General features: G+C 38.5%; 14 protein-coding genes and 1 non-coding gene across 29 annotated transcripts; 10 read left to right on the top strand and 5 right to left on the bottom strand.

Moving 5' to 3' along the window:
* Positions 1 to 9,930: 9,930 nt before the first annotated feature.
* Positions 9,931 to 13,236, top strand: LOC118280890 (uncharacterized protein DDB_G0290685-like). Its single transcript, XM_050700628.1, has 3 exons — positions 9,931 to 9,963; positions 10,819 to 10,849; positions 11,408 to 13,236. Exons 1-3 carry the CDS (start codon positions 9,931 to 9,933, stop codon positions 13,234 to 13,236), a joined length of 1,893 nt encoding a protein of 630 aa, XP_050556585.1.
* Positions 13,237 to 13,962: 726 nt separating this feature from the next.
* LOC126911783 (cylicin-2-like) lies at positions 13,963 to 16,022 on the top strand. Its single transcript, XM_050700627.1, has 4 exons — positions 13,963 to 14,055; positions 14,117 to 15,128; positions 15,611 to 15,958; positions 16,015 to 16,022. Exons 1-4 carry the CDS (start codon positions 13,963 to 13,965, stop codon positions 16,020 to 16,022), a joined length of 1,461 nt encoding a protein of 486 aa, XP_050556584.1.
* A 658-nt stretch (positions 16,023 to 16,680) lies between these two features.
* LOC126911782 (uncharacterized) lies at positions 16,681 to 19,410 on the top strand. Its single transcript, XM_050700626.1, has 5 exons — positions 16,681 to 16,773; positions 16,887 to 17,537; positions 17,675 to 18,537; positions 18,629 to 18,798; positions 18,884 to 19,410. The coding sequence occupies exons 1-5, from the start codon at positions 16,681 to 16,683 to the stop codon at positions 19,408 to 19,410; spliced, it is 2,304 nt and encodes a 767-aa protein (XP_050556583.1).
* Positions 19,411 to 19,502: 92 nt separating this feature from the next.
* Positions 19,503 to 24,885, top strand: LOC126911781 (dentin sialophosphoprotein-like; the record flags this gene model as incomplete). The annotated part of the gene is made up of 5 exons (XM_050700625.1): positions 19,503 to 19,513; positions 19,667 to 21,177; positions 22,225 to 22,485; positions 22,921 to 23,181; positions 24,284 to 24,885. Coding segments are annotated over exons 1-5 (2,646 nt in total), but the record flags the coding sequence as incomplete, so codon positions are not given.
* An 8,136-nt stretch (positions 24,886 to 33,021) lies between these two features.
* LOC118281009 (uncharacterized) lies at positions 33,022 to 52,341 on the bottom strand. Of its 2 annotated transcripts, XM_035601436.2 has the most exons (8): positions 52,237 to 52,341; positions 48,535 to 48,629; positions 46,837 to 46,947; positions 45,978 to 46,064; positions 45,253 to 45,443; positions 44,243 to 44,335; positions 42,599 to 42,733; positions 33,022 to 33,170 (listed from the first exon to the last, which is right to left on the bottom strand). In XM_035601436.2, the coding sequence occupies exons 2-8, from the start codon at positions 48,617 to 48,619 to the stop codon at positions 33,072 to 33,074; spliced, it is 801 nt and encodes a 266-aa protein (XP_035457329.1). In that variant the 5' UTR covers positions 48,620 to 48,629; positions 52,237 to 52,341; the 3' UTR covers positions 33,022 to 33,071. The 2 variants fall into 2 exon arrangements, with proteins under 2 accessions (XP_035457329.1, XP_035457330.1); XM_035601437.2 differs by lacking the exon at positions 44,243 to 44,335.
* A 4,706-nt stretch (positions 52,342 to 57,047) lies between these two features.
* Trnai-aau (transfer RNA isoleucine (anticodon AAU)) lies at positions 57,048 to 57,121 on the top strand. Its single transcript has one exon. It is a non-coding gene; the product is annotated as a tRNA-Ile (tRNA).
* A 508-nt stretch (positions 57,122 to 57,629) lies between these two features.
* LOC126911780 (titin-like) lies at positions 57,630 to 69,836 on the bottom strand. Its single transcript, XM_050700624.1, has 6 exons — positions 69,771 to 69,836; positions 69,085 to 69,112; positions 68,326 to 68,529; positions 67,678 to 67,815; positions 58,425 to 67,259; positions 57,630 to 58,340 (listed from the first exon to the last, which is right to left on the bottom strand). Exons 1-6 carry the CDS (start codon positions 69,801 to 69,803, stop codon positions 57,895 to 57,897), a joined length of 9,684 nt encoding a protein of 3,227 aa, XP_050556581.1. The 5' UTR covers positions 69,804 to 69,836; the 3' UTR covers positions 57,630 to 57,894.
* Positions 69,837 to 75,112: 5,276 nt separating this feature from the next.
* LOC118281012 (adenosine 5'-monophosphoramidase HINT3) lies at positions 75,113 to 200,434 on the top strand. 4 transcript variants are annotated; one of them, XM_050700601.1, is made up of 4 exons: positions 75,113 to 75,405; positions 75,915 to 76,108; positions 76,402 to 76,459; positions 174,258 to 174,271. In XM_050700601.1, the coding sequence occupies exons 1-3, from the start codon at positions 75,204 to 75,206 to the stop codon at positions 76,426 to 76,428; spliced, it is 423 nt and encodes a 140-aa protein (XP_050556558.1). In that variant the 5' UTR covers positions 75,113 to 75,203; the 3' UTR covers positions 76,429 to 76,459; positions 174,258 to 174,271. The 4 variants fall into 4 exon arrangements, 2 of the variants coding, with proteins under 2 accessions (XP_050556558.1, XP_035457333.2); XR_007706274.1 differs by lacking the exon at positions 174,258 to 174,271 and adding an exon at positions 200,303 to 200,434 and having other exon boundaries at positions 75,114 to 75,405; positions 76,402 to 76,558; XR_007706273.1 differs by lacking the exon at positions 174,258 to 174,271 and adding an exon at positions 144,543 to 144,629 and having other exon boundaries at positions 75,114 to 75,405; positions 76,402 to 76,558.
* Positions 77,395 to 81,187, top strand: LOC118281036 (EEF1A lysine methyltransferase 2). The gene is made up of 5 exons (XM_050700597.1): positions 77,395 to 77,532; positions 78,164 to 78,363; positions 79,211 to 79,347; positions 79,867 to 80,023; positions 81,001 to 81,187. The coding sequence occupies exons 2-5, from the start codon at positions 78,168 to 78,170 to the stop codon at positions 81,156 to 81,158; spliced, it is 648 nt and encodes a 215-aa protein (XP_050556554.1). The 5' UTR covers positions 77,395 to 77,532; positions 78,164 to 78,167; the 3' UTR covers positions 81,159 to 81,187.
* LOC118281058 (motile sperm domain-containing protein 2-like) lies at positions 90,967 to 92,629 on the bottom strand. The gene has a single exon (XM_035601502.2). It carries the CDS (start codon positions 92,467 to 92,469, stop codon positions 91,099 to 91,101), a length of 1,371 nt encoding a protein of 456 aa, XP_035457395.1. The 5' UTR covers positions 92,470 to 92,629; the 3' UTR covers positions 90,967 to 91,098.
* LOC118281157 (alpha-1,6-mannosyl-glycoprotein 2-beta-N-acetylglucosaminyltransferase) lies at positions 93,551 to 163,766 on the top strand. 6 transcript variants are annotated; one of them, XM_050700549.1, is made up of 14 exons: positions 93,551 to 94,014; positions 132,568 to 132,794; positions 133,407 to 133,466; positions 134,675 to 134,731; positions 136,508 to 136,606; positions 137,311 to 137,450; positions 148,614 to 148,757; positions 150,752 to 150,849; positions 152,300 to 152,445; positions 153,185 to 153,345; positions 155,276 to 155,407; positions 160,002 to 160,219; positions 161,403 to 161,582; positions 162,974 to 163,766. In XM_050700549.1, exons 2-14 carry the CDS (start codon positions 132,680 to 132,682, stop codon positions 163,041 to 163,043), a joined length of 1,620 nt encoding a protein of 539 aa, XP_050556506.1. In that variant the 5' UTR covers positions 93,551 to 94,014; positions 132,568 to 132,679; the 3' UTR covers positions 163,044 to 163,766. The 6 variants fall into 6 exon arrangements, with proteins under 6 accessions (XP_050556506.1, XP_050556508.1, XP_050556507.1 ...); XM_050700551.1 differs by lacking the exon at positions 133,407 to 133,466; XM_050700550.1 differs by lacking the exon at positions 134,675 to 134,731.
* Positions 138,406 to 144,345, bottom strand: LOC118281158 (uncharacterized). The gene is made up of 8 exons (XM_050700576.1): positions 144,188 to 144,345; positions 143,255 to 143,388; positions 142,327 to 142,474; positions 141,550 to 141,651; positions 140,669 to 140,820; positions 140,120 to 140,191; positions 139,467 to 139,584; positions 138,406 to 138,932 (listed from the first exon to the last, which is right to left on the bottom strand). Exons 1-8 carry the CDS (start codon positions 144,218 to 144,220, stop codon positions 138,675 to 138,677), a joined length of 1,017 nt encoding a protein of 338 aa, XP_050556533.1. The 5' UTR covers positions 144,221 to 144,345; the 3' UTR covers positions 138,406 to 138,674.
* On the bottom strand, positions 170,327 to 173,864 carry LOC118280973 (uncharacterized). Its single transcript, XM_035601392.2, has 2 exons — positions 172,983 to 173,864; positions 170,327 to 171,935 (listed from the first exon to the last, which is right to left on the bottom strand). The coding sequence occupies exons 1-2, from the start codon at positions 173,823 to 173,825 to the stop codon at positions 171,741 to 171,743; spliced, it is 1,038 nt and encodes a 345-aa protein (XP_035457285.2). The 5' UTR covers positions 173,826 to 173,864; the 3' UTR covers positions 170,327 to 171,740.
* LOC118280972 (UDP-N-acetylhexosamine pyrophosphorylase-like protein 1) lies at positions 174,435 to 177,020 on the top strand. Its single transcript, XM_035601390.2, has one exon. The coding sequence runs from the start codon at positions 174,703 to 174,705 to the stop codon at positions 176,194 to 176,196; it is 1,494 nt and encodes a 497-aa protein (XP_035457283.2). The 5' UTR covers positions 174,435 to 174,702; the 3' UTR covers positions 176,197 to 177,020.
* A 1,200-nt stretch (positions 200,435 to 201,634) lies between the features above and the next one.
* Positions 201,635 to 230,331, top strand: LOC118281052 (regulator of G-protein signaling 7). 6 transcript variants are annotated; one of them, XM_050700510.1, is made up of 17 exons: positions 201,635 to 202,412; positions 203,570 to 203,711; positions 207,150 to 207,236; positions 207,840 to 208,000; positions 208,599 to 208,657; positions 209,985 to 210,127; positions 213,237 to 213,317; positions 215,370 to 215,483; positions 216,069 to 216,153; positions 217,258 to 217,355; positions 218,011 to 218,072; positions 219,116 to 219,229; positions 221,320 to 221,448; positions 222,753 to 222,881; positions 225,486 to 225,549; positions 226,192 to 226,284; positions 230,154 to 230,329. In XM_050700510.1, exons 1-17 carry the CDS (start codon positions 202,351 to 202,353, stop codon positions 230,217 to 230,219), a joined length of 1,689 nt encoding a protein of 562 aa, XP_050556467.1. In that variant the 5' UTR covers positions 201,635 to 202,350; the 3' UTR covers positions 230,220 to 230,329. The 6 variants fall into 6 exon arrangements, 5 of the variants coding, with proteins under 5 accessions (XP_050556467.1, XP_050556465.1, XP_050556466.1 ...); XR_007706269.1 differs by lacking the exons at positions 215,370 to 215,483; positions 230,154 to 230,329 and adding exons at positions 214,117 to 214,230; positions 223,267 to 223,401 and having other exon boundaries at positions 201,636 to 202,412; positions 226,192 to 226,275; XM_050700508.1 differs by lacking the exon at positions 215,370 to 215,483 and adding an exon at positions 214,117 to 214,230 and having other exon boundaries at positions 201,636 to 202,412.
* The last annotated feature ends 6,250 nt before the right edge of the window (positions 230,332 to 236,581 follow it).

Below are 236,581 nucleotides of genomic sequence, written 5' to 3'. Positions count from 1 at the left end.
TCTGCTCGTAACCATGTCGTTAATAAGCGTGATGTTATAAAATTATATTAAGGTCTTTTCTTATGCATACGAAAAGACTGACTTTCGATCTAGAATTAGCTTAAACTAGATTTTTTACGCTGCAACACCGATGTAACCTCAACGTAGCTAATGTATACAGGATTTTGATAATGCAAATTTTATTATAACTTTTGTGAGACATACTAAATTAATTATTATGTTCTCGGCTTACTCACGTAACTGTTTGACGAGGAACTCGACTAGTTTCAAGCCATGTTAGAGGCTCATATTCATGAGCAGCATTCCGCGACATACGACGCGGCGACTGTCGCTGCTACTCGTACAATACAATATGAGCCTCTAGCATGGCTTGAATCTAGTCGAGTTCCTCGTCAAACAATTACGTGAGTAAGCCGATAACATAATAATTATTGCAAGTTTTGTAAAGAATATATGTTCTTCCGTTTTATATGTGCATACACAGTTTAATATGATATTTTAAACAAGTAACCAATTCGTAATATTATTCAGATTAAGGCTACTGATAAAACTACCATGTTTAATAAAGAATAACTCTGAACGGACTAAGATTTGGAACTTGGCGCCATAGTAAATTTTATTCAGCTCAAAATTACCTATCCAATGGAATACACATAGCTATTGGGTAGGTATAGCTTTCGTGAACAAAAATTAACGAATGAAATGAAGATAAATAAATAGGTTTTGATATGAAATTAAAAATAAAACGTTATTTCAAGTAATTCTATTAGTAAATCAATAAAACCTACGACCGAAGATTAAACGAAACTTCGCATTCGAGAACCGGAGTAGGCCCCCTGGATTTGCATCCTCCTTTGAAAAAGCGTTTATATGTTTGGTAGCACGAATCAAAATAGAGATATTTACTTTTTAAGTGCAATTATGTATATATTTATGTAATACGTTGATGCCTTTTGTAGCAATAACTTTATACATACAGAAACGTTATTATTCCTAAAACTAGTAGGCAGTTTATAATACGTATTTCTTATGTGCAATAGGGATGATGACGGGGTATGAAAAGTAAAAATCTATTTAGTTCGCCAGTTAGGTATTGAAAAAATACTAGACACACTTTTTTTAATTTTGTCATATAAGATAATAATACTTAGATAAAACAAATCACAGTTTCGAAGTGGGAGCAAATACGTCAGGTCTACGTATAAAACGTACCTAAAAGTGACGTCCCGCGATATTTCAAATCGATATATCTTCGAAAGTATTTGTTTCCGTAAGAAAATATAAAATACGTGTGTAATATTTTAAAATAATTTACAAGACGGACATTAAACTAAAAATTACTCACCTACCCTACCTATTATACACCTATGGTTTTTTTGTAAACATGTCACATCTATCTTGGTCTAAGTATATTATTAATAGATAGTATGTTGTATGAAAAGAGTAATTTAAGAATGGATCGATATGAGAAGTATGAACAATTGGATAAAACTAAAAGTCACTAATTATAAATTTGAAAACGGGTATAATGTGGTAGCTTAAAATTATGTTTGTGTTGAAACGAAAATGAATTGGTGATTGAGAGTAGTCTTTGGCTGATGTAGGCATTGCCGATGATGCGGTCCGTACGATGCGGATCAGTGGACGCAGTTGTATGAGTTTCTATACAAGACAAACTAAAATCCGTTGCGTGCGATGCGGGCCTGTGGGCGCTTACCTAAATGTGTCACTTTACTCTATTTTTATTTATTATTTTTTGTATTTTAATAAAAGCAATATTATAACATCTATCATTGTATATTTTAACTTTGAATTTATAACGTGCAATGTTAAAATATAAATATATTTTTATTTTTATTTTTAAAGCTTTATATTTAAGTTTAGTATTAATATTAGATATTTTTAAACTAGAATATAAGTTTATAATTGTCGTATTCAGAGTCATTTAATGGTTACTTAACCCAGTCCTTAGCAAAAGGGATGATGACGGGGTATGAAAATTAAAAATCTATTTAGTCCGTCAGTTAGGTAAAGAAAAAATATTAGACACGTATTTTTTTTATTTTGTCATATAAGATAACAATACATAGATAAAACGAATCAAAGTTTAGAATTGGGAGCAAATATGTATGTCATATCTACGTATAAAATGTAGCTAGAAATGACGTCTCACGATATTTCAAATCAATATATCGTCCAAAGTATTTGTTCTCGTAAGAAAACAAAAAAATACGTGTTTAATGTTTTAAAATAATCTACAAGACGGACATTAAAATAAAAATTAGTCATCTACCCTATTGCATCGATACAAAATCGTTACTAAGGAGTAGTTTAAGTAATCATTAAATGTTTCTGAGTGCGACAGTAAGCCAATTAGATGTCTTTTTTTATAATTAGTTATATAATTTATTATTAAAAACTATAAATAATTTTATAAAGTGATTATTTATAAGTATATAAGGCTTTTTAATCAATGTATTTTGTAAACAAACTTAACCATTTTTTGAGATTTTATTATACATGTCCAAATACGATTGTAGCGCTATCTACCTAATGAAAATATGTGCAGAAACTATGTAAAACAAATCGTTTATTCAAAGTCAAAAGTCAAAATTATTTATTTCAAATAGACCAGGAAGGCACTTTTGAACGTCAAAGCAAATATAATAATATTAATAACGTCTGTCTGTCGGTCAGTCCTCTAGTTGCTCTATTTGCTCGTTCCAAAGTGTAGATTCCTATGTAGAAGAACGAGCAAGAAACTCCATAGGTTACTCTTTTTCAATCAGATTCACAATACAATACTTGGTTACATTGATATCTCAAAAAATGGCTAAGTATATAATTTTGTAGCTGTGAAAACATTTGAAAATAATCTACAGTTATTTTCTTTCAATATATTCTTCTCTCTTTTCAAATAAGTGTGGGAGAGCCATGCTTCGGCACTGCTGGACCGGCTCGACCGGAGTGATACCACGGCCGAGTAGAAAACCGTCGTGAAACAACGCTTGCGTTGTGTGAGTGAGGTTACCGGAGGCCCAATTCCCCCTTCCCAATCTTACCAATCCCCGATTCCCCAACAACCCTTAAATTCCTAACCCCAAAAGGCCTGCAACGCACTTGTAACGCCTCTGGTGTTTCAAGTGTCCATGGGCGGCGGCGATTGCTTACCATCAGGTGATACGTCTGCTCATTTACCGGCTTTTACCATATAGAACTAAATATTCTACAATATAGAAATAAATATTCTATAGAGAGAAGATCAAAGATTAAATGAAACTGATTCATCGTTCATAATTAAACCATTCATTCATTTTCAAACGTACAAGAATTGAGAGTGAATGAAAATGGGTTCAATCCGAATGGTAGAGTCCTAGTTTCATTCGGTCTTTGAATGAACATTTTTGAATGTTTTCACAGTTTTACCGCCACACTCAGAGTCATTTAATGGTTACTTAACCCAGTCCTTTGCAATTGTTTTCGATACAAAATCGTTACTAAGGAATAGTTTAAGTTATCATTAAATGTCTCTGAGTGCGGCAGTTAGAATAAGTTTTTGTAAGTAGGTGGCGCTAGTGTTTTATTGGCTTTAAAATAATAAACAAGACGGACATTAAGCTCTTGAATTACCGGTATATAGGGTGACTGGTAATTAGTGAACGATATTTAAACACGTGATTGTACTCATGATTACAAACAACTTTCCCGAAGAAACTTGTTTTGTATACTCATTAGTTTTATTTTTATTACAATAACAAAACAACAAAATTTCATTAGCAAGCGCGTGTAAAGTTCCAAAATACCTACCTAGTTACTAGTCTATACAGCGGGCGCCTCGCTGCTAACAGCTGATCATGCGAAAGAACGCTCGCGCGATATAATCTTCGAACACAACACTACCTCCCATTAAAGTCGTGGCAGATACTTTTACCTTATACATATTTTATACAATAGATTTCTTTCATGACACCGAATTATCGAACATAAGAATTAAGCATTAAGCATTTCGCCCGACCCGGGAATCGAACGCGAGACCCTTTGCCCGGTAGTCGCACTTGCAACCACTCAGCCAATGAGGCTTCGGGTTCAATTCCTGGGCTAGTATTACTGGGCTTTTTTCGGTTTTTCGAAAATTTCTCAGTAGTAGCACGGAGTCTGGAAATGTGCCCAGTATATGGCAATAGGCTCACCTCCTATTACATGGGACTTACAACATAAATTGTGAAATGTGGGTGTACATTGGCATTACGTGCCATAATGTGCACCTCTGCCTACCCCTTCGGGGATTAAAGGCGTGACGATATGTATGTATGTATGTATAAATAGTTCTATGCAATGTAAACTTAATATTATGTAAAATAGTGTTTAGCGCCACCGATCGACTATCAACGACAACCCATACCTCTTAATTTTAGCTTGTAAGAGTATAAACCGGCCAAGTTTTGTATATTTTATATTAGATTAATGATACAGACGAGGAGTGATCCAAAATCTAAAATGAAGAGTCCCTCTGTGACTCGAAACTAGTAGAGCTTTTCTCGATTAATGTACGTGAGTAAACCGTAATTAATTGATCCAAAATCATCAGAGATTCGAAGAATACGAAGTTAGGAAGTAGTAATAATTTATTATTAAGAACATGTTGAGTGTTCGAGAGTGCTCGACTTGTTTCAAGCCAGACTGGAGCTCATAATCGTAACAAATCGAGCAGGCTCGAACAGTACCCTTAGTAGAAACAAGAGAGCAGAACGTGCAAGGAATCGGGACGCACTATCGCAATAACACGATATTATCGACCTATGTAACGCGCTTGTATGGGAGTGTGGCGACACGTTGACAAGTGACAAGTGACAAGTGACAGATGACAGAAGTCGCACATAGACTATCGACGAGCAAATCAATGGATGACGTCATAAATATCCTGCATCGCACATATGAAGTTTGCATGCGAATTAACATGGATAGAAAATCCCAACGTACAACAGTTGGGCAGAAAGCCCGCCAGGCACGATCACCTCGCCTGGTCGGAGGATCCTCCTTTTCTTAGGGAACTTTACTCTCTGTTCCCTAAAGGAGTCTTTATTTGTCGTCTAATACCTCGTCTCTACTAGGAACATTTGTCGAGCGACATGTTGACATTTCCGAAGACATCGCCGCGACATTTTTGAAACTGCTCCATGTCGCACAGTCAACAATGTCGTCTGACGTCCAACGTCGTGTTAGGGGTTTGTGAATAACTAAAATACAAAATTAACCCAAAATTACACAATTTTAGCAATAAAAGGAAAGCTCCTCGTCTGTTCACAATATTATAATATTAGTTAGTAATTTTATAAGAATATTTTGTAATCAACACTGCCCTTTATATGTGTAACGCGAATTTAGCATTAATTTAAAATATATTCGAGCTTTATTCTATAATAGAATGGGCTGTGTACTGAATTTTGTTGTTTTATTTACCCATAATTTTATTCCCTAACAATACATTCGGTTTTTAGTTCTAATTCCGCTTATAGATGTATTTTTTAATATGCGGTGTGCAGCGCCCAAAACAGCCATCCCGCCCGCAATTAAATGCTCATGCAGCAGAGGTGCAACATAAAAACACCCACATGAAATACAATTTTATTGGTAAAAATAGAATAGAGTGAAAGTGTTAGCAATTGGCGATCTATTGTCTCTGCCTACCCCCATGGGAGGCGGGCGTAGAATTATGTATGTATGTATTATATGCTATTGCATACCACTCGACATATGTTTCTCTCCTCCACGGAGCATCCTCAGGAGGTGTTGACTCGGCGGCTCCTGCATTCGAATTCGAATATGGAGGGCGGTGTTGCATACCGCATGTTAAAAAATAAATCTATTAACGGTTAAAACTAAAAATCAACAAAATAACTCCTAAGGTTATTTAAACATTATTATTATTTAGACATCACTGCCAAACGGTGAAGGAAATCATCGAGAGAAATCTTGGGTTTATAATATATTTCTAATTTCTAATTATATGTTTGAATTGGCCAACACATCGACTAAACATCGCGAGGGTAGAAGCAACCTGCATTCTGTAAATTGTCAATTCAAAACATTCAAAGTAAACTCGACCAATGACGGGTGAGAATGTGCTCACTACTAATGTAATTACAGAATAACCTAACCGTTCTGACATTAATAACTTTTAACATGTCAAAAGTGAGTTCATTGTCTCGCAATTAATATAAATAACAAAACATTAGTATATAATATATTAAACTAACACAGCATTTTTAATCAATATTGACACAGCTGCTTAATAAAATTACTTTCCAATACTAAGGCGTTTATAATATAATACTATTCTTTGTTGACTAAATAAATAATATTTACCGGACGTAATAAATCATTGAGTAGGAACGATGGATGTTTAATACGTATGAGAGTAGACAGAATGCGGGTATTGCGCATTAATGATTTCTTATTCACTTTCCCAAAATGCCGGCAACGCATTTGTAACCCGTTGTGTTTCGGGTGTCCATGGGCGGTGGTGATTGCAATCCGGCTTATATACCATATGTACTGAATATAAACAATCAATAAACTCACTAAATATAATGTAGCGACCCGAAGTCGCCATAGACTATCGACGAGCAAATCAACGGATGACGTTAAAATCAACGTCAGAAAACAACAGTTGGGCAGAAAGCCCGCCAGGCCGATCACCTAAAGCTGCGGACTACCTAGCGGGTTTACCGGGGCTCCGGCTCGAAACGCAGGAGAAGGAACGGGGTGGTTTTTAGTCAGTAAGAGTCTGACACTTCCTCTCGTCTCACCTAAGGCGGGAAAAGTCATTAGATGATTTCACCCCCTCAAAAAAAAAAGGCACGATCACCTCGCCTGGTCGGAGCATACTCCTTTTCTTAGGGAACTTTACTCCCTATTCCATAAAATGTTTTAAATTGAACATAAAAACAAGAGTGCGTCTACTAATGTGGCCACGGACTGCATATTACGCCAATACATAGCAATGATAATCAATATTGACACAGCTGCATTAACTACTTTCCAACTGTAAGGCTGTATAATATATAATTCTTTGTGTGCAAATAATAATATTTATAACGTAATAAATCATTGAGAGTACAATGGATGTTTAATACGTATGAGAGTAGACAGAATGTTCAGGTATTCGCATTAAATATTTCTAACTCTACTCCGCCTCGTTTGGTAGAGTGGTCGCAAATGCGACCACTCACTCACTCGAGCGGGTTCGATTCCCGGGTCATCCAAAGTATTACTAGGCTTGTTTCGGTCTTTAAAAAAATTCTTAGTAGTAGCACGGTGTCTGAAATTGTGTCCAGAATAATAATATGGCAATAGGTGCACCCCCTTTTATCATGGGACTTAAATACGAATGGTGAAAATGTGGATGTACATTGTATGTAGATTACGTGGCTTCTGCATGTCCCTTTGGGGATAACCAGGCAGTGATGATATATCTGAGCAGAAATAATACGTAAATAATACATTTTTCTAGATATTTCCCGAGCTGCGGATTGATAATGCGGGTGGTACCGGGGCTCCGACATTGACAAAGTAGAAGTAGGAACGGGGTGGCTTTTAGTCACGGATCTCGTAAAAGGCTGCCTTGGGCTCGATGAAACAGTGTCAGGGTCATCGGTCATAAAATATGTCCTATATTGACAACGTATGTGGATGCGTTTAGCTTCCACAATCATATTCATTGGTACACATAGCTTAGCATTGGTGGAAATGGACTGAACTATGTTTTTATATGGAAAGATATTGCTATGGATGGCTTCGACTATTGATAGCGCATACTATAATTTGGCATCTTCTTCGCATAGCTACTTTGCGGTGGCACATCTTCATAGCTAGTATCAGATGAGACGGTCAATAGTCATACTGGCATCTGTCAGCCGCACCTTGTTAGAGCGCATTAGGTTTAACATACCCACTTACACAGTATGAGAAGATAGAGGAAGATAAGATAGTAAGAGGAGAAGAAAAATTGGAGTGCTGAAGACTGTGGCAAACCCTTTTATGGATCGAATTGCGATCTCCTACCAGCCCACCTTCAGGGTGGCTAAGCTCCTATAGACAAGCATGAGGTTTCCATTCCCGACTCCCACAATGGATTATTGAGTATTACCATGTGCAAAATATGATCCGTTAAAAAGAAAGATACACAAAACAACACCTAATAAAAAGCCACTTTCGAAGCCAAATGGACTTTGGACACCCACAACACCAAGGAGTTAATTATTTAAACTGACATGGTCACTAACACTATTGTTAGAACTTGAAACGGATGGACTGATCATCCGCGATCATGGCGCTTGCCGAAATATCGGAAACTCATAGATTCAAATAAACATGGTAAATATCCCGTTTCGACCAAGGGAGTTAGTTACCTACAAGTTTGGTGACGTTCTGGAGATTAGAGATTACAGTATGATGATTTCAGCATAATAATGATACGTGGACATAGAATGCAAGACACGACAGTAGTTTTTTTTATGGTATAAGCCGGTAAACCGATTGACGGATCACCTAATGGTAAGCAATCGCCCACGCCCATGGACATCCCAAACACCATTAGGCGTTACAAGTGCGTTGCCGGCCTTTTAAAGGTTAAGAATCTAAGGGTTCTTGGGGAATCGGGGATTGGGAAGGGGGTATATTACTCCGGTAACTTAACTCACACAACGCAAGCGTTGTTTCACGTCGGTTTACTGTGAGGCCGTGGTATCACTCCGGTTAAGCCGGCCCAGCAGTGCCGAAGCATGGCTCTCCCACACTTAGTATTACCCATCTACGTACTTAACTGCACGGTCAGCGCTGGGCAACTGGCTGCCTTGTAACGTGTAGCGGGTTGATTCCCGCACGAAGCAACTCTTTGTGTGATCCACAAATTGTTGTTTCGGGTCTGCGTGTCATGTGTATGTGAACTTGTATGTTTGTAAACGCACCCACGGCACAGGAGAAAATCCTAGTGTGGGGCAACGTTTTTAAAAACAAGAAAATAATGAGCACTGTCTCGTTGGCCGAGTGGTTGCAAGTGCGACTGCCGGGCAAGGGGTCTCGGGTTCGATTCACGGGTCGGGCGAAGTATTACTGGGCTTTTTTCGGTGTTTCGAAAATTTCTCAGTGCTAGCACGGAGTCTGGAAATGTGTCCGGTAAATGGCAATAGGCTCACCACTTATAACATGGGACTTACAACATAAATTGTGAAGTTTGGGTGCGCCATAATTAGCATTATGCGCCAAAATGTGCACCTCTGCCTACCCCTTCGGGAATGAGCAGCGGACTACCTAGGGGGTTTACCGGGTCTCTGGTTCGAAAGGCAGGAGTAGGAACGGGGTGGTTTTTAGTCAGTAAAAGTCTGACATTCCCTCTCGCCTCGCCCAAGACGGGAGAAGTCATTGGATGATTTCTCCCCTCAAGAAAAGGGATTTTGATGATTTCAGGATAATAATGATACGTGAAGATAGAATGTGAAAAACGCGATAATAGTTTTTTTTATGGTATTAGCCGGTAAACGACCAGACGGTTCATCTGATGGTAAGCAATCGCTGCTGCCTATGAACATCCGAAACACCAAAAGACCAACTTGCCAACCCCTTTGGGAATTAAAGGCTTGACGTTACAAAAAAAAAAAAAATAAAGGAGCAAAAATAAACGCCACGTCCTTTGTCACCTATTACGGAGAAAGTCATTGCTATAAGACCTAATTGACGTCAAGAAACATTGTTTTTTCTAATTAATTATTATATGCAAGACAAATAAATAAAAGGGCCACTTATTGTTGTACAAAACATATGTGCAAATGTGTTTTTGTTTGTCATAAGTAGCTATGGGTTATGAATGCAGTTATTTACTATGATTTGGTATATAAGGCGATGGTACCGATGGTGTAGCATAGAATCACCATGCAGGTTTCTACGGTGCTACTTCTATTAGTGGTAAGTCGGTATTTGTTATTTTTTTATGGTATAAGTCGGTAAACAAGCAGACAGATCACCATCACCATCAGGTGATGGTAAGCTATCGCCGCCGCCATGGATACACAACACCAGAGGCGTTACAAATGCGTTGTCGGCCTTTTGGGGATTAAGAATTTAAGGGTTGTTGGGGAATCAGGGGTTTTTTTGAAGATTGGGAAGGGGATTATTGGGCTTTCGGTAACCTCATTCACACAACTCAGGCGTTGTTTCTTTTGCATTTGGCTTTTTGGGGGTTAGGAACTTAAGGGTTGTTATTAGAATGTGATTAATATTATCTGTAATATAAAAATTTATTGCCAAATTTATGTGTTGCTAAGCGTAAATCTCGAGAAGCGAAGCTAGAGGGAGTGTCAGACTCTTACTGACTAAACACCACCCTGTTCCTACTCCTGCTTTTAAAGCCGGAGTCCTGGTAACGCGACAGGTAGTCCGCAGTTCTAGATTGGCATTAGCATCAGCTTTACTGGGCTTGAGCCCTATCTGTGATGGTCTGATAGCTCTTTCACGCACTGGGTGGGTCTGTTTCTGATCGGGCGACGAGCTACTCTTGCTCGCCGTCTGCAGCCTAAAAAAATATTAGAACTTGTAAGCCCAGGTTTCCTCACAATGTTTTCCTTCACCGTTTGTGTCTAAATAATCTTAGAAAGTACATATAACTCGGAAAAAGTCACATTGGTACTTGCCTTTGGTAGATTTTGAGCCCTCATACGTGAGAAGGAGGTGTCTAAAGCCTCCGGGCAACCAGACTTAGGTATTAACTTACTTATTACTAACTTAAAATTACTTAATTTATATTTTTTTACTTTATTTCAGGCCCTGGTAACTGTCCAGGCGTTACCGAAACGTAAGTAAACTATTCATATTTAAATACTATATTTACTTATACGCAAACTATATTAAATTTAATTATTATGTTATCGGTTTACTCACGTAATTGTTTGACGAGGAACTCGACTAGTTTCAAGCCATGCTAGAGGCTCATATTCATGAGCAGCATTCCACGACAATCGCCGCGTCGTGTGTCGAAACTAGTCGAGTTCCTCGTCAAACAGTTACGTGAGTAAGCCGATAAAATAATAATTAATTTAGTATGTCTCACGAAAGTTACAATAAAATTATATTAAATTTGACTGCACGGTTGGTGCGGCGGCTGGGCAACGTGTAACGGGTTCGATTCCCGCACAAAGCAAATTTCTCAGTATTACCATAGTCTCGAATTGTGCCCGGTATATGGCAATAAACTCACCCTCTATTACATGGGACTAATAACACAAATGGTGAAAAGTCAGTGTACATTGTATAGTGGCATTACGTGCCGTAATGTGCACCTCTGCCTACGTCTTCAGGCGTGACGATACAGTATATAAGACTAATTCTACATTAACTTTTTTTAACCCAACAGCCAATGACGGTGGTGACAAGGCTATTGAAAGAAAACCTTGCAATGGCGACCATGAGACGACCAAGAAACAAACGGTTCATGTAGAAAAAACCAGCAGTGGCTCTAAATCCCATAGCAAAATACAATCCACTTCTCGCAGCCATTATGAGAAGACAGATCCAGATCACATCAAATCTGATTCGGAATCTAATACTCGTTTTGAAAATCAGAACAGTGGTTATAATGAACATATAAAGGCTAATTCTACTAAAACTGACACTGAAAGCCACGGCAAAGACCATACAAAGAAGACTTCTTCTAATGCCGCTCATGTAGAGAAGACTAGTGGTACTTACAATCAGGAAACTAAAGGAAACTTTTCATCTAACAGCAATTATGAAAAGAAGAATGATTATGAACATTCAGATTACTCTTCTAATGGCAATATTGAACAGAAGAATAGTGAACACAATGATCAGACTAAAATAGATTCGTCTGCAAATCAGACTTACGAGAAAAAGAAGGGTTATGAACATAACGATACTTCTTGTGATACCAACGTTGAACAGAAGAACGATGAGAAGAACAGTGAAACTAAAATAAAAGATTCTTATAACAGTCATTACGAAAAGGACGGAGATAAGGTAAACGTCGATGCTTGTTCCAATACCAATATTGAGCAAGAGAACACTGAAAATGAAAAAGAAACTAAAGTACAGGACTCTTCAAAAACTCATAATGAAAAGAGTAAAGACTACGAACACACGGATGAATCTTACAATACCAATGTAGAGGAAAAGAACAATGAGAAGAAAGATGAGACAAATATAAACCAATCTTCTAACGTTCAATACGAAAAGGACAAAAATTGTGAACATGCAGATTCAAATTCCCACACAAATATTCAACAAAAGAACAGTGAAAGACAGGATGAAACGACAGTGAATGATTCTGGTTTTAAACATTATGAGAAGAGAAAAGGCCATGAACATAGACATTCTTCTTCCAAAACCGACATAGAACAAAATAACAGACAATACGAAGACGAAACGAATATAGACGCTACAGGAACCGACCACTATGAAAATAACAATGGAAATGAACGCCAAGAATCTTATTACAATACAGATATTGATCAAGAAAATAGTGAAAATGAGGATCATACAAAAGTAAGCTATTCTTCTGAAAACACTGACAAAAAGCACAAACGAGGATGTCGTCATCACAAAACACTAAATGGTGATAGCGAACAAGATAAAAGTACTAGCGCTGACAATCACGAAGACTCCTCTACTGAATTTGAATCTGAAAGCTCAGATGAAAACAGTAGCAGTGGTGAAAATGATGAAACTAGTGAACAAGGGAATGACACCAACGAAAATAAACACCACAACAATAAGCGAAACAGTCCTGGGGACAAAGCTAATGAATCCAATAATAAACCAAAGGGCAACCGTCCTGGAAAGGGTGATGGCTCCCACACACCTAAGAGAAACGGTTCTGGACAAGACGATGGTGACAACTCCAAGGAACCTAAGAAAGACAGACCTGGGGACAAAGATGATACAAACAAGCACCAACCGAAGCACCACAAAGGATGCAAACACCACATAACGGATAGTGAACATCCAAGTGGTGACAAGAATCACAGTTCTGAAAAGAATGATGGCTCCAAGGTACCAAACGGAGGTAGTTCTGGAAAGGGTGATGCCTCCCACACACCTAAGAAAACGGTTCTGGACAAGACGATGGTGACAACTCCAAGGAACCTAAGAAAGACAGACCTGGGGACAAAGATGATACAAACAAGCACCAACCGAAGCACCACAAAGGATGCAAACACCACATAACGGATAGTGAACATCCAAGTGGTGACAAGAATCACAGTTCTGAAAAGAATGATGGCTCCAAGGTACCTAACGGAGGTAGTTCTGGAAAGGGTGATGCCTCCAAGGAACCTAAGGGAGGTAGTTCTGATGTTGGTGATGTTGACACAACTAAACCTGATGATGATGATGGTGATGTTGACACAACTAAACCTGATGATGATGATGGTGATGTTGACACAACTAAACCTGATGATGATGATGGTGATGTTGACACAACTAAACCTGATGATGATGATGGTGATGTTGACACAACTAAACCTGATGATGATGATGGTGATGTTGACACAACTAAACCTGACGATACTGATGTTGATAATGATGGTGATGATGACACAACTAAACCTGATGATGATGATGGTGATGTTGACACAACTAAACCTGACGATACTGATGTTGATAATGATGATGATGATGACACAACTAAACCTGATGATGATGATGGTGATGTTGACACAACTAAACCTGATGATGATGATGGTGATGTTGACACAACTAAACCTGATGATGATGATGGTGATGTTGACACAACTGAAACGATACTGATGTTGATAATGATGATGGCTGACACAACTAAACCTGTGATGACACAACTAAACCTGACGATCTGATGTTGATAATGGGATGATGACACAACTAAACCTGATGATGATGATGGTGATGTTGACACAACTAAACCTGATGATGATGATGGTGATGTTGACACAACTGAACCTGAAGATAATGAATTTGAATCTGAAAGCTCAGATGAAAACAGTAGCAGTGGTGAAAATGATGAAACTAGTGAACAAGGGAATGACACCAACGATACCCACAACAATAACGGAACAGTAGTTCTGAAAAGGGTGATGGCTCCCACACACCTAAGAGAAACGGTTCTGGACAAGACGATGGTGACAACTCCAAGGAACCTAAGGGAGGAAATTCTAAAAAGGGTGATGCCTCCAAGGTACCTAACGGAGGTAGTTCTGAAAAGGGTGATGCCTCCAAGGTACCTAACGGAGGTAGTTCTGAAAAGGGTGATGCCTCCAAGGTACCTAACGGAGGTAGTTCTGAAAAGGGTGATGGCTCCAAGGTACCTAACGGAGGTAGTTCTGAAAAGGGTGATGCCTCCAAGGTACCTAACGGAGGTAGTTCTGAAAAGGGTGATGGCTCCAAGGTACCTAACGGAGGTAGTTCTGAAAAGGGTGATGCCTCCAAGGTACCTAACGGAGGTAGTTCTGAAAAGGGTGATGCCTCCAAGGTACCTAACGGAGGTAGTTCTGAAAAGGGTGATGCCTCCAAGGTACCTAACGGAGGTAGTTCTGAAAAGGGTGATGCCTCCAAGGTACCTAACGGAGGTAGTTCTGGAAAGGGTGATGGCTCCCACACACCTAAGAGAAACGGTTCTGGACAAGACGATGGTGACAACTCCAAGGAACCTAAGAAAGACAGACCTGGGGACAAAGATGATACAAACAAGCACCAACCGAAGCACCACAAAGGATGCAAACACCACATAACGGATAGTGAACATCCAAGTGGTGACAAGAATCACAGTTCTGGAAAGGGTGATGCCTCCAAGGAACCTAAGGGAGGTAGTTCTGGAAAGGGTGGTGGCTCCCACACACCTAAGAGAAACGGTTCTGGACAAGACGATGGTGACAACTCCAAGGAACCTAAGAAAGACAGACCTGGGGACAAAGATGATACAAACAAGCACCAACCGAAGCACCACAAAGGATGCAAACACCACATAACGGATAGTGAACATCCAAGTGGTGACAAGAATCACAGTTCTGAAAAGAATGATGGCTCCAAGGTACCTAACGGAGGTAGTTCTGGAAAGGGTGATGCCTCCAAGGAACCTAAGGGAGGTAGTTCTGAATGTTGACACAACTAAACCTGATGATGATGATGGTGATGACACAACTAAACCTGATGATGATGATGGTGATGTTGACACAACTAAACCTGATGATGATGATGGTTCTGGACAAGAAACCTGATGATGATGATGACTCCAAGGAACCTAAGATGATGGTGATGTTGACACAACTAAACCTGACGATACTAAAGGTGATAATGATGTTGACACAACTAAACCTGATGATGATGAATGATGACACAACTAAACCTGATGATGATGATGGTGATGTTGACACAACTAAACCTGATGATGATGATGGTGATGTTGACACAACTCCTGATGATGATGATGGTGATGTTGACACAACTAACCTGATGATGAAGGATGGTGAGTTGACACAACTAAACCTGAAATGATGGTGATGATGACACAACTAAACCTGACGATACTAAAGGTGATAACGATGATGACACAACTAAACTGGACAAGACGATGGTGACAACTCCAAGGAACCTAAGAAAGACAGACCTGGGGACAAAGATGATACAAACAAGCACCAACCGAAGCACCACAAAGGATGCAAACACCACATAACGGATAGTGAACATCCAAGTGGTGACAAGAATCACAGTTCTGAAAAGAATGATGCCTCCAAGGAACCTAAGGGAGGTAGTTCTGGAAAGGGTGGTGGCTCCCACACACCTAAGAGAAACGGTTCTGGACAAGACGATGGTGACAACTCCAAGGAACCTAAGAAAGACAGACCTGGGGACAAAGATGATACAAACAAGCACCAACCGAAGCACCACAAAGGATGCAAACACCACATAACGGATAGTGAACATCCAAGTGGTGACAAGAATCACAGTTCTGAAAAGAATGATGGCTCCAAGGTACCTAACGGAGGTAGTTCTGGAAAGGGTGATGCCTCCAAGGAACCTAAGGGAGGTAGTTCTGATGTTGGTGATGTTGACACAACTAAACCTGATGATGATGATGGTGATGATGACACAACTAAACCTGATGATGATGATGGTGATGTTGACACAACTAAACCTGATGATGATGATGGTGATGTTGACACAACTAAACCTGATGATGATGATGGTGATGTTGACACAACTAAACCTGATGATGATGATGGTGATGTTGACACAACTAAACCTGACGATACTGATGTTGATAATGATGGTGATGTTGACACAACTAAACCTGATGATGATGATGGTGATGTTGACTAAACCTGACGATACTGATGTTGATAATGATGATGATGATGACACAACTAAACCTGATGATGATGATGGTGATGTTGACACAACTAAACCTGATGATGATGATGGTGATGTTGACAAACTAAACCTGATGATGACACAACTGAACCTGACGATACTGATGTTGATAATGATGATGATGATGACACAACCCTGATGATGATGATGGTGATGTTGACACAACTAAACCTGACGATACTGATGTTGATAATGATGATGATGATGACACAACTAAACCTGATGATGATGATGGTGATGTTGACACAACTAAACCTGATGATGATGATGGTGATGTTGACACAACTGAACCTGAAGATAATGAATTTGAATCTGAAAGCTCAGATGAAAACAGTAGCAGTGGTGAAAATGATGAAACTAGTGAACAAGGGAATGACACCAACGAAAATAAACACCACAACAATAAGCGAAACAGTCCTGGGGACAAAGCTAATGAATCCAATAATAAACCAAAGGGCAACCGTCCTGGAAAGGGTGATGGCTCCCACACACCTAAGAGAAACGGTTCTGGACAAGACGATGGTGACAACTCCAAGGAACCTAAGGGAGGTAGTTCTGAAAAGGGTGATGCCTCCAAGGAACCTAAGGGAGGTAGTTCTGGAAAGGGTGATGGCTCCCACACACCTAAGAGAAACGGTTCTGGACAAGACGATGGTGACAACTCCAAGGAACCTAAGAAAGACAGACCTGAAGGTAACAACACACACCCTGATGATAATTCTAGTGCATCAAACAAGCAGCCTAAAGACAGTGCAGAAGGTAGTGGCACCAGCGAAGAAGTAAATGGATGGAACAGAAGAATAGTGGTGAGAATCCAAGTAAAGATACCAAGTCCAGATATAGAGTCTGATGAAAATAGTTCTCTACCGCATAAGCATGTTCACAAACGCAGTGCGGAAAAGAAATGCAAGAAGAGACATCATATTCCACCATCATATTCTGAAGATGATTCTTCTAACTCTAGCTCTGATCAAATTGACGACACAAGTGAATCTGTCAGTGCAAAAAAGAAATGCACGAAAAACCATCATCATCACCTGATGACGATAATACAACTGAACCTGACGATACTAAAGGTGATAATGATGATGATGTTGACACAACTGAACCTGAAGATAATGATGGTGATGTTGACACAACTAAACCTGATGATGATGATGGTGATGTTGACACAACTAAACCTGATGATGATGATGGTGATGATGACACAACTAAACCTGATGATGATGATGGTGATGATGACAAAGATGATACAAACAAGCACCAACCGAAGCACCACAAAGGATGCAAACACCACATAACGGATAGTGAACATCCAAGTGGTGACAAGAATCACAGTTCTGAAAAGAATGATGGCTCCAAGGAACCTAACGGAGGTAGTTCTGGAAAGGGTGATGGCTCCCACACACCTAAGAGAAACGGTTCTGGACAAGACGATGGTGACAACTCCAAGGAACCTAAGAAAGACAGACCTGGGGACAAAGATGATACAAACAAGCACCAACCGAAGCACCACAAAGGATGCAAACACCACATAACGGATAGTGAACATCCAAGTGGTGACAAGAATCACAGTTCTGAAAAGAATGATGGCTCCAAGGTACCTAACGGAGGTAGTTCTGGAAAGGGTGATGGCTCCCACACACCTAAGAGAAACGGTTCTGGACAAGACGATGGTGACAACTCCAAGGAACCTAAGGGAGGTAGTTCTAAAAAGGGTGATGCCTCCAAGGAACCTAAGGGAGGTAGTTCTGAAAAGAATGATGGCTCCAAGGTACCAAACGGAGGTAGTTCTGGAAAGGGTGATGCCTCCAAGGAACCTAAGGGAGGTAGTTCTGGAAAGGGTGATGGCTCCCACACACCTAAGAGAAACGGTTCTGGACAAGACGATGGTGACAACTCCAATGATAGAAAATGTGATGGTGTTAACTGTGAAAAATATAAGGATGTAAATGGTACCGAAGGTAACAACACACACCCTGATGATAATTCTAGTGCATCAAACAAGAAGCCTGAAGACAGTGCAGAAGGTAGTGGCAAGAAGACCAGCGAAGAAGTAAATGGATCTCCGGAAGGAATAGTGGTAAATCCAAGGATACTTCAAGTAGTATCTGATGAAAATAGGTGATGTCCACAAACGCAGTGCGGAAAAGAAATGCAAGAAGAGACATCATATTCCACCATCATATTCTGAAGATGATTCTTCTAACTCTAGCTCTGATCAAATTGACGACACAAGTGAATCTGTCAGTGCAAAAAAGAAATGCACGAAAAACCATCATCATCATCATATAAAACCTGATGACGATAATACAACTGAACCTGACGATACTAAAGGTGATAATGATGATGATGTTGACACAACTGAACCTGAAGATAATGATGGTGATGTTGACCTCCTGATGATGATGATGGTGACCAAATAAACCTGGATGATGATGGTGATGATGACACAACTAAACCTGAAAAGGTGATGATGACAAAGATGATACAAACAAGCACCAACCGAAGCACCACAAAGGATGCAAACACCACATAACGGATAGTGAACATCCAAGTGGTGACAAGAATCACAGTTCTGAAAAGAATGATGGCTCCAAGGTACCTAACGGAGGTAGTTCTGGAAAGGGTGATGGCTCCCACACACCTAAGAGAAACGGTTCTGGACAAGACGATGGTGACAACTCCAAGGAACCTAAGAAAGACAGACCTGGGGACAAAGATGATAAAAACAAGCACCAACCGAAGCACCACAAAGGATGCAAACACCACATAACGGATAGTGAACATCCAAGTGGTGACAAGAATCACAGTTCTGAAAAGAATGATGGCTCCAAGGTACCTAACGGAGGTAGTTCTGGAAAGGGTGATGCCTCCAAGGTACCTAACGGAGGTTCTGGAAAAGACGATGGTGACAACTCCAAGGAACCTAAGGACAGACCTGACAAAGATGATACCAAGCACCAACCGAAGCACCACAAAGGATGCAAACACTAACGGATAGTGAACATCCAGTGGTGACAAGAATCACAGTTCTGAAAAGGGTGATGCCTCCAAGGTACCTAACGGAGGTAGTTCTGAAAAGGGTGATGCCTCCAAGGTACCTAACGGAGGTAGTTCTGAAAAGGGTGACAACTCCAAGGTACCTAACGGAGGTAGTTCTGAAAAGGGTGACAACTCCAAGGTACCTAAGGTAGACCTGGGGAAAAGATGATACAAACAAGAGGTAGTGCAAACACCACATAACGGATAGTGAAAAGGGTGATGCCTCCAAGGAACCTAACGGAAGTAGTTCTGAAAAGGGTGATGGCTCCAAGGTACCTAACGGAGGTAGTTCTGGAAAGGGTGATGCCTCCAAGGTACCTAACGGAAGTAGTTCTGAAAAGGGTGATGGCTCCCACACACCTAAGAGAAACGGTTCTGGACAAGACGATGGTGACAACTCCAAGGAACCTAAGAAAGACAGACCTGGGGACAAAGATGATACAAACAAGCACCAACCGAAGCACCACAAAGGATGCAAACACCACATAACGGATAGTGAACATCCAAGTGGTGACAAGAATCACAGTTCTGAAAAGAATGATGGCTCCAAGGTACCTAACGGAGGTAGTTCTGAAAAGGGTGATGCCTCCAAGGTACCTAACGGAGGTAGTTCTGAAAAGGGTGATGGCTCCAAGGTACCTAACGGAGGTAGTTCTGAAAAGGGTGATGCCTCCAAGGTACCTAACGGAGGTAGTTCTGAAAAGGGTGATGGCTCCAAGGTACCTAACGGAGGTAGTTCTGAAAAGGGTGATGGCTCCAAGGAACCTGAGGAAGGTAGTTCTGGAAAGGGTGATGGCTCCCACACACCTAAGAGAAACGGTTCTGGACAAGACGATGGTGACAACTCCAAGGAACCTAAGAAAGACAGACCTGGGGACAAAGATGATACAAACAAGCACCAACCGAAGCACCACAAAGGATGCAAACACCACATAACGGATAGTGAACATCCAAGTGGTGACAAGAATCACAGTTCTGAAAAGAATGATGGCTCCAATGACCACAAAAAGAATAGTAATGAAACTAAAGATATCTCAAATGACGATACAGACACACATCCAGTAACTAATCATGTATGTAAACATCATCCTCACAAACACAGAGTAAGTAACATTAAAGTTATTCCAAAACGTAGACATCCGCATAAAAGACATAGATGTCATGCTCACGGTGAACCGTTATCCGACGAAAATGTCAGCGAACAGCAAGACACGGGATCGCACAGCAGTGAACATAAGAAGGTACATCATCCTAGATGCCATAGAAAATGTGATGGTGTTAACTGTGAAAAATATAAGGATGTAAATGGTACCGAAGGTAACAACACACACCCTGATGATAATTCTAGTGCATCAAACAAGAAGCCTGAAGACAGTGCAGAAGGTAGTGGCAAGAAGACCAGCGAAGAAGTAAATGGATCTCCGGAACAGAAGAATAGTGGTGAGAATCCAAGTAAAGATACTTCAAGTCCAGATATAGAGTCTGATGAAAATAGTTCTCTACCGCATAAGCATGTTCACAAACGCAGTGCGGAAAAGAAATGCAAGAAGAGACATCATATTCCACCATCATATTCTGAAGATGATTCTTCTAACTCTAGCTCTGATCAAATTGACGACACAAGTGAATCTGTCAGTGCAAAAAAGAAATGCACGAAAAACCATCATCATCATATAAAACCTGATGACGATAACACAACTGAACCTGACGATACTAAAGGTGATAATGATGATGATGTTGACACAACTAAACCTAAAGATAATGATGGTGATGATGACACAACTAAACCTAAAGATAATGATGGTGATGATGACACAACTAAACCTAAAGATAATGATGGTGATGATGACACAACTAAACCTGATGATGATGATGGTGATGTTGACACAACTAAACCTAAAGATAATGATGGTGATGTTGACACAACTAAACCTAAAGATAATGATGGTGATGATGACACAACTAAACCTAAAGATAATGATGGTGATGATGACACAACTAAACCTAAAGTTAATGATGGTGATGATGACACAACTAAACCTAAAGATAATGATGGTGATGTTGACACAACTAAACCTAAAGATAATGATGGTGATGATGACACAACTAAACCTAAAGATAATGATGGTGATGTTGACACAACTAAACCTAAAGATAATGATGGTGATGATGACACAACTAAACCTGATGATGATGATGGTGATGATGACACAACTAAACCTAAAGATAATGATGGTGATGTTGACACAACTAAACCTAAAGATAATGATGGTGATGATGACACAACTAAACCTAAAGATAATGATGGTGATGATGACACAACTAAACCTAAAGATAATGATGGTGATGATGACACAACTAAACCTAAAGATAATGATGGTGATGTTGACACAACTAAACCTAAAGATAATGATGGTGATGATGACACAACTAAACCTAAAGATAATGATGGTGATGTTGACACAACTAAACCTAAAGATAATGATGGTGATGATGACACAACTAAACCTAAAGATAATGATGGTGATGATGACACAACTAAACCTAAAGATAATGATGGTGATGATGACACAACTAAACCTAAAGATAATGATGGTGATGTTGACACAACTAAACCTGATGATGATGATGGTGATGTTGACACAACTAAACCTGATGATGATGATGGTGATGTTGACACAACTAAACCTGATGATGATGATGATGATGATGACACAACTAAACCTGATGATGATGATGATGATGATGACACAACTGAACCTGAAGATGATGATGATGACGATGACACAACTGAACCTGACGATACTGATGATGATAATGATACTGATGAGAGCGAGGACAGTGATGATACTAGTGACAGCAGCGATTCCAGCTCAAGCGACAGTGACAGCTCTGTATCAGACAGCTCTGATCAAAGTGACGACAAAAGTGAATCTGTCAGTGCAAAAAAGAAATGTACGAAAAACCATCATCATCATCATATAAAACCTGATGACGATAACACAACTGAACCTGACGATACTAAAGGTGATAATGATGGTGATGATGACACAACTAAACCTAAAGATAATGATGGTGATGTTGACACAACTAAACCTAAAGATAATGATGGTGATGATGACACAACTAAACCTAAAGATAATGATGGTGATGATGACACAACTAAACCTAAAGATAATGATGGTGATGATGACACAACTAAACCTAAAGATAATGATGGTGATATTGACACAACTAAACCTAAAGATAATGATGGTGATGATGACACAACTAAACCTAAAGATAATGATGGTGATGATGACACAACTAAACCTAAAGATAATGATGGTGATGATGACACAACTAAACCTAAAGATAATGATGGTGATGTTGACACAACTAAACCTGATGATGATGATGGTGATGTTGACACAACTAAACCTGATGATGATGATGATGATGATGACACAACTGAACCTGAAGATAATGATGATGACGATGACACAACTGAACCTGACGATACTGATGATGATAATGATACTGATGAGAGCGAGGACAGTGATGATACTAGTGACAGCAGCGATTCCAGCTCAAGCGACAGTGACAGCTCTGTATCAGACAGCTCTGATCAAAGTGACGACAAAAGTGAATCTGTCAGTGCAAAAAAGAAATGTACGAAAAACCATCATCATCATCATATAAAACCTGATGACGATAACACAACTGAACCTGACGATACTAAAGGTGATAATGATGGTGATGATGACACAACTAAACCTAAAGATAATGATGGTGATGATGACACAACTAAACCTAAAGATAATGATGGTGATGATGACACAACTAAACCTAAAGATAATGATGGTGATGATGACACAACTAAACCTAAAGATAATGATGGTGATGATGACACAACTAAACCTAAAGATAATGATGGTGATGTTGACACAACTAAACCTAAAGATAATGATGGTGATGATGACACAACTAAACCTAAAGATAATGATGGTGATGATGACACAACTAAACCTAAAGATAATGATGGTGATGATGACACAACTAAACCTAAAGATAATGATGGTGATGTTGACACAACTAAACCTAAAGATAATGATGGTGATGTTGACACAACTAAACCTAAAGATAATGATGGTGATGATGACACAACTAAACCTAAAGATAATGATGGTGATGATGACACAACTAAACCTAAAGATAATGATGGTGATGATGACGCAACTAAACCTGATGATGATGATGGTGATGTTGACACAACTAAACCTAAAGATAATGATGGTGATGTTGACACAACTAAACCTAAAGATAATGATGGTGATGATGACACAACTAAACCTAAAGATAATGATGGTGATGATGACGCAACTAAACCTGATGATGATGATGATGATGATGACACAACTAAACCTGATGATGATGATGGTGATGTTGACACAACTAAACCTGATGATGATGACGGTGATGTTGACACAACTAAACCTGATGATGATGATGGTGATGATGACGATGACACAACTGAACCTGACGATACTGATGATGATAATGATGATGACACAACTGAACCTGACGATACTGATGATGATAATGATACTGATGAGAGCGAGGACAGTGATGATACTAGTGACAGCAGCGATTCCAGCTCAAGCGACAGTGACAGCTCTGTATCAGACAGCTCTGATCAAAGTGACGACACAAGTGAATCTGTCAGTGCAAAAAAGAAATGCACGAAAAACCATCATCATCATCATCATATAAAACCTGATGACGATAACACAACTGAACCTGTCGATACTGATGTTGATAATGATACTGATGAGAGCGACAACAGTGATGATACTAGTGACAGCAGCGATTCCAGCTCAAGCGACAGTGATAATCTGTATCAGACAGCTGATGAAAGTGATGACACAAGTGAACCTGTCAGTGCAAAAAAGAAATGACGATGAACCACATCATATAAAACCTGATGACGATAACACAACTGAACCTGACGATACTGATGTTGATAATGATGGTGATGATGACACAACTAAACCTGACGATACTGATGTTGATAATGATGGTGATGATGACACAACTAAACCTGATGATGATGATGGTGATGTTGACACAACTAAACCTGATGATGATGATGGTGATGTTGACACAACTAAACCTGATGATGATGATGGTGATGATGACACAACTAAACCTGATGATGATGATGGTGATGATGACACAACTAAACCTGATGATGATGATGGTGATGTTGACACAACTAAACCTGATGATGATGATGATGGTGATGTTGACACAACTAAACCTGATGATGATGATGGTGATGTTGACACAACTAAACCTGATGATGATGATGGTGATGTTGACACAACTAAACCTGATGATGATGATGGTGATGATGACACAACTAAACCTGATGATGATGATGGTGATGATGACACAACTAAACCTGATGATGATGATGGTGATGTTGACACAACTAAACCTGATGATGATGATGGTGATGTTGACACAACTAAACCTGATGATGATGATGGTGATGTTGACACAACTAAACCTGATGATGATGATGGTGATGTTGACACAACTAAACCTGATGATGATGATGGTGATGTTGACACAACTAAACCTGATGATGATGATGGTGATGTTGACACAACTAAACCTGACGATACTAAAGGTGATAATGATGATGACACAACTGAACCTGACAACACTGAAAGCGATGAGTCGAGTCAAAGTTCCGATTCAATCGACAGTATAGGAACTAGCGGTAGCGAAAGTTTCGAATCAAGCCAAAGCTACGATTCGAGCGAAAGCAATGATATCAGCGAAAGCGACGAGTCCAGTTCAAACGTTGAAACGAGCGACAGCGATTCGGATAGCAATAGCGATAGCAATTCTTCCAGCAGTAGCGAATCGTCTAGCGACAGTGATAGCTCTTCATCAAGCGACAGTGATGAAAGCTCTGATAGCCAATCGACTGATGATGATTCCTCCGATGATACAGTTAAAAGAAGATGTAACAGTACTTGTGCAGTTTGTGGCAAAAAAGGGCACACCATCATTAATGTAGATAATAACAGCGATACTGAAAACGAGCCTTCTGGTGACACTAGTGAAAATAAACAACCTGGTAATGATGGGAAGAAATGTCATAGGAAACATCGTAAAGAAGACAATGCTAAGGACACTGTCAACAGTGACTCTTCTGACGTAAAAACAACTTCTTCCGAAAGTGCAGATGGTAAGAATCATGTGAAAAAACGACATGGAAGAAATGGTAGAATTGATAAAACAAAGATACATAAAAGATCTACTGACGCGAAAGATAAGTCAGGCGATTCGAACGAGAATGAGAAGGAAACAGATATAAAGAAAGAGAAAGATGATAAAAACCAAGGCAATGACCAGTGTGGTTGCAAGAAAACCAACGATGAAACTAAAGACACTAAAACTAAAGGCGAACATAAGAAAAAGATAGTCTCACATACAATCACTAGACGCAAAAGATCAATACATACATCAAATAAAACGCACAGATCCAAAAAACGTATCATAAGACGCTCACACGGCAACGAAGTTGTTGAAAGCCAGGAAACGGAGACTCATACCGCTGCAGCCAAGAAATCAGAAGTAAGCACAGTCGACAAAGATGTAGGGGGAACACACTACAGCCAAGTCCGACAGAATACAGAAGAGCAAAAACAAGAAGGAAAGTCTTACCACGACTCTAAAACAGAAAGAGATGCAAAAGGATCAGTTAAAAAAGAAACCGTAGATGAGAGACAGGAACATGGAGAGTCCAAAAAAGAGAAATACGAGAAAGACTCCGTAAAAAGTGAGAATGAGAATACAGAAGTAGAAAGAAGAGATAAGCAGGAAAGTGAATATGATTTGTACTCTAAGAAGAAAGAGGTTTACGAAGAAAAATGTTAAAAATTTAAACATACTTACAGACACTGGAACGCCAATTGCTACGATTCTTACATAGTTTTTTCGCTTCATCAACAGTCATCAGTCTTTTCATGCATGCTCGTCGGTTAAGGGTACTTTTAATTTGGCCCTTCTTTAATATATCGCCAATCTGGTAGCTATATGATAATGTAACAAGAAAAAAATGTTATAATAACTATCGTAAGACATATTAAATTATCAAAAATTTCATGGTTTACTCATGTACATTAATGCTCATGATAAAGAGCTTTCCCTTAATGTACGTGAGTAAACCGTGATTATTTAGTTAATGTATTATGAAATTCTTTGGAAATAGGAATAAGGAATTCTAAGTTGTTCTTAACCGACTTAAAAAAAGAGCCGTTTCTCAATTCGTCAATTTCAATAAGATTTAAAGAAAAAATCTATATAGCCATAATTTAGTTTATAATTTAATAGATATTTAAGTAAAAATAATTATTATAATAATTTATGTAATTAATTAAAGTAATCTTAGTTCAGTTGAGTATATTGTAATTTTATTATATTTTGTGAATATTGTCCAAAATATATTTTTAAATATGTATTACATTGTACTATAGTAATGCTTTGTATGTACTTATAATAAATAAATTCAATTTGCAAATAATATATCGTTGTTTTGTTTATAGACCAGTGTCGAAACCTTTAATAAAGGTAAAAAGTAATAAAAAAATATAGTAGAATGAAATCTATTGGAAATTGAAGAGTATATGCTAAAAATGGAAGAAAAATTTATTTCCACATTACTAGGTACTACTACTATTTTTTTTGGTTCAAAAATTATTGACCCCATTCTATTATTATTAGTCCACCATTTTAGTTTAATATTTTGAATTCATATCACAATAAATATTCTTATAATAAATGTGTACACATGACATATAACAGACTAATAATAATTTTTAAAGTTCCAAATTACAAAATATTATTCAGAAACAAAATGGCAGCTGCAATTCGTAGGCACCTATTTATTTTAAGGATGAAATACACACCATCACTTTCCTTGATCCACAAATCCATTACTAATTTACATGTAACTTATTTTACTTCTTAATTCATATAATTGTTCCATTTTTTCTTATTAATGTAACACAAAACAAAAAATTATTTTATCTCAAAGTTTTAAAAGTCCGCCAAAACAAGACTTTTATTAATCTATGGTATTTTTTTTTTATTGAGACGCGCGTTTTATTATGCCATGACTATATTGATTTAAAAGAGGTGATTTTATTGCATGCTACATTAATTTATAATTTTATCTATATTATTATAGATTTATTCTAATTATCTAAATGTTAATTTTAAATCAATTATTTTACTTCTTAATAATGTAACACAAAATAAAAAATATTTTTATCTCTTAAAGTTTTAAAAGTCCGCCAAAACAAGACAATTTTTTTGATCTATGGTATTTTTTTTTTTTTTTTTGATACGCGCGTTTTATTATGCCATGACAATAATGATTTAAAAGAGGTGTACTACTGATTATATTTTATTGTATAAGGTTTAATTTTAATGCTAATATTTGCATTTTATTGAACTATCTATCTATTTAATATTCCATTATCTAAAAAAGGATTTTCAATTTCTTTAATGCGACCTAACAAGCGTTGACTATAAAAACTGGATTCGTTTTTTTTTTCATTAGTTTTAATGAACTAATTGTACCACGGCTCAATGTTATACAGCCTATTTTTTATTCACTAGATCTAACAGTGAGTTTAGGACCTATTTAAAAAACAAAATGTTTTTTTCTGACTTTTCAATACAAGAAAATATTTAAAAAATCACACTTTCGTTCATAGATTTGATGATTTAAATAATTTACCAATTTTTCTAACAATTTTTCTAGAAATTTCATTGAAAGGACGATTTTTTTCTAGAAATAAGTCTGCTATTTGACGTTAAAATCTGATGACGTCATAATGCACTATTTCATACAAAATTAATAAAAAAGTCATGTTTTTGACGTTTCGAAAAAAATAATGAATTTGACTAGTAGGAAACTAGCCTATTATGGATTAATTGAAATAAATGCTTTGATTTCGACTTTGAAATTCTGCCGAAGCCACAGGCGGAAAGGTTTTAAGCAAAAATTCTAGAAAATAAAATTCCAATTAGCACGGAGTCTGGAATTGTGTCCAGTATATGGCAATAGGCTCACCCCCTATTACATGGGACTTATAACACAAATAGTGAAAATTGGGTGTACATTGTATAGCGGCATTACGTGCCGTAATGTGCACCTCTGCCTAAAAAAGGCGTGACGTTGCTTTTTACTTTTAAATCCTGCCGAAACCACAGGGGAAAGGTTATAAGATAAAATTCTAGAAAATAAGTTAATAAAGTCTGAACTATATTTAAACTCTGTTTCAGCTCCCGCCATCACCCAAGGCGGGAGAAGTCATTGGATGATTTTCCCCCCTCAAAAAAAAAAAAAAAAAAAAAATTATAGCACGGAGTCTGAAATTGTGTCCAGTATATGGCAATAGGTTCACCCCCTATTACATGGCACTTATAACACAAATAGTGAAAATTGGGTGTACATTGTATAGCGGCTTTACGTGCCGTAATGTGCACCTCTGCCTAAAAAAGGCGTGACGTTGCTTTTTACTTTTAAATCCTGCCGAAACCACAGGCGGAAAGATTATAAGATAAAATTCTAGAAAATAAGTTAATAACACGATGAACTATATTTAAACGATCTGTTTCAGCTAAAACATCAAAGTGCAATCGTTTAGTTTCAATTTGTATATTCATTCAATAAATTACATGCGCACTTCTGGTGTTACGGCCACCATCATTTACGAGATTACGGGATAAATTTCAAAAAGTCATAGTCAAAATAATTTATTGTGAGAGGGACGGAGCTATATAACCTACATAGCTCCGTCCCTCTCGCACTGCTCAGTGATCGACCATTCTGACACAATTGTAATAGCAGACTAAGGCCCCAGGAAGGCACTTTTGAACGTCAAATTAAATACAGTGAAACTTGGTTAAGTAGGACCTGGATAAGTGAGAAACCTCCACAACTGGAACTCATTTTGAGGTCTCTACCCATTGGCACTGAATTACCTCTATTAGTGAGAAAAACAATCCTCTTTATCTGAGACTCGTTCTTTCGATTTATGTATAATAATATTAATAACGTCTGTCTATTGGTCATACATCCTCTGGTTGCTCTATTTAACTGATGACACGTTAGTACGTTGAGTGTGAACGGTGAATTGTTTTTCTATACATTTGTCTGTTTTAGCGTTACGCGACCGATAATACGCGACGCATGTTCCGGCAGATATGAACCCACTTCTACTCGTCCCAAAGTGTAGATTCCTATGGAGAAGAACGAGCAAGAAACTCCATAGGTAACTCTTTTTCAATCAGATTCACAATACAATTCTTGGTTACATTGTTTTATTTATTACCCAAAATTCTTTATATTTCTTTACCTGTAAACCAAATAGACTGTCCCAAATTCCTTTACAAGCATGCAGCCTCTACACGCACGCGTCCGCTAAAACCAGATGGCCCCTACGGATGTCGGGCATAAACTGTTACTTTTATATACAAACATACAAACAGACAGATTATGTTGTAGGAGCTATTTATAGGTGTAGGTAGAGCTGAGGTGTTCACAGGTTGGGGCACTAAAGAGGAATAATTTTTAACAGGTATTTTTAATCAACTTTTGTGTGCAAGTTTACGTCTATGTCTTTTTTGTTTTGGGTGGGTAAATCATCCAACAATTTAAGCGGGAGCCATAGGTGCGGCGAGAGGGAGTGTTAGAGACTCTTACTGACTAAACACCACCCCGTTCCTACTCCTGCTTTTCGAGCTGGAGCCTCGGTAAACCCGTTAGGTAGTCCGCAGCTCTAGATCAGGCATCAGCCCTACTGGGCTGGCCCTAGTGGTCTGATGGATGTTTGAGGCCCGCCCAGCACGTGACGCACCGTAATAACCTCACGCCTGTCTCCCATGGAGGTAGGCAGAGACAATAGAACGCCAATTGCTACGATTCTTACACATCTCTTTCGCTTCATCAACAGTCATCAGTCTTTTCACGCATGCTCGTCGGTTAATGCACGCATCGCGGCGCGAATTCAGTTTTGATTATGAATTAGAATCAATGCTGTCAGCTGTCGCACCATGTCCATGACACATCTTCTCAGCAACCGTGTCAACACAACGGGCTCAACTACGCCTCCCCTCTTTTTTTTGAGAGGAAAAAATGTCCAATGACTTCCAGATGTGATGAGACTGTCAGACTCTTATTTACTGACTAAAAACTACCCCTTTCCTTCTCCTGATTTGAGCAGGAGCCCCGGTAACCTGTTATGTTGTCCGCAACTTAGGATCCGCGTAGGTGATCCTAAGTTATCGCCTAAATGGCGATGTATCGTACTCGGGAACAATAGCAATCACATCATGCCTTTTATCCCCGAAGGGATGGGCAGAGGTGCACAATACCGCAAGTTATGCCGACATAAAATGTACACCCACATTTCACCAATTGTGTTATACGTCTGAAATTTTCAAAAAGCCGAACAAACCCAGTAATAGTCTTTGCACGGCCCGGGAATCGAACCCGAGTACCCTTGTTGTGTGCAGTGGACTTTTCCACTCGACTAACAAGGCAGTCAGGCAGGCTTTTTTGTAAAAAATGATATTTATAAATTTAGTCATACTATAGGTACACTACGTATGTAAAACAAAAGTCGCTTTCTTTGATTTGACTTTATCACTTTGGGTGATGCGAGAGGGAGAGTCAAACTCTTTAAAAGCTACGCAGTTCCTACTCCTGATTTTCGATGCGGAGCCCCGGTAAACCCGCTAATAGTCAGCAGCTCCAGAAGTGATTCAAGAGGCTTAGTGTCTTAGTGTATACCTAATACATGCATAAACGTCACGAGATTGCAACCATGAGAAGCATTCGGCACTCTGATTGGTTGGCTCAATATCGTTCTATTGTTCTCATTTAGTTGAAGCAATCGAAACAATGTAACCAAGTATTGTATTTGAACTGATTGAAAAATTAGTACCCACAGTGCTCTCTGTTATAATTTTACTTTTCCTGCCACAGGTCCGACAGAAAGAAATTCCAATATAAATTATAAGTTTGACGTGTTTTCTTACCTGAAATAAATAACTTCAGAACGCACGAACCGATTTCCATCGGATTTGCATTCGTTAAAAGGATCTCGGGCTCCGATTTTTGTTGAAAGTTTCCATTGCAAAGAAATCTAATCAAGGTATATTTTTTTTTGTGTAATTATTTTTTAGAGAAAATTCAAGAAAACAGGGAAAATACTTTGGACCCGGGAAAACCCGAGTTCCCGTCGATTGCACTGCTAGACCTAATAATATAATAAACATGGATTAAATGATGTTAAAAAATACCAGTAATACTTCGCCCGACCCTACAGAATCGAACCCGAGACCCACATTGCCCGTCAATTGCACTGGCAAGAGACTTGTCCAGCAGTCGGCACTAGCAGAGTACATACATGAATCAATAAATAAATAAAATAAATAAATGGACTATTGAAGATGATGTTGATGAAAGCATTTGGTGGAAAATGAAACAAAGGTTCACGGTTAAAATATTTACATCGATATAATAATTATATTTTCTTTAAATTTAGTCTTTGGTACAGTTCGTTATTATTAAGTACATTTATATTAAATCTAGCTTATTTACTAAATACATATTTTTATGGAATAAGCCGGTAAACGAGCAGACGGATCACCTGATGGTTAGCAATCGCCGCCGCCCATGGACACTTGAAACACCAGAGGCGTTACAAGTGCGTTGCCGGCCTTTTGGAGGTTAGGAATTTAAAGGTTGTTTTGGGGAATGGGGGTTGGAAAGGGAGGGGGGACTTGGGGTATCATAGTTATTTAGAATAAACATTTTACAATATTAGGTAGATTGTATTTTTATTCCTCGAAAGACGACAGAGGTGCACAGTGCACATATAGGGTGACTGGTAATTAGTGAACGATATTTAAACACGTGATTGTACTCATGATTACAAACAACTTTCCCGAAGAAACTTATTTTGTATACTCATTAGTTTTATTTTTATCAACCAATGAATATGATTGGTGGAAGCAAAACGCATCTTTGGTAGAAAAGCACCGTTATCATATGGCAGCCTCTAAAAACTCATTTTCTTTATATTGCACTATAAATTTTATCTATTAATAACTTCTTATAATATTAATAATAGTTTTATTTACAATATTTAAAACACATACTTAGGTATCTTCTTAGCAGCTCGTGTAAAGAGATTGTCCAGTCAACTGATGGTAGCGGTGACTGTCCAGGCGACACACGTACTTAGGTATCGTCATGAGCTAATGTTCACATGTAAACAGCAGCTCATGTAAAGAGATTGTCCAGTCAACTGATGGTAGCGGTGACTGTCCAGGCGACACACGTACTTAGGTATCGTCATGAGCTAATGTTCACATGTAAACAGCAGCTCATGTAAAGAGATTGTCCAGTCAACTGATGGTAGCGGTGACTGTCCAGGCGACACACGAACTTAGGTATCGTCATGAGCTAATGGTAACATGTAAACAGCAGCTCATGTAAAGAGATTGTAGTATGACACAATAATATAATTTTTACTAATTTAAGTCTGAAGATTTTGTTCAGTTTTCAGTTCTAGTGCCCAAACGTGTTGCGGCCAACCCGTGCGACCCTTAGATCTCTTCTCGGCTGAGGAATTTTGCTGTAACAAGGAAAAATATTACAATTATTACTTATTTGTTTCTTTTTATTTCATTAAAGGACATTGTCTCTCAAATACAATATCTTCCACTGCTGTTAAAATCACAATCACTACATAGTATAAAACAAAGTCGTTTTCTCTGTCCCTATGTCCCTTTGTATGCTTAAATCTTTAAAACTACGAAACGGATTTTGATGCGGTTTTTTAATAGATAGAGTGATTCAAGAGGAAGGTTTATATGTATAATACATGCATAATATGTATATCACCATGCCACCTGTGCAAAGCTGGGGCGGGTCACTAGTTAATAATAAAACACAAAACTAAACAACTACCTACTAATGATCTTAACAGTATGGTCTTATAGTATATATATCAATTTGTACATATAAAATGTGTGCCCTATCAGACGCATTTGTTTAAAACATAAGAAAGGTGGAATATCGGTGTATAAATATGTCTTCTTTAATGGGATAGGTCGATAAACGAGCAGCGGATCGGATCATCTGATAGTAAGCAATCATTGCCGTCTATAGACACCCGTAACACCAGAAGAGTTTTGTTTTCTCCCAAAACCGCTGCAATTTCTATAAGCCAGGATCTACAGTAGATACAACCATGAAAACACCGGAACACTGAAGTCCGGCGTCCCAGGGACATGAATGACTGTCTTGGATCCCGCAACGAAATAAATCAGAAGATATTATTAGAGGAGAAGAAAAGAAAACGATAGTTTCCACTTCCCTCGGTGAATTTAATGCAGGAGACAGAATGACTTAAGGCACAAAAGAGACTGCACAACTGGGAGAAGCCCAGTCGCCAAGCACCATCCAAGCACCACGGAAATTTGTCTTGAAACTAAGTGGGTGACAGACTGACAGAGAAAACATCCGTTTATTAGTTTAGTAAACAAATAGGAATTGTTCATTACATGAACAATTCCTATTTGTTTATTTCTTTTAAAAAGACGTGTATCAGTTTACGAAACTTCCTCTCTTCCTAACCATCTAATCGACAGTTTACCTTAAAAAAAGTAAAAAAAACGAATGAAAGAAAAAAAAGTCTTTGCATCGTTCGCTTTTTTTACTCAAAACAGATTATGAACATAAACTACTGTTCTTAAACGCACGTGTTACAAATTTTAAGCATACTACTGTTACCCGTGTGGCGTGTAGATAATTTTACAAGATAAACACACAAAAAATATGTTTTTGACGTAAAAAATAGGTTAGTTTCCTACTAGTCAAATTCAATACTTTTTTCGAAACGTCAAAAACGATATTTTCTATGAACTTTGTATGAAATACTCTATTATGACGTCATCAGATTTTGACGTCAAATAGCAGACTTTTTTCTATTTATGAATGAGAATGTGATTATTTTTGAATATTTTATCGCCGCCCCCCATGGACACTTGAAACACCAGAGGCATTACAAGTGCATTTCCGGCCTTTTGGGGTTAGGAATTTAAGGGTTGTTGGGGAATCGGGGATTGGGAAGATTGGAAAGGGGTAATTGGGCCTCCGGTAACCTCACTCACACAATGCAAGCATTGTTTCAAGTTCGGTTTTCTGATGGGCCGGCTCAATCGTAGTGATACCACGGCCTCCAAAAAAGTCATCTACCCTTTGTGGCGATTACTCGTCCAATGCGGAAGTCCGCCGTTCTGTATTGAAACATCATTTATAAAATTCGTATCCAGCAAAAATATCCATAGCTCACCGCAACCAGACAAGCAGACGCTATATACTCATTTTTGATACATAAGGTATAACAATATAGTACATATGTAAACAGCAACGACACCTGTCTCTCTGTTTATGAAGCACGTGTCTGTAGTTTATAATATGTACTGTAGTTATGTTTACTACTTCCTTCATGTAAACAGTGACGCACGGCTCCGGATGTTACCTACTATTTATTATTTGGGCACATGTAAGTTGTAGGTGCTTCAGTGTGGCCTAGTTTTTGAAAGAGTAATAACCGGTAAGACTGCAGACAGTTGGCCGAGTGGTCGCAAGTGCGGTTGCCGGCCTTCATGGTTTTTTCGCGCTTTACGGCACGTAGGCACTGTACAATTTACGACCCACTTTTCACTATTTGTGTTAAAGCGTAATTTCACTTCCTTGTACATGGGACTTGGTGGACACACAATTGGTGAAAAGTGGGTGTACATTGTATAGTAGCACTACGTACCGTAATGTGCAATGTGAACCTCTGCCTATACTCCTCCTTCGGGGATAAAAGGCGTGACGTGGCATATAGGTATATAATATCAGATAGCATAGGGTCGATTGTTTGTGTCACAGTGTACATTCACTATGTGGCATCTCTTTGAACAAACTATACATTCTATTAAAACTTAAAACGGGATTTTTACCATGTTTATTTATGTCTATGAGTATCCGATATTTCGGCACTGTTGCAAGCGCCATGATCACGGATGAACTGATAACTGGACTGATCTAATGATAGTATTAGTTACCATGTTAGTTTAAAAAGTTAAATCTTTACATGCTTGTCAAGTTTTGAACTAAAAGTAGATAAAGTATAGCCAAAAAACTTTTGACGTTGCCAAAAACAGAAGCCAAACATATTTTTTGTTGCACACCTTATCTTCAAGTGCAGTTACCTTGTAAACAGTTAAGCTGAGGTGCAGTTATCTACGTTTTAAACTCATCCCATATTTGTAGACCTTTTACAAAAATAGTTTTAGCCACTTGAATGTTAAAGTTCAGAGTACTTATGGAGCTTTTTTTTCTTTATTATTTACACAAAATAATAATATGTACAATAAATAACAAATAGCAACCAAAAAACCACTAAGGTACTGTCTTAAATTTTATAACAATTATGGAGGTAGGTACAATAATCACGATAACAAGTAACACTCATGCTTCAAAAGTACTTATAATACTTAATGTATTTTTTTCTTTTATACTAAAAATCGAAAAAAATCGACCGGAGTGGTACCGCGGTCGAGCAGAAAACTGTCGTGAAACAATGCTTGCGTTGTGTGAGTGAGGTTACCGGAGGCCCAATTACCCTTTCCAATCTTCCCAATCCTCGATTCCCCAACAACCCTTAAATTTCTAATCCCAAAAGGCCGGCAACGCACTTATAACGCCTGTAGTGTTTCGAGTGTCTATAGGCGCGGCAATTACTTACCTACAGGTGATCTGTATGCTCGTTTACCTGCTTCATCACGACATAATATAAAACAAAGTCGCTTTCTCTGTCCCTATATCCCTCTGTACGCTTAAATCTTTAAAACTACCCAACGGATTTTGATGCCATTTTTTTAATAAAGAATTGAGTATAAGTATTGAGTATGTGTTATTACTCATCATAGAGTGATTCATTATCAATAGAGTGATTCAATAGGAAGGTTTATATCTACACATAATACATGCGACATGCGTAATATATCACCATTGCACTTATGCGAAGCTGGGGCGGGCCGCCAGCGTACCATAAAAAATCCCCAAAAAAGATCGATCACCCAGCCAACGCCCTATCGTACCAAAATCCGCGTTCCACGCGCGCCTCAAAGAGCCATCAGACCACCACAGATGGGGCCCAGTAGGGCTGATGCCAAATCCGGAGCTGCGGACTACCTAGCGGGTTTACTGGGGCTCCGACTCGAAAAGCAGATGTAGAAACGGGGTGGTCTTAGTCAGTATGAGTCTGACACTCCCTCTCGCCTCGCCCAAGGCGGGAGAAGTCATTGGATAATTTTCCACCCTCAAAAAAAAAGCCCTACTGGGCCCCATGTGTAGTGGTCTGATGGCTCTATGCCGTACGCACGGGTCTGGTTCTGGTCGGGCGGCGAGCTACCCTTGCTCGTGGTCCGCAGACCCGCACTTACGGTGGCCAGAGATTGTCGTGCGCCCCAATAAGCCCCTAGTTTGTTAAAACCTGGACACTGGTACTACGTTACACAGTCTTCACCAAAAACCACCAAACGTATCAAAATCCAAATAAATTTATATCTAAATGACCGGATTTACCGCGAAATTTTCTCTAAAAACAGATAACGTTTCCTAATTCAAGCACATTACAAGCTATAAAACGTTGGATGAGGCGCTGCCAGGCCATGTGGCACTCTGTAATTATATTATAGGGCGCGGGTACAAGGTATAAGCGATAAGCGATTTTATGAAATCAACATTTTTTTTTTCATTTATTTATTTATTTATCATACTTGTTTAGTACATTTTTAAATATTTAATTAAAAAAAACACATTTAAAAATATATAAAGCAGTAGCCCACCAGTAACCAACTAACACATTCAGTGCCACCAACACGCCCAGAGAGTCCACGTAAATTTAATTCCAGAACCGTAGAGTCGCACCCTCTATGCAATTCTTTAGATTAGGGTATCTTTAGTCTTCAGTATTATTTTAAGCAGAAAATACACCATGCATTTTGGAAAGAAAGAGCAAAAACATTGAACTCGCTGGGCGAGTCGACGGCACTGGAATAAAATTTACATGGACTCTCCGGGCGAGTCAGTGGCACTGAATGTGTTAACGGATAAAAGTAACATGGTTATTTTGTCCTACAGTGCATGTTATGCATTTAAATTTATTATGATGTAAGTGTTTAGATGTATGTCCTAATATAACAAGTACTGGTTGTCCAAATAAATAAATAATAATAACATCCTTTTTGAGGGGGGAAAATCATCCAATTGCTTTTCCCGCCTTGAAAAAGGCGAGAGGGAGTGTCAGACTATTACTGACTAAAGTCCACCCCGTTCCTACTTCTGTATAATGGGTCGCGACCCATAGTTTGGGAAACCCTGCATTAGACAGTCCACTGCTGAGCTATGAGCATAGGATTCCTATACAACAGAACTTTTGCTATAATCTCCACGCTTTGCTGGTTGGCTAGGGTAGGTGACTAATTTTTATTTTAATGTCTGTCTTGTAGATTATGTTGAAACATTAGACACGTATATTTTATTTTCTTAAGGAAACAAATACTTTCGACAATACATCGATTTGAAATACCGCGTGACGTCAATTCTACGCACATTTTTAACGTAGCAATGACGAATTTGCTCCCGCTCCTAAACTTTTATTCGTTTTATCTAAGTATTATCTTATATGACTAACTAAAAAATACGTGTCTAATATTTTTTCATTACCTAACTGACGGACTAAATAGATTTTTAATTTTCATACCCTATCATCTTTCCTATTGGAGATCGCAGTTTGAATCCATGTTTATCAGACCGCGGAATTTTCTACATTTTTACTCCTATAAAACATTGGCTGAGGCGCTGCACGGGCCATGTGGCGCTGCGTAATTCTATTAGCACGCGGATCTAAGTTGTAAGCGATGAGCGATTTGTGCCCAAAAGGGCCCATAGTTAGAACATATTTTACTGTATAAAATTGTAGAGCACATTGTAGGTACACTATGGATGCATTAAAGTGATTTTATTTTGTTATACCATCCCAACTAATATTATAAAAGCGAAAGTTAGTTTGTTTCTTATATCTTTACGCAAAATTGGTAATATACGAGTATTTTTTAAACGTTGCCCCACATTACGATTTTCTCCTGTGTCGTGTGTGCGTTTACAAACATACAAGTTCACATACACATGACACCCAGACACAGAACAACTATTTGTGGTCATACAAAGAGTTGCTCCGTGCGTGTGTGGGAATCGAACTCGCTATACGTCGACTTGTGTGATAGGATACTTTTTATCCCACGGAAACGCAGGCGAAACCACTAGCAGAAACTAGTATATTGTATGACTAATCCTTCGAAGAATTGATATAAAACATAATTAAAATATTTATCATCCATTATCAAACAAATTAATAAAACCCATATATTCCTAATACTCCTAATTGCTATAATATTGATCAGAGACTAGAAAATATAATAATATAATATAAAAAAACATGGCGTCCTGTTTATCTGAGTAATAAATTATTAGATTGCGCGAATGGACCAGCCATGTGGCTACAGAGTAATTTTATCATGTGATCTGGTCTAAGTTAGGAGTGGGAGCGATTTATTCCACTGTTTAATTAACATGGTTAGCATATCACTGCATAATATTTTTATATCACCTGATGGTAAGTACACTTGAAACACCAGAGACGTTACAACTACGTTGCAACGGACTTTTTTTGGAATTTAAGGTTTTTGTTCGGGAATCGGCATTGGGAGATAGAGAATATAACCTCACTCATACAACGAAACACAACGCAAGCGTTGTTTCTCGTCGGTTTATCTGTATAGGCCGTGCATAATATATTATCGAACCGGCCCATTTGTGGGTGGCGAAGCATGGCTCTCCCATACTTAAAATATATAAAACATAAGTCGCTTTCACTGTCCCTGTGTCCCTTTGTATGCTTATGCGGTTTTTTTAATAGATAGAGTGATTCAAGAGGTACGTTTTTATGTTATAATACTTGCGTAATAATATATCACCATTGCACCCATGCGAAGCTGGGGCGCGTCACTCGTCTATTATAACTTTCGTGGGACATAATAAATTAGTTACTATGTTTTTCACGTCATTATTTAACGAGGAAATTGACTAGTTTCAAGCCATGCTAGCGGCTCATACTCATGAGCAGCATTCCGTTACACACCTCGCGGCGATTGTCGCTCTGCTAACGTGTATGTATGTTTATGCGCGATTATCTCGCGTTTGACTAAACCGATCTATGATGTGGTTTTCAGCATAGTATTTTTAGACTTACGGGTAGCGAGAAAGTTTTACAGATATTGACTTAATCCTAGTGGAGGCGAGGTGGGTGAAAAATTATATAAATACGAAAGTAACTCACCACTCTGTCTCTTCTTTACGCCTAAGCCCCTGCTACTAATTTAAATATTTTATTTTCGTGTTGGATAGTGCATTTAGCGAGAAAGACTATAGGCTATAAAACATCACGCTACAATCAATAGGATCTGTGCAGAATAAAACCGTGTAAGTCGCTAGTAACTTATAACTTGGACCACACACCGCCACGAGCTGACCGCAGTACAAAATAATGCTAACATTAAATAGTTTTATAGTTGATACCTGGTTTCTGTCTAACAGACTAAATTGGGCTGACATTTGTAAACACCTCGGTTGCTATTCTATGGAGATAGGTACAGATACTACAGATTAGTAGTTCAGATATTCTACGTGTAAAACGTACCTAGAAGTATCGTCACGCGATATTTCAAATCGATACCTATATCTCCGAAAGCATTTGTTTAAAAAAAATACCTGTGTAATGTTTTGAAATAATCTACAAGACGGACATTAAAAAAAATATCATCTACCCTATTATAAACATTAAATTCGATTTTTTTATGTATTCCTTATTGTTAGGAGGTTTGTATAAAAAAAAATATAGAAAAGACTTTCATTTTTGTACATAAAAAAAATATAAAGGCGCTACGAAGTTTGCCGGGCCAGCTAGTCGTAATTCCAAGCCAAACCAATTACCGGAGAAAAGCACGAAAAGCAGGAGTAGGAAATTTTTAGTCAGTAAGAGTCTGACACTCCCTCTCGCCTTGCCCAAGGCGGTAGAAGTCATTGGATGACTTGCCCCCTCAAAAAAAGCATGTCATAGGGACAGACGGTGGAAATCAACTGTGTTTGATACTATTTACTATGACGTAGTAATTAAAAGCCGACCCTACTCCCAATAACTAAAACCAATTCAATCACTGTAAATAAACTCATCAAAGCTCTACGAAGCTGAAGTAAAAATAAAACTATTGATAAATAATAATGTATCGACTGCGTTTCTCTCGGGAATGGTCCGTTATCTCGCTACGAACAGATGGTATTATCGTGGATGCTGCTCAAGTGCAGCGCTTAGCGGCGCCAGTCACTCGCTTGGGATTAACTAGTCTGGTATAATTGCTTAGGTTAGGTATACGGCATACCGAATGGAGAAACCCATTATGACATAATTTAAACCACATATTTGTTATCATCTTGGCTGACGATATACGAAAAATGAGCGAAATAGGCCCAGTAGCACAGTGTGTAATGTAAGAACCCTGTGTTTTTGTCATTCTATTTTTATTGAATTAATCGATAGAGTCTACAAGTTCAATGATTAGAGTAAAACTCCAGCCACGCTAATAAGACTTGCACTTTAAAAAAATATGTCAAAGTTTCGCAATATCCGACTCTTGAAAACCGGAAAAAAAAATCATTACGAATTATTGGAATTTTGTACCTATGGGAAGTTACGTGCAATCTTCTCATCAAAAATCCCGCAGTGTCTGAAGACCAGGCTGTACAATAGGGATGATGACTGGGTCAAAAATAAATTATTACAACTTTTCAATACAATAAAATATTCAAAAATATCTCTAAAATATTCTCTCATTCATAAATTTGATGAACTACTTAATTTTCGATTTTTTTCTAGCTAAATTTCTAGAAATAAGTCTGCTATTTGACGTCAAAAACTTATGACGTCATAATAGAGTATTTCATACAAAGTTCATAGACAATATCGTTTTTGACGTTTCGAAAAAAGTATTGAATTTGACTAGTAGAAAGTAGCCTATTGCTTAGGTTAGGCATACGGCATACCGAATGGAGATCACTCATATATTTACTTAAGCATATAAGCATTTCTTCTTTTGGCTGTATAACGTATTGGCGTAAGCTGTAATGTTGTATATGTATGTAAATAAATAAATAAAAAATGCAATCAAAAATTTCAACATAGACCAAAAATATAACAACATAAAAAATTAAATAAATACAAGTGTGGGAGAGCCATGCTTCGGCACTGCTGTGTCGGCTCGACCGGAGTGATACTACGGCCGAGCAGAAAACAATAAACAGCAATAACAAAAAACAACAGCAACCTTCCCAATCCCCAATTCCCGAACCCTTAAATTCCTACCCCCAAAAAGCCGGCAACGCACTTGTAACGCCTCTGGTGTTTCAAGTGTCCATGAGCGGCGGCGATTACTTACCATCAGGTGATACGTCTGCTAGTTTACCGGTGTGTTTCATAAAAAAGAAAGTATTAAATTCTGTGTGAATTCTAAATATGAAGACTTAGTGAGAGCACGGCTGGCTTTCTAGAATAGGTCCCGACTGCTTCAATTTTACGATGACTTTCATGTTTTAGGGTTTTTTTTTATATTTACTAGAAACCCGGCGAACTTCGTTTTGCCATCAATGATTTTCCCTGTTTTCCTGCTTTTCTCTTTAATTTTCTTTGCTATAAACCTTGCGGAGCCCTTTCCTTTCCTTTGGAAAGGTCTCCTTTCCAACGAATGCAAAACCATGGAAATCGGTTCGTGCGTTCTGGAGTTATAGCGTCAGGAAGGAAAACCCGACTTATTTTTATATAATAGATAGAAACGCAGTCGAGGTTTTTACGTTTTTTAAATTATACAATAATAAAACAACGCAACTAACCTGACTCTCAACAGCGCGTCTCCTAGGCGGTGTATGATGAAGATCAGCCCTAAAGCCACCGGCAGGCTCCCCATCCGTCTCCAAGACCTTCAGCAGATAGGAGATGTAGGATGTGGCCAACCGCAGCGTTTTGATCTAAGAGGAAAAGAAACATTAATCGAGAATTAAAATTTAGAAATAGCATTTTGATCCCTGGGGTCGTCTGAAGTTTGTGTGTTGGTATTTTACTTGGTTACTTTGGAACGAGCAGACTGACAGACAGACTGACGGACAATTCAATGACGTTTCAATGACGTGTTTCAATGACGTTTCAATGACGTTTCAATGACGTGTTTCAATGACGTTTCGATCAGGTTTCAAAGACGTTTCAATGACGTTTCAATGACGTTTCAATGACATTTCAATGACGTTTCAATAGAGCCTAATTTGGTTTACTTGATTACTTTGGAACGAGCACCTAGCTTCACTGATAGACAGACTGATGGACAATTCAATTTGACGTTTCAAAAGTGCCTAATTTAGGATTAATTGAAATAAATGACTTTTACTTTGAAAAAGATACATTTTTGTAGTAATAAGCCGTAAAGAAAGTTCAGAGAGAGAAATTGCTACAATGTGTACCTATGTATGTACATAGGGTGACAGGTAATTAGTGAACGATATTTAAACACGTGATTGTACTCATGATTACAAACAACTTTCCTGAAGAAACTTTTTTTGTATACTCATTAGTTTTATTTTTATCACAATAACAAAGTAAAGTTCCAAAATACCTACCTAGTTACTAGTCTTCCAATAACGCGGACGCGGGCGCCTCGCTGCTAACAGCTGATCGTGTGTTTTGTTATTATGATAATATTCTTTGCTAATTACCCTATATTTTCTAGAAGAAGGATCACCTGATGGTAAGCAATCGCCGCCGCCCATGGACACCCGAAAAACCAGAGATGTTATAAGTGCGTTGCCGGCCTTTTGAGGGTTAGGAATTTAAGGGTTGTTGAGGAATCGGGGATTGGGGGGATTGGGAAGGGGGGAATTGGGCCTCCGGTAACATCACTCACACAACGAAACACAACGCAAGCGTTGTTTCACGTCGGTTTTCTGCTCGGCCGTGGTATCACTCCGGTCGAGCCGGCCCAGCAGTGCCAAAGCATGGCTCTCCCACACTTACAATACTTACTTAATCTACACTTTGGAACGAGCAAATAGAGCAACTAGAGGACTGACCGACAGACAGACGTTATTAATATTATTATATTTGCTTTGTCGTTCAAAAGTGCCTAACTGTAGGTCTACTCCAGTTCTCGAATGCGAAGTTTCGTTTAATCTTCGGCCGTAAGTTTTATTGATTTACTAATGAAATTACTTAAAATAACGTTTTATTTTTAATTTCATATCAAAACCTATTTATTTATCTTCATTTCATTCGTTCATTTTAGTTCACAAAAGTTCGCAATAAATAGAATTGTAGTATCCAATCTGCGAAGTTTCGGACGAAACTTCGTTTTTCGTTGAATGAGAGTAGGTCCCCTGGTCTATTTGAAATAAATAATTTTGACTTTGACTTTGACAAGCCCAGCAGTGGCCGTGGACAAGTAAAATACCAGCAACAAATTCGAGATCGTCCCAGAGATCGAGACTAACCTTCGTCATCTTTGTGTCGGGTAGAACATTTGGTATATGCTGTCTCAAGCATGTAAACGCTGAATTGATACTCTGCGATCTCTTTCGCACCATCTGGTAATACCAACGCAAGAGTGAGACGGATATATGGTCCGTTGGTCCGTCGTTGAAAGCTTTATTTTAAAAAAATACTTTGCTTCACATTAGGATTTTCTCCTATGTCGTGTGTGCGTTTACAAACATACAAGTTCACATACACATCACACCCAGACTAGAAACAACGATTTGTGGATCACACAAAGAGTTGCTCCGTGCGGGAATCGAACCCGCTACACGTTGCACGGCAGCCAGTTACCCAGCCACCGCACCAACCGTGCAGTCAAGTGGTTGTTTGGGGATGTAGATAAAAATGTTTTAAAATGTAAGAATGGTCTATCTAGGTGGTCATATATAAGTATTGAATTGATGACTAGAAGAGTTAGGTCGCTTTTCCACCAGAAATGTGGCTATGTAGCTATGCTACTGTGAAACTATGTGACCGTTTCCACTGATACTAAGCTATGTAGCTGTGCGAGGAAGATGTGCAGCTCGAATATGCGATGTATCGATAGTAGGTAAGCTATCGGATATATGTATAGTCAATCAACATGTTGCGGGCAACAATCATGTTGCAGAGTTAAGGCCCGCTTTGCGAAAACATCAGTTTATATGCGCTATTTTACGCGTAACTTTCGTGATGACATTTGACTTCCACCAATCATTATGTCATTGGCTTACACATGAGCTATGAGCCTCTAGCATGGCTGGAAACGGACTCGAGCTAAGCTATGTCAAAACAGTACGTGAGTAAGCCGTTAACGTGAATAATTAATACAGTGTCTAATATTAGTTTAAACAAAGTTACCTAACTGAATTCTCGCTATTCATCAACATACGATTTTTCAATTGTTGCTATACCAAAATGTCATCATCCCTGATTACGAGGCTTTAAAAAACTAACGAAATACGGTTATAAACAGGCAAAAAATTACCTTAGATAGTTTTGTATCAGGCGGCACATTAGGTATACATTCCCTTAAATCTGAAAAGGCAGTGTTAATACTCTGTGTTCTTCTGCGCTCCTTCTTGTTGGCAGTAGTCCTTCTCTTTGCTACTCTTACGAAGGAGGGCGGCGCTGGCCGGTCGTAGCGCAGCGGTAGATTCTGAAGGTCGCATTCTAAACCTAGGTGAAGAGATTTTTGTTTTAAGATTAGTTTTAAGCACTAAGTTACATTTAACAACAACCCTTAAATTCCTAACACCCAAAAGGCCGGCAACGCACTTGTAACGCCTCTAGTGTTTCAAGTGTCCATGGGCGGTGGCGATTGCTTACCATCAGGTGATCCGTCTCGTCTGACGACCTTTTTCGGTTTAAGAGGACAACTATGGAGATAAAGGATCAACAATAACAACACCTAGCGTAACTGACAGACAGATTGACGGACTGTTTAATTTAGACGTTTCAAAATTGCCTGTTTAACTGCCGATAGAAAACTGTTGAAGACAAATCCTCCACTAACGCCGGTCACCGGTGTCCACCGCGGCGTTCTATGTGTTAAGGACAATGCACGTACGATTTGGGTAGCTAAAATGATCTTCAAAACCTTAAAAAAAGGCGTTTGTACCTAACTCCACTAGTGTTGCGAGTGTCCATGGGTGGCCCCGATTGCTTACCATCAGGTAACTTGCCACCCTATACTACCATAAAAAGTCTCACCTGTATTATTTGATGGGAAGCTATGTGGCATGTTGTGGTGGTAGGAGTCGTAAGGTTCATTCCCAGCCATCTGCATCTCTTCATAGCCTGAATAGAAGGACAATATTAAAATCAAGAAGTTTATTTAAAGTGATATACCATGAAGCAAATACAAAGAGGAGGTGTCATAACTGGATTTCCCTTTAACATAATGCGTGACACTTTACGGGAAGCGCGGGACGTTACAAACCACGCCCCTCTCTATTTTCCATCTAGCGGTCCCATACTACAAAAATGTTGCCAATTGTCCACATTTTATATATACGATACCACTTTCTGAGCTTATAACCTATCTACAAGTTTTTACTCATAATTTCATTGGGCAGGGCCTGTATATTTTGTCACAGTGCACATACATCTCTTTGTATTGCTTCACGGAAAAAACAAATCAGAGGTTACATTTTCAAACAAGATACACCAGTCTTTAAGCCTCTTAAGGGGAAACCTATTGAAACTTTCTACCTCGCACAGGAAAACTGTGGAATGAGCTGTCGTCGGCGGTATTTCCGAACCGATACGACCTTCAAACCTTCAAGAAAAGAAAAGATACGCTCTTTTCTTGAAGGTTTGAAGGCCCTTTTAAAAGGCTCGGTAACGCAACTGTGACTACTCTGAGGGCTTACTCTAGAATCCAATTCAGATCGATCGACATAAATATTGTGAACATACTCTTGAGTTTCAACACTAGCGGTATTGCCATATTGAATGGACTTAATGGTATTGAGTTTAGCTTGGGGTTCAAGAGAAAGTCCTAAGGGAGACATTAGAATTCTACTCAACCATATTATCAAGGGTTTAGATAAAACTATTTAATTCTCACCATATCCTCTGCCTATGTAGTGCGTGGTGTCATGGTACACGTCCTGGGCGTCGTACTCCTGGCCCTCGCCGTTGGCTGCCGGCCAGTACACTCCTCCGTCCATTGGACTACCTGACAACAAATAGAAGATCTTTAGAATAATTACAAATCGGTATTTACCCACATATAAACCTCATACTTAGTTTTGTTCAATCGTCCTCAATTTTCGTTAAATATAAACTAAATTGATTTTTTTTTCTCAAGGAGTGTTATCAGTACAAGGAATTTATCTACACTTTTTTTAAACGTCACACCTTTTATTTCGGAGAGGCAGAGGTGCACATTACGGCACGTAATGCCGCTATACAATCTACATTATACACCCACTTTTCACTATTTGTGTTATAAGTCCCATGTAATAGGGGGTGAGTCTATTCCCCTTATACTGGGCACAACTCCAGACTCCGTGCTCCTACTGAGAAATTTTCGAAAAACCGAAAAAAAACCAATAATACTTTGCCCATCCCGGGAATCGAACCCGAGACCCCTTGTCCAGCATTCGGACTTGCGACCACTCGAACCTTCTCCCTGCGAGAAGAGGCCTTTGGTCAGCTGTACCCGCTTATAGGCTGTTGATGTGTGAAGTATTAATGTCACAGTGTGATATGAGGCGAAATAGACAAATGCCTCAGTCCTCACCCATTGATAGAGAAGAAATTAACATTAGAACTTGAGACGGGATATTTACCATGTTTATTTATGTCTATGAGTTTCCGACATTTCGGCATTGTTGCAAGCGCCATGATCACGGATGAAACAGTTCATCCATAAAAAAAACATGGTAAATATCCCGTCTCAAGTTCTAATGTTAGTGTTAGTGACCATGTCAGTTTAAAAACTTATACAACGTGTAACAAAAGAGGGTATACATATCAAGTGCACGGTTTCTAGATAACATAACAAACGATATGGGAAGGGTTTTTAAACTCATGTTTTCATGGTACCAAGTTATGATTTTCTCCAATCGTGCCGGCGCGCGAATCAAAATTAGGTAGACAGGTACCTACTAGGCGTGCGGGTCTGCGGACGGTGAGCAAGGGTAGCTCGCCGCCCGACCAGAACCAGACCCGTGCGTGCGGCGCGTCGCGTTCTGCGCGCGCCTCAAAGAGCCATCAGACCACCACAGATGGGGCCCAGTAGGGCTGATGCCTAATCCGGAGCTGCGGACTACCTAGCGGGTTTACCGGGGCTCCGGCTCGACGGGCAGGAGTAGGAACGGGGTGGTTTTTAGTCAGTAAGAGTCTGACACTCCCTCTCGCCTCGCCCAAGGCGGGAGAAGTCATTGGATGATTTTCCACCCTCAAAAAAAAAAAAAAAAAAAAAAGGTACCTACTAGGCGATCAGATTGAAAGAATTTTTTTTTTCATAATATTAGCGAGTGACCTCTGTAGTGTTGTGACACGTTTGTATGATTTGAAATCAAGAACCATGCGATACCAAGGTTTTGGTGCCAATTTTTTATAAAGCGTATTTTAAGCCGTAACTTCGTGTAGAGTTTCTATTCAACCTTGATGTATATGACATCAAGAAGCTCTGATGAATACAGGTATGTTGTTACACGTTGTATATGAGGCGAAGTGGACAAATGCCTTAGTACTTAGTCATTGATGAATTGATTGAATTGATTGATGATTGATTGTAGAAATTGATGTCAGTTACCTTGGTGAGACGGCTGGCAGTAGTAGGGCGGCTCATATCTGTCGAAACCCTCGTCCGAAGGAGACATGCTGCCATAACTTGACATCTAGCTGCTCCTGCGACAAGAGAAATATTATAAGTAACTAGCTACTTCCGCACGGTATCATCCGCTCTGCTTGGCTCCTATTGGTCATAGCGTTATGGTTTATAGCCTATAGCCTTCCTCGATAAATGCACTACCCAACACAAAAATAATAATTCAAATCTGACCAGTAGTTCCGGAGATTAGCGCGTTCAAACAAACAAAACTCTTCAGCTTTATATGTACACATAAACTAGCTGCTTCCGCACGGCTTCATCCGCTCTGCTTGGCTCCTATTGGTCATAGCGTGATGTTTTATAGCCTATAGCCTTCCTCGATAAATGCACTATCCAACACAAAAAGAATTATTCAAATCGGACCAGTAGTTCCGGAGATTAGCGCGTTCGAACAAACAAATTCTTCAGCTTTATATACAAAAAAAAAAAAAAAAAAAATAGTATAGAGTATAGATATAGATTAAGTAGATATATTCATACTTTTTGTTACAGTTTGTTGTGAGAGGAGTAAACGAGCTGAATATACATTGTCAATGTGTGTAATTTTAATCATTTTATTTATTATAATCATAATCATTTTATTTATTATATTTCAATGTTCGTTTATATGAATACAATTTACATAGGTATTTAAATAAAAAATCCACTACAGAATAAAAAACTTTCATGCAACAACCACATTCTTTCTCTCTCCATGAGATTTACCCGACATGAGAACTGAATCTCGACAAACAGTTCAATGCGTATTACGAGTTCGATTCTCAAGTGGACACTTGAAACACCCGACTGGTTTAAAAAAGCTTGGAGATAATGCTACCGTTGTCGTAAATAAATATAATATGTTCGACATGTGTTTCAGATGTAATTTTTTCGGATGAACTTGTAATGCACTGTGATTAGATATATACAATCTGAATTAGATTTTTTGAATATAGCTATCTTTGCCTAATAGGCAAAACAACGTTTGCCGGGTCAGCACTCACTTCTAAAAAACCATAGTAGCCGAATCTCAGGACCTACTGATCCGGATACGTATATAATTTTATTTTTATGAAACACGTGCCGGTTAAAGAGCTGACGGATCACCTGATGGCAAGCAATCACCGTCGCCCATGGACACTTAAAACACCAGAGGCGTTACTACAAGTAGGTAATACTAATAGTATGTATTTATTAAACTTTGTAATAATGGGGCTTAGGAATTTAAGGGTTGTTGGTAAAGGATTTGGAAGATTGGGATGGGTGGTAATAAGGCTTCCGGTAAGTATCAACTCACACATCGAAACATAATGCAATGCGTTGTGTTCACGTCGGTTTTCAGTGAGGCCGTGGTATCACTCCGGTTGAGACAGCCCAAAAGCACAAAAAAATACGTGTCTAATATATTTTCATTACCTAACTGACGGACTAAATAGATTTTTTATTTTCATACCCCGTTATCATCCCTGTACCGACCCAGCTAGTACTGTAGCATTGACCGACTCGTATATGATATGTATATATAGGTAAACGCTCTCATTTCAATTACTTTTATCGTAAAGTAAACTCTAACTATATAAGGTGCTGCGGACTACCTAGCGGGTTTACCGGGTCTCCGACTCGAAAAGCAGGAGTAGGAACTGGGTGGTTTTTAGTCAGTAAGAGTCTGACACTCCCTCTCACCTCGCTCAAGGCGAGAGAAGTTATTGGATGATTTTCCCCCCTAAAAAAAACTGTTCTCAGTCGGATCTCATCGTTGCGGATTTGATCCTTCAGACAGACTCCGTTGTGATTAATAACTTCAAAAACGGAAGTATAAGCTATAATAAAGTTATTATTACTGAGGTTAAACTCGACATATTGTCTCGTCTCAATATAAACTGTATACCAGGGGTGCTCAACTCCGGAGCACCGCCTGATCCGGAGCTGCGGAAAACCTAGATGGTTAAATGATAAATGATATTTATTTTTGCAAATAGGTTACTATGTAACTCTTTTACACGTCAATCTCTTAAATAGCTAGATTAGGCCGGCATTTCCTATCGGACTACTCTGAGAAGAAATGCCGAAACAAACTCAGAGGTCATAGTCTCTTTTAAAGTCCAGACAAAATCAATTAAAGATGTCGGAGAACCGTGCAAGTTGATTCACCAATTCAGTTGGTTTACCGGGGTATCCGGCTCGAAGGGCAGAAATAGGAATTGGGTGGTTTTTAGTCAGTAGGATTCTGGCTCTCCCTCTCGTCATAGCCCAAGGCGGGAGAAGTCATTGGATGATTTCCCTCCCACACTTAAAAAAGAATGCCCATCATCCAACCCCGTACCCTTAGTACGAGTTTGCTTTCTGTTTAAAGTAATCGAAACGAGAGCGCGTTTGGCGCTCTGATTGGCCGACTCAAATAAATCCGTGTCAGACTCTTACGCCCGAATATTCAAACGCTATCCAATTTTAAATTTTACTTAAATATCGTGCTATCTCTGTCATTTTATAAAGAATTGATAGTGACAGAACTACATTTGAGAGCGTTTTAAAATTGAGTAGCGTTTGAGTATTTGGGCATTAATGATTAAACACCACCCCGTTCCTACTCCTGCTTTTCGAGCCGGAGCCCCGGTAAACCCGTTAGGTAGTCCGCAGCTCCGGGTATGTTGGCTACCCCTGCTGTATACATTATCTCGCTTCGATTACCAAATGTGGTACACAACACATGTAACGAACACAAACTTTATAGATTTGGGACAACACGGGTTTTAATATCGTTTTTTTTAGACCCACGTGTGTTTTAAACGACGGAGATTTGACTGACTTGATTGTCGGTTCAATAATAATCATTGTTTAAAAAATCCGTGAATGCAATAGGGTAGATGACTAATTTTTATTTTAATGCCCGTCTTGTAGATTATTTTAAAACATTAAACACGTATCTTTAATTTATTTCACGGAAACTATCTAAGATATTATATCGATTTGAAATATCGCGTGATGTCTCTTCTAGGTACATTTTATACGTAGAAAATGATTCATTTTATCTAAGTATTGTTGTGTAATATGACAAAAATATAAATACGTGTCTAATATTTTTTCATTACCTACCTAACTGACGGACTAAATAGATTTTTAATTTTCATAGCCCGTCATCATCCCTTTTCGAATTCTTAGTTAGACTTGGTGACCAAGAATATAATGCAATTTTTGTGCAACTTCTTCAACATATAATACTAGTTTTATAAAATGAAGTATTCTTTGGGTTCGAAATTATTATATTAGTGTTTGTATTATAGTAGGTATTATTTATTTAAAAAACTTTTCCATTATGTGGCATTGCTGTTGGAAAAACAACATGTATTTTCGCTGTAAATTATCTTCACAAAAAAAAACTAAATCATAATTTTCTCAAACCCCTTTTTTTAAACAATTCGGTAAATAATTTTACTAAATATTTAGGGTCAGTGGGTCGTTTTAGGGGCGGATTCAGTTTAATTTAGCTATTTCAAAATAATAAATTTTACAGAGTAATACATTGACAAAATAAAATATATTAACAACTTAGGTGTATAAAAGAACCATAAAAAAGGAAAATAAATAAAAAACTAATAAACTATATATTGAATGATCAAAATAAAATTAAAAGTTTTATCAACTCACCTTGAAATATCGACTTAGATAAATCGAATACACACACAAAAATATCACAAGCACATCACTAGATATTACGAAAAAAACCCAACAAAAAAAAATTCTAAAAAACACACCACTAATATTAATTTTATTTTAAACACACATTTATATATTTAAATGAAAATAAAAATAAATCACTTGGCAACAAATATTACAAATATTTGTAGTAAACTAAACAAAATTTCACAATTAAAATATTACTTTTCGTAATTATTAAAATCATCAACAGCTGTCAAATTCAATTTGACAGTAGTGTGACGTAACGTTTGGCGCGCATTCAGTAACTGAAAGCTGTTTGAAGAGATTCTCTTTGAGTCGACCAATATGGGCGGAGCGTTACACGGAAAGTGGTTTAGGAATAAAAGGACGTAAGTTTTTATATGTTTTTGGTACTAAATGAGTTATTGGGGGCGTTGTGTTTGTTTGTGGGATATTTTTTTTTTTAAAGATTAAATGAAGAATATCGGCGGTTGAGAGGCTAATTTGATATAAGAGATATTTTTTTAAGGTATAAGCCGGTAAACGAGCAAACGGATCACCTGATGGTAAGCAATCGCCGCCGCCCATGGACACTTGAAACACCAGAGGTGCGTTGCCGATCTTTTAAAAAGGAGTACGCTCGTTTCTTTAAGGGTTGAAGGTTGTATCGGTTCGGAATATAATTGATCTAAGAGATTTTTTTGCGATTTTGAGTTGTATACATCATTCAATACAGAAAAATCGGTGATTCTACATATGTATATAATTTAATATCGCAAAAAAACTCCTGCTTTTCGAGCCGTAGCCCCGATAAGCCCGCTAACTATGTTTACCGACATCATTACCATCAAGACATTATTATGGGTGCTTTTCCACCTATGTGCTATGCTAAGTTACTGTGAATGCGTTTGGCTTCCATCAATCATATTCCAGACTCAGCCAAGCTATGTTTTTTATATTAAAAGATGCATGCTATGGATGGCCTCCGTACTATTGTAGACTCGAGCTGCGCATCTTTCTCGCACAGCTACATAGCTTAGTATCAGTGGAAACGTTCACATAGTTTCACAGCTTAGCTGTTACATCTTCGTAGCATAGCTACATATACATCTCTGGTGGAAAAGCTCCATAAAACGTGATTACAACGGCGCTTACAACGTTTTTACCATCTAAAACCTTATTGGTCAAATATAGAACAAGTTATATTCATCCCGCCCAACTGTAGAGGAGCTTGTACAAAATCATCTGTCTCTTTCTTACCAATTGCAATGCGATATGGCTTTCTCTTTCACACAAATTTTCCCTTAATACTTTTATTTCAGCTGTAAATTTGATTATGTTGAGTGTATTTTGTAGTAATATGCAATAGGGATGATGACGGGGTATGAAAATTAAAAATCTATTTAGTCCGTCAGTTAGGTAATGAAGAAATATTAGACACGTATTTTTTTATTTTGTCTTATAAGATAACAATACTTAGATAAAACGAAACAAAGTTTAGGAGTGGGAGCAAATACGTCATTTCTACGTATAAAACTAATTATCTTTATCTACAACACGGACGTTAAAATAAATAATAGTCATCTACTTCAATGGTTGTGCTAAGTCTGATAAAAGTACCAATGTGACTTTTTCCGAGTAATATGTACTTTCTAAGCATATTATTTAGACACCACTGATTAACGGTGAAGGAAAACATCGTGAGGAAACTTGGACTTATAATTTCTAATTATAAGTTTGAAATCGCCAACCCGCATTGAGCAAGCGTGTGAAGAGGCATTTGGTCAGCAGTGGCCACTTATAGGCTGTTGATGTTAAGTGACTATATCCCAAAAATAAAATCTCAAAGATGATATGTGACTGTACCCCAAAAATAAAATCTTTTATTTCAAATTACGTTAAAATATCCAAACCATTACTCGCGATGATTTACGATCACCAAAATCCCCAGCCCACAATCAAATTACGCTACCCATGCCAAATACCAAATGTCAAAATATTGACAATACAATAAAAATAAACAATCGCAGACGAAATCATTATGGCGATTGCAATATCATGTTGCACAGATAATAATACAATTACACAGATAATAAAGTATTAGGGAGGGGGCGTAATTCGATTATACACAACGTCACGACTTTTATCCCTGAAGGGGTAAGCAGAGGTGCACATTACGACACGTAATGCCGCTATACAATGTACACCCACTTTTCACCATTTGTGTTATTAGTCCCATGTAATAGGGGTGAGCCTATTGCCATATACTGGACATAATCTCTGTGCTACTACCGAGAAATTTTCGAAAATCCGAAAAAAAAGCCCAGTAATACTTTGCCCGACCATCAAACCTGAGATCCCTTGTTCGGCAGTCGCACGTGCGATCACTCGACTGAGATAGTCAGTAATTCGATTATGTTATCGTTATAATCGACATTTTATGTCTGTGGTTCTGTTAATTGTTTGTTTCTTCACGCTTTGGGAATGGGGTTAGGGTTGTTTAATGAGAGGGAATAATTATGATTCTGACTCGTTCTCTACCCTTAGTATGAGTTTGCTTTACGTTTAAAGTGCTTAATTGAAAAGTGAGCGCGTTTGACACTCTCTAAATACTATTCCTATTGATGTCAAAGCTGAATTTTTATGCTTTGTAAATAGTAGGTATTTAGTTGTTACTTTTTAGGTTTTATATTTTAGACTAGCTACTTCCGCGCGGTTTCACCCGCTCTGCTTGGCTCCTATTAATCATAGCGTGATGTTTTATTCCTCGATAAATGCACTATTCAACACAAAAAGAATTATTCAAATCGGACCAGTAGTTCCTGAGATTAGCGCGTTCAAACAAACAAACAATCAAACAAACTCTTCAGCTTTATAATATTAGTATAGATGTAAATATTATGTTACAAAGAAAAGGGAATTAGGTAAGTTACAAATAACACCCCTGAAAATACTTAGATTAGATTTAGATTTCAGCCATGATCGTCCCACTGTAGGGCAAAAGCCTCCCTACCCTCCTTCCACTCGTCTCTGACAATACTTACCTATAGAAAACAAACAGCACTGTTCTGTGTCGTGTGTAAAAAGAAAAAAAAAATAATTAGATAAGTCAACATTTTTTGGAATGTAAAGGAACCCACGACACTTTGCGCAACAGTCATTTAATACCAGTCTACTGTGGCATCCGTACAGTCTTCATGCCAAACGTTTAAAAGAAAAAAAAAACAACAAATCCCTCACAAACGACTTCAGTATTCAACCAAAATGTGAACAATAAACCATTTGATTATTAAACAATTTACCTTAAAATAACGTATTTTTATGTTAGTTTTTGTCTAAAAACAGTTTCTCGCGCACGCGTTAACACCCCAGGGTGCGATCACGCCCATGCCTTGTTAATTACGAGCGAAAAAAAAACAACATTGACACCGCTCGTGTCGGATGACAGTTCAGCTGTCAAATTTGCCGCGTTTTTTTGACGTAAGGATTTGGTGTAGTGAGTGATTTATCGTTCCATATTACATTTATTCAAATTTTCTAAAATTACATTTTTAAATACTATTTATAAAATACAAAATAAAATAATATTTAAAAATATAAAAATAGAATTGTGTTAATTATTATGTTATCGGTAATCGGTTTACTGTTTGACGAGGAACTCGACCAGTTTCAAGTCATGCTAGAGGCTCATTCATGAGTAGCATTCCGCTCATCTGGACAACCACCCTTTAATTCCTAACCCCCAAAAGGCCGGCAACGCATTTATAACGCCTCTGGTGTTTCGGGTGTCCATGGGCGGCGGCGATTGCCTAATATTAGGTGATCCGTCTGCTCGTTTACCGAGTGGTGTAAGCACACCATGAAAAAATATGATCTTGTCTAAATAAAGTACTAAATTATATTTTTCATAAGAACTCAGTGTACCACCGACCTATCAAAAGTATTAATTTCTAAACTTCCTAAATGTCAAAGTTCCCGCGCGCGCCATTTTTTACCACAGACAAATTAACTGCAAGTTATCCGTGTAACATGCGCATAATTATGGCGTAAAGTTATTTTAAAAATAAAAAACTTATTTAAAGGAAGTTTATCATTTGACACCATTTTTTTATTACCAAACTAGCGACCCGCCCCAGCTTCGCATGGGTGCAATGGTGATATATTATGCGTGTATTATACATATAAACCTTCCTCTTGAATCACTTTATCTATTAAACAAACCGCATCAAAATCCGTTGCGTAGTTTTAAAGATTTAAGCGTACAAAGGGACATAGGAACAGAGAAGGCGACTTTGTTTTATACTATGTAGTGATGTGCATCGTTCGTTACTTTTTTTCGCGGTGTAGTACCTACTTAGTAAAAATTTCGGCGGGTTTATTTTTTGAGGGGCAAAGTTATCCAATAACTTCTCCCGCCTTGGGTGAGGCGAGTGGGAGTGTCAGACTCTTACTGACTAAAACGGCTTCCCTATTATCGATACATCGCATACTCGAGCTGCGCATCTTCCTCGAACAGCTACATAGCTTAGTATCAGTGGAAACGGTCACATAGTTTCACAGCTTAGCTATTACATCTTAGTATCATAGCTACACAGCACATCTCTGGTGGAAAAGCAGCCTTCGGGACCATCACGGTTCGGGGCGTGGTTTGTAACGTCCCGCGCTCCCCGTAAAGTGTCACGCATTATGTTAAAGGGAAATCCAGTTATGACATCTCTTTGTATTTGCTTCATGTACCATACATAGGAGAAAATCTTAAAAAAATATCGTAGTCAAGTATTTTGACCACTAAATCCATCGGCCCATTAGCTCAGTTGGTTAGAGCGTCGTGCTAATAACGCGAAGGTCGCGGGTTCGATCCCCTCATGGGCCACAATTCTCTTTTTGTACCTTTTCAGTTTTTATTTTTGAGATTTATTTTTGTTCTGCTAAGGAGTTGTAATTGATCTATAACATGATAAAAAACAATTTTTTATGTTTTTAAAAGGTGAAAATCATCTAATGACTTCTTTCGCCATGGGTGAGGCGAGAGTTAGTGTCAGACTCTTACTGACTAAAAACCACCTCTTTCTTACTCCTGCTTTTCGAGCCAGAGCCCTGGTAACCCGCTAGGTAGTCCGCAGCTCCGGATCAGGCATCTGCCCTACTGGGTCCCATCTGTGGTGGTCTGATGGCTCTTTGAGGCGGAACGCGATGCAATGTACGCACGACAAAGAAAAGACATGATATATTATATTTATTATTTAATTACATATTTAAATATAAAAATCAAAATCACATCACAATTATTTATACAGCATAGATAATTATACATAAAAAGCCTAAATGTTAAAGTAGTAAAATATTATTTTTATAAAAAAATAGGTTATGTATATTGTTTACTCACGCGAGTGCTCAACGAGGCATCTCGTCTAGTTTCAAACCATGCTAGGGCCCATGTTCGTAAATAACATTCACGACAACCACTGAGCGAGACAAATTAGTCGAGTTACCTCTTCAAAAAGCTACGTGAGTAAGTTCTCTTCAAATAGTTCTAAACGTATCTGCCACGGCTTTAACGGCAGGTATTGTAATCTTCAAACACAACACTACCTCCCATTAAAGCCGTGGCAGATACTTTTAGAACACCTTATATCTTATATTCTATTACTGCCTAGAAACCATTAATTTTCTTTGCGCAATACTCTGTTTTACAGGAGTCGTACGAGAAGCTTTTCTTGATCCAGAATCAGAAGACTTTTCCTCTTTACCTTCTGAATTAGACTTAGAACCATCACCTTCTTCATCGTCATTAGAAGACAGATCTTCTTCCAAAGGCACGATTCCATCTGAATCGTCATCATCAGGTATATCTTCTAAAGGAGCTCTGTCTACTGTATCCTCTCTATCCACACTTACTTCCTTACCATCATCATCATCATCAGCATCAGATACTATTTCATCATCCAAAGGTACAGTGCCATCAGATTCAAAGAGTTTTTCGAGACATCCTAGTTCCTTCTCTTGTATATCTTCGACGCTTCTTCTCAATATAATCCTGTCACCTTCTGTCAACCATATTTGCTGAATTTTGTCACTATTTCCGTTGTTTCCTGTAATAGTATTGTCATTATTTAGTGTCGCTTTCACATTTTTTGATCTAGTAAGTATTCTTATAATGATTTTGGATAACTTACGTCTATATATAGGTATTTTTGTCGGTCTTTTGTCTTTTACTGGTCTTTCGTCTTCTGTTTTTGGTCTTTTGTGCAAATGCTTTTTGGTTCTAATGAATTTAGTTAGTTTGACTTGTTTGTTCTGTTTGGTTGATGAAGATTCTTCGCTGGTCTCAGTTTCATCGCAAGCTTTAAATGTGAAGCCTTCACGGTCTTTATATTTTAAGACTTCATCCATGCTGTTGACTACTTTGCGTTTGATTGTTACTTCTTTCTCTTGAGATTTGTTATTTGTATCTAAAACTTTGTCTTTTCCTGCTTCAGTTGTGTCGGTATCATCTTTGTTATCTACTATAGGTTTTTTACCATCAGTAGATGGTTTTTCATTGTCTTTAGTTTTAATGTCTTTTGGTTTTTTATTCTTGTCATTGTCAGGGGTTTTTGCGTCTTTGGGTTGGTCTGGGGTTGTAGTTTTGGTGACTGGTTTGTCATTGTTAGTAGTAGGTTTATTGTTAGCATCTTTGTCAGTGGTTTTAGAGTCTGGCTTCTTAGTCACTGGGGTTTTATCAGTTTTAGTAGGTTTGCTGTCTGGTTTACCAGTATCTGGTGTTTCATTACTGTTTTTAGGTGTTTCAGTTGGCTTTTTGTTAGTGTCGCCATTATCTTTCTTAGGATTTTCATTGTCTGGTTTCTTGTCATTGCCAGTGGTTTTGGAGTCTGGCGTTTTGTCCTTAGGAGTAGGTTTGGTGTTGTCAGTTTTATTTTCTTTAGGTTTTTTGTCAGTATTTTCAGTGTCAGGTTTCTTGTCAGTATTTTCAGTGTCAGGTTTCTTGTCAGTATTTTCAGATTCAGGTTTCTTGTCAGTGTTTGTGTCGGTAGGTTTCTCATCAATTGGTGTAGTATTAGGAACCGGCTTCTTATCATCGTTTTTGGGCTGGGTGTCTGGTATTTTGCCAGTGTTTTGATTGATTGGTTTTTTATCATTTTCTTTAGGTTTGGGTTTGTTTTCATCAGTAGTCTCATCTCCATTGGGATTTTGTTCCACTGGTTTCTTTTCTTTATTCTCTGGTTTGTCCTTACCACCATCTTCCGTGTTTGGTTTATTATCTTTATTTCCATCTTTTTCAGGAGTTTTTGTATCTGGTTTCTGGTCAGGATTTTCATTAACTGGTTTCTTCTCAGTACCCTTGTCTGGTTTTTCAGTGCTACCCTTTTTATTGTCGTCGTTACTTTTAGGTTTTGGACTTTTCTCGGTTTCAGTATTTGGTTTTGCATCTGGTTTGTCTGTACCTTTAGCATCTTTATCAAGAGCTTCAGGTTTTTTATCGTTGCTTTTACCAGTATCTGCTTTTGGCTTTTTAGTGTCTGGTTCTTTGTTTTCATCTGGTTTTTTAACACTTTTGGTTTTATCATCAATGTCTTTGTTTGTGCCAACATTATCTTTAGTGTAGAATCCAGGGTTAAAGATACCTGGTTTTTCACTTTCCGGCTTTTTCTTATCAACTTCTGTGTCCGGTTTCTTGTCTGACTTCGGTTTTTCAGTACCTGTATTGTTATCTGGCTTTTTGTCTTCAGCATTATCAGGGTTATGCTGATCATCATCCGTATTGTCCTCACAATCTACAGAACCAAAGTGTTGACAGTTAACGAATATGGATTTTGGTTTTTGAGTGGTTGGTTTATTGTCAGGGGTTGTGTTTGGTTTCTCATTAATGTCAGTTCTATCTTTGCCTTCATTACTAGTGTCTGGGTTTTGATTTCCACTAGGTTTTTTTGAACCGGGTTGCTGATTGACAGGTTTGTTGGCATCTTTGTCATTGTTGTTAGGTTCTGGTTCATTTGGTTTTATCGTTGGTTTATTGGCATCATTGTCAGTGTTGTTAGGTTCTGGTTTTTTCTTAGTTTCGTTTGGTTTTGTCGTATCATCTTGTTTGTCAGTGACATTATCAATGTCATCGTCATTATAATCTTCACAGTCTACATCACCGAAGTAATCACAATCATTGGTTTTAGATTCTGGTTTTGGTTTGTCTGTTTTCTGACCATTATCTGGTTTCTTTTCAGTGGTCGTTTCCACATTTTCAGAGTCCGTCTCAATAGCATCTTCTTCTGAAGATTCTTCATCAATTTCATCAGAATCTATGTCTTCTGGTGAAGCTTTGTCCTCTTTACTTCCATCATCAGGTACTTCTGTAGATGGTTCTTTAGTGTTATCAATTTTAGGTTTTTCAGTTTTGTCAGTATTTTGATTTGGTTTTTTATTATCTTCTAATGGCTTTTGCTTATCAGTACTGTCCGTTGGTTTGTTTTTATTTCGATTATCTTCTAATGGCTTTTTGCTATTATCAACAGGTTTTTGGTTTCCAGTAGGTTTCTCGGTACTATCAGCTGGTTTGTCACTATTCTCATTTGGTTTTTTAGTATTTTCGTTTGGTTTCTCATTGTCTTCAGAAGGTTTTTTGCTGTTATCAACAGGTTTTTGGTTACCAGGTTTCTCGGTACTATCAGCTGGTTTGTCACTATTCTCATTTGGTTTTTTAATGTTTTCATTAGGTTTCTGATTATCTTCAGAAGGTTTTTTGCTATTATCAACAGGTTTTTGGTTTCCAGGTTTCTCGGTACTATCAGCTGGTTTGTCATTATTCTCATTTGGTTTTTTAGTGTTTTCATTAGGTTTGTTGTCATCTTCAGTTGGCTTCTTATTTCCATTAGACTTCTCTGTACTGTCAGTTGGCTTTTGATCACTGTCGCTCGGTTTGTCGTCATTTTCAGATGGGTTCTTCTTATCTTCTGCAGGTTTCTTGTCTCCAGTTGGTTTCTCAGTACTATCAGCTGGTTTGGTGTTCTTATCAGATGGGTTTTTATCATTTTTACTAGGTTTTTCGTTATCTTTAGTCGGTTTCTTGCCATTGTCAGCTGGTGTATCGTCATTATTTTTTGGTTTTTCGTTATTCTCTGATGGTTTGGTTTTATCTTCAGTTATTTTATTATTACCAGTAGGTTTCTCAGTACTGGCTGTTGGTTTACCATTATTATTACTTGGTGTCTTTTTATCATCTACCGGTTTCTTGCTTTCAGCTGGTTTATCCTTATTTTCACTACTTTCACTAGGCTTTTTATTCTTTTCAGTAGTTACAGCATCTGGTTTAATCGTTGTAGTGCTAGATTTATCATCAGGCTTATTTTCACTATTAGGTTTTTCTTCTACATTTGGCTTTTTGCCATCACCTTGATCTGCGTCTTCAGTACTGACATCTTCATCACTGATAGTTTCTTCTGAATCCTCAGTAACATCATCATTTTCATTTGAATCTACATCATCATCATCATCTTCAATAATTTCATCATCAGCATCATATTCAGGACTTTCAGTAGCATTTACTTTGGTTTTACTGTCCTCATCGTCATCATAGTCTTCACAATCAACATTGCCGAAATAATCACAGTCTGTACCAGTTTTGGGCTTTTCAGTATTTATTGTTTTTTCTGTAGTTACTGTTGCTGGTGTAGTTGCTGTTGCCGTTGGAATGTTTGCTTTTGTTGCAGTCTTTGGTTTATTGCTTGCATCATCATTACCTACTTCAGGATTTTTACTATCAGCAGTACTTGGTTTCTTGTCTTTATCAGATTTACCGGTATCTGGCTTTTCATTGTTAGGTTTGTCTGGTTGTTTATCTTTAGGTGTTTCTGTAGTGTCTGGTATTTTGTTAGATTCTGTTGTAGGCGTTTTCTTATTTTTATTTAAGTCATCATCCTTTTCTACGCTCTTTTCAGTCATTGTACTACTGTTTGGTTTTGGACTAGCGTTTTTGGAATCTGGTGCGGCATTTTCTTTCTCATTATTTTTAGTATCTGGGCCATCATTGTTGCCTACGCTCTTTTCAGTTGTTGGTTTTGGACTAGCGTTTTTGGAATCTGGTGCATTCTCTTCCCTATTCTTTTTAGTAACTGGTTCCTTCGTTTTATCAACAGTTTCTTTTTCATTCTCCATGTTGATATCCTCGTCTTCCCAATCTTCCCAGCTTTCACATTCTACTGAACTTGATTCATCATCATCTATTGGAGTTACTGGTGGTCTGATTATGTCTGGTCTGACAGGCATTTTTTTAATTGGCATATCTCCTTTTATGATTGGTATGGGCGTCTTTCCTCCTTTCTCCTTCGGTTTAGTTGTGTCTGGCGATTTGTTTTTAGTATCAACTGTTTCTGGCTTTTTCTTTGGTGACTCAGGTTTGTTGTCCTTTCCAGTGGTTGATGTCTTGTCAGTGTCAGGGGTAGCGTTTGGTTTTTTATCGGTATTATTATCTTTAGTAGTTGGTTTTGCTGTTGTACCCGATTTGTCAGGTTTGTTTTCCTTGGTTGGTTCATTTCGAGGTGCTTTGTCGTCAGTTGTAGTGATTGGTTTCTCAGTTTTACTCTCATCGGGTTTATTTAATTGTTTTTCATCCTGTGGTTTTTTAGTATCAGGCTTTTTGTCACCCGTAGGGGTTTTGTTTTTAGGTTTCTTGTCTATGTCATTGTTTCCTTGGTCTGGCTTCTTTTCATTAGCGGGTTTTTTAGTAACGGGCTTGTTATTACCATCAGTCTTTTTAGCATTTGGCGCCTTATCAGTTGTGGTATCTGGTGTTCCTTCATCGTTATTATTGGTAGAGTCTGGTTTAGCTTTGTTTGGTTTATTGACTGGCTTTTTCTGGCCTCTCTTTATAATTTCTTCAGTTTCAGTTATAGAATTGTGTTTTTTGTTGTTAAGCACTGAATCTTCGGATTCTTCTGTCACTGTAGTTCTAGATACAAATTCTTCATCATTATTTACATCTTTGTCTGTCGGTTTCCTTCTAATAATATTAGGTTTCTTATCATCTGTTATTTCTTTAGTGTCAGGTTTAGGAGTTGTGTCTTTAGTTTTCTCTTCATTAGGAGTATTTATACCTTTGATAGGCTTTTTATCAATATTTTTAACAGATGGTTCTTTTGTAACATCTGGTTTCTTTGTGGTTGTTGATGCAACGCTCTTTTCAGTTGTGATAGCATTCTTATCAGTGATCTTATCGTTTGGCTTTGGATTATTTTTATTGTTCTCAGTAACAGGCTTAATGGGTTGTTTTTTGTCTGGTTTCTCTGTTGCTGGAGATTTTTTATCATTGTCTAAATAATCTTCTTCACTGTTGCTATCCTCAGAATCATCATTGCTTTCTCCAACAACTTTGAAAGGGAATTTCTTGCGTGGTTTCTTTGTAGTTTGTTCATGGTTGACTGGTCTACCTTCAACTGTATCATCATCATCATTCAAATCATCTTTATCACCAGGTTTATGACTCTTATGTCTCAAAATCCTTTGAACTCTAGTTTCTGTTCTGCTATTATGACTACTGCTGCTTTCTTCTTCCTCAGTATTGATAGTTCTAAATGATTTTATTATTTTATAATAATCATCATCCTCATTACTATCTTGACTGTGAGAATCAGAATCGTTGTTAGGTGTTGGTTTTTTTACTGTTTTGTCAGGTGTTTCATCTTCTTTAATGGTTTTCTTAGGAGCAGTATTAGGCGTGTTATTTTCTTTTTTAATAGGAGCAGTAGGAGTGACGGGTTCTTTAGGTTTCGGTCTTTGGTTGATATCTTCTATAGGTGTCGCATCATCAACAAGTTTCTTCGGTTGTCTGGTCTTGACAATGTATCCATCAGGTCCTTTAGGCATTCTTGGTATAGGTTTGCCAATTTGTGGTATAGGTTTTGCAGTAGTAGGGTTTGCTTTCTCATCTTTAGCTGTTGTTGCGTCTTTTATTTCGTGGTCGGGTTTGTATCCATGAACATTTTGGTCAACAATTTTATCATTTTTGGGTGGATAGATGTTTGGCTTTGTTGGTAATGGTTTCTTTTTTACTATGTTGTCTTTATTTCCATCTATTATATGTTTAGGTTTTGGAGCTGCATCTTCATCTACAGGTATTTCATGAACATGAAGAATTACTCCTGAAGGTGTCCTTACTGTATAAGTTTCCTTATTTTCAGGAGTTCCTTTATCATCAACATTTGCATTCTTTACTGGTGTAGGTTTCTCAGTATCAGTTGGTTTATTAGTATCATCAGTAGTTTTAGGTTTTGCATCATTATTTGCGCTCTTTTTTTCAGGGCTCTTATCCTCTGTTGGACTGTAAGGAACTTCTGGGACATAAGTCGGTTCTATATGAGTTGGTTTATTCGTACCATCAGTAGTTTTAGGTTTAGCATCATTATTTACTGGTTTCCTTTCAACCACGTAAGGTACGTCACTATTTTGGTTTATAACATCATGTTCTGATCTCACAACAGTTTTGTCGCCACCAGGTTGGTCAGGTTCATCTGTAATTTTACCAATAACAAATGGTGTTGCATCAACTTTCTTGTGAATTACGTCTCTTGGTGGATAGATATGTTTTTGAATTGGTATCTTTCTTGCTACTGGTGGTTTCTTAATTTTATCGTTTGGTGTAGGAGTTTTTGGTTCTTTATCATTGTTATTTTGTCCTTCACTAGGTTTCCTGACAGGAACAGGTTTCTTAACAGGAATATCATCATCATTATCATCATCATCTAGAGGTGTGACGTCAACGTTCTTCTTTCCTATCTTCTTTACCATAGTAGGCCTCTTCTTTTCAGGGCTATTATCCTCTGTTGGATTATAAGAAACTTCTGGGACATACGTCGGTTCTATATGAATTGGTTTATTCGTACCATCAGCAGTGTTAGGTTTTGCATCATTATGACCTGGTTTCCTTTCAACCACGTAAGGTACGTCACTATTTTGGTTTATAACGTCATGTTCTGATCTCACAACAGTTTTGTCGGCACCCGGTTGGTCAGGTTCATCTGTAATTTTACCAATTACAAATGGTACTGTATCAGTATTCTTGTGAATTACGTCTCTTGGTGGATATATAGGTATCTTTCTTGCTACTGGTGGTTTCTTGATTTTATCGTTTGGTGTAGGAGTTTTTGGTTCTTTATCATTGTTATTTTGTCCTTCACTAGGTTTCCTGACAGGAACAGGTTTCTTAACAGGAATATCATCATCATTTTCTTCTTCTAAAGGTGTGACATCAGCGTTCTTCTTTAATGTCTTGTTTATGACAGTAGGGCTCTTCTTTTCAGGGCTATTATCCTCTGTTGGACTATAAGGAACTTCTGGGACATAGGTCGGTTCTATATGAATTGGTTTTGCCCCATCATTTACTGGTTTCCTTTCAACCACGTAAGGTACGTCGCTATTTTGGTTTATGACATCATGTTCTGATCTCACAACAGTTTTGTCGCCACCAGGTTGGTCAGGTTCATCTGTAATTTTACCAATCACGAATGGTACTGTGTCAGTTTTCTTGTGAATTACATTTCTTGGTGGATAGATGTTTTTATGAATTGGTATCTTTCTTGGTACTTTTGGTTTCTTGATTTTATCGTTTGGTGTAGGAGTTATTGGTTCCTTGTCGTTGTTATTGGTTCCTTCACTAGGTTTAGTGACAGGAACAGGTGTCTTAACAATAACATCATCAGAATCATCATTATCATCATCTTCCAAAGGTCTGACACCAACATTCTTCCTTATGATGGTAGTGGAACTTTGTTTAGATCTTCTGTTAGTTTCTTGCGAAGTTTCAGTACTTTCCTTTGTAATATATCTTCTATCAATGATAATGTCATCACCATTAACAGGTTTTCCATCTTCATTAACGTCAGGGTTCTTTATTTTAGAACTATCATCGTCTATTGGGCTATAAGAAACTTCAGGTACAAAAGTCGGTTCTGGATGGAATTGCCCAGTATAAGGTTTAACAAAGCCATTATCTGGTGCGAATCTTTCATTTGTATAACCTGTTTCTTCAGGTAAGACTACTGGAGAACCAACGTAAGGGACAGGATTCTCGTAATATCTTACTCTTTGATTAGGAATCACGTATTCTGGTATGTTTTCAGCGACTGGGATGTAACGTACAGGATACGTTGGGACATACTCCTCAGATTCCTCTGGTATCAAAATCCCAGACTCTGGTACTTCTATTCCAATAGCGTCGTAGTTTACTGGTCTATTCAAATATTCAGTTGGAACTATAGCTGGTACATATTGTATAGTTTCAGCTTCATAGTTGCTAGGCTTTTTGGGAGCTCGCGCGTAATCTATAGCACTAAGAACATGATCTAAACCACCTGTAGGATGCTCTGGAGTTTTAATTTCGGGGATATTTCCTTGATTATCAACGGGTACGTCTTTGGCAGTATTGGTTTCATCGCTGCCGTTTACAAAGTTTACTTTGGTTCCATCGTTTTCTTTATTATTGATATCAGGTGCCATGCCATGATTTATTTTGTTAGGTGCATCATGTTTATCCTTATTAGGATTATAACCTAAAGCGTTTAGCACTTCATCAAGACTTGGTTTTGTATGACCAGGGCTTCCATGATGTCCGTTAGGCACATATTTGACTTTAGTCTTGTCATGATTTCTAGCATCTAAAGCAGGGTTTCCAATTTTATGGAATTTGTTATAATGGTCATTGGGTATACCTTGATACCCAGGCTGGTATCCAAAGTGACGATGAGGATGGATTCCAGATTGTGGTATAAACCGTCTGAACCACCCATTTGGAGTGACGTACCACCCATTATGGCCGTAGTTTCCATTCCTATCACTGGGATGCCCGTAATGGCCGTGGCCATGGTTGTCCTGGTAATATTCGTTCGCGTTTCGTAGGTTAGTGTCGTGATGGACGTGGTTGGGTAAATGGGTCAGACTGGGTTGTCTGATAGGTAGTGGTCGGACTATTGGGGGTACTGGTTGAGGAATGCTTGGACTATAGGGCCTGTATCCATGGTTTATGGGACCTGTGAAATAAAAAAATGAACTGATATACATTGAAATAAAGAAAGAAAGCAAGAAATAGAAAGCCCTGGCAGGCATTCTGCCCGACTGTTCTTCGTTGTGACTTTCTATCCATGTTTATCGCATGTAAACTTCACATGTACACCCACTTTTCTCCATTTCTGTTATAAGTCTCATCTAATAGTGGGTGAGCCATTGCCATATACTGGACACAATTCCAGATTCCATGCTGCTACTACTACCGAGATTTTTTTCAAAAAGCCTAGTAATACTTTGCTCGACTCGGGAATCGAATCTTCTTGTCCGGCAGTCGGCCTTGCCACCCCTTGACCAACGAGGCAGTTAGATCGGTTATTGAAATTGACAGTTAAGAAACTACACATACCTATTATGTTCTAGATTAAAATAAATTTCACATACCTTGATGCCCATCCCCTACGTTGCTGGTAGCTGCGTAGTAACTGGTCTGTCTGCTGGAATCCTGAGAGCTCTGGCTCTCATCATGGGACTCCGAGATAGACTTGCTATGCCTTAGCACTCCACCGTCGTTGGAAAATTCTGAAATGATTATAATCGCGTTAAATATTGCACAAACTTATCTTTATACACCTAATGTGACTTCAATTTCGGACTAAATTATTCTTTGTGTGTTCCATACATGGTAGTTTCGTGTCTGAGTGTGACGGGTTTATAAAATAAACGCACCATCGATACAGCAGCCGGTAAATGAGTAAAAATGAGTAGACGTATAACCTCATGGTAAGCTACCGCCGCCGCCCATGGATACCCGAAATACCAGAGGCGTTACACGTTACAGTTAGGAATTCAAGGGTAGTTGATGAATCGGAGTTCGAGAAGATTGGGAAGGGGGATAATTGGGCCTCCGGTAACCACCCTCACAGCGAAACACAACGCAAGCGTTGTTTCACGTCGGTTTTCTGTGAGGCCGTGGTATCACTCCGGTCGAGCCACACATGGGTCTCCCACACTTAAAGTTAATCAAAGTTGCCTTAGGTTAGCGTAATTTAGGGCAAAGTTCTAAAAATAATGTCCACAAATAACACCAACCTTCTTTAACACTCTGGTTAACATCAAAAGCACTCTCAGCCTCGCTGTTCCGCGCCCATTGGGACCCAGCCTGGGTTTGCACCATCCTTCCATCGTCTACATCCAGGCTGCTCGTATGCTCCTCATCATAAGCTCTAGACTGCTGATGCCGCCGCCCGTTCGCTTGGAACGAGCTATCGTAGCGAGCGTTGTCGCTTTCATGGTCTGGAAAATTTGTATATTATTAAAATTACGTAATGTCATAGTTTATAAGGTGCCATCCATAAATTACGTCACACGAATTTCATAATTTTTGACCCTCTCACCCGTCCTTGTCACAATTGGTCACATTTGTGGGACCCTACCCTCTCTAGTGTGACGTCACATTTTAATTTTACATCTAGAAATAATTATTAAAATAGCATTTCCAAAATTTTAATGGATTATATTTTATTTTATTGGACAACGTAATTAATGGATGGCCCCTAATCTCTGAATGTACCTAAACCATTTTCACTGATACTAAGCTATGTAGCTGTGCAAGGAAGATACGCAGCTCGAGTATGCAATGTATCGATAGTGCATACGGAAAGCCATCTACAGCACACATCCATAGCGTTGTGCGATGTAGGATTTATACGTCATCTTCGACTTGATTTGTTCATCGATCGTCTATATGCGACTTCTGTCATCTGTCACATATCATGTGTCGCCAAAACCAGTATTCCATGTGGGGCTTATAAAGAAGAATAAAAGTGGTAAAAATGTCTTGGTACTTACTTGGCAAACCATCGATGGCCACGAAAGCCTGTGAAATGAAAATTAGATTTTGTGTTATACAAAATAAAAAAAATTATAAAAACGTTGCCCTACGCTAGGATATTTTCCTATGTCTTGTGTACATTTATAAACAAACAATTTCACATGCGCATTACACCCTGTGTGGATCACACAAAGAGTTACTCCATTGCGGGAATCGAACCCGCTACACGTTGCATGGCAGCCAGGTGCCCAGGCAACGCGCCAATCGTGCAGTCAAAATTATATCCTACTAGTATCCCCGCCACAGCTTCGCATAGGTACAATGGTGATATATTATGCGTGTATTATACATATAAACCTTCCTCTTGAATCACTCTATTTATTAAAAAAACCGCATCAAAATCCGTTGCGTAGTTTTAAAGATATAAGCATACAAAGGGACATAGGGACAGAGAAAGCGACTTTGTTTTATACTATGTAGTGATACATACATTAATGGAGAAAAGCTCTACTAGTTTCGAGTCACAGAGGGACTCTTCATCGTGAGCAGCGTGCGCAGACGCGGCAATTCCGTAACAATTTTTATTATTTTTAATATATTAAATATTGTATTGTTGTATGTATTTAATAAAGTAATTTAGTATGTCTCACAAAATGTTTATTACCCTATAAAGTAATTAGTATAATATATTTTTTAAACTCACCACTAAACAGATGATTACCACTCCACGCAACATTTTGGAATGATTTGCCCAAAATCGCGAGCAATCAATTTTATAATACAACCATGATAGCACTGCCAAAATTATTTGTTTCTATACAATCTGTGCAAATAAAGATGGCGGAGAAATAAACAGGGGCGTAGCTAGCGCCGTATCAATTATACTGGGCCCCGCACTACGGGGGGCCCCAACGTGCATAAGCACGAAAGTCAAAGTCAAAGCAGTCGTAATTGCGACCACTCGACCAATGACGCAGTCTTTTAATTTACTAACGTGCAAAAGAAATTATCTGACTATCTGTACCTATGTTCATAGAATAGCAAAGTCAAAGTCAAAGCTTTTATTTCAATTAATCCTAAATTAGGCACTTTTGAAACATCAAATTGAATTGTCCGTCAGTCTGTCTGTCAGTGAAGCTAGGCGCTCGTTCCAAAGTGTGGCTTCGAATGGAGAAGAACGAGCAAGAAACTCCATCGTTACTCTTTTAAAAAAGATGTTTTTTACAATATCTCTGATACATTATTTGATTTGATAGTAGGAACAATGTAACGACAAATAAAACGACGAATTAAAAACTTCCTAATTTTTTAATTCATTTCAGAAATCACAAAAGTTCACCAGATAAATAATTCTTTTTCTTTCTCGCCTAAAGCATGCGTTCAAAAATAGGCAGCGAAAAGTGACAGCATGATTTTCCGACCTCAAAAAAAAAGTCGAAGTATTACTGGGCTTTTTTCGGTTTTTCGAAAATTTCTCAGTGGTAGCACGGAGTCTGGAAATGTGCCAGTATATGGACTTACAACACAAATTGTGAAAAGTGAATGTACACAGTGGCATTACGTGCCATAATGTGCACCTTTGCCTACCTCTTCGGGGATTAAAGGCGTGGAGATATGAAAAAAAAACGAGAAAAGGGGGCCTCCCAACCAAATTATACGGGGCCCCGGGCAAGCCACGCTCCGCCTCTGCAAATAAACGTATTTTATTTGAATTCACGACATGGATTTTAAATTAGTAATTGTACTGTAACTGTGTATATTCAATTGTTTAATTTCTTTTGTTCATAATTATTGTTGTAAAGCTTAAGATTTTCCATTTATTGCTTTGTTATTACTTATTTGGGTTTCGGTAAGCGTGAAGCGTTTTTAGAGATTCGGGTTTCGTACAATAAGGTTGATAACGGGGTATGAAAATTAAAAATCTATTTAGTCCATCAGTTAGGTAATGAAGAAATATTAGATATTGTCATATAAGATAACAATACTTAGATAAATATAATATAAACAATACTTATATAAATCAAAGTTTAGGAGTGGGAGCAAATACATCATTTCTACGTATAAAACGTACCTAGAAGTGACGTCATGCGATATTTCAAATCAATATATTATCATCGAAAGTATTTGTTTCTGTAAGAAAATAAAAAATACGTGTGTAATATTTTAAAATAATCTACAAGACAGACGTATTGTTGTAGATAAATACATCTTCCTTTCTTTTTGAATTAAAGATAAATCGGATACCTTATACCATAAAAAAAGATTAAGGCATTGATTCAAAGCCAAAAATGTTTATTTCAAACTAGCTACTTCCGCGCGGTTTCACCCGCTCTGCTCGGCTCCTATTGGTCATAGCGTGATGTTTTATAGCCTATAGCCTTCCTCGATAAATGCACTATTCGACACAAAAAGAATTATTTAAATCGGAACCGTAGTTCCGGAGATTAGCGCGTTCAAACAAACAAACTCTTCAGCTTTATAATATTAGTATAGATAGACCAGGAAGGCACTTTTGAACGTTATCGCAAATATTACAATAAAAAGAAAACAAAATGTCTATCTGTCGATCAGTCGTGTATGTGCTCGTTCCAAAGATGGTAAAGTAGGTATATTCCTATGGAGAAGAACGAGCAAGAAACTCCCATCTATACTTACTAACTGCCAATTTCAATAACCAATCTTAAACTTAATCCAAAATTTTGGGATCGATCTTAATTTTAGACAGTAAAAGGTGTGGGAGAGTCATGCTTCGGCACGAATAGGCCGGCTCAACCAGAGTGATACCACGGCCTCACAGAAAACCGACGTGAAACAACGCTTGCGTTGTGTTTCGTTGTGTGAGTGAGGTTACCGGAGGCCCAATTCCCCCGTTCCCAATCTTCCCAATCCCGATTCCCCAACAATCCTTAAATTCCTAACCCCCAAAAAGCCGGCAACGCACTTGTAACGCCTCTGGTGTTTCAAGTGTCCATGGGCGGCGGCGATTGCTTACCATCAAGTGATACGTCTGCTCGTTTAAATTCGTTTTCAAACTCTATAGAACTTATGTCAAAAATCGATCTTAATCTAAGGTTTTTGTATTGCAATCGGTTACTGAAATCGCGAGTTAATCTTTCTATAAAACCCTTTAAGTATTAACCTAAAACAGAACCCTAATCGTTGTACCTTATCGTTCAAAGTACCATTAGTTTAATTATAACTTAGGTATAAACATATATACGTAACTTGTGTTATTATTACATAAACATACAACATACTAACACACATTATACGTTATTAGAATAACTTCATTCACAGATATTACTCAGTTTTTCTAATGAGCAGTTGTACTTAGTAGATACTACACATATATACTTACTAATATTATAAAACTGAAGAGTTTATTCGTTTTTTTGAACGCGCTAATTTCCGGGACTACTGGTCGGATTTGAATAATTGTTATTGTGTTGAATAGTGCATTTATCGAGGAAGGCTATAGGCTATAAAATATCACGCTATGTCCAATAGGAGCCCAGCAGAGCGGGTGAAACCGCGCGGAATTGAATATATGTATGAGTGATGAATTAAAAAGTGTGTACTTACTATTTGTTTATGTACTCAAAAGTGCAATTACCTTTAATGAGTTTGAGTGGGTGTTTGAATTGTTTTATATATTTTTCGCGAATTTATAATAACATTTAGGGAGCTTTTTATTTTTCTACAAATTTTTTCCCCACACTGAGACGTGGTAGGGAAAATTTGCTGCTTTGTCATGTGTCGTGAGTGCGTTTGCAAACACCAGACCGGAGTGATACCACGGCCTCACAGAAAATCGACGTGAATAAACGCTTTCGTTGTAGGCCCAATTACCCCCTTCCCAATCCCCGATTCCCTAACAATCCTTAAATTCCTAACGCCCAAAAGGCCGAAAATGCCACCACCTCTGGTGTTTCATGTGCATGGACGGCGGCGCTTGCTTACCATCAGGTGATCCGTCTCCTCGTTTACTGTATACCACCATAAAATAAACCAAATGCGTAGATTAGACCACCTATATTACTCGTAGTACCTATTTTGATTTACTCGGTGTTTTTTTTTTTGAGGGGATAAAATCATCCAAAGTGTTTTACGGCCTTGGGCGAAGCGAGAGGGAGTGTCAAACTCTTACTGACTAAACAATCACCCCGTTCCTACTCCTGCTTTTCGACCTGGAGCCTCGGTAAACCCGCTAGGTAGTCCACAGCTCGGGATGTAGCTATGCTACGAAGATGTAATAGCTAAGCTGTCAAACTATGACGTGTCCGTTTCCACTGAAAATGAAAATTGTGTAACATAAATAAGTACCTAACTAACTTGATTTGGCCTAGTCTGAGTCGGACCTTGATTTGCTCGGTCTAACGTTTTCAGCATTTTTTTATTAGGTAGTGGCGTTCTTCTTTGCAATTTCCTTAGACAAAGAGTAGGTAATTAATGTACAGTATACAAATACGAAATACAAGCTAAAATAATTATAATATGTATTTTTCAATTAATCAAATACAAAGTAATACAAAATCGTGTATTATATTATAGCCTGCGCACAACCAAAACCTGTGTCAATAAATAAATTCAATGAATTTAAACAATGTGACATGTTTTTTGACAAACTTTCCTATTGTTCTAAATTAAATATGTAATTGAAAATTGTATAATACGTCGACACACAGGTTTATTGTACACTTTCCAGACCTTTCTTCTTTAAAAAAAAACAACGTAAATCCAACGTTTTAGGATCAAAGGGCCTACTCTAATTCAACGAACGAACGAAAAAACTTCGCAGATTGCATACTACAATTCTATTTATTGCGAACTTTCGTGAACATAAAGGAAGACAAATAAATAGGTTTTGATATTAAAATAAAAATTAAAACGTTATTTGAAGTGATTCTATTAGTACGGTACCTAAAACAATAAAACCTACGGCCGAAGATTTAACGAAACTTCGAATTCGAGAACCGGAGTAGGCGTGTGTGCGTTTACAAACATACAAGTTCACATACACATGACACCCAGACCCGAAACAACAATTTGTGGATCACACAAAGAGTTGCTCCGTGCGGGAACTAAACTCGCTACACGTTGCACGACAGCCGGTTATCCAGCCACCGCGCCAATTGTGCAGTCTAACATTACAACTTCAATACAATGTAGGTGTCGACCTATAATATTGAATAAAAATATTGACACCGTCTAGACCGCTGATTCTATTTATTATATTTATACAATAACATATGTTTTAAAACAATAGCTTTGTAAACTCATTATGACGTATAATTCGAGTTAAATGCAAATCAATTAATTTACCTACTTTAGTGCTGTTCAAATAATCATTATTTGCTTTCTTATAAAAACGTCATTTGGTTATTTTTATCTACGTAGGTAGGTAATATTGCGTTTTCTTTTTATTGTTAAGTATAAACACGACTTCGGGACCCGTGAGGGCACGAACCTCCTCACGCCCCAGTCGTCGGAAATCGCGGGACGATCTCAGGCCACCGTAAGTGCACCGCCCGAACAGAACCAGACTCAGTAGACCACCACAGATGGGGCCCAGTACGCCTGATCCCGAGCCGCGGACTGCCTAGCGTGTTTACCGGGGCCCCGGTTCGAAGAGCAGGAGTAGGAATGAGGTGGTTTTAGCCAGTAAGAGCCTGACACTCCCGAGTCTCGCCTCGCCATTGTCATTCAAGTCATTGGAAGATTTTCAAAAAAATAATTATAATTAATAAACGTTCAACCGTATTCGCCGAACAATTTGAGCCAAGGGATGACGGTGTTTCGAGTAAGCTCGAAGGAAATTACTTTCATTTAATTCCATCGAGTCGGCTCGATGCGAGCCTGTAAGTAAAAATCATAGTACCTAAAAATCAATGTGTGGACCGCTAACCACACATTGATTTTTAGTTGACTTCGACTAAAACTATCGAGTAATACCTAACGTGAGTACGAAGCTTTAGAAACATAAAAAAAAATAAGATTACGCGCACTAAACGCAATAAGTAGGTAACGACAAACGTCAAACAACTTTGACAATTTGACAGATGACAGTTTCAACCAACACCCTAACATCTGATAGTCGGAAAAGAAAACACAGTTTTCAAGTGAAAATTATTCAAAAATGACTGCGCCCATCGCCGAAAGATCGGACTGCATATTCTGTAATATAGTTAACAAATTCGAAAATACACAGATACTGTACGAAGATGATGATATTTGCGTTTTTCCGGACATAAAACCCGCGAGCAAGTTGCACCTTTTAATTATACCTAAAAGGCATATTGAGGACGTGAAATGCTTAACGCCTGCTGATAAGGAGTTAGGTAAGTCGTTTTATCTTAGAAATTAATCAGAAGTTGATTAAATTAGGATTTAATGCAGCTGTTATCAATTTGGCGATAGTAGACGGGGTGGTAATGTAATGAAGTGAAATTTCCCCATTTTCAATTATCAATTAGCTAACGCATTTTGTGTCACGTTTGTTGGCTAAATAATCTTCTATTGATTTGTTATTCAGATTCAGTGATTAATGTGTACTTATTTCTTTATTATAATAATTAAATATCAGTAGAATTTTAATCTTGAAATTACCAAGTGAGTTATTATCATTTCAAAAATTATTATATATGTTTCTTAAAATATTCTCATTACCCATTATTCTCGGAAACATAATAAAAGGTAGCAACACTGAAATATGGGTACGAACCAAATGCGGATTTATTTGACGTAACAAAAAACTGCGTTCATATTAACGATTTCAATTTCAATAAATAATCGACTAATTTTTCTCTCAATAAATAATCGACTAACTTTTTTTTTATTTTGTTTTCAGTGAACAAAATATTATTGGTAGCTCATGAACAACTGTCTAAAAATAATCTATCATTGGACGATGCCCGGTTAGGATACCATTGGCCGCCATTCCGCAGCGTGAAACATCTTCATCTACACGCCATAGCGCCCGCCTCAGAAATGGGCTTCATTTCGCGGCTTATTTTCAGAAAGGACTCATATTGGTTTGTTTCTGTAAGTAATATTAATTTATTTATTTATTATTTTATTCTATTCTATTAGTCTTAAATCTTTCTATAACTTAAATAAAAGTAATAATAAAGCTTGAATTGCATTGTCGCATTTAATATTCTGTCTGCCTAAAATACTGACTCGTTGGTCTAGTGGTCGCAAGTGCGACTGCCGGAAAAAAGGTCTCGGGTTCGATTCCCGGGTCGGGCAAAGTATAGCTGGGCTATTTTCGGACAAAAGGCGTGATGTTGCGTAAAAAAATTGTCAAACTAATGATTTTTTTCTTGTCCTTTCAGCCGGACTACGTCGCTTCGATGCTTTGATGGTGCCCTTCCAAACTATAGTACAATTTAATTCCAGCTAGTGATGATTTACCTCTTAAATTCATGATAATATAATTTATTTAGTAACAATTTCAAAAATATTACGCCTACTAAAGGTAAGCGTCCACAGGTCCACATCGTACGCATCGCACGCAACGAATTTTAGTTTGTCTTGTAGAGAAACTCATACAACTGCGTCCACCGATCCGCATCGTACGGACCGCATCATCGGCAATCCAATCGCTGTCGACACAGTGGACGCAGTCAATCCGTTTGATGCGATCTGTACGATGCTTACAATGCGGATCCGTGGACGCTTACCATAAACCTAATTTCTTAATTAATATTATTATGTCATGTGTTTGCCGGGAAACGCAAGTAGTACGAAAATTTACCTTATTACTGGGTACTAAGGTGCAATGTCGAAATGTTACCATTTAGATAAAATTCTAGAACAATCATTCCATTTAGTCGATTTTTAAGAAGCGCCAATCTTTACGATAATATTTTAGTATTAATAAGTTCTTCAAATGTTTTCCTTGCCCATAGTTTTAAATTGACTTTGTTTTGTAAATATCGTTTCATGTGTTATATTTAATTATTGTATTTATTTGATTAGCGGGTATGTAATAAAGGGGTTTGCCGTTACGTTGAATTTGTTTTTTATTTTGCTATTTTACTCTAATTTGATAATGAAAAGGATTGGCCACAGAAAGCTCTACAGAGATGAGTGGAAGGAGGATAGGGAGGCCTTGCAGTGGGGCGACCATGGCTAAAAATAAAAATAAATAAAATAATTTTACTCTGGTATTGCGGGTGTCCACGGGCGGCGCTGATCGCTTACAATCAGGCGACCCGTCTGCTCGTTTGCCTTCTATTCCATAAAAAACAATCTTTACTGCAGTTTTAAATTCAATCATTTTCTAAAAATATTCACATTAAAAATACTGTTATAAAAATATTACTAAAATCGACTACCGAATGAAATCGACTAAAATTGTGAGCAGTGACATGCAACGGCACATCACTTCACAACAATAAAACAACAGCTGTCAAAATAAACACGATATTTTATTTTTGTGTTTGTGTTACATTTGTATAAAAGTAAGTTATAAAACTATTATTATATATGCATTATTTTACTTAAAAAATAACTTTAAAACCGATTCCTGTTCTATAACTCTGATATTTGAGGCTTTATAAAGTTTATTCATAACATAACCTGTAAAGAAAACAATAAACAAAAAATGATTTTGAAATTGAATAATATTTTGTTATCAGTATATTAAGAAATGTCGTATTAGCCCGGAGGTTTAAGTCTCTCGCTTCTTATACGTGAGGGTTTCAAAACCTACTAAGGAGCCCGAGACCTTTCCAACGAATGCAAAACCGTGGAAATCGGTTCGTGCGTTCTGGAGTTATAGCGTCAGGAAGGAAACCCGACTTATTTTATAGATACAGATGATGGCGGGCTCAATTATTTGTCACAAAGTACATATACCATCAGCATCAGCTTTTATTATAACTTTCGTGAGACATATTAAATTAATTAATATGTTATCGGCTTACTCACGTAACTGTTTGACGAGGAACTCGACTAGTTTCAAGCCATGCTAGAGGCTCGTATTCATGAGCAGCATTCCGCGACAATATTGTCGCGTATTAACATAATTATTAATTAAGCATCAGCTTGTTTATATTAGCAAGATAACAACCTTCTTCACTCCTTTTCCAGCACAATGGATGACTCAGAACTGGACCCATCAGAGCTAGGAACACAGGAATACTGGCAGAGGGCTTACATAAGAGAAATAGAGAACTTCGAGGAGAGTGGAGACAGCGGGGAGGTCTGGTTTGGTGAGGACAGCGCTGACCGAGTGATCGACTGGATCTGTAACTCTGGGCTGGATAAGGATACTGCTGTTATTGATTTAGGTGAGTTTTTGATGTTTTTAAGGTAATAATGTATATTAGCTGCACAGTTGGTGTGGTGGCTGGGTAACCTGCTGCCATGCAATATGTAGATCATGGATGCACAGACCGCGGCCCGCCGGTCGAAATCTGGTGGCCCGCCGACAGCAAAAATAAATTGCTACAAGTAAATTTGAGCCAAATATAAAAAAGATTGTAAGCACTATGCAGTGCCACGCTTCAAATTAATAAATTCTTTTTCAATTTTAATACATTATTATCAATTCTTTATTAATTGCTTATACTTCTGGCGGCCCGCAATCCTTTCATAATTTGTCCGACTGGCCCCTAGTCTTAATAAGTCTGTGCATCCCTGATGTAGAGGGTTTGATCCCCGCAAGGAGCAATTCTTTGTGTGATCCGCAAATAGTTGTTTACTTCTGGGTGTCATAATAATATGTATGTGAACTTGTATGTTTGTAAACGGTGAAAGAAAACATAATTTTAAGTTTGAAATGTTCAAACTTTCTCCGTGTGAGTAGATGCCTTTGGTCAGCAGTGGCCACTTACAGGCTTTTGAAGTGATGTGATACTTTTGCATCAAAAAAATTTAACACAACATGTTATGTTGTAATGAGATAAAAATTTATAGAGTCTATACATTTAAAATTGTGCTGTTTAGCATCCCCAACAACCTTTAAATTCCTGACCTACAAAGGCAAACAATGCACTTGTAACGCCTCAAGTATTTCAAGCGTCCATAGGTAGCAGCGATTGCTTACCATCAGGTGATCCATCTGCTCGTTTACCGACTTATACCATAAAAAAATCCTACTATAATATTTAATAACAGTCCCAAATTCGATTCCAGGTTGTGGCAACGGCTACACGCTCACAGAGCTGGCGCGGGAGGGCTTCACCAACCTGACCGGAGTGGACTACTGCCAGGAGGCTATAATTCTCGCTGAGAAGGTGTCACAGGCAGAGTTCCCACACATTAAGTACAAGGTAAAGTTACTTGGTTCATTTCGTTAATTGAGGGCTTAATATGAGTTTGTTTTACGTTTAAGGAGATTGAAAGGGGAGTTCGACGCTCTGATTGGTTGGTTTTATATTGCTATCCCTATCCCTATTGGTTTATTCGCACCGGTCAATCAGTATACTTAGTATGTTGAACGAAAACGAAATGAGAGTGCGTTTGGCGCTCTGATTGGCCAGCGTGAATTCACTAACCAATCAGAACACCGAACGTGATCATGTTTCGATAACTTTGAACTTAAAACAAATTCATACTAAGGGTACAGAAATTTTTCGGAACGCGGTAGTTTTTAGTCAGTAAATGTCGGACACTCCCTCTCGCCTCGACCAAGATGGGAGAAGCCATTACATGATTTTTCCGCCATAAAAAAAAATTTGTGTCTAATATTTTTCCATTACCTAACTGACGGACTAAATAGATTTTTAATTTTCATACCCCGTCATCATCCATATTGTTTTTTTATTTATTTATTAACTTGTCTATTCCAGGTGTTTGATATAACGCAGGACTGTGTGAAGGAGCTGGGTAAATTTGGCATAGTTCACGATAAAGGAACATACGATGCCATCGGACTCAACCCTGAGGACCCGAAGACGTGTAGAGAGAAATACATTGAACAAGTCGACAACTTACTAAGCGATGATGGTAAGGAGTTTCTTTCTTTAGTGCTTTTTCCACCAGAGATGTGCTATGTAGCTATGTTACGAAGATGTAATAGCTAAGCTGTGAAACTATGACACGTCACAGATGGGGCCCAGTAGGGCTGATGCCCGTTCCGGAGCTGCGGAATACTAGCGGGTTACCGGGGTCTCGGCTCAAAGCAGGAGAAGGAACGAGGTGGATTTTAGTCAGTAAGTCTGACCCTCCCGCCTCAGTCAAGGCAGGGAAAGTCGTTGGATGATTACAAAAAGCAGTTAAACTATTTATAAAAGCGGTTATATTAACTATTTATAAAAGCGGTTATGTTATAACCGTTTCCACTGATACTAAGCTATGTAGCTGTGCGAGAAAGATGCGCAGCTCGAGTATGCGATGTGTCGATAGTAGGAAAGCCATCTATAGCACGCATCTTTCCATATAAAAAACATAGCTTAACTGAGTCCATTTCCACCAGTGCTAAGCTATGTGTACCAATGAATATGATTGGTGGAAGCCAAATGCATCCACAGCAACGTAGCATAGCACGTCTCTCATTCTGGAGTTTTTGCACAGGAGTCAAACGAGCAGACAAATCACCTGATGGTAAGCAATTGTCGCCGCCCATGGACACCCGAAACACCAGAGGCGTTACAAGTGCGTTGTCGGCCTTTTGGGGGTTAGGAATTTAAAGGTTGTTGGGGAGTCGGGGATTGAGAAGATTGGAAAGGGAGGTAATTGGGCCTCCGGTAACCTCACTCACACAACGCAAACACAGTCTTCTGTTAACTAATCCCACATCTTTAATTGATTTTGTCTGGACTTTGAGAGACTATGACCTCTGTGTTTGTTTCGGCATTTCTTCTCAGAGTAGTCGGATAGGAAATGTCGGCCTCATCTAGTTATTTAAGAGATTGACGTGTAAAAGAGTTACATTGTAACCTATTTGCAAAATAAATATCATTTATCACATTTTTATTTTTTAGGTCTATTCATAATAACTTCATGTAATTGGACGGAGGAAGAACTAATAAAGCATTTTTCTGAAAAAATGAAGCTGAAACGTGTGCTACCGACTCCACAGTTTAGGTTTGGCGGGAAAGTAGGCAGTGTCGTGTCATCAGTAGTGTTTGAAAAGAAATGATTAAAAATATATTTTACTATTGTCATAAATCGTTTTATTTTCCTATTAAAAGTCAAAAATATATTAACACATTGAACGCCGTGGTGGTCACCGGTGACCGACGTTAGCGGAGGATTTGCCTTCAACAGTTTTCTATTGGCAGTCAAAGACTTAAAAAGTAATAATAATGTCTCCTTCATCATCAGCCTATAAGTGGCCACTGCTGACCAAGGCCTTTTCTCACACGGAGAAGGTTTGAGCATTAATCACCACGCTTGCTCAATGCGGGTTGGTGATTTCAAACTTATAATTAGAAATTATAAGCCTGTGGTGTCTAAATAATCTTAGAAAGTACATTTAACTCGGAAAAAGTCACATTGGTACCTACTTATCGTTGGGTGGTTTCGAAACCGCACTCTCATGCTTGAGAAGCGAGCGTCATAAACCTCTGTTCCACAATGACATCACCTTATATGTCTCCTTAATGAAATAATAAATACTAGTTCTTTACGTTTTATTAAACAAACCGTTTCTTCAATTTTATGTTACATGAAGCTCTTATAAAGTTCAATAAACGAAACTTTTTAGCCATACCTTATTATCTAAACCCTAAATACGTTTCATCTTAGTTATTATTAATAGGTACAAAAAAAAATATTTAAGTACGTGAAAATTAATTTTCCGCCATTTTTTGACATTAAAAAGGCGTGAAATTTTTGACAGATCACAGATAATAATAAATGTAAAGACCACAGATACTAATAAACATTCAGACCACAGATACTACTAAACCTTTAGACTACAGATAATAATAAACATAAGCTTCTTTTAATCTACATTGTACGAAGCTGTTGTTTATTATGCCCGGTTTACATTATTCCAGTCCAGCGATCCAGTCCAGTACTGGACTGGATCTGTTACGTCTACATTATTCCAGTTATTTAGAAGCCGTTGAAGTGTGAACACTACAGTGACAATGATTTCAAGAAGAGATCAGTTTCGAAAATGTTTTAAACGTGCTCAATCACTCTTGCTACAAGAAGTTATTAATGAGGTTGATAAGGAACTAAAAAAAAAAGGAACGGATTTGGGTGAGAAATTGGATCAGCGAAAGATATCAAAAAGGAGGGTCAGTAATGCTTTTGCAACAACTGAAGGTAGAAGATCCCAATGAATATAGACTGGCACTGAGAATGACAGCAGAAAACTTTGAAGAACTGTTATCATTAGTTTCTATTAATATCCAGCGTAAGAATACGTTGTTCAGAGATGCTATACCCGCAAAAAAGTCCGCAAAAACAACCAACACGTGTGTACTTCGTCAGCACTGGAATGGCACTGGATTGGCCGTCTACATTATTCCAGTTGCACTGGATTGATCGCACTGGACCGAAAAGTAGACCGCGAATCCAGTTACTGGACTGGAATGCTTACTGGATTCAGTTCATTCCAGTGCCGGTTTACATTGTTCCAGTAAGCAATCCAGTACTGGACTGGATCGCTGGACTGGAATAATGTAAACCGGGCATTATAGTATAATGCCCGGTTTACATTATTCCAGTCCAGCGATCCAGTCCAGTACTGGATTTCTTACTGGACTGGATCTGTTACGTCTACATTATTCCAGTTATTTAAAAGCCGTTGAAGTGTGAACACTACAGTGACAATGATTTCAAGAAGAGATCAGTTTCGAAAACTTTTTAAACGTGCTCAATCACTCTTGCTACAAGAAGTTATTAATGAGGTTGATAAGGAACTAAAAAAAGGAACGGATTTGGGTGAGAAATTGGATCAGCGAAAGAGATCAAAAAGGAGGGTCAGTAATGCTTTTGCAACAACTGAAGGTAGAAGATCCCAATGAATATAGACTGGCACTGAGAATGACAGCAGAAAACTTTAAAGAACTGTTATCATTAGTTTCTATGAATATCCAGCGTAACTTTATAGTTTCGTCTTCAGATAACTTCTTCACTATTGTTAAATCCTCTTTCTTCGCAAAAAAAGTCCGCAAAAACAACCAACACGTGTGTACTTCGTCAGCACTGGAATGGCACTGGATTGGCCGTCTACATTATTCCAGTTGCACTGGATTGATCGCACTGGACCGAAAAGTAGACCGCGAATCCAGTTACTGGACTGGATTGCTTACTGGATTCAGTTCATTCCAGTGCCGGTTTACATTTTTCCAGTAAGCAATCCAGTACTGGACTGGATCGCTGGACTGGAATAATGTAAACCGGGCATAACCGTAATTTGATCTAAATCTTTATTCACATATTATGTGAAAATTATTTTTGTGCGACAAATTGGAATAAAATCATGAATGATATTTGACCCCATATTTTAATAAAACAAGAATCAACTTTAAAATAATCAGACTTCAATATCATATTACTATAATCAGTATTGAAATGTAATCTGTGCATAATTTCCATTTAATGATCATGAATTTAACATAAAAATCCAATATAAATAAGGTCAACCCAAAATTATACATAAATAAACATATCGTTGCCTTCCGGACAAAATAAGGTATGCAAGCGACATTGTTTTGCTATATTGAGTTATACACATCATTCCATGGAGAAAAATTAGCTGATTCTGAATATGTATATAGGGTGACTGGTAATTAGTGAACGATATTTAAACACGTGATTGTACTCGTGATTACAAACAACTTTCCCGAAGATACTTTTTTTGTATACTCATTAATTTTATTTTTATCACAATAACAAAACAACAAAATTTCGCGCGCGTGCTTTCGCATGATCAGCTGTTAGCAACGAGGCGCCCGTGTCCGCTTTATAGGAATACTAGTAACTAGTAATAGACATCCAAAACTTGGAACTTTATTTACTTTACTTTGTAATCATGAGTACAATCACCTGTGTAAATATCCTTCACTAATAAAATTACCAGTCACCCAATGTAACTCAAAATCGCAAATAAATGTCGCTTACCCCCTTTTGGCCGGAATACAATGATATCTACCACACAACTTGAATCTATAAATATATTTATAGTTGTGCATGATATATTAAAGTGTAGACGTCCTCAGTGCATCTTAAACGACAATTATACAAATTGTATTTTCACTTTTTACCTTTTTTAAACACGTATTCGAAAATCCCGTCTAATAATTATTTCCTCATTTACCAATGTTTTAACACATTGCAACATCACGCCTGTTATTCCCGAAGAGGTAGGCAGAAGCGCACATAATGCATGTAATGCCTCTATACAATGTACCTTACCTTTACCCACATTTCACTATTTGTGTTACAAGTCCTATGTAATAGGGGGTGAGTGAGCCTATTGCCATATACTGGTCGCAATTCCAGACTCCGTGCTACTATTGAGAAATAAGCTTGGCATTTATAAGCCAACAATTTTTTTTTGTGTTTTTTTTTTTTGATGAGGGAAATTCTTCCAATGAATTCTCTCGCTAGGGCGAGGCGAGAGAGAGTGTCAGACTTTTACTGAATAAAAACCACCCCGTTCCTACTCCTGCATGTCGAGCCAGAGCCCCGGTAACCCGCTAGGTAGTCCGCAGCTCCGGAAAATAATTATTAATTAGATTTCTATTTTTGTTCACATAAGTGAGTAATTTACAAGATAAAACAATATTGAGTTGTAATGTCGATATCTATCGAGTATCTACTTTGTTCGATAAAAGGCTAGAAAGATAAACATAGATAAAACACCTGTTTGTACTGATTTAGAAATATAGTTTTGATAACAATTATTGTAATTGAGTAACTTCTTGTTAACTCGTTAATTGTTGCTGAACTGTGCCCAAACTGGGTCCATAATAGGGACGATGACTGGGTGAAAAATAAATTATTACAACTTTTCAATACAATAAAATATTCAAAAATAATCACACTCTCATTCATAAGTTTGATGAACTACTTAATTTTCCTATTTTTTCTAGCAAAATTTCCAGAAATAAGTCTGCTATTTGACGTCAAAAACGTATGACGCCATAATAGAGTATGTATTTCGTACAAAGTTCATAGAAAATATCGTTTTTGACGTTTCGAAAAAAGTATTGAATTTGACTAGTACGAAACATGCCTATTGTTACTTTTACCTGTAAGACTAAAACATCTATGTACAATGTACATACATTGTAGAAAACATATAAATAAATATGAATAATATGAATATGTAATCTTTTCTCTAACCCCTTACAAAAAAAATGTACTCCGTAAAATCATCCAATAGCTTCTCCCGCCTTGGGCGCGGTGAGAGGGAGTATCAAAGACAAAGTGAAATCATTCATTCCAAATAAACCACTTAGGTAATTTTGAAACGTCAACAAAGAAAGAAATAAACAATAGTTTGTCAGTGAAGCTAGATGCTCGTTACAAAGTGTAGCTTCGAATGGAGAAAACACAGAAAAAAACTCCAATCGTTACTCTTTAAAAAAGTAGTGTCGGACTCTTACTGACTAAAAACCACCCCGTTCCTACTCCTGCTTTTCGAGCTGGAGCCTCGGTAAACCCGCTAGGTAGTCCGCAGCTCCGAATCAGGCATCAGCACTACTGGGCCCCATCTGTGGTGGTCTGATGGGTCTGGTTCTGTTCGGACGGCGAGCTAATCTTGCTCGCCGTGTAGTATTTTATCAAGGGAACGGACTTCATTTATTTTTTGGATACACATACCTACTTCTTTTTTCTTGAATGGCAACAGATTAGAAGACTGCCTCGTTGGCCGAGTGGTTGCAAGTGTGACTGCCGGGCAAGGGGTCTCGGGTTCGATTCCCGGGTCGGGCGAAGTATTACTGGGCTTTTTTCGGTTTTACGAAAATTTCTCAGTGGTAGCACGGAGTCTGGAAATGTGCCCGGTATATGGCAATAGGCTTACCCCCTATGACATGGGACTTAAAACATAAATGGTGAAAAGTGCGTGCCGTAATGTGCACCTCTGCCGACCCACCAAGGATAAAAAGGCGTGATGTTGCATATGTATATTTACCTACTGTAAATATTTCTACAAGATCTCAAGACAATCGAATAAGATCTCACAATCTTCAGTTTCATTATTACATGAACTTTGATATTTGAAAATAACTAACAACTTAAGCAAGTCTGTGCCAATGTTTACTCAAAACTTAAAATGACGTAGTTAGGCTTGCATAAAAACTATTTAAACAAGTAGGTATGTGTACGACCCTGGCAGTATAGTCGACAACACTGTATTGGAGAATCTGTTGCCATAATAACATTAATTATGATACATACATTTCATCACGCCCTTAATCCCCTTAAGGGGTAGGCAGAGGTGCACATTATGGCACATATTGCCAATGTACACCCACATTTTACAATTTATGTTGTAAGTCCCATGTAATAGGTGGTGAGCCTATTGCCATATACCACATTTCCAGACTCCGTGCTACCACTGAGAAACAAAAAACCGAAAAAAGCGAGAGAAGTTTTAGGACGATGTTGCCCCTTCAAAAAAAAACTGTTAAAAACGGAAGAAACCGCCCTTTTCAATTTATTACAGACAACTGCTACGCCCAGGTACTGAAGGAAAATAGTCGAATTAGCTTATAATTTTAATTGATTTCATATAGGTATACTGTTCAAGGTCAATTTATACCGGCAGAGCAGAATCGCATCAAACCAAAAATCTATGCAAATAAAGCGCATTCGCGCAAATTCTTTCGCACCTTTTTAGACCTCCAAGGCCGGTAAACAAGCAGACGGATCACCTGATGGTAAGCAATCGCCGCCGCCGCCTGGACACTTGAAACACTTGAGGCATTACAAGTGTGTTACCGGCTTTTTGGGGTTTAGGAATTTAAGGGTTGTTGGGGAATCCGGGATTGGGAAGATTGAGGGGAGGGGGAAACTGGGTCTCCGGTAACCTCATCCACATAACAAAATACAACGCAAGCGTTGTTTCACGTCGGTTTTCTGTGAGGCCGTGGGATTATTAGGGTCGAGCTAGCCCATCTGGGCCGAAACATGGCTTATTCACCCTTAGACATAGAATTGAATTTGCTATGTTAATAATAGAATTTTGACTTCCAGGCACTTCGACCCTACACCCGAATAAATATACCCAAATTAGTAATTTGTTTTTACAAGAAAAGTTAACATTTGAACGAAATCTTTCCACCCTTTGATAAGAAAACTATCTAATTATCTCTGTGTGCATACATTATTTGTGTTTTACGAGTATTAATTACTCACGAGACACCACAAGGATAAAACTTATTTGTCTGTCTCAAAAAATAAATAATTTTAATAAAATTTGAACCATTATTAACCTTTTTGGATCGCTGGCATGACTAGCCAAGCCCAGTAAGAGTCTGACACTCTCTCTCGTCCCACGCAAGGCGAGAGGAGTCTTTTGATAATAAAAAACCCTTAACCCAATTTACCCATAACATGCATGAGCTGCTGTTTAGATATGAAAATTACATCGTACAGGTCCCCATGCCAACGCCCTGACAATAAATTGATTGTGACCAATTGGCGTGGGTCTGAAAGCCAACGCGACTGAATTGATCCACCGACCATATATGTAGTTTGGAAGCCAAAACAAAATTTGATCGTAACACATACATATAAGGTATCTTTTCATATGAAACAACTGTTGGTACCTATTATCGACTGATTAGTTGTATGAAGTATTTTCGGATATAGGTATTTTCCAAGAACGTAAATTGGATTTGGATAAATAATTTTTAACAGTCTCTTGTCTTAAAAGGGCAAAGGAGGCACTTAAGTATGGCGTAACTTAGTTTTTTGCCCGTCTCTTTTTAAATAGGTACATATAGCGACCAGATTGGCGATATACATATTAAAGAAGGGCCAAATTAAAAGTACCCTTAACCGACGAGCATTCATGAAAAGACTGATGACTGTTGACGAAGCGAAAGAGTGGAAGAGGTGTGTAAGAATCGTAGCAATTGGCGTTGCATTGTCACTCTCTACCCCCATGCCCCATGGGAGGCAGGCGTAAGGTTATGTATGTATATAAGTGTAACACGTTAACTGTGCAGCTATAATGAGAGCGACTAACTCATACGTGCAAACGCAAATTGTAGATAGTATGTGTAAAAATAATATATTGTATCATTGTTTTTAATTTTTTACAAACATTTTATAAAAAAATACATTTTATCCAATGACCCATCCATGGGTCATAAATGACCCATCCGTGGGTGATACACGTATAATCACGTAACTTCATGCTCCATCCGTGGGTCATGCACGTACTATGAACGAATCGCTATGCCCCATCGGTGGGGCATGCACAGGCAACGTGGTAAGTATGTATGTATGTCCCTATTTATTTGACTTAATTTTTAAGACGATTTACGAAATATTTTCTTTTCAAAACCGTTTATAAAATTGGCATTTATTATTGTAAGATACAGCTTCAGTAAAGAGTCATTTATCAGATTCAGAGGGCTTAGTAGGAGTTTGCTTTTTGTTGTTCAACGTAATGCAAACTCGTAACTAAGGTACAGATTACAGCTGTGTTTACGATTTAATTATGAATCAAAAAAAATATTTTCTTTTAACTTAACTTCATCATAAGGGCTCCCCTACATGGGCTCGCTGGTATTATAACATTAGTAAGCCCCCTTTAAACTATGCTTGAGAGATACGGCGGGAAAAACCATTGGATGATTTTCTCCCATCAAAAAAAAAAGAACGAAAGGTCCCCTAACAAATTTTTATACAGGACCATGCTACACCACTGTTTACCATCAAATAAAAATATAAAAGATCAATGAAAAACAACTATAAATGCATAATTTTTAGTCTTTTATTTACAAGGGAATGTTTTTATAGAAGTTTATTGCCAATTCTAATAACCAGGGCATTTTACAGCGTCTAAAAAGTAATTAACTTCTTACAGAAGATCCAAACAATTTTTAATTTCTATCACAACAAAAAAATACAGTCAACTCTCGGTAATTCAAATCTTCTATAATTCGCACCTCTTGGTAAAAGTAAGCGTCCACAGGCCCGCATCGTACGCATCGCACGCAACGGGTTTTAGTTTGTCTTGTATAGAAACTCATACAACTGCGTCCACTGATCCGCATCGTACGGACCGCATCATCGGCAATGCCTACATGCGATGCGTACTGATGACGTCATACGGGATGCGTACGATGCGGGCCTGTGGGCGCTTACCTTAATTCGGAGTTATCACTAGGTCCCTAATAAATCTATTTCGAACTAAATAAATATATATTTGTGCACTCAGTAATTCAAACAAAGAGAAATGTCTCCGAGACATGTTCAAATTTCGGATCATTTGATAATTCCAAATATTTTATAAGAACCTCTATTTTAAAATTAACGAGAGTCGACTGTATAACATGCATAATAATCATTAGGCTTTACAAAACAACAAAATGCACAATCACCTATGTACCTAAATAATTTTTAGCCATTTCATAGCAATTTACACTTCATTTAGCTGAAAATTGACAATATATATTATAATATGTATATGCATTTAGACGGTTAAAAGGAAATAGGGTATAAATAAGTGACATTTTGGTCAAAAATGAGTTAAATATTATGCTATCCTCCGTAAAATTTTCCGCTTTTTCGAATGCGCTTACTCTTATGGCTCTACAATGACATTTTTGGCGTTTATAGCCTAGCGAAAAAAACATTTTCCTAGTATTCTTGCGACGATCGACGAGTTTAAACGGCTCTCCTGAACATTTCATTTTTTGTCGCTTATACCCTATTTCCTTTTAACCGTCGATAAGTATTTGAATAAATATTCCTAAACACCCTAATACATACAAAATAACAAGATATGATACAAAAATCTTAAATTACTATGAACATTCTCAATAATTACAGAACTATTAGGCTCTAGATTAGGGGTGGCCAACTTAAATGTACTCGCGATCGACTTTTTCTATAAGTTCCTTGCGATCAACTTGTTTTTCTAGAAGTTACACGCGATCAACCTTTTATACAAAATACTAGCTACTTCCGCGCGGTTTCACCCGCACTTTTCGGCTCCTATTGGTCATAGCGTGATGTATTATAGCCTATAGGATAAATGCACTATCCAACACAAAAAATAATTATTCAAATCGGACAGTACATCCGGAGATTAGCGCGTTCAAACAAACAAACAAACTCTTCAGCTTTATAATATTAGTATAGAAGTATAGATTTATGTGTACACTTTGGTATACTTTAGTACCAAAAATTTTTAAGTTTTTTCTTAATTTCTGGTCGATCGCGATCGACCTGTTGGCACCAGCTCTAGACAGACAGACTGCATTTCAACTGCAAATTGCATTTCAAGGGTAGTTTGAAAGCAGTTGACACGAATGCAATAGGACTGCATCTGCATCAACCATGCAGCCCAGCATTATGTGAACTGCACACCGACTGCACACAGACTGCAATTCAACAGCAATCGGACTGCATCATTGATATGAAGTGTGTTCAAATTAACTCAAAGAGAATAATGCACTATTTGGCTTACTTACTGGGCGTATTTCACTCATTTTTCGTATACTGTCAGCCGAGATGATAACAAATATGTGGTTTAAATAATGTCATAAGAGGTTTTCAAATACAGTATATGTGACACGGGCGTTTAAAGGGTTAAAAATAATAATTACTACTTACATTATTCCAACAAAAAACTAGTAGAGCACTGGTTTCACAATAGTAGACGGTTCGGTTCTTCAAAATAAAGAATCATTCAATTCGGTGCATAATTTCACAAGATAATCAGTTTCAACCATAGTAAAGTCCTTTAATTATAGAGAATGTTCATAAAAAAACCACCCACAACCGCAAAGTTACCTCACATATAATAAACTTATTTTATAGACTAACTTACTATACATGACGTATAGCAACACATTAATAGAGAGTAACGTAGCAAAAATAGCCATTACGTAGTCTATTTTGAAAGTGGCGTTGGACACCACATTCTGTAACAGCTACATGCGCTCACAATACCGATGCTCTTCAACCATATTCTCGTACAACAGGTATCCTAGAACCGCAACCAGTACGGTCATCGTTAGAGTAACAAATTGCAACAACTTCAGCTGTTTCAGGTCTCGGTGCAGCTTTGCGTAGTTCTGTTCTAAGTTACTCAGTGTCGAAGTTGACGAATCAGATTTTTCAAGCAATGATCCTTCCATAATGTTACCGTTCTTTGGTATATCTTTCTCTGGGAACTGACATTTGAGACGGTACTCATCGGTCTTGCTGCCAGTGGACGAGTGCCAGATCTGCGTCAGTTCTTTAGGTGTCACATCAGTTTTCGGTATCTGGATGGACATGACAAGGAATCTGTCTTTGGTTACGGTTCGGAGATGTATTCCTGGTTGGACTACGATTAGAACGGTTTGGGAGGCTCCGCTGGCTAGTGTACCAGAGCTTGGTCTTACTCGGAACTTCTCAGGAGCTGTCGTTCTGATCTTGAAAGAAACCGCACTCTCATCCATGTTTGTAATGGTAAATTGTCCCGATATTTCATCTCCTTCGGTTTTGAAAACGATAGTATCGTTCGGAACAAGACGTAGCATCTCTCCGGGAGAATGTTGACCATCTCCCTGTTCGGCAAACGTAACTTTCTTCGGAGTGTGTTCTGATCGATTCTCCGGAATGAATTCAAATACGTAGTTATCCTTACCGCCCCACGCTACCAAAGCCTGTTCAGGGGCTACAACATCCTTTAACGTATCCTTGGTAACAAATCTCATTCGCTCAACAGCTTTAGCTGGGAGCAAGGTCTTAACGACTTTAAACGCAGCAGACAAGACCCAAGGCATTTGGTAAATCACGATATAGTTCAGAAAGTATGGATAGTAGAGCTTGAATAATGTGATCAGGTACTTTACTAGTTCCATATCCATATTCGACAGCCCGCTACCCTCCATATCAAGGAACAAAGTCACTCTTTTCCCTCCCTCCTCTCGTTCAGCGCGATCAAACCAGTAAATGAGGATTCTTTTAATATCCTCATAGTCTTTTTGGCCTTTAATATGCATTTTTGCCTTAAAAATGAACAAAAGACTACCGTCTACGTCTCTCCCGTGGGTGAAGAATAAACCTTCCTTCACGTAATCTAGTCGGATGTTAGATTCGTTGATATCGTTCGCCCCGACGGATTTTCTCCAAACACAAATGTCCCAGAGCATGTTTGCAGCCTCTTTCGCATCTTTATCCGTATGTTGAAGGACCCTTTTCAAGTATTTCTCGTCTTTTGCTCGCTCCAAATCGAGTGGATGGAAGTCCGGTGGTGGCGATGTTTCCTTCAATCTCGCCTCGAATAACGCTCTCACGTCCGCTGGAGTCGCCATTTTACACAAACAATTATATCATTCGTCGATTTTAATGTTTAAATCACTTGATTTTTCCAATTGGTATTGAAACTAGTTTCCACTAAAGTCGTGAATGATACGACCGACCCGATACGAATTTACTTTTTTTTATAAATGTCAGGTCATGTCATTCGTAAATTATTATGTACTGTCAAATGAAATGGTGGGGTACACGAAGTCAAAGATTCAAAGTTCAATAATTTTTAGATCAATTCTTATAGGAAAATTCCTTAGAAAATCAAACAAATCACTGTATATTTCAATGTTTTTTGTTTTGTTGAATTCTAATTGGAAAATAATATAATGGAATCTGATTGAACCAGGAATATTTTTACGTTAACATAACTACTGCGTAAAACGAAATGCATGTGACATTTAAGTATAAGTGCTACCAGCTCACTAAAATATTATAATTTAGTAATAAAATGTAATAAATTGCAATAAGTATTAGTTCTTAAAAACTTGTTTGTTAGTATTCGTTAAATAATAAAAATAATGTGTTCATAAGTATCTTTATCAAGTAAAATTTTATAGTTAACAATCATAAAATTGATTATTACAACCTACATCAATAAATTAATCTTAAAACATTATAAAAATACACGGGGATTCACCGGACTGCAAATGATGGAGTAACGTTTTTCAGTATGATTAAACTTACACAGATTGTTAGCAACAAAAAACAACAATATAATATTTTTAGTATTAAATTACAACATCAAAAATTATAAATGACGTCGATAAAAACTAGGATGAACCTATATAAAACTGTAATGAAATAAACTAGGTGATCAAGAAGTCCTGTTTAAAAGTTTGCAAACAGACTTTCGAAGAAAGAAGCAAGAAGTAACAACAAACAATACCGTGGATTTCGTATATATACCCGCAAAGTGGTAGTGGTTGGATGTGTAGACCAGAAGATCGAGCTCAGTGGCGTGCTATGCCCTATGGATGACAACAGGCTGATGATGATAATGATGATTGTTTGACACTTTACATCCTTTTAGTAGTTTTTCTGCCAACACTCTGACAACACTATACATCATCCGTCAATTTTCCTACCAACGAAAGTAGGACGAAATTCAGCCTACATAACTCGCTACTTGTTCTCATAGTAGCCTGCATTGACTTTTTATTCAATTTAAACTGTTTATTCATTCAATTAGCATCATGTGACTGACTGCACGGCCTAAAATAGACATCAGTTTAATAATAAACACAACAGAACACCCGCATACATTAACAAACTAATAAATTAAAGAGTGTATAGTTTTTCATTTACCGTAAATTAATCGATATTAAATGCGAAAAATTATCCGTATACAGTTGTAAACAGTCTTAATAGTGTCGTATAACTGTTAATAAACATTATTATCGAGATAAATCCGCAGTGCTTTGTTAAAATAGTGAATTTATATGGGAATAACGTTGACAAAATATAAAGTTGTATTTTTACGTAATATTTGAAGAATATAATTAAAGTGTTTAGTGGTGTGGTGATTGAGGAAACTGTTAATATATCTGGTAAGTGGAAACAGTTATATTAGTCTTTAATTTTATTGCATAAGTAGGTCAGACGGCGATGTATTTAATATTAATTTATTCATGTTATTGCGACTCGTTTTTCCGGATCATTACCATCTTCTAAACTAAAACTATCTATATGTCATGTCTCTGGTTCATTTAAACTAAGAAAGTATTTTTTTTAATTCTGTGTTTCTATTTTTTTAACTTTTTTTTTAATGTTTCGTATTTTTTTACGCGTTCTTAATTATGAGTATACAGATTAAAAATTGCCGCGGTTTTTTTATCAGTAATATTAAGATTAATTAGATAGGTAATTGATATCAGTTCAGAAACGTTTTTTTATTATAAATAAATAAATAAATAATATAAAATAGCCTTTATTACTGAAATTGTTTTTACAATTTCATTAAATTTCTTATACTTATATAAGTACTTTTAAAGAAAACATTAAACAGAAATTAAACAAAATTAAAACTTTGATTACCTAAACATTCATACTACCTACAAGTACTTTGAAATGATAAAATTAAATAGTAATGAAACAACATTTAAAACCTTTACATCTTTTATTACTTAAAGAGGATACTTAGTAGAAATAAAATTATTTTTTATTCTGTCTAGTTTTAAGTAAATATTTGTAACTATGTTGATTTTATATATTTTTCTAATAACTAGTAGAGCTTTTCTCTATTAATTTAAAAGAGTAAACATAGTTTTTTAGTTAATTTATTTAATGTTAATTTTCTGTATTTTATTACAATAGTTACCAGTTAACAGTTTAAATTAAAAAAGTTAAAATTCATTTTTCCTGCTACAGGTCAATTGGAAAAAAATCTAATAGGAATTGTATAGTACCTATGTTCCTACTTCAATTAGTAATATATCTATTATCTGTTGTCCTTTCAGTTATATGTGTGTACATAAAATAATAAATAAACAAAATAAATTTCTTTTATATAATTATAATATAAATTTTTTCTCAGCTATGGTTGTCTCACTGCAGGGCAAAGGCCTCTCTGCCTTCCTTCCACTTGTCCATTTTTTTAATAATTAAAGTGAAATAATATTGTATAACTACAAACTTCTCATATATGCATTAAAATAAAGCTTCCAATTATAAGTTTTGTAATCATAATATTATTATAAATTTGTCTGAAAATATGTCAATAAATAATTTTTTTAAGTATATTAATTATTTAATATAAAATATACCTACTATTGTATAATACATCTCATATATGCATTAAAATATAGCTTTGTATTTGTATGTATTGTTATCATATTAATATTATAAATTAGCTAGAACACACAAACAGATAGATAGAGAGACAGGCAAAACTTATAAACAATTTTATTTTGATATATGTATCATGTGTATTTTTTTATTTATAAATTTACTATTTATGTACACACATACAACATAAAGGACAACATATATTATAATATACAATTGAGGTAGACAGGTACCACATATTCTTATTGGAATTTCTTCCTATGGACCGATGGCAGGTGGGTCTGGGTGTCATGTGTATGTGAACTTGTATGTTTGTAAACACACACACGACACAGGAAAACATCCTAGTATGAGGCAACATGTTTTTAATAAATAAAATAATAAATAGAGTGACGATGGGGCCAAAACATTAGGGGGCTTAAGAGTTGGTGGCGTATGGCACTCTCTAGGTTTAATCCACCCCCGCTGGTCTCTATCTAATGTGTTTCCCTTAAGTAAAAGACGCAACGTCGCCGTGTCGTAGAGCTTTTCTCCATTAATGTAACTAAGTGAGTAAACCATGCCTTGTTGGCCGAGTGGTTGCAAGTGCGACTACCGGGTTGGTGGTCACGGGTTCCATCCCCGGGAGAAAGAATTACTGGGCTTTTATCGGTTTTTCGAAAATTTCTCAGTAATAGTAAGGGGTCTGGAATTGTGCCCAGTATATGGCAATAGGCTGAGGCTCACCCCAAATTAAATGGAGCTTAACTGTAACACAAATGGTGAAGAGTAGGTGTACATTGTATAGCAGCATTATGTGATTTTACATTTCATTAACTGTGAGTTTTAGTTAAATTATTATAAAAAAAGTGGAGACTCTTAATCGGCTAATTGGCTTTCTATTAAATTTTTTTTGAAGGGGTAAAATCATCCAATTACTTCTAGGACTCATATAAGAAGAATAGGAGCTTTGAAAATAATATTCTAACTAACTATTCGGTTGTTATCACAAGGCTACATGTAATAATATATTAGAATTTATTTTATAGCCAACAATAACATTATAAGTGAGTTGTAAAACATGAAATATGTGAAATAAAATGTCACATTAATAATACATTTTATTGACAACTACATGTAAAGAGATTGTCCAGTCAACTGATGGTAGCGGTGACTGTCCAGGCGACACACGTACTTAGGTATCGTCATGAGCTAATGGTAACATGTAAACAGCAGCTCATGTAAAGAGATTGTCCAGTCAACTGATGGTAGCGGTGACTGTCCAGGCGACACACGTACTTAGGTATCGTCATGAGCTAATGGTAACATGTAAACAGCAGCTCATGTAAATATAGTGTTTCTTTATCCTTAATCGTCATGTTTAGTACTTAGTTAGGTTTCCTACGTAATTAAAACCCGCGTAATAATGCCTAATGGGTTATTATAGCCTTATCGACGGTTTAAAAGTGTGCGTTATGGGTTTTCATTACGTTTATCACATTAATTAGTAGTTTTACTGTGTTCCTGTTCATTATTGTGTAGATATAGGTATTTGGTACCTATTAGTTTAAAACAGCCATCAGACCACCCAGTAGGTATGATCCTGATCCGGAGCTGCGGACTACCTAGCGGGTTTACCGAAGCTCCGGCTCGAAAAGCAGGAGTAGGAACGTGGTGGTTTTTAGTCAGTAAGAGTCTGACATTCCGTCTCGCCTCGCCCAAGGCAGGAGAAGTCATTGGATGATTTTCTCCCCGTAATAAAAAGCTACTTCCGCGCTTTACCCGCTCTGATCGGTCCCCTATTGTTCGTAGCGTGATGCTTTATAGCCTTAAGCTTTCCTCGATTAGTGGACTATTAAATACAAAAATAATTATTCAATTCGGTCCAGTAGTTGTAGAGATTAGTGCGTTCAAACAAACACAAAAACAAACTCTTCAGTTTTGTGTTTTGGGCGGTGGCGATTATGTACTTATCATTATCATTACTTTACCGGCTTATACCATAAAAAATAATAAAAAATCGGATTGTCAATACATATATGTAATACGTTTTCTTTTTCTTCTCCTCCTCAAATAATATCGTATGATTTATTTCGTTGCAGGATCCAAGACAGTCTTGGATCATGATTTATGTCCCTGGGACGTCGGACTTCAGTGTTCCGGTGTTTTCATGGTTGTATCTACTGTAGATCCTGGTGCACAGGAGTTGCAGCGGTTTCGGGAGGTTGTGGCGGGCTTGTCCCAAAAAAAGTACATAATACGTAACTTCAGACGGTATGAAAGAGACAAATTTTTCATTATCATTCCGTTGCCACGAGCCGGTATCACATTGTACTACGCATACTTCGATTCAATGCATATCTGGCGTGCGTTCGCACCAACACATGATATCGTATGTCAGACAATACACGATTGTGGTCACAATACCTTTATTTTAGTTATATAATGCCGCGAATTATTATAATACACCTTTTGTTTTCCAAAACTGCCAAGAATGGTGCTTTTATTTTATTTTTTTCATTCAATTCGTACCCCGATTGTAGTTTTGGGTCTTTAGTCATTGGTATTTTATAACCTCCATTAGGCATTAAGCAACGATTTAAAATATTTAATTGTACAAATATTTTTATTTGTATAGACGCATTATTTCTAATTGTAAGTGTACATTTTTGAGTTGGTAAAGTCATCCAGTGACTTCTCCCGCCGTGGGCGAGGCGAGAGGAAGTGTCAGACTCTTATTGACTAAAAACCACCCCGTTCCTACTCCTGCTTTTCGAACCGGAGTCCCGGTAAACCCGCTAGCTCCACTCCGCTAGTCCGCAGCTCCGGATTAGGCAACAGCCCTATTGGGCCCCATCTGTGATGGTCTGATGTTTCGGGTGTCTATGGGCGGCGGCGATTGCTTACCATCAGGTGATCCGTCTGTTCGTTTACCGGCTTATACAATAACTAATTATGATATCAATAATTAATCACGATATAGTATAAAACAAAGTCGCTTTCTCTGTCCCTATATCAACTGCAACGGATTTTGATGCGGTTTTTTTAAAAGATAGAGTGATTCAAGAGGAAGTTTTATATGTATAATACATGCATAATATATCACCATTGCACCCATGCGAAGCTGGAGCGGGTCGCTAGTTAGTAATAAATGTAAAATAAACTTTAGTTAACTAATTATAAAAGCTAAAATAACATTGTTTTCGAGATTTTATCTCAACGAGTATTTGCTTATGATAAGAAGCGATAAGCCTTCTAAACTGTTAACGTATTACATGATACGAGATTTGCATTGCTAAAAAAATAATAATTAAAAGATGTAGTTAATTGTTTTTTTTTTCATCTGTGCACATCGACAATGAATAAGATTTCCGTTGTGTCCTGAAACTAGTCGAGTCTTTTTCTCAATTGTTTCATGTGTATAAGTTAATTTGTTTGTTTTAAATAGGCTCTGAAACTGCAGACTTAGTTTGTAAAATTCTTAATCCTGCTTTTCAAGGAGTTTTTTTTTCACCGGGGAAAATCATCCCCATGACTTCTCTCGTCTTGGGCGAGGCGAGAGAGTGTTAGACTCTTACTGACTAAAAACCAACCCGTTCCTACTCCTGCTTTTCGAGCCGGAGCCCCGGTAAACCCGCTAGGTAGTCCGCAGCTCCGGATTTCAAGGCGTTTAGGATACTTTTATCGCGTTAGTGCAGCCTCTAGCAGAAAATAGTAAATAATAAATTAAAAATAACTACATATTTATAGACCATAAAAATCTTTATTAACTATTATGATCAATTTCTCTTCTGATAAAAATAGGTTATTGTTTTACAAGGTAACTAACTATACCCTTAGTACGAGTTTGCTTTACGTTGAACCAAAACGAAACGAGAGCGCGTTCGGCGCTCTGATTGGCCGGCACGTATGAATCAACGAATCAGTATCCTTAGTACGACCACAGCTGACCAAAGGCACGAAGATGGTTTGAGCATTAATCACCACGCTTGCTCAATGCTGGTTAGCGATTTCAAACTTATAATTAGAAATTATAAGCCCATATTTCCTCACGATGTTTTCCTTCACCGTTTGTCAGTGGTGTCTAAATAATCTTAGAAAGTACATATAACTCGGAAACAGTCACATTGGTACTTGCCGTTGGTAGGTTTTGAGCCCGCGCTCTCATGCATGAGAAGCGGGCGTCTTAAACCTCCGGGCCACCACGACATCACTGTATACGTACTGTATAGGGATAATATAGGTACTTAGAAAAAGCTTAAGTAATAATAACTACCATCACGGAAAATAGAAGTCTTTTTTATGTTATAAGCCGGTAAACAAGCAGACGGATCACCCGATGGTAAGCAATCGCCGCCGCCCATGGACACTTGAAACACCAGAGGCGTCACAAGTGCGTTGCCGGCCTTTTGGGGGTTAGGAATTTAAGGGTTGTTGGGGAATCGGGGATTGGGAAGGGAGGTAATTGGGCCTCCGGTAACCTCACTCACACAATGCAAGCGTTGTTTCACGTCGGTTTTCAGTGAGGCCGTGGTATCACTCCGGTCGAGCCGGCCCATTCGTGCCGAAATATGGCTCTCCCACACTTAAAATATAAACACAATCACGAAAAACAGAAGTATGCACCTCATGCGGTTGAATACTGCTCCTTATGCTGGGGCCACACTAATGAAATATGCCATTGATTTTGAAAACAACACACACACACACACAACGTCACGCCTTTTATCCCCGAAGGGGTAGCAGAGGTGCACATTACGGCACGTAATGCCGCTATACAATGTACACCCACATATCACCAATTGTATTATAAGTCCCATGTAATAGGGGGTGAACCTATTGCCATATACTGGACACAATTCCAGACTCCGTGCTACTACCGAGAAATATTCGAAAATTCGAAAAAAGCCCAACAATACTTTGCCCGACCCGGGAATCGAACCCGAGACCCCTTGTTCGGCAGTCGCACTTGCGACCATTTGACCAACGAGGCAGTCACCATTTTGAAAACAAATGAACGATTATGAACTTTAAATGTTCGTACAAACATCGATTAATTATTATTGCCATAATCAAATGGCATATTCTATTAGTGTGGCCACAGCATTATAATGTAAACTAACTGTCCATTCGACAATTTTTATTAAAATTCAAAGCATGCGCTGTTTATGTATGTATGTATACGGACATTTTGTCACGTATTGTACCTTCGTATAATGTGAGTGTGATGCATTTTATTTATCTAATATATAAAATTCTCGTGTCACAGTTTTCGTTGCCATACTCCTCTGAAACGGCTTGACCGATTTTGATGAAATTTTTTGTGCTTATCCGGTATCTATGAGAATCGCCCAACATATGTTTTTCATCCCCCTAAATGTTAGGAGTAGTACAACACAATTTTTTTAATTTTCCGCGGACGAAGTCGCGGGCTGAAGCTAGTACCTACTTATGTATATTTGCTGCTACTCAAATCTTCTGCGTGTGAGAAGAGGCCTTTGGTCAACATTGGTCAGTTATAGGCTGATGATGATGATACTAGCTGATGCCCGCAGCTTCGCTCAAGTGGTTTATTGACTTTGTGACCAATATAAAGTAGCACAAGTTAATAGTACGTCACTTATGCAATGTCATACCTTTTATATCGTCACGCCATTTATCCCCGAAGGGGTAGGCAGAGATCCACATAATGTTTTAGTTATGTATGCAAGTTGTTTTAAGGTTGTTTACCGTTGTAACTTTTAATTAATTAATAAATTCATTATGGCACCTAATGTCACTCTACAATGTACACCCACTTTTCACAATTTACCTATGTGTTTAAGTCCCATGTAATGGGGGGTGAACCTATTGCTATTGTTAGGAATTAGTCAAGTAAGCCATATATTTAACTATATAATTGTCGGAAATAATATGATTTAAAGAATGATAGCCTTATAGAGATAATTACATTGTCTATTTTATATTAATTAGAAAGAAGGTTAAAATATATTATTATTAATTTTCACTTTAGCAACACTGATCCTTGCTACCCGCGCGTTGCGCCTGCCACATCAAAAAGTAGAGGGTAGAATCGAGGGCGGGCGCAACGATCGGCAGAGCGGAGTCAGTCTTGCTACGGAACCCGAGTCGAACGGACAACAAATAAGTTATAGTCACGGGAGTGTATTCTGTATAAGCGCTATCTGGATAAATTAAGGTATGTACTGTGTTTTAAAGTTAAGTAATTGAACAGCTGATAAGTTTTGGTGTTGTAATCATTCGCTTCTTTTTATGGAAAATAAATGTTATTCGAGAATCAATTTGGAGTTTCCTTTCAATCGATTTGGAGTATCCTTTCAACTCAGAAGTGGGATCAACGGGTTTTTGCTCATATTGATTTTTTTTTTTTTTACGCAAACTACTCGTTTATCTCTGCCCACAAAATTCAACAATCTTTTTTTATTTTTACTTGTTTTATTTTCTTTTCTTCCCTAAATTGATTCTCGATTGAGAAGATATTACAATTTAATGATGCTGTAATGTTTTAAACATAATTATGGATTGGATAATAATTTATCATGTTACGTAACACTTGGTGTTATGCCATATGTTATGCTTTGCCCAGGCACATCCTGGTAGTATAATCGCGGGTATGTGTTTTCTCTCGAATTAAACGAGCTAAGGATTTACTGTGGTTCTGTGGAGTACGTAATATTGTGACTAAATCTCAATTGAGGGTGGATTCTACTGAGAACACAAGGTTTAATAAATAATTTGGGCCCGACGTGTTTTTTTTTTTTTACTCTTCTTCTTCATTATATTTCTTACTTTGCTCTCATTATTTGAAATGAATGTCCGCTAACATCACACCGTTACATTGATATTTGTATTTGAAGGTACACTTTGAATAAATAATAGATTTGTCACATATCAATAGTCAAATTCAGAGAATACAAAGCCATCTTTACAGCCTCGAATATACCCACGTAACCACGGAATAAATCTTAAGTACATAATCATGTGAAATAACAACCAAGTATATAATTTCATCATCATAAGGCTTTTAATATTCCCACTATTGGGACACTAATAAAATTTAACCTCACCTTAACTTCAATAAGAGGTTACCATAATACCGTTCTACCTCCAACATAATTTTATGGATTATACACGTGGCATGAAATAAGTTTCAGATTCATGGACCATACAATGTCAGACGCTGTATCGGAGGGTGAGCCTATTAACCATAACCGCAATAATTCAAGCGGGGAGAGGCAGACTCCGGAGCGTAATCGGAGCGAGGGAGTGGAAGGGAGCCTGCGAGAGAGGCAAGTCCACAAGCGCTCGAAACAAGGCCAGAGTGAGGGAGCGGATGGGAGTCTTGAACAGAGGCAAGTCCGCAAGCGCTCGAGACAAGGCCGGAGTGAGGGAGCGGATGGGAGTCTTCAACAAAGGCAAGTCCGCAAACACTCTTATATTTTTAATTCACAAAGACCGAGGAGGGAGGTGTCGCAGCGACCTGAGAGTCGTGAGGAGACGCGACATCAAAACTCGGCAACTTTAGCTATATTAAGTAGTCCAAATAACGAAGGCAGTCGTCGAAATGAATCTCTTCATGATAGACCTCTAAGGCCTCGCCCGCGACTTCGTAACTACAAAAGATCGCGACATAATCGTAGCAGTTCACGTGATTTATCCTCTAGCTCCTCTGAGAACGAAGCGCGTGCCACTAGGAGACGTCGGCGTCGTCGATTACCCTCCGATAGCGAGGACGATGTTAAATATATAAGGAGACGACGATGCCGTTCTCGATCTCGTGGCCCGCGATTCGATAACGTAAATAGTAGTTTTATAGATATGCCATCTAATGATAGGAACATTTTGAATAAGTTTCTGGACATATTAAGTAATGTTAAAGGATCTTCGACCTCTAAGCTTTCTTTGACAAACGTTTTACCAGAATTTGATCCAACATGTAAGGATCAGACTATACTTACTTGGCTCACAAAGGTTGAAGAATGCGCAGAAATATATGGGTGGAACGAACGTGAAGTCATACATTTTGCTCTTCCAAAATTAACGGGCATAGCTAAAACGTGGTATCAGGGACTGGATACAGTACTTTATAGCTGGAGCGAGTGGAAAAGAAAGCTTATAGAGTCGTTTCCTTGTAAGGATGATTATGCAGAACTTTTAATGGAAATGCTGGCCAAGCGTGTGCGTTATGGGGAGTCACTAGAACATTATTATTATTCCAAAATTAATTTGATTAACAGATGTGGAATCAAAGGTGGGAAAGCCGTAGATTGTTTAGTTCATGGTATTGAGGATCGTGCTATTAGGGTGGGTGCACAAGCTGCCCAGTTTAAGGAGCCCGAAGATGTCCTCAAATATTTAAAAACCGTTAAACCAGGACATAGTAGGGAAACAGCCGAAAAATCAAAATCTGAACGTAAGGGTCAAAGTAATACAAATAAATTTAAACCTCCAGATCTTTCTAACAAAATAAAATGCCACAATTGTAATGAAGATGGTCACAAAAGTTTCAAATGTAGTAAATCACCTAGTAAATGTACATTTTGCGGCAGGGAAGGTCATCTAGACTTGTACTGTAGGACGAAACAAAATAATAATGCAAATGAAAATAAACAAGCTCTTGAGACTAAACAAGTAAAACAGGTTGCATTGTTGGATAACACTGAAAATTCTAATGAAAAATACTTGATTGAAATTGAAGTTAAAGGTAAACCACTAATAGCATATGTAGATTTAGGGAGCCAATGTACGCTTGTTAAAGAATCTATAGCCAAAGAATTAGGTCTCAATTATAATTCCGATAAATTACCAATTTTGCGAGGCATAGGCGGTTATCATGTTCAACCATTAGGAGAGGCTCAAGTTGACATGTCAGTGCAAGGTATAGAAGAAAACGTAGGAATACTTGTAGTAGACGACTCCATTATAAAATACCCGGTATTATTAGGCCACACTTTCACGGAGAAGCCAAACATTACGATCACAAAAACTCCCAATCAAATCATTTTCGAAAAACTGCTGGATAGTAAAGTCTTTCTAATGGCTTACGAAGATACGAACCTAGAACCTAATGAGTTAGTAGCGGTAACTGTTAGGAGTCCAACTAAATGTCAGGGTACGATATTTGTAAACGGTAGCGTGCGCGGACAGATTAACAAAGAACACTACTTACTTCCTGGTGGGTACACACTTGAGAATGGGTTAGGGAAAGTCCTTGTACATAATTTGAGCAGTAACGTACTTACATTACGGAAAGGATCTCTTATAACGCGTGCTGTACCTGTAAGTCCCGTAACTCGTAGTTTTGACGTACTACCTGTGTCTTTTGACGATAACTTAGTTAAAGAATCTGTTCATTGCGGAGAACAAATTTCTGCTAACCAAAAAAATGGATTATTAGAACTTCTCGCTAAATATTCGGATTGCTTTTCTTCAGGCCTAAAAGATCTTGGTTTTACGACTATGGGGGAGATGAAGATTGAACTTGAGAATTCCGATCCAGTAGTTTACAGACCTTACCGTTTGTCTTATGGTGAGAGGAGCCAAGTACGCGAAATGGTTCAAGAAATGCTGGACACCGGAATTGTCAGGGAATCTTCATCGCCATACGCGAGCCCAATCGTACTAGTCAAGAAGAAAACTGGCGAGAAAAGATTGTGCGTCGATTACAGAGCGCTGAATCGACGCACTAAAAAGGATCACTACCCTCTTCCTCTTATTGAGGACCAGTTGGATAGACTCTCTGGTAACACTTTGTTTGTCTCTCTGGATTTAGCATCTGGTTACTACCAGATACCAATAGAGGAAAAATCGCAGGATAAAACTGCATTTGTGACCCCAGACGGCCAATTCGAGTTTACAAGGATGCCATTTGGTTTAGTTAATGCCCCGTCAGTGTTTCAAAGAACTATCAACAAAATTCTTTCTGACGCGAAATCCAAATACGCGCTTGTTTACATGGATGATGTCCTTGTCCCTGCACGTTCTTTTGAAGAGGGTATGTCAAGATTGGAAGAGGTTCTAACTTTATTAAAGAAAGGAGGACTTACTCTCAAATTGGCCAAATGCAAGTTTTTCTATGATTCCATAGACTTCTTAGGATTTCAAATCGGTGCAGGCGGAATTCAACCTGGAATTAGGAAAACCGATGCGATATCCAAATTCCCCGTCCCCAAAACGCAGCATGAACTGCGCCAATTCCTCGGGCTCGCCAGCTTCTTTAGGAGATTCGTTCGAGGCTTCGCTATTATGGCGGGACCACTGACGGACCTCCTTAGGAAGGATGCCGAATGGACTTGGGGGGCACAGCAAGACGAGTCTTTCCAGAAACTAAAGTCCGTTTTGACCACAAGGCCTGTACTGGCATTGTATGATCCTAAGAGAGAGACTCAGGTTCATACCGATGCTAGTAAACATGGCGTAGCTGGAATCCTACTTCAAAAGGGCGATGACGGCTTATTAAAACCAGTGTCCTTTTTCAGCCGAAAAACAACTCCTGACGAGCAAAAATACCACTCGTTTGAGTTGGAAACACTTGCTGTAGTGTCTGCGTTAAATAGATTCAGAGTCTACCTCATTGGCATGCCATTTAAAGTGCTAACTGACTGCAATGCCTTGAGAACTACTTTGACAAAGAAGGATCTCATTCCACGTATAGCTAGGTGGTGGGTACAGCTTCAAGAATTCGATTGTGAGATCGAATACCGCCCAGGTACCCGCATGCAACACGTAGATGCCCTAAGTAGAAATCCTGTCGAGGAAGCTGTTGAAGAACATCACGTCTTGGATGTTCTGAATGTTGGCACTGAAGACTGGATAGCAACTGTCCAGTCAAGTGATAGTGAGGTAGTTCGTATAAAAGAGATTCTCACAGACCCCGATTCCGTTAAAGTTATGGACATCTTAAAGAATTACAAACTTAAGAACGGCAAGGTTTATCGTATCATGGGTGAGGGAGACAACGATATTAGGTGGTTAGTACCAAAGGGTGTCCGATGGCAGATTGCAAAGATGAACCATGATGACGTCGGACACTTTAGTTTTGAAAAGACATTGACTAGGATAAAGCAGGCCTATTGGTTTCCGAAAATGCGAAAATTTATAAAAAAATATGTTGGATCTTGTTTAGAATGCGCATATCATAAGGGGATTTCCGGCAAACAGGAGGGCAAATTACACCCTATACCAAAAGTAGGCATACCGTTCCACACCATTCACGCAGACCACCTTGGGCCATTCATTAAAAGTAAAAGGGGCAACTGCTATCTTTTAGTGATTATAGACGGTTTCACTAAGTATATTAACATTACACCTGTCCGAAATACCAAAAGCAATACGTCAATAAAGGTTTTCCAAGAACACATTAGTTATTTTGGTGCTCCTACTAGAATAATAACTGACCAGGGAACATCGTTTACAAGTAACAGCTTTCGCAAATTCACAAAATCTACCGGTATCAAACACATCCTTAATGCGGTGGCTACGCCACGCGCTAACGGGCAAGTTGAGAGGTTCAATAGAACGATCTTAGATGCTTTATCGGCTAAGACTCATGGTAAAGATGATAGAAGTTGGGATGATTACGTACCTGATATCCAAATAGGGTTAAACACTACCATTCATAAAACCACGGGCAAAAGCCCTTCCGAACTCCTGTTTGGTTTTAAAATCAATAGTGGGTCGGAAAATGTACTTGCCGAAATCATAGATGACACTAGAGACGCGTCTAGCAGTAATCTAGAGCAAATTAGGGAACAAGCTAGTGAGCGTATAATTGAACAACAGCGTAGAGATAAATACCGTTTTGACTCCAAAAGAAAGAGTAAACATACTTATGCAGTAGGCGATCTAGTAAGCGTAAACAGAGAAGTTCCTAGTGACGGAAGGTCTAAAAAGTTAGTTAATAAATATCAGGGTCCTTATCGTATAACTAAATTACTACCTAATGACAGATTTGCAATTGAAGACACGCCATTAACGCGCAAGCCTGGCCGGCCCCTATACGACGCTATTGTGGCAATAGATAAACTTAAACCCTGGCTGGTTTTTAATAAAAATTATGATTCTTCCGAAAATTCCGATGATAATGCTATTGTATCTCAAGACGATGATTAAAATCTAACAGTAATTAAATAATAATTATGTTCTGTTTAATAGTGTAATTTTATGTTATATGGCATAACTCGTAAAATGAATATTTATGTGATAACCTAAGTTACATACCCTTTTAAATCAAATATTGTGTTTATGCAATAAAATTAAAATGTTATTTAAATAAATAGTTATGCACTGAGTTACTACCTAATGTAATATGTAATGTAATATGCCTAGAGTGTAGACTAAGATGATAGATTGAGAATATTTACTTAGACTGAGTTATCTCTTAAACGGATGATTACTATATCGCTTCAGTAAATAAATTATCTAAATAACTGTCAGTAAGTAACTGTTTATAATTAAACCATAAAATGTATAAAACGTTCCCACGGTAATTATTTACGAATTTAGTTTTCTCTCCTTTTGAAAAGTATTGTTTTTCCTTTTCTTTCTGTACTGTGTTTTAAGTTTATCTAAATATTTTTACAAAACAAATACTTGCCTAACTTATTTGTAACTTAAAGCGAAGGGACTCGCTACACTGCAGGATGGCCGAGCTGTTAGGAATTAGTCAAGTAAGCCATATATTTAACTATATAATTGTCGGAAATAATATGATTTAAAGAATGATAGCCTTATAGAGATAATTACATTGTCTATTTTATATTAATTAGAAAGAAGGTTAAAATATATTATTATTAATTTTCACTTCAGCAACACTGATTCTTGCTACCCGCGCGTTGCGCCTGCCACATCAAAAAGTAGAGGGTAGAATCGAGGGCAGGCGCAACGATCGGCAGAGCGGAGTTAGTCTTGCTACGGAACCCGAGTCGAACGGACAACAAATAAGTTATAGTCACGGGAGTGTATTCTGTATAAGCGCTATCTGGATAAATTAAGGTATGTACTGTGTTTTAAAGTTAAGTAATTGAACAGCTGATAAGTTTTGGTGTTGTAATCATTCGCTTCTTTTTATGGAAAATAAATGTTATTCGAGAATCAATTTGGAGTTTCCTTTCAATCGATTTGGAGTATCCTTTCACTATATACCGGGCACAATTCCAGACTCCGTGCTACTAATGAGAAATTTACGAAATAGTTACCGAAAAAAGCCCAGTAATACTTTGCCCGACGCACTGTTATTCAGAAACAGTATAGCAGAATTTTAAGCTAAAAAAATCCAATCAGATGATCATTGAAGCCTTGGCACACATCTGTTCAAGCGTAACACAGTTTTTGTAGGAATCAATTTATTTTATATAGGTACTGATACATAACTGTAAGTAGACAAGGTTATTTTTTTTTAGCTATAGTGGATCATTTTTTACCACCCTGTTCTTTCTTCTGGGTATTATATGAGCCGACTGCACGATTGGCGCTGTGGTTCGGTGACCAGCTGCTGTAAAATGTGTCGCGGGTTCGATTCCCGCGCCAGCCAAAATGTGAATGGCATTTTCTGAGGACAATGACCTTTATTAACTCGGAGTTAGGAAGTTCGGCGGTATTTCACGCAGCAAGCTAAGCAAACCAGTATAAAGTGATCGTCGAATGTGATGCAGTTGTTTTCTATACAAAATCGTTACTAAGGAATAGTTTAACACATTGAACGCCGCGGTGGTCACCGGTGACCGACGTTAGCGGAGGATTTGCCTTCAACAGTTTTCTATTGGCAGTCAAAGACTTAAGTAATCATTAAATGTCTCTGAGTGCGGCAGTCGCTACTCAATTTTAAGACGCTCCCAAATGTAGTTCTGTCACTATCAATCTATACTTACTAATATTATAAAGCTGGAGAGTTTGTTTGATTGTTTGTTTGTTTGTTTGAACGCGCTAATCTCCGCAACTACTGGTCCGAATTGAATAATTCTTTTTGTGTTGGATAGTGCATTTATCGAGGATGGCTATAGGCTATAAAACATCACGCTATGACCAATAGGAGCCGAGCAGAGCGGGTGAAACCGCGCGGAAGTAGCTAGTTCTTTATAAAATGACAGAGATAGCACGATATTTAAGTACAACTTAAAATTGAGTAGCGTTTGTGTATTCGGGCGATACACTCTTTAAAACCAACAAAACTAGTAAAATTACGATTTCCCGATTACAAATGTCCGGTTGACTATGTCCATATAATTGCTCATGAATGTGGCTCATTTGGTCGCGTTATGCACATCAAAATTAATGGGCTTCCTGCTCGCTGTAGTCTGTACTGGTAACACAATACTGATCAGCACATTATTACAACCGAATGCGAAATAAGAGGTTATGGGTGTAGTATTTCTTATTTCTTTGAGCTTGATTGTGTTTAATTATTATGTTATCGGCTTACTCACGTAATGTTTTGACGAGGAACTCGACTAGTTTCAAGCCATGCTAGAGGCTCATATTCATGAGCAGCATTCCGCGACACACGACGCGGCGATTGTCGCACTTTGATTGTGTTTTGTTGTTTGTACAAAGTCAAAGTCAAAGCATTTATTTCAATTAATCCTAAATTAGGCACTTTTGAAATGTCAAATTGAATTGTCCGTCAGTGAAGCTAGGCGCTCGTTCCAAAGTGTTGCTTCATCCATCTGCTAAGTGCTACATTCATTAACCAAAGCCTGATTCACTAATCCGATACTGTTTTTCCGCCAGATATGTGTTATGTAGCTGTGCGAGGAAGATGCGCAGCTCGAGTATGCGATGTATCGATAGTAGGGAAGCCATCCATAGCACACATTCATAGCACGCATCTTTTCATATAAAAACATAGCTTAGCTGAGTCCGTTTCCACCAGTGCTAAGCTATGTGTACCAATGAATATGATTGGTGGAAGCCAAACTCCGTGAGCGAACAACAAACTTAAAATGTATTGACGTGGCTTACGGCACCAACCGCACATGAGATGCGAGAGGCGCGGTGCGGCGTGGCGCGAACGCGATTGGCTTGATATTATCGCACGAACTGGACGCTTTGCCGTTACATTTTTGTTTATAATGTTGGAAACAGAAACAAAAGGAAAAGATTCACAAGCACGCAGGACATAGCACGCGTCACCGTACCGCAGCTTTGAAACATCACACTACTATGACCAATAGAAACCGCACGGGACTCCCAAGTTAGTAACAGATAAAAAACCTAATGTCTTTTTTTTAAGGAAGGAAAATCATCCATTGACTTCTCCCGCCTTGGGAGAGGTGAGAGGGAGTGTCAGACTCTTACTAACTAAAAACCACCCCGTTCCTTCTCCTGCTTTGAGCCGGAGCCCCGGTAACCTTTTCCGTTGTCCGCAGCTCCGGATCGGGCATCAGCCCTACTGGGCCCCATCTGTGGTGGTCTGGCTCTTTGAGGGGCGCACGGAAGCCTAATGACTTTTGGTCACGATAACTTAACCTACCTACGTATCTCTACCTGCCCATAACATAAACACCCCTGCTTACCTACTTCTTCAAGGAGAAGTGGGCGTATTACGCCAAGGTCATGTAACTTAGGGTTTCAAATGTCAAAATATTATCTACAAATGTCAAGTAACTAATAACTTTATTTTTATGACTATTCTTGGGGATTTTTTTAAGGGGGAAAATTTATCCAATGTCTTCTTTCGCCCTAGGCGAGGCGAGCGGGAGTGTCAGACTTTTACTGACTAAAAACCAACCCCGTTCATACTCTTGCTTTTCGAGACGGTGCCCCGGTAACAAAATCGCTAGGTAGTCCGCAGCGCCGGAACTATTCTTGTGGATAAATAGGCTAGTTTCCTACTAGTCAAATTGAATTCTTTTTTCGAAACGTCAAAAACTGTATTTTCTATGAATTTTGTATGAAATAATGCGTTATTACGTCATCAGATTTTTACCATCAATGGCAGTAGGTTGACTGGACCCCCTATAACACAGGTCTTATAACACAGCTGGTCAATATATAAGTATATTATGCACTTCAGTCTTACCGTTTGGGTATTGTAAAAGGAAAATTTTTGTTTGTTTTTACGTGCATGCTATGAAAACGTGCTATGGATGGCTTCCCTACTACCGATACATCGTATACTCGAGCTACACATCTTCCTCGCACAGCTACATAGCTTAGTATCAGTGAAACGGCCACATAATTCCACAGCTAAGCTAGTACATCTTCATAGCATATGTCCGAATACTCAAACGCTACTCAATTTTAAGACGCTAACAAAACTAGGTCTGTCCCTTTTAATTCTTTATAAAATGACAGAATTAAAACGATATTTAAGTATAACTTAATATTGAGTCGCATATTCATATTTGGGGTAAAGCACTGTTATTACGGCCTTCCGTAAGTTCTAAGCTGTCGACATTCATATTCATCCATATTTTACATGTTTCCAGCTGGTCGTTCCATATCCCTTAGGAGATGTATGTAATCTAATATAGATAGGGACTAGACGTACAGGCCATTCCATTTAATAAACTTTGCTTCGGATATCACACATATAGGTAAACTAGTGCCATCTGTCCCGTGTTATCCTACAGCTGCGGACTACCTAGCGGTGTTTAACCATTTTCTACCTAAATCGGCAAGCAGGTGAATATCCTGGAATAGGGGTGGTTTTTAGTCAGTTTGTTTTAAGAGTCACATGACACTCCCTCTCGCCTAGCCCAAGGTATACGGGAGAATGTCAAAATTAGCATGATTTTCCCCCGTCAAAAAAAAAAAGTCAAAAATTAATTATTTTGTAGCCGTGTTGGTTACAGAAACTACAGAGCGCCACCTACTATGTAGCGAGTACTATTCCCGCACGGAGCAACTCCTTGTGTGATCCAGATATTTATTGTTGTTTCGGGTCTGGGTGGCAATGTTTATGTAAAATAACTTGTATGTTTGTAAACGCACACACGACACAGGAGAAAATCCTAGTTGTGTATGTAAATTAAAAAAAGGTATAGAACACATAGGTGTCTTCAAGGCCCGAGTGAATAGGTTGCTTATGGGCAGACGTGCTCCATCGTAGGCCGCATCATCACTTACCATCAGGCGAGATAGCGGCCAAACGTCGGCCCATTATGTGTAAAAACAAAACATAGACTTAATATACCAAGTGTCTAAATTCTAGGTCATATGTTAAATGAAGCTAGGAATTCTAGACAGGACTGGGTTTTTACCTAACTTAGTCGTATACTGTAGGATGTAGCCTTGTTCGCGATTCGAGTTAGGCGGTCTATACACCTGCATTCATATTGCACATACATCAAATCGTCTAAGTGTGGGAGAGCCATGCTTCGGCACGAATGGGTCGGCTCGACCGGAGTGATACCACGGCCGAGCAGAATACTAGTGTGGGGCAACGTATTTTAAAAAATTGAGCAATAGAGCCTTTCAAAATTAAATATAAAAAAAGGTATGGTTAGGTGTCTTCAAGTGAGGTTGCTTATGGGCAGACGTGCTCAATCGTAGGCCGCATCCCAATCTTCCCGTCAGGTGAAATAGCGGCCAAACGTCGACCCATTAAATGTAAAAAAACATAGACCCCTAGTGTCTAAATTCTAGGTCAATGTTAACTTGGAATTCTAGACAGGACTGGGTGTTTCCTAACTTAGTCGTATGGGCTGCGGATTAGCTTGTACCAATCGAGTTAGGCGGTACTATTACACCTGCATTCATATTGCACATGTTTACGTCACACAGAGACCTGTGCTATGCACATTGGGGAATGCGTTTGGCTTCCACCAATCATATTCACACATAGCTTAGCACTGGTGGAAACGGTCAGCTAAGCTATGTTTTTTATATGGAAAGATGTTCCCCGCTATCTATACATCGGAAACTTGAGCTGCGCATCTTACTCGCACATTTACATATCTTAGTATTAGTGGAAACGGTCACATAGTTTCACAGCTTGGCTGTTACATATTCGTAGCTTAGCTATAGAACACATCTTTGGTGGAAAAGCACATCCTTTACATTGGTTATTTTTCGAAATTTTACGTTTCTTTCTTTAGGTTAGGAATAGAGCTGATTAAATTAGGTACAGTTGGTAGTGATGTAGCTAGATAATGTTTTTAGGTGTGTGGGCCGCCTAGTCGCCGGAGTGATTCTCATGTTAATATGAGAGGCACTTAAATACGACCTTAGCTCACATTTACCATATGAAATAAAGAAAACAGTCATTGCTATAATGCTATTACAGTGTCGTTGCTGTACCTATATTTAACATGAATAAACTCAGTGTATTAGTCTTTTATTTATTTATTTTGTGTGACCAACATAAATACAGCAATATTGCATAATGAAAATAACAGTTGCATACAGACTACCTTAGGCTTATCTGTATTTTGGTACAAGTCATGGTGTGGAGCGAGGGGGGCTGGGATGCCGTCTCCTCCTTCTGCGAAGCAGTCATGCTAGCTAAGGAGGAGGCGGGGTGCGCGAGGGAACGAATCTCCTCACGCCCTAGCCGTCGCGAGAGACACTCCGGGCGTCGGGGATCGTGTGACGATCTCCAGTCTCCGTAATTACAGGTCTGCGGACGGCGAACAAGGGTAGCTCGCAGACCGACTAGAACCAGATCCGTACGTACGGCGCGTCGCGTTCTGCGCGCGCCTTAAAGAGCCATCAGACCACCACAGATGGGGCCCAGTAGGGCTGATGCCCGATCCGGAGCTGCGGACTACCTAGCGGGTTTACCGAGGCTCCGGCTCGAAAAGCAGGAGTAGTAACGGGGTGGTTTTTAATCAGTAAGAGTCTGACACTCCCTCTCGCCTCGCCCAAGACGAAAGAAGTCATTGGATGATTTTCCCCCTTAAAAAGGCTACTTTTCAGTTAGTAAATGAGAAACTTTGAATGTTTGTGTGTATGTTTCTTACTCATTCACATCGAAACGACTGAATGGATCAGGATGAAATTTGGAACAGGTTTAGATTACCTGAATCCGCGAGCAGAAACTAGTTATCAATAAAAATAGCCTACCTATGTTATTTACTCCCCGCAAGACATGCTTTTCAACGCTCAATGAGTTGTTTTCAAATCGGTCCAGCCGTTTCGGAGCCTACGCAATGCAAACAAACAAACAATCATGATTATATTTCCGCTTTATCGCTCTATTGGTATAGATTACAGAACAGACTGAATTAGCTTTAAATGTGACCTATCAAGGTCAACATGCGTTATTTTTATGTAGGTCGAACTGATAAATTGCCTGCCTCGTTGGTCCAGTGGTCGCAAGTGCGACTGCCGAACAAGGGGTCTCGATTCCCGGGTCGGGCAAAGTATTACTGGGCATTTTTCGGATTTTCGAAAAATTTCTCGGTAGTAGCACGGAGTTTGGAATTGTGTCCAGGATATGGCAATAGGCTCACCCCGTATTACATGGGACTTATAACACAAATGATGAAAAGTGGGTGTACATTGTATAGCGGCATTACGTGCTGTAATGTGCACCTCTGCCTACACCTTCAGGGATAAAAGGTGTGACGTTGTGTGTAGGTGTGCTGAACTGATAAGTGTATGTAGAGCTATGCTTCTCCACTGCTGGGCCGGCTCGACCGGAGTGATACCACGGCCGAGCAGAAAACCGACGTGAAATAAAGTTTGCGGTTGTGTTTCGTTGTGTGAGTGAGGTTACCGGTAACCCGTAGTACCACCTTTCCCAATCTTCCCCGATTCCTCAACAACCCTTAAATTCCTAACCCTAACCCCAAACTGCAGGCAACGCACTTGTAACGCTTCTGGTGTTTCGGGTGTCCATGGGCGGTGCGGATCGCTCAACTAAGCTATGTTTTTTACATGGGAAGATGCGTCTCATGGATGTGTGCAAGGAATGGCTTCTTCCTCGCACAGCTACACAGCTTAGTATCAGTTGAAACGGTCACATAGTTTCACAGCTTAGCTATTACATTTTCGTAGCATAGCTCTATGTAGCTATTATTATTATGACAACTGGGACAGATTAACTAAACATGCTTTCACTAGCTAATGTTAAAACTTTATGAAACACCAGAGGCGTTACAAGGGCGTTGCTGGCCGTTTGGGGGTTAGGAATTTAAGAGTTGTTGGCAAGATTGGGAAGGGGAGTAACCAGGCCTCCGGTAATCTCACTCACACAACGCAACGCGCATTCTACAAATGTTAAAACTTTTGCATTTTTTCAAACAAATAACAGTTAGTTATTCTCATATTTTAATGCAATGTACCAATTGCCAATTGTCAAAATGCAAATGATGTTTTGGCAATCGGCCTCATTTCTCATAGAAAATGTTGTGTATTGAAATTATATTCGTTAGTTTTTGCATACTAATATTTTCCAAATGACTGCTCGAAACAATTTCGATTGAAGTGAATTACCTACAATTTCATAAAATAAGTCTAGCTGAAAATAACCTCCTCGTTGGTCGAGTGGTCGCAATTGCAACGGGCAAGACGTCTCGTTCGATTCTCAGGTCACAGAGCTGCGGACTACCTAGCTGGCTTACCGGGGCTTCGCGTCAAAAAGCAGGAGTAGGAACGGGATGGTTTTTAGTCAGTAAGAGTCTGACACTCCCTCTCGACTCGCCCAAGGCGGGAGAAGGCATTGGATGATTTTCCCCCTCAAAAAAAGTCAAGGAAAGTATCACTGGGCTGCTTTAGTTTTTTCGAGAATTTCTCTGTAGTAGCACGGAGTCTGCAATTGTGCCCAGTATATGGCAATAGGCTCACCCCCTATTACATGGGACTTATAACGTTCAAATACTCAAACGCCACTCAATTTTAAGATGCTCTCAACATTAGTTCTGTCTCTACAAAATCTTTAGGAAAGACAGAGATAGCACGATATTTAAGTTCAACTTAATATTGAGTAGCGTTTCAGTATTCGGGTGAACATTGTACAGCGGCATTACGTGCCGTAATGTGCACCTTTTTTGTTGCAACTGAAAATAGCTGTAATTTAAAATAGATTACAAATTATTAGGAAAGATGATAGTAGATAGGTAGTTACCGTTTTCTAAAATTATCTATTTTGCATAGGTATGTGTGACGTACGTAAGGTTATTGACATCTAGTTTTATGTGTATGTGTGTGAAGTGGAATTTTGCAACAAAATTTTGAAGTAGATATTTTCAAATGATTGAGCTTAAATTTTGTAAGTTTAGTTTGCTGAGAAAAGTCATTGGATGATTTTCCCCCTCAAAAAAAAAAAAAAAAAAAAAAAAGGATCAGGGTGGTTTTTAGACAGTAAGAGTCTGACACTCCCTCTCGTCTCGCCTAGGGCGACAGAAGCCATTGTCCTTTACGGAACGACAAGCCGCTGATATTCCCCCTAAAAAAAACAGATCCTTCCTTATAAAAGATCGGCAACGCACCTGTGACTCCTCTGGTGTTGCGGATATCCATGGGCGGCGCTGATGTGACTCTTCTGCTCGTTTGCTAACTATACCATAAAAATGCTAATTCGAATAAACACATACATAAACAGAAAAGTCACAAACTTTTGCATTTATAATATTAGGATTTGTATACAATACTAAGGTGCAATGACCGCATCGTAGCTAATTCTATATCATTTGTTTTAAATAACTGTAACATTATATACAATGTCTGTGTATGTATGTGTGTTTTTGTATATAAGTGTGGGAGAGCCATGCTTCGGCACTGCTGGGCCGGCTTGACCGGAGTGATACCACGGCCGAGCAGAAAAACGACGTGAAACAACGCTTGCGTTGTTTGAGTGAGGTTACCGGAGGCCCAATTACCCCTTTCTCAATCTTCCCAATCCCCGATTCCCCAACAACGCTTAAATTCCTAACCTCCAAAAGGCAACGTACTTGTAACGCCTCTGGTGTTTCAAGTGTCTATTTTCGGCGGCGATTGCTTACCATCAGGTGATCCGTCTGCTTGTTTACCGGCTTATATCATAAAAAATGTTATGTATACTATGTAGCGTGGATTTTACCAACATAATTTTAATTTTATTGTTCTTCCGTAACTAAATTATTTAATTCCGGTTTATACAATCCATTTTATAATTTCTTTTGTTTAAATTGAATAACATATTGTGTCACGCCTCTTAGTTCCCAAAGGTGTAGGTATTTTTTTTTGGTTTTGATGCGGTTTTTTTAATAGATAGATTGATTCAAGAGGAAGGGTTAAATGTATAATTATAATACATGCATAATATATCACCATTACACCCATGCGAAGCTGGGGCGGGTCGCTAGTATTAATTAAAATGACATCAATTAGTACTTTGTCTACTTATACATAATACAAACAAACATACATTATCACTAGGTAATTGCTACTAAGTATACTTTTTTTTTTTTTTTTCAGGGGGAAAATCATCCAATGACTTCTCTCGCCAGGGCAAAGCGAGAGGGAGTGTCAGACTCTTACTGACTAAAAACCACCCCGTTCCTACTCCTGCTTGTCGAGCCGGAGCCCCGGTAAACCCGCTAGGTTGTCCGCAGCTCCGGATTAAGCATCAGCCCTACTGGGCCCCATCTGTGGTGGTCTGATGGCTCTTTGAGGCGCGCGCGGAACGCAACGCGCCGCACGCACGGGTCTGGTTCTGGTCGGGCGGCGAGCTACCCTTGCTCGCCGTCCGCAGACCCGCACTTACGGTGGCCGGAGATCGTCACGCGATCCCCGACGCCCGGAGTGTCTTTCGCGTCGGCTGGGGCGTGAGGAAGTTCGTTCCCTCACGCGTCCCGCCTCCTCCTTAACTAGCATGACTGCTTCGCAGAAGGAGGAGACGGCATCCCAGTCCCCTCGCTCCGCACCATGGCCTGAACCAAAGCCGGACGCGAGAGGTTGCCGTCGCCGATCACTTCCCTGAGGGCACGGCGGTGTTCAGCCCACGCAGGGCAGACCGCAACCGTGTGTTCCACCGTGTCCTCCGGGCGGTCTTCGCAGTGATGACACCCGGGCGTTTCCTCCCGCCCAATCAAAAACAGGAACCCACCGAAACTCCCATGTCCGGTAAGCACCTGCGTCAGGCGGTAGGTGAGGACGCCATGGCGCCTCTCTAGCCACTCCTCAAAGAGGGGACTTATCGCTGCAATGACAGCGAGCCCAGCCCTCGGTTGCGACAGTCGTTGCTGCCAATCCGCCATGAGATCGCGCCGGAGTTCGTCCCGCCACGCACTAATCTGGCGCGGCAGCGGAGTTTCGCCCCGGCGACGCGCGTCGGCGCGCAGACTATAGACGCGCGCGAGCACTTTCGCCTCCAAATCCCACGGCGGTAATCCGGCAAGGAGGTTCGCCGCCTCCCCGGAGATCGTGCGATATCCACGGATTCTAAGTATACTTACATATGCATATTAGCATCCTGACATGTTATTATGAAATCATATTCTCCACTGCGTCTGTCTGTGACTCACTCAAAAACTGCTCAATGGATTTTGATGTTGTTTTCCTTCGTGAATAATGTGATAATCCTTGCCACCCATGGACAACCGCAACTCCAGGGGAGTTATTAGTGTATTGCTGGACATTTGGCGATGAGGACAAGTATGGGCCTCCAATACTGGAAAACACAACGCAAGCTTTGTTTCACGCCCCGTGCGTCCGCCGCGTCGCATTCCGGTCCTCAAAGAGCCATCAGACCACCACAGATAGGGTCCAGTAGGGCTGATGTCTGATCCACAGCTGCAGACTGCCTAGCGGGTTTACCGGGGCTCCGGCTTGAAAAGCAGGAGTAGGAACGGGGTGGTGTTTAGTCAGTAAGAGTCTGTCATTCTATCACGCCTCGCTCAGGACGGGAGAAGTCATTAGATGATTTTCCCCCTCAACAAAATAAGGTGGGACAGATAAAACAAAATACTTACAAGAGTTTATTTGCATACGAAACCACGGGATGAGTGCAGCGTTAGTTGCTACTTGCATAGTAAATTAGTTTCAAAGTCGTTGTGATTAGACACAATTTGCAATGCTCTATACGTCACAAGACCTTATTGTATACAACATACTTAAGCATATGAGAAATTACTTTGTTTACGAGAATATTAATGAAGAGGTTTAATATAAGTGTCCTTGACGATACCTAAGTACGTGTGTCGCCTGGACAGTCACCGCTACCATCAGTTGACTGGACAATCTCTTTACATGAGCTGCTGTTTACATGTTACCATTAGCTCATGACGATACCTAAGTACGTATCGCCTAGAGAGTCACCGCTACCATCAGTTGACTGGACAATCTCTTTACATGAGCTGCTGTTTACATGTTACCATTAGCTCATGACGATACCTAAGTAGGTACGTGTCGCCTGGACAGTCACCGCTACCATCAGTTGACTGGACAATCTCTTTACATGAGCTGCTGTTTACATGTGAACATTAGCTCATGACGATACCTAAGTGCGTGTGTCGCCTGGACAGTCACCGCTACCATCAGTTGACTGGACAATCTCTTTACATGAGCTGCTGTTTACATGTGAACATTAGCTCATGACGATACCTAAGTACGTGTGTCGCCTGGACAGTCACCGCTACCATCAGTTGACTGGACAATCTCTTTACATGAGCTGCTGTTTACATGTGAACATTAGCTCATGACGATACCTAAGTACGTGTGTCGCCTGGACAGTCACCGCTACCATCAGTTGACTGGACTTTGTAACCAATAAATGGATTATCCAACCAAAAAATTATTTAAATCGCTACAGTGGTTTAGGTGTAAAGAAGAGACAAAGACTTGAGTTACTTTCGTATTTATTTACTTTTTCACCCGCTGGTTGGTTCCTCAAAGCTCAAAGCGTGACGTTTCCTTCCTTCCTCGATAAATGCACTATTCAACACAAAAGGAATTATTCAAATCGGACCAGTAGTTTCGGAGGTTACCGCGTTCAAACAAATAAATTCTTTAGCTTGATATATTTACATAGATACTTAGAGACTCGTTAAACAATTAAATACCTTATGGTTATCATAATAGAGACGATTTAAGTTTAAAGTAAATAAGTATGTACCTACTGTTATGTAAACTCAGCGTTTTGTTTGGACATTTCTCAAATAGTTCACACTTGGCTAATTTCTAACGCAACGTCTGTTACTACTAGTATGAAATGTTTTTAAACATTCCGCTTGTAAAAAAATATTGTATGCAACGTCACGCCTTTTATCCCCGAAGAGGTAGGCAGAGGTGCACATTACGGCGCGTAATGCCGCTATACAATGTACACACACTTTTCACTATTTGTGTTATAAGTCCCATGTAATAGGGGGTGAGTCTATTGCCACATACTGGACACAATTCCAGACTCCGTGCTACTACTGAGAAATTTTCGAAAAACCGAAAAAAGTCCAGTAGTATTATGCCCAAATGGAACCCGAGATCCCTTGTCCGGTAGTCGCACTCGCGACCATTCGACCAACAAGACAGTCTCAGTGTTATTATTGTAACCTACTAAGACGTGTTTGTTTACTATAGTTACCTTGTTTACTATAGTTAGAAAGCGTAGTATTAGATAACTAAATAGGGATCACATTATGTTCCGGTCTGCGGACGGCGAGCAGCGGACAACGTAACAGGTTACCGGGCCTCTGGCTCGAAAAGAAGGAGTGGTTTTTAGTCAGTAAGAGTCTGACACTCCCTTAAGCCTCGCTCAAGGCGTGAGAAGTTATTGGATAATTTTCCCCCCTTAAAAAAAGCATGTACACTATCAATATCTGACACGTTAGCCCACAAGAACAAAAATTACGTATAACAATTTTAAAGATTTGTATCAAAAGATCCGTACTCACACACGGTATTATTCGATAGTTTTACTCAAAATTGAGTAAAAATCAACGTGTGGATCGAAAAACGCACAGGTCGAAGACTCGCAGCAAGCCAGCTCGATGGAATTAAATTAAAATAATTTTTTTCGCGGTCGCAGCAGCCCCAGACGGAGATGGCAGGATGAATGCGACTCCTATGAAAAGGATTGGTCACAGAAAGCTCTACAAAGAGATGAGTGGAAGGAGGGTAGGGAGGCCTTTGCCCTGCAGTGGGACGATCAAGGCTGACAAAAAATAAATAAAAATAAATAAAAAAATCTTTCGAGCTTACACCAAGTACAGACATCTTTTGGCTCAAATTGTTCGGCGAATACTGAACGGCGAGCTCACTCGATAGATCAATGCTGAATGTATGGACGAAAGTCCATGCCATGGGTTTTACTCGACAGCTTAGTTCCATCGAGTAATACCGTATGTGAGTACGGAGCTTTAGAATCAAAAACAGTTCAGCCGTTTCGCATAAGTAAAGTAACAAACAAGACACGATAAACAAAACAAAACTTCACAATCTATATATTAATACGTGATGCAAAAACTTTGGACCGCTTTTTACGAAAATTGCGCGGACGTAGGAGCATAAAATTTGGTACACTTATAGTTTATGTGTAGGAGAAGTGCAGGACGCTAATATTTTTCAAAAATAATGCTTATAAAGTACATTAAATTAATAAATAAAACATTACACACACATGCATAGTATCTGATCGTATTTGACAAAAAGTCAAAATCGATAGACATTGCGATGATATTGACGTCTCATATGAATAGAGTTTTATAAAATAGTTTGTTTGAGTTTGAGTTAAATAAAAATTATCCTTGAACGTATGTTAAGTTGTATTTTAAATTAAATCGTATATGGTTGAATTTCAACCACTAGGCGACCACTAGTATTAAGTTAATAAGTAAAGATGGACATTTTACAATGTATTTCGAGTGAAAGTTGTTGTTTCATACAACAGTTTCATGGTCCATCAGGTTGTTGCACAATCGTTGTGACGTAACTCTATCGTACGCAATGACAGCGGTATCATTATAGGTAGGTAGTTGGTAGGAATGCAGTAGCTATTACCCGGCTGTATTGTGAAGGCAGGCTTTTTCAACGTAACTGGTTACCGAGGCTCCAGCTCGACAAGCAGGAGTAGAAACGGGGTGGTTTTTAGCCAGTAAGAGTCTAACACTCTCTCCCGTCTCACCCAAGGCTTGAGGAGTCATTGGATGATTTTGTCCCCTCAAAAAAAGGCTTTTTTTAGTGTGAGGAAAATCATCCAAGGTTCTCGCGGCTTGGGCGATGCGAGAGGGAGTGTCAGACTCTTACTGACTAAAATCCACCCCGTTCGTACTCCTTCTTTTCAAGCCGGAGTCCCGGTAAGCCCGCTAGGTAGTCCGCAGCTCCGGTGACTACCGTAGTTATCTAATACTACGCTTTCTAACTATAGTAAACAAGGTATAGTAAACAAACATATCTTAGTAGGTAACAATAATAACACTGAGACTGCCTCGTTGGTCGAATGGTCGCAAGTGCGACTGCCGGACAAGGGGTCTCGGGTTCGATTCCTAAGTCGAGCAGAATAATACTGGGTTTTTTTCGGTTTATCGAAAATTTCGCAGTAATAGCACATTCTGAAATTGTGACCAGTAGATATATGGCAATAGACTCTCCTCCTATTACATGGGACTTACAACATAAATGATAAAAAGTGTGTGTACATTGTATAACGGCATTACGTGCCGTGATATGCACTTCTGCTTACCATTGTTACTAAATGAGTATTAAATTAAAAATGCTTATACAGTTTAGCAAAATAAAACATATATACTTTCAGCTTAATCGGCTGAAGATATCTGCTTCAAAATTCAGTTGCAAGATTCCACTACACATTCATTCAGCCTTCCAAGAGTTCCAAGCGTGCATTACCAGTCAGATTCGGATCCCCCAACCATTAATTTACGTGATTCATTCATCGGTATCGAACCTATTCAGTTTGGTATGCGAGCATTTAATTGCTGAGCCAAAGGGGTCGCGGTGATCGCATTTTTGGCGGAGAGCCATTCGTATCAATCATCAGCTCATCAGTGATAACTTGTGTATAACATGTACATATAAATGGTTTAAGTGTGGGAGAGCCATGCTTCGGCACTGCTGGGCTGGCTCGACCGGAGTGATACCACGGCCGAGCTGTACACCGACGTGAAACAACGCTTGCGTTGTGTTTCGTTGTGTGAGTGAGGTTACCGGAGGCCAAATTACCTTCCTTTCCAATCTTCCTAATCCCTGATTCCCCAACAACCCTTAAATTCCTAACCTGGCGCACTTGTAACGCCTCTGGTGTTTCGGGTGTCCATGGGCGGCGGCGATTGCTTACTATCACGTGATCCGTCTGCTTGTTTACCAGCTTACACGCGACGCATCGCACACATCGTACGCATTCCGTATGACGTCATCAGTACGCATCGCATGTAGGCATTGCTGATGATGCGGTTCGTACGATGCGGATCAGTGGACGCAGTTGTATGAGTTTCTATACAAGACAAACTAAAATCCGATGCGTGCGATGCGTACGATGCGGGCCTGTGGACGCTTACCTTAAATAAATGTCGCCAGATTTTTTTCTAAAAAACAAATGTTATCCCACACTAGGATTTTCTCCTGTGTCGTGGGTGCGTTTACAGACATACAAGTTCACATACACAAGACACACAGACCCGAAACAACAATTTGTTGATCACACAAAGTTGCTCCGTGCAAGAATATTACCCGCTTTTAAAACCGTGATGTTAGTTTAACAGTGTAGTTAAGTAATAAGAACAATTTAAGTGCAATTAGCAAAGTGATAAGATTGTTTGAAGATGAAATTATGAAATAGAAACACATGCAGTGTTAATTTAATTATTATGTTATCAGCTTACTCACGTAACTGTTTGACGAGGAACTCGACTAGTTTCAAGCCATGCTAGAGGCTCATAGGCGATTGTCGCGCTGCTACTCTAGACAATCGCCGCGTCGTGTGTCGCGGAATGCTGCTCATGAATATGAGCCTCTAGCATGGCTTGAAACTAGTCGAGTTCCTCGTCGAACAGTTACGTGAGTAAGTCGATAATATAATAATTAAATTAGTATGTCCCACGAAAGTTATAATAAAATAGAGTTAATTTTGTCTCCTTGTCTAGCTATGCATCTGTGAGACTACTGCTCAATCCCTACAGCTCTAAAGGCTCTTATCACACTAAAAATCTATGTTACGAAGATGTAATAGCTAAGCTATGAAACTATGTGACCGTTTCCACTGATACTAAGCCATAGGGGTAGCCAGGTTTTAGTTTCGGGAGGGGTTCAAGAAAGACGAGCCATTAAATGTGTGACCAAAAAAAAAAAAAAATAACGCTCTGTAATGTCTAGGTACGCATTTTCGGGAAGGGGGGTGGTTTGAACTAAGCTATGTAGCTGTGTGAGGAAGATGCGCAACTCAAGTATGCGATGCATCGATAGTAGGGAAGCCATCCATAGCACGCATCTTTCCATATAAAAAACATAGCTTAGCTGAGTTCGTTTCCACTAGTGTTATGCTATGTCTACCAATGAATATGATTGATGGAAGCAAATCGCATTCACAGCAACGCAACATAGCATATCTCTGGAAGAAAAGCCGCCTTAAACCGTAACTCGTAAAACAATTTAGTCTGTTTGATTATACGACGAAAGACAAACAATTTTAATACTTTTACGATTCAAGGCAAATACTATCATAAACGTATACTTATAAGGCAGGAAATCGCTTATCTTTATGTGAAGAGCTCTTAAAATTATCCATTCGTGCCATAGTTGTGCCAATTACAAAGATAATGCTTAATTATCTAAGGTTTTTAAGTGTATATGGAAACTAGCTTTTGTCAGCGGCTTCGTCCGCATCCCTATAGGATAAAAAGCACTACCAATACTAGAGAAGTTATAGTGCTTTTCCACCAGAGATGTGCTATGCTACGTTGCTGTGGATGCGTTTGGCTTCCACCAATCATATTCATTGGTACATATAGCTTAATTAACACAAAGCTATGTGTACCAATGAATATGGACAGATGCGTGCTACGGATGGCTTCCCTACCATCGATACATCGTGTATTCGAACTGTGCATCTTCCTCGCACAGCTACATAACTCAGTATAGATGAAAACGGCATAGTTTCACAGCTTATCTATTACATCAAACTCAAAGTCAAATAATTTATTTCAATTAATCCTAAATTAGGCACTTTTGAAACGTCAAATTGAATTGTCCGTCAGTCTGTCTGTCAGTGAAGCAAGGTGCTCGTTCCAAAGTGTAGCTTCGAATGGAGAAGAACGAGCAAGAAACTCCATCGTTACTCTTTTTAAAAAATGTTTTTTGCAATATCTCTGATACATTATTTGATCATTTACCTATTGTATATATACAATGTGATAGGGTTGAGACTTCTAACCCGTTAAGGCTGAGTTCTACATCTAATTTTATCGACAAAAGTCGGGGGTCGAAGGGGTCGAATCCCCTCCCCCTAAAAGTTATGGCTATTTTAATATTCTTTTTACTTTTTTTGATATCAAAGGTTGTATGCGTCGTAGAAACAAAAAAAAAAACGACAAACGGTAGCTAATAACCTTGGCTAACTAATTCATTACTTTTTTCATATGTTTGATAATGTTTTGGTGAGAAAAAAAAAACATTTGTGAATTATTTTTACCGAAAAAATCACTATTTTTCAATATTTTCAATTAGGGGTTCAACCCCCATATTATTTTTTTGTCGATAAAATTAGATGTAGTACTCAGCCTTAACGGGTTAGAAGTCCCACACCTATCACATTGTATATGTAGGAACAATGTAACGACAATACGGCGTCAAAACTAATGGGACAATAAAACCAATTTGTAAAGACTATAAAATAATAACATCTTTGTAGCATAGCTGCATAACACATATCTCCTGGAAAAGCACCCTAAGTCCCCAGATGTCTTTATATTATGTTCTAAGCAGCATTGACCTTGAGACTACTGCGGTAAAATAAAGCAAAGGTCACTACATAACTTGTTCTGGACACACGCCAAGATACTACAGTCTGGAAAACTGTTCGGCATTGTCTGTCTAACTCCTGTCCTTTTTTTTGATAGGGGAGAAATCATCCTATGCCTTCTCCCGCCTTGGGCGAGGCGAGAGGGAGTGTCAGACTCTTACTGACTAAAAACCACCACGTTACTACTCCTACTTTTCGAGCCGGAGCCCCGGTTAACCCGCTAGGTAGTCCGCAGCTCCGGATCAGGAGACTAGAGTCAGGAAAACTGTTCGGCGTTGTCTGTCTAACTCCTGTCCTTAGGAGAGCACTTTAAGTCGGTTCTGGTGGTCATATACACTTATATTATGACGTGAAGTCAATAATTATTAATTGACTTTAAAAAAGAGTGGGAGAGCCATGCTTCGGCACTGCTGGGCTGGCTCGATGAGCCATGCTTTGGCATGAATGAGCCTGTTCGACCGGCGTGATACTACGAACTCACAGAAAACAAATGTGAAACAACGCTTGCGTTGTGTGAGTGAGGTTACCAGAGGCCCAAATATCACCCATCTCAATCTTCCCAATCCCCTATTCCACAACAACTCTTAAATTCCTTACTACCAAAAGGCCGGCAACGCACTTGTAACGCCTCTAGTGTTTCAGGTGTCCATGGGCGGCGGCGATTACTTAGCATCAGGTGATACATCTGCTCGTTTACCGGCTTATACCATAAAAAGGAGGTTCTCAGGCCTGGTAGATAGGTCTTTATAGATAGGCCAGGTGCTTTTGCTATAGCAAAACACAAAAGCTCACAAAAGGCCTATCTACCCTTATTCTTAATAATGGCGTGATGGTATGTTATAAGCCGATAATTCTTATTATACCAACGTATTTAAATTAATTACATTCGCGTGCGTGTTCTGTAGGCATTAAAATTGGTGACCGCATTTTAAACGTAAACAAAATTGTTTTTTGCCCGTAACGTTATACAAGCAACGCAACGTCACGCCTTTTATCCCCGAAGGGGTAGGCAGAGGTGCACATTACGACACGTAATGCCGCTCTACAATGTACGTACGCCGACGTTTCACCATTTGTGTTACAAAGTCCCATGTAATAGGTGGTGAGCCTATTGTCATATACTGGACACAATTCCTACTACTACTACTGAGAAAGCTTCGAAACAAGCCCAGTAATACTTTGCCCGACCCGGGAATCGAACCCGAGACCCCTTGTCTGACAGTCGCACTTGTGACCACTCGACCAACGAGGCAGTCAGTTATAAGTAGAAGTAACGTTTTACTTCTACCAATAAACTAGTTTCTACCCGCGGCTTCGTCTGCGTATTCCCATGGGATATAACAGTAGCCTATGTGTTATTCGAGATCGACTAACCGGGGCTCCGGTTTTGAAGCTGCGAGACGGGGTACCTTTTAGTTAGTAAGAGTCTGTCACCCCTCTCGGCTCGCCCATGATATGACAGGAGTAGGAACGGGATGGTTTTCTCGCTTCAAAAAGAAAAGAATATGATGGTTTTTAGTCAATAAGAGTCATGTCACTTCCTCCCCAAGACGGGAGAAGTCATTGAATAATTTTCTCGCTTCGAAAAGAAAAGAATATGATGGTTTTGAGTCAAATCACGCCCCTCTCCTATGGAGAGGGAGTGTCCATCTAGCTGTTCCATAGGGAGTGTCGGAAACACGCATTGCCATGATTGTACCCACTCAAAAAAATTAATTGTTTCACATTTCTGAGCGCTTATAACCTATCTACACCTGTTTACTTATAATATCATTGGACAGGGCCGTGTTTTTGTGTCACAGTGCACAATCACATTATGGCATCTCCTCTTTGTACTTACTTCTTGGTCTTGAGTATGTGTGTGTGCGACTGTGAGGTATGTGTGTGTGTGTGTGTGTATGCGACCTTCCCAAGTTCTGGCAACACCCTATTTTGTTTTAATTAAATTGGTTAGCCACAATGTCCAAAGCGGCTTGCTAAGTACAGTTGGCGACAAAAGACAAAAGTTTGGTAGCATTTATTTCCTTTTTTTAATGGTATAAGCCGGCAAACGAGCCTACGGATCAACTGATGGTAAACAGTTGCCGCCGCCGCCGTTTAGAGGTTTGATATTTAAGGGTTTCTGGGGAATTGCTAATATTTTGTTTTATTGTACGCTTATAGCAAAGTTTTGAGAGAGATTGTATTACTGACCTGTCACTATGTCTTACGAGCAATCCCTAATCTTCCCAATCCCCGAATACCCAATAAAGTGTGGGAGGGCCATGCTTTGGCACGAATGGTCTGGCTCGAGTATTACCACGGCCTTACAGAAATCCGACTGCCTACCTCAAGGCGGGAGAAGAGAAAGCTCAAAAAAATTTTGTGTCATGTGCATGTGAAATTGTATGTTTGTGAATGCACCCACGACATTAGAGGAAATCCTAGTGTAGGGCAATGTTTAAAAAAATAAACTGTGTAATGGTCAAAGCCTTTTGTTGAAGGCTGTACCAGCTTTAATCGAGGAGTGGTCAACTAATTTGCTACTGTATTATCAACCTTATGTTCTAGGAAAAGTAATCAGTATTGTTTGTTCACATAGTTTATTATGGAAAATTTTGAAGCCATAAGCTTGCTTTTTATTTAAGTTGATTTTGTTGGTTATGGGTGTTTTTCCACACTTTTCCTGCACTCTCATACTTATACTGATTTATAAGCCGGTAAATGAGCATGATGGTAAGCAATCGCCGCTGCCCATGAGCAATTGGGCACCCGAAACACCAGAGGCGTTACAAGTGCGTTTCCGGAATCGAGGATTGGGAAGGTAGAGAAGGGGCTAATGGGGCCTTCGATAACCTCACTCACACAACGAAACACAACGCAAGCGTTGTTTCACGTCGGTTTTCTGTGAGGCCGTGATATCACTCCGGTCAAGCCGGCCCATTCGTGCCGAAGCATGGCTCTCCCATACTTAAAACTAAATTCGCGGGCGAAACCATATACGCATACTTAGTTAAGTATTTACAAAATTATGTTTTTAATAAAATTCTCACGAAACACAATATGTGTAGCCTTGTGTTTATTTTAAAAACCAAAACATATGTTATAATGGAAACAAAATTGCGTTGTGATTTTAACAGCTGTTTTTGAGACGTCGTTTTAGATTGTAGTCTGATACTGATTATTCTTAATTATGTAGTATTAAATATCACTACATAGATAAAGACAGAAACGCTTCCCGCTGTCTGTTTCTATATGTAAATGCTTAGATCTTTAAAACTACGCTACAGATTTTGATGCGATTCCTTTTTCATAGATAGATGCTGCCACTACATGACAATGATAGACTTTTTAAGGGGGAAACCATCCAATCACTTCTCCCGCCTTTGGTTGAGGCGAGTATGAATGTCAGACTTTTACTGATTAAAAACCTCCCCGTTCCTACTCCTGCTCTTTAAGCTGGAGTCTCGGCAAACCCACTAGGTAGTCCGCAGCTCCGGGTCGGGCATCAGCCCTATTGGGCCCCATCTGTGGTGGTCTGATGGCTCTTCTCAATCACAGCGCAGAACGCTCGGCGCCTTACGCACACAGCTATTTCAGAGGGCTTGGTCAGATAGAATGGATGAACCAATCAGAGCACCGAATGCGCTTTCATTAGATATCTTTTAAATATGAAGCAAACTCGTAGTAAAGGTACTGGTTGGGCGTCGAAGCTACCCTTGCTCGCCGTCCGCAGATTCGCACTTACGGTGGCCGGAGATCGTCACGCGATCTCCCACGCCCGGAGTGTTTCCCATGACGGGACATAAGAAGATTCGCACCCTGACGCGCCTCCTCCTCTTTAACACAATGATAGACTTAGAAAATATATGAAATAAAATCACGTATCTATCTGTTCTGCACTACTTCAAAACGTTGCAAAACTAGGAATTATCTCGAGTACTGATTGTTTGTATCAGTCTGTTGTATTTAATGTTATCAAGGTTTCAGATCTTAAGTGCAAATCACATATCAAGTGTGGGAGAGCCATGCTTCGGCACTGCTGGGCCGGCTCGACCGGAGTGATACCACGGCCTCACAGAAAACCGACGTGAAACAATGCTTGCGTTGTTTCGTGTTTCTTTGTGTGAGTGAGGTTACCGGAGGCCCAATTCCCCCTTTCCCAATCTATTTAATCCCCGATTCCCAAACAACCCTTAAATTCCTAACCCCCAAAAGACCGGCAACGCACTTGTAACGCCTCTGGTGTTTCAATTGTCCGTGGGCGAAGAATAGGCTTAGCATCAGGTGATCCGTCTACTCGTTTACCGGCTTATACCATAAAATAAGGAAATCACATTCTGCGAAATTAATCTTTAGCAATGAACCAAATTACAAAAATGGCATAGATATTTAAAATCTGATTAAAATCTAGAACAGATACCTATCTAACAAAATTAATTAGGAATTGGAAATTAGTGGAATAAAATTGTAAGCAGTTATCGATATAAACCATCTCATAATTGATGACTTAATTAAAACCACATATTTGTTATCATCTTGGCTATCAATATACCTACGAAAAATGACCGAAATAGGCCCAGTAGGTAAGCCAAAAAGTGCATTATTCTCTTTGAGCTAATTTGAACAATCCCCGATTCCCCAACAACCCTCATATTCCTAACCCCCAAAAGCGGGCAACGCACTTGTAACGCCTCTGGTGTTTTAAGTGTCCATAGGCGGCGGCGATTGCTTATCATCAGGTGATACGTCTGCTTGTGTATGTATATATGTAAACTGACACATGCGTGCTGCCATCTGAACAGGTCCGCTCAAACTGCTGTGGTTCTTTCCTCAAAAGACCACTACAGAATCAACTTGCACGGTTCTCTGACATCTTTAATTGATTTTGTCTGGACTTTAAAAGAGACTATGACCTTTGAGTTTGTTTCGGCATTTCTTCTCAGAGTAGTCCGATAGGAAATGCCGGCCTCATCTAGTGATTTTAGAGATTGACGTGTAAAAGAGTTACATTGTAACCTATTTGCAAAATAAATATCATTTATCAGTGATCTCCATACTGTATATATTCTACTACACGGCAACAGAGTATCTGATACATCACTTGCGAGCTGCGAGCTGCGTGCTCTATTACGGCCCAATAAAAGCCAGACAACGGGGCTAATCAATAATTCTCTAGAATATGAGTCATACTTTACGTAGGCGGCAGTATAAAATACTGCTTATAGCTTCTGCTCGCGACTTCAGCTTAAAATGCGTATTAAAAAGTTGGTACCAAATACTTGGTGTCGCATGGTATATTCCCTTTAAATCTTACAAACGTGTCACAACGCTTCAGGGATCACTCGCTAATTACGAAACATTTCTTCTGTAAATCTGATCACTTAGTGTCTGTATCTACCTAATTTTGATGTTCGGTTTCTGGACTTTTATGTATTGAAAAAAATCATAACTTCGTTCCATGAAAACATGAGTTTATAAAGACCCTTCCCGTATCGTTTGTTATGTTATCTAGAAACCGTGTACTTGATATGTATATCCCCATTTTGTTACACGTTGTATATTCTGCTACACGGCAACAGAGTATCTGATACATCACTTGCTAGCTGCGTGCTCTATTACGGCCCAATAAAAGCCAGACAACGGGTCCAATCAATAATTCTCTAGAATATGACTCATACTTTACGTAGGCGGCAGTATAAAATACTGCTTATAGCTTCTGCTCGCGACTTCGTACGCGCTTTTTTATACACAGAACTGTCTATTGGACGTATTCCACTATTCCTCTCGGGAGGTGATAATACAACTAATTTCTTACAAAATTAGCCCTGAGGTCCCTGGTCCGAAAGTGGCTAATTTCTGAGATATTCAACATTTTCGGGTTTTTTAAAAAATATCCTGAATTGACTACAAAAAAATACTAGTTGAATACCTTGGTTTCCACGCGTCGAATTGAAAGTCAGCCTGTCTAAGCTGGTAAACGAGCAGACGGATCACCCGATGGTAAACGATCGCCGCCGCCCATCGGCACTTGAAACACTAAAGGCGTTACAAGTACGTTGCCGGCCTTTTGGGGGTTAGGAATTCAAGGGTTGTTGGGGAATCGGGGCTTGGGAAGGGGAATAATTGGGCCTCCGGTAACCTCACTCACACAACGTAGACGTTGTTTCACGTCGGTTTTCTGTGAGGCCGTGGTATCACTCCGGTTGAGCCGGCCGATTTGTACCGAAGGATGGCTCTCCCACACTTAATATAATATTATGTCTGTAATCGCACGACACAGGAGACAATCCTAGTGTGGGGCAAAGTAACAATAAAAAAAAAATGTCGCACAGCTACGCGCAGTAGATACAGCTATGTCTATCAATCACTCAGTCAACAGTAACGGGAGATTTTTGTTATTATGTTTAAAAAAATATTGATTGGTTTAGCGGTACTTTTATAAGACTTATAAAACAAATCATAAAAAAACATTTCTAAACATGTTTTTTCTCCTTCTTTACAGTAACAACGATGGAACACAATGATCTGAACGAAATATGAGACAACGCCATCTAGCGGCCGATGGGCGGACTACGTACGATGCAACTAGCTCCATCTGTTGATCGATAAACGAGATGCCACGCTTAAAATATGCGTCGGTTGCCAGAGTTGTTGTTATACTCGGGCTCTTTTGTCTATGGCTACAGATTATGCTTTCCGCGTCCACTGGCGGGATGTACAGGGATGGAGGTAAGATACAGTTTTAAATCTATTAATATTTTGTTTTTTCGAAATATTCTGTAGGGCTACTCCGGTTCTCGAATGCGAAGTTTCGTTTAATCATCGGCCGTAGGTTTTATTGATTTACTAATAGAATTACTTGAAATAACGTTTTATTTTTAATTTCAAATCAAAACCTATTTATTTATATTTTATTTTATTCGTTAATTGTACTTCAAGAAAGTTCGCAATAAGTAAAATTAGTTATACATATTACGAAATTTGCTAAGTTTCGGACGAAACTTCGTTTTTCGTTGAATTAGAGTAAACCACCAACGAGGCCGGTTGAACTTGGGTCAACCGGTTTCGTTGGGCAAGTGTGACTGCCGGATAAGTGGTCTTGGGTTCGATTCCCGGATCGGGCTTGGCTTATTTTCGCGAAAATTTCTCAGTAGTAAGTAGCACGGAGTCTGGAGTCTGGAATTGTGCCCAGTATATGGCAATATAGGCCCCTATTACATGGGACTTATAACACAAATGGTGAAAAGTGTGTGTACATTGTATAGCGGCATTACGTGCCGTTATGTGCACCTCTGCCTACACCTTCGGGGATAAAAGGCGTGACGTTGCATTTACTTACAGGTGAAGATAATAGCATTCAAATGCAGTGGGCGTTGTTCAAAATTAAACCGAATCGTTCAGGTTTTTAAGTTTTTTTTTTCTCTTTTTTTTGTATGTATGTATTTGTTTCTGGGGGTAATGGGGTAGATATGCAAGGGTGGTTGACGTTTGTGATAGTTAAGCAATAGGGATGATGACGGGGTATGAAAATTAAAAATCTATTTAGTCCGTCAGTTAGGTTAGGTTATTAGACACGTAATTTTTTTATTTTGTCATATAAGATAACAATTCTTACATAAAACGAATCAAAGTTTAGGAGTGGGAGCAAAAACGTCATTTCTACGCATAAAATGTACCTAAAAGTGACGTCACGTGATATTTCAAATCAATATATCTTCGAAAGTATTTATTTCCGTAACAAAATAAAAAATACGTGTCTAATATTTTTTCATTAATTTAAAATAATCTACAAGACGGACATTAAAATAAAACTTAGTCATCTACCCTATTGCTTTAAAGGGGAGATCGTCATGTATTTATTTACAAATATATTTGGGGATCAGTAGTTTCGTGGGATCAGACATGTTATTGATTTGTTTTTTTTTTTAGTTGTGGGATGTAATTCTTTCGTTTTGTTCTAAGTATCTACATAGGTAAAATTTTTTGAAATAGTATTTACCTGTACTCTTATTTAATACTTCTAGTTATGTGTTTAATTTGTTATTAACTAAAGTAGATAAAATGTAGTTTAAGAACGATGATTAAAGGTAAGCGTCCACGGGCCCGCATCGTACGCATCGCACGCTTCGTACGACGTCATCAGTACGCATCGCATGTAGGCATTGCTGATGATGCGGATCAGTGGACGCAGTTGTATGAGTTTCTATACAAGACAAACTAAAATCCGTTGCGTGCGATGCGTACGATGCGGGCCTGTGGACGCTTACCTTAACAATAGAAAATAATGTCGATAGTTGTAGTTCCGATAATTGTAATATTAGCAAAAGGAGAATGCAAATCCTGGTCCCACCTTCCAATAGCTATGTGTGTTACATCATTGGATAGGTAATTTTGAGCTGAATAAAAGTTACTATGGCGCCAAGTTCCAAATCTTAGTCCGTTCAGAGTTATCCTTCTAGCTTTCACCAATGAATATGATTGGTGGAAGCCAAACGCATCAACAGCAACGTAGCATAGCACATCTCTGATAGAAAAGCAGCCTTAAACCGTTTAACATAAAACACATTTTTGTGTATTACTTTTAAGTCGTATTTTTTAATAATTTTCAGATGTTACCGTAACAAATCATAGTTTGGATTCTAAACCGCTCTCCTTACCATTGAAAGGTTTTTTGATTTGCTATTTGTTTATTTTTGTGTGTGTCTTTATTATTTTATGTATAAAAACACGCTTTTGTCAGTTTCATGTTCATTTAGGGTGACTGGTAATTAGTGAACGATATTTAAACACGTGATTGTACTCATGATTACAAACAACTTTCCCGAAGAAACTTTTTTGTATACTCATTAGTTTTATTTTTATCACAATAACAAAATTTCGCGCACGCATTCTTTCTCATGATCAGCTGTTAGCAGCGAGGCGCCCGCGTTATCGGAAGACTAGTAGGTATTTTGGAACTTTACGCGCGCGTGCTATATCAATTATTTTTATACTTTATTAATACAATTGCTATCAATTGTTTTCATTGACGAAGCGACGCATCGTGCGTATTTGTGAACCACTTTATGCAGAGTAGAGTCAATGTTTATTAAACTTCTTTATGTTCTCAAATTGAATTAACTGGTAAATTTCTTCACTATTGTAATCTTCAAACACAACACTACCTCCCATTAAAGCCGTGGCAGATACTTTTAGAACACCTTTATAATTATGTAAAATTGATTTTGTTTCTTATTTCCTTTTTTTTTGTTATTTTTTTTCATATCTTCATCGCTATACCTATGTGTTTGTTGAAAATGTATTATAATTGCTAAATGTTTGTACATAAGTCTCTCAGTTGAATACATACATATATCTTAATTATTATTAGGTATGTCAGTACATTATTGAAAACTGTTCCTTATCGCATAGTCAACAATGTCGCCCGATGTCTCTCGAGACACATGTCGCTCGACAAATGTTCCTATATAGTGGAGACAAGGTGTTTTTTAATATATTTTTTTTAATTTTATTTTAAATAAAAATGTTTGTCCCACACTAGGATTTTTTCCTGTGTCGTGTGTGCGTTTACAAACATAGTTCACATACACATGACACCCAGACCCGAAACAACAATCTGTGGACCACACAAAGAGTTGTTCCGTGCGGAAATCGAACCCGCGACACGTTGCACGGCAGCCAGTTGCCTAGCCACCGCGCTAACTGTGCAGTCCATTGCATTAGCTGTACACATTCATACACATACGTTCATTCGTTCTAAATTAAATTTAAATCAAGTCACCATGTAATATGTTTCACAAGTTAGTTATAAATTCTCGACAAAATATACACATCATTAATAAGATGAATTACTCGAAAAATTGGCTTTTGGCCCAGTTCTTGTTTATATCAAAATATCTGACATACTTCTCATGGAATTCCAGTGACAAAATATATTGTATTGTCATACAAATTACAAAAGAACTTGTTATCAACGCCATCTATCGACGGAGTTAGTGAACTTCTTCATTAAATTAAGTACTTGTTATTAACGCCATCTATTGGGCAAAACGTAAGAGGAGTTGGTATATCATGTCACCTGGGTTTGGAGGTTTTATCTGTTGTTTTTTTTTTATATGTGTCGTTTTGTACATCATTGGTTTTGTAAAATAACAGGGTATTCGATGTTGGACTTTATTGTTTAAGGTATAAGGTGCAAATTTGGTGTTTTTTGTGTATTCGGGCCGTTCTGTGTTGTCTACACCATGTTATTTCTATGCTATTTTGTATAGGCTATGGTAAACTTTCACGATGTGACTGTATGCAATTTTCAACCTTACGCTCTATGCAATATGGTGTACTATTGTAATCAATGTATGTATATGTAAGTGCTAGAAAATAAAACGCTAGTACACGCAATGTAATTTGAACTCTATTTATAAATGTAATATGGTTGATTTCAGAGGAGCTGATGAATGCTAATGACACATCTGAGCAAGTATTAGCATTGGTGCCGCCTGAGCTTCATAAGTATTTGACAGTACATCCAAGAAATAATTCAGGTTAGTATAAATTCACTACTTATTCATTTTTACATATAAGTTGAAACAGTTTAAAAGAAATTAGACCTTATTCTTGAGGAGATAAGAGTTAATTTTGTGCGTTGGTCCCAGAGTCATGCCCTGAGGTACTCCTTAAAAAACTTCTTTATTCATTGATTGGTTTTAAGTATGATTAGGCTTAAAATTGGCATAAGATTTTTAATGATCACATCTGAACCGCTGCCTATCAATTCATAATTTGCCTTTTTTTAACATTAAGCCTCAAAAACTTACAAACATCCCCTCGAAATCCTCATCTTCCGTCCGTTTCTTTTTTGCGGGGGGGGGGGAATCATCCAATGACTTTTCCCGCCTTGAGCGACGCGAGAGGGAATGTTAGACCCTTCCTGACTAAAAACCATCCCGTTCCTACTCCTGCTTTTTTGAGCCGGAGCCCCGGTAAACCCGCTAGGTAATCCGCAGCTCCGGATAGGCGTCTGCCCTACTGGACCCCACCTGTGGATCTTAGGCACTTACTCACTTTTTTTGACCCCAAGGTGGGAAATACTCATGGAGCCCTCTCGCCTGGGGGGGACGAAAGGAACTGTCAGACTCTTACTGAGTAAAACCCATCCCGGAGTCCCGTCTCACTCGTGGGTACGAGGGTGCGGGAAACTTAGGCACTTACTTTCTCCATAATCTAATTCTCTTCTCAAATATTTCAGGAAACACAACAGACCGCATCGCAGTGAAGAATATAACAGAAATAAAGCAAGCCATCAAGAGATACAATGACGCGCAGACAATATACAATGAGGACATATTTGGAGCAGTCCAGAACGACACTGTTATTATTGCTATACAAGTAAGTGACGTCAATTAAAAATATTTTTTAAAAGAAATAAAAGGTCTCGATTCGGTCGCTTCTATCATCAGGATGCTTTTCCAATTTTCTAGGAGAGATGTGATATGCTAGATTGCTGTAGATGCATTTGGCTTCCACCAATCATAATCATTGGTACACATAGATTAGCACTGGTGGAAACGGACTCAGCTAAGCTATGTTTTTTATATGGCTATATAGTACATCTCTGGTGCAGAGAACCCCTACCGGCAATCGATGGGCCCCATGGCCTAACGTATGGGGTTTCGGATGTCCATGGACAGCGGCAATTGCTTACCATCAGTTGATCCGTCTCCGATCTCGTTTACCGGCTTAAACTACATATAAAAAAAACAATGAATTCTATTTTGAGTTATATTTTAATTGCTGAAAAATTCAGATGCTAGATAACCCATATTTTGATTATCTTACATTTTCATAATGACAAACATACATACATTAAAAGATTAATTAATGTAGATGAACCAAAATAGACATGCCAAAATCGTGATATTTGGTGATCCAATGCTAAAACGAATGAAATTTAAGACGTAACGTATTTGTATATTTAGTATTTCGGGCTACTAGAGGCGTAATTGCAGTTAAAGATCTATAAAACACGAAGTCGCCAGGAGACGTGGCCAGTGACGTCACCAATCAATTAGTATATTTGGCAACTGTTTTCCTGCTTTTCTCTTGATTTTTTCCTGAATTTTCTTCTCACGGAGCCCGAGACCTTTCCAACGAATGCAAAACCGTGGAAATCGGTTCGTGTGTTCTGGAGTTATAGCGTCAGCAAGGAAAATCGGACTTATTTATATTATAGATTAGCAAACTCGGCGAACTCCGTTTCGCCTTTTATCCTGAATTTTCTTTGCTATAAACCTCACGAGACCTTTTTAACGAATGCAAAACTATGCAAATCAGTTCGTGCATTCTGGAGTTATAGCGTCAGGAAGGAAAACCCGACTTATGTTTATATTATAGACTAGCAAACTCGGCGAACTCCGTTTCGCCACCAATGATTTTCCCTGTTTTCCTGCTTTTCTCTTGATTTTTCCTGAATTTTCTTTGCTATAAACCTCACGGAGCCCAAGACCATTCCAACGAATACAAAACCGTGGAAATCGGTTCGTGCGTTCTGGAGTTATAGCGTCAGGAAGGAAAACCCGACTTATTAAATTAAAAGATTGTAAAAAAAATATATTAAACTAAAAATTTCTTCTTCGGCATCAGCCGTCTGGCTAAAATCAGATCCTTTCCACTGAGACCTTCAAGATTAATCTTCTTTGGCATCAGACGAGATTCTTTCTTCTTGTGCTTCTTTAGTTTCTTCTTGTCTACTTTCGTCTTTTCTTCTTCCGTCTTCTGATCCTTTCTTGACGGGGATCCTGGGCGGTGCTCCATCCAGATCATTTGTGCCTCTTCTGGAATGTTCACTTGAATACGGAATTTTCTAGGCATCTGTAATTCCAAGATAGAGTGGATTAATTATTATGTTATCGGCTTTCTCAAGTAGAGGCTCATATTCATCGTAGCAGCGCGACAATCGCCGCGTCGTGTGTCGCGGAATGTTGCTCAGGAATATGAGCCTCTAGCATGGCTTGTGCATGGAAAGTGCGTGTACATTGTATAGCGGCCTATGGAGTTTCTTGCTCGTTCTTCTCCATAGGAATCTACACTTTGGAACGAGCAAATAGACCAACTAAAAGACTGACCGACAGACAGATGTTATTAATATTATTATATTTACTTTGACGTTCAAAAGTGACTTCCTAGTCCAGTAGCAGCGCGACAATCGCCGCGTCGTGTGTCGCGGAATGCTGCTCATGAATATGAGCCTCTAGCATGGCTTGAAACTAGTCGAGTTCCTCGTCAAAACAGTACGTGAGTAAGCCGATAACATAATAATTAATCTATTTGAAATATATAATTTTGACTTTGACTTTGGCATTACGTGCCGTTATGTGCACCTCTGCCTACCCCTTCTTTTCGTACCTGGTATTCATAGCAGAAGTCTTGGGGCGGTGCATAGATCGGGATGCCATACAGCGGTTCCCTCTCAAATTTCCGTATCCTCGCCAGCAATGTTTTCGGGAAATCTGGTTTCTGATACCTGAGGAAATAATTATTTATTTAGTAAAAACACATGCATTATTTTACAGCTTAAACCAATACATTATAGAGTTGATATATTGACAAAAAAGTGTGGGAGAGCCATGTTTCGGCACGAATGGGCCGGCTCGACCGGAGTGATACCACGGCCTCACTGAAAACCGACGTGAAACAACGCTTGCGTTGTGTTTCGTTGTGTGAGTGAGGTTACCGGAAGCCCAATTCCCGTTACCCAATCTTCCCTATCCCCGATTCCCTAACAACAACCCTTAAATTCCTAACCCCCAAAAAGCCGGCAACGAACTTGTAACACCTTTGGTGTTTCAAATGTCCATGGGCGGCGATTGCTTACCATCAGGTGATTCGTCTGCTCGTTTACCGACCCTTTAATTCCTGATCCCTAAAAGGCAACACTCTTGTAACGCCTCTGGTGTTTTAAGTGTGATGCGTCTGCTCGTTTACGTGTTTCATAAAAAAAGGTTCCTTAAAATTTGATCGGAGATGTTGATGAAAACTATAGTATGTTAAATGATTACCAAACTAAATCCCAGTGATCCCTATAAACTGGTTTCGGCATTAAAATCTTCATCCAACGAAGTATGTCGCTCCTGCAAGAAAAAATACATTTTGTTTTAAAAGAAACAAAACTAATATACATCAGGAGTAGAATCATTGGTTCAGGCCATGGTGCGGGAGCGAGGGGATTGGGCCGCCGTATCAGTCATGCTAGCAAACGAGGAGGCGGGGCGCGTGAGAGAACGAACCTCCTCACGCCCAGCCGTAGCAAATGCCTGAACCGGAGCTGCCGACTACCTAGCGGGCTTACCGGGGCTCCGGATCGAATATCAGGAATAGAAACGGCATGGTTTTTAGTCAGTTAGTCTGACACTCTTTCTCGCCTCGCCCAAGACGGGAGAAGTCTTTGGATGATTTTCCCCCCTCATAAAAGGAGGAGTGGAATTATTTGCCAGAGGATGTTTCCTAAAGGGAAATGACCTTGTTGACTTCAAGGCCCGAGATTTCCACAAGACGTCCACTGCTGAACACAGGCCTCCCTCAAATTGCCTGTTGTAGTATCTGCTTACCTGGTATAATTCTGTCGCACCCCCCAAACTGGTCCTGTCAGGGATTTGAACCAGGTACAATGGGTGCCTGGCTTCCTTATAGGTAGGCCGATACTCCGCTTGAACAGGACATAGTCGGTTGCAAAGAGTTTCCTTATAGCTGCTGTTATTACCTGAAAAAGGAGATTTTTAGTCAGATAAAGTGCTGAACGATGGCTCTTAGTAGATACGAGTTTGCTTTAGGTTTAAAATAATCGTAAGGCATGGCTCTTCTACACTCAATACAGTTTATTAAAAAATTGATTTATTCTTTTAATTTCACCGCACCTCCTTTGGTGTGCGCTGGGCGCTGGGCCCTATGGTGTTGCGGTTGTGCATAGATAGCGTTAATTACCATCAGGTGATCTGTTAGTAGTGAGTGCCTTGTTAGTTTGTTTTACGTTTAAATTAATCGAAATGTAAAACAAACTCGTGCTAAGCCTCAAAGTTCGGGTAAAGGGCTCTTTGATAAACTTGAGCCTTTTAAATAGCGATCTCGAGACAGCTAAAAGATTATTGCAAAAACCTCTTATATAGGGTGACTGGTAATTAATTAAAGATATTTAAACATCCGATTGTACTCATTAGTTTTATTTTTATCACAATAACAAAACTACAACTAAATTTCACGCGTGCGTGCTTTTGTATGATCAGCTGTTGGTATTTGGAACTGTGATACTGTGTATTATTGCAATAAAAACAAAACTAATGAGTATACAAAAAATGTTTCTTCGGGAAAGTTGTTTGTAATCATGAGTACAATCACGTGTTTAAATATCGTTCACTAATTACCAGTCACCGTATATAGAGGAGGTTCATAGTCCAGCAGTGGACTGTCACATGTATGAAGAACTATTCCTTACTTTGATATCTTCAAAGTCACGGATATTTATCTTCGGCAGCTGCGATGGGTCCTCGAAACGGAGCAGGCGTCTTCCATTAATCAGATTATCTAGTATACATTCCTGTAATTTAATATTTTAAGATCAACAGCCTATTAAGTGGCCACTGCTGAACAAAGGCCTCTCCTCACACGGAGAAGGTTTGAGCATTAATCACCACGCTTGCTCAATGCGGGTTGGCGATTTTAAACTCATAATTAGAAACTATAAGCCCAGGTTTCCTCATGATATTGTCCTTCACCATTTATTCAGTGGTGTCTAAATAATCTTAGATACATATAAGTCGGAAAAATCTCATTGTTACTTGTCATAGGTAGGTCTCGAACCCTCACTCTCATGTAAAAGAAGCGGACGTCTTAAATCTCTGGGCCACCACGATGTTATGTCATATTTTCAGGCAGATTTAACTTCAAAAAGCTATTATTAACTCGAATAATTTTACAAATTTTCTTCCTTAAAGGAGATTGTCCAAAGCTGGCTATTTTTAAACAGGTTGCTCAAAAAAAATGTAATTTACCAATAATTTTATTTATATTTTAGTAAATGTCTGATGCTAATAACTTTGTAGGAATTAGCACTATAAAAAAATCGATATTTATTGGTATTTGTTATGATAAGACCAAGTCTTTGTAGTAGTTGGCTTCGAATATATGTTTGTTTTGTGTTTGTCCTAAAATACCAGTATTAAAAACCAATAGAATTTATGCCTTATCACCATAAAACTAAAGTTTAAAATACCCTGTATTGTGGAAAGCCAATGTCTTCCATCCACTGGGCGACCGTTATTTCCGTCCATTGGAAGGGGTCTGGATAGTCCAGCTTATCCACTATAGCAGCGGTCAGCTCGTATAGAGTAGGGGGGGACACTAAACACTTGTTCAGTTTACTGTAAAATAACATAAACTGATATGGTCACTAGCACTATCATTAGAACTTAAAACGGAATATTTAACAGTGCCGGCGGCGGAAACTCGAAAGAAGAAAGAAAAACAGTTTATTTGCACCATATAAAAAAAAAAACAATAAACATAAAAATTAATATGATAAAAAACATAAAAGTCATGGTGCAAAAAGGCCAGTACTTAGCTTAAATGCCGCGACCCGAGCGCAATAACTCGAGCTGATTTTCAGCACTGGCCCGATGTTATAATAGAAAAAATAAATACTAATAACCAATAATCACCTCATGTTCATCGACAATCCCCAAGATCAAATAGAAAAATAGTAAATTATACCATAGACTAGGGACTGTCGATGACACGAAGCGACCACTGACATTACACAAAGTCGAAAAAACTAATAAACATGGTAAATATCCCGTTTTTAGTTCTAATGATAATAAAATAAATGTTTTTATAATGGGACAAGCCAGCCACAACCTCCCGTACCGCTGCAACTCCTGTGCACCAGGATCTACAGTAGATACAACCATGCAAACACCGGAACACTGACTTTTTTATATGGAAAGATGCGTGATATGAATGGCGCATCATCCTCGCACAGTTACTTTGCGGCGGCACATCTTCATAGCATACATAGCTTAGAATCAGTGGTAACACAGCTTAGCTATTAAAAACTTCGTACCACACCTACATAGCACATCTCTGGTAGAAAAGCACCCTTGGTTTAACAGTGAACGTCTTCTATGGAATGATGGTGGACTTACATCGGTTTCGGCTTGATACCAGCCGTCATCACCATGACCCTGGGCGGCTCTACTACTATGGAAGGTGCCCGGCGAGGTATCTTAATCTTCTTGGGACGCCTTTTTGGGGCTTCCTCTACATGTTTTATGCGTATCTGTAAACAAGTATGGTATAAGGGGGAAAACGAGCAGATTGGATCATCTGATGGTAAGCAATCACCGTCGCACATTGACACCCGAAGCGGTATAAGTGCGTTGCCGGCCTTATAGGGGTTACGAATTTAAGGGTTATTGGGGAATTGTGGAATGAGCTGTCTTCAGCAGTAGTTCCGAACCGACACGACCTTCAAACCTTCGAGAAACGAGCCAAAGAGCATACTCCTTTTTAAAAGACCGGCAATGCACCTGTGATGCTCTGGTGTTCATGGGCGACGGTGATCGCTAACCATCAAGTGATAGGTCTGATCGTTTGCGTTGGGTAATAAAACATTGAGATAATTGGTAATTGGGCCTCCGGTAACCTCACTCACACAACGCAAGCGTTGTGTCACGTCGGTTGTCTGTTACGCCGTGGCATCACTCCGGTCGAGCCGGCCCATTCATGCCGAAACATGGCTCTCTCACACGTTAAATATGTCATCATTATATCAGCCATAAGACTGAACATAGGCCTCCCCCAATGACTTCCAGATAGGCCGGTTGGAAGCGACCTTAATCAGGTCATCTGTCCACCTTGTGGATGGACGTAAAATGTATAAATAATAATTAGATTTAGATTTCAGCCATGATCGTCCCACTGCAGGGCAAAGGCCTCCCTACCTTCCTTCCACTCCTCTCTGTTTAAAGCTTTCTGCGGCCAATCCTTGTCATAGCTGTTGAGTTCGTCCCGCCATCTCCTTTTGGGCCTGCCGCCACGAATCTTAAATAATAATGTATTATTAAAATGTATCATACAGAATCTTCGTCGCTTTCTTCATCCACGAACATGGTGATTTAATTTTGAGAAGGAACCAAATTATAATAATTAATAACAAATAAAATAAAACGTTGTCACGCCTCGACTGATCGATCAAAGAGTTATAATAAAGCCTCGTCCACACTTGCAACATTTGTCGAGCGACATGTGTTCCTGATGACATCGGGCGATGTCGCCCTACATCGCCCGATGTCTCGTCTAAGTCAAAGTCGAAATTATTTAATTCGAATAGACTGAGAAGGCACATTTGAGGGACGCGTTTACAAGCCAGCGCATCGCACGCAACGGATTTTAGTTTGTCTTGTATAGAAACTCATACAACTGCGTCCACAGGCCCGCATCGTACGCATCGCACGCAACGGATTTTAGTTTGTCTTGTATAGAAACTCATACAACTGCGTCCACTGATCCGCATCGTACGGAACGGACCGCTTTATCGGCAATGCGTACTGATGACGTCATACAGAATGCTTACGATGCGTGCGATGCGGTTTGACTGCACGGAGGAGGCTGGGCAACTCGCTGCCGCGCCAACGTGTAGCGAGTTCGATTCCCGCAAGCAAATTTTTGTGTGATCCACAAATTGTTGTTTCGGGTCTGGGTGTCACGTGTATGTGAAATTGTATGTTTGCAAATCGACACCAGCAATTTATACTACGCTAACTCAAAAAGCGTACTTTACAGTAGAGGCGTTTAAAGGGAAAAACGTGATAACTTTTACATTAATTAAGATACTTTTTTGAAATTTGGTATGCTTAATATTTAATTTATTCATTGTAATATCTCATATTTATATTTCCTTAATTATTTCTATTTTTTGATTTAGCGCAAGTTAGCCGTATATAAACGTAATTCATCAAAAAATTGTTACATCTTATACACGTCTAACTTATGTTAGCGTAGTGTAGTACGGGAGTTCGTAGTGCATGATCAATCATCTGATGCTTATTTCAATATTTTTATAAAGAACATGTACTTACTTATAAAAAGAATAGTCAACGTACCATTAATAAACTAATTAATACGTTAACACATAAGTATTTACTATGTAAAAGTCGCTAAGTCGTTCATTTTACAAACGAACAAGTATACACACGAACGCACAAAACTACGCTAACTATGAGTTAGTGCAGTATTGCACGGACTTTGACCAAAGTGATCCTCGCGCACACTCCGCTAATAATAGTTGGCGTAATATAAATCGAGTGATTTCAAAAAGTACCTTTACTTAGCGTTTTATAAGATTTGTAACTTTCTTATTTTTGCATATTTCTTCTCAATTTTTTTATGACGTATGTAAACACACATTTTAAGCAATTTGGCATAAAAAAGTTTTTTCCAAATTTCGAGTTAGCGTAGTATAAATTGCTGGTGTCGAAATGCACCCACGACACAGGAGAAAATCCTAATGTGAGGCAAGGCTTTAAAAAAAAAAACAAATAAATATTATATATAATCCGTGCACACTCAATAACTAATCTTCGCCGACTGTGCGACAAGGAACAGTTTCAACAATGTCGCAGCGACGTTGCCCGACATTGCCCGATGTCGCCGGCGACACATGTTGCTCAACAAATGTTCCTAGTGTAAACGAGGCTTAAGTGTGATCATTTTATAATACACTGACAGTAGGTAGATACATAACTGTCATTTCATTTTGACGTTTTACTTTTTTTGAACCTCTGGTGAACCATTTCATATTGACTTTCAGTTTTACTTTTTTTAAACGTCTGTGTCGTGGTAAAATAGTTTTGGCATTTAAATTGAAACCTTCTTTTTCATAAGTTTTTATATTGTTCAATAGGGAAGATGCAAAAATAATATTTATGAAAATTTTGTTATTAAAATGCTAAAAAAGAATAAAAGAAGGGTCACAGCAAGGTTTTCATTTTATTTATTGTTGATTTTTATCATAAATTATGAATAAAAAGTTACATGTAAAGAAACGTATTTCAAAACACCAATCAGTGTTTAGTGACGTCTCTCCTGCTATGTCAACTATTGACAACTTTGAGTTGTGAACATTTTAAGCGAAAATTATTTTGCATTTATCGGCTAAAAATGGAAGCTGGGTTTATCAAAGCAGATTCTAGGAATCTACCAAAAGTTAGCGTAGACATGGTTGTAACTTTTTTAATGAAAGTGCGGAGTTTTCGAGTGTAGAAATAATATGGCGATAACGCAATCGGCTATGTTCAAATCAAAAGAGATGGAGAATTATGTATAGTAAAAAGTCGAGTTACGCCGGAGCATAAAATACGTAAAGAAGATTATCGTGTTACAGCCATTATAAATGAAACGCAAAGCTTGGTTCAGTCCTGCCAATGCGAAGATTGTGCGGCTTCTGAAGGTAAACATTTCAGGTTATTTTAAATAGTTAATCTGTAGCATGGATAATTTTGACTAAAATCTATTTCCAGGTGGGTGTAAGCATGCTGCTGCACTATTGCTATGGTTACACAGAAGATCTGAGGAGCCTCCGATAACGTCCATAATATGTTATTGGAAAAAGACAAAATTATCTATATGTGCTTCTAGAAAATCATTTACAAAACCGATACAATGCTTTTATAAATGAAGTTATGAATGCTGCAAAGAAATTCTGGATAGATGCTGTGTTTCCAAAATTAAAAGATATTAATTACATGTTTTTTCTGTAACCATTTTGTAGATATTTTAAATAAAACTTTGTTTTTTAAATACTTTTTTTATTCAATTTTAATTAAAGGTGATTGCAAATTGACAAGCGCACAACAAATGATTATACTATAGTCTAAATGGGGAATTAGGAAATAATAAACACAGGCATGTGGCTTCAAAAAGCAAACTCACGCAGTCTTCTGATCACTCTTTCAATATGAATTCGCAGGCTTGCAATTTTCTTTGACCTTAGTATATCACCTCTTGAACTTTTCTTAGTGTTGCTAACACTAGGTGGTCTTATCAACTGAAATTGCTTGTGCAAATGTGCTTGAAGCCTCTGTCTGCCATGATACATGCTCCAGGTGGTAAAATGTCTATACATTTTCAGCTTGGAACCACTTTTTCTCAGTTTGGGATCAGAAGGCCTAGTTAAAAACAATTTATTAGGAAATTTGGTTGAAGTTGATGGACACAATGGCACGAAACATGAGTCAATGCGGCTTTTTTGGTGCTGTTGTTGTAATAACCAGATGTTGATGGGATGTCCATTTTTAGTTTTATCAAAATATATCTTGAAAATAGAGGAAATTTTGAAAAAAGCCAGCGACGGTAACAAACAGTGAACAGTGAAAGACATCGACAAACAGGTATGACGTCATCGGAACTATAGGTCCGTTTCCGCGCGAAAATTTAAACTGTCAGTTTCAATACGCATTTTTGCAATAAATTAGGGTTTTTTTTAATTTTTAATATACTTGTGGTCTATTCTACATGGAATGCTTTACAATGAAAACATAAATAAAAATATTGCATCTTCCCTATTGAATACTGTGTTTTGAGGTTGGTGTGTGTCGAATTTTAAATAGATTTTGAATGTTTTTATCTGTTTTATTCAGATTGTATTGATGTCTGCCCTACATAAGTCATGCTTTTTGTGGAAAACGAGCAGACGGTTCACTTGAAAGCCGCTGGCATTTTTTTTAAGAGGGGAAATTCATCCAATGACCTCTCCCGCCTTGGGCGAGGCGAGAGGGAGTGTCAGACTCTTACTGACTAAATACCACCCCGTTCTTACTCCTGCTTTTCTAGCCGGAGCCCCGGTAAACCCGCTAGGTAGTCCGCAGCTCTTGATCAGGCATCAGGCCTACTGGGCCCCATCTGTGGTAGTCTGATGGCTCTTTGAGGCGCACGTGGGGTCCCGTTCTTGTCGGGCGTCGACCTACTCTTGCTTGCCGTCCGCAGACCCGTACCTACGGTAGCTGGAGATCGATGCGCGATCCCCGACGTCAGGAGTGTCTAGCTAGCATGACCAATAACCAATGCCGGACGCGAGAGGTCGCCGTCGCCGACCACATCCCTGAGGACACGGCGGTGCTCAGCCCATGCAGGGCACACCGCCACCGTATGTTCCACCGTGTCCTCCGGGCGGTCCTCGCAGTGATGACACCCGGACGTTTCCTCCCGCCCAATCAGAAATAGGAACCTACTGAAGCTCGCTGGCATAAGCTAGTAGTCAAATCTAATATATAAAATTCTCGTGTCACAGTTTTCGTTGCCGTACTCCTCCGAAACAGCTTAACCAATTTTGATGAATTTTTTGTGCTTATCCGGTATCCATGAGAATGTGCCAACATCTATTTTTCACCCCCCTAAATGTTAGGGGTATTAAAACCCTAATTCCTTAAATTTTCCGCGGCCAAAGTCGCGGGCAGAAATAGTAATAATATAATTACATAGTTTTTTTTTTTTTATTGATTCCAGGTACACACCAGACTGACGTACCTACGGCACCTGATCGTGTCGCTAGCTCAGGCGAAGGAGATCGACAGGACTCTGCTGATATTCTCACACGACTACTACGATGAAGAAATTAATAATTTAGTTAGGAGCATTGATTTTACTAAGGTAAGCAGAAATGTCAAGGTGAAAGTCTATTACCAATAGCTACTTCCGCGCGGTTTCACCCGCTCTGCTTGGCTGCTATTGGTCATAGCGTGATTTATAGCCTATAGCCTTCCTTGATAAATGCACTATCCAACACAAAAAGAATTATTCAAATCGGACCAGTAGTTTCGGAGATTAGCGCGTTCAAACAAACAAACTCTTCAGCTTTATAATATTAATAATAGTAAATCTATATCTATACTTATAATAAATCTGTAGAGAGGTCAATTCTGTACATGAAATATATTTCCAAAATAACTATCAGCGGGTGATTAGTGATCGATACTGACGCCAAAAATGCAATCAGAAAAATTTTTGTCTGTCTGTCTGTCTGTCTGTCTGTCTGTCTGTCTGTCTGTCTGTCTGTATGTTCTTTATAGAAACAAAAACCACTCGACAGATTTCAACAAAACTTGGTACAATTGTTCTTCATACTCCTGGGCAGGTTATAGTATACTTTTCATCACGCTACGATCAATAGGAGCAGAGCAGTGAAGGGAAATGTTGGGAAAACAGGAGAACTTACTCCATTTTTTAAGCTTCCGTCGCGTGTGCAGCCTTAATGGTTAAAGCTACATAGAAATCATGTATGACGGAAATGTTCTCCTTAAAATTGTTTAAAAAATATTCCACGACAGCAAATGTCTATCTCTTATGGTTGACTCACAATAACACGTATAACTCCCGATAGCTTAGCTGTTCGGAGCTTTCTGATTATATTTGTCTACTCTTACGTTTATAACACTCTCATTCATTCATTCATATTATAATAAATATGTAGAAGGGTCAATTCTGTACATTGAAAATATTGAAAGAATAAATAGCAGGGGGTGTGACTGGATCGATACCAAATCCAAATATGTGATTAATTTTTTTTTGTCTGACTGTCAAAAAAGCTTTAATATTCAGTTATATTCTACAGAACGCGAGCTCAACAGCAGTAGCTCAATAGAGGGATCTCCTTAATAATTATGGGCCTCGCCGTATTTGGGTCCAATAGATATTTATAAGATGTCATTGTCAGAGTTACTCAAAATTGAGAAATAAAACTTCCACGCGAGACCGACATCCGCGTGGACGCAGTCGCGGGTGGAAGCTATTGTAAATATAATTCTTTCATTCCCAAGCCATGTAAACAAAACAGAATTACGTATTCACAATTCTCATAAGTTAAAACAATGGTCCACATAACAGGACTTTATGAAAATCACTTCGGGAAAGTAATTAGAGGGCAAGGACTTGCGCAGGCGCATCGGGGAACAATTGAACTGTGACGACTGGTGTGATTAGCATATGGAGTGAAGGTGTGGTGTGAATCTTATCGAGGTCAGGTTTGTGTGGCGATTACTGATGTTGGAGCTGATTGCAAGGATTGTATGGAGATTATATTATATGGAGTAGAAAACATCGGTGAAGTGTTCACGTAAAATAATTAACGTAAACTCGTAGTATAATAATATTAATAGTATAGATACGTTTTATCTGCGAAGACTTATAGAACTGACACGTGGTCTCTTACTGTGGGCCTCATAAGGAAGCTCAAGGTAATTGAGCAGTGCAAGAGGGACGGAGCTATGTAGGTTGTATAGCTCCGTCCCTCTCGCACTGCTCAATGATCTTCCATTCTGACACAATTGTAATAGCAGACTAAGGCCCCTGTTCACGCTGCTCATAATGAAGAGTCCCTCTGTGACTCGAAACTAGTAGAGCTTTTCTCCATTAATGTACGTGGGCAAACCGTGATTTTTAGTTAAATAAGTATCGCGAAATAAAATAACACTTACGACTAGATAGCGTATCTGCGTTATTCGAGGATGCTCGACTAATTTCGGGCCATGACGGGGCCTATAATAAGATCAAGCCGTATTCTCGTTTAATACGACACTCGTTAATTATACACTAGACTATGTAAGTATGAATTTGTATAAAATGAGGTTCTATTTCCCAATTTGCAGGTGATGCAAATATTCTACCCATATTCCATCCAGACCCACCCACATGAGTTTCCGGGAATGGATCCCAACGACTGTCCCAGGGACACTAAATTTGAACAGTAAGTAATCTATTTAAGGTCCACAGGCCCGCATCGTAAGCATCGCACGCAACGGATTTTAGTTTGTCTTGTATAGAAACTCATACAACTGCGTCCACTGATCTGCATCGTACGCACCGCATCATCAGCAATGCCTACATGCGATGCGTACTGATGACGTCATACGGAATGCTGATGCCAAAAATCCGAGTGAAAGTGGGATCGGCAATCCGATTGCTGATACTCGCGTCGGCAATCCGAACGCTGCTGATACAGTGGACGCAGTCTGAAAAATTAATCCGTTTGATGCGATCCGTCCGATGCGTACGATGCGGGCCTGTGGACGCTTACCTTTATCTATGTACTTTCTAAGATTATTTAGACATCACTGACAAACGGTGAAAGAAAACATCGCAAGGAAACCTGGATTTCATTTCTGATTAAAGTTTTGAAATTGCCAACCCGCATTGAGCAAGCGAGGTGATTAATATTCAAACCTCCATGCGAGAAGAGGCCTTTGGTCAGCAGTAACCACTGATAGGCTGATGATTTGACTTTTAATTTGACTGCACGGTTGGTGCGGTGGTCAGGCAACTGGCTGCCACGCGACGGGTAGCGAGTTCGATTCCCGCACGGAGCAACTCTTTGTGTGATCCACAAATTGTTATTGGTCTGGGTGTCATGTGTATGTGAACTTGTATGTTTGCAAACGCACCCTCGATACAGGAGAAAATCCTAATGTGAATATCCTAAATAGAAATAGAAAATCCTAAATGTAACATTTAAAAAAATTATGAAAATATACTCCTCTGGTATGAGTGTCCATTGACGGCGCTGATTGCTTACCATCAGGTAAATTATCATTTACCCACGATCATAAGATAAAAAAAAATGCTACATGTAATATGAAATAGGACGTAAACGAGCAGACGGATGACCCGTTATTAAGCAATCAGCGCCGCCCATTAACATCCTCAACACCAGAGGCGTTACACGTTTATTGCCGGCCTTTTTTAACGTATGCTAAACAGGGTTATTTGTAAAACACCGGTAACCTCTCAGGACTACGTTACTAACATCATAATCAACAACTTTCGTTCTATGACTTTTAAAAATTCATCATATTTTAATTCATCAGATTAACACACAAAAATAAAAATATTTAAATTCAACTCTCTAAATGTTACGAAGTGTATGCGAAGCAAAAGAAGACAATAGCGAGGGGAGCGGGGTAAGGGCGGCGGGGGCGCATGAACTGTATGTAGGTATGTAGGTACAGCAAAAACAAAGTTGAAATGTCTTAGATAGGACAACGAAATATTGAAGGTTTGTTTTTGGTAAATGTTTCATGTTTTGTAAAAAGTCGTAGAACAAAAGTTGCTGTCTATGATGCCAGTAATATAGTCCTGAGAGGCCAGCGGTGTTTTATAAATAACCCTGTATATTAATACACCTTTCTATACATTTGCAGGGCTGTAAAACTAGAATGTAACAACGCCTTATACCCGGACCTACACGGACACTACAGGGAGGCAAAGTATACTCAAACGAAGCACCACTGGTGGTGGAAAGCCAATAGGATCTTCAATCAGCTGCAATGCACTGCCGGGCATACAGGTACGTGGGCCTTCTAAAATGTTAGAAGCTTCTTTTTGAGGCGAAACAATCGAAAAAAATTATTGTAACTTTCGTGAGACATACTAAATTAATTATTATGTTATCGGCTTACTCACGTAACTGTTTGATGAGGAACTCGACTAGTTTCAAGCCATGCTAGAGGCTCATATTCATGAGCAGCATTCCGCGACAATCTGCGTCAGCCTACAATGTTGCGGGTCTGGCGTGTGACACAGTGAGCGCGGTATGTAACACCTTTTTTGCGTCGACCCGAGAATCGAACCCAACGAGTACGCGCGATTCCAGGCAGAGGACGCAATGGGCGCGTAGCTCGAATCGCCAGTAGCAGCGCGACAGTCGCCGCGTCGTGTGTCGCGGAATGCTGCTCATGAATATGAGTTCTTTTTTATGGTATACGCTGGTAAACGAGCATACACATTACCTGATGGTAAGCAATCGCCACTGCCCATAGACACTTGAAACACCAGAAGAGTTACAAGTGCGTTGCCAACTTTTTGGGTATAGGAATTTAAGAATTGTCGGGGATTAGGAAGACTGGGAAGGGGGTAATCGGGTCTCCGGTAAACTCACTCACACAACGAAAGCGTTGTGTGAGTGGCATGGCTTGAAACTAGTCGAGTTCCTCGTCCAACAGTTACGTGAGTAAGCCGATAACATAATAATTGATTTTGTCTACTTCTCTTTAAAGCTTACCAAACACTCTTCTTCTCTTCTTCAGGTTACGTTCTCTTCTTAGAAGAGGACCACTACGTAGCAGAAGATTTCTTGCACATACTAAATCTTCTGAAGTCGACCGCTGATAAAAGTTGCCCGCAATGTGAGATGTTGTCTTTAGGCACTTATCTAAAGACCTACCAATATCATGTGAATGGAGATAAGGTGAGTTCTATATCCTAATTTTGGATTTTGAAACCGATAATGCCCGATTTCACCAGTTTCTCATAAATTTGAAGGAAGGACTAAGCTAGGATTAGTTATACAGTATGCTAACTAAGGCACTTGTCTCACCGGCAACGATTAACGAGTAACGAGTAAAGCTAGAACTAGAAACGAGTTAGCGAGTTAGGGAGCGAGTGCGTAGTTCCGATATTTAAGATTTATTTCCGATGTTTAACTAGTGAAGCGAGTGCTCGCCGGCAGTGTGAACAGTCAGCGATCAACTGTTTGTATATGCATCTCTTTTGTTTACACGGAAAGTATATCTATTGTACGTTTCTTGAGCGAGAAAATAGCCGATAGTTAGTCGTTTTCTCGCCGTTGGTGGGACAACTGCCTAACAGAGGGCGTTTCTGTTAATCCCCAATAGTATAGCATCCATTCATGTTAATAAAAATATTACCATTAAAAAAAAAAATTATTTTTTTAATATTCACTAAATATTTTAAATCGATACGTAAAAGAAACACTCTGTGCACGCGTAGTTGAAGGAAGACAACGTTGCAATTTATTGCTTATATTTCTATGCTGATATTTTTATTTTTATTTATTTATGATATAGATTAACGAGTTTAAAGGAACGACCTCTGTTAGTTAACATACTGTATTTATGGTAAGCGTCCACGCATCGGACGGATCGCATCAAACAGATTAATTTTTCAGACTGCGTCCACTGTATCGACAGCGTTCGGATTGCCGACGCGAGTATCAGCAATCGGATTGCCGATCCCACTTTCACTCGGATTTTTGGCATCGGCATTCCGTATGACGTCATCAGTACGCATTGCCGATGATGCGGTCCGTACGATGCGGATTAGTGGACGCAGTTGTATGAGTTTCTATACAAGACAAACTAAAATCCGTTGCGTGCGATGCGTACGATGCGGGCCTGTGGACGCTTACCTTAAATAGTTAAGTCGTTCTGTCTCCTGCATTAAATTCACCGAGGGAAGTGGAAACTATCGTTTTCTATTTCTTCTCCTCTAATAACATCTTCTGATTTATTTCGTTGCGGGATCCAAGACAGTCATTCATGTCCCTGGGACGCGCCGGACTTCAATGTTCCGGTGTTTTCATGGTTGTATCTACTGTAGATCCTGGTGTACAGGAGTTGCAGCGGTTTTGAGAGACTGTGGCGGGCTTGTCCCATTTAAACAAAAAATAAACAGGAGACAATTCCAATATATTTTTTATATGTTTTTAAATCGTTGTTTTTTTATCATTAGAACTTGAGACGGGATATTTACCATGTTTATTTATGAGTTTCCGATATTTCGGTACTGTTGCAAGCGCCATGATCACGGATGAACTGGAGTATATGCAGGTGGATATTTATGAGCAGACAAATCGGTCTACCCTCTTTCTAGTTAGTTTTTTGCTGACACCGCTACCATTGTCACTTGTATCACTTGTAACTCGATTCACTTCTCGACAAAGAAAACTCACTGTGTCCGCTCGGCTAGCGAACTTTCTTCTTTCTTGACAGTTTTGCGGGTTTTCCTCGATCAAAAATAAATTATTTCGACTTTTCAATACAATAAAGTATTCAAAACTAATCACACTTTCCTTTATAGATTTGATGTACTATTTAATTTACGATATTACTAGAAATAAGTCTGCTATTTGACGTAAAAATCTAATGACGTCCATAACGCACTATTTCATACAAATTCATAGAAAATATCGTTTTTGACGTTTCGAAAAAAGTATTGAATTTGACTAGTAGGAAACTAACCTATTGTACCACTGTATTCCAACCTAAATATCCTGTCTCAAGTTCTAATAATAGTGTCAGTAACCATATCAGTTTAAAAACTTTATATCATTGTTCTTTTTATATACAAAAAATGGTTAATTATATACCTACCTATAGCGAAAGAAGAATATGAATCTCAACTACATACAACAAGTTAAGCTAGCGAATGAAGAGCGAAGAAAGAAACATGAAAACAACCCGACATGGAACTTCCAAGTATATCCCCATCTCTACACGGCCACGCAAAAGGTTTATATACATAATTTATAGAACATATACACATATAAGGTGTTAGGTAAATTAGTGAACGATATTTAAACACGTGATTGTACTCATGATTACAAACAACTTTCCCGAAGAAATGGTGTTTGTATAGTCGTTAGTTTTTTTTTATTGCAATAACAAAATGATAAAATATCGCGCACGCGTGCTTTTGCATGATCAGCTGTTAGCAGCGAGGCGTCTGCGTTACCGGAAGACTAGTAGATATTTTGGAAAAACGAGCGCGTGCTTGTTGTTTTGTTATTGTGATAAAAATAAAACTAGTGAGTATACGAAAAGTTTATTCGGGAAAGTTGTTTGTAATCATGAGTACAATCACGTGTTTAAATATCGTTCACTAATTACCAGTCATCCTATACAATGTGATAGTGGTGGGACTTCTAACCCGTTAAGGCTGAGTACTACATCTAATTTTATCGACAAAAAAAATAATATGGGGGGTTGAACCCCTAATTGAAAATATTGAAAAATAGTGATTTTTTCGGTAAAAATAATTCACAAATGATTTTTTTTCTCTCCAAAACATTATCAAACATATGAAAAAAGTAATGAATTAGTTAGCCAAGGTTATTAGCTACCGTTTGTCGTTTTTTTTTATTTCTACGACGCATACAACCTTTGATATCAAAAAAAGTAAAAAAAATATTAAAATAGCCATAACTTTTAGGGGAGGGGATTCGACCACTTCGACCCCCGACTTTTGTCGATAAAATTAGGTGTAGAACTCAGCCTTAACGGGTTAGAAGTCTCGCCCCTATCACATTGTATACTAACCGCCGTACTATTCACAGAGATTTAAGGATTATTTAAACTATTCCTTAGCAACGATTTTGTTCCGAAAACAATTGCTAAGGACTGGGTTTTGGTTAATAGTTACTTAATTGTTTAGTTTGTTTTCAATTAGGAATACATAGTTTAAGTAATCATCAAATGTCTCTGAATGCGGCTGTAAATTATTAAGGAATGTGCACCTCTGTCCTCTTCAGAGGTTAAATGGGTTTAGAAAAGTAAAATAGGTAGGTTTGAATTCTGTATAATTTAATTATGTATGTAGTGTAAAGAGGATGGTTCATACTAAATTTTGTTAACACATTGAACGCCGCGGTGGTCACCGGTGACCGACGTTAGCGGAGGATTTGCCTTCAACAGTTTTCTATTGGCAGTCAAAGACTCAAAAATCTTTTGAGCAATGCCAAGAGCTAGTGTGATGGCCAAGCTTAAAATTGTGCAGTTTTGACATTGACGGGGTATGAAAATTAAAAATCTATTTAGTCCGTCAGTTAGGTAGTGAAAAAATATTAGACACGTATTTTTTTTTATTTTTATAAGATAACAATACTTAGATAAAACGAATCAAAGTTTAGGAGTGGGAGCAAATACGTCATTTCTACGTATAAAATGTACCTAGAAGTGACGTCACGCGATATTTCAAATCGATATATCTTCGAAAGTATTTGTTTCCGTAAGAAAATAAAAAATACGTGTCTAATGTTTTAAATAATCTACAAGACGGACATTAAAATAAAAATTTGTCATCGTTTTACGCAAGTATCTTATATGACAAAATAAAAACATACGTGTCTAATATTTTTTCATTACCTAACTGACGGACTAAATAGATTTTTAATTTTCATACCCCGTCATCATCCCTATTATAGAGAGGTTCGAATTATCGAAAGATTGAATTAACGAATCAACTGTACCATTTTTATTTTATTATAACTTTCGTGAGACATACTAAATCAATTATTATGTTATCGACTTACTCACGTAACGTTGTTTGACGAGGAACTCGACTAGTTTCAAGCCGTGCTAGAGACTCATATTCATGAGCAGCATTCCGCGACACACGGCGCGGCGATTGTCGCACTGCTACTAAATGAATGAGCCTCTAGCATGGCTTGAAACTAGTCGAGTCCCTCGTCAAACAGTTACGTGAGTAAGCCGATAACATAATAATTAATTTACCATGTTTATTTAGTTTTTTTATTATGAATCATCTTCCTTACCATGAGCTTTGTATATTGCTAAAGCATAATGGATGAATTTTGTATTAAAAGCATGCAAGCTTTATTACAATTATATTTATAATTATAAATATGCTGTCTAAAGGTTGGGTTTAAATAATATAGGGTGACTGGTAATTAGTGAACGATATTTAAACACGTGATTGTACTCATGATTACAAACAACTTTCCCGAAGAAACGTTTTTGTATACTCATTAGTTTTATCTTATCACAATAACAAAACAACAAAACATCGCGCGTGCGTGTTTCGCAGCGAGGCGTCCGCGCCCGCGTTATCGGAAGACCAGTAGGTATTCAGCTTTACGCGCGCATGCATTCGTTTTATTTTTATCATAATAACAATGAAATTTTGTTATTATGATAAAAATAAAACTAATGAGTATACAAAGAAAGTTTCTTCGGGAAAGTTGTTTGTAATCATGAGTACAATCACGTGTTTAAATATCGTTCACTAATTACTAGTCAGTGCTGTTCGGCTTGCTCTAGCATGGCTTGAAACTAGTCGAGTTCCTCGTCAAACAGTTACGTGAGTAAACCGAAAAACATAATAATTAAATTGGCTCAAAGACTTATTGAGTTTTGTCTTGTTTAGAGAAGGTATCAGGTTCGATATTTGGGTGGTATAGAGGTTATTTCGATTGTGACGTTTTTTTTTATATTGTGTCGTTAGTTTTATTATTTTATGTAATTTTGTAAATAGCATATATTATATCTAGCTTTACTGGTAAAGGGTGCATGCGCTAAGTATATGTATAATATATAACTGTAATATTATACGTTTTATATACAATATATTATACATTGTACGAACCTATATTGGTATATTTAGAAATTATAAGGCGTGAAAGTTAAGTTATACATATATAGGGTGACTGGTAATTAGTGAACGATATTTAAACACGTGATTGTACTCATGATTACAAACAACTTTCCCAAATAAATTTTCTTGTACAACAACAAAAATTTTTGCTTTTTGTGAAAGTTGTTTGTAATCATGAATACAATCACGTGTTTAAATATCGTTCACTAATTACCGGTCACCCTATACAAAGATTATTTAGTCAACTAGTCAGTAGTAGTTACTAGTATTTAGTAATTTGATCAGTAGTTACTATTAGTTTTTCTTTTTTAATATTTTCTAGTAGGTAAATGTAGTTAGTTAGTACATGGTCTATGGGATTTTAATAACTTTTAATTCTTTAGTTGGTCTTGGCCAGGGTTTAGTACGAGTTTGTTTTACGTTTAACGAAAATCAAACGATACTGCGTTCGGCGGTCTGATTGGCCGGTTCGAATAAACTAACCAATCAGAGCGCCGAACGCGGTCTCGTTTCGATTACTTTAAACATAAAGCAAACTCGTACTAAGGGTACACAGAGCTAAACGCAGTAAAGTGTCGATCTTCTTTATTATTAACTACCTATTCCGCGCGGTTTCATCCGCTCTGCTCGCCTCCTATTGATCGCAGTGTAATGTTTTATCGCCAAAACTTTCCTCAATAAATGAGCTATCCAACCCAAAGAAAATTATTCAATTTAAACCAGTAGTTCCGAAGATTGGCGCGTACATACATTTTGACGATTCATTTTTATTTATTGGACTGTCATTGGTTTTCTATTATAGTATTCGGCGTATCAATCGCATGCATTTGAATTTAGCAGATTTCTGTATCCATTTTATACCTCATTTATTATATAACTCATAAGTATACCTATTCTATAACTCATTTATGAACTAACTTTACTTTTTACTTTTTTAATATGATTCTTAACTGATCTGAGCTATAAATCAATTTATTCGCTTTAGCTTGATAAGCATGTTAAATATTTAAAGTAATCGAAACAAGAGCGCGTTCGGCGTTCTGAATGGTTGGTTTATTTGAGCCTGCCAATCAGAACGTCGAACTCGTACTAAGGATACAGCATGAAGCTTATATTCTGTCTTCTGTACGATAGAAGGTGTTACCACACCAATCGATCAATCGTCTATAGAACCAATCGATCGATGGTAGAATGGTATCGATCGACGTCGACTAATCCATTCTACCATCATTGATCGACTATCGCTCGATTGGTGTGGTAACACCCAAATTAAGACTGGTTTTATATCAATTTAAATATCTCATAATAGGTACTTTGTATTTCTTAAATATATTTTATTGGGATTTTAGAAATGCATTCTTTTTTCTACATATAATCTGTTTGTAAAATGCTATGTTATTATATTATTGTACCGCTTAGCTTGTTAAAAGCATGTTTAGTATGTAGAATGTATTATTTTTGTATTATATTTAATGATATGTTACTTATTTAATAATATTTAATGATAATGTTAATAAAAAAAACAATTGACGTTTACCAACTGTCAACTGTCAAAACTTCCCGCCAAAATCTGACAGTTGTATAAATAATGTTGCCAGTTAATAACTCAAAAATTCTACCAATTATAAATAATGTTGCCACTTAATAACTCGAAAATTCTACCAATTTTTTTTATTAATTTGTACTTTATGTTTTTTTTGTTGTTGTTTTCAGGTAGAAATAACGCCATGGCATTCGAGCATGCATAACATGGGGTTCGCGTTTAACAGGACAGTTTGGAATCATATAATGAAACAACAGAGTCAGTTTTGTGCGTACGATGACTATAACTGGGATTATTCTTTATTACATTTGTCCCAGAACATGCCAGGGAGGGAGAAATTTAAAGTTATTGTGTGTAAAGGGCCGCGAGTGTTTCATATTGGTGAATGGTTGGTATTTTTTTATATTTTTTTAGTGTATTAAATTTTTGAGCAGATTCCTGATGGTAAGCAATCGCCGCCGCCCATGGACACTTAAAACACTACAGGCGTTACAAGTGCGTTCCTTTTGCTTTTGCCTTTTTGGGGTTTTAAGGGAACTTAAGGGTTGTTGGGGAATCGGGGATTGGGAAGATTGGGGAAAGGGGTAATTGGATCTCCGGTAACTTCACTCAACGCAGTACAGTGGAAGCGTTGTTTCACGTCGGTTTTCTGTGAGGCCGTGTTATCACTCAGGTCGAGCAGGCCCGTTCGTGCCGAAGCATGGCTCTCCCATACTTATCGTTTTGAAGAAACACTATACAATGTGATAGGGGTGAGACTTCTAACCCGTTAAGGCTGAGTACTACATCTAATTTTATTGACAAAAGTCGGGGGTCGAAGGGGTCGAATCCCCTCTCCCTAAAAATTATGGCTATTTTAATATTTTTTTTACTTTTTTTGATATCAAAGGTTGTATGCGTCGTAGAAACAAAAAAAAAAACAAACGGTAGCTAATAACCTTGGCTAACTAATTCATTAATTTTTTTTATATATTTGATAATTTAAAGTGTGATTTGGTGAAAAAAAATCATTCGTGAATTATTTTTACCGATCACTATTTTCCAATATTTTCAATTAGGGGTTCAACCCCCATATTTTTTTGTCTATAAATTTAGATGTAGCATTCAGCCTTAAAGGGTTAGAAGTCCCACGCCTATCACATTGTATACTGTTATTATTAAACATTGGTCTAAGCTCAGACACATTTCTTAAAAACACTTATGCCCGTTTCCTAAAACCTGTCTTACATTTTAAGAAACTCCTAAGCTAAAATAGAGTCCCTTAAAGACAAATTAGTTTTCACCAAACTATAAGCACTCTTCTTCTTCTCGCATTTCTTTTAATATATGAAATGTATAACGCTTTGGTTTGATTACTGTTATGTTATACTATTTTACTTAAAAATAAATAATAAGTGATACCTAACAGTACAAGTAAGGGGTTAGTTTAGGTACTACGTCACACTAAGTAAATGTTAGTTAAGAGATGGATTAGAGGTTGTTGTTTCTTTGTATTAGTATGAGCATCGACGCACTTTACGCTGCATACTTATTCTTTCTTTCTTCCCTAATTCGATTTCCCCCATTTCCAGCGGTTTCCACCACAAGAAATCGAACTGCAACGCCTCGACAGTGATCAGTAAAGTGCAGAAGTTACTTCAGAATGCCAAACCCTACCTGTATCCGACGCGAGTGAGTGCGCAGGTGACGGCCGGCGGCGCTAAACATAACAAGAAACTAGTGAAGGGGAATGGGGGATGGGGGGATATTAGGTGAGTGTTTTTACTTGTAAGGTTGATAGATTCTCAATTTTGTCCGTCTGTCTTTGATTATCAAGCGAATATATAGAGTGTAAACGGAATGGTCCTGAAAAACGCTACAATTATTTTTTGTGTCTATAATTTGAAACATTTTAGTCCTCTGCCTCGTTAGTCGAGTGGTCGCAAGTCCGACTGCCGAACAAGGGGTCTCGGGTTCGATTCCCGGGTCGGGCAAAGTATTGCTGGGGTATTTTCGGTTTTTCGAAAAATTTCTCAGTAGTAACACGGAGTCTGGAATTGTGTCCAGTATATGGCAATAGGCTCACCCCCTATTACATGGGACTTATAACACAATTAATGGTGAAAAGTGGGTGTACATTGTATAGCGGCATTATGTGTCGTAATGTGCACCTCTGCCTACCCCTTCGGGGATAAACGGCGTGATGTTGCTTTTTATTAAGACTTGAGACGGGATATTTACCATGTTTATTTATGTCTAAAAGTTTTCGATATTTCGGCACTGTTGCAAGCGCCATGATCACGGATTAACAGTTAATGAATAAACATGGTAAATATCCCGTCATAAGTTCTAATAATAGTGTTTTACTTGTTGGTTTTAAAGATTCTCGATTTCTTCAGTCTGTCTTTGATTATCAAGCGAATATACAGAGTGTAAACGGAATGGTCCCGAAAAAGGCGTCAATTTCTTTTGTAGTTATAGATTTATTCGTTTTTATATTCGTATTATTCTTAAAATATCAGGTTTAAGACGCGGGCCCACTGCGGCGCATGCTGTACACGCGCGGCATTTTAGTTGCGTATATTAATTTGTTTGGTCATATTTGTTTAATCCAGTGGAAATGTAGACCCACGTTGACACCGTTGAACTTTGCAACCGCATATTTGAGTAAGCCACGCGTATATAAATGACGTGAACTCATGCGTAGCCTCTTCGTCGGTTGCAGTGGACAAAACTACTTTCTTTTTACCCGACTGTGCCAGAAGGAGGGTTATGTTTTTTCAATTTCTTACAAAGCGAAGCTAAATACGCGAGCGTAGTCTCTTCGTGGACCCGCGCCTTTAAGTAGTTGATTTCAACTTTTATTATTTTAAAACATTAGACACGTATTTTTTATTTTCTTATAGAAACAAATACTTTCGAAGATATATATCGATTTGAAATATCGCGTGATGTCACTTCTAGGTACATTTTATACGTAAAAACGACGTATTAACTCCGACTCGTTTTATCCAAGTATTGTTATCTTATATGACAAAATAAAAAAATACGTGTCTAATATTTTTTTCATTACCTAACTGATGGACTGAATAGATTTTTAATTTTCATACCCCGTCATCATCCCTATTAACTTGGTATCAATAATTTTTTTTTCTTGTTACAGAGATCAAGAACTGTGCACAAATATGACAAAAGTGGGTAGGCAGCATAGGCACACGATATTTTACGCGTAAATTTTAAGTGTAACGCATCCTGTATAAAGGTGATTGGGTTTCGAAACACCCTGTATACACATAGTACATTCCACATACTGTACATACGAAGTTAAATGCGCACGAATTTGAACTCTATGCTGTAGATTTTAAAAGTGATTTTGTTTTGACGGCATGCAAAGGTCCCAAAAGGTAAAATGGACCTTACTGCGTTGAAAATATGACACATATTTAGCTGCAGAGAATTATTGGTGTTAAGTAAATTAGCCTTTGCCTTGCAATAACGATTCTTATGTCTACGGAATAGAGATCAAAATTCGTTGTTGTAAAATGTGAAAGAAAATTACGATAACAGGCCATAAGAATGGCCACAATTGATACACAAAATGCAATTTTATTATAATTTATATTTTTTTTGTGAATAACCTCGAATGGTAGTTTTTAGAACAAAACCAATAATAATGTTGCCACTTTAGAAAAAAAACTACCAAAATTTGGTAGCTTTTTTGTCAGTGGTAGCAATTTCACGTATTAAGAATTGTACTTATTATTTTAAATGTACATAAAATTAGTTATTGATTAATATATTATTTGTATAGACGGATAGAAACATCAATTTTCAGTTGTATATATGTATAATAATTATGTAGGGTGACTGGTAATTAGTGAACGATATTTAAACACGTGATTGTACTCATGATTACAAACAACTTTCCCGAAGAAACTTTTTTTGTATACTCATTAGTTTTATTTTTATCGCAATAACAAAGTAAAAGCCTCGCTGCTAACCGCTGATCATACGAAAGCCGCGCGCGCCAAATTTGGTTGTTTTGTTATCGTGATAAAAATAAAACAAATGAGTATACAAAAAAAGTTCCTTCGGGAAAGTTGTTTGTAATCATGAGTACAATCGCGTGTTTAAATATCGTTCACTAATTACCAGTCACCCTATATACAATACAATTTTAAAAAGTGATGCTTTAATTTTAGTTTTTATGATTTTAAATTGATCATTGGTGTAGCTATCCCATATTATATTTGATTATTTATTTAATAATTTTGTTTTTTTTTACATTTTTCAAAGATAGTATTAATAAAATCGTGGATTTTTTATAATCATGTTATTAATTAAATATATATAAATTATAGTCACTCTAGCGACCCGCCCCAGCTTCGCATGGGTGCAATGGTGATATATTATGCATGTATTATACATATAAACCTTCCTCTTGAATCACTCTATCTATTAAAAAAACCGCATCAAAATCCGTTGCGTAGTTTTAAAGGTTTAAGCATACAAAGGGACATAGGGACAGAGAAAGCGACTTTGTTTTATACTATGTAGTGATGCAAAATTGAGAATATATTTTTAAAGTATTATTTGATCTATATATTAAATAAATCAGTATTAAAAAAGAATCTTCATTATTGCTTTAGAGAAATGGCCAGAAATTCGCAATGTCAAATAAGGTGGTACTCTTTCATAACAAACTCAAACGTAGATTTTTTTGTATGAAAAAAAAACTCATAATCAATAATTTATATTCACTATTGTAATGTTCAAACACAACACTACCTCCCATTAAAGCCGTGGCAGATACTTTTAGAACACCTTATATAATAAAATATTATGTATATATAAAGAAAAAAATTTAAAATAACTCGAATATATTTATTTTATTATTTACTAAATGTATTTTATCCAAAAAATCTCTTTGTAATAGTTTATTTTTTTCAATAATATTTAGTCATTCAGTTTGCAAATAAGAAAATAAAGACAGATTCAGTACAGAGACAGTAAGCATTGATTGTCTAGAGCCGACTGAATTTTCTTATAGTATAAGCCGGTAAACGGCGTGTTCCATAAAAAAAACACCAACGGTCATCGGTTTTTTTTTACATTTAATGGGTCGACGTTTGGCCGCTATCTCACCTGATGGTAAGTGATGATGCGGCCTACGATGGAGCACGTCTGCCCATAAGCAACCTATTCACTCGGGCTTTGAAGACACCCAGACATTCTTCGACAAATGTGACCGGCCCACTGCCATTTTAGCTTGCTAATCCTTTGAGCTATGTCGGTAACTTTAGTTCTCTGTCGGATCACCTCGTTACGGATTTGATCCTTCAGAGAGACTCCGAACATAGCACTCAAAAGCTACTGTCTCTGTATATATCGACGGTTAAAAGGAAATAGGGTATAAGCGACATTTTGGTCAAAAATGAGTTTATTATGCTATCCTACGTAAAATTTTCCGCTCTTTCGAATGCGCTTACTCTCATGGCTCTACGATGACATTTTTGGCGTTTATACCCTAGCAAAAAAAAACATTTTCCTAGTATTCTTTCGACGACCGACGAGTTTAAACGGCTCTCCTGAACATTTCATTTTTTGTCGCTTATACCCTATTTCCTTTTAACCGTCGATATAACGAATGGATACTATGTATATTATTATGTAAATTGTATAATTATGTACCTCTAAATAAACATTGTTGATTTTTAAACTGAAAAAAAAATGTTATTGTAATAATAATAATAAAATAATGCACAAAATGTAGAAAAAGAAATTAATTAATAATAAATATGTAATAATGTGTAAGTCGAAATATAAATAAATAAATAAATTGATGTTACAAGTTAAGAATTTTCGATAAAACGAATGTTTAATACATATTTTTTTTTCTATCTAAGGCGATGCGGTGCGGCGCAGCGCGACATCAACAATTTCTCAGAATCTATTGACGTTTCGTGAAACAACGCTTGCATTGTGTGAGTGAGGTTACCGGAGGCCCAATTACCCCTCTTCCCAATCTTCCCAATCCTCGATTCCCCAACAACCCTTAAATTCGTAACTCCCATTAGGGAACGAGGCCTCTGGTGTTTCAAGTGTCCATGGGGGTGGCGATTGCTTACCATCAGGTGATATTTCAGCTCGTTTACCATAAAAAAAACACAACGCAAGCGTTGTTTCACGTCGATTTTCTGCTCGGCCGTGGTATCACTCCGGTCGAGCCGACACGGCTGTATCGAAGCATGTTGCTACTTTAATCGAAAATTCTTAATTCGTTTCATATATTACCTAGTTAACAACCATGCTATGTAAAGAACACTACCTATATAAAAATTGTATGTATGTATGTATGTACGTAAAAATAAATAATGAATAATGAGTGTAAAGTTGTGAAAAAATTACCATCGGTCAAGTTTATTTAGTATATAGGTAAAGAAAATAAAGAATGGTTTAGTATAGCTTAGCTCAGGGCGCAAGCCTACCAGGTTATAGAAGAAAAACCTAGCTTAACCTAGTATAGCTTGTTCAACAATAACCTGGTTGGAGAAACCTTCCGCATCCCCTATAGGGGGCTTAATAAGGTTCGTTCACAAGGATCGGCACACCATGTTCCCACTGGGACCAGGGTTTCCAGATTTCATAGCCATATCAAGCCACCTTCTAGCCTAAATATCTTCATCTATGTTGTATCTTGCTCACTCGAGGAAGGGAAGCAGCCTCCCAGGGCCGCTAACGTGGCGGGACCTGCCACAAACGTGCCTGCCGGGTGCGGTGAATCCGTGAGGGCAGCCCGGATCACGGCCACAGGCAGTGGAGGAACACCGCGGTGGTTTAGATTTCCATCGCGATACAAAATAAAAACAGCTAGGCTGTTCTGTGTAACTCTTTAGCTGCGTACTACCTAGTGGGTTTACCGGGGCTCCGGCTCAAAGCAGGAGTAGGAACGGGGTGGTTTTTTGTATCCACGGAGCATCTTCAGGAGCCCAAATGACTCGGTTCAGCAATTCTATAAAACCACAGCTTCGTTACAAAGCGTACAATTTAGTACTTATAACAACAGCTACTGTTTTTGTGCCTTTAGGCTTCAATCATTCTGTCTTCTGCGTTCAATTTCACCAAGGGAAGTGGAAACTATCGTTTTCTTTTCTTCTCCTCTAATAATATCTTCTGATTTGTTTCGTTGCGGGATCCAAGACAGTCATTCATGTCCCTGAGACGTTCAGTGTTCCGGTGTTTGCATGGTTGTATATACTGTAGATCCTGGTGCACAGGAGTTGCAGCGGTATGGGAGGTTGAGGCGGACTTGTCCCAATAAAAAAAAATGTAGCTCTATAGAATTTATCTTTATTTTCTTACCTATTTACTAAATAACTTGGCTGACTTAATATGTACAGTAATGTTTTTGTTAATATTATTATTATATTTATTTAAAAATTCCGAATTTTGCAATATGAATATGTTTCATTTGTATTAGATTTTATTTGATTATGTGTATAGAGAAATTATTAACTGAATTTTAAATCACCCTTATTACAATGGGACAAAGACTATATTCAGTTGTTGTTAGCTCCCTAATTAACTCATGTTATAATAATAATTGTAAATCACCTTTTTATAGCAAACCTAGTCAAATATGTTGCTTGTTGAAGAAAATTTTGAGATAAATATGAAAATTTTATAACAACGCCATCTAGCGGTATTTGACAATAAATGCCTTTAATATTATGTTTTTTTTTTGTTTTTTTATTTTTCTTATTTTTTCAGTTTTTTGTTTTTATTAGATAGGTAGGGGTATTATAAAGATTTTTTACTATGTTAGCGGATTTATTGTCGTACTTAGAGACATTTAATGATTACTTAAACTATTACTCGTTGGTCGAGTGGTTGCAAGTGCGACTGCCAGGCAAGGAGTCTCGGGTTCGATTCCCGTGTCGGGTGAAGTATTATCTGAATACTTTGGAAGATATATCGATTTGAAATATCGCTTGACGTCACTTCTAAGTACGTTTTAAAAGCAGAAATAACGTATTAGCTCCCACTCCTAAACTTTGATTCGTTTTATCTAAGTATTGTTATCTTATACGACAAAATAAAAAAATACGTGTCTAATATTTGTTCATTACCTAACTGACGGACTAAACAGATATTTAATAACATTTTCATACCCCGTCATCATCCCTATTTGTTTTTGATACAAAATCGTTACTAAGGAATAGTTTAAGTAATCATTAAATATCTCCGATTTCGGCAGAAAATCTTTAAATACAAATATTTGAATCTAAAACTGTTTTCTTCATAAAAATAGAATTAAAATACACACACAACTAATGTAAATATTATGTAATTGCGAATTTCCAAAAACTTTTCTTCACTCAAAAGTCAAAGTTAAATCATTTATTCCAAATAAACCATAAATACTTAGACGTACTTTTGAAACGTCAACAAATAAAGAAATAAGTAATAGTCTGTCAGTCTGTCTGTCAGTGAAGCTAGGTGCTCGTTCCAAAGTGTAGCTTCGAATGGAAGAAAATGAGCCAATGAATTCTCCTACCTTGGGCGAGGCGAGAGGGAGTGTCAGACTCTTACTGACTTAAAACTTCACCCCGTTCCTACTTTGCCCTTCGAGCCGGGGTCCCCGGTAAACCCGCTAGGTAGTCCGCAGCTCCGGACCGTCAATGAAGCTAGATGCTCGTTCCAAAGTTTAGCTTTGAATGAAGAAGAACGAGCAAGAAACTCCATTCGTTACTCTTTTGAAAAAACTAAAACTAGAAGAAAAATGAGGTTATACTCGTACATAAGCGTAGGAGAGCTATGCTTCGGCACTGCTGGGCCGGTTCGACCGGAGTGATACCACGGCGAGCAGAAAACCGACGTGAAACAACCACAGCGTTGTGTGAGTGAGGTTACCGGTGGTCCAATTACCTCCTTCCCAATCTCCAATCCCCCAAAAACCCTTAAATCCCTAACTCCCAAACTTTCCGCTAACGCACTTGTAACGCCTCTGGTGTTTCAATGTGCTTAGGTACTATGCAGTTCTATTTTATCTACCGTAATTCCCTTACCCACGGCACGAAAAGTCATTGGATGATTCCCCCTTTTATCCCCAAAAAACGTCTAATATGTAGGTAAGCCAGATCTCTTTTACCTAACATTTAGCTAAATTTTTTTAAACCAAATAATGTGCCCAAATGCCTTAATTTAGTATAAAAATATACTTAAATGCGATTTAAATGGCAAAAATCGTGAAAATAAATAGTAAATTGATCTTCAAAGTCAAAGCATTTAAATTAATTATTATGTTATCGGCTTACTCACGTAATGTTTTGACTGTCGCGGCGATTATCGCAGTAGCAGTGCGACAATCGCCGCGTCGTGTGTCGCGTAATGCTGCTCATGAATATGAGCCTTTAGCAAGGCTTGAAACTAGTCGAGTTTAATCGTCAAAACACTTACGTGAGTAAGCCGATAACATATTATAATTACCTATTTAGTATGTCTCACGTAAAGTTACAATACAAAATCAAAGCATTTATTTCAATTAATCCTAAATTTACAATGTCCCGGATCGGGCAAAGTATTACTGGGCGTGTTTCGGTTTTCGAAAATTTCTCAGTGGTAGCACGTAGTCTGGAATTGTGTCCAGTATATGGCAATAGGCTCAGCCAAATTGAATTGACTTGTTCATCCATTTTTCTCATTTAATTTTGCTGTAAAATTTTCAAAGTATAAATAATCTTAAAATACAGAAAAAGCAACGTCACTCCCTTTTTTCCCCGAAGGAGTAGGTAGAGGTGCACATTACGGCACGTAATGCCGCTATACAATGTACACCAACTTTCATGTAAAGTAAGGGGTGAGCCTATTGCCATATACTGGACACAATTCCAGATTCCGTGTACCACTGAGTATTGGAAAAACCGAAAACATCGCAGTAATACTTTGCCCGACATGGGAATCGAACCCGAGACCCTTCGATCGCACTTGCGACCACTCGACCAACGAGGCAGTAAAGAATTAATAAAACACCAAAAATATTACATATTGTTGTAGGAAAATAATGTTCCCAAAATAATACCTATTTTAATAAAATCTCCATCCAAATTTTAAGAGCAAGAAGCAACGAAATATTATTTAGTAATTATATAAAATAAAATAGTAAATATGCTAGTTTATATGTAATGTACCTAATATTAAATGCATTGTGAAATGTAAAGAGTTGAATTTTAACAGTGGCATAATAATGTAAAACTATTTGTAATAAAACAATAGAATATTATATAATAAAAATGCAGTTCGTTTTGATGTTTGTTTTATTCATTTATTCACCCCACTATATTTGCGACCTTCCGGAGCTGTGGACTACCTAGCCTACCTCATCCCCTTTCAGGAAAAAAACTAGGAACGGGGTGAATCTCTTTCGACTCGCCCAAGGCGGGAGAAGTCATTGGATCTATTTTCCCCCTCAAAAAAAGGCTGTTGATGTGTGCAATGAGACAATGAAACAACAATATCGTAATATAAAAAATATATTTATTTTTATAATGAAACATTTAACGAAGGAACACATTTTCGTTTACAACTCCGAATTTAGATACAAGGCAATCTTAATTTAATATCTACACAAAATCATCTTGTTTGATCTCATACCAAAGTAAAAAATAACTACAACACATGCCAATCCTTAGCAAGACTTGTTGAAAAGAGTCACTTTAACTGAATATCACAAAATCTTCATATTGTTTAGATCAAATAGTTTGACCAACGAGACAATGAAACCAAGTATTGTATTTTTAATAAAATGACTGAAAAATAGTAAAAAATATGGAGTTTCTAAAAAATGCTCGTTCTTCTACATAGGAATCTACCCTTTGGAACGAGCAAATAGAGCAACTAGAGGATTGACCGACAGAATAGACGTTAGCAATATTATCATATATTTGACGTTCAAAAGTGTCTTCCTGGTCTATTTAAGCACAAAAAAACTCATCAAAATCAGTCAAGCCGTTTCGGAGGAGTATGGCAATGAAAACTGTGACACGGATATTTTATATATTAGATTATTTTGATGGCACATGCAGCACCTCAAAAAATATTTCTTCAAAATAATGGCATGTCGTTACGCAAAGGTTCGCCATCTCTAGGTCTGCTAAGCCTTCGCAAGACTTGTTGAAAAGAGAAAAAAAAAGGAAAAAAGAAAATATAGTTTTGTGGTATTTCCAAAAATTATTACGTCAATAGAGACAAAATATGAAAAATACAGTCAACTTAAGAACCTTGTTTCTCTTGAAATATGTCAAGTAGAACTAACTAGGCCTTATCGCTGTACTCAGAGTCATTTAATGGTTACTTAACCCAGTCCTTAGCAATAGCGATGATGACGGGGTATGAAAATTAAATATCTATTTAGTCCGTCAGTTAGATAATGAAAATAAATTAGACACGTATTTTTTTGTCATATAAGATAAAAATACTTAGATAAAACGAATCAAAGTTTAGGAGCGTTAATGGGTACGAATACGTTATTTCTACGTATAAATCGTACCTAGAAGTGACGTCACGCGATATTTCAAATCAAAATATCTTCGAAAGTATTTGTTTTCGTAAGAAAATAAAAAATACGTGTCTAATGTTTTAAAATAATGTACAAGACGGACATTAAAATAACAAAATTATACCTTATAGTTTTCGATACAAAATCTTTATTGAGTAACCGAGAGCTGCGGACAACGTAACAGGTTACCAGGGCTCCGGCTCGAAGCAGGAGAAGGAACGGGGTGGTTTTAGGTCAGTAAGAGTCAGCAAAAAGTTTTAAGCAGAGAGAAGTGGAAGGAGGGTAGGGAGGCCTTTGCCCTCTAAGTAATCATTAAATGTCTCTAAGTACAGAAGTTAAAGTCAATTTAAATATTAATGAATGGTTTTAACTATTATTCATCATCAGGATTAACTTTCTTCTTCCCCCGTTTGTCAGCTAACGTCGGCTCCCATTGTCTAGCGACACTGCAGTACAACTGCATCGCTGCCCGTGCATCCTCGACGGAGCTGTGTTCACCAGACTGTATGTCTATACCAAGTATCTCTTTGGCTAAGCGCTTGAGCGATGGAGTACTGCCTTTTGTTATCTGAAATTTAAGAGAAAGAGGTTTTATTAATTGTTGTATTGTCACGGCTTTTATACATGAAGGGCAGAGGTGCACATTACAGCCGCTATACAATGTGTATAACCACTTTTCACCATTTGTGTTATAAGTCCCATGAAATAGGGGGTGAGCCTATTGCCATATACTGGGCACAATTCCAGACTCCATGCTGTGAACTGAGAAATTTTCGAAAAACCAAAAAAAGCCCTTTTATTAATTTATTAATTTATAAAGGCTTACCAACTACGATACATTCAGACAATCTATACTAATATTATAAAGCTGAAGAGTTTGTTTGTTAATGCTGCGCGCTAATCTCCGAAACTATTGGTCCGATTTGAACAATTCTTTTTGTGTTGGATAGTCCATTTGTCGAGGAAGGCTATAGGCTATAAAACATCACGCTATGACCAAGCACCACAATAGGAGCCAAGCAGAGCGGGTGAAACCGCGGGCCCCGGAAGTGGCTAGTCTTAAATATATGGGAAATAACAGTTAGTGTATTGTATGCCCTTATATTAATGGTAGGCTCAACATTATATGCTTTAGGTTTAATTCATTCAGTAATTAAATTGGTTTATTCATTCTAGCCATAGTCTTGATCAGTTTTTTTGGCATAGTTATTATAGGATATGATCAACATTATCAAACAGCCTATAAATGGCCACTGCTGACTAAAGGCCTGTTTTGTATTTAATTGTTTAATTAGGACTAATAAATAATCATAATAAATAGAACTGAATTATTAATTTATTTAAAGCATTATTCACAATTTTATTGTACATTAGGCAAGCTTAATGCAGACTTAACGCCATAGGAATTATTTCCAAGTCTGACCTCTGAATGATTCAGAGAGGAGTTTACGGTTGGTGCCAACAATAATATTGAATGTAAAATGTAAATGTTTAAATTTAAGTTACTGAAAGATCTTTTAAGTTAGAATATTGGTATTTTCTAACTGGTTATTGCTTTATAACATAAGTATTGACTTTATATACTAAGAATATAAAGAAAAAATGCTATGCTTACCTTTCTAAACGGTTTATATCTAGATGTATCTCTGATATTCCTTTTGGGGTGTGACAGAAACAAAACGGCCAAGTCATTCTTCAACGAATGCCCCACTAGTATACGACCTCTAAGGAGCTCTGAAACTTCTTTCTGGACCACGGTAAAGTCTTCTCCGTTCAACAAATCCTCTTTTCTCACACCACTGATGTCCGTTCTATAGTCTTTGACTTCTTCGCGCGCTTTTACGAATTTGTCGTAGATGCAGTCGCCGAATTTGTTGACTATAGACACTCTAGCTAACATGTGATCATTCCCACTGTACCCTATACCCACCATTTCACAATCCATCGCCAAAAACTTTGTAAGACGATTTTTTTTACTATTATCTTTGTTTTTAACACCACCATTAACATTATTCGATTCACTATTGACTTCTTTATCTACGTTATTGGCTATACTATCCGCGTTCGACGTCAAATTTAGAGTTTTCAAGTTATTTTGGACATGGTCATGGTCTTTATTTTTTTTCTTTCTTGCACGTCGGAATGTGCCCGAAAATTGGTTTTTACTATTTTCCTGTGCTGGTTTCTCCGTCTTCTTGTCCATTATGAGGTTGCTTGATAAGAATTTCTGCCAGTTTGCATCAATAACGCCGCGGAAAGCAATAGTTTGGTTAGGTTGATCATTCGTAGTTTTCTTCTTCTTTTTCGGCGCTTCAGTCATGTTTACATTAAAAACGTAATGTAATAACAACTTGAATATTAGAAATACACAGTTTGTTACACTAAACACGATGTTTAGGACGAATTCTATTAAATTCAGGAGTAAATAAAGTCCTTCTTGTGTGAAGCCATTTGACATCTTTTATGACAGCTCTTCCGCATGGCAATCATGGCATTATAACTATAGACTACCGTTGCAACTTTTTTCCAACGGATCTTTACACTGACGTTTTACTGCCTCTAATGTCAAATGATTAAAACTTTTATTGTAATTTTAGTATAGAAAGCTAAAATATTACACTGTTAAAATTGAATTGGTAAAAAATCTGGGTAATTTTAATTTTTTTGATAATTTTATTTACCAACAAAATTCGCATAAAGCGAATTTTGTTTATAAATAAAATATGTGAAATGTCAATGAACTCCATAGACAATCCTGTCGAGGCGTTTTGAAACTGAGTACGGACAATTTCATGACAAACTTAATCATTAATAAATCTATTTTAAATTAGTTTAATGGATTAAAATGACTTACAAATTAGTATTGCATAATCAATAACCACGTTATTAACTTAATTGCAGCTAAATAAATTACAAGAATAAAGAGAATTTTCAACATTTAAGAACTGTCATTATTGCTAATAGGTTTCAAAACGCAAACCAGACTGGTATTATAATGTTTACAATTTCATAATCGATCGAAGATTAAATGTACCACATACAATGCCGTTTTACACTAAGTACAGTTATGCAAGCCCATTAAAACCCAGCAATGTATTGTACAATAATAGAAACGATTGCTATTACAACATCGAATCGCTCGCAAAAATGTAAATACGAGATTTGTATACAAAAATGTCCGTACAAATGTCAAATGGAGCCGACGTGTCTACATTCTAGTTAGTTAAAAAGCTTGTGGTGGGAGAATTGTGTGAAAATATTATCTTGTTCGCAACCATGAGTAGTAGCCAGTGTTCGCTTTCTAATCGCCGTAGACAGTCGCCGCGATATCAATAATGTCTTACGATAGCATTTTCGAAAACCTAAACTCTCACGGGCAAGGCCATTTATTAAAATACTGGCCAGATCTTAGTGAAAAAGAGCGCGCACAACTATTGAATGATTTAAAAAAAATCGATTTCGCCGAAGTTAATGAATTGTTTCGCCGCGCTAACGATACGAGCAAAGTTATTCAAGAAAAAGTTGAGGATTTGAAACCTATACCGGATTCTCATTACGAAGCAGTGCCGAATTTGAGTAATGAGAAGATTCTGGAGTACGAAAACATCGGTTTGAAAGAAATTAGTGATGGAAAAGTCGGTGTTTTGTTATTGGCCGGTGGACAAGCGACCAGGCTTGGATTCGGGCACCCTAAAGGTATGTACGATGTCGGCTTACCATCAAGAAAAACTCTTTTCCAAATCCAAGCGGAGAGGATTGTCAGAGTGCAACAAATGGCCGCTGAGAAGTACGGAAAGGAGGGAAAGATTACCTGGTACATCATGACTTCGGAGCACACAAGGGGACCAACCGCTGACTACTTCAGAAGCCACAACTACTTCGGTCTGAACGAGGAAGATATTGTTTACTTTGAGCAGGGAACGCTCCCATGCTTTGATTTTGAAGGGAAAATATTTTTAGATGAGAAATACCATGTTTCGTCAGCTCCAGATGGTAACGGAGGACTGTACAGAGCTTTGAAAAATCAGGGAGTGTTGGATGATATTGCGAAGAGAGGTGTAGAGCATCTTCACGCTCATTCGGTTGACAATATCCTTATTAAAGTTGCCGATCCAGTGTTTATTGGATACTGTAAGAGCAAAAACGCTGATTGTGCAGCTAAAGTCGTGCAGAAATCCACACCGAGTGAAGCTGTAGGCGTTGTTTGCAGAGTAAACGGTCACTACAAGGTAGTAGAGTACTCAGAGCTTACCGATGAAGCTGCAGAAAGCAGAACAGCCGACGGCAGACTCACATTCTCCGCAGGAAACATCTGCAACCACTATTTCTCATCAGAATTCTTAACAAAAATCTGCAATTTCGAATCGAAATTGAAACTCCATGTTGCCAAAAAGAAGATTCCCTACGTAGACCACGAAGGAATCCGTCAGAAGCCCACAGAACCTAATGGAATTAAGATGGAGAAGTTCATCTTTGACGTGTTCGAGTTTGCAGAGAACTTTATCTGTTTAGAAGTAGCGAGAGACGTTGAATTCTCCGCATTAAAGAACAATGATGCTGCTAAGAAAGACTGCCCGTCAACCGCAAGGGAGGACCTCCTGAGGTTACACCGCAAATATGTCAGAGAAGCCGGTGGTATTGTCGAAGACAACATTGATGTAGAGATCTCACCGTTGCTATCTTACGGTGGAGAAAATCTGGCAGACTTGGTCAGCGGAGAAGTCTTCACAATCAGTCCATACCATCTGAAGAGCATGCAGGAGTCTGTGGCCAACGGAAACGGAGTTAACGGATCCAATGGAGCCAACGGATCCAACGGTACGCATTAACAGTGAATGGTGCTAATTATGTGAATAAAGACTTTGGTGGTTTAAAAATGTATATTACGGTCAAATTTCAGTTCTACAAGTGATCACAAAGTGTAAATTTTAAGTGTTTCAGTGGCATTATATCTATCTACTTAATACTTATTTTAAAGAAATATTTACAGAAAATCTTATACATATACAGTGATAAATAATATTGGTTGTTTTTATAAAGTTTTAGTTTGTATGTATAAAATGATATAGCCGGGGATAGTGCAAATCCGCGAATCTACAATATCTATTTACGATCTAATTTTACAAGGGCAGGTTAAAACTCTTTTATTGTTTTTTTAAGGGCAAATGGCCTCATTTTCCGGAGCTTCGGACTACCTAGCGGGTTTTCAGGGTATCCGGGTCGAAAAGGGGGAGAAGGAACGGGTTAGTTTTTAATCAGTAAGAGTCTGACACTCCCTCTCGCCTCGCCCAAGGCGGGAGAAGACATTGGATGATTTTCCCTCTTTAAAAAATGGTAATTTTTACAAAGATAGTAAAAATTTATGTTTTCTTTGTAACATTAGAGATATGAGAATGGATCTGGAAATTGAAATTTGGCTATATTTGTTAGATACGCGGAATAATTCAATGCTAGTTACGCGGATTTGCACTATCCCCGATGATAGGACGCATGCCTATGCCTGGCTCTTTTAAAAAAAGTAACTATCTTCTTATAGTTTATTTATTTGCAAAAAGAAATTGTATATAACTATATTGTTTTTTATATTTTCTTTTTTTAAAAAAGGACTAAGTGATGTTGAAAATTTTAGTCATTAATTAAATAAGATTTTTTTAGTTAAAACTTTTATTACTTACTTACTTTAATTTGGTAATAACTTCCAGTTACTTATAGCAATAATTAGATTATTCTGTATATTATATAGCTATTATGTAGCTAATAAATTAGGTAGCTTGCTAAACTACATACTTAGGTTATTGATAGTTACAATTACTTAGGTAAAATTGCGAAAAAATATAATTATTATACCTACCTATTACTTCTTTTCGTAATTTTTTTGTGAGCAAAATAAAATCTCTTTCATTTCTGGATTTAAAACAAGCTCGTAATATCATATTTTCAATCCGAAATAAAAAAGCAGCGAAAAGTAATATTAAATAATAATTTAATATTTATCTTCAATATATTTAAACTTCCTAACAATTAGGCTTTACGGGAAAAGTCAAACATTTTTGGCGGTACTTTTTGACAGCTTATTACTAGGTACCTAATACGGTAGTTTCCTACTAGTCAAATTCAATACTTATATCGAAATGTCAAAAACGATACTTTTCTATGAATTTTGTAGGAGATCGCAACTTATGACAACATAATTTTTGCGTCAAATAGCATACTTACTTCTCTAAAATTTGCTAGAAAAATTAAATAAATAAGTATATCGTCAAATTAATGAATGAAAGTACGATTATTTTGGGATATTTTGTTACATATATTGAAATATCAAAATAATTTATTTTTGACCTAGGAAACTACCTAATTATTATTTTTTTATCATATCTAAAATATGTCGCATACAATCTTTTTCGAGATTAAAACTCGTTAAGTGCAAGTTTCTTTACTGCACAAAATAATCTACAATTATTTTATTACTATAATAAAATTGGTTATCTAGATTGTTTCTGTTTCAAAACGGTAATTTTAAAATAGGATTTCTATTTGAAAAGATCTTAGTGTTATTCAGTAATCTGTTAGGCTTTACCATGCAAAGTGACAGGGATTAAAAATTCGTTTTTAATATAATCCATGTGTTATTTGCAAATCTAATAGGCATACATAATCATGTTAGGATACATAGAAAATGAAATGAATTCATACTTGTTTCTGTAAATAGGCTACAAAAATAGATTTCTTTCATAGATTTATTTTCTTAGATCGAAACATACTAAAAGGCTGAGCCTTTTTTTAAATACAGATAAAGTAAAATCACATCACATACATACATCACACATCAACAGCCTATAAGTGGCCACTGCTGACCAAAAGCCTCTCCTCACACGGAGAAGGTTTGAGCATTAATCACCACGCTTGCACAATGCGGGTTGGCAATTTCAAACTTATAATTAGAAATTATAAGTTATTAAAAATAAAGTGGATGTTTATTCCGTAGTAGCAGAAATAGACCAAAAGTCAGTTATTAATATTGAATAAAACTTCTCGATCTTTCTAATAGATTTTTCCTAAGCAAGGCTAGACAAAGAAACAGGCACCTATTTCAATAATAAATAATTTATGATTTACTAATAATAAGACCCACAAGGTCTGTACCAGTTATCCATTCACTATTCACAACCTGTTTTTAAGTGTCAAACTTATTTGAAATTCGGATTTTGGTTTAAAAGGTTTCACATAGTTGAAGCAATCGAAACAATATTGTAGTTATTGTGAACCTGATTGAAAAAGAGTAACCTATGGAGTTTCTTGCTCGTTCTTCTCCATAGGAATCTACACTTTGGAACGAGCAAATAGAGCAACTAGAGGACTGACTGGCAAACAGACGTTATTAATATTATTATATTTGCTTTGACGTTAAAAAGTGCCTATCTATTTGAAATAAATTATTTTGACTTTGAAAGGCTCCCACTCTGGCCTGTTATTATCGGTCGATATTTCTTACAAGAGAGCGCGTTATTATCGCAGGTGTGTACGGTCGCTTGCGTCCTGATACAAAACATTCTAGTAGCGTAATTTAAATAGCATTGCAGGCGTAATCATGCCGAACTTCGGTCGCGTATCCTCAGCATAGTGTGTTTAGACACTAGAACTCATATCGGAATATCGCATGACGGAAAAACGCAACATTCTACTTCTTGCGGCGTTATCATCGCAGCAATGTGTAACTACATGACCATCCTAATACAAAATCGACCGATAATAACGCGCCTGTGTGGGAGAGCCTTAATTTTAATGCTGTCAAATATTGCCGCCAGAATTTCGCTTTTATTCCCAAGGTCGTCTGTGAATCTTGTTTTTTAAACCTGTTTGGTTACCAACCTCCTTTCGTTAGCTCACGATTACACATTTTTCGAAGTGTTATGCTGAAATAAGTTTTAACGTAAGCGTCCACAGGCCCGCATCGTACGTATCGCATGCAACGGATTTTAGTTCGTCTTGTATAGAAACTCTGAATGCGTACGATGCGGATCAGTGGACGCAGTTGTATGAGTTTCTATACAAGACAAACTAAAATCCGTTGCGTACGATGCGGATCTGTGGACGCTTGCCTTTATGCTGAAATCAATGTTAAGATATGCATCTACAGGCTTGCATCGCACGCATTCCGTATGACGTCATCAGTACGCATCGCATGTAGGCATTGCCGATGATGCGGTCCGTACGATGCGGATCAGTGGACGCAGTTGTATGAGTTTCTATACAAGACAAACTAAAATCCGTTGCGTGCGATGCGGGCCTGTGGACGCTTACGTTTAAAAATACATATTACATATTGTGATAAAAATGATTAAAATCTTTGTAGATAAATTGGATTTGATATAAGTATTTAGATTTATATCGAATTAATTTTAAGAAATCGAGAGTTTCTTTAAACATTTTTGTTTCGTTTGTAAAAATAGTTATTTTAAAATGCGCTTTTTGTTATAAAACATGAGAATTATGCGGCGTATCTAATAGCTACGATAAAAATTTACGCTACCTATATACATATAGCTATAAATTGCAATATTATAACGTAAAATATTTTTTTGGTTTTTCGAAAATTTCTCCATAGTAGCACGGAGTCTGGATTTGTGCCCAGTATATGGCAATAGGCTCATCCTTCGTTCCATGAAAACATGAGTTTAGAAAACCCTTACCGTATCGTTTGTTATGTTATCTAGAAACCGTGCACTTGATATGTATACTCCCTTTTTGTTACACCGTGTATATTTCTTTTTACGTAGTTACATTATCTATAACGGAACTTAAATATATAGATTCGATATCGCTTTTCGCGCAAAAAATCTTTTATGTAGATAAGTTGTTATTTTAAGATAATTACTATGTTTTTTTTATCGCGGAATTTTTAAAAATACGAGGAAATTTATTATATATCCGTGTTTTTGATGTCGAATGATCTGCCTATACCTTAGGGGTAAAAAGGTATTAATTTTATAACCTAAAATACTAAATATTTTAGTGGTAGGTATTTTTGTTTGATAAATTCAAAATTAATAGGGACCGGTAATGTGTCTAGTCAAATATATTTTTCTTTTTTTTTGACAAATGTCAAACACGATTTCCTATTTTTCTTTGCTATAAACCTCACGGAGCCCGAGACCTTTCCAACGAATGCAAAACCGTGGAAATTGGTTCGTGCGATCTGGAGTTATAGCGTCAGGAAGGAAATCCCGACTTATTGTTATATTATAGACAATAAAAATATATCTGATCGGTTTTATTTAAACAAGGCGATGAAAACCCTTTTTATACCCGGTCCCTAAACCAGTGTTATACAATTTTAATTAAACATTAAACACTTTTATTCTTAAGATTTACTGAAATTGTAATTTTTAATTCCAAATAGTCTTATTAAAATGTGTCCTACATTTGCTAAAATCACAATAATTTTGTTTATTTAATTTAGTTGATGGTGTTCATTAAAATCTATCTTTATCGCCTTTTAGCATTTTATTAAAATCTTATTTTACGTTATAGTTATTTCTTTCCTAAATCATCACAATAAAGTTTTATTATAAACTAGCTTCTGCCAGCAGCTTCGTTCGCGTTCCCATGAGATAAAAAGTATCCTATCACCCAAGTCAGCTCATACCCTGTCTGTCTTTCTTTTGTGTGTTTTTGATTCGTTTTATCTAAGTATTGTCTTATATGACAAAATAAAAAAAAATACGTGTCTAATATTTTTCCATTACCTAACTGACGGACTAAATAGATTTTTAATTTTCATACCCCGTCATCATCCGTATTAAATGCATAGAATGGTATTTTATTAGATTTTCTGTATAGATAGAAAACGCTAGGGTTTTGTATATAACAGTTATGTATTATAGCTATTGTGAGATATAATAAATTAATTATGTGATACAGCATACTCATTTTACGAACTCACTCGACTGGTTTCAAGCCACGACAGGGGCCCATGATTATAAGCAGCAGTCATTTGAGTATTATCGAACGTGAGTAAGCTGTATATTATAATTAGTGTATATTATGTGTATAAGGTGTTCTAAATGTATCTGCCACGGCTTTAATGGGAGGTAGTGTTGTTTGAAGATTACAATAGTGAAGACATTTCGTACCCCGGACCAGTTAATTCAATTTGAGAACATAAAGAAGTTAAATAAACATTGACTCTACTCTCTGGTCCGGGGTACGCAATTTCTTCATTATTGTAATCTTCAAACGCAACACTACCTCCCATTAAAGCCGTGGCAGATACTTTTAGAACACCTTATATACAATGTTAACTTAGATATAGGCCTTGTGTATATAAAGCAATAAAAATATGTAATAATATAATTAAATACATTTGTTTTCAAAATTTTGTTGTGAATTGAATTGAATTATTGTGTTTATTACTGATTTTTCTAAAAGAAAATCAAATGTTTGTTACTTTTAAACGAGTCTTGAATGAAAGTTATCGTTTTTGCTATTGCTAGATGGCGCTTCAATCGATTAAATAATAGATTTATCCATAATAGAGAGACAGTTTTTTTCGCTGTCAAACACTTAATACTTTGCAAGTATAAATGTGCGTGCCCATGGCGGTTAATGTGCTAAGGGTTTTCTTTATCTATTATTTTAACATGTGACAACATTAAACAAAAGGTTTTGTAAACTGACATGGTCACTAACACTAGTATTAGAATTCGAAACGGGATATTTGCCATGATTTTCTATTTTTATGAGTTTCCGATGTTTCGGCACTGTTGTAAGCGCCATGATCACGGATGAATTAGTCATGCGTTCATCAATTACCTATTATGTTATCGGTTTACTCACGTAACGTTTTGACGAGGAACTCGACTAGTTTCAAACCATGCTAGAGGCTCATATTCATGAGCAGCATTCCGCGACACACGACGCGGCGATTGTCGCGCTGCTACTGGCGGCATATGAGCCTCTAGCATGGCTTGAAACAAGTCGAGTTCCTCGTCAAATGAATAAGCCGATAAAATAATAATTAATTTAAAATGTCTCACGAAAGATACATCAGTTCATACTTCATCGTTTTGAGTTCTAATACTAGTGTTAAACAATAGATGTACGGTATCCATATAGAGAGACTGTTTTTCTTCGCTATATCCTGCAAGTATAATACTGCCCTTATAATAATAATGTACTATGCTTAGTATTTTAATATAAATATCAGTCTCATGAAATAGCATTCCCGTATTTTTTAATAATTTTTCAAGAACTATTTTAAGCTACATGTAGTTTAAAACGATAAAAATCTGTTTCTATTAATAAATACCTACTAATAGTAAGCGTCCACAGCCCACACTGTACGCATCGTACGCATTCCGTATGACGTCATCAGTACGCATCGCATGTAGGCATTGCTGATGATGCGGTCCGTACGATGCGGATCAGTGGACGCAGTTGTATGAGTTTCTATACAAGACAAACTAAAATCCGTTGCGTGCGGTGCGTACGATGCGGGCCTGTGGACGCGTACCTTTATTGGTTATTTTAGTGATAGAAACATTATTTTTAAACTTAAACTTTGTATTATAATATGTACTTAAATATTCCTACATAATAATTAATAATATAAATAAATAATGAGATTTTTATAATGCTAAGTGCTATTATTGTAAAGTTACATTCAACCATTAAACTATTAAAGAAACATTTTTAATTAAAAACTGTTTTTCATTATTTGTTACTAGCGACCCGCCCCATCTTCGCATGGGTGCAATGGTGATATATTATGCATGTATTATACATATAAACCTTACTCTTGAATCACTCTATCTATTAAAAAAACCGCATCAAAATCCGTTGCGTAGTTTTAAAGATTTAAGCAAACAAAGGGACATAGGGACAGAGAAAGCGACTTTGTTTTATACTATGTAGTGATGATTAACATGTAGCCTCGAATTAAAGTATTAGGTAAACCAATTCATCCACGGCAATCGTACCCAATATCCCAAGCTCAGCAGTCGACTCTCACAACGACTTGACCAACGAGAACCATTCTCCAAAAAAATACTTTACTTGAACAACTTTTCTTTTCTTTCTTTTTTTTTTCTTTTATAAAAACATTACCCCACACTAGGATTTTCTCCCGTATCGTGGGTGCGTTTACAAACATACAAGTTCACATACACATGACACCCAGACCCGAAACAACAATTTGTGGATCACACAAAGAGTTGCTCCGTGCGGGAATCTAACCCGCTACACGTTGCGCGGCAGCCAGTTACCCAGCCACCGCGCCAACCGTACAGTGAACTGTTGCGATTTTAAAACCAAAATGTCGTAAGCAGTTACCTACTTCACGCTGTAATGCGATATTGGGCAACCAGAGATACAGGTTATGAAATGAAATGCATTATAGTTCAGATTATATAGATTTATATTAGTATAATGTATTATTGAAAGTTAAAAGGTTAGACTAAAGTTCAAATCTTTGTAAAAGGCCAGAGAATTGGTACACTACCTTGTTGGTAAAGCAGTTAAGTGTGGGAGAGCCATGCTTCGGCACTGCTGGGCCGGCTCGACCGGAGTGGTACCACGGCCGAGCAGAAAACCGACGTGAAACAACGCTTGCGTTGTGTGAGTGAGGTTACCGGAGGCCCAATTACTCCCCTTCCCAATCTTCCTAACAACCCTTAAACTAACCCCTAAAAGGCCGGCAACGCACTTGTAACGCCTTTGGTGTTTCGGGTGTCCATGGGCGGTGGCGTTTGCTTACCATCAGGTGATCCGTCTGCTTGTTTGCCCCCTATTCCATAAGAGTGTTCAAATTAGCTCAAAGAGAATAATGCACTTTTTGGCTTACTTACTGGGTCTATTTCGCTCATTTTTCGTATATTGTCAGCCAAGATGATAACAAATATGTGGTTTAAATTATGTCATATGGGTTTGCTTCATTCGGTATATTAATATCATTAATGTACCTAAGTACCTATTGTTAGTTTAGGTGTGTTAAACAAAATAAATGACATCACTTGACTTAAATAGGTATAACAAAAATAAATTACCTACATATCATCATTTATTAAAAGTACACATTTTTTTTAAGGTGGGAAAGCCGGATGGCTTGTGACTTTTCCTGTATTGGGTGAGGCGAGAGGGAGTGTCAGAGTCTTACTGACTAAAAACCACCCCGTTCCTACTCCTGCTTTTCGAGTCGGAGCCCCGGTAAACCCGCTAGGTAGTTCACAGGTCTGGGTTACCCAAGAAAATTAATAACATCAGCATAACATCCTAATTTAAAATTAACATAGGTACTTGCTTAGCATACTAAGCTATACACATAGTTGTTGTTATGTGATGTATTGATAGCAGGGAAGCCATCCATAGTACGCAACTTTCCACATAAAAAACATAACTTAGCTGACTCAGCCATGATCGTTCCACTGCAGGGCAAAGGCCTCCCTAACCTTCTTCCATTGATTTGTTTGAAGAGCTCTTTGTGGCCAATCATTTCCATCCCTACAGTGGGACGACCATGGCTGAAAAATAAATAGCTGACTCCGTTTCCACCAGTGCTAAGCTATGTGTACCAATGAATATGATTGGTGGAAGCTAAACGCATCCACAGCAACGTAGCATAGCACATCTCTGATAGAAAAGCACCCTAACAATGCCAATATAATATTGTTTTCGAAAAATCAAAACATGCAGAGAGATTCGGATTACATAATAGTCTAGAGGGCGCTGACTAGGTAGTGTTCTAAAATTATGCGACCTTACTCAAATACCTTTCACTCTCTGCGGCTTATACTTGCCTAACTTGTCAAGTTAGTGTGTTATAGCTAACTATGTAGTATGTATACATGTTTGTGTAGATACAATATAATAGGTAGTTTTTGTATTGACTGTCTTGATAATTGAGTGGTTATAAGAGCGGATTTAGAGCTGGGGGTTGCAAATTCAATTTGGGAAGTGTTTTAGAATACGGCATAAAAAAATGTTGTTTATAACTAGCACAGTTTCTGAACTCTGTCAAAGTCAAATAATTTATTCCAATTGAACCATATAATTAGGTTCATACTTTTGAAACGTCAACAAATAAAGAAATAAATAACAGTCTGTCAGTCTGTCCGTCAGTGAAGCTAGGTGCTCGTTCCAAAGTGTAGTCTGTACATCATTAAATAAAGGGCAAAGTGGTTGGTGCACTTCTGTACTCTGCCTACTCTTTCGGGGATAAAGAAGCGTGATGTTTATTTTTTAACTGTGTGACGTTTCTTTTTTAGACAGAGATACTATAACGTAATTTTAATGGAAGCCTAAAATATATTATGTGTTAGATAGAATGTTTAATACCAATAATTTGTTACATGAAATAAGTACTACCTTTTCAGTTTAAAAAGATTTATCAAGGCTCTATATAAACAATCTGCCTTTTGCTAACTACAAAAATATGAACTGTAGTTTACGCCTCGGCAAGTTGCAACAAGTCACTGCATAACTTAGGGTTCAGTGCCCTAAGCAAAGGTTGGTTGCACATTCTTAGCACGTACAGCCAATGGCAAACATTGGAAGCCAATATTTGTATTAAAGGAACTTTTCTTTGAATGATAAGTTGGGTTATTGGTGCCAAATAGGGTAGACTGGGTACGGTTGAAACAGTTTCACTTATAACGTCCATAGTTCTGCTTTTTATAACCCGAGCGATGAAGAAGATATGTTAAATAAAAGAGCATGTTTCTGTCTACTAATAGGCAATATGTTTTTAGTCCCAGGTGTGTTATTTTTAAAAGTAGATCAAATTAAAAAATAAATCGGATTTGTTGCAACCGTCCCCATACCAGGGGCGGTTGAAACAGTGAATGGGGTCAGTTGAAACACATGCGAATAATACAAAATATAATATTACAACACGTTTTATTAATTGTTTATTTTAAATCTAAGAATAATTAAGTAACTCTTTGACATTAGTAATCAGTCTTCAATATTTATATACTTGGAACGATATTTTTAATCAGCCTTTATTGTTTTAAAGCACACTATTTAAAATATATATAATCAATCATCAAAAAACTAAGTAACTACAAATTACTTAACATTGATATAAAATTTACGTAAATTAAACCAAAATCAACTGTTTGTTTTTTAAACATAGCAAACTAAACAATAATATTTAAAAAAAAGTGAAAGAAAACAATTTTTGGCTTTCATTAGTCCAATAAGGATAAGCCAAATTTAAAGATCAATCAGATCACTCTTCACACGTCCACATTAAAAAATATTATTTGGTGTAAAAACAAGAAAAAAATAATAAGTACACTGTTTCAACCGTACCCAAAAAAAATGTTTCAACCGTCCCCAACTCCTACTTTAGGTAAAATTCAGTTATTAGTCATTGTAACAATAATGATACACAAAAACTAGTCACAATGTCATATTCCGCGAGCTTCATTTCAAACAACAACGCACCCTCAATGCTGTCACTTGAATAAAAACGACAATAATTGGAAAAATCTCCAAGCAAAAATACTTACTTTTGGTTATCAAAACACAATAGGGTCCCCTAGAAATAGCCAAAGCGCGCGGAGAGTGACGCAACACTAAGATTCGTGTTTAGACCTATCGTCCGCTTCGTTCTCCCCTTGGACCCCTAGCCGCCCCGCCAACGGTTTGCGAGATATTCGTTTTGTTTCAACCGTCCTTTGTTTCAACCGTACCCAGTCTACCCTATTGGTGGTTTAGGAATTTAGATTTTACTAGCAAACCCGGCGAACTCCGTTTCGCCACCAATGATTTTCTCTGTTTTTCTGCTTTTCTCTTGATTTTTCTTTGCTATAAACCTCACGGAGCCCGAGACCTTTCCAACGAATGCAAAACCGTGAAATCGGTTTGTGCGTTCTGGAGTTATAGCGTCAGGAAAGAAAACCAGACTTATTTTTATATTATAGATACAGATAACAACATTTAAGGGTTAGGTATTAGAATATTTAAGCTGCAGACTACTTCTACTTCGATGATGCGGCCTACGATGGAACACGTCTACCCATAAGCAACCTATTCACTCGGGCCTTGAAGACACCCAGGTTATACCCATCAGGAAACACAGACTCCGGCAAAGAATTCCACTCCCTAGCAGTTCGCACAAGGAAGCTTGAAGCGAAGCGCTTCGTGCGAGTGGGTGGGGACATCTACCATGAAGCGGTGGTGCTTCGCCGTATAAAAAAAACAAAGAAACCAAAAATGCTTTCCCTCTAACCCAAAAAATTGACAATACGAGACAAAGGAAGCGTTTAAGAGTAGAAATATTCGTAAAGAACTCGCTCGACAGTTCGTGAACGGAATTTTAAGCGACAATCTAAAATGGCGCTTATAAAGTCATGGCCGTACCGCCGTTATAAATAAACTATTTATGCATGTATAGGTTGTTTGCAACGTCACGCCTTATATCCCCGAAAGGGTAGGCAGAGGTGCACATTACGGCACGTAATGCCGCTATACAATGTACACCCACTTTTCACCATTTGTTTTATAAGTGGCGAGCCTATTGCCATATAGGTATTGGGCCCAATTCCAGACTTCGTGCTACTATTGAAAATTTTGGAAACCCGAAAAAAGCCCAGTAAAACTTTGCCCGACTCGGGATTCGAACCCGAGGTACCCTAGGCATATATAGGTGTTTTAGTATATACTAGTTCTAGTTCGCGACTTCTGCGCATAAAAATCTTGATATTGCCTGTTTTCGCAAGAATTTCGGTGATTTAAGTCTTAAAATACCTATTTTTCTGTTTTTCCTGAGAAATAAAACCCGGGTCTTTTCAAGGTCAGAGTAAATAGGTACTTTCTAAGTCTGTGTGCTCCATCTTCGGCCACATCTTCGCTTCGCCGTCTTGGCAGTAAGCGGGTTGGTGGCCAAACGCAGACTTATCAACGTTAAAAAAATAAATAAAAATAAACCATTCTAAACCATTCTGTCTCCTGCATTAAATTCACCAGTGGAAGTAGAAACTATTTCGTTTTTCTTCGCTTCTAATAATAATATCTTCTGATTTATTTCGTTGCGGGATCCAAGACAGTCATTCGTGTCCCTGAGACGCGCCGGACTTCAGTGTTCCGGTGTTTTCATGGTTGTATCTACTATAGATCCTGGTGCACAGGAGTTGCAGCGGTTTTGGGAGGTTTTATCAAAACAAGTAGGAACAGGATGGTTTTTAGTAAGTAAAAGTCTGACACTCTCTCTCTCGCCTCGTCCAAGGCGGGAGAATTGGATTTTCCTCCTTAAAAAAAGGCTATAATTTGTGGTTGACTGTACCAAATTGATTATATGTATAGGATAAGAACCTTCCATTTACTATCAATTTCAGATAATATAAATGGCCAACCAGGATGTAAAGAAAATAACAGTACCTGTATTATTTAATTCTCCAACGAATAAATATGTTAATAATACCTCGTCTCTCGATTCTCGCACATAATATAATAATAAAAGGAACGTGTATTGACCTTGACATTTCCCGCCAATACCGTTTGACATTTACAACATCATGGCAGACGAAAGTTATTTTTTTAAAGAGCATAGACTAAGGATGACACACGTCTCACGACGCGTGCAAATGAGGTCGTGTTTGCGAAGGTGTTTTATTCCTTTTGTAATCTTTATGATAGGTGCCTATTACATTCTGTTATGTATGTATGTATGTAGTTGAAGCGAAGTGTTAATTTTATGTAATATTTGCATATTTATGTTTATTGCATTGTCTTTTATGCTTCCTTGGTCGTGTAGTTTACAGATATTATTTTTAATTAGATAAAAAGTAGACTATGTGTTATTCCATACTATAATCTAATTTCAAATTTCATCCTGATCTCTTCAGCCATTTTTACTTTATTGAGTAACAAACGTATACACAAACTTTCGCATTTTAAAATTAGTAAGATGTATAGCACTAACGCTCGAATACTCAAACGCTACTCAATTTTAAGTTGTACTTAAATATCGTGCTATCTCTGTCATTTTATAAAGAATTGATAGTGACAGAACTACATTTGAGAGCGTTTTAAAATTGAGTAGCGTTTGAGTATTCGGGCATAAGTTTCTTATAAAAGTTGTATGTAGCTACCTACTAGGAGGAGCTTGCTTAGAGTCTAGGTATTCCACGATGATTCGCCTACCTGCATGATAAGTATGCGAGAGCCGTGCTTCGGCACTGCTGGACTGGCTCGACCTGAGTAATCTCGACCTGGTCTCACAGAAAACCGACTTGCTTACGCTGTGTGAGTGAGGTTACCGAAGGCCCAATTACCTCCCTTCTCCAATTTTCCTACACCCCAACAAATCTTAAATTCCTAACCCCCAAAAGGGTTAAACCCCCGACAACGCACTTCTAACACCACTGGTGTTTCGGGTATCCATGGGCGGCGGCAATTGCTTACCATCAGGTGATCCGTCTGCTCGTTTACCGGCTCATATCTTAACGAACTTAAACGAAAACGTTATCACGCAAATATGACGTGTAACATAATAATTGCGATTATTACCTAACCTCTTATCTCTATGCTGTATGACATATTATATGTTTAATGTTAAGTCAAGGTTGCCGTTCGTTATATCTTCGCTATATTTCCTGTTGAAAATGGAGCAGCCACTGACCTGGTGATAAAGTGACTTAGATTAGTTTTAGAATTTACTATAACACACACACACACAACGTCACGCCTTTTATCCCCGAAGGGGTAGGCACATTACGGCCCGTAATGGTGCTATACAATGTACACCCACTTTTCACCATTTGTGTTATAAGTCCCATGTAATAGGGGGTGAGCCTATTGCCATTTACTGGACACAATTCCAGACTCCGTGCTACCACCGAGAAATAACTTAAAACTTAACTAAAACAAAATAAAATAAAAAATCTCTCCTTTGGGCGTCGAAGTACTTGTCTGCATCACTGTCACTGGGGAACGACAGAAGACTAATCACATTGTCACGGTGAATGGCAATACTTATCTTCTAACCGAAGAAATAGTTTTAGAATTAGTTTCGTAAGAAATTTCTAGAGTAACAATACGGAAACTAATAGACAAAATTTCGATTAATACTAAGAGTCTTTTTCCACCAGAGATGTGCTATGCTACGTTGCCGTGGATGTATTAGGTTTCTTCCAATCATATTCATTAGTACACATTGCTTAGCACTGGTGGAAACGGACCCAGCTAATCTATGTCTTTTATATGGAAAGATGTGTCCTATGGATGGTTCCTCTACCATCCATATATTGCATACTCGAGCTGCACATCTTTCTCGCACAGCTACATAACTTAGTATCAGTGGAAACGGTCACATAGTTTCACAGCTTAGATATTACATTTCCGTAGCATAGCTGAAGAAGAATAGGCTAGCTGTTACTATAGAAGATTTACATAACTTTTTATACCCAATCATCTTATAAACTGATGATATCACAGTTCAGGCGTAGGAGTCGAAGGACTGACTGCAACGGCTTGATGTACTTGCTGAGGTATGCAAATAGGTGAATCATCGTGGAATTTCTAGACTCTAATTAAGCGTCCTAGGCCCACCTAGTACGACCCGGAGCTGCGGACTGCCTAGCGGATTACCGGGGCTCCGGCTCGAAAAGTAGGAGTAGGAACGCGGTGGTTTTTAGTCAGTAAGAGTCTGACACTCCCTGTCGCCTCGCCCAAGGCAGGAGAAGTCATTGGATGATTTTACCCGCTCAAAAAAAAAGGTTTGTGCTTATCATAATGCATTTTGGGTGTTTTATAAGCGGCCAGATCAGTCAGTGATCCCGAATGACCCAATATATTTGGCGATGATTCATATCACTTTATTCTTACAATGACAAACAGCAATAAAAGGAAATTATTCAATTTGGAAAAATATAAGTAGGCACCCGATCATCCAATTCAATGCAGTTATTCAAAATACGTACGTGAACAAGAACCAATTTTCAATGAGAGTATGTAATATTATATACAGAGTGTAAACGGGACGCTCCCAGAAAACAAATCAGAGGAGTTACGTATGTGTTGTCGGCATTTTGGAGATTTGATAATTGGTGGATTCTCCCCATCTCTTACTTAAGTAGATAAGGCGTCGACCGAAGGTGCAGAAAGGTTCTCGAATGGAGACTAGAACCAGACCCGTACTTACTCAAAGAGCCATCAGATCACCATAGATGCGGCTCAGTAGGGCTGATGCCTGATCCGGAGCTGCGGACTACCTAGCGGGTTACCGGCTCGAAAAGCAGGAGTAGGAACGGGGTGGTTTTTAGTCAGTAGTCGCCTCGCCCAAGGCGGGAGAAGTCATTGGATGATTACATAGTCATTGAGGGAGGACTGCGTGAGAGACAGGACAGAGTGATTCACTGGACCGACAAGTTAATCGTAAACATATTATTTTATGTACTGGTTTAACCCATATAAGAGTATTATGGCTTATCAGTTAATAAAGGTGATAGTCTATATACGTACAATAGTTAACGTTTAATATTACATAATCATTTTTTATGGTATAAGCCGGTAAACGAGTAGACGGATCACCTGATGGTAAGCAATCGCCGCCGTCCATAGGCACCTGAAACACCAGAGGCGTTACAAGTTTGGAGGATAGGAGTTTAATTGAGATTTGGAAAGATTGGAAAAATTAGGCCTTCTGTAACCTCGCTCACACATCGAAACAACGCTGTGGTGGTTTCATGCTAGTTTTCTGCTCGGCCGTGGTATCACACCGGTCGAGCCAGCCCATTCGTGCCGAAGCATGGCTCTCTTACATGGAAAATTAGTGACCGAATTGAGCTTCAAGCTTACTGTCATGTTGGAGCTCAGTAGGGCTGATGCCTGATCCGGAGCTACGGACTACCTAGCGGGTTTACCGGGGCTCCGGCTCGACGCAAGAGAAGGAACGAAGTGGTTTTTAGTCAGTAAGAGTCTGACACTCCCTCTCGCCTCACCTAAGGCGAGAGAAGACATTGGATGATTTTTCCCCCTCAAAAAAAAAGCTTACTGTCAAGTAACATGTTACATATATCAACACCCCTCTTGAGCAAAAGGCCTTATTCCAGCTGTGGCGACGTAATTTTATTTACAATCCATTTTCAAGTTATAATGAATATGAAACACTAGCTGGCATTAAAAATGTGCATAACGAAATAAAAACATGAACGCAAAATCGGTCATTAATTCCACTTATCAATTATTTATTTAATATTTCAACAATCTGATAGATAGTACAGCCGATGTACCTACTTGTAGATAAAGCAACAGAATGCAATTTATTTAAGTAGGTAAGTACATTATTATCTATACAGCGTGTAACAAAATACCCATATAAATCAAGAAGCACTGAAGAATACAGGTTGAATAGAATCTCTACACAAAGTTTCAGCTTAAAATACGTTTAAAAAAAATTTGTACCAAATACTTGGTATCGTATAGTTCTTGATTTCAAATCATACAAACACTACAGGGATCACTCACAGATTGACAGAAAATGTTTCGTAATATTACGAAACATTTTCTGTCAATCTGATCGCCTAATACCTGTCTACCTAATTTTGATTCGCGCGCCTTCCTCTTCAAACAGTTATGTGAGTAAGCCGATAACATATAAAAATAATTTAGTATGTCTCACGAAAGTAATAATAAAATTATATGTTGTAATTTATGATATGGATAGAAAACACTTGAATGAAATACATATACAGTTACCTATTGAATTATTTCATTGACCTTTTTTAAATGGCCTTCGTTCGAGTGGAGTTTAAAGAATTTCTCTAGTGTAGTAGTAATATTTACTGTACGATTGAGGCAGTAGCTGGGCTACCAGCTGCAGACAAACATACATACATACAGGTCAAATTGAGAACCTCCTTTTTTTTGAAATTGGTTAAAAAAATGGTCCTTGATCACCGGCTCGACCGGAATGATACCACGGCCTCACAGAAAACCGACGTGAAAAAACGCTTGCGTTGTTTCGTTGTGTGAGTGAGGTTACCGGAGACCCAATAACCTCCCTTCCCAATCTTCCAAATCTCCAATTTCCCAATAACCCTATTCCTATCCCCTTAAAAGGTCGGCAACGCACTATTTACGCCTCTGGTTTTAGGGTATTAATGGGCGGCGCTGATTGCTTACTATCAGGTGATTCTTCTCTCGTTTACCGGCTTATACCATAAAAAAAGAATGGGGACCCTATCCTCCCCATTCCAAAATCTGTAAAAGACCCGGCAACTCGCTTGTAACGCCTCTAGTGTGTCGGGTGTCCATGGGTGGCGGCGATTGCTTACCATCAGGAGATCCGTCTGCTTGTTTACCGGCTTATACCATAAAAATTCTTCAGCATTCCCAAACGGGAACCCGCTTTTAACTCCTATAGAGTGTTGCGGGTGTCCATGGGCGGCGGCGATTGCTTACCATCAGATGATCCGTCTGCTCGTTTACCGGCTTATACCATAGAAAACAATTCAAAAGTTTGTCTGTTTACTCCATCATATCAACAATCGAATGGACTCAATATTGCCTATCTAGGAATAACAATAATAAATTAAATTTTCATTTTGCGCCGTACACAATCACTGTGTATTCTCATGTTAGTACCACTGTATCCGTTTCCTTCGATAGTGCGAAATAATTATTATAATAATTGTTTTGTGAATTTGCTATCAATTATTTAAATTGATTGTCTAGTAATAAACATCAGATCACATGACTGTAGGAAAAGAATATCTACTGTTATGACCACTTTCATTCCTGTTCTGGGTTTCGTATGGCCTACATCAGCCCTAATGGGCTCTATCTACGGTAGTCTGATGGCTCTTTGAAGCGCGCGCCTTATGCACGGGTCTGGTATTGGTCGGGCGGCAAGCTACCCTTGTTCGTTGTCCACAGACCTTACTTACGGTGGCCGGAGGTCATCGCGGAATCGCCGACGGCCGAAGTGTCTCTCACGTGCCTTTGGGCGCCCCTCAAGTATTTAAGTATTTATTGCATACAAAAAGTGGCTACAGGCAGGTGGTGGAAAATACAATGTTAAATCACAATTCGCGGCTAGGGCCGTAACTACAAACTAGATACTCCGGAGCTGCGGACTACCTAGCGGATTTACCGTGGCTCCGGCTCGAAAAGCAGGAGCAGGAACGGGGTAGTTTTTAGTCAGTAAGAGTCTGATACTCCCTCTCGCCAAGCCATAGGATGATTTTCCACACTCAAAAATTAAAAAAAATGATGTGTGCCTATGGATGTGTGCTATGGAATCGGACTCTGTCTTATCTCCCGGGGAAAAACAATATCGATGATAATGAATACTTACCTAATACATATTGGTAAAGCATTTTGTAAAAATGTCTTAATGTTTGTTTATTGTCATTTTTATCAATAGATTTGAAATCTCTGTTATTGGTTTAAGTAGATATTTACGTTGATAGTTAAGTACGTTTGCTGATAAAATTAACTGTATCAATGTTAAATTAATTACTAAAGTAAGGTAAGTGTGGGAGAGCCATGCTTCGGCACTGCTGGGCCGGCTCGACCGGAGTGATACCACGGCCGAGCAGAAAACTGACGTGAAACAACGCTTGCGTTGTATTTCGTTGTAAGAGTGAGTTTACTGGCGGCCCAATTAGGAGGGCCCTTCCCAATCTTCCCAATCCCCGATTCCTCAACAACCCTTAAATTCCTAACCCCCAAAAGACCGGCAACGCACTTGTAACGCTTCTAGTGTTTCGGGTGTCCATGGGTGGCGGCGATTGCTGACCATCAAGTGACTTGTTTGATCGTTTACCGGCTTATACCATAAAGCCTATATGTATTATTTCAGACCATAATCTACCCCTGTTCCGTGGGTTAAATATCATCCCGATCTCTTCAACCGTTTTGACGTGATTAAGTAACAAACACACAAACACTACCACTACAGAATCAACTCGCACGGTTCTCCGTCACCTTTAATTGAGTTTGTTTCGGCATTTCTTCTCAGAGTAGTCGGATAGGAAATGCCGGCCTCATCTAGTTATTTAAGAGATTGAGGTGTTAAAGTGTTATTTTGTAATTTAACCAAAATTATGATTTATCATTTATTCATTATTTTATCAAACATACACACAAACTTTTATATTTTATTATATTATAGTAAGATTAGATTACTTAGTAACTATGTCAATTACATAATTTTAAAATCTGTTTGCGTTTAGCTTCATGGATTAACGATACTGTGTCATTTATTTAAAGATAACACTTTAGCTGGGGTATTAGGCTAATCTGAGAGTTGGGGCGTCCCCTTAATGTTACTAGAGTGTTATGTCAGTACCCCTTTTTTTGAGGGGGGAAAACCATCCAATGACTTCTACCGCTTTGGGTGAGGCGGGAGGGAGTGTCAGACTCTTACTGACTAAAAAAACCACCCCGTTCCTACTCCTGCTTTTCGAGCCGGAGCCCCGGTAAACCCGCTAGGTAGTCCGCAGCTCCGGATCAACCGTCTATTACATAGGACTTTAACACAAATGGTGAAAAGTGGGTGTACATTGTACAGTGGTATTGCGTACCAAAATGTGCATCTCTGCCTACCCCCTCGGGGATATAAGGCGTGATTTTGGAAATCGGTCCACAATAGGCGTAGTAATCGGTAAAAAAATATACAAATATCCGACCTACTCCTTTTTTTGAAGTAAAAATTTGTCCAGCCGTTTTCGAGTTTTAGCAAGACGAACGAACAGCAATTGATTTTTATACAATTATAGAGAAGATATATTAAACATAATAACCGTAGAAATATACTTTCCTTACCCATCTTCGATGCGTGACGATGGCAAACTATTAAACACCCACATTTGAATTGCTAATAACTCACATACCATACCGTCGCGGTCTCTCAATGGTAGGTATTTGTTATTAGAAGATTTCAAACACGTATTTTCATTTTTTATCTAAGAAATGGGTCGACGTTTTGTCCAATGATTACTTTTTTATGTTATAGGTAGGACTGCCTCGTTGGCCGAGTGGCTGCTAATGCGACTCGGGTTCGATTCCTAGGTCGGTCGGGCGAAGTATTACTGATATTTTTTCGGTTTTTCGAAAATTTCTCAGTGGTAACCGTAGAAATATGCCCGGTATATGGCAATAGGCTCACCACCAATTGCCATATACCGGGTTGGGACTGACAACAACAACATAAATTGTGAAAAGCGGGTGTAATGTGCACCTCTGCCTACCCTTTCGGGGATTAAAGGCGTGACGATATGTATGTATGTAGGTACTAGCACCGCCCCCGCTTCGCATGGGTGCAATGGTGATATATTATGCATGTATTATACATATAAACATGCTTCCTGAATCACTCTATCTATTAAAAAAACTGCATCAAAATCCGTTGCGTAGTATTAAACACTTAAGCATACAAAGGGACATAGGGACAGAGAAAGCGACTTTATTTTTTAATCTTTATTTATTTACAGTGTTTTTTCTGTAAAGAAAAGGACACCCCGATTATTGAAGACAGAATAATAAAAACAGACACTTATAATAGACTTAGGATTAAGTTGTTTTATACTATTTATTGAAGCCGGTAAACGAGCAAAAATAGACACCCGAAACAAGGCGTTTAAAAATGCGTTCGCGGCGTTTTGGAGGTTAGGAATTAAAGGGTTGTTGGGGTATTGGAGATTGGGAATTAATTGTGCCTTTGGTAACCTCACTCACACAACGAAACACAACGCAAACAGATTTCGTATTGCAATTCCATTTATTGCGAACTTTCGTGAACAAAAATGGACGAATGAAATGAATATAAATAAAATTTCAATTTTAAATTAAAAATAAAACGTTATTTCAAGTAATTCTATTAGTAAATCAATAAAACCTACGGCCGAAGATTAAACGAAACTTCGGATTCGAGAACCGGAGTAGCCCTACTGAGCTGTAAAATTTCAATCAATCGAAAACACCTCACCAAAAATCTATTCACAAAACTGCCTACATTACATTACCGAACGATTATAAACAAAAAAAAAGTGACAAAACACAAAGGAGGTTTGTGGAGAGAATGTTAAGTCAGCGTGCTCAAGGTCAATCACTTTCGATCAGCGAGGTTACCGGCCTCAGCGCAACCCTTTCCTTGATGTGACGTAGGTAGACAGGGCCGTACTATTGGTGCGTACCGGGGCCCTTTCTTATAACGGGAGAAATAGCTTAAATTCAAATGGGCGCCATTTGAATTTAAGCTAGTTTTTTTATGGGGAGAAAGACTAGGGAGTGTGGGATTTTTTACTCTCTAAAACCACCACGGGGCAACCTTCAAAACCCTTAATGTGACGTAGGCAGACAGAGCCGCACTGTTGGTGCGTACCGGCCGGGGCCCTACGAAATTGTGGGGCCCTTTTTCATAAACCTTCAAATGCCGCTTAGTTTTTTTGGGCAGAAAGGCTAGGGAGTGTGGGATTTTTACCTCACTAAAGGTACGCGTCCACAGGCCCGCATTGTACGCATCGCACGCAACGGATTTTAGTTTGTCTTGTATAGAAACTCATACAACTGCGTCCACTGATCCGCATCGTACGGACCGCATCATCGGCAATACCTACATGCGATGCATACTGATGACGTCATACGAAATGCGTATGCGTACGCGTACCCCGGTGGCCACCCTATAAATTAAAATTGTGGTGTCTTAATATGTTCAAGGGTCCCAAGATTTTTTTATGGTAAGTATAAGCAACCGTGCAGTCTAATTGGGTCTCTTGTACCCACAAAACCACAGTCAGTAATACTGTATTGCATTCAGCGGTTGGTTACCAAACTGCTTCTAATATGATGCAAGAAGTTAGATGCAATTCTGGTTATTTATTGTTTCGATTTGGCGAATTAAAAAGGCCTTAATTCAGTATTAGACATCTTTCATGTGTTGTTTAATATTGATGATAAAAAAAATAAGAAAGAGAATAGGCCCGCTTGACCGGATGATACCTCGACCTCACAGAAAACCGACGTAAAACAACGCTTTCGTTGTGTGAGTGAGGTTACCGGAGGCCCAATTACCCCCTTCCCAATCCTCAATTTCCCAACAACCTTTAAATTCCTAACCCCCAAAAGGCCGGCAACGCACTTGTCACGCTGGTGTTTCGGGTTTCCATGGGCGGCGGGAATTGCTTACCATCCGGTGATCCGTCTGCTTGTTTAGCAGTTTATACCAAAATAAATATTAATTGCTATGATTGAACAATGTAGAGGAATGCAAAGAAATTAAGTATTCCGGCGGTCTAGGTCAATCACTTTCGATCAGCGAAGTAAACGGCCTGAGTCCAAACCTTTGTTTATTATTACTGTCCACGTGGACAGGGCCGAACTGTGAGTTTGTGGGTCCCTAGCGTATCGCTTTTTCACTCACTGTCAGCCCTACTGGGCCCCAACTGTGGTGGTCTGGTGGCCTTTGAGCCGCGCGCGGAACGTGACGCACCGCACGTACGGGTCTAGATCTGTTCGGGCGGCGAGCCACTCTTGCTCGCCGTCCGAAGACCCGCACTTACGGTAGCCGGAGATCGTCGCGTGATCCCCGACGCCCGGAGTGTCTCTCGCGACGGCAGGGGCGGCGTGAGGAGGTTCGTTCCCTCACGGGCCCCGCCTTCTCCTTAGCTAACACGACTGCTTCGCAGAACTAATGCCGGGCGCGAGAGGTTGCTGTTGCCCACCTAGCGTACAGGTCATAAGAGGCTCTTAAGAAGTTCAAGTTCTTTAACGTAGGATAGGGAGGCATTCGAGCTTATAAAACTAAGCAATCGGCGCTGCTGGCTGCGACTCTTTGGCAGTCAATCACCCAGTAAATCAACCTTGAATATTGAAAGTAACGGTATATATCTACTGCCCAATATTTAATAGACAATATATACCTAAGTACCTAGGTATATATGTAACAACAGTTAATATATAAGGTGTTCTAAAAGTATCTGCCACGGTTTTAATGGGAGGTAGTGTTGTGTTTGAAGATTACAATAGTGAAGAAATTTCGTATCTCGGACCAGTTAATTCAATTTGAGAATATAAAGAAGTTAAATAAACATTGACTTTACTCTGTATAAAGTGGTTCACAAATACGCACGATGCGTCGCTTCGTCAATGAAAACGATTGATAGCAATTATTTTACAGAGACAGTGAAAGAGATAGCTCTTTCATAACAAACTCAAACGTAGATTTTTTTGTACATGAATAACTTTACGCCTATCTCCCATGGGGGTAGGCAGAGAGGATAAACCGCTAATTGCTACGATTATTACATACCTCTTTCGCTTCACCAACATTCATCAGTTTTGTATGAAACAAAAATTACTCATAATTAAGGGGGATAATCATCCAATGACTTCTCCCGCCAAGACGATGCGAGAGGGAGTGTCAGACTCTTACTGACTAAAAACCACCCCATTCCTACTCCTGCTTTTTCAGCCGGAGCACCGGTAAACCCGCTAGGTAGTCCGCAGCTCCAGATAATTTAATTATTTACTATTGCAATCTTCTAACACAACACTACCTTCCATTAACGTTTCACATCTACATGACGAGGTTAGAAGACCGTTACAAGTTAATAGTTTTAATCATTACATACATACATAGGCAGAGGCAGATACTATGGAACACCAATAGACATCAGTTTTGTATGAAAAACAAATTACTCAAAATCAATAATTTATTGTCACTATTGTAATGTTCAAACACAACACTATCTCCCATTAAAGCCGTGGCAGATACATTTAGAACACCTTATATACCTGACTACCTATGTATGTATGTATATAACACAAACAGCTATATATTGCAATATATAAGTGAACTGTTCCGTGTCTGATCGCAGACTACATTCACCGGCGACCTTGGGGCTGCATTCTAAAGATATTTCAATCATATAACAGTAGGTAACCGTTACGCTTTTGTTTTATTAAAATACTTTTAAGGTTAGTCCACAGGCCCGCATCGTACGCATCGCACGCAACGGATTTTAGTTTGTCTTGTATAGAAACTCATACAACTGCGTCCACTGATCCGCATCGTACGGACCGCATCATCGGCAATATCTACATGCGATGCGTACTGATGACGTCATACGGAATGCGTGCGATACGATGCGGGCGATGCGTTACTCCGTTACGTGCGACCGTTACTACTACTTACTGAGAAATTTTCAAAAAAGCTCAGTACTTTGCCCGACCTGGGAATCGAACTCGAGACCTCTTGTCCGGCAGACACACATGCCACCAACGAGACAATCTTTTCTAAAAATTTTTTCTAAAAAGCTCTTTAATACACCAGCTACCTGCCAATTAAAGTCCCATCAAAATCAGTCCAGCCATTTCCACGATTAACCAGAACAAACAGACAGACCGGCAGCGACTGCTTACCATCAGGTGATCCGTCTACTCGTTTACCGGCTTATTCCATAAAAAAGCAATCAGTGCCAACCCGCAATATCAGGAGTTACATAGAGCGATACCGACCTTTCTGGGGGTAGCTTAACTCTTTCACACTTGAACATATTCAATGTCTTTTCACTTCACCGATTATTTATTGTTAGGTATAAATCTCATTTAATAGGGATTGAGACCAAGAAATAACCTAAATTCGATGGTTATAAAGTGCTGAGAATTTTCAAAACCGCAAAAATACTTTGAATTGAACGACTCAGAAAATACTGCTCCGATCTTTTCGATGATTAGAAGGCGGGATACCTACCTACTCTTTAAAATGCTGTCGCAATAACATTCAACAAGTATTTGGTTACACACAAAATATTGAAATTTTGATACCTAAACTCTAAAATTGGTTTTCCTTTCATGAGAAATTTCACATACTTAATACTAAACCCAATAAATTAAATATTAATTTAACGAATTTGAGTTTCCGACATATTCAAATCACGAGTGCTGCCATCTATTAGTTCTAGTATAGACTACATGAACAATACGACGTATCCAATTAATTTAATCATAATGTATCAATACAGGAAGTATTAACACCATTTATTTATCGGAATGCAAATAATAATTTTAATTAGCAGTGCAAAAGCTTTTTCCTGTTCTTTTTATGGTCTAAAAATAGCTCCAAATAAGGCGTTCGATAAACTCCTAACACCACATGCGCCCTCTATTCATTGATTCAAACGACAAAATTTAGTAGGCCATTCCATCCTTATATCAATTTGGCACGCATCGACTTTTCAATTTACTCGCATTATGTTGCCATAGATTTGTTTTCTCTTTCGCACTTGTTGACTTTGCATCTGTTGTCTCTTTTCAAAAAGCTCTCGTACTTGGGATGATGATAAATGGCGAAGGCGAACGGTCTTGACATTTCGTGCTACTATCAAAATGTTAAATTGTGTTATCGGTTGTTATTATTTACGTTTTATAAATAAAACAAGATGGTTTTCCGCGTAAATCATATTCCTGGGACTGTCAGTCGGCCGTGTGAAGTGTTTGAAGTGTAAAAACATAAAAGAAAACACCTAGTCAAGTGGGTTAAATAATCTCAAATAAACCAAAAAATGTGTTTTAAACTGCCTTTTAAAAACATTAGTCTGCTCTCTAAGTCTATTTAGATTATAATTGAATACTCTGCATCCCAGTTTTGATTGAGAAAATGGTAATTTTGTGACTTAAAGTGAGGTGTTTTTTTTTCATAAATAAGTTATGAAGTGATAGTGAGATTCACGTAAAAAATGATTGTGTTTATATGTGTAATTCGTGAATAGTTTACTGTCGCCATAAATATCGTGTTTGAAGAGAACAGTGTTTAGATAATTCCCAAACATTCAGTAGATAAAGTAGCTATTTGTGGCGTTATAAAATAAACCACGAAACTTCACCAAAGAGGTCATCATTAGGCATAACAACTGAATATCGTTGCCAAATAGCAATAAAAGTTTAATGTGTTAACGTTTTGGCGCGAAATTAAGAACAATTTTCAAGTTGCGATTGTTTTCATTTGTTACGAATGAATTTGTATTTTGGAAATTAAAATGGTGACGATGAATTCTTCGGAAAAGGCGGCGTCGAAGGCCTGTCAACAAGGGCCATCCAGGTAAGAATAAATAAAACAAAAATTAACTTAATTGAAACACAAACTAGGACTTCTAGGTACTACTTCTTTATAAAATCTGCTAAGTCAATTGGAAAGAGGTTTATTGACCATTCGTAACAATAATTCCTATATATGCCAATATCTTGTGCCCGAGCATAGAGGAATAATATATATCGGCTAAGTCAGTGACAGTCCGCTGCTGGTCTTGCCGTACTTTCTATAACCCTGCGACTGCTATCTACCTACTGCCTGGTTCCCTGTAAATAATTGTTGACTCTAGAATGGAGAATGTTAATGTAAATTAAGAAATTACCTACCTATGCATTTGTATATTTAAATAGCTTTAAAACTAATTTTAAGCTATTGATAATCCTACTATTCCAACATGCAAAACTCTTTGAGTGATCCACAAATTGTTGCTTCGGGTCTGTGAAAATCTTTATGTATCATGCCTACTTTTGTTTTTATTCTATTATGAAATGTTGGGAAAAATATTTTCTTTTTAATTTTGTTGTCATAGACTTGATCTATTTTTAATTTAATATGTATTTAATTATTATTTGTAAACCATAAATGGCAAAATATGCAGATTTGATTACATGTAACTGTAACTTGCACAATTTTGTTTTTTTAACATTGCCCAACATTAAGATTTTCTCCTGTGTTGTGGGTGTGTTAATAAACATACAAGTTCATATACACAGGACACCCAGACCCCAAACAACAATTTATGGATCACACACAGATTTACTCCGTGCAAGATTTGAACCCGCTACATGTTGTGCGGCAGCCTAGTTGCCTAGTCACCGCACCAACAACTGTGCAGTCATAATATTTGTTATATGTATATCTCATGTTTTCACAAAAATTCTATTTTATTCTATTCATACATTTGTAAACTCAACATGACATGGTATGACATATGAGATAAACCCACAAGACCATTCACTCTTAGCCCATTATTATTTACTAAGTCATAATTTTAGCCATGGTCCCACTACAGAACAAACGCAGACTTATCAATGCTAAAATAAAAACTCTAATTTGACTCAATATGTACCTAATCCTTGATTAACTGGATTTTCTTCTCTCTCAAGTTATATTCCTGATACCTGCAGACATGACCATTATTCAATTACAATATTATTTTGCCACAGAGACAATTCGAAATGTATAAAGGAAGAGAAGGAGAAGGACAGAGACAAGAAGGACAACTCCGCTCTGCCTCCCGGAGTACAAGCACTGATGTCCACCATACCCTCGCCGGAGGAGTCGCCCAACTACCTGGTGTATAAAAAGGTGAGATAGTCCTAGTAATCATTGAGTTCTTACAGGGTAAGAGGCTACAGGGTGTAAGCCGGTAATCGAGCACACGGATTACCTACTGGTAAGCAATCGTTGCCGCCTATGCTGCCGAAATAGCAGAGGCGTTACAAGTGCGTTGCTGGTTAAGAATGTAGGGGTTGTTGGGGTCTCGGGGATTGGGAAGATTAGGAAATAGGTTAATTGAGCCTCCGGTAATCTCACTCGCACAACGAAACAGAACGCAAGCGTTGTTTCAAGTCGGTTTTCTGTGAGGTCCCGGTATCACAGTCGAGGCCCAGCTGTGTCGAAGCATGACTCTCCCACCCTTGATTATAATGAGGTTCAATAACCCAATCTCCCTAATCTTCAAATTCCTGATCGTCTAAAGACCGGGAACACACTTGTAGCGTCTCTGGTGTTTCAAGTGTCCATGGGCGGCGGCGATTGCTTACCATCAGTTGTTCATGAGCTCGTTTACCGGTTTATACCATAAAAAGAACGCAGTCGTTTGTGAGGATGTATGTAACTAATGTTTCACACACACAAAAATTACTGTGTGTCCAAAAAGTCTGTAACACAATATTTGTCGGTTTTGTTGTATATAGACAGGGTATAATGAACTGACTACGGATTCTGCCCAACTGTTGTTCGTTGGGATTTTCTATCCGTGTTAATTCGCATGTAAACATCGTATGTGCGATGCAGGATATTTGTGACGTCATCCGTTGATTTGCTCGTCGATAGTCTATGTGTGACTTCTGTCATCTGTCACTTGTTACTTGTCAATGTGTCGCCACATCACTCCCCCCCAAGACCGGAGGTCGATCCTGTTGAGACGGCTGTCGATGCTTGAGATGAGCGGTGCCAGAGCCAGTGTAGAAATTCCCTAGTTCCAGTGAGTCGGAACTGTGCCGCTGAATGCCCAGTGAGTCGGGTGAGCGGTGCAGGGTGATACTCCAGTGAGTCGGAGTAGTGAAGCTCGCAGTGTCCCACGGTGAGTCGGGGAATAGATGCTGCGAGGGTAGGTGCGTAGTGGCTGGCGTCTGCGTTGACGGGAGGAAGATGTCCTCAGACCGTGTGCAGAGTGCTGTGCCTAGACGCTGATGAGGCCGTAGGGAAGAACCAGGCTGCATATCTTCGATGTAGCGTGTGGTGGTCCCTGATGAGGCCGAGGATGCTGGTTGGCTGCGACTTGATTACCGCTCAGCGGAGAAATGATGGGTGAGGGAGATGGCGATAAGGATGACGGTGCTGATCTGCTCCGTGAAGGTTGGTTTCAATCACGTCGGGGTCACCACTTTAGGGAACAGAGAGTAAAGTTCCCTAAGAAAAGGAGGATCCTCCGACCAGGCGAGGTGATCAGCCTGGCGGGCTTTCTGCCCAACTGTTGTTCGTTGGGATTTTCTATCCGTGTTAATTCGCATGTAAACATCGTATGTGCGATGCAGGATATTTGTGACGTCATCCGTTGATTTGCTCGTCGATAGTCTATGTGTGACTTCTGTCATCTGTCACTTGTTACTTGTCAATGTGTCGCCACACTTTTTATCTATTCCACGCGAGCGAAATATATTAGTAAGATTAAGTCTCAAAGTTAGTTCGTAACGGGTATCTAACACCCACTACAAGTTCAAAAAACAGCCCTAATCAGAAACAAACACCAAACAAAACAAATACCTACCAATCCAAACGCGATAACTACCGCACACCGGATATGACCAGCCAATTAGTATGCCGACATTTCCGGGACACAACACGGAGTTATTTCCTCTATGTTTGTGATTGGGTCGCGGTACTATTGTTTGTTTGTTTGTCTATGTAGTTACTTGAGTTGGGTCATCGTATCGTTACGCCTTTTTATCCCCGAAGGGGTAAACAGGCATCGCACGCAACGGATTTTAGTTTGTCTTGTATAGAAACTCATACAACTGCGTCCACTGATCCGCATCGTACGCATCGCACGCAACGGATTTTAGTATGTCTTGTATAGAAACTCATACAACTGCGTCCACTGATCCGCATCGTACGCACCGCACGCAACGGATTTTAGTTTGTCTTGTATAGAAACTCATACAACTGCGTCCACTGATCCGCATCGTACGCATCGCACGCAACGGATTTTAGTTTGTCTTGTATAGAAACTCATACAACTGCGTCCACTGATCCGCATCGTACGCATCGCACGCAACGGATTTTAGTTTGTCTTGTATAGAAACTCATACAACTGCGTCCACTGATCCGCATCGTACGCACCGCACGCAACGGATTTTAGTTTGTCTTGTATAGAAACTCATACAACTGCGTCCACTGATCCGCATCGTACGCATCGCACGCAACGGATTTTAGTTTGTCTTGTATAGAAACTCATACAACTGCGTCCACTGATCCGCATCGCACGCAACGGATTTTAGTTTGTCTTGTATAGAAACTCATACAACTGCGTCCACTGATCCGCATCGCACGCAACAGATTTTAGTTTGTCTTGTATAGAAACTCATACAACTGCGTCCACGTAATGCCTACATGTGATGCGTGCTGATGACGTCATACGGAATGCGTACGATGCGTACGATGTGGGCCTGTGGACGCTTAGTTTAAGAAAGAAATAAAGAAAAATAATTTATTCGATACCGGGGGCACGATGTACCAAAAAAAAAACAACCAACAAGTAATAATTGTTACAGCGAAACAAATGAAAAAAACAATAATGAGTAATGCCACTGTACAATGTCCTGGGCACAATTCCAGACTTCGTGTATTACTAGAAAATTTTCGAAAAACTGAAAAAAATACCGAGTTATACTTTGCCCGTCCTGGAATTCAAAGTCAAATTCAAAATTATTTTTTTTACATAGACTAGGAAGGCACTTTTGAATGTGAAAGCAAATATAATAATATTAAAAATGTCGTGTCTGTTGGTAAGACTGAGAATTCTAACCCTGAAGAGAAGTCACACTTGCGGCCACTCGACCAACGCAAAGAGGCAATCTTGGGTTGAGTTGGGTAATTAATGATATGCGTGAGCTACTTTCGTATTTACATAATTTTCTACCCACTGCTCAGCTCCAGTTGGTCATAGCGTGATGTTTTGTAAACAGGCTATAGCCTGGCCTATAGCTTTCCTGCACCATCCAACACAAAAATAATCATTCAAATTGTACCAGTAGTTCCGGAGATTATTGCGTTCAAACAAACAAACTCTTCAGTCTTATATACATTTTAAATCTTCAGCTTAACAACCATCAGTATCCTTAGTACGAGTTTGAAGTTAGTTTAGTATAGTTTCGAGGTTGGTTACTTTATACGAGCCGGCCAATCGAACGTTACTCGTTTCGTTTAGTTACTTTAAACGTAAAGCAAACTCATACTAAGGATACTGTATAGAATAAGTTACAAATAAAGTTCTAACCTTACTATTTTGTTATATTTCAGATGGAAGCCATTATCGAGAAGATGCAAGATGAGAACACCGGCGTCCCAGTCAAGACGGTGAAGAGTTTCATGACCAAGATACCTTCGGTGAGAGGAACTCCTGTTCCTTACATGATATATTTAGTTAATTCAACAAATTAAAGTAACTGACATGCATAACTAAAACATAATTAAACAGGAATTAACAACATTTGTAAATTATAAATGCTATTTATTTCTGCAAGTTGGTAACAAAATCTTTAAAATAACTAGATGAGGCCGGCATTTCCTATCGGACTACTCTGAGAAGAAATGCCGAAACCAACTCAGAGGTCATAGTCTCTTTTAAAGTCCAGACAATCAAATAAAGAATAATGTGAGAGAACCGTGCAAGTTGATTCTGTAGTGGTCTTTAGAGGGAAGAACCATAACAGTACGAGCGGACCTGTTCAGATGGCAGTACGCATGTGTCAGTTTACAATCAACTCAGCTAACGGCTGTTGCGAAATAAGTATAAATTCCCCTCTCAGTACTTCAGGCTTCAGGCATCAACAAAATCTCCTTCCATCCATCCGCGAACAGATCGTTTGCTTATTTTAAGCTGAAACTTTGTGTAGAGAGTCTATTCAACCTGTATTCATCAGGGCTTCTTGATGTATATGGGTATTTTGTTACACGTTGTATAAGACAAATATTATTCTTTGTCCACAGGTATTCACCGGTACAGACTTAGTAGCCTGGTTAGCTCGCCACCTGAACTTGGATGAAACTTGGGAAGCTTTACACGTAGCACACTTGCTAGCGGCCCACGGATACCTGTTTCCTATCGACGATCACTGCCTCACTGTTAAGAATGATAATACTTATTATAGGTGAGTTTTTCCATATAATATATATTTTTCTATGGTATAGGTCGGTAAATGATCAAATGGGTCACCTGATGGCAAGCATAATACAATCGGGGCTGTCCATGGACACTTGAAACATAAAAGGCGTTACAAGTGTGTTGCCGGCTTTTTGAAGGGTTAGGAATTTGAGAATTGTTGGGGAAACACTAGAGGAGTCGCTTATTTATTATTTATTACGTAGCTTCTGCCCGCGGCTTCGCCCGTGTTCTCGTGGGATAGAAATTGCCTATGTATTATTCCAGATTATAATCTACCCCTGTTCCAAATTTCATCTCGATCCCTTCAGCAGTTTTGAAGTGTTTGAGTAACAAACATACACACAAATAAACTTTTGCATTGCACCAGTGTTAAGCTATGTGTACCAATGAATATGATTGGTGGAAGCCAAACGCGTCTATAGCAACGTAGTATAGCACATCTCTGGTGGAAAGGACCCTTACCCTTAAAATGCTCAGTTATTCAAAAGCTTAGGGTTATACAGGTCGGTAGAAGTCATTGGATAATATTCCCACCTTAACAAATGAGTTATACAGATACTAAAATGTGTTTTAACTTGTTTCAGATTCCAAACTCCATACTTCTGGCCTTCCAACCAATGGGAACCAGAGAATACTGATTACGGTAAGTTACTTTTGAAACTACTTTTTTATGGTATAAGCCGGTAAACGAGCAGACGAATCACCTGATGATAAGCTATTGTCGCCGCCCATGGACACTTGAAACACCAGAGGCGTTACAATTGCGTTACCGGTCTTTTGGGGGTTAGGAATTTAAGAGTTGTTTGGGAATCGGGGATTGGGAAAGGGGTGATAATTTGATTATTGTTGGGGAATCGCGGATTAGGATGATAATCGGGCCTCCAGTAATCTCACTCTCACAACGCAAGCGTTGTTTTACGTCGGTTTTCAGCTCGGCCGTGGTATCACTCCGGTCGAACCGGCCCAGCAGTGCCGAAGCATGGCTCTCCCACACTATTTTTTTATTAGAAACTTAGTGCTTCTCTTATATGCTTATGCTTAATCTTACTATCTTCACTACATAGTATAAAACAAAGTCGCTTTCTCTGTCCCTATGTCCTTTTGTATGCTTAAATCTTTAAAACTAGGCAACGGATTTTGATGCGGTTTTTTTTAATAGAGTTATTCAAGAGGAAGGTTCATATGTATAATACATACATAATATATCACCATTGCACCTTGCGAAGCTGGGGCGGGTCGCTAGTTACTAATATTATAAAGCGTACGTTTGTTTGTTCGTGTCAGCCGGCTCAGCCGACGAAGCATGGCTCTCTCACACTTAAAATAATCGGATGATAATTAATAATATTATTTCTATAATTTTATTGTAACTTTCATGAGACATACTAACACCGCGACACACGACACGTCGTGTGTCGTGGAACTCTGCTCACGAATATAAGCCTCTAAAGTCCCCGTCACGAGAAGCTATAAATTTTGTAAACAAACATCTTTTACTAAGTAAACATTTTATACTGCGAGATAATAATAACTTGAACATATTCAATCGACATGAAATATAGACGGGTTATATGAAAGTAACAACCTATTTAATTTAGTCGAATTATATTTTAACGACGCAAGGCGCCATCGTTTGTGTTTCTTGGTACCGGAACGCCTCTGTCGCAGGGATTGTAAACTATCGGGACGCCCCATTTTGAAATAAACAGTCATTCGAGTTTCGAATGCTTACGAGCTTGTTTCATTGCTTTGCATATATCGCGGATCTGATTGTTATTGTTAATTTTGTTATTGTTTCGTTATCACTTTTTACTTTTACGTTGTGAACTCCTGAACACTTGTTTACAAAATTTATAGCTTCTCGTGACGGGGACTTTAGCATGGCTTGGAACTAGTCGAGTTCCTCGTCAAACAGTTACGTGAGTAAGCCGATAACATAATAATTAATATTATTTCTTTTTACCCAACAGCGGTGTACCTATGCAAGCGTACGATGCAGAACAAAGCCCGTTTGGAGCTGGCTGACTACGAGGCTGAGTCACTGGCGCGGCTGCAGAAAATGTTCAGCAGGAAATGGGAGTTTATCTTCATGCAGGCGGAGGCACAGAGCAAGGTATGTATGTACAATGAGCCATCAGACCACCACAGGTGGGGCCCAGTAGGGCTGATGCCTGATCCGGAGCTGCGGACTACCTAGCGGGTTTACCGGGGCTCCGGCTTGATAAGCAGGAGTAGGAACGTGGTGGTTTTTAGTCAGTAAGAGTCTGACACTCCATCTCGCCTCGCCAACTCATTGTTCTCACATAGTTGAACCAATGAAACAATGTAACCAAGAATTGTATTGTGGACCTGATTAAAAAAGAGTAACCTATGGAGTTCCTTGCTCGTTCTTCTACATATGGTCCGAGATCCCAGAGCTGTCAGACATATGTTATTTTTACAAGCATTTAACCTTCGGCTTACAGTAGTCTTGTATATACTTTTTAATGTCTGAATGTTTGTAAAGCTGGCCGAGTGACACCAGCGCAGGTACCAGGTGAGAAAGGTGACTAAAAATTAGACTAACTTAACTTATTTTTTTATGTCTGATTTTTATATATGTTTTGTAGAATATTAATCTGAAATCATATTAAAAAAATCAGACACTTTCCATGGACCAAAACTTTTGTCAGACGCTTTAAAGCTGTAAGAAAAATAAATGAACTTAATTTATTTTTTAATGTCTGATTTTTTTATATGCTATTAAGATAACTATTACAATGTCATATTTAATTAGTCAGACAAATTGCATGGACCAAACTTCCCCTAAATACCAAAATTACTCAACCATGTGTATGAACGCGAGAGCACTATGCACATGCGCTTCAGACTAAAATATCTTAATATTTTAAAAAAACTTACTACGTTTAATATGAATATTTATAGATAAAGAAAAAAATATAATTTAAAAAACAATTATTTATTAAAAAAAAATGCATAAACAGGCAAAAACAAATCATTTCTGAGCAGCTGTCTTTTAAAGAAAATAACATTTATTTTATCTATTACTAATAATAAAACTGTTGCCTTCTACAGTGCAGGAAAATGTCAACATCAGCAAAAAAAAAATTGCATAAACAGGCAAAAACAAACTATTTCTGAGCAGCTGTCTTTTAAAGAAAATAACATTTATTTTATATATTACTAATAATAAAACTGTTGCCTTCTACAGTGCAGGAAAATGTCAACAGCAGCAAAAAAAAAAATTGCATAAACAGGCAAAAACAAACTATTTCTGAGCAGCTGTCTTTTAAAGAAAATAACATTTATTTTATATATTACTAATAATAAAACTGTTGCCTTCTACAGTGCAGGAAAATGTCAACAGCAGCAAAAAAAATTGCATAAACAGGCAAAAACAAACTATTTCTGAGCAGCTGTCTTTTAAAGAAAATAACATTTATTTTATCTATTACTAATAATAAAACTGTTGCCTTCTACAGTGCAGGAAAATGTCAACATCAGCAAAAAAAAAAATTGCATAAACAGGCAAAAACAAACTATTTCTGAGCAGCTGTCTTTTAAAGAAAATAACATTTATTTTATATATTACTAATAATAAAACTGTTGCCTTCTACAGTGCAGGAAAATGTCAACAGCAGCAAAAAAAATTGCATAAACAGGCAAAAACAAACTATTTCTGAGCAGCTGTCTTTTAAAGAAAATAACATTTATTTTATATATACACACACACAACGTCACGCCTTTTATCCCCGAAGGGGTAGGCAGAGGTGACATTACGGCACGTAATGCCGCTGTACAATGTATAATTAAAGTTTTTCTATATTTTACATAGAACAAAGTGATTTCATTACCCTATAACAATATGGTCGCAAAAACCCGAATATAGAAGTATGATGTATAGTAAAATAAAGCCAAGTGCGAGTCGGACTCGCCCATGAAGGGTTCCGTAGCAGCAGGTAGATTACATAATAAAAAAGTTATAAAATAACTTGCTTAGTATTTGTATGAACGACAAAGTTATATTTGCGTTTTTTGAAAATGTATTATTTCTTAAAAATACATACATATACATACATATCGTCACGCCCTTAATCCACGAAGGGGTAGGCAGAGGTGCATATTTCTTAAAAACTAATAATGATATCTCGTTAAAACCAATTTTCGTGTAAAATTTCCATTGAAATCTACAGCATATGTTTTTTTTAGATTTCTAACTCTCTTATTAATAAAGTTAGAGGGAGGCACTCATTTTTCCACTTTGGAAGTGTCTATCTGCCAAACGATTGGAAGATAGACTACAGAACCTTAATTGTGGTTCTGTTTTTCGCCATTTGGCTACGGAACCCTAAAAACTGTGCACATAGTATATACACATACATGTGCAGTAGTACCTACAGTAATAGATTGTGAGTTTAAGAACGGGAACCGAGTTACCATGGATGTCTCACTCGGTCTGAAGCGCATGTGCATAGTGCTCTCGCGTTCATACACATGGTTGAGTAATTTTGGTATTTAGGGAAGTTTGGTCCATGCAATTTGTCTGACTAATTAAATATGACATTGTAATAGTTATCTTAATAGCATATAAAAAAATCAGACATTAAAAAATAAATTAAGTTCATTTATTTTTCTTACAGCTTTAAAGCGTCTGACAAAAGTTTTGGTCCATGGAAAGTGTCTGATTTTTTTAATATGATTTCAGATTAATATTCTACAAAACATATATAAAAATCAGACATAAAAATTTAAGTTAAGTTAGTCTAATTTTTAGTCACCTTTCTCACCTGGTACCTGCGCAGGTGTCACTCGGCCAGCTTTACAAACATTCAGACATTAAAAAGTATATACAAGACTACTGTAAGCCGAAGGTTAAATGCTTGTAAAAATAACATATGTCTGACAGCTCTGGGATCTCGCTCTAATAGGATTACTTATACGTTTTGGAACGAGCAAGTAGTTGTAATATTTGCTTTGACGTTCAAAAGTGTCAATTCAATATGACGTTTCAAATATGCCTAATTTATGATTAATTGAAATAAATGCTTTGACTTTGACTTGGCTTCCGGACCTATTTAAAAAAAATACTTTGGCTTTGGCTTAGACGTAGGATTGTCACAAAATATTCAACTATTATTAATTATTTTAGAAATTAGTAGTTACAATAATTTTTTTGTGATTGATCGCTGTATGTAATGATGAAATGTTGTCTTTCTTCTCAGGTCGACAAAAAGCGAGACAAGCTAGAGAGGAAAGTGCTGGACAGCCAGGAGCGAGCCTTCTGGGATGTACACCGACCTATGGTATGTAGTATAGCGCGTGCGCGCGCCTCAATGAGCCATCAGACCACCACAGATGGGGCCCAGTAGGGCTGATGCCTTATCCGGAGCTGCGGACTACCTAGCGGGTTTACCGCGGCTCCGGCTCAAAGAGCAGGAGTAGGAACAGGGTGGTTTTTAGTCAGTAAGAGTCTGACACTCCCTTTCGCCTGGCGAGAGAAGTCATTGGATGATTTTCCCCCATGAAAAGAAAGAGTAACTATGTAATTTCTTACTCGTTTTTTCCATTTGAAGCTACACTTTGGAACGAGCACCTAGCTTGACTTACAGACAGACTGAGATACGTTTCAAAAGTGCCTAACTTAGGATTAATTGAAATAAATGCTTTGACATTGACTAGTATGAAATAATAACTGAAGTAAGCTAAACAATATAAATATTTTCTCCATTACAGCCGGGCTGTGTGAACACAACGGAGATAGATCCGAAGAAGCTGTCTCGTATCAACGCGCTCAAAGCTAAACGGCTGCGGCAATGCCAGGAATTGATATTACAACATAATCTCAAGGTATGTCATTATTTACTTACGATTTTTATAGTTAACGGCGGGGATCGCAAGGCGAGCAAGGATATTTTTCCGCTTTTCGTAAATCCGTGCGATCTGTGCGATGCGTCAAATCCGTGCGATGCGCCCGATCCATGTGATGCGTCAAATCCGTGCGATCCGTGTGATGCGGGGGATGCGTACGATGCGGGGGATGCGTACGATGCGTGCGATGCGACCGATGCGTCCGATACGACCGATCCGTGCGATGCGTGGCAGCCGGGCTGCGTGAACACAACGGAGATAGATCCGAAGAAGCTGTCTCGCATCAACGCGCTCAAAGCCAAACGTCTGCGGCAATGCCAGGAATTGATATTACAACATAATCTCAAGGTACGTAGTTATTTACTTACTATTTTTATATCAACGCGCTCAAAGCCAAACGTCTGCGGCAATGCCAGGAATTGATATTACAACATAATCTCAAGGTATGTCATTATTTACTTACAATTTTCATATCAACGCGCTCAAAGCCAAACGTCTGCGGCAATGCCAGGAATTGATATTACAACATAATCTCAAGGCATGTAGTTATTTACTTACAATTTTTATATCAACGCGCTCAAAGCCAAACGTCTGCGGCAATGCCAGGAATTGATATTACAACATAATCTCAAGGTATGTAGTTATTTACTTACAATTTTTATATCAACGCGCTCAAAGCCAAACGTCTGCGGCAATGCCAGGAATTGATATTACAACATAATCTCAAGGTATGTCATTATTTACTTACAATTTTCATATCAACGCGCTCAAAGCCAAACGTCTGCGGCAATGCCAGGAATTGATATTACAACATAATCTCAAGGTATGTCATTATTTACTTACGATTTTTATATCAACGCGCTCAAAGCCAAACGTCTGCGGCAATGCCAGGAATTGATATTACAACATAATCTCAAGGTATGTAGTTAATTACTTACAATTTTTATATCAACGCGCTCAAAGCCAAACGTCTGCGGCAATGCCAGGAATTGATATTACAACATAATCTCAAGGTATGTAGTTAATTACTTACAATTTTTATATCAACGCGCTCAAAGCCAAACGTCTGCGGCAATGCCAGGAATTGATATTACAACATAATCTCAAGGTATGTAGTTAATTACTTACAATTTTTATATCAACGCGCTCAAAGCCAAACGGCTGCGGCAATGCCAGGAATTGATATTACAACATAATCTCAAGGTATGTCCTTAATAACTTACAACTTTTATAGTTAACGCCTCCGGGCGTCGGGGATCGCGCGATGAACTCCGGCCGTAAGTGCGGATCTGTAAGGCGAGCAAGGGTATTTTTCGCTTTTCGCAAATCCGTGCGATGCGTCCGATACATGCGATGCGTCCGATGTGTCAAATCCGTGCAATGCGTACGATGCGTCATATCCGTACGATGCGTCCGGTCCGTGCGATCCGTGCGATGCGTGCGATACGACCGATCCGTGCGATGCGTGCGATACAGCCGGATTACAGCCGGGCTGTGTGAACACAACGGAGATAGATCCGAAGAAGCTGTCTCGTATCAACGCGCTCAAAGCTAAACGGCTGCGGCAATGCCAGGAATTGATATTACAACATAATCTCAAGGTATGTCATTATTTACTTACAATTTTTATAGTTAAGGGCTCCGGGCGTCGGGGATCGCGCGATGATCTCCGGCCACCGTAAGTGCGGGTCTGTAAGGCGAGCAAGGGTACTTTTGCGTCAAATCCGTACGACCCGTGCGATGCGTCAAATCCGTGCGATGCGTACGATGCGGGGGATGCGTACGATACGTGCGATGCGTGTGATGCGTACGATGCGGGGGATGCGTACGATGCGTGCGATGCGACCGATCAGTGCGATACGTGCGATACGACCGATGCGTGCGATACGACCGATCCGTGCGATACGACCGATCCGTGCGATGCGTGCGATACGACCGATCCGTGCGATGCGTCCGATGCGTGCGATACGACCGATCCGTGCGATGCGCGCGATCCGTGCGATCCGTGCGATACGACCGATCCGTGCGATACGACCGATCCGTGCGATGCGTCCGATCCGTGCGATGCGTCCGATCCGTGCGATACGACCGATCTGTGTGATGCGAGCGACGTTCTTCAAGTGCATCTTGCATCTTTGAAATCTGCTGTTTTGTTTTGTGAATAATGAATTTGTTTGTCGTTTCAGAACAACCCAATAGTGACGATCACGAATCCTCAGGAGAGTGAAGAGGAGATCCAGAAGAAAAATGACAATGTCATCAAGGAGAATGGTGAGATATTGTTATACTTAGATTATTATCTAACTATCTCACAAAAGGAGCCGAGCAGAGCTCGATAAACTCAAAAATAAGAGGTAGTAAGGAAATTAACCCGTTAAAAAACAAATCCTTGAGATTTATTTAAACAACATATTATAATATTAAATACTGCGTCGTTGGTCGAGTGGTCGCAAGTGCGACTGCCAGACAAGGGGTCTCGGGTTCGATTCCCGGGTCGGGCAAAGTTTTACTGGTTTTTTTTTTCAGTTTTTCGAACATTTCTCAGTAGTAGCACGGAGTCTGGAATTGTGCCCATATGGCAATAGGCTCACCTCTTATTACATGGGACTTATAACATAAACGGTGAAAAGTGGGTGTACATTGTGCCATAATGTGCCTACCCCTTTAGGGATAAAAGGCGTGATTTAAACAACATATTGTTACAACAACAATGTCACGCCATTTTATCCCCGAAGGGGTATGCAGAGGTGCACATTACGGCACTAACTGTAATCTATACTAATATTATAAAGCTGAAGAGTTTGTTTGTTTGTTTGTTTGAACGCGCTAATCTCCAGAACTAACGAACTACTGGTCCGATTTGAATAATTATTTTTGTGTTGAATAGTGCATTTATCGAGGAAGGCTATAGGCTATAAAACATCACGCTATGACCAATACCAGCCAAGCAGAGCGGGTGAAATCGCGCGGAAGTAGCTAGTTGTATATATATGTAGGAACAATGTAACGACAATACAGCGTCAAAATTAATGGGACAATAAAACCAATTAAACTTATACAGCGGCTATACCATCTATACTAGGGATGCACAGACTTATTAACACTAGGGACCACTCGGACAAATTATGAACGGACGCAGAAGTATAGGTAATTAATAAAGAATTGATAATAATGTATTAAAATTGAAAAATAATTTATTAATTTGAAGCGTGGCACTGCATAGTGCTTACAATTTTTTTCTTATTTGGCTCAAATTTACTTGTAGCAATTTATTTTTGCTGTCGGCGGGCCACCAGGATTCGACCGGCGGGCCGCGGTCTGTGCATCCATGCATTAAACAATATAATAATTTATTCTATGTCCCCCCCCCTCCAGGCGAGAGCTCCCAGCCCCCAATCCCCGCGGTGACAGTGGGCGAGGTGTCCCCCCAGCCGGCCAGCGTGGAGCAACAGATCGAGGCGGCGCGCCGCCAGGTGTCCATGCTGCGGACAAGGCTCGAGCGACGGAACGTGCGCGTCAGTAAAGTCGCGGATATGTAAGTATTTACTTATTTATATATATATTAGTAGAACAACAGATCGAAGCGGCGCGGCGTCAAGTCTCCATGCTGCGTACAAGGCTCGAGCGACGGAACGTGCGCGTCAGTAAAGTCGCGGATATGTAAGTATACCATATCTTTATTTATTTATATGTATATATATTAGTAGAACAACAGATCGAAGCGGCGCGGCGTCAAGTCTCCATGCTGCGTACAAGGCTCGAGCGACGGAACGTGCGCGTCAGTAAAGTCGCGGATATGTAAGTATACCATATCTTTATTTATTTATATGTATATATATTAGTGGAGCAACAGATCGAGGCTGCGCGGCGCCAGGTGTCCATGCTGCGGACCCGGCTCGAACGACGGAACGTGCGCGTCAGTAAAGTCGCGGATATGTATGTATATATTTACTTATTTATATATATTAGTAGAACAACAGATCGAAGCGGCGCGGCGTCAAGTCTCCATGCTGCGTACAAGGCTCGAGCGACGGAACGTGCGCGTCAGTAAAGTCGCGGATATGTATGTATATATTTACTTATTTATATATATTAGTGGAGCAACAGATCGAGGCGGCGCGCCGCCAGGTGTCCATGCTACGGACCCGGCTCGAGCGACGGAACGTGCGCGTCAGTAAAGTCGCGGATATGTATGTGTTGTTTTACTTATGTATCTTCTATACATATTGTTCTTTAAGTCGACTTGCAAAATAATGGAATCAAATGTTAGGCAAGGTTCCAACTGTTATCAGAAAAATATTAAAAAATCAAAATAAAAATCTAATGCCCGAATTTTGAATACTCAAATGCTATTCAATTTTAAGACGCTCTCAAATGTAGTTCTGTCACTATCAATTCTTAATAAAATGACAGAGATAGCACGATATTTAAGTACAACTTAAAATTGAGTAGCGTTTGAGTATTCGGGCGTAAGTCCTACAGTTTTTAAATTACAGTGCCTTATGTGATATCCACGAAAAGGTACACTCTGTGCTAGTCTTGCCTTAGATTTTTTTAATATTTTTCTAATTAAAAATAATTAATTAACTAACATTGTACTTTAACAAATTGTGTGAGAAAGATTGATTTTTCTATTCATTGCGAAACGTCCTCCTGTGTTTGTTATCATAGTTTTTCTATTGTAATCTTCTTTAAGTGTTGTTTTATACAATGTGATAGGGGTGGGACTTCTAACCCGTTAAGGCTGAGTACTACATCTAATTTTATCGACAAAAAAAAATAATATGGGGGTTGAACCCCTAATTGAAAATATTGAAAAATAGTGATTTTATCGGTAAAAATAATTCACAAATGATTTTTTTTTTTCACCAAAACATTATCAAACATATGAAAAGAGTAATGAATTAGTTAGTCAAGGTTAATATCTACCGTTTGTCGTATTTTTTTTTGTTTCTACGACGTATACAACCTTTGTTATCAAAAAAAATATTAAAATAGCCATAACTTTTAGGGGAGGGGTTCGACCCCTTCGACTCCCGACTTTTGTCGATAAAATTTGATGTAGTACTCAGCCTCAACGGGTTAGAAGTCTCACCCCTATCACATTGTTTATGTATAATATAATACATAATATAATTCATAATATATCACCATTGCACCCATGCGGAGCAGGGGCGGGTCTCTAGTATAGTATCTTTCTAAAGTGTTTATAATTTTGTTAATTTGGTTCCAGGTTCATAGCATACTGCGAGCAATACGCGGAGTACGACGCGTTCCTCACTCCGCCGGAGTGGCCCAACCCGTGGGTCAGTGATACCACCGACATGTGGGATCAGGAGAAACAGTGGTACGTTTTAGATATAATCCTACTCCTAAAAATAATATTGAATCTGGCCATGATTTTTTTATGGTGTAAGCCGGTAAACGAGCGGGTCACCTGATGGTAAGCAATGGCCGATGGTAAGTATGGATGCTTGAAACCTCACTCCGCCGGAGTGGCCCAACCCGTGGGTCAGTGACACCACCGACATGTGGGATCAGGAGAAACAGTGGTACGTTTTAAATATAATCCTATTCATAATAATATTGAATCTGGCTATGATTTTTGGTATAAGCCGGTAAACGAGCAGATGGGTCACCTGATGGTAAGCAATGGCTCAGTGACACCGCCGACATGTAGGATCAGGAGAAACAGTGGTACGTTGTAAATTTAATCTTAGTAAAAATTCTATTGAATCTGGCTATGATTTGTTTTATGGTATAGTAAAGAGAAACAGTGGTATGTTTATAAACGTTATCCTATTAAAAAATATATTGAATCTAGCTATGATTTCTTTTATGGTATAGTAAAGAGAAACAGTGGTACGTTGTAAATATAATCCTTTTAAAAATTATATTGAATCTGGCTATGATTTTTTTATGGTATAGTAAAGAGAAACAGTGGTACGTTGTAAACGGAATCCTATTAAAAATTATATTGAATCTGGCTATGATTGTTTTATGGTATAGTAAAGAGAAACAGTGGTATGTTTCGAATATAATCTTACTAATATTATATTGAATCTGGCTATTTTTTTTATGGTATAGTAAAGAGAAACAGTGGTACGTTTTACACGGAATCCTATTAAAAATTATATTGAATCTGGCTATTATTTTTTATGGTATAGTAGAGAGAAACAGTGGTAGGTTTTAAATATAATCCTATTAAAAATTATATTGAATCTGGCTATTATTTTTTTATGGTATAGTAAGGAGAAACAGTGGTATGTTTTAAACGGAATCCTATTAAAAATTATATTGAATCTAGCTATTATTTTTTTGTGGTATAGTAAAGAGAAACAGTGGTACGTTTTAAATATAATCCTATTAAAAATTATATTGAATCTGGCTATTTTTTTTATGGTATAGTAAAGAGAAACAGTGGTATGTTTTAAACGGAATCCTTACTATCAATGATATTGAATCTGGCTATGATATTTTTTATGGTATAAGCCGGTATACGAGCACTCGGATGATGGTAAGCAATTGTCGTCGCATATGGATGCCTGAAATGACAGAGGCGTTACAAGTGCGTTGCCGGCATTTTGGGGGTTAGTAGTTTAAAGGTTGTTGGGAGATCGGGGATTGGGAAGATTGGGAAGATTGCGTTGTGTTTCGTTGTGTGAGTGAGGTTACCGGAGGCCCTTCCCAATCTTCCCAATCCCCGATTCCCCAACAACCCTTAAATTCCTAACTCCCACAATGACTGGTGTTTCAAGTGTCCATGGGCGGCGGCGATTGCTTACCATCAGGTGATCCGTCTGCTCGTTTACTACTCGTGTTCCATAAAAAAACTAAATTTAACGATAAATTGGAATGAATACTTTTTTACATTTAATGGGCCGACGTTTGGCCGCTATCTCACCTGGTGCTAAGCGATGATGTGGCCTACCATGGAGCACGTACGTCTGTCCATAAGCAACCTATTCACTCTGACCTTGAACTTAAACTTTGACCTTGTCAATATTCGACCTACGATGGAGCACGACTGCCTATAAGCAACTTATTCACTCGGGCTTTGACCTCGACCTTGACTTTGATCTATGTCTCTTCAATATTGCAGCAAGGAGACTGACGGACAATTCAATTTAACGTTTCAAAAGTGCCTTATTTAGGATTAATTGAAATAAATGCTTTGACTTTGACCTTCACCTTGACCTTGCCGTCTGTTCGTTGATGGTAAGTGATGATGCGGCCTACAATGGAGCGTCGTACGTCTGTCCATAAGCAACCTATTCACTCTGACCTTGACCTTGACTTTGACTTTAACGTCTGTCTCTTCAATATTGCAGCAAACAGACTGTCGAACAATTCAATGTTGACGTTTCAAAAGTGCCTTATTTAGGATTAATTGAAATAAATGCTTTGACTTTGACGTCTTCCCCCTCAACATTGCAGCAAGGAGCCACTCCCGCTGCGCCGCGTCCGCCGCTGGTCGTTCTCCCTCCGCGAGCTGCTGCAGGACAACGCCGGCAAGGAGCACTTCGCCAAGTTCCTATCCAAGGAGTTCAGCGGGGAGAACCTCAAGTAAGTGTTTAGAGAACAGAGAGTAAAGTTCCCTAAGAAAAGCAGTATCCTCCGACCAGGCGAGGTGATCGTGTCTGGCAGGCTTTCTGCCCAACTGTTGTTCGTTGGGATTTTCTATCCGTGTTAATTCGCATGTAAACTTCATATGTGCGATGCAGGATATCTATGACGTCATCCGTTGATTTGCTCGTCGATAGTCTATATGCGACTTCTGTCACTTGTCACTTGTTACTTGTCAATGTGTCGCCACAAGTGCTTTTAACTTGTACAAAGTACATAAATTTGCTGAATTACATTTTTCTACATATTGCAATACATTTTACTTAGCAAGAACTAGTTCTCGATTGACCGTACAAGTGTGCACACAAGTTATTTTAATATCTTTGATTTTAATTAAATTACTTTATTTTCTGCAAATCATCAAGTTTTATTTATCAAGTGTAACTCAATCAAGATTATCAATACTTCAAACAAGAGCAACAGCTCCAACATAACTAAAGAAGTCAAGTTTTTAAACTGACATTTTTTTATGGAACACGCCGGTTATCAAGCAGACGGATCACCAGGGGCCTTAGTCTGCTATTACAATTGTGTCAGAATGGTCGATCTCTGAGCAGTGCGAGAGGGACGGAGCTATGTAGGTTGTTTAGCTCTGTCCCTCTTAAGGCACCTGATGGTAAACAATCGCCGCCACCCATGGACACTTGAATCACCAGAGGCGTTACAAGTGCGTTGTCGGCCTTTTGGGGTTAGGAATTTAAGGGTTGTTGGGGAATAGGGGATTGGGAAGATTGGGAAGGGGGGAATTGAGCCTCCGGTAATCTCACTCACACAACGAAACACAACGCAAGCGTTATTTTACGTCGGTTTTCTGCTCGGCCGTGGTATCACTCCGGTCGAGCCGACCCAGCAGTACCGAAGCATCGCTCTCCTACACTTAAAATAAATACATTAATGAAGAAAAGCTCTACTAGTATCGAGTCACAGAGGGGCTCAATGTATGTGAGTAAACCGTGACTTTTAGTAAATATAGTGTCTCTTTTAAACTGACATGGTCACTAACACTATTATTAGAACTTATGACGGGATATTTACCATGTTTATTCACTTTAGTGAGTTTCCGATATTTCGGCACTGTTGCAAGCGCCATGATCACGGATGAAGGGTTCCGTTTGGCTATGGAACCCTAAAAATTACCAGTGATATACTGCCTGTTTAACTATACTACTGAGAAATATTTGAAAAACCGTTATAGTTAATTTAGTATGTCTCAAGACACTTATTATAATAATAATTTGTCCCAGATTCTGGCTAGCGGTACAAGAGCTGAAAGCGCTGCCCATTCGACGCGTGGCGGCGCGCGCCAAGGACATTTGGAAGGAGTACCTCGCCGCCGACGCTCCGTCGCCCATCAATATCGATGCCGCTAGCAGGTCGGTTATACTTCTACATTATTAGGTCTCTTGATAGAGGTCCTAGCTTCATTGACGGTCCGGAGCTGCGGACTACCTAGCGGGTTTACCGGGGCTCTTGCTCGACAAGCAGGAGTAGGAACTGGGTGGTTTTTAGTCAGTAACAGTCTGACGGGAGTGTCAGACTCTCGCCTCACCCATGGTGGAAGAAGTCATTAGATGATTGATATGATGACCCACAAAAAAAAAAGGAAAGGTCGGTACAACTTCTACATTATTAGAGCTCCTAGCTTCACTGACGGACAGACTGACAGACTATTATATATATCGTTATCGCCAAGGACATTTGGAAGGAGTACCTCGCCGCCGACGCCCCGTCGCCCATCAATATCGATGCCGCTAGCAGGTCGGTTATACTTCTACATTATTATTGACGGACTGACTGACAGACTATTATATATATCGTTATCGCCAAGGACATTTGGAAGGAGTACCTCGCCGCCGACGCTCCGTCGCCCATCAATATCGATGCCGCTAGCAGGTCGGTTATACTTCTACATTATTATTGACTGACAGACTGACAGACTATTATATATATCGTTATCGCCAAGGACATTTGGAAGGAGTACCTCGCCGCCGACGCTCCGTCGCCCATCAATATCGATGCCGCTAGCAGGTCGGTTATACTTCTACATTATTATTGACTGACAGACTGACAGACTATTATATATATCGTTATCGCCAAGGACATTTGGAAGGAGTACCTCGCCGCCGACGCTCCGTCGCCCATCAATATCGATGCCGCTAGCAGGTCGGTTATACTTCTACATTATTATTGACTGACAGACTGACAGACTATTATATATATCGTTATCGCCAAGGACATTTGGAAGGAGTACCTCGCCGCAGACGCTCCGTCGCCCATCAATATCGATGCTGCTAGCAGGTTGGTTATACTTCTACATTATTATAGCTCCTAGCTTCACTGACGGACAGACTGACAGACTATTATATATATCGTTATCGCCAAGGACATTTGGAAGGAGTACCTCGCCGCCGACGCTCCGTCGCCCATCAATATCGATGCCGCTAGCAGGTCGGTTATACTTCTACATTATTATTGACGGACTGACTGACAGACTATTATATATATCGTTATCGCCAAGGACATTTGGAAGGAGTACCTCGCCGCCGACGCTCCGTCGCCCATCAATATCGATGCCGCTAGCAGGTCCGTTATACTTCTACATTATTATTGACGGACAGACTGACAGACTATTATTTATATCGTTATCGCCAAGGACATTTGGAAGGAGTACCTCGCCGCCGACGCTCCGTCGCCCATCAATATCGATGCCGCTAGCAGGTCCGTTATACTTCTACATTATTATTGACGGACTGACTGACAGACTATTATATATATCGTTATCGCCAAGGACATTTGGAAGGAGTACCTCGCCGCCGACGCTCCGTCGCCCATCAATATCGATGCCGCTAGCAGGTCGGTTATACTTCTACATTATTATTGACGGACTGACTGACAGACTATTATATATATCGTTATCGCCAAGGACATTTGGAAGGAGTACCTCGCCGCCGACGCTCCGTCGCCCATCAATATCGATGCCGCTAGCAGGTTGGTTCAACTTCAACGTATCACCTGATGGTAAGCAATCGCCGCCGTCCTGGACACTTGGAACACCAGAGACGTTACAAGTGCGTTGCCGGCCTTTTTATGGGTTGTTGTTCGGGAATCGGGATTGGAAAGATTGGGAAGGGGGAATTGGGCCTCCGGTAACCTCACTCATTCAACGAAACACAACAAGCGATGTGTTGGTTTTCTGCTCGGCCGTGGATCACTCCGGTCGAGTCGGCCCATTCGTGCCGAAGCATGGCTCTCCTACACTTAAGGTTGTAGGGTATGATGCTATACATGAATAGATCCTGCTATGTTTTGCTTTGGAAAGCGTACAAAATTTTACAATATGACGACATTCATAGTTTTCTTGACCGACCACCTAGCTTCACTGAGTGGGCTCGCTGTCATTGCAGCGGTAAGTCCCTTCTTTGAGGAGTGGCTAGAGAGGCGCCACGGCGTCCTCACCTACCGCCTGACGCAGGTGCTTACCGGACATGTGAGTTTCGGTAGGTTCCTGTTTCTGAATAGACCGCTCGGAAGACACGGTGGAGTATACAGTAGCGGTGTACCCTGCATGGGCTGAGCACCGCCGTGTCCTCAGGGATGTGGTCGGCGACGGCGACCTCTCGCGTCTGACATTGGTTCAGGCCATGGTGCGGAGCGAGGGGGACTGGGATGCCGTCTCCTCCTTCTGCGAAGCAGTCATGCTAGCTAAGGAGGAGGCGGGGCGCGTGAGGGAACGATCCTCCTCACGCCCCAGCCGTCGCGAGAGACACTCCGGACGTCGGGGATCGCGAGACGATCTCTGGCCACCGTAAGTGCGGGCCTGGATGGTACTGGTCTCTCGCTCGCCGCCCGACCAGAATCAGACCCGTATGTACGGCGCCGAACGTTCCGCGCGCCTGATCCGGAACAGCGGACTACCTATTAGGAGTAAGAACGGTTCGATAGCAGTCAAAGCATTAAAAAATATGTTTGTTTTCCAGGGAACTAACTCGACAGAAAGTGGAGTCGGGCACCGCCGACCGATATTGCTTCGATCAGGCTCAGGTAACAATAATTTATTTATTTTACCGACTGTTAACTGTTCAAAGCTCTACTAATTTCGAGTCAAAAAGGGACTCTAAATCATGAGCAGTGCGCAGATGCGGCGTCGTCGCGACGCTTACTGTGACTAGAAACTAGTAGAGCTTTTTTCCATTAAAGTACATGAGGTGAGGTACACATGTCTGCATCGTACGCTTCGGACGCATCGTACGCATCGCACGCAACGGATTTTAGTTTGTCTTGTATAGAAACTCATACAACTGCGTCCACTGATCCGCATCGTACGGACCGCATCATCGGCAATGCCTACATGCGATGCGTACTGATGACGTCATACGGAATGCCGATGCCAAAAATCCGAGTGAAAGTGGTATCGGCAATCCAATTGCTGATACTCGCGTCGGCAATCCGAACGCTGTCGATACAGTGGACGCAGTCTGAAAAATTAATCCGTTTGATACGATCCGTCCGATGCGTACGATGCGGGCCTGTGGACGCTTACCTTAAACCGTGTTTTTTATTTAATGTCACTAGTTTATTTACCGAGTAAAATAAATAGTTTTTCTTTCTCTTTCTTTCTATGTTTGACTTTGACATTGACATTGATGTTGACTTTGATATTGACATTGACTTTGATGTTGCCAGGCGCACGTATACCACCTGATGAAGTCGGACAGCTACTCGCGGTACTTAAGGTCTGAGATGTACAAGGACTATCTCAATGGATCCAAGAAAAAGGTAAAATTATTATTAATAAGTTGTTTTATGGTATAAGCCGGTAAACGAGCAGATGTATCACCTGATGGTAAGCAATCGCCGCCGCCCATGGACACTTGAAACATTAGAGGCGTTACAAGTACGTTGCCGGCCTTTTGGGGGTTAGGAATTTAAAGGTTGTTGGGGAATCGGGGATTAGGAAGGGGGGAATTGAGCCTCCGGTAACCTCACTCACACAACGCAAGCGTTGTTTCACGTAGGTGTACTGCTCGGCCGTGGTATCACTCCGGTCGTGTCGGCTCAGCAGTGACGAAGCATGACTCTCGCACACTTCAATCTGTAATGATAATCGCAAGTCGCAAGTGCGACTGCCGGACAAGGGGTCTCGGGTTCGATTCCCGGGTCGGATAAAGTAATACTGGGTATTTTTGGTTTTTCGAAAATTTCTCAGTGGTAGCACGGAGTGTGGAATTGTGTCCAGTATATGGCAATAGGCTCACCCCCTATTACATGGGACTTATAACACAAATGGTGAAAAGTGGGTGTACATTGTATGACGGCATTACATGCCGTAATGTGCACTTCTGCCTACCCTTTCGAGGATAAAAGGCGTGACGTTGGTCACATATGTATGTAAACAGCAGCGAAACCTGTCTCTCTGTTTATGAAGCATGTGTCTATAGTTTATAATATACTAGCTGACCCAGCGAACTTCGTACCGCTTTCGCGTAGCAATGATGCTCTACTTTATTTTGTATAGCTCAGTTATGTATGAGTCCCTATTCAATTTGAACTGAAATCTATAAATATCCTCCATATAAAAATGAATCCATAATTTCCTGATCTCACTATACCTGAAAAGGACTTAATAATAAAAAAAAAACAAAATATATTTTCATAATAGTATTTATTTCATAGGATTCAATAATTTCACTATCTTGCAAGCGCCTTATTGGCTCTGATGACAATTTTGTAATTATCTGATGGCATGCGACTAATGCATTTGTGAATAATGCAACTAATTCATTGTGTAGAAGGAAAAATGTTTGAAGTTGTTCATCACAATGGATCTCTTTACTGAGTTGTTGTGTGCGCAACCATGATCGACTTCTCTTGCTGAATTGTCCATAAAATATATTTGCAAAAATGTATAGTCTTCAACAGGCACTGGCAATAAGGAACCTGTTTGATGATATATTTGAATCCCTGAATCTGCAAGAATATAAATATGTATACAGGCAATTGTATAGCAAATTATACCACCATGTGGCTCGCAAAATACTGCCACAAAATACTTTACATCATTTCAAATTAAAACTACTTTTAACCTCGACATTAAACAGCCTTCCACGGCAGCTTTAGGTAGTAAAGTAGGCTTTACCAAGAACATCTTGCTCATGCCACTATAAAATACAACATGTTATAAAATGTTGCTGATTAAGTCTTCGGATTATAGACTATTATTATGTATTTGATTTATTGTTTACAAAATAAACACATCACTGACTCAAGATATTTTGCACCAGCTACATGGTTGTAAAACTAAAAAAAAAACGTTTGGCATTATACTTACTTGCTAAAAGTAGGCAAAAAATTGTCTCGTATAACTTTTGTTGCCCCAAATGAATGTAGTGGCTCTGGTGGCGGTACCAATGGCGTCAATTTGACTTGGCCGCTGGCGCAACACAATCCAGAGGCTTCATTTTTGAATTTCAATCCCAATGTGGACACACAATGTTCATTAGTCCAAAAGCAACAATTTGCTATGAACTGTAATCAATTGCCACATTATAACTGAATGCAGCTTTGTGGGGATTAAACACAACATTTCTATCTTGATATCGATTCAGTTCAAGTTCATTTCGCGCTTCGCGTTGCTCATCAGTTTGATTTGCTCTTATATTTCTTTGACTTGCCGTATTTCGAGTTCTGCGGCCTAAGCTTGTACGTCTGGTTGGTAGCATTGTTAAAAACAAAATTCCAACTGAAAATAAAAAGCTCTCATACATTTTCTGCATAACCATGTATACCAAATTGTAGTATTGTGTAGTCACCAAAAGTTACTAAAAATCAATATGAAGATGTGAACTTACCTTGATTAACAAACACTTATTAGCAAAAAAATCTTCTTAGTCTTTAAAACTCGAAAAAATATTAAGATAATCTCTCAGAAATATTGAAAAATATACATTTAATTTTGCATATTTTAAAAAACGCGCAATACGAATGTCAATGTCATTCACACCAATAGACTATATTGAAAGAGCATCGTATGTTCGAAAACGTGAATAGAAACTTTAATTTTCACAAAATAAATTTCTGAACACACGCGTAACTGATGATAATTTGTCATTATTTCTGAACGCACTCATAATTATTATTTGAGGAATTTCTATTAATGCTTAATGCACTTTTCAACATTTTCAATAGATTAAAAAAAATACAGACAATTGTTTATTCACCCTTTTCATAGTTTATGCATAAATGTCAATCATTATTTACAGAATTTGAATTTAGAAACAACAAATATTTGACATGTACAAATGAAAATTTATCGAATCTAGCTTTTGCCCGCGACTTCGTCCGCGTAGTGGTGTTAGTGGTCAAAATGCTGCCATATGTCATCTAAAATGTGAATTACTTGAGAATATGTTACTGTTAGCATTTTTAAAGATATGTATTCCATAGAAACCACTACCGCCGATTCATCATTTTATAATCATGATGAAAAGTAGCCAAGGTTATCTATATTATTATCCTTTAATTTCCTATATATAGTTATATTCCAAAAAAATACATTCGTGCAAGCGTAACCTCAACACAAACAGGGTTACTTTCGCATTCATAACATTAGTATGGTAGTAGGGATATTGGCGATTTAAATAAGTATATGTGTATTTAAATAAGAATCGAACGCGAGTGAAGCCACAGGCAACGTATTAACGAAAATGATGAATTTTCAAGCAAACATTAATCTCCTCTATCAAACATTCTACGCCTTCTACCCTTTTTATTAAAAAGTAGCCTATGTTCTTTCGTTCCTCATTAAGTATCTAAATACAAAGGTTTATTGTTACAGCTTTTAAAATGACCAATTTTCATATGACCATTTATCCCCTATTTTTACCGCTTTATTTTTACTCCGCTATTTTTTGCAAAAAAAGTAAGTAAGGTCTATTCTATCTTCGTACCAAATTTCATAAAAATCGGTTCAGTGGTTTAGGCGCGAAAGTGTGATAGACAGACAAACAGAGTTACTTTCGCATTTATAATATTAGTAGGGATTCTGTGCTCCAAGTCTCCAACGCACACTTATCCAATAGCATTTGTTTTTAATATCCAATAGCAATATGAACTTTATCCAATAGCAATAAAGCTCAAATTGACTCTACGTATAACTAATACGTAGAGTCAGAAAATGTTTGTATGGGATAAAAAAAGGGCTGTTTTTAGGGCTTTTCCGTCAATTATTTGATATTTTCTCGCCGTAAAAACCATCCTTGAACTTCGACGAATATTACAAAAAAAGTTTTGGAAAAATTGGTCCACGCATTCTCGAGTTATGCGCTTACCAACGATTTTTGCGATTCATTTTTATATATAAGATTATATTGTAGTAAAAAAGGGCCAAATTAAAAGTACCTTTAACCGACGAGCATGCATGAAAAGACTGATGAAGCGAAAGAAGTGTGTAAGAACCGTGGCAATTGGCGTTCCATTGTCTCTGCCCACCCCCATGGGAGACAGGCGTGAGGTTATGTATGTATGTATGTATAGTGTAGTTATGTTTACTACTTTCTTCTTGTAAACAGTGACGCACCTCTGCCTACCATTTCGGGGATAAAAGGCGTGACGTTACAGCAAATAACTTAAAGTTTCTTCCATTTCAGACATCAGTAAAAGGGATCCGCTCTATAGTATCGTTCACCGCACGCAAGGAGACCTCGGCGAACTGATGCGTAGATATATAGAGGTGTATTGTACCAAAGGTTTGTTGTTACTCTACTATACTTGTTGGCAGCCACGTGTACTGTGCTACTGTGGGGTTTTTTTACTCAAAATTGATTTTCAATGTCAAAGTTTGACTTTGACTTTGACTTTCAAGGTCAAACGTCAATGTCAAATTCAATGTCATTATGAAATTTGGTGTTAATGTCAATGTTGACGTTGATTTTCAAGGTCAAAGTCAATGGCTAAATTCGTTTTTAAAGTCAAATTCAATGTCATTATGAAATTTTGTGTTAATGTCAATGTTGATTCGCAAAGTTAAAGTCAATGTCAAAATTCCTATTCAAACTCACATTCGATGTTGGAACATAATTTGTTTCGCAAGGTCAAAGTCAATATCAAGATCAAAATTAATTTTCAAGTTCAAAGTTAGTTTATAATTAAAAATTTAAATTTGTCTTGAATAATATCATTATGAACCACAGCATGGCAATTTAAAAATCCACAGTAGCACAGTATACGTGTAAAGTTTTGAAAAAAAATACTCTATGTAGTAGTTTTATAAGTTTTAAATTAGTGAACTTTGATATTTTTTGTGAGATGTAATTATTTTGGTTGGAATCGTTTCAATATTCGCCGGGTGTTTGGCAATAAATGATAAATGATATTTATTTTGCAAATAGGTTACAATGTAACTCTTTTACACGTCAATCTCTTAAATAGCTAGATGAGGCCGACATTTCCTATCCGACTACTCTGAGAAGAAATGCCGAAACAAACTCAGAGGTCATAGTCTCTTTTAAAGTCCAGACAAAATCAATTAAAGGTGACGGAGAATAGGAAGCGCTCTCTATTCACACACAACCACTGCTGACCAAAAGTAAAAAACATTCAATATTTCTTTACCCGACCGATATGTGAAACAACAGGACATCATTATTAAATGCATCATCAAATAATAGTTCCAATTGCTGACCAAAGGCCTCTTCTCACACGGAGAAGGTTTGAGCATTAATCACCACGCTTGCTCAATGTGTGTTGGCGATTTCAAACGTACAATTAGAAATTATAAGCCCAGGTTTCCTCACGATGTTTTCCTTCACCGTTTGTCAGTGGTGAAATCGCCAACCCGCATTGAGCAAGCGTGGTGATTAATGCTCAAACCTTCTCCGTGTGAGAAGCCTTTGGTCAGCAGTAGGAACTTGTAAGCATTTGATGATGATATACTTTTGTTTCACATTTGGGTCGGTCGGGTAAAGAAATATTAAATGTTTTTTACTTTAAAAATCCTAATAAAAATAATTAAAGAAATATGCTCTCTATTACATTATTAAGATTTAAAAACAAAAAGATGATGTACTACAAGTACATCTCTGCTCACCGCTTTAAAAAAAAACAGCAAATTCTAAGTCAACATCAACATCAAAGTCAAAGTCAAAAATAAACATAGACTTTATTTTTTTATAATAACTATCGTGAGACATACTAAATTAACTAAAAATCACAGTTTACCCTCTATAACTCGAAACTAGTAGAGCTTTTCTCCATTAATTTACGGACAAAAACCCCTCGATCCAAAAAAAAAAATTAAATAGTCCATACGACGAAAATTCTTTTAAAGAATTAGACCGTTTACGAAATTTGTAAATAGTAAATTTTACTGCCCTTAATCCTTCTTCTTTTTCTAATTCCTTTACTCTCTTTGTGTTACGCAATCAATCTAAAATAACTCGAGTAAACCGTGATTTTTTAGTTAATTTGACTTTCTATTAAAATATACTTACTCTGCCTACCCTCTAAATGCTATAAAAATATGATTAGCCATAATCCCTTAAAATTGAAATGATTCCAATCAAAACAAAAATTCTCATATCGTTATAGACTTCTAAACTTTAAAAAAAAATGTGTATTAGAAAAAAAAGTACCCTAAAAGTTATTGACTACTCTATATTATTATAATACATAGTATATATTATATAAAGAAATTAATGAATGAAGAGAAAAAAAAAACATTTTAAAATAACAACTGTCAAGATCAAAATCAAAATTTGACTTTCAATGTCAATGCTTTTATTTTTCAATGCAGAGTTAGAGTTTGGTTCTTAATGTCAAAGTCCAAATTTGATTTTCAATGTCAATATCAAAGTCAAAGTCAAGTTTGACTATCAAAAGCATTTTTTGTTAAAATTAAGTTTATTTTATAAATGAACAAAAACTATGTAATTTGTTTATTACAAAAATGCAAACTAAATTGATTTTAATGCATAAGTTACTAAATAATTTATTTGTGGAAATTTTTATATGGGAACATCAAACATTAATATGTGCCAACTACTTATTGAAATACGTTATCCTCGTATAGTTTCAAATCAGAACAAGGGCTTATGATTATGAGCAGTACCCTTAGTATGAGTTTGCTTTACGGTTAAAGTAATCGAAACGAGAGCGTGTTCGACGCTCTGATTGGTCGGTTTTGTTCGAGCCAGCCAATCAGAGCGCCGAACGCGCTAATTTTATCATAAATAATTGAATATTAAAGCTAAATGAGGCTAACAAAATAAATGATTTTAAAAAGACTGATGACTGTTGATGAAGCGAAAGAGGTGTGTAAGATTCGTAGCAATTGGCGTTCTATAGTCTCTGCCTACCCCCGTGGGGGACAGGCGTGAGGTTATGTATGTAGGTTGTTATTATCTGCTAAACCAAAGAAATACTCGTATTTACAAGAAATTATGAAACCCACCTGAGACTCGTAACATAAGTGGTGAAAAGTGGGTGTTACATTGTATGTACGGTGACAGGTAATTAGTGAACGATATTTAAACACGTGATTGTACTCATGATTACAAACAACTTTCCCGAAGAAACTTGTTTTGTATACTCATTAGTTTTATTTTTATCACAATAACAAAACTACTAAAGTTCGCGAGAACGCGTGCTTTCGCATGATCAGCTGTTAGCAGCTAAAGTTCCAAAATACCTACCTATTTACTAGTCTTCGGATAACGCGGCCGCATGCGCCTCGCCTCGCGAAATTTTATAGTTTTGTTATTGTGATAAAAATAAAACTAATAAGTATACAAAAAATGTTTCTTCGGGAAAGTTGTTTGTAATCATGAGTACAATCACGTGTTTAAATATCGTTCACTAATTACCAGTCACCCTATCTTATATGAATGCCCATATAAAAATTTCCACTAATAAATAAAAAAGTAACTCATACTAAGGTTAAGGCGTTCTCGTAAACACGACTAAACATGGAGCTATACAGAACCAGTTTTTTTAAAGGGGGATAATCATCCAATGACTTCTCCCGCCTTGAGCGAGGCGAGAGGGAGTGTAAGACTCTTACTGACTAAAAACCACCCCGTTCCTACTCCTGCTTATCGAGCCGGAGTCCCGGTAAACCCGCTAGGTAGTCCGCAGCTCCGGATTTTAAAAATCATTTTACCATGGTCTCGTTTTGTATGATCTTTCCACACATTCGACGGTCAGTTTATACTGGTTTGCTTAGCTTACTGCATGGAGCTATACACGGTTGTGATGGCTCCTAAACTAACCAGTTTAGGAGCCATCACAACTATCCATTAATTACGTCACACCTTAAGGGGGGGAGGGGGTCGACGAAGTGTGACTTAATGTGACAAGGGGGCGGGAGGGGGCTCGCTTAAATTTCGTGACGTCACATTTTAATTATTATAATCTATCTGTTAACATTTGATTTGACAACTGACTTACTTTTATTAAAAAATATTTTTGAAATAAAACAAATTTCGGAACTGTTAATGCTGTTTAGAGATGAAAAATTATAAAATGTGACGTCACATTAGATAGGGGAGGTCTTACAAATGTACCCAATTGGGGGTAAGAAGAGGAGAGGGAGTTAATTAGAGGGGGAGGGGCTCTCACAAATGTGACCAATTGTGGTAAGGACTGGGGGTAGTCAAAAATCATGAAATTCGTGTGACGTAATTTATGAATGGCCCCTAATACCATGGTCTCGCTTTGTATGATCTTTCCACACATTCGACGGTCAGTTTATACTGGTTTGCTTAGCTTCATGTTAACCCGTGTTTACTATGAAAATCAGTAATTTTATAGTATAATACAATAATAAGCAAAAATATACCAAAGTTTTAACCCCTCCTTTTTTTTTATTAGGATTATTTTTTTTATATTTTTTTTTCTTAGAATTATTTAGATTATAATGTGTTTTAAGGTTAGGTTCGTATATTACATGGGACTCATAAAGTAAATGGTGAAATGTGGGTGTAACATTGTATGTACAGTCAGCCAAACTATTTAGTATGCTAGTAAGAAAATAAAGATTAATTCAGTACAGAGACAGTAACCATTGGTTGACTACTGAGCCAATATATGGTTTTGTGGCGACACATGACAAGTGACAGATGACAGAAATCGCACATAGACGATTGACGAACAAATCAACGGATGACGTCATAAAATCGCATATAAGTATAAAGTTTACATGCGAATAAACACGGATAGAAAATCCCAACGAACAACAGTTGGGCAGAAAGCCCGCCAGGCACGATCACCTCGCCTGGTCGGAGGATACTGCTTTACTTAGGAAACCTTACTAAATGCTTACTAAAGTTCCATTAAATAAATGTTGGATTTGTAGGAAATAAAGCGAGTATTTTGTATTTTATTATGTACAATTTATTGAGCATTTTATAATATGTATTAGCAAGATTAATAAAACATGTATACTAAATGGTTGACTGTACATTTCTGTACCCTTAGTACGAGTTTGCTTTACGTTTAACGAGAGCGCTTTCGACGCTCTGATTGGCCGGCACAAATAAACCAACCAATCACAGCACAGAACGCGCTCTCGTTTCATTTTCGTTAAACGTAAAACAAACTCGTACTAAAGGTACTATATGAAAAGGCTATGTTTGTTCTTTTAGATAAAAAAGTGCACAATTCGAAGCACAATTTCTCAATAATTATTAAGTTTATTATAATATTAATGTTTAAATTAATACACAACAATTTGGCACCGGTAACAATCTTAGGTTTTTATTATTAAACTGTACCTCTTAGTACGAGTTTGATTTTCGTAAAACAAAAACGAAACGAGAAGTAACGAGAGTGCTTTCACCGCTCTGATTGGCTTTTTTAAGGGGGGGAAATCATCCAATAACATACTCTTACTAACTAAAAACCACCCCGTTCCTACTCCTGCTTTTCGAGCCGGAGCCCCGGTAAACCCGCTAGGTAGTCCGCAGCTCCGGATCAGGCATCAGCCCTACTGGGCCCCATCTGTGGTGGTCTGATGGCTCTTTGAGGCGCGCGCAGAACGCGACGCGCTCTGATTGGCCGGCTCAAATTAACCAACCAATCAGAGCGCCGAACGCGTTTTCGTTTTATTTTCGTTCAACGTAAATCAAACTCGTATTGTCTATCTCAGTGTCTCTCTAGCTGCCACGACCTCTAAATTAAGTTGTAAAACTATGAGCGGGGTTACACGATGTGTTGCGGCGCCGCTTCGCAAACGTTTCACCGTATCAGTGGGCACACGAGCGGTGCAACGTAACGTTGTTATGTCGCAGCGCCGCAGCGTTGCACAGTCTGTTAATGAAAGTTTCCTTGTGACGCAATACGACTCCTTGCCGGAGTCTGTGTTTCCTGATGGGTATAACCTGGGTGTCTTCAAAGCCCGAGTGAATAGGTTGCTTATGGGCAGACGTGCTCCATCGTAGGCCGCATCATCACTTACCATCAGGCGAGATAGAGGCCAAACGTCGGCCCATTTAACAATAAAAAAAAAGGAACTGAGCGATGTCGCTCCGAGGTCGCCACGCATTCTCCCCTTCCCCCTCCCCGCCTCGTCTGTGGTTGTAAGGGCACAACGGGGGTCGCATCGCAAAAACGACATCGAACCGCAATGCGATGTCGCAACGCAAACATTTCATCGGATACGACCTACCCATGATACCCACTGAACGCTAGCGGGTCGTCGCGAAAATAAACCATACAATACCATGGTTTATTTATTTATTTCTTCATCACAAATACAGTGAATGGCGGACTTAATGCCTTAAGGCATTCTCTAACAGTCAACCATAGGGTAGTGCAGAGAAATGAAGCCGATCGATGCGAAGCCAAAACACAGGCTACATTTAAAATTGTTTTGTTTCTTTACGCGCCGTCGCATCGGAAATTTCCACTATACGCGGCGTCGTAGATTTTTGCGATGCAACAGTGTTGTGGATTCGCACTAAGTCCGGTGCATCGTGTGACACGCCACAGATATTTCTATGTAATACGACGCAGCGACACCGCAACGCATCCTGTGCCCACGCTCTAATTTATAAAGGAAAAGAAAATAGATTTTGATGTT

This window comes from Spodoptera frugiperda, chromosome 19, assembly GCF_023101765.2.
Source record: "Spodoptera frugiperda isolate SF20-4 chromosome 19, AGI-APGP_CSIRO_Sfru_2.0, whole genome shotgun sequence".
Taxonomy (NCBI): domain Eukaryota; kingdom Metazoa; phylum Arthropoda; class Insecta; order Lepidoptera; family Noctuidae; genus Spodoptera; species Spodoptera frugiperda.
Note: the sequence above shows the minus strand (reverse complement) of the source record. Positions and strands in the feature narration are given on the sequence as shown.

Excerpts from the sequence above, each read along its gene's own strand:
- LOC118280890 (XM_050700628.1), top strand. The coding sequence starts at position 9,931 with ATGCAGGTTTCTACGGTGCTACTTCTATTAGTG. Across the intron at positions 9,964-10,818 it reads CGGTGCTACTTCTATTAGTG|GCCCTGGTAACTGTCCAGGC; the intron begins GTAAGTCGGTAT and ends ACTTTATTTCAG. Across the intron at positions 10,850-11,407 it reads TGTCCAGGCGTTACCGAAAC|CCAATGACGGTGGTGACAAG; the intron begins GTAAGTAAACTA and ends TTAACCCAACAG.
- LOC126911783 (XM_050700627.1), top strand. The coding sequence starts at position 13,963 with ATGGTGATGTTGACACAACTGAACCTGAAGATAATGAATTTGAATCTG. Across the intron at positions 14,056-14,116 it reads TGGTGAAAATGATGAAACTA|GGTGATGGCTCCCACACACC; the intron begins GTGAACAAGGGA and ends AGTTCTGAAAAG. Across the intron at positions 15,129-15,610 it reads CTCCAAGGAACCTAAGGGAG|ACGATGGTGACAACTCCAAG; the intron begins GTAGTTCTGAAT and ends AAACTGGACAAG.
- LOC126911782 (XM_050700626.1), top strand. The coding sequence starts at position 16,681 with ATGGTGATGTTGACACAACTGAACCTGAAGATAATGAATTTGAATCTG. Across the intron at positions 16,774-16,886 it reads TGGTGAAAATGATGAAACTA|GGTGATGGCTCCCACACACC; the intron begins GTGAACAAGGGA and ends CGTCCTGGAAAG. Across the intron at positions 18,799-18,883 it reads TGAACCTGAAGATAATGATG|GTGATGATGACAAAGATGAT; the intron begins GTGATGTTGACC and ends AAACCTGAAAAG.
- LOC118281009 (XM_035601436.2), bottom strand. The coding sequence starts at position 48,619 with ATGTCAAGTTATGGCAGCATGTCTCCTTCGGACGAGGGTTTCGACAGA. Across the intron at positions 46,065-46,836 it reads CTACATAGGCAGAGGATATG|GCTATGAAGAGATGCAGATG; the intron begins GTGAGAATTAAA and ends CCTTCTATTCAG. Across the intron at positions 33,171-42,598 it reads GACGCGCTGTTGAGAGTCAG|CAAAATTCCTCAGCCGAGAA; the intron begins GTTAGTTGCGTT and ends TCCTTGTTACAG.
- LOC126911780 (XM_050700624.1), bottom strand. The coding sequence starts at position 69,803 with ATGTTGCGTGGAGTGGTAATCATCTGTTTAGTG. Across the intron at positions 69,113-69,770 it reads TGGTAATCATCTGTTTAGTG|GCTTTCGTGGCCATCGATGG; the intron begins GTGAGTTTAAAA and ends TTCATTTCACAG. Across the intron at positions 68,530-69,084 it reads GGCCATCGATGGTTTGCCAA|ACCATGAAAGCGACAACGCT; the intron begins GTAAGTACCAAG and ends CAAATTTTCCAG.
- LOC118281012 (XM_050700601.1), top strand. The coding sequence starts at position 75,204 with ATGACTGCGCCCATCGCCGAAAGATCGGACTGCATATTCTGTAATATA. Across the intron at positions 75,406-75,914 it reads GCCTGCTGATAAGGAGTTAG|TGAACAAAATATTATTGGTA; the intron begins GTAAGTCGTTTT and ends TTTTGTTTTCAG. Across the intron at positions 76,109-76,401 it reads ACTCATATTGGTTTGTTTCT|CCGGACTACGTCGCTTCGAT; the intron begins GTAAGTAATATT and ends TTGTCCTTTCAG.
- LOC118281036 (XM_050700597.1), top strand. The coding sequence starts at position 78,168 with ATGGATGACTCAGAACTGGACCCATCAGAGCTAGGAACACAGGAATAC. Across the intron at positions 78,364-79,210 it reads TACTGCTGTTATTGATTTAG|GTTGTGGCAACGGCTACACG; the intron begins GTGAGTTTTTGA and ends ATTCGATTCCAG. Across the intron at positions 80,024-81,000 it reads CAACTTACTAAGCGATGATG|GTCTATTCATAATAACTTCA; the intron begins GTAAGGAGTTTC and ends TTTATTTTTTAG.
- LOC118281058 (XM_035601502.2), bottom strand. The coding sequence starts at position 92,469 with ATGGCGACTCCAGCGGACGTGAGAGCGTTATTCGAGGCGAGATTGAAG.
- LOC118281157 (XM_050700549.1), top strand. The coding sequence starts at position 132,680 with ATGCCACGCTTAAAATATGCGTCGGTTGCCAGAGTTGTTGTTATACTC. Across the intron at positions 134,732-136,507 it reads GCTCTCCTTACCATTGAAAG|AGGAGCTGATGAATGCTAAT; the intron begins GTTTTTTGATTT and ends GGTTGATTTCAG. Across the intron at positions 137,451-148,613 it reads CTGTTATTATTGCTATACAA|GTACACACCAGACTGACGTA; the intron begins GTAAGTGACGTC and ends TATTGATTCCAG.
- LOC118281158 (XM_050700576.1), bottom strand. The coding sequence starts at position 144,220 with ATGTTCGTGGATGAAGAAAGCGACGAAGATTCT. Across the intron at positions 141,652-142,326 it reads TTGGCTTTCCACAATACAGG|GAATGTATACTAGATAATCT; the intron begins GTATTTTAAACT and ends ATTAAATTACAG. Across the intron at positions 140,821-141,549 it reads GTGACTTTGAAGATATCAAA|GTAATAACAGCAGCTATAAG; the intron begins GTAAGGAATAGT and ends CTCCTTTTTCAG.
- LOC118280973 (XM_035601392.2), bottom strand. The coding sequence starts at position 173,825 with ATGTCAAATGGCTTCACACAAGAAGGACTTTATTTACTCCTGAATTTA. Across the intron at positions 171,936-172,982 it reads GATATAAACCGTTTAGAAAG|ATAACAAAAGGCAGTACTCC; the intron begins GTAAGCATAGCA and ends CTTAAATTTCAG.
- LOC118280972 (XM_035601390.2), top strand. The coding sequence starts at position 174,703 with ATGTCTTACGATAGCATTTTCGAAAACCTAAACTCTCACGGGCAAGGC.
- LOC118281052 (XM_050700511.1), top strand. The coding sequence starts at position 202,351 with ATGGTGACGATGAATTCTTCGGAAAAGGCGGCGTCGAAGGCCTGTCAA. Across the intron at positions 216,154-217,257 it reads CAATGTCATCAAGGAGAATG|GCGAGAGCTCCCAGCCCCCA; the intron begins GTGAGATATTGT and ends CCCCCCCTCCAG. Across the intron at positions 217,418-219,115 it reads GTCAGTAAAGTCGCGGATAT|GTTCATAGCATACTGCGAGC; the intron begins GTAAGTATTTAC and ends ATTTGGTTCCAG.